The sequence below is a fragment of the Sphaeramia orbicularis genome, chromosome 5 (genome assembly GCF_902148855.1).
Source record: "Sphaeramia orbicularis chromosome 5, fSphaOr1.1, whole genome shotgun sequence".
In the NCBI taxonomy this organism is placed as follows: domain Eukaryota; kingdom Metazoa; phylum Chordata; class Actinopteri; order Kurtiformes; family Apogonidae; genus Sphaeramia; species Sphaeramia orbicularis.
In genome coordinates this window covers 5,502,348-5,722,347 of record NC_043961.1, presented here as the reverse complement: position 1 = coordinate 5,722,347, position 220,000 = coordinate 5,502,348, and the positions used below count along the sequence as shown (strand labels likewise).

Here is a 220,000-nt window from a genome sequence, read left to right as displayed (position 1 = left end):
ACGACTGTAACTCATGACAAAACGATATTTATAAAAACTATAACTAACACGCAAATTAATTATTTAAAAAGCCCCTGAATCTGTAAACCTTCAGCTCAGAACTCCAAATGGATGTTATATTCCAGTTTATTCTGCTGCCCCCAGGTGGTTGTGAAAATTTGACGCCCCTGTAAAGAGGATTTTATTGATTGTTTAGTCACTGGAGGATCGATAGAACTTGGCAAAGGCAAATGGGTAAAATGGAGTCAAAGCTCACACAAATGTATAATGGAATATGATTAAAGTGATGACATTTTCTGTCCAAAGGTCAACTTGACTCTGACATTCTGCAAAAACACTCTTCTGGCCGTTATTCAACACCATACTCCTCTGTGAAAACAGTAAATGAAGACGTCGTGTTTCCCGCTGGAATCATACATGTGAGAACGTGCACTTCACCAAAAACACAGGCTTCACCTTTGGTTTAATTCCTTCACCGTCTTTGTTACATGTGTTCTGACTTTTGGCAGATATGGATGTGAAATGCAGCTTCCTAATGAAGGTGTAAGTCTTTACAAGTGTAACAGGGTCAATTATTATATTATTATTATTATTATTATTATTATTATTGTCTGTATACATTCAAATCCATATTTATATATTTTTTTATATTTATAACCATTTGCACTACATTCATATCAAACCGTATTTGCACTCTCCTTTTAAACACTTTTTTTTAAATTCAAATTTATACGACTGTTTGTTTTACGCGTATGTGTATGCTTGTATGTATTGTATGCGTTTGCTGCTGATAACACTGTGAATTTCCCCACTGTGGGATCAATAAAGGAATATCTTAGTTTAGCTTAGCTTAGCTTATTCTGCAGCAGTGTGGGTTTGCAAATGGGTGCTTATGAAACTGGGTTCATTTTTGTATCTGGCACTTTTCAATTTTTTTAGACCCAATAATAAAAGGTAAATGGAGACATATTTCCCCCCAGGATGGACCTAATGATGACCTCAGATAAATGCAAAAAAAATATACTCTTGCTCTGAACCATCCCAAAATTAATGCATTTTTAATAAAATATTGGGGGCAAAAATAGGACCCAAATATGGACATTAAATCTCCCTAGGTGTCAGTGCATTAGATGTGAAAACGTGTGTGTAAATGGTCTTCTATAGACTACAAATAAAGACACTGTGTTCAGTGTGTCGATCCTGGTGGTTTTTCTAATCCACACATGTGGGTTTTTCATCAGTCTCAGGTTTGGTGTGGAACCCATCGTGTCCACTGGTGTTACACGCAGAACCTGCTCATTTAAACGCATAGAAATCATGAATGATTCTGCAACAGCGGTCATTTTTGTGAAACACTCTTCCTTGAATAATTAGTTCAATTCCCAAAATGTACCTGCGAGAGATCGAGATATTAAAAAAAAATAGTAATGCATAATTTTTGTCTCCTTTTGACCATGTTACATGCGGATTATTGCATAAAATAATATAAGAATAATATAAAAATAAGTTTTATCTGTAAAATAGTTTCTCTTTTATCTCAGTAAGTATTTATTTTTTAAATTAGACTCACAGTGTTCACAAGTTCTCAGAAGTTCTTCCAAACTTGCTTCATAACATTCATCTACATCTGGTTTGAATTTTTTGCCCCTCTGTTCTGTTTTATAGAATCACCCAAATTATACTGTATTAGTCATTGTTATAATTACACATAATCTGTTTATTCTATTTTCATGTATTTTAGTTAATACCTGACAGGTTGGGCCTCTGAGTCAGTATGTGGAACTTTTAATTTAAGTCTGAACCCCAACAATTGCTTCATAGTGTGACACTAGCGTTTTCACGCCTTTACCTCTTCCCTATTGTTTGGGCTCTCTATGGGAGAGGTAAACAGCCTTGCAGTCGGGGGAAATTTCTGTTTTAGCCTCTACTAATTAAATTTTCAAGTGAACTGGCTTGCTCAAGGCAAGGCAAGTTTATTTGTAGAGCACTATTCATATACAGGGTAACTCAAAGTGCTTTACAAAGGCATTAAAAAAATCACAGAAGAAAAAAAAAAGCAAGACATTGAAATTACATTAAAATCAAAAAAGGAGCAAAGACATGAAAATCAATCAGAGATAAAACGTGATTTTAAAACGCATTCACAGAATAATTATATTAGAGTATTAGAATCATACACAATTCCTTTTCGAATGTGCAATGAAGTCATGTTACATTTGCATTTACATTTATGCATTTGGAAGACGCTTTCCCAAAGCGACTTACAGAAGAAAAAAACAAACAACGAAAGAAAAATACAAGAATCGAATAAAAGCATAACAAGAGCTGTACAATTTAAAACAGTGTCGTACAGAAGAATAAACAGCAAAATAATAGACTACGATATAAGAATAGATTAAAAAGACAGAAAAGCAGCTGTACACTGTGGTGGAAAATTTACTTTTATATTTTATACTCTTCTAATATGTTTACTGTTAAGTGCATGCTGAGTCGTTGTTATGTGTGATGTTTACCACTCTGTAGCAACCCCGACTTAGGGACGAAGTTCTTACCTTGAGTTAAGAACCCAAACACCTAAATGTCTGAATGTGTAGCTAGAGGATGGCGCTGTACTTCAGATAGGAATTCAAGCAAGGTTAGAGTGAAGAGGTCCTCATGCCTCTTCACGGAGCAGAGAAGGAGTAGTATGGGGTGGTACGATGTACGTAAGGAATGACATCATAGTTTGAGGGGGTTGGATTTGGTTCTATATAATCTTTAGTTTTCTCTTGTTTAATCAGACTTCATTTACAGAGGTTTGTCTGTGATTGATTTCTCAATAAATGCATTTATTATTTTAACTCTACTTTCTCCCTTTTTTCTTTGTGTGGGTTATCAGTTGAACGGTAAATTTCCACGACAACACTTAAAAACGTGAAATAAACAATACCAAGTAAAAACCACAGAGTAGACCTGATATACCATTTAAAATATGGAATGTGTGAAAGTGCTAGGACAGGAGGTGCTCTCTGATGTAGAAGTTTGTTTTTGTTTTCTTTTTACTACCTGTTTTATTTGTAAGGACTAAGACTACTTTGTCTTGTTGCATATTCGGGAAAAAAAAAAAAAAAAAAAAATTAATTAATTAATAAATAAATCATACATTGAAGTTAAAATAGTGTAAAGCAAGACATTAAAATCAAAAAAGTGCATTTAAAAGACAAAAGGGTGGGGGGGGCTGATCTGCCTTGGCGGAGGTCTGCAATCTCTAAGTGCTTTTCTAGTTTTAATCTTAAGGTACAAGTCATTTTTCCATCATCCATATTTCCTGATGCTATGTTCTGTTTTAATAATTTAATATATTGTTTCCCTATTGTTTCTGATCTTTATGGGGGGGGGGGGGCATGTTTTACAAAACTCAGTGACCAGAGTAGAGCTGCAACCGATGAATCGACTCAAAGTGATCCAAAAAAATCATTCAACCACAATTCTCCTGAATCAAAGCTTTGTTTCCTTCATTTCTCTGCTGTTAAACATCGGTTCCACTGTTGTGTTTCACACGGACGCTTATTGTGACGCACAAAGTAGCTTCAATTCAGGAAAACTGCAATAGAATATTTCCCTTCAATCAATTCCAGTCGATTAATCGAATCATGAATTTTCGCATTGGCTTCAAGCACCTAGTCGATTAATTGGTTGCAGGTCTAGACCAGAGGTTTTTGTATTCATGCTGCCTCCAAAGTTGTACATGTACGAGTCTCTTCCTTAAACACGACGCTCACAACGCACAGTCCGACACCACCGGTTACATGTGCATCTGTAGCATTCCACTTGGTTATTTCTTTCATTTTTTTCTATCAACAAAATGATTAGTGCAGCTTTAAGACCGTCCAGATGTTCCGCTCTCTTTTATTGCTCTGATTTGAGCAGAACAGTCATCTCATATGAAGTGGTGAAGGCTAATAAACTGATTTATTTCCACAGCAGAGTATCAGCATAATAAATCATCCAGCCAATTTATTGTCACTTCCGTGGCACAAAATGCATCTATAATCCAAGTTACGGGCTGTGAACATTAATAATGTTCCGTGGTGCAGTTGGTGTCCAGATGTGGTCGTACATTTTCAGGCGGTGCAGATGTGTTTGACATATGTCTGTGTGTGATGTGAGACAGGACGGTGTTTGGTCAGACAGAGTAATGATGGCTGAGCAGTGAGAGGCTGGACTAATCAGCCCAGACCAACCCCATGGGAGCTCCTGAACCACTGGAAGGATGGATGCGTCTTATTTTTGGGCTGTCTGCTGCCTAACACTCCCATTTGGTCCAGAGCAAGGTTATTGTCATTAACGAAAACTAACGAAATGACGAAAACTAGAAGTGTAAAAAACTAGGGCTGGGCAAGTTTACGCATTATTACCACGTTAACGCATTCATTAAATAATGCCGACAATTTTTTAAATCTCACGTTAACGCCGTTTTATTATTGTTCTGCCTTTCAAGCAAGTCTTAGTTGATTTATACATACGGACCTCTTATTTGAAACTCATGCTTTATTTTGGCGCCCCACACGTCGGTGCTGTGTGCTGAGAGGAGAAAAGAGCGAACTTTTCCGAGTAATGCCGACTCAAACTTTGTGTAACTCCTGCAGTTCATCGCCTGTTGTGTAGCAATCATTCTGTTGTTGCACATGCAAACGTGCCGTTAGAACATGTTTACGACATTATTTTGGATGTGTTTATTACAGTGTTATTACCTGTTTAAGCTAATTCATTTATGCTAGCAGTCGGAGATGGGTTGCTAATTCTTTATGCAGGCTCATGCTAAGTTTATATAAATTCACTGGTTGTGTTTAGGTAGAATATGCCAGTCTTTGAACTAACCTTTACTTTTTTTACGATGTGAATGTTGTATTAGCAGTCATTTTATCTCGATGCTAACTTGAATGGGAAAATCCATAGACATGCTAAAGATTAGCACTTACAGATTAATTTAAGATTTACAACGTCTTTTTATCCAGCAACAAAGGTTCACATCAGAGATATTTGATACCATTCATTCTGACAACAACTGAACATAAAATACTCACAGGTAAACGTTTTTGGAACCATACAAACAGAGTGAAAGAACGTGTCTGTTAGTTCATTCTTATGTCCGAACTGACTACAGGACACCCAAAGGACAAAACATACGTTAGTGCAACTTATTCTGACCACTTCAGGGCCCCTTTTGTTTACTTTTAACAACTGAACATCACATATTATCGGGCTTATTAGTATTAGTACTTATTAGTGGGCCTAAGACTCCTGTCAATCACTCACAACTGTAAATAAACTGGTGTGGACATATAAACATGTGTAAAAGTAGTGTTTTTTTACATGGACATTTTCATTTTAAATGTCTTCAGTTGATGGGGATGAGAAGGACACAGTTGTTGGAAGCACTGCAATGTGGAATTATTTTTATCACCGGAGTACTTCCAGTCTGAAATATCACTGAATACACGCTGTTGATGCCCCCCCCCAACAACTATGCGATTAATCGCGATAATCGTAGAAATCCACACGATTAATCGCGATTAAAATTTTTAATTGCTGCCCAGGACTAAAAAAAAACATTTTCATTAACTGAAATACATACAAACTGTAACCCTGAAATATTGCTCCAGTCTCACCGGGGCTGTGGGTAAGGCGGGTTACAATGGTATTCTTGGTGTTGATATGTTTTGCTGGCTTCTTCCGTACTAATAATCACCAAACGGCAGGACAGTTTCAGCATGCTTTATTGTCTGCAGCTCAGGGCAACATACACTGCTCGCAGCTCCACCATGGACATAACTCTCGTGTCACGCCAAAACAGGTCGTACCACAAACAATAGGCAGGAACAAAAATATTAAGAAAGGCAAGAGAAACATATAAAAGAATATAATATAAACTGAGTAAATAATTAATGAAATAATATGTAAATTACAACATAAACAAATTTCAAAATAATAAACAAAAATTAATGATTTGGAAATAAAATAATATTCAAATTAAATGTTACAAAACTATAATTAAAAGAAAAAAAACATAACTAACTGAAACTGTATTGTGTGTTTACAAAACTAACTAAAACACATAAAAATTATGGATAAAAGTCCCTTCGTTTTCGTCTTTGTCAACATCGGATTGATACGAAAGGGATTTATTTGGCTTTAGCAGTTTAGCTAGCGGCACCATACGACACTTCAGGTTCGTCACTTGTGACTGTAATGATTTTGTGTTCCAAAAGTACTAATATTTCCCAAAATATTGGTCCTATCAACTTGCCGAGATATTTAATGTGGAGATGGGAACTATTCCTCAACTGTAGGAACCAAACTGGCCGGTAAAAACAGTAACATTTCTCAGAACTGTGCAGATACACACACACACACACACACCACACACACACCACACAGATGCTCTGAATTATGATATAGATAAGTGTGCAAATATTGTTGTATGTAATTATAATCAAAAGGTGGAGTTAAACAGTTGGATGGCCACAGGCAGAAGGATTTCCTGTGTTGTTCTTTGGAGGATCTAGGTGGAAATTTGTGTCCTGGGTCAAGGTTATTATCGTTAATGAAAACTAATGAAATGACAAAAACTAGAATTGTAAAAACATTGCTAACTGACATAAATAAAACTCTAATTAAAAGAAAAAAAATTAGAACTAACTGAAACTGTATTGTGTGTTTACAAAACTAACTAAAACACATAAAAGTTATGGATAAAATTCCCTTCGTTTTTGTCTTTGTCAATGTCCGGATTGATACGAAAGCGATATATTTGGCTTTAGCAGTTTTAGCTAGCGGCACCATACGACACTTCACAGTCCGTCACTTGTGACTGTAAGGATTTTGTGTTCCAAAAGTACTAATATCTCCCCAAATATTGGTCCTATCGACTTGCTGAGATATTTAATGTGAAGATGGGACTATTCCTCAACTGTAGGAACCAAATTGGCCGGTAAAAACAGTAACATTTCACAGAACTGTGCAGATACACACACACACAAAGATGCTGTGAGACCTTCCAGAATTATGATATAGATAAATCTGAAAAATATTGTTGTAATTATAATTAAAAAGTTGAGTTAAACAGTTGGATGGCCACAGGCAGAAGGATTTCCTGTGTTGTTCTTTGGAGCATCTGGGTGGAAATTTGTGTCTGATTCAAGGTTATTATCATCAACAAAATGACGAAAACTAGAATTGAAAAAACATTTTCGTTAACTGAAATAAAAACTATAATTAAAAGAAAAAAACAATAACTAACTGAAACTGTATTGTGTGTTTACAAAACTAACTAAAACATATAAAAAATTATGGATAAAATTCCCTTTGTTTTCATTTTGTCATCGGATTGATACGAACGATTTATTTGGCTCTTGCAATTTTAGCTAGCGGCACCATATGATATTTAACGGTCCGTCACTTGTGTTCACATTGTGGTTTCCAGTCGTCTTCTGGTCCCCACTCTACCTGGAAACATGGAGACTAAAGTTGGGAGAAAGCAGCAGAGTCCTGTCTGGGATTTATTTGAATACGACGACAGAGAAAGAAGAGAAAAGAGACGACTAAACTAAAACTAAACTAAAACTAAGCATTAGAAGAAAACGAAAACTAATAAAAACTATCAAACCTGCTCTAAAAACTAATTAAAACTAACTGAATTAGAGAAAAAAAAGTCAAAACTAAATAAACTAAACTAGAATGAAAAATCCAAACTACTAGAACCTTGGTCCAGGAAAATCGCTGCCATTCTTGCAACTGTGTTGACTGGCGGATATTGACAAATGTGTGTGTGTGTTTTTTTTTCCTCCAGCTATAAATACTCGTGCTCCTTTCCATTGTTTCTCCGGTAATTTGCAGGCCACCCAGAGTGGTAAAGCAGTCTGACCCTCGGCCGAACCTCATGTTTGTTCCTTTGCAAGAACGCTTCGAACATACTTGACATAACAGTGGGAAATTAAACTGCTTCCAACTTTTCCTTTTAGTGTCAGTGTGAAAAAATGAACTAATAATGGCTAACAGTTTGTGTTTCCCCTCTGCTGAATCAGACTTTTTTCCAAACTTTTGGTTCCTCACCAGAAAACACTGAAAACTCCCTGAAGTCAGTAGAAAAAACAGATAAGAGTGCTTGATTTTAAAAAAAAAATTTTTTTAATTGAGAGCAATTCTGGGTAAAAAAAAAAAAAAAAAAAATAGTAGTGACTCATCCAAAGTCCTGTATTTTGACTTGTATCAGATGCTTCCAGTGGTTTTCAAATCCATAGACGCTCTTAATTTATTGTCACTTTTGGTCTATTTCATGCATTTCCACACCTCCTTTGGCTGTTTGATGACCTCTCTTAAACAGAAGGTGATGTTGATCAACTGTTGATGGTAAATCCTTAGAGATTTGTATTTGAGGATTGAATTTTTAATTTCCACTGCACCAGTGGCGGCTGCTCGTCTTTCAGACAGGGGAAGCTTATTGGTTGGCTTTCATCAAAAAAAATTGTCAAGTTATTTAAACATAAATTCGGCCCTCCATTCCATTAGCATTGTCTGCCCTCCTATGCACCTTGCTAGATACACTATATTGCCAAAAGTATTGTCTCCCCCATCCAAATAATCAGAATCAGGTGTTCCAATCACTTCCATGGCCACAGGTGTATAAAATCCAGCCCCTAGGCATGCAGACTGCTTTTACAAACATTTGTGACAGAATGGGTCGCTCTCAGGAGCTCAGTGAATTCCAGCGTGGAACTGTGATAGGATGCCACCTGTGCAACAAATCCAGTGGTGAAATTTCCTGGCTCCTAATATTCCACAGTCAGCTGTCAGCTGGATTATAAGAAAGTGGAAGTGTTTGGGAACGACAGCAACTCAGCCACTAAGTGGTAGGCCACGTAAACTGACGGAGCGGGGTCAGCGGATGCTGAGGCGCAGAGTGCGAAGAGGTGGCCAACTTTCTGCAGAGTCAATGGTACAGACCTCCAAACTTCATGTGGCCTTCAGATTAGCTCCAGAACAGTGCGCAGAGCTTCATGGAATGGGTTTCCATGGCCGAGCAGCTGCATCCCAGCCATACATCACCGAGTGCAATGCAAAGCACCGGATGCAGTGGTGTAAAGCACACCGCCACTGGACTGTAGAGCAGTGGAGGCGCCTTCTCTGGAGTGACCAATCGCGCTTCTCCATCTGGCGATCTGATGGACGGGTCTGGGTTTGGCGGTCGCCAGGAGAACGATACTTGTCGGACCACATTGTGCCAAGTGTAAAGTTTGGTGGAGGGGGGATTATGGTGTGGGGTTGTTTTTCAGGAGCTGGGCTGGGCCCTTAGTTCCAGTGAAAGGAACTGGGAATGCTTCAGCAGACCAAGACATTTTGGACAATTCCATGCTCCCAACTTTGTGGGAACAGTTTGGAGCCGGCCCCTTCCTCTTCCAACATGACTGCACCAGTGCACAAAGCAAGGTCCATTTGGACATGGATGACAGAGTCTGGTGTGGATGAACTGGACTGGCCTGCACACAGTCCTGACCTCAACCCCATAGAACACCTTTGGGATGAATTAGAGCGCAGACTGAGAGCCAGGCCTTCTGTCCAACATCAGTGTGTGACCTCACAAATGCGCTTCTGGAAGAATGGTCCAAAATTCCCATGAACACACTCCTAAACCTTGTGGACAGCCTTCCCAGAAGAGCTGAAGGCTGTTAGAGCTGCAAAGGGTGGACCCACGTCATACTGAACCCATAGACTAGGAATGGGATGGACCTGAAATTCATATGTGAGTCAAGGCAGGTGAGGGAATACTTTTGGCAATATAGTGTAGCTAGTTCACTCCGACCTAGGCAACAGTATGACTGATTTAACTATCTACAAACAATATTAAATTTGGGCAAGAAATGATTAAATTATGGAACTGAAACAAGAAAACGCTGAAATTATGTTAAATTGAAACAAGAAAGTACAATGAGTGTGTTTTATTTACAGTGCAAGAAATGAACAAGTAATTTGGTAGTGGTTTCTCTGATTTCACAGCAGAATGTGTGATGATATTAAACTGAACTGTGTCAGTGAAGGAGTAAATCTGAAAACAGCTGTCAATCAAACCAGATTCAGCCTTTCGACCGATCCTCCAATCAGCACGTGGATGCCCAGTGTCCAGCCCAGCTGAGCTCCGCCCACAGCTCCATTCACCCCCAGAGACGCCGAGTGTCTGGGGGCAGGACAACATTGTGGCATTTATCCAATTACCGTCCAGTTTAGAGTCAGTGAAAAACCAGTTCCACTCAGTCCCATTGAAGTGCATGGACACTGAGCGTCTACGGACAAATGCACTGAGCAGAGATTGAATGAGAAAACAGAGGCACGGGAATGGAGGAGAAGTGAACAACATCCAGTCTGTTGATTTGTGATAAAACTGATTCTGAACGAACTCGTCTGTGAGATGAACGTGTTCCAACACATTTGGAGTCAATGAAATGTCAACACAACCGAACATATTTGACCATTTAATTTTCATAATTTTAGGGGAAGCTGAGCTTCCCTTGCAGTCTGTGAGAAATCGCTTCTGCACTGCACATGAGCAGGGCCCTGCAGATTCCAGCAGGTACTGTTTTTAGTACCACCTTTGCTGATGTTCCAAATGATCCCTAATGTAAAATTATGCAAATCATGGTTGGTTAATATAGAAATACTGTATTCACGCTGAAAGTGGAAATCTCTCATAAAAGTGAGTTTTGACCAAAAATGTGGCTGCAGATTTCATGCATCTGTGTCATTTTGGGAGTTAGTTATACCTGACATAATCTGTTGTTATGATGATGTCCCTGACTGAAAAGTTCAATGAAAAACAAACACAGAAGGGACGTGTCTGTTCTCAATAATGAACGGAAACACACTGCATCTCAAAAGTTGCCTTAGCTCTTGTTGAAATCCGAAACAGATTGCTTCCAGACTCATCAATAAAACACGAATACGTCAACATCCAACTTGAGATCAAAGTCTGCGGAAAGTCGATCCTCAACAAGAGCCCGAACTGCACAGTTATAATGTTTAACAGAATTATAAAGGACAACACGACATTTTCAGAGTAAAATAGGAGCTTTTATTTTTAACCATCTTTTCTCATCTTGACAGTTTTTTTTTAAGATAAAGCTTATAAATTATGGACAGTGAGCTGCAGACGGTCTTCGCTTTAAATGATTGTTTACTAAGTAGAGACCGGCTGGAATGAAACCCAACGTAGAGATGTGAAATAAAAGTTTCAAAGTACAGTTCAAAGTAGGACTATTTAAGGCATTCTTGGCTCTGTGCTTCTTTTTTTAAATCTTAAACGTGCACTGTGCTGTATGAGATTAGCATAGTTTAGGCTTATTGTACTTTGAGCTCAATACAATGGAGTGTACATCAAGGAAATCATGCATGCGGGGAACTGCAAAATCTGATCACAGCGCTATATTTGAAGCCATGTGGAGCTAATTCTCTGATGTAGCTGCTTTTAATTAGAGGATATAAGCTTCATGTTTCAGCAGGAAGTTCGCTGCGCAGTGCGGTGCGATGTGTGTGTAAAACAAGTGTAGTCATGACTTAGTGCTTTTGTGCATTGAACGCTATAAAAGTTATTGATTTTTTTTTTTTTCTGTACATACTGGTTTTATTTACATAAATTAGCGTCATGTGCTCAAAGTTATAAAGCAAAACTTCATTGCGCAGCAGTAAGAATATGAAGAATATGCAAATGTTCTGTAGTGTATAAGCCGGGCGTGTCATAGTCATGTTAGTTCAGTTCCGCATTCAGCCCAATTTGATCTCCAGTGGGCCGTACCAGTGAAATAATAATAGTGAAAAAAGTAATATTATATTATGATCAGGTTTACATCGACAAAGTTTCCTTAAAAATCTGAATAACATGAAAAACTTGAATTATCTTAAGAAAAACAAGTGCAATTTTAACAATATTATGCCTTGGTTTATCAGTTTATCATTTACACATGTGCGTTACAATCGCACAAAACATTTAGTAACAGACAAAATATTGGTAAAATTGCATTTACTTTTCTTAAGACATTTTCATTTGTTCATATTTCTTCAGGTTATTCACATTTTTTGGAAAACTGTAGTTTGGTAATGTAAACATTTTCATGCAATTTAACTTTTTTACACCAAAAACACAAAGACCGAATTTGGGGTTGTCATTATTTATAGCTTATTATGATAATATTTTACTGGTCTGACCAACTTGAAATCTAATTAACCCTTTTCATGCACAGTGGTCACTCCAGTGGACAGCTCTTCTACAGCTGTTCTCTTGTATGAATGAATTGTAACAAATTCATGGATTTTGTTGTTCTATTCGATGTTTTGTTTTGTTTTGTTTTTTTACACATATCTTTATTAAAGTTTTAAGACACTACATATCTTTTCTGACATGAATTGGTAACATTATGTAGATCTCTCCTGAGCATAAACCCCCAGAATCACAAGCCCTCTCCATAGTTTTCACACAATTTATGAGTAAATACATGTTTCTGTGCGTCAAAAATTAAACATGTGGTGTCCAGCTGGGTGGACATTTTTGCAACTTCATGAAAAATAGGTTCTTAATTTTTTTTTTTTTTTTTTTTAACGTAGTTTTTGAAATTTTTTCAAAATGTATTATTTTATTTTTTATTTATTTTTCAGGAGAAAATTTTCAATTGCATTGTTTTTTTTCATGCCTAAAGAGGAATAAAAACACTCAGGAAAAAATTTTCATTAAGGTTCTCATAATTCGTGCATGAAAGGGTTAAACTGAATGTGTCTGTATGTGGAACCTGAACTAAAATGATTTTGACACCAATGATTGTTAATATCTTCAGTGTAATTTTTGCATTTCACAGATTCATCCCACAGGCCAGATTGGACCCTTTGGTGGGCTGGATGTGGTCCCTGGGCCGCGTGTTTGACACCCCTGACATAAAAGTTGATATTTTTCTGTATATACTGTTTTGTTTACATAAATTAGCTTCATGTGCTCAAAGTTATAAAGCAAAACTTCATTCCGCAGCAGTAAGAATATGAAGAATATGCAAATGTCCTGTCGTGTATAAGCTAACGAAGGTTTATTGAGTCAAAAAACAAAAGCCCTTTGTCGTTGGCTTTCCTTCAAAGGGCACTGGGAGACGTTTGGTGTGCATATGTATGTGTGTGCGTGTGCATATATATGTATGTGTGTGTGTGTGTGTGTGTGTGTGTGTGTTGGAGCGCTCATGCTAATGTGGATGAAAGCAGCAGGCCGAGACGGCTTTGGTTCTGACGTGAAGGCGATGAGGAGGCTGACAGACTGAGCAGCGGCAGCAGCAGTTGGTCTCATGGTGCTGCTGCTCATAGAGCGACCAGGGTCAGTGCTGCACAGCCAAAGTGGGAGGGGCCTATTCCAGCACCTAAACCACAGGTGTCAAACATGCGGCCCGGGGGCCAAATCTGGCCCACCAAAGGGTCCAGTCCGGCCCTTGGAATGAATTTGTGAAATGCAAAAATTACACTAAGATATTAACAAGGTTCTACCTTACCTTACCTTACCTTACCTTACCTTACCTTACCTTACCTTACCTTACATGTTCACACAACTTTAAATCCTGATGTGCTGCAGCAACTGTAATTTCAGATGTGTTTTAAGCCTTTTTTACTCAAGATTATCATTATTATCACCTAATGGAAAAACAACAATTTGGCCAAAACTCTGTTTTTTCTTAAGGTTGGCAAGAGGTGGTTTTTCAGGCGTAGCGCAAATGGCGTATCACGCAAAACTGCAATGGAAAGACCTTTTTCCACAACTAGAGTCACCTGAATTAAAAAAAAAACAAATGTTGACGGACGTTGAAACAAGCGAAGAAGAACAGTTTAAAAGAAACGTGTCGTGGTATGTGTGGACACACCAGGAAACCCAATCATTTTTTAATTTAGTATGAGATAGAGGCGTAATATATAAAAATAATGAATATATCTGTAAATCAACATGATATTTACATTCATCGCAATGTTTATGGAATGACTTCTCGTGTCATCTCGCGATAATAAATATACAAATCATCGCATTTGTAATCTCATGAAAAAAACAGCATTTCGCACTTCTGTTTTTTCAACGTTTAGTAAATATCAGTAAATTTTTGTACAAATGTCCAATGGAAAAGCAAATAATGACAGGATGGATACACTGAGTTTATGTTCAGTTGGTGTTATTTTCCTCATAATAAAACCACAACTACTGGAAACACTGGTAATGTTTTTGCTTCCAGAAAACAAAGTAAAATATTTACAAAATAAATAACGGGGGAAAAATATGTAAAAATCCGACAAAAAAAGACAACAAAAAAAAAACAGTAAAATAAGTAACAAAATGAACAAAATCAATATAAACACCCCTAAATAATACATAACGTGCAAAAAAGTTTCAAAAATTAAGTTAAAATAGGCAGCAAAATGAACAAAAAGTCCTCAAAACAAACAAAAAAAGAACCAAATGAATTAAAAATGAACAAAAATAGTAATAACCAATGGAAAAAACACTACTGAACCAGCACTAGGTTCATGTTGGCGAGTCTACGTTTCCCTTTATCCATTTAAACCTCAAAGCTCGCTTCCAATCAGCTGTTAATTAATTGGAAACAACAAAGTGGATTTGCTTTTTTTTTTTTTTTTTTTTTTTTTTTTTTTTACTGGGTTTAAGCATCAACAGAAATATGGGAGTTTTAACAGAAATGAATTCATTCCGCTATGGGGATTTAATGGGCGCCTGGTGTTTCACGCTCATTTTCTTCAGTTGATGGCTTTGAAACGATGCCATTTTTCTTCTCTGTAAGCTGATGCCAAAATGGAGACAGTTTTGAAGAGGAGCCATTACCAGAATTTTACTTTGGTATTCTTTCAAAAAATGACTAAAAATGGCCAGTTATTAATGACGACCGATTGAATTCCCAGGGCCGTTCTTAAAGTGTCACTGTCACATTCAGTATAGAACCAGTTCTGTTCCACTGTGAAACATCCTCTGGTTTACACTGTTTACACTGCCTGGAAACATCAGAAAACCACATTATAGAAGCCCGAGTCAGCCCCCTGAAAAGCTGCTATGGTTCACTTCTAAACTGAGACGGCATTGGTGCAATAGTTTGTATATTTTATAATGTGCTTAATTTCTGTATCTCCTTTTACCTCCACCAGGAGGTATTGGGATCACTTTGCTTTGTGTGCGTGCCTGCGTGTGTGTTTGTTTGTTTGTTTGTTAGCAAGATAACACAAAAAGTTATGGACAGATTTTCATTAAATTTTCAGGAAATGTTGATACTGGCACAAGGAAGAAACGATTACATTTTGGTGGGGATCGGGTGGGGGGGCTGATCTCTCTTGGCGGAGGTCTGCGCTCTCCCCGAGTGCTTTTCTTGTAATTCTTTTATTCTGTATGTTGTGTGCTTGTGGTTTATGGACATGTGTCTGCAATAAAGTTTATTATATTAAACTACAACAGAGTACAACATAAATCCTGGTCACGAAGAACTCACTATTAACATTATTGAAGTAAAACACATTTAACAAACAAGAAAAGCACTCAGAGAGCGCAGACCTCCGCCAAGACAGATCTGTGCCCCCCCCCCGTGGATCACCACCAAAATTTAATAATTTCTTCCTTGTGCCAGTATCAATATTTCCTGAAAATTTCATGAAAATCCGTCCATAATTTTTTGAGTTATCTTGCTAACTAACAAACAAACACACAAAAAAACATGTAAACACACAAAGCGAAGCGATCGCAATACCTCCTGGTGGAGGTAAAGAACCCTATGTTAAAACGATAACTACTTAATACTAAAACAATTCATCCTAAACTTCAATATCTAAAGTAAAATATATTTCAGTAGTAATGCTGTACACTACTGCGTTACATCAGAAAGTAATCTGTTACTGTAATGCATTACTTTTGTAACACATTACTCCCAACACTGGGTATTACCCACTAAAAACTGATAGCCCCTCCCCTTTGACGCCTTTATTGTGGCTCATGGCAGCTCATGTGTACGTGTGCACTGAATATTTGAGTCTGTTGCACTTCTTGTTCACACCGTACACGACGTCTGCACTTGTGAAAGCTATTTAAAGAACAAACTGCCGCTCCCTCCAGACCAGAGGAGAAATGTTCCAATCATAAAGTCTGACTGTGTTCTGCTATTGTGAGTGAAGCTCTTTAGTCATGTGTAGAAACGTTAAAGGCGCCTCTGAGGCCGGCTGTAGTTTCCCATATGTTTCTGTCTGTCAGTGGGTCTGCGCAGAGCACACACACTGGATTTACTGCACACTCCTTTTTATTCCATCAGTCCTATGTGCTGATGTATGCATACCTGCATGTCTCCAGGTATGGCGGCTGAAGACCTGGTCCAGAGCTGCTGCGCTGCGGGCCAGAGATGGGCCTCTGAAAATAAGCACTGCAACCATCTGCCTCTGATCGGCAACGATAAGCACTCGATATGCAGGTAAGTGGTACGCCATCAGGGGGGTTTAACTGGATTTAATGAAGAGAATGGGTGAGATACTTCTATTGGATAATTACTGCAGTTTCTGCAACAAAAATGTGATTTAACACCTTCATTCAGTGAGTGGCTTCTTATGTGTTAACCCATAAAGACCTGTAATGGCAGAATTACTTACATCCATATACAGTACCAGGCAAAAGTTTGGACTCACCTGGTTACCTCCGCCAAGGAGGTTATGTTTTTGCCAGGGTTTGTTTGTTTGTTTGTTTGTTTGTCTGTCCGTTAGTGTGCAACATAACTCAAAAAGTTATGGACAGATTTGGATGAAATTTTCAGGGTTTGTTGGAAATGGGATAAGGAAGAAATGATTAACTTTTGGGGGTGATCCGGAAGAAATCCTGGATTCTGGATCACTTTGAAATTTTCGTTAACATTGTGGTAAATGGGGCCAAAATTTTCGTTTCCCAATATCTCGCTTAATTATTGACCAAAACTCATGAAATTTCACTCAGGAATTGACAATGGGGTCCTCTATCACATTTCAAAGGCTGATCCGGATCTGATCCAGAAGGCGGATTTTATCTCAATTTATATAAAAAATGGGGGTGCCCTTACTTTTTGGCCTACTGTGCCTTTAATATTAAAGGTAGAAATTTCTGACAAGCGCCATCGTGTAGCTCAGTCAGTTTCGCATCGGGAGTATGCCACCGGATTTCATGTAGCTTTAATACTTAAGGAGCTAGATCCAGAAGAAAACCGCCATTACGAGAAATGTGATTTTCATGAATAACTACTGAACTAATAAGGATATAATTATGAATCCAGTTGCTAATGGTATGTTTTCATGGTCAAGGAATCTTAAAATATAGGTCAAATAAATATGGGACTAATATTTATGGTGGAAATCACAATATGGGGGAATTGTGCAAATCTCATGCAATTTGACTCAGGGATTTACAATGGGGTGTTCTATCAAATGGCAAAGACTGATCCGGATCTTTCAAAAAGTTATGGACAGATTTGGATGAAAATTTCAGGAAATATTGATACTGGCACAAGGAACAAATGATTAAATTTTGGTGGTGATCGGGGGGGGCACTGCTCTGCCTTGGCGGAGGTCTGCGCTCTCCGAGTGCTTCTAGTTTTTCTTTATTTTTATGACTATTTCCATTGTAAATTCTCACTGAAGGCATCAAAACTATGGATGAACACGTATGGAATTATGTATTTTAAAAAGGTGTGACAAAACTCAAAGCATATTTTATATTTTAGATTCTTCAAATAGCCACATTTTGCTTTTATTACTGCTTTGCACATTCTTGGCATTCTCTCAATGAGCTTCATGAGGTAGTCACCTGAAATGTTTTCCAAAAGTCTGGAAGGAGTTCCAAATGATGCTGAGCACTTGTTGGCCGTCTGTGGTCCATCTCATGTCATTTAAATAAGAAGGTGAGTCCAAACTTTTGCCTGGTAGTGTATATATTCATATATATTTTCATATATTTCATATATCATATAGGCTTCTAACTCTATTTCAGATAGATTCATGTCACTGTGTATTCTAGAGCAGTTTGGACCTCTTTTGTGTTGTGTCCAGAGTAGAAGGAAAAAAACAACATTTCTCACAGGGGTCGTATCTCTAAGTTCCTGACACTAACCAAAACACTTTGGACACATCATAATTTCCTCATGGGACACAGAAGACTACATTGTGATTTGTATTTTTGGGTTCAGACCGTCTCAGTCTTTTGTCTGAGTGATATCTCTTTCTATGGAGCTCCAAATAAAGTGATTTCTTTGACACTGAACACTTGAACTGACCCTTCTTTTTTGAAGATGAATTAGTAGAGTATTATTTTTCCATAACAGACCCAAAACAGCCAGTAACAACCAAAAGCATCCATTGATATAAACTGTTTAATACCTGCTGGTGCTTAAAAAAATTACATTGTGACTGTTTTACAGCCGAAAACAAAAAACAAAAAAAAAACCTCTTTCTCCAATAATGAAACTGGGTAATGGTGAAAATCAGATAACAATTATCCAAAACACTGTCAACAAAAAGAGCCAAGACTATGACTTTTGGAAAACACATTGACATTTTGTGAATGGGAGTCAGAGCCAGTAATTAAAGCATCTTGTGATAGTTAATTTATTGATATTTAGCTCATAAAGACCCAAACAGCCACTGATGACCAAAACCATCCACTGATGTAAACTGTTTAATACCTGTTGATCCACTAATCCTATTAATACATGTAAATTATTGGTATAAAATACAGTTCTTTATCTTTTCATGGTCATCAGATATGATGCATTTGGATGGTCAGAGGCTCTGTAGTTACCGTGGAAACACCAAAATTTTCGACAACATTGATTCACCAGTAAAACCCATGGAGTTGGATCAATGAGAGTGGATGGACACACTGGGTTTATGTTCAATTAATGAGAGATTTTACAGAAAAAGTCATTTTTTTCTTCAGTTTTCTGTGTATGTGACCCTCAACTTTAATCAGAGCTTTAATTAACATCTATACAATCAGTAAATGACATAATAGGAAAATACCTGATTTTCACTGAGGAAAAAAAAGCTAAATACAGACGATAATATCACAATAAATGGTGTTAAATCACTTAAGAAAGGTTAAATAAAGTTTGAGTTTTCTCAGTTTTCGATATAATAACCCTCAACTTGAACCAAAAAACACCCAAACATCCAGTGTCCTACTGATCTAAACTGTTTAATACCTGTTGATCCATTAATTCTATCAATACATGTAAATAATTGGTGTAAAATGCAGTTCTTCATCTGTTCATGGCCATCAGATATGACCCATTTGGACATTCAGAGGCTCTGTAGTTACCATGGAAACACCATCATCTTCTATAACATTGATTCACCAGTAAAACCCATGGAGTTGGATCAGTGGCAGTGGATGGACACATTTGTTTCATGTTCATTTAATGATATATTGTACTGAAAAAAGTCATTTTTTTTCTCATAATCCTCAACTTTAAGCTTTTTCAAACATCTACATGAACAATGAATTAAATTTAGGAAAATGCATGATTTTCAGGGGAAAAAAAGCCAAACACAGAGGATAATATTATGATAAATGATGATAAATCACTTATAGAAAGGTTAAATAGAGAGAAAAAATCATTTAGGATCTGCCACAAAAATAAGACAGGGTCTTTATGGGTTAAACAACAAAGAAAGCATTTAAAACAACCTCAAATCAGCAGAAAAAAGACAATAATGCTGTTTTTATTAAATTTTTTTTAGTACACAGCAATTCTGAAAAAAAAAAAAAAAAAAAAAAAAAAAAAAAAAAAAAAAATATATATATATATATATATATATATATATATTATATATATATATATATATATATATATATATATATATTAATGGCTCATCCAAAATCATGTATTTTGTTGACTTGTGTATTTATATAATGCCAGATGATTCCTATGATTTTACAAATCCGGATAATATCCTAATTTTTTTCTTGTTTTAAATGTTTTTGGAGGTTTTGTGGTACTTGTGCATTATTGTATTATTATGTAGTATTTGTTGTATTGAAAAACCAATAGAAGGGAAAACAAATCAAGTATTCCTTGTTTATATGATTAAGATAAGATAAGATAAGATAGGCCTTTATTAGTCCCACAAAGGGAAATTCCAGGTTAACAGCAGCAAAAGTACAAAAGCACACGAGCAACAGAAGTGCCAAATCAAAATGAAGACGAATCAAAAATCAAAAAAGCTACAATTTACAGTTGTGCATATGTTAATCACGCCACAGGTTGGATAGGGTCAATTAAAACCACATGGTGGTTATTATTATTATTATTATTATTATTATTATTATTATTTTGACTCCACTTTGAACACAAATTTGACCCCCTGAATGTTAGCAAAAAATAACATTTATTTGACCAAAAAATTCAAGTCTGGCAAAAAAATGTTTTATTTGAAGTCGCCAAGAAAAAATATCACAAAATGACTCGGCCACGCCCCCTCAAAAATCTAAATACATTATGCAGTTGGGAGCCATCCCCAAATCTTTTTCCACGTAGAAAAATTCAACTTGGTACTGACATAGCCCATGGTAGGACAAGTAAAAAATTTCATTATGGTCCCGGCCTAAACCCAACAGGAAGTCGGCCATATTGGGTGGAAGTGTGGACATATAAAATCCCACCCCTCATACTTTCATCATCTCCTCCTTGGTTTTTATCCAATTTGCACCAAACTTGGTGAAAATCAATAACAACTTAATATACTTGAATAAAGATTAAAGATCAATAGTCTTCAAAATGATCTGTTCTTATGTCGCCTCTTGATGGATGTTCTGTGTATGTTGTGTTTGCGTCAGCGTTGCCATGAAGCAGTGTTGCCTGAGCTCCATGAAGGAGAGTCGGTGTGAATCAGGGATGATCTCAGCCAGAGGAGGAGCTACCTGCCAGGTGGAGGAGGTGGAGGAGGAGGGACGGTGTTCAGACGACTCATACCAGGCAAGTCACCAACAACAAACAATATCCGAAAGAGAACGATGTTTGATCGTGTTTGGATTGTGCCACCACTTACATATATGTTTATATTAGGCCTGTAACGGTTCACGTACCGAACCGAACCGTTTCAGTACACACCTGTTCGGTTCGGTACACAGCTGTACCGAAATGGCACAGTATGATGACAAAAAGAAAAAGGAAGGTAAGACGTTGTTTGATGCGAAACTTTAAATACGCTAAAGTTTCACACGGACATATTGAAGGACACACGCATTGGCCCGAAATACGAAATAGTAGCTGATGTAAGGTTAAAAAAAAACAACAAATATGATGTGAACCTGGAAGGAAGAGACTGAAGACCCTCCACCATCAGTCCAGTCCTGTCTGGGATCAGTTCAGGTTCAGGTGAAAGACAACAATGAGGAAAGGGACTGTGATAAGACGGACGTTGTTTGGCCCCTAGGAACTACGGTAGTTCTAAAACACTGACACTAGCTCTGTCTGTCTCTCACACACGCTGTATAACAGAGGAATAGAACTCGGAGTTGGCCGCTGAAAGTTTATAAAAATAAAGATTCACTTTCGTTTCACGCCAGCGTTAGTTACGTTAGTTATGGACCAGAGGACCTCAACCCCCCCCCCCCCCCCCCCCCCGCTCCGACCAAAAAAACAACAAACAAACCATCCCCCAGACAAATCGCACCTTGCGCGCGCACACACACGCGCACACACACACACACAAGTACACAAAGTGTCCTAAACAGTTTGTTCTCTGTCCTAAAATAAATAATTTGGTTCATTGTGTTGTCAATGTGTCTCTTCAGTTTGTTTCAACAGAATACCAGTTTACCGTCCTGTTAATGTTGCACTTCATGCAGAATTTTTTTGTTGATATTTTTATGCAGAATGTGAACTGACAGAACTGGGATTAGGTTTTTTTTGTTTGTTCAAAACTACCTGTCAGGGAAAAGTGCAATACTAATGTTTAAAATACATTTAGTAATATTAATAATTTATTTTATTTTCTATTTGATTTATAGCAGCAGAATTATAGTATTCCTGTTTTCCTATATTCTATTGTGTCCAAAAATAGGGGGAAAAAATGTTCAAAAAGTCATAAATATATTAAAGACATTTTGTGGGGTTTTCTTTTTTCGCGTACCAAACCGAAAAAAAACTAACCATGGCTTTGAAAACCGAAAACATACCGAACCAAAAATTTTGTGTACCGTTACAGGCCTAGTTTATAATATAATTTTACAGACCAAAAAAAGCTGTGATTTGTACCAAAGATGGTAAACAAACAGCTAGTTTTGGACTTGTCGTATGTAATACACACCACCAACACCAGAAGAGCTGCTGCCTTGGTACATTTGACCTCAACCTTCAAAAGTGAAATGAAAAAGTCTTAGAAGAGAAAAAAAAACGCTACAAGTCTGAACATCGTAGACAGAGACCTTTAGCTAACGTGACCTCCATGACTTTTGGATGTGTAGTCTATATAGAGTACTTTCCCAGATACATTCACAGTTTTACCGTAAACTGTAGGCGCTTTTCCATCGACCATCATATTGCGCAAATATAACTTGCGCATAAAAATTTGCCTAATGGAAAAACGACAACCAAAACTCTTGTTTTTCAATGAAAAGTTTTTGCTCTGGCAAGAGTTGGTTTATCAGGTGTAGTGAAATTGGTATATCACACAAAACTGTAATGGAAGGACCTTTTTCCACAACTAGAGTCACGTGAACAAAAAAACCCAGGTGTTGACGGATGTTACAACAAGAGAAGAAGAAGAGTTTTAAAAGAAACATGTCGTGGTATGTGTGGACACACCAGGAAACTGAATCATTTTTTACTTTAGTACGGGATAGAGGAATAATATATAATAATAATAATAATAATGAATATATCTGTAAATAAACATGTTATTTACATTCATCGCCATGTTTATGGAATGACTTCTCGTGTCATCTCGCGATAATAAACAAATGACCGCATTTGTGGTTTAATAGAAAAACTGACATTACGCACTTCTGTTTTTTCAACATTTAGTGAATATCAGTAAAGTTTTGTGCAGATGTCCAATGGAAAAGTGACTTGTGACTTTCTTGACTTGTAAGAAAGTCAGAGAATCATTTGTGTAAATGATGCATATTTCAAACCAAATGTAACTTGTCTGTAATGGACTTTTTTCTTTTTTCAAACTAAGGTTTCATGGTGAGACTTTTGCTCTCTGTCTGTATGACGGACTCTTGGTTTAGGTTCTGGTCTTAGGTTGAAGGTGCATTGTGGATTCTCATGTCCTTATGTGTTTACGTAAAGTTTATGTTGGAGTCCGTTTTGGGCTGGACATAAAGTCTACTTTTCCAGTCCATTTAAATTAGTGACATCTTGGTAACCATCATGTTGCTGTTGTTCGGTGTTTCAGATCCACATCTTATGAAATGCATCTTTTTTTTGTGCTTATTTTATTATAATCTCTGATAAACCTTATCTATGCCAGCAGAGAGGTTTCTGTAAATGTCAGGATATTTAAGTTAATGGAAAACAGGCTGAAATATATTAAAACTGGCACTGCCAAAATAGTTTCTGAAGGCATCTTTCAAACCTGTAAACACTTCCATATGGACGTAGGAATCGTACCTTTAGAGTCGGCTCAAATAGCAAAAGGAAACCCAGTGGTTTGGCTCCGGAGCAGCTGTTCATGTGTTCAGAACGCCAACAAACGCTTTCAGAGCAGAGGAAAAAAAAAAAGGTGAAAGTCTGGATTTCTGTGCATGACAGGAGGTCTGGTCTGAGGTTTCACATGAAATGTTTTACGGAATAAACCTGGATGGCTGTTAAACCATCCTGTCTACCTCCCCTCTGCTGTTTACTAAACAGAGGAGGGTTGTAAATACACTGCAAAAATCCAAATTCTACCAAGGGTATTTTTCTCATTTCTAGTCCTAGACCTCATCACTCTTAAAATCAGACAGAATCACCTAAAGAGGAACTTTTCAGTGAGATATAAGAACTGATTTATAGACAGTAGATCTGGAAAATCCTATTACAAGTAATCTTAGCAAGATATTTTACACTTATTCCATTAACAGATTTTTTATTTATTTATTTTATTTTATTATTATTATTTTGCTTAATTTCAGATTTTTTTGCTTAATTCCAGACTTTTTTTTTTTTTTGCTTAATTCAAGAATTTTTGTGCTTAATTCAAGAATTTTTTTTACTTAATTGAAGATTTTTTTCTTTTTTTTTCACTTAGGTCAAGATTTTTTTTTTTTGCTTAATTCAAGATGTTTTTTGCTTGATTATGTTTAGTTTTTTTTTTTTTTTTTTTTTGCTTAATTCCAGATTTTTTTGCTTAATTCGAGAATTTTTTACTTAATTTAAGATTTTTTTTTTTTTTTTTTTTTTTTTGCTTAAAGTAAGATTTTTTTGCTTATTTCAAGAATTTTTTTTTTTGCTTAATTCCAGATTTTTTTTTTGCTTAATTCAAGATTCTTTATTGCTTGATTCAAGATTTTTTTTTTTTGCTTCATTACATTTTTGCTTAATTAAGATTTTTTTTATTTTTTTTTGTTCAATCTCATTTTTTTTTTTGCTTAACTCAAGATTTTTTTGTTTAATTAAATTTTTTTCACTTAATTCAAGATTTTTTTTGCTTGATTCAAGATTTTTTTTTTTTTTTGCTTAATTCAAGATTTTTTTTATTTTTTTTTGCTTAATTCGAGATTTGTTTTGCTTAATTCAAGATTTTATTTATTTATTTATTTATTTTTGCTTAATTCATGATTTTTTTTTTTTTTTGGGGCATAGTTAAAGATTTTTTTTTTTTTTGCTTAAGTCTAGATTTCACTCACTGAAAAGTTCCCCTTTTGGTGATTCTGTCTTATTTTAAGTGTGATGTGATATTTGGACTAGAAATGAGAAAAATACACTTTGTTAGATTTAGATTTTTTCAGTGTAGAGGTCCTGACTACAGATGCTGGTGACTCCATAACTCACTCTGATGTCATGTTTTTTTCGGGGTGGGGGGGCAGGTGTGTTGCAGCTGCTGTGTCCTCGGCTTACGGGTGCGAAGTGAAGGACGGGGATGCGATGCCCATCAGTACCTGGGATACCCCTGTGGTCACATCTTCCTCACCTGCTGTGAGGAAGAGGAGGAAGGTCCGAACAGCCAGACCCCCCTGAGACCAAAGCAGAAGCCCAGACCCACGTCACTGCCCAGGAAAGGTAACGGACGAAACAGTGGAAGAATAAAACCACCTGTTCCATTTCTGTCAGGTAGGAACTTTCTTTTTAGTTATTAGGAGAAAACAAAAATCAACCTGTTTTTTTTTTTAATTAGGTTTATCTGTTTTGACACTGAAAAAGAAAAACACCTTGAAATTCAATTTTAATTCTTCTATTTTAAAACAACAATCAATGAACCACTAGTTTTTCTTTTGTTTCTAAAAAGAAAATCCAATTACCAACAGATTCACTGACCCTCAACACATGAATACGTCAGGAACTTCTGGGTCAGACCAAATCAGATATCAAAAATGTCAACATGAAACCCCATGTTTGGTCCATTTGATTATTTCCAATTTTAAATTTGTGCATTCAATCGAAAGAATGAAAAGCAACTTGTTTTTTTAATTTTTGATTTGTACATGAATAATGAAATAACAAGTCATTTTTTCTTTTTCCAATTGTGGATTCTCAATTGAATGTGAAAAGAACGAATGATACACGGATTCGTAAAGCTGGACACTTTTTTTTTTTTTTTTTTTTTTTAATTGAAATCTTTATTTCAAACATGTAGAGAGTGAAATCAAAACAAAACCAACCAACAAAATATCAGTAATGATTCATAAAAGGTTGATAAGTAAAGAAAAGAGAAAAAATAAATACATGTTTTTTTTTTTTTTTTTTTAAATAATTAATTAAATATGCTCGAAAAGGAGTAGGAAGAAGTAAAAACTTGTATAGTCCTACCCCCAATCTCTATTTCTTATGATCTCTGTATAAATAATAGCAATTATTATTTTATATGAATATCAATAAAACAACAACAACAACAACAACAACAACAACAACAATAATAGCAATAATGACAATAATAATAATAATAATAATAATAATAATAATAATAATAATAATAATAATAATAATAATAATAATAACACTGATCTTAAATCAGTGTTATGACAGAATATCTACACACATATTAACTTCTGGTCTAATTAGTATTACCTGGGGTCACTTTCCCGGACCCTTTTACAGAAGGTAAAAATTGCAATAATCTTTACTGACATTTTGTGCTAATGTTAACTAACGTATCACATTTGGACTGGACTAAATCTCTGGTACTTTTTCCTTTCGCCCTCGTACCTGTGTCAAACTAATCCAGTCCAAACAGGCTTTAGTTAATTCTTCCTGTGGCTTTGACCTCAGGATATATTTGGAACCATATCTGGCCTGAGCTAACTCTGTTTTTTGTTTTTTTTTCCCTCTGATTCATGCTTATGTCGGAGGTGGGGTACGGGCCCAGTTTGATCTTTGCAAAGACAGATGTTCCGTGCTGATTGGTCAGGAGTCACGTTACCATTCAGAGTAATGGGTATAGATGTACGCAGGCTGGGCTGAATGAGGACCAGATGGAGGCTCAGCCTGTTGTCTGTCTACAAACGCCAGCAGAGTTTGCCTCCACCTCTGATCCATCAAATACCTAATGGTAGTGACATTCACCGATACATTTTACCATCGGGTTGGTCCAGGGTAAGCATTCAGAAGGGTTAAAATACAAGTTTGAAAAAAAAAAAAAAAAGAATAAAATAAGCAACGTGAACAAAATAAGCCACAAACTGAACAGAACTGAAGAAAAAATTCATAAAATAAAAAACAAAATGTAGAAAAATAACCCAAATAAGCAAGTAAATGAACAAAAACAAATACAATATTTACAAAAATAAAAAATAAAATGAAAAATATGGAAAAAAATTGGCTAAAATGAAGTCAAAATTATGACGGCATATTAGGGCCACATAAGAAAATAAAAACACCTGTCACTACAAGAATAAAGTCGTTATTTAACGAGAATAAAGTCGTTATTTAACGAGAATAAAGTCGCAGTTATAAAAATCTCATTATGTAATGAAAATAAAGTCATTTTTTAACAAGAATAAAGTCCTTAATTAACAAGAATAAAGTCGTAGTTTTAAAAACTCATTATTTAACGAGAATAAAGTCGTTATTTAATGAGAATAAAGTCGATATTTAATGAGAATAAAGTCATTATTTAACAAGAATAAAGTCATTAATTAACGAGAATAAAGTCGTAGTTTTAAAAAACTCATTATTTAATGAGAATAAAGTCGTAGTTTTAAAAATCTCATTATTTAATGAGAATAAAGTCGTAGTTTTAAAAATCTCATTATTTAATGAGAATAAAGTCCTTAATTAACAAGAATAAAGTCGTAGTTTTAAAAACTCATTATTTAACGAGAATAAAGTCGTTATTTAATGAGAATAAAGTCAATATTTAATGAGAATAAAGTCATTATTTAACAAGAATAAAGTCATTAATTAACAAGAATAAAGCTGTAGTTTTAAAAAAAACTCATTATTTAAGGAGAATAAAGTCGTTATTTAATAAGAATAAAGTCGTTATTTAACAAGAATAAAATTGTTATATAATGAGAATAAAGTCGTACCCACTCATTGCATAATGGAGAACTTGGAACATTTTGTGATGTTAGGGTTAAAATACAAGTTTGTGACCATGAATGCATTATTTTGGTGGTATAACAAAACCAGACCTAAAGAAAACAAACAGACAAAAAAAAGGTGGTACAATCCAAAGGAGACTAAAAAGTATTCCTCTCTTCCTATTGGCTGTTTTTCAAAGTTAGGTCACAACCAGAAGGGGCGGGCCTTCAGCTCTCTATAGTTTCACAAACCGAACCCTTTCCAAAAACGCCTTATACATGTATGTTAACCTTATCCTGCTTCTGCTCTCTCCACTCTAACTCTATTTCCATTCAAATTTAGTCCAGTCCATGCATTTTGGCCGCACAGCTCTTTTATCATAACTCTAAGTAACAGTTTCATGATGAGGATGGAAATTATAAGGTTTAAATCGATAACAGTTGAGAGTTCCATGTAAGAAAACAACACCAAACGTCGATACTCCAGACAGGTTGTTAAAGTTGTTAAAAGCTTACAAATGTTCCCAGAGTTGGAACATTTGTAAGCTTTTAACTGTAGTTTTTTATTGGATCCACATCCACAGCGTGAACGTGTTGCGCTCTATTATCCAGTTCCTGTTTGGGTTTTAATGAGAATAGTTGTATCCAAGTGTGATGATGAGGTAAGGGCAGTGTCCTCCCTTTTGTTCATTCATAACATCACAGGGATTCCTGCTAAACCCCCCCCCCCCCCCCCCCTTTAATAGGCTCTGTTCTAAGCATTGACTGCAGCTCATTTCCTTCAGTTTTATAAGATAAATCTGAATGATGTCACTGTGAAGGAGGGAGTGGGTGAACCTGTGTGTGTGTGTGAGGATGCACCAAGGAAGGCTTTACTGAGCCAGTGTTTTATGGATAAAAAAAACAACAAAAAAAAAAAAAATAGGATGAGATGCACTGTAATTATTTCCATGGGGGGGATACGTTTTCAGTCTTATGACTCAGCGCCTTTTAATTAAAACAGGAATCATTTAATCGCCTCGCTCCTCTGAATTTAAAGCCGAGCTAATGACTGTGAGAAACATTTACTTTAAAAATCACTAATGGATTTGTTGAAGTCAACTCCTGGCCTGAACCTTTACCTGGACACTACAGGTGTGTGTTGAAGAGTATTCATTTATTTATTTATGTATGTATGTATGTATGTATTTATTTATTTATATTTATTTATATTTATGTATGTATGTATTTATTTATTTATATTTGTATTTATTTGTTTTTATTTATTTATTTATTTATTGCTATTTATATTTATTTCTTTATTTTTTAATTAATTAATTAATTAATTAATTTATATTTATTTATTTATTTCTATTTATTTCTATTTATTTATTTATATTTTTTCTATTTATTTATTTATTTATGTATTTATTTATTTATTTCTATTTATTTCTGTTTATTTCTATTTATTTATTTATTTATTTTTATTTCTATTTATTTATTTATTTATTTATTTGTATTTATTTCAATTTATTTATTTATTAATTTCTATTAATTTCTATTTATTTCTATTTATTTATGTATTTAACTCTTAGGGGTCTGAGCCTATTTTGGCCATTTTTGAGTACTTTGATTTTGCCTTTATATGTTTATGTTTATGTTTATGTTTACGCATTTGGCAGACGCTTTTTTCCAAAGCGACTTACAGGGGAAAACCAATTAAATCACTCAATCAATCAAATTTTATTTATATAGCGCCAGATCACAAAAAAGTTATCTCTTGACATTTTATATATAGAGTTGGTCAAAACCAGACTCTAAGTCAATTCTACAGAAACCCAACAGAATCCTCCAGGAGCAAACACTTGTGACTGGTGACAGTGGAAGGAAAAACTTCCCTTTAACAGCAGAAACCTCGAGCAGACCCAGACTCCTGGAGGATGGACGTCTGCCTTGACCAGTTGGGGTTAAAGAGAGAGAGTAGAGAAGGGGAAAAAGAGAGAGCGATAGAGATAGGGACTGGGGAGAGGGGGAGAAGGGGGGAGTAGGGGGAGACACATGGAGGCGGTTGAGGATAAGTGAGTGGTGATGATGAGGGCAGGGAAGAGGCCGGACCACCGCAGCAGGTCCAGAGATAATCGTGAAAGAATCTGTGGTTGTCCTGGGAAAAACCTTATTAGAATATTTAAAATGGAATGTTTGAAAGTGCTAGGACAGGAGGTGCTCTCGGAAGAGCTGGGTCTTCAGGAGCTTCTTGAAGATAGGCAGGGATGACTCTGTTCTTGTAGCACTTGGTAGAGCGTTCCACCAACGTGGAACGACCCATGAAAAGAGCCTACTTTTGATTTTGCCTTTATATACAATACACGGTCTATATATATATATATATATATATATATATATATATATATATATATAAACTATACATTTTGAAAAATTACCCCCAGTTCTGCATTTATAATTTTTTGGAGTTTCCTTTTCAGGACGTCTGTAGGTAGTGGGTTGGTGGATATTTGTCCAGATTTACAGACCCAGGTTTTCATGCATGAGTGAACAGGAGCAATCTGCACAATCCAAGTTAAAACTGGTTTGCACGAAGTAGCGGTGGGATTTAAATCCAATCAAAGGTCATGGGAGGGGCCAATGGGCATCCATCTTGTTTTCTACAAAATTGGGACCGTGCCGCCCATGGAAGTGAAAGTGAAACATAACACTCATTTACCTTTCCTCCACCTCCTGAAGCTTTGCAAACTTTCATTTGAGGCAGTAGGACTGCACCATGCACCATGGCAAAAAATTTGTTTAAAAAGCATCGAATTGTGGAACAAAGTTTGTTCGTCCTTGTAGTGACCATTCTCCTTCAAAATCGTAAATTTAACAGCAATTGCACTCAGTATCTTCTTATTTTTCTCAGTATTTTATTAGTATTTTACTAAATGCTGCTGACAATCTGGGACCTGAGAACAGTGTTTTGTTTCTGTGTATTTTTTCTGCTGAAATGACTAATGAATATGAATGTGAATCTGAATGTGAATCTGAATGTGAATGTGAATCTGAATGTGAATCTGAATGTGAATGTGAATCTGAATCTGAATGTGAATCTGAATGTGAATGTGAATCTAAATGTGAATGTGAATCTGAATGTGAATCTGAATGTGAATCTGAATGTGAATGTGAATCTGAATGTGAATCTGAATGTGAATGTGAATGTGAATCTGAATGTGAATGTGAATCTAAATGTGAATCTGAATGTGAATGTGAATCTGAATGTGAATCTGAATGTGAATGTGAATCTGAATGTGAATCTGAATGTGAATGTGAATGTGACTCCTTCCAGTGTCAGACACCAAGTTCCCCAAAGAGGCCTTCTCCATCGGTGCCACAGACGACGCTGCCAACACGGTGGAGGAGCAGGAGGAGGTGGATGAGTGTCAGCTGTACGCAGGCCAGCTGTGCCAGCACACATGCACAGACACGTGGGGCTCGTACCGCTGTGGATGCCACCCAGGATACCACCTGCAGCCGGACGGACACTCCTGTGCACCAGGTCCAACAACTGCACCTGCACCTGCACAGACTAGGACCGACAGGACACTGTTTAGGACGGGATTAGATTAGATTAGATTAGATTACATTACATTACATTACATTAGGATTGGATTACCTTAGATTACATTACATTAGGATTGGATTACTTTAGATTACATTACATTACATTAGGAATGGATTACTTTAGTTTAGTTAAGAGTAGATTAGATTACATTACATTAGGATTGGATTACTTTAGATTAGATTAGATTACATTAGATTACATTAGGATTGGATTACTTTAGTTTAGTTAAGATTATATTAGGTTAGTTTGTATTAGGATTAGATTAAATTACTTTATATTAGATTAGATTAGATTCGATTATGATTGGATTAGTTTAGATTAGATTGTATTAGTTTAGATTAGATTAGTTTAGATTAGATTAGGATTAGTTTAGTTTGGATTAGATTAGATTAGATTAGATTATGATTGGATTTGTTTAGATTCGATTTGACTGGATTAGTTTAGATTACTTTAGATTCGATTAGTTTAGATTGGATTAGATTAGTTTATAGTAGATTTGATTTGATTCAATTCGATTACTTTAGTTTAGATGATATTAGATTAGTTTACATTAGGATTACATTGGATTGGATTAGTTTAGATTAGACTGGATTAGTTTAGATTGGATTAGTTAAAATTAGATTAGGATTAGTTTAGTTTGGTTTAGATTACATTACATTACATTACATTAGATACAACTTAATTGATCCTTTGGGCAGAGACCATTGAGGTTCCAATAGCAGCACAAACACTGAATATATACACAAGAAAATATAACTCTAAAAAAGAAAACAGTATTGAAAAAAACAAACAAAAAAAAACAAGCAATTATACTTTGTAAAGTATAAGTAGCAAAGTGATGATAATAATAATAATAATAATAATAATAATAATAATAATATCTAATTATGCTGTTTGATTTCTCCTGATCACATTACTGCTGTTATCTGATAAAGCGTTTCAGTTTGTGTTGTTTACATCGTCACCTGAATAATCTCATAAATGCAGAAATCAGACAATGATCAGAGTATTAGTGCGCACGTAAATTAACTCAGTGTCGACTGTTGATCTGTGAAATTATCACTTAAGTGAGTTTTCATTCCTGTGAGTAAATGGACATTTAGTGTTACAGTCGGTCTGAAACTCAAAGTAAGAACAGTCCGGTTTGTGTCATTTAAATAAACACACACACACACATGCACAGTGACCTGTTGACTCATATTTACTGATTAAATGATGGTGGATTTATCTGTAACCAACATTTCTTTACATCAGATAAACATCATTAATTCTACCGGGTTTGTTTGCTCAGTGTGGAGGAGCCGCTCCATAAAAACTACATGTCGGAAACAATAATTAGTTAACAAATAAACAATAAATGACCGTAACGTTTATCTCATGTGAACTGTTTTTTGTTTTTGTTTTTTTTTGCGTCTTGTGGTTTCAGAGTTATCCAGTTCTGTGTGTGTGTGTGTGTTTGTGGTTTTATTGTCAGTGCTGTGCATGTTAATGTTAACAGCGTGTTCCAAGTTCATCCTAAAATTAATGTACATGGTTAACAGCCTGGTTAAATGAGACTCTGCTGGCCACAGAATTTACGGATCATTTTAGGACGAACGGTGGTGGGGCGTCACAGTCTGGATCATTAGTGGAAAGTCCTGCTGAATATACATGTATGTGGGATTTAGACACTGGTCGGATCTCCACTTTCACCGCTTATAATAAACACAAGAGCTATAAATGTTTAATAGGAATTTCTATGGTCTTGCAGTGGCAGATTGTTTTGCTAAATACAAGACAGACTGTTATATGTAACCCATAAAGACCTAGCGCTACTTTTAGGGCAGTTCTCAAATTAATTTTAACCATTTATTATAATTTTATCCTCTTTTTTTTTTTTTTTTTTTTTTTTTTTTTTTTGTTTTTTCCATTCTTCGTTTATTCTTTGAATATCATACAAAACTTTCCTTTCTGGCAAAATTAAATGTCCACAACCTAAATGTGAATGAAAAGTGAGTCGCTAATCCAAGTTTTTTAGTAGAATATAAAACAAATACTAGAAAAGACTCAGAGAGCGCAGACCTCCACCAAGGCAGATCAGTCTTGGCGTTGGATCAATGACAGTGGATGGACACACTGGGTTTATAGATATTAAATAGTAAAATGAACAAAAACTTTAGAAATCCTAAAGAACACCAAAAAAAAAGTAAAAAAAAAAAAAAAAAAAAAAAACCTCCAAATGGAGTAAAAAAAATAATAATAATAAAATAAAATAAGCAACAAAATGAACAAAAACAGCCAAAGTGATCAAGGAAATTAACAAAAATGAATAATAAATCAACAAAATAATAAGTAACATGGACAAAATAAGCCACAAACTGAACAAAATTGAAGAAAAATTATAATTAACCCATTGAGTTGGATCAGTGACAGTGGATGGACACACTGGGTTTATAGATATTAAATAGTAAAATGAACAAAAACTTTACAAATCCTAAAGAACACAAAAAAAAGTTAAAAAAAAAAAAAAAAAAAAAAAAAAAAAAACAAATGGAGTAAAAAAAATAATAATAATAAAATAAAATAAGCAACAAAATGAACAAAAACAGCCAAAGTGATCAAGGAAATTAACAAAAATGAATAATAAATCAACAAAATAATAAGTAACATGGACAAAATAAGCCACAAACTGAACAAATTGAAGAAAAAAGGATCATTAACCCATGGAGTTGGATCAGTGACAGTGGGTGGACACACTGGGTTTATACATTAAATAATATAATGAACAAAAACTTTACAAATCCTAAAGAACACAAAAAAAAGTTAAAAAAAAAAAAAAAAAAAAAAAAAAAAAATCCAAATGGAGTAAAAAAAATAATAATAATAAAATAAAATAAGCAACAAAATGAACAAAAACAGCCAAAGTGATCAAGGAAATTAACAAAAATGAATAATAAATCAACAAAATAATAAGTAACATGGACAAAATAAGCCACAAACTGAACAAATTGAAGAAAAAAGGATCATTAACCCATGGAGTTGGATCAGTGACAGTGGGTGGACACACTGGGTTTATACATTAAATAATATAATGAACAAAAACTTTACAAATCCTAAAGAACACGAAAAAAATAAGTTAAAAAAAATCCAAATGGAGTAAAAAAATAAAATAAAATAAGCAACAAAATGTACAAAAACAGCCAAAGTGATCAAGGAAATTAACAAAAATGAATAATAAATCAACAAAATAATAAGTAACATGGACAAAAATAAGCCACAAACTGAAAAAAATTGAAGAAAAAATAATAATTAACCCAATCAATCAATGACAGTGGATGGACACACTGGGTTTATGTATTAAATAATAAAACGAACAAAAACTTTACAAATAACGTGAAAAAAATAAGCAAAAAAAAAAAAAAAAAAAATCTGTGAGATGAATGTGTTCTAAAACATTTGGAATCAATGAAATGTCAACACAACTGAACATATTTAACCATTTAATTTTTGTAATTTTAGGGGAAGCCGGGCTTCCCTTGCAGTCTGTGAGAAACCGCCACTGACACACGTATATTAGAAGACAATAGACAGAAAACAAAGAGACTAGACAGACAAAAAACAAAAAAATAAACATACAATAGACAAAAAAACAGATTAAAAAAGACTAAGACCAAACCATTTCCATGTTCGTTTTTAAATTAGATCTTTATTGTCATTGTACAAATCTGATCAGTAGCTCTTCAGCCGTGAGCAGAAATAAAACAGTAAATAGATTTGATAATAAATAAAAATATATATGCACAGCGATAAAACAAAACAAAAAAAAAAGTGTAGCAGCAGAGAATGAAGCAGCAGGACATGGGCTGCAGAATGTATTAAAATGCAATATGAGCAGTGTGACTGAAAAAGGCCATAAAGTCCCAGTTGGACCATATGGACCTGATGTCAAAAGAACCTCCATTTGCATCGACGTACATCTGTGTTATTTACTGAAATGGTGTTCATGTTGTCTCTTATTTGCCCTCCTGTTATAAATGCCTCATTTAATCTAAATGACGGAAGATGAGAAAATCCCTACGCTGTAACATTTTAAATATTTCACTTCCATTAAAGGCTTATACAACAAGAAACTTGATTTGTATCTTATGCTCATTTATAGTCATTTCGCCATGATTATGCAGCGGTTTAACTGCAATAGATTTCATTAACATCCGTACTGGTATGGCACTTGAACAAGGCCCAGTTAAATGGCCTCATCAACATTCCCAGCAACCTCAAATGAAAGATAATTTATTCACAGACCTCGTTCTGCTCTTAAAGCTTCAGTCTAATGACAAAAACATTCAGCATGGGTCGAATCTGCACCGGCCTTCAGTTGTCATTAGGAAATAGATATTATGTGGAATATGACTCTTTTTAGAATTGGTTTTAAATATCAGGAACGAGTGAGTCAACCTGATGTCATTTATTTCTGCTGCATGTTGAACTGGTTTAAAGCAGGGTGAATGGATTTCCCTCCTGGAGTTTAACCCCGCACTTCTCGCTCTGTTATGGTATTAGGGATGTAACGATTACCGGTATAATGATAAATATGTGGTAAAATTCCTAACAGTTAGTATTATCGTTTAAATTCTAATTATCATTATAACCGTGTTTGATTACTGCACTTTCAACACAAACTTGATATGGAAAATGGTCGAACAACGGCGATAAGGTTTCATCTTTAATGCACATTTGTGTGTTTGGCATTCACTGTTTTAGACTCATGTTCATTTAGGTTCCACATTTAGACCACTATGAGCTAAAGTGGATCAGAATCAGTCAAATAAGAACAGAATAAACTAGAAATAATGACAAATAGAAACACTTCTCACACCATTACACTAAAAATATACTAAAGTATACAAAAACTATGCAAAATACACTAAAAATATACTAAAGTATACAAAAAATATGCAAAAATACTCTAAAAACATACTAAAGTATACTAAAAATATGCAAAAATACACTAAAGTATACAAAAAATATGCAAAAATACAACAAAAAATATACTAAAGTACACAAAAAATATGCAAAAATACACTAAAAACGTACTAAAGTATACTAAAAATATGCAAAAATACACTAAAGTATACAAAAATATGCAAAAATACACTAAAAATATACTAAAGTATACTAAAATTGTGCAAAAATACACTAAAGTGTACAAAAAATATGCAAAAATACACTAAAAACATACTAAAGTATACTAAAGATATGCAAAAATACACTAAAAATATACTAAAGTATACAAAAAATATGCAAAAATACACTAAAAATAGACTAAAGTATACAAAAATATGCAAAAATACACTAAAAACATATTAAGTATACTAAAAATATGCAAAAATATACTAAAAATACACTAAAGTATACAAAAATACACTAAAAATATACTAAAGTATATTAAAAATATGCAAAAATACACTAAAAATACAAAAAAGTACGCAAAAAATATGCAAAAATACACTAAAAACATACTAAAGTATACAAAAAATATGGAAAAATACACTAAAAATATACTAAAGTATACTAAAAATATGCAAAAATACACTAAAAATACACTAAAGTGTACAAAAAATATGCAAAAATACACTAAAAACAAACTAAAGTATACAAAAAATATGCAAAAATACACTAAAAATATACTAAAGTATACAAAAAATATGCAAAAATACACTAAAAACATACTAAAGTATACTAAAAATATGCAAAAATACACTGAAGTATTCAAAAAATATGAAAAAAAACCCACTAAAAACATACTAAAGTGTACTAAAAATAAGCAAAAATACGCTAAAGTATACAAAAATGTGCAAAAATACATTAAAAGTATAATAAGTATGCAAAAAAATATGCAAAAATACACAAAAAACATACTAAAGTAGACAAAAGATGTGCAAAAATACACATAAATACATATCTTTAATGCACATTTGTGTGTTTGATGTTTACATGTTAATATTTGAATGTTTCTGCCACAGAAAGTACATTGTGCCTATTATTTTATTTGGGGTTTTTTTTGTTGCTGTTTTTGTTTTTTTTTAATTATTTCAGACTGTGTTTAAATACTCCGTGAACATTTTGACCACATTTCAACAGTACCGCCATAATAATGATAACAGTGATATGAACTGTTCGTATCGCTTCATCCCTGTATGGTATGTGAGCGCTGACATGTTCTTCCTGCTTTGTTTCTGCAGTGAGTCCTGATGAAGACAACAGAGTCAAAGAGGAGGAGGACAGCCCCGTAGCCCCGCCCACAGCCTCCACTACCACCACCACAACCAGTACGACCAGTACGACCAGCAGAAGCCCTGTCCGCCGGAATCCATGTGCAGGTAATGCTAATGCTAACAATGTTCTACAGTGGCGGAAAAAATTATTAGACCACCCCTTGTTCTCTTCAATTTCTAGTTTTTGTTTTGTTTTGTTTTTTATTTGTCTTTTTTGAACAATGTAACAGTACATACAAAGGAACGGAATTACAGTGCATTCATTATACATTGCCTTTTATATCATTTCCCCTCCTATGCCCAAACCAACCTGAAGGCCCTCTGAGAAGGGGCAACAGAAGGAAGAAGAACATTATTATAACATAGTCTCTGAGCAGCAGAAAACCAAATAAGTACAAGCAATAACAAATCTGTGATGTACAAAAATATTAACAGAGTTAATGGAAATAGAAGAATTTTTTTTTTTTTAAATAAATAAACAAAAATAATAATGATAATAAAAAAAAGACATACCTTGTAGATACTTGTGCCTACTGTAAAATATTAGACATTACATACATGTATCAAATGTGACAATAATTGGTAGACGGAATGAATTACGACGAAAAACAACACCTAAACTAGAAGCACTCGGAGAGCGCAGACCTCCACCAAGGCTGATCAGTGGCCCCCCCCATGCCCCCCCCCCCATCACCACCAAAATGTAATCATTTCTTCCTTATCCCACTTCCAACAAACCCTGAAAATTTCATCCAAATCTGTCCATAACTTTTTGAGTTATGTTGCACACTAACGATCAGTGCCCCCCCCCCGTGGGCCCCCCCACCCCCGATCACCACCAAAATTTAATCATTTCTTCCTTATCCCATTTCCAACAAACCCTGAAAATTTCATCCAAATCTGTCCATAACTTTTTGAGTTATGTTGCACACTAACGGACAGACAAACAAACAAACAAACAAACAAACCCTGGCAAAAACATAACCTCCTTGGCGGAGGTAACAATACCAAAATAGAGTAGGGTGGAGGTGCAATAGGTCAATCTGAAGGCAGTGTTCGTAAAGATCGAAAGTAATCTGAAAAAGATTGCCATTTATTAAAAAATTTAGTTAAGGGACCTCGTAGTGAGAGTCTAATCTTTTCTAATTTAAGAAAAAACATAACATCCTTTAGCCAAAGTGAAATAGACAAGGGTTTAGGAGACTTCCACAAAAATAAGATGCGTCATCTTGCAAGGATGGATGTAAAAGCTATGATATCAGACTCTATTTGATTCAAACTGGAGTCAACAGTGAGCCCAAATATCGCTATAAAAGGGCAAGTATTGACATTTTTCCTCAGAATACAGGGTGGGGAAGCAAAATTCACAATGAACATTTAGTTGTTTTTTCTCAGCAGGCACTACATCAATTGTTTTGAAACCAAACATATACTGATGTCATAATCATACCTAACACTATTATCCATACCTTTTCAGAAACTTGTGCCCATATGAGTAATCAGGAAAGCAAACGTCAAAGAGTGTGTGATTTGCTGAATGCACTCGTCACACCAAAGGAGATTTCAGAAATAGTTGGAGTGTCCATAAAGACTGTTTATAATGGAAAGAAGAGAATGACTATGAGCAAAACTATTACCAGAAAGTCTGGAAGATACTATTAAAGAAGAATGGGAGAAGTTGTCACCCGAATATTTGAGGAACACTTGCGCAAGTTTCAGGAAGCGTGTGAAGGCAGTTATTGAGAAAGAAGGAGGACACATAGAAGAAAAACATTTTCTATTATGTACATTTTCTTTTGGCAAATAAATTCTCATGACTTTCAATAAACTAATTGGTCATACACTGTCTTTCAATCCCTGCCTCAAAATATTGTAAATTTTGCTTCCCCACACTGTAATCTAAAAAAGACTGCCTTTTATTAAAAAATTTAGTTAAGGGACCTCGTAGTGAGAGTCTAATCTTTTCTAATTTAAGAAAAAACATAACATCCTTTAGCCAAAGTGAAATAGACAAGGGTTTAGGAGACTTCCACAAAAATAAGATGCGTCATCTTGCAAGGATGGATGTAAAAGCTATGATATCAGACTCTATTTGGTTCAAACTGGAGTCAACAGTGAGCCCAAATATCGCTATAAAAGGGCAAGTATTGACATTTTTCCCCAGAATATTAGTCATGATCATAAAGTAATCACCCTAAAATTTCACCTTGGTGGAGGTGATACCAGAAAAGTACAGGGGTTGGACAAAATAATGGAAACACCTTAAAAAATCCACAAAATATAATTTTATATGGTGTAGGTCCGCCTTTTGCGGCAATTACAGCCTCAATTCTCCGAGGTATTGATTCATACAACTTGTGAATTGTTTCCAAAGGAATTTTAAGCCATTCTTCAGTTAGAATACCCTCCAACTCTTTTAGAGACGATGGCGGTGGAAATCGACGTCTTACTTGAATCTCTAAAACTGACCATAAATGCTCAATAATGTTGAGGTCTGGGGACTGTGCCGGCCATACGAGATGCTCAACTTCATTAGAATGTTCCTCATGCCATTCTTTAACAATTCAAGCTGTATGGATTGGGGCATTATCATCTTGAGGTGAAGGTGTTTCCATTATTTTGTCCAACCCCTGTAGTACCGGGTACCAGATTCCAGGTCCTTTTTTGTAATGGAAATGCAAAAAGGCCGAGTCCAGTCGAGCCAATACCACGTAGTAGAAACGCGACGTTAGTAAATCAGGCCCTTAGTGTCTCCAATGTCTAATTCTACGGTATAGAGTCCAGTAGGCCGGACGCATCAGCTGTATATTTTTTTTGACGGGGTTGTCATGATGTGTCCGAGCGATGCCTGACCACCCCGAGGTGAAGAACTCCCTCATGACTCAAAGTGAAAACTTTCCCCTTTGCCGATAAACTGTTCAGTCATACTTGATCTGTTCTGTTTTCGCTTCTGCGGGTTCATGAGCTGAATCTTGATCAAGTCCAGGGGGGAGATCAGCGGTGCGAATCCCTAAAGTCTCTGCTTCAAGCGTCGGCCGTCCAATAAAAACCTGGCTCCTTTAAAGTGTCTCTGATTGTTAGTTATAAGAATATCCCGATCGATGTATCGAGCGGCCTTCCGACACTCCACCGCTGCAGAGGCTGGAGCAGAGTGTGTGTTGGTGGGAGATTGTGGGGAAACAGTTCCCGGACCATGGCTCTTTGTGACAGGACTATCGAGCTGTTAAATAGGGAGAATTGATTGGGTGGTGTTGAATGTGACGGCTCATGAGAGGATCCTCCTGCAGCCGCAGACCATCAGTGGAACAGAGTGAAGGAACCGTGGGTGGGGAGAGGGAGTCAGGAGACCATATCATCAGCTGACCAGGAATTTAACGTCTTTTATCGAGAAGTATTAAGTCAATGCATTTTTTGTTCTGGTTTAGTTTGTTTAGATCCTTTAATAATTGTTTTGGTGATCTTTTGGAAATTAATCCTCCAGTAATAAGATTTTAAGGCTAATTCTTCCCCTTCTTCTTCTTCTTCTTTTTCTCCTTCTTCCTCTTTTTTTTTACTTCTTTTTTTCTTCTCCTTTTTTTTCCTCCTTCTTCTTCTTCACTGGAAAACATCTAAATCTTACCAAGTATATTTTTCTCATTTCTAGTCCAAATATCTCATCACACTTGAAATAAGACGGAATCACCCAAAGAGGAACTTTTCAGTGAGATATAAGAACTGATTTATAGACGATAGATCTGGAAAATCTGATTTCAAGAAATCTGACCAAGATAATTTTCACTTGTTCCACTGGCAGGTTTTTTTTGCTTGAATTAAGCAAAAAAAAAAAAAAAAAATTGAATTAAGTAACAAATCTTGACTGAAGCACAAAAAACCCTAGTAATTACTCACTTCATGGAGATAATATGCAAAAAAAAAACCTTCTTGTCTAACAAATAAAAATGGATTTACGCTTAAACATGTTACTGCAGATCAGGTTTATCAAGAACAGCAAAGTTTCAGTGATGGTCTGAATGTCAGTGTATGGGATGGTGCGTAAGTGTCCACTGTGTTGGCTGATATGGAACTAAACATCAAAACCCATGAATATACAAGAGAACAGCTGGAGAAGAACTGTCCACTAGAGTGACCTATGCATGAAAGGGTTAAAGATGTACAAATACTGTATTACATTCCACCACTGTTTATATACAGGGTGACACAAAAAAACGGGAACTTTTTAACAATCCAATAGAACCAAGAGTGATGGAAGAAAAATATTTTATTCATAGTAACTGAAACCTTAAACCATGCCATTTAAGAAACAATGATGGAATTTTCCTTTTTTTAAAATTCCTTCCTGTAGATGGCGTCCTCCTGTACGAATGCATTCTTGAAATCTGCTGTTGAGGTTCCTCATTGACCGCTGCAACATCTCAGCTGGGATACTGTGAATTTCATCCTGAATTCTCTGTTTTAACTCATCCAGAGTTCTTGGTCGAGTCGTGTACACTTTACTGTTGAGATAGCCCCACAAGAAAAAATCACAAACGGACAAATCTGGCGATCTAGGGGGGCCAGGGAACGTTACCGAATCTTGAGATCACACGGTTACCGAACAATTCTCGCACAGCCGCCAATGGTTACTAAAATGGGGGGGTGTTTACTTGTTCAAGGTCACTGTCTCGCAGTGCTGCCACTTGCTCATGTCTGCCAATACGCACTTCAAAAATGCCCGTTTTTTTTTTTACCATAGTAACCATTGGTGGCTGTGCGAGAATTGTTCGGTAACCATGTGATCTCAAGATTCGGTAACGTTCCCTGGCCCCCTAGATCGCCAGATTTGTCCGTTTGTGATTTTTTTCTTGCGGGGCTATCTCAGGAGTAAAGCGTACACGACTGGACCAAGAACTGTGGATGAGTTAAAACAGAGAATTCAGGATGAAATTCACAGTATCCCAGCTGAGATGTTGCAACGGTCAATGAGGAATCTCAACAGCAGATTTCAAGAATGCATTCGTACAGGAGGACGCCATCTACAGGAAGTAATTTTAAAAAAATGAAAATTCCATCATTGTTTCTTAAATGGCATGTTTTAAGGTTTCAGTTGCTATGAATAAAATATTTTTCTTCCATCACTCTTGGTTTTATTGGATTGTTAAAAAGTTCCCGTTTTTTTGTGTCACCTTGTATTGTTATTTTACTGGTCCGACCCACTTCAGATCAAATCGGGGGGATGTGGCCCCTGAACTAAAATGACTTTGACACCCCTGTTTGTGTCTTGCAGGAAACGGTGGTTGCAGTCAACAGTGCAGTGCGGTCGGAGGCCAGGCTCGCTGCTCCTGCTTCCCAGGATTCTCACTGAAGACAAATGGGCGCACATGTGAAGGTAAGGGCTGCCACTCCTTCCTGTTGTGTTACCGCTGGCAGTAATTGGAGCGGCTCCCAAAGCTCGTACTTTATGTATCTGTCGCTTAAGCCGCATGAGGTAGCAAACGGCACAACGCCAACAACAAACAAACAAACAAACAAACACAGCCAACGCCACGACAAAACTGAAGAGCAACGGAGCATTTTGTCCATAGATGGAGAGGCTTTTTTAATTGGACGCAGTCACTCATGAAGAAGGAGAATGTAGGTCTTGTGATACTTAACAATGCGCCGACTGAATGGGCTCCTACTTCCTGGTGGTAGGGACCGTTGCCTGGAGCATGAGCCAACCATGGCCAATTACTGCGGTTTGTTGTAGGGTTTCAATAATCGAGCTGCTTGGTGTTTGAAATCTCAGTCTGTGGAGAAACATGGAACAACACTGCCTGTACCAATTCCCCTCATTCGAAACCACAAACACACCATTTCCTGTCGAGTGGGCTCAGTAAAGGAGGATTTAAGACTCTTTTTCTTGACTAAGCCAACACATATTACACTACTTTTTAAATATTGCAGGGGTGTCAAACTCATTTTAGTTCAGTTCCACATTCAGCCTAATTTGATCTCCAGTGGGCCGGACCAGTAAAATAATAAGAGTGAAAAAAGTAATATTATATTATGGTCAGGTTTACATCTACAGTTTCCTTAAAAATCTGAATAACATGAACAACTTGAACTGTCTTAAGAAAAACAAGTGCAATTTTAACAATATTCTGCCTCAGTTTATCAGTTTATCATTTACACATGTGCGTTACAATCGCACAAAACATTTAGTAACAGACAGAATATTGGTAAAATTGCATTTACTTTTCTTCAGACATTTCCATTTGTTAAGATTATTCATGTTTTTTGTAAAAGTATAATTTGGTAATGTAGCATTTTCATGTAATTTTACTTTTTTTACACCTAAAAAACAAAAGAAAATGTGGGGGACTTCTTACAAGTACCCCTGGGGGTACACGTACCGTCATTCATTTGAATTTTCATTTTATTTATTTGTTTAGACAGGGACAATGCACAATATACATTAACCTTAAAAAGGACAGATACAGTGTGCCAGGTTGTAGCACTAATGCTAATTTCCACCTGTAGTCTCTGGGCAGGCTGATGTTATCATTAATTAAACAGACGTTAATAACAACTAAAACATATAAAAGCAGTAAAAATGCATTTTCATAATTAATTCATTTGAGAGAATGTTCAAAATCAGGGGTCTCAAACATGTGGCCCGGGGGCCAGAGGTTCCAATCCGACCCCTGGGATGAATTTGCAAAGTGCAAAAATTCCACAGTCCAGGCTGTGGAACTCATTTTAGTTCAGGTTCCACATACAGACCAGTATGATCTACAGTCAAATAATAACAGCAGAAGAACCGACAAAAAAGAATGACTGCAGATTTTCTTCTCGGTTTGATATGAAAATAATATTACACTATGCCTATAAATAATGACAACTTCATTTATTGCACAAAATAACATTAAATTCTGAAAATGTTTACATTTCCAAACTATCCTGTAACAATAAAATGTAAATAACCTGAACAAATATGAACAACCTGAAATGTCTAAAGGAAATTCAGCACAGTTTTAACTCTTTTCTGCCTGTTCCTCAGTGTTTAGTGTCTTTGTAGATCTGATCCATAATGCACATGTAGAAATGATAAGTTGAGGCAGAATATTGTTATAATTGCACTTATTTTTCTTAATAAATTTTAGTTTTTCAGGTTATTCACATCTTTTTTGTTTGGATAGTTTATAAAAGTAAGTATTTTCATAATTTCGTGGGTTATTTTGCACTAAAGCAAAGACAAACATTTGGAGTTGTCGTTATTTATATGTTATTATGCTATTATTTTACTGGTTCGGCCCACTGCAGATCAAATCGGGTTGAATGTGGAACCTGAAAGAAAATGAGTTTGAGAGCCCTGTTGAGCCGCATTACGTAATAAATTCCCATTATGTAATAAAAGTTCAAAATGTAATAAGAATGTCACGTCATTTTGTGATAAAGCCGCAATATGTAATAAACCGACACATTTTGTAATAAACTAGCTCAATGCATTATGTAGCAAATTTTTTCGCATTATGTAGTAAGTTATTACAATTTGAGAAATTTATTACAAAATGCACTTGACCGTTTTTATTTTCAGGAAAATGTAATGTGTTAAATTAATCTTTAAACTGTGTGGTTAAAGTTCTGATGACATTACCTGTAGCTCCTGTGACTAATTTCTTCTAAATTGCTCTGAAATTATATTAATTTGAACTATTACATAATGAAGCATGTTATTACATTTTTTAAAATAAAAGTGTGTCAAGTGCATTTTGTAATAAACTTCTCAAATTGTAATAACTTACTACATAATGTGAAAAAATTTACTACATAATGCGTTGTAGTTTATTACAAAATGCGTCAGTTTATTACATAATGCGGCTTTATTACAAGATGACGTGACATTCTTATTACATTTTGAACTTTTATTACATAATGGGAATTTATTACATAATGCGGCTCAACAACCCCTGATCTAAAACACTGATTCACCAGTAAAACCCATAGAGTTGGATCAATGACAGTAGATGTAAACACTTGTTTTTATGTTCAGTTAATGATATTCTTGCAGAAAAAGTCACTTTTTATTCAGTTTTCTCTGTTTCTGGTATAATAATCCTCAACTTTACTCTGAGCTTTTATGAACATCTACATAATCATAAGATAAATACAGGAAAATAGCAGATTTTCACTGAAAAAAAAGCAAAGTAAAGAAGATAATATTACAATAAATGGTGATAAATCACTTGAGAATGGTTAAATCTGGAGAAAAACTCATTAGAGAGCTGCCATAAAAGTAGCTCTGGGTCTTTATGGGTTAAACACCGCTGAGGTTTAATTCACTGACCTGCATCCATCTGAGGATTCACACACTGGCTGTGGTTTTGTAAATTATTTTCCTCCGCCACGCCAAAATCTCCCTGGCTATGAGATGATTAAGCTGCTTGAACTGTTGCCCTGCTGTGGATTCGAGGTCTTTCGTAACATATAAAGTTATCAGATATAGTCACGGCCTCAGGAGAAGCTAAAGTATAGTCTTATGAAACTGACTGAAGTGTATGAAGCATAGGTCAAAATGTTGAAAAGGGTGAGCTAATGTAACGGCATCAGACGGTATCACGTTAGCCTGTTATCTCTATAGCTGTGGATGGAATGTTAACTTTGAGTCAGCTTTCGGGTTCGGTTGTTTTCTCAAATAATACGTTTCAGGATTAATGTTGACAGTCATTCATCTGAGACAGTCTGGAGATGTTTGCTAATGAAATACCACTGTTTTTATCCTCTTATCCCAAGCTAAACCCGACTAATGAACAGTATTTTAGCCAACGCGTGACTGAATCCGCCTCCTGATGGTCATTTGTGCTACAGCTGAGGTAGTCGAATTATCGTAGGTGTTGTGAGGACTGAGACTAAGAGGTTAGCGCCCTGAAAAAACAAGACTGTTTTTTAAATTAGTAGAATAGCCCCTGTGCACCAGCTCCGTGACGTACTGTAAATTCCGGACTATAAGCCGCTACTTTTTTCCCACGCTTTAAACACTGCGGGTTATACTCCGACGTGGCTTATACGACGATTTGACCTTATTGCTGCCACACCCCAGGGAAGAATCTGTCTATTGTTACCAGGTTTGCAGGAATGGATAACATTAACAACTTAACCTTTATAAAGTTAATATTAACACACACAAAAGGGGAACTTTTAAGGAAAAATAGTAAACCTTCAAATGTTAATATTGTTTCACAAATATACAAAACAAAACTCTGAATGAAAACACCCAATAAAGCTCTCCAGAGACCATCTTAAATTTAAAGCATCTCAGAATTAATGCCCACATCATGCGTAACGTTAAATGAAAATGATATTACAACAGACGTAACTACTTGTTTTTAATCTTTATATGAGGGACCTGGTAGGGATGTCAGGTCATGTGCTAGACTGGTTCTCCTCTTACCTGACCGGCAGAAGCTTCACTGTGTCAATAAACAACTTCCAATCTGACTCAACGGATCTACTGTGTGGTGTGCCCCAAGGCTCTGTCCTGGGACCAGTCCTATTCTTACTCTATGTCCTCCCACTTGGCCACATTATCCGACAGTACAGTGATGTCTCCTATCATCTATTCGCGGATGACATCCAGATATACTGCTCCTTTAACTCCTCTGAGCCCCACAAACTGAGTTCCTTAATCAACTGCTTGTCAGAGCTGAAGCAGTGGCTAAATGATAACAGCCTCCAGCTGAACTCCAGCAAAACTGAGACCCTCATCATTGCCCCGGATAGTGCAATCCCAGGGATCAAACATCACCTTGGAGACCTGAGTTCCTCGGTAAAGACAAAACTGAGGAATCTGGGTGTCATCTTTGACCAGGACATGTCTTTAGAATTCTACTCCAAACACCTAGTCAAAAACTGTTTCTTCCACCTACGCAACATCTCCAAACTCAGATCTATGGTGTCCACAAATGAGCTCGAGATGATCGTTCACACTTTCGTATCTTCTCGCTTAGACTACTGCAACAGCCTGTTTACATGCTTAAACAAGAAGGAGCTGGCCCGTCTACAGTTTGTCCAGAACTCTGCTGCCAGGCTCCTGACCCGCACAAACAGGAGAACCCACATCACTCCCATCCTTAAATCTCTCCACTGGCTCCCTGTTCTATATCGTCTTCATTTCAAAATTCTTGTGCTAACTTTCCGGGCCCTACATGGCCAGGCCCCTGCATACATTGCTTCCCTGATCCAGCCCTACAGCTCGACTCGTAGCTTGAGGTCTTCAGGACAGCACCTGCTGATGGTTCCACGGACCTGTTTTAGCACACGCGGTGACAGGTCTTTTAAAGCTGTGGCACCACGTCTATGGAATGACCTGCCTCTACACCTACGGTCCATGGACTCTGTAGAGAGCTTTAAGAAACACCTCAAAACCCTCCTGTTCAAAAAGGCTTTTTAGTCTCCCACCTGACCCAGGACCACCACAGACTGATTACACTCTATGTATTCACCATAACGTACTCCATGTGTCATCCCCCCCCCAGTCTCTCTATATCTCTATCGCTCTCTCTTTTCTCCTCCTTTACTCTCTCTCTCTCTCTTTAACCCCAACTGGTCAAGGCAGACAGCCATCCTTCAGGAGTCTGGGTCTGCTCCAGGTTTCTGCTGTTAAAGGGAAGTTTTTCCTCGCCACTGTCACCAATCACAAGTGTTTGCCCCTGAAGGGTTCTGTTGGGTCTCTGTAAACTTAATTTGATTCTGATTTGAATTGATAAAGCACTTTGTGACTCTGTCTGTGAAAAGTGCTCTATAAATAAAATTTACTTTACTTACTTACTTTACTTTATATTTTAAAATAAATTAAAAGTCCTACTCTAACGAAAAACAAAAATTTGTTCACTTTCAAGTGTCTTTCAAGTCATTTTAAGTTCGTAAATCCACAGCCGGCGCAAAAGCAAGTCAATCCCGTATCGGCACGAATCCAAAGGAAACCCCGATAAGTCCACCGACAAAAAAAAAAGAAAGAGAAAATGTTCTTTTATTACTATCCTTTTATTGCCTCGTTTTTTGTCTTTTGTTTTTTAATCATCATATTAACAACGAATCAACCTATAGATATGACAGCAAGCTCACACATATCACACCCATTTACATACAGGGAAGAATTTCATTTGAACTCAAAGAAAACCTTTATCCAATTACCGTCCAGTTTTGACGCAATGAAAAAAAGGTTCCACTCGGTCCCATAGACTCCCATAGAAGCCAGGCTTCAACGGGGAAATGCACTGACCATAGATCGTATGAGGAAACAGCGCAACGGGAATGTATGAGAAGTGAACAACATGGAGTCTGATGATTTGTGATAAAGCTGATTCTGAACGAACTCGTCTGTGAGATGAACGTGTTTTAACACATGTGTAGTCAATGAAATGTCAACACAACCGAACATATTTAACCATTTAATTTTGGTAATGACAGGGGAAGCCGGGCTTCTCTTGCAGTCTATGAGAAATCGCCACTGGTGGACACCCGCGGCTTATAAACCGGCGCGGCTTATACATGTACAAAACTGATTTTCTTTCTAAAATTAGGGTCTGCGGCTTATATTCAGGTGCGGTCTATAGTCCGGAATTTACGGTACTTCCGATCTCGGCGAGTCAGTTTCCGGTGAATTTCTTGCTCCAGTCGCAACAGTGGGAAAATGGACGGACGGAAAAACTTGATTGCTTCAACTTTCAGAAAAAGGAGTAAATCTAATTTGAGGGAAACTTTAAAGGTGCGGGAGACTTTTGTGACCAATTTTTCATCAAATCTGTCAAACCTCAGTCATATCCTCAGTATCATGAATCTGTAAGTCTGTCTGTCATTACTCACCTGAATCTCTTGCATTACAGTGAACAGTTTCTTAGTTCCATCCACCAGAAACAAACCATGTGTTTACAAACAGAGCCGGGAGGGAACTCGGGCATCTGAGGAATTTTGTCGCGACGTGCATTGTGGGAAAGGGAGGTTCGCGTAGCTGCCTAGCAGGAGCTAGACATGACGTGGAAACGGCAGGAGCTCCCTTCCCTCTATGCCAGTGTTTTTCAACCTTGGGGTCGGGAGCCCACGTGGGGTCGCCTGGAATTCAAATGGGGTCACCTGGAATTTGGTCACAAAAGTCTCCCATACCTTCAAGTACTAGAGAATGGTGTGTGGCTCCAATGAACATTACTGAGTGCTACTTTACATCAGATAAATTGAATTCGAATGAAAAATCCAAAACTATTCTAACCTTGGCTATTATTGCAACTCGATCCGGTACAAAGTGGTACACAGTAATGTTCACTGGAGCCACCCACCGTTCTCTAGAACTTAAAGGGCTCATATTTCTCTAAACCCACTTTTATTTGTCTGTGGTTCATTTATTTGTGTATTTGGACCCTAATTCATAAAGTTTGAATTTGAACCCTCCAGGTGCTGCAAAACTATATTTATATTCATTTGGGCAGTGGATCAATGACAGTGGATGGACACACTGGGTTTATGTTCAGTTGATGATATATTTTACTGAAAAAGTCACTTTTTCGGCAGGTTTCTCTGTTTTTTAATAGATGTTTATGTTTATGCATTTGGCAGACGCTTTTTTCCAAAGCGACAATAATAATATAATATAATATAATATAATATAATAATCCTCAACTTTAATCTGATCTTTTATGAACATCTACATTATCAATGAATGAAACGTAAAAAAAAATACATGATTTATACTGACAAAATGACAAAAAAAAAAGGGGATAATATAAATAAATGGTGATAAATCATTTAAGAAAGGTTAAATAGAGAGAAAATTTCATTTGGGAACTGACATAAAAGTAGCACTGGGTCTTTATGGGTTAATAAGATCAGACTAGATTAAAATACTGAGATGTTTTCAGCTTTTGTTTGCTCAAACCAGCAAAACTTGACTAAAATGTACACTTTCAACAGTAAAATAATGTTGGAATGACAGGAGAAACCCCCTCACAGCCAAGGCATTCTCCAATGGAAACATCCATCACATAGATCGAACATTGATATTAAAGCTCTTCCCTGGAGACGCTGTAATTGCTACCACACCAAAGCTCCGTTCCTGTGGACGTCCTTATGCGCCATTTGTTGCTATAGTTTGTAAATTGATCCATGAATTTGCAACAGGGCTCAAAGTTGGAAGCAATTTTCCTTTGTTAAAATGTGATATATGGTCCATCCCTGGAACTCAATACACAGCAGCATAATAAGTGTGGACCCCACCCCCACCCCCCCACCCTCCATACACCACACTGTTGGCTGCATCTTTACAGAGACAGACAGTGGTATGAAAATGAGTTTGTATTTATGCTTTCTCTCAGATCACATGCTGCTTAACCCTTAGTGGTCTGAGCCTATTTTGGCCGTTTTTCAGTACTTTTGATTTTGCCTTTATATATATATATATATATATATATATATATAAAAAAAAAAAAGTTTACTATACCCATGTTTGGTATCTTTTTTTTTTTTTTTTTCAGCACAACTTCATCTAATAAAATAAGTAATAAAATGAACAAAAACAGCCAGAGTGATCAATAAAATGAACAAAAATGAATAATAAAGGAATTAACCAATGGAGTTGGATCAATGACAGTGGATGGACGCACTGGTTTTTACATTCTGTTTTTGATATCTTGACTGAAAAAATCACTTTTTCTTCAGTTTTCTCTGTTTCTGATATAATAGCCCTTAACTGTAATCTGAGTTTTCATGAACATCTACATGATCAGTGAATGAAATATAGGGAAATACTTCATTTTCATTTAAAAATGCAAAATTCAGAACATAATATTAGGAAAAAATTATTTGGGAAGTGCCACAAAAGTAGTGGAAAATGATTTTTCATTGAAAAAAACACAAAATACAGAGGATGATATTATAATAAATGGAGATAAATCACTTAACCCTGAGTGGTCTGAGCCTATTTTGGCTGTTTTTGAATACTTTTGATTTTGCCTTTCTATCTATCTATCTATCTATCTATCTATCTATCTATCTATCTATCTATCTATCTATCTATCTATCTATCTATCTATCTATCTATCTATCTATCTATCTATCTATCTATCTATCTATCTATCTATCTATCTATCTATCTATCTATCTATCTATCTATAGGTATATATAGGTAGACTTTTGTGACCAATTATTCATCAAATATATGTTTACTATACCTATGTTGGCATCTTTTTTTTTCAGCACAACTTCATCTCATAAAGTAAGCAATAAAATGAACAACAACAGCCAGAGGGATCAAAAAAATAAACAAAAAAGAATAATTAATCAACAAAATAATCACTAACATAGACAAAATAAACCAGAAACTGAACAAAATGGAAGAAAAAACAGGAATTAACCGATGGAGTTGGATCATTGACAGTGGATGGACACATTTATTTTTACGTTCTGTTATTGATATCTTTACTGAAAAAGTCACTTTTTCTTCATTTTTCTCTGTTTCTGATATAATAACCCTTAACTGTAATCTGAGTTTTTATGAACATCTACATGATAGGTGAATTAAATATAGGGAAATACTTCATTTTCACTTAAAAATGCAAAATTCAGAAAATAATATTAAGAAAAATTTATTTGGGAAGTGCCACAAAAGTAGTGGAAAATGATTTTTCATTGAAAAAAACACAAAATACAGAGGATGATATTATAATAAATGGAGATAAATCACTTAACCCTGAGTGGTCTGAGCCTATTTTGGCCATTTTTGTGTATTTTTGATTTTGCCTTTATTTACTATATAAAAAAAACACTTTACTATACCCATATTTGGTGTCTTTTTTTTTTTTTTCAGCACAACTTCATCTTTGTCATCTGCCTATTATTTTTTCACTTTAACCTACTATAAAAACACAAAAGGACAAAAAAACACAAAAAATATAAAATCCAATTTGAAAAATGTATATGATTTATTGCATAAATAACACAAAGATGCTTAATGAACCTTTTCAGTGACTTTAAAAGTGAATATTGGTTCCAAATATTAGGTAAATAAAATCCAAATTGTAATAAATTAAAACTATACTCAAATATTTGACATAAAAGCAGATCTTTACATAGGGTTTTTCTCGGGGTTAGGGTTAGATGTGTGTTAGCGTCGGCACTGACCCATTTTAAGTTTTAAACGCATAAATGAACCACATAAAATTTGTTTATTGCATCAAGGCTTTTTGAAATTGTCAGGAACCTCTTTTTCAACAAAATATTACATATTACATGATCAAAAACAAATTAATTTTAGCAACCAAAAAAAAAAAAAAGTCTGTTTTGAATGTCTGGGGTCAGCAGAAATTTGTGATGTTAAAACGGGGTCACGAGCCAAAAAAGGTCAGAAACCACTGGGTTAAAGCGTGAGGGGGAGGGGGGGGTGATGACGCTGTGGGCGTATTCGTCCCCCAGACTGTCTGTCCGGGTTTTGCTTATTTAATCAGTCTTTGAGTCAGCAGACGGGGTAATACATCTACATATAAGAGTTAGTGTTTCCCTTCCTATCACTTTGTTCGGTAAGCAGACCGAGGACTTTCTTTTCTAAAGTGTTTCCACATGTGAACACGTGGGTGGGCAGCGTTTGGTTTAGACTGGAATGGAGCGTGTGAGGGGATACATGAGGATCTGACAGAGATGGAAGCAGACTGTGAAATAAACTGTGGAGAGTTTGAATAGTTCCTGTGTTGAACATGTATCATGTAAGTCTGAGAAAACACAGTGGAAGCATTAACACCTAGGATGTTTGCAGTCATGTCATCTGGAATTTATTTAAGCAAATCTAAGCACGTTTATCAGAATTACTGGTGTGACTGGGATATTAACCCTTCATAGAAACAGTCTGATGTTCAGAATTTCAGCCTAACACTGTAAAAAAAAAAAGTAAAAAAAAAAAACGGTAATATTACGGCAGCTGGGGCGCCACGAAAATACTGTTAAATAACGGAAAATAACCATCTCATAAAAATATGTTAATTTTCCATAATTAAAATACAGTTTTTTGCCCTAAATTTACATGAGATTTTGCAGATTTTTTTTGACTTTTTAATGTTTAAAGAATATTTACATGTATTAAAACAATCAAATTATCTAAGCACTTTTTTTTTTATCAGAATTACTGGTGTGACTGGGATATTAACCCTTTATAGTTCACTCATAGAAACAGTCTGATGTTCAGAATTTCAACCTCACACTGTAAAAAAAAAAAAAAACATAAAAAATTGGTAATATTACGGCAGCTGGGGCGCCAAAAAAATACTGTTAAATAACGGAAAATAACCATCTCATAAAAATACTGTAATTTTCCATAATTAAAATACAGTTTTTTCCCTAATTTACATGAGATTTTGCATATTTTTTTGACTTTTTAATGTTTAATAAAGAATATTTACATGTATTAAAAAAATCAAATTATCTAAGCACTTTTATCAGAATTACTGGTGTGACTGGGATATTAACCCTTTATAGTTCACACATAGAAACAGTCTGATGTTCAGAATTTCAACCTCACACTGAAAAAAAAAAGAGGTAATATTACGGCAGCTGGGGCGCCAAAAAAATACTGTTGAATAACGGAAAATAACCATCTCATAAAAATACTGTAATTTTCCACGTCGTGGTTTTTCAGCCAGTAACTGCCAGTATCCTCTTTTTTCCGCATTATTTTTATTGGTGTTTAAGTTTTATATTGAAAGGTACACAAAGTAAATAATAATATACATAAGGAACATGAATCAAAACAACAAACACTCATACACACACCCATTCACACCATGTAGACTTGCACCAAATGATATACGCTGTAAAAAAATAAATAAATAAATAACATAAAAAAAGATATTATTCAGGCAGCTGGGGCGCCAAGAAAAATACTGGAAAATAACGGAAAATAACCATCTCATAAAAATACGGTAATTTTCCATAATTAAAATACAGTTTTTTGCCCTAAATTTACATGAGATTTTGCATTTTTTTAAATTAATTTTTTAGTGTTTAATGAAGAATATTTACATGTATTAAAACAATCAAATTATCTAAGCACTTTTTTTTTATCAGAATTACTGGTGTGACTGGGATATTAACCCTTTATAGTTCACTCATAGAAACAGTCTGATGTTCAGAATTTCAACCTCACACTGTAAAAAAAAAAAAAAACATAAAAAATTGGTAATATTACGGCAGCTGGGGCGCCAAAAAAATACTGTTAAATAACGGAAAATAACCATCTCATAAAAATACTGTAATTTTCCATAATTAAAATACAGTTTTTTCCCTAATTTACATGAGATTTTGCATATTTTTTTGACTTTTTAATGTTTAATAAAGAATATTTACATGTATTAAAAAAATCAAATTATCTAAGCACTTTTATCAGAATTACTGGTGTGACTGGGATATTAACCCTTTATAGTTCACACATAGAAACAGTCTGATGTTCAGAATTTCAACCTCACACTGTAAAAAAAAAAAAGGTAATATTACGGCAGCTGGGGCGCCAAAAAAATACTGTTGAATAACGGAAAATAACCATCTCATAAAAATACTGTAATTTTCCACGTCGTGGTTTTTCAGCCAGTAACTGCCAGTATCCTCTTTTTTCCGCATTATTTTTATTGGTGTTTAAGTTTTATATTGAAAGGTACACAAAGTAAATAATAATATACATAAGGAACATGAATCAAAACAACAAACACTCATACACACACCCATTCACACCATGTAGACTTGCACCAAATGATATACGCTGTAAAAAATAAATAAATAAATAAATAACATAAAAAAAGATATTATTCAGGTAGCTGGGGCGCCAAGAAAAATACTGGAAAATAACGGAAAATAACCATCTCATAAAAATACGGTAATTTTCCATAATTAAAATACAGTTTTTTGCCCTAAATTTACATGAGATTTTGCATTTTTTTAAATTAACTTTTTAATGTTTAATGAAGAATATTTACATGTATTAAAACAAGCACTTTTTATCAGAATTACTGGTGTGACTGGGATATTAACCCTTTATAGTTCACTCATAGAAACAGTTTGATGTTCAGAATTTCAACCTCACACTGTAAAAAAAAAAAAAAAAAAAAAAGTAAAAAAAACCCGGTAATATTACGGCAGCTGGGGCGCCAAAAAAATACTGTTAAATAACGGAAAATAACCATCTCATAAAAATACTGTAATTTTCCATAATTAAAATACACTTTTTGCCCTAATTTACATGAGATTTTGCATATTTTTTGACTTTTTAATGTTTAATAAAGAATATTTACATGTATTAAAACAATCAAATGACCTAGAAATATATATATATATATATATATATATATATATATATATATATAAATAATTTTCAGTGAGACTAAGTTGTACAATCCACTGATTAAAACTGTATTTGGACAGTTTATCAGTGCTTATACATGTTATACATTCAAAAAAATACATTTATTCAACATTTTTGTTGTGAAACTTCCCGTAATTACACAAGATATTTGTCAATTAACAAACAAGTCTGGTTAAACTAACAGAACAAATACTTTATGGTTAATTGTCAGTAATTTTATCTCGTTTTATTTATTTATTTATTTATTTTTTTACAGTATTAAACTTTAAATTAACAGTTTATTCTCATAAATAGAAAAGAAATATTTGTGAAAGTGATACATTTGCAAATGTATTTTAACTGTATTTTTCTGTGAAAAAAAAATCTTTTAAAAAATGGAAATTTTATGGTTATTCACCGGTACAGATTTTTCATGTTATTTTACATTTGACGTGTAAAATCACAGTCCATTTTTGTCATTTCATTGATAGTTTCCTGTATCTTAAAACTACAGGAAAAATCTTTGAAATAAACAGTGAAAATTCAGTTAAATTACAGATTTTTTTTTTTACAGTGCAGTGTGTTATTGGATGACATAACAAGATTTTACTTTTTTTTTTTTTTAATCAATTTTTTATTTATTTTCATTGTGCATCTCTAAAAGTACAATACAAAAACCAAGAAAGAAATTCACATTTTATGATGAAAGATTTTGTGACACACAGAGTATAAACCCCACCCCCCCAGAACCAGTGGTAACCCCCATACCAACCCAACCTGGATCTCAAAATACGAAAACAAGACTTTACTTTTGTGGAATTTTTCAACATTTTTTATTGTCATGTAGAAAATCAAGGTAAATGAAGTTATCGTATGTGGCAAAAAAATAAAAAATAAAAAATACAAGAAGTACGGAAGTGTATTGCATTCACACAAAAAATAAAATTCGGCTCTGTTTTTCCGAATTAACGAGATAATTATCTTGTAATTATGACAAAAAATAAGTAAAAAAAAAAAATTCAAAAAATTCAGCTCTGTTTTTCTGAATTAACGATATACTGTTTTCTGAAAAAAAAATTAAATTTGGATCTGTTTTTACGAGATAATTGTCTGGTTAATTCAGAAAAACAGAGCCAAATTTTTTTTTTTTCAGAAAACAGTATCTTGTTAATTCAGAAAAACAGAGCCGTTTTTGTTGTTTTTAAAGTTTTGCGCAGATGTCCGATGGAAAAGCGACCATAGACTGTATAAAAGAAACTGATGAGGCCGTTATAACACCACCCATTGGTTTTAGCTAGCTTGTTTTTTTGCTGCCAAAAATGGTAATGATAACATAAAAGGGTAGAAGAAGTGGAAGAAGAATCCCACAATTCCTTGCATTCCAACCTTAACTTCATCAGCATCAACATGACAGCCTGGATTTTCTACCTTACGTCATAACTTGCTAATACAGTCTACTCTCGTTATACCGCCAACTTCCGGTCACGGCCAAATTGGCGGTATTGCGAAAATGGCGTTACAACGGGTTGCGTCCATAATGTGCATGTCTTTACTATATGATGTCTATGCTGCCTCCGTTAACCCGTTCTAATTGCGTTTCTAAATAAATCTTGATTCTGTTATGTTGTAAGGGATCATTTAAAGTGGCGAAACATTTTAAACATTATTATACCGTGTCGGGAAATGACACCCCATCATCTTGAGGCTTTGGCTTAATCCCACGTCCTCTTCCCGACATCCTGACCTACTGAGTGTTCTGCGATAAATGAACGGTGGCCGTTCCGTAGACCTACTCGTAGCTTGTCGCGATCAGCGTCTGGCGCGTTTGTTTCAGTGCATTGTTAAAATTTATGTGTACTCGATGGCAATCACGCTGGCGGTATAACGGTCGGGAAATCAATGGTATAAGTGTTGTTTGTGCATGGAACTGGGCTGGCGGATGGCGATAGGCGGAAATGGCGGTAGCTAATGGAATAACGCATTGGGGATTTTTGTGCAATGGTTTTGGTCGGCGGTGAGTGAAAATGGCGGTATAACGGCGGGCGGTTTAACGAGAGTAGACTGTATTTGTGAACTTTAACCCTTTCATGCATTGTGGTCACTCCAGTGGACAGTTCTTCTCCAGCTGTTCTCTTGTATATTCATAGGTTTTGTTGTTTTAGTTCCATATGAGCCAACACAGTGGACACTTATGCAACATCCCATAATACACTGCAATTCATGCCATTACTATAACTGTGCTGTTCTTGATAAACCTGATCTGCAGTAACATGTTTAAGTGTAAATCAGTTGTTATTTGTTGGACAAAAAGAGTTGTTTTTTGCATATTATATGAGGTAATAACTAACATTAGAATTTGTTAAAATGTGAGAAAACATCCAATTAGCAGCCTTAAAAATGTTTTCATTTCATTGTTTTCATTTTACTTTCTGATATTAGGTTTGAAATACATATTTCTTTACTTCAAAAATTAAATGCATGGACATTTTTGTAACTCCATGAAAAAAAAAAAAAAAACTCGATCGCAATTTTTTTTTTATGCCTAAAGAGGTATAAAAAACTCCAGAAAAAAAAAAAAAATCTTGACTAAGGTTCTCATAAGTCATGCATGAAAGGGTTAAATCAAACAAATCATCGTATTTGTGATTTAATGGAAAAACTGACATTACGCACTTCTGTTTTTTCGACATTTAGGAAATATGGGTAAAATTTTGAGCAGATGTCCAATGGAAAAGCGACTACTGTCTTGTAATGTGTGCAGAAATGACCAAAAACAGTCACTTCCCTGATAAAGGGTTAACATGTTTAAGGGTCAGTAGGTGTGATTATATCTGTGGTGTATTCTAGACTGAACAATAACACACAGTTGTTCCCATGGCGACGTCTGTGCAGAGAAGGGATCTATCTATCTATCTATCTATCTATCTATCTATCTATCTATCTATCTATCTATCTATCTATCTATCTATCTATCTATCTATCTATCTATCTATCTATCTATCTATCGTTCTATCGTTCTATCGTTCTATCGTTCTATCTATCGTTCTATCGTTCTATCTATCGTTCTATCGTTTTATCTATCTATCTATCTATCTATCTATCTATCTATCTATCTATCTATCTATCTATCTATCTATCTATCTATCTATCTATCTATCGTTCTATCGTTCTATCGTTCTATCGTTCTATCGTTCTATTTATCGTTCTATTTATCGTTCTATCTATCTATCTATCTATCTATCTATCTATCTATCTATCTATCGTTCTATCTATCGTTCTATCTATCTATCGCTCTATCATTCTATCTATCGTTCTATCGTTTTATCTATCTATCTATCTATCTATCTATCTATCTATCTATCTATCTATCTATCTATCTATCTATCTATCTATCTATCTATCTATCTATCGTTCTATCTATCGTTCTATCGTTCTATCGTTCTATCGTTCTATCGTTCTATTTATCGTTCTATTTATCGTTCTATCTATCTATCTATCGTTCTATCTATCGTTCTATCTATCTATTGCTCTATCATTCTATCTATCGTTCTATCGTTTTATCTATCTATCTATCTATCTATCTATCTATCTATCTATCTATCTATCTATCTATCTATCTATCTATCTATCTATCTATCTATCTATCTATCTATCTATCTATCTATCTATCTATCTATCTATCTATCTATCTATCTATCTATCTATCTATCTATCCAGTGTCATCCAGGACGGACTGAGTGAAACCCCATCGTAAACATGTGGGTTCAGACACTTCATCAGCTCTGTGACAGTATTTCTGCTCATCTGCTCATCAGTGGGCTGTGTGTGGACGGATGGACATTCACCGGCAAAAACACACACTCACTGTGCACATTAAAAATCTAAACTGTTCTGGTCAAATAATCACAGCCTCTCAACATCAACGTGGTCACAAGTAACTCATTCACTGGTTTGGGTTACATCTAAGCCATGTTTGGAATAATGTCGTTTAGTTTGTGTTCTGGCCACAAACGAAACACACAATGTCGATGCACTTTAGTCTTCAGTTTCTATCACTGAACGTGGACAGAAGAAGAACACCAATACAACAAGAAGGTTCTTCCAGGAGTAAAGCACCTGATGTAGTCGGACTACACCTACTTTTCAAAACACCGTAGATCACTGAAATCACTGTTACACTTGTATCGCTGTTTCACTTTACATCACTGCCCTGAAATGTGTAAATAAATCAGAAGTCTTTGTTGACAGTACTGTACAGGAAGCTCTTTTAGACGAAATTCTTTCGTAAGTGTATTTTCGAGTATATGTACTAACTTTAATGTCAGCCTGGTACTAACCCACCTGTTTTAGTTTGTCTGTGTTCTGTCTTGTGCTGTCTGCAAAGCTGCAGAATACTGGAATTTACCTCAGGATTAAAAAAGTATCTGTCTATCTATCTATCTATCTATCTATCTATCTATCTATCTATCTATCTATCTATCTATCTATCTATCTATCTATCTATCTATCTATCTATCTATCTATCTATCTATCGTTCTATCGTTCTATCGTTCTATCGTTCTATCTCTCTATCTCTCGTTCTATCGTTCTATCGTTCTATCTATCGTTCTATCTCTCTATCTCTCGTTCTATCGTTCTATCGTTCTATCTATCTATCTATCTATCTATCTATCTATCTATCTATCTATCTATCTATCTATCTATCTATCGTTCTATCTATCGTTCTATCTATCGTTCTATCTATCTATCTATCTATCTATCTATCTATCTATCTATCTATCGTTCTATCTATCTATCTATCTATCTATCTATCTATCTATCTATCGTTCTATCGTTCTATCGTTCTATCGTTCTATCTCTCGTTCTATCGTTCTATCTATCTATCTATCGTTCTATCTCTCTATCTCTCGTTCTATCGTTCTATCTATCTATCTATCTATCTATCTATCTATCTATCTATCTATCTATCTATCTGTCTATCTATCTATCTATCTATCTATCTATCGTTCTATCGTTCTATCGTTCTATCTATCGTTCTATCTATCGTTCTATCTATCTATCTATCTATCTATCTATCTATCTATCTATTGTTCTATCTATCGTTCTATCTATCGTTCTATCTATCTATCTATCTATCTATCTATCTATCTATCTATCTATCTATCTATCTATCTATCTATCTATCTATCTATCGTTCTATCTATCGTTCTATCTATCTATCTATCTATCTATCTATCTATCTATCTATCTATCTATCTATCTATCTATCTATCTATCTATCTATCTATCTATCGTTCTATCTATCTATCGTTCTATTTATCGTTCTATCTATTGTTCTATCTATCGTTCTATCTATCTAGCTCTCTATCTATCTATTGTTCTATCGTTCCATCTATCTATCTATCTATCTATCTATCTATCTATCTATCTATCTATCTATCTATCTATCTATCTATCTATCTATCTATCTATCTATCTATCTATCGTTCTATCGTTCTATCGTTCTATCGTTCTATCTATCGTTCTATCTATCGTTCTATCGTTTTATCTATCTATCTATCTATCTATCTATCTATCTATCTATCTATCTATCTATCTATCTATCTATCTATCTATCGTTCTATCTATCGTTCTATCTATCGTTCTATCTATCGTTCTATCTATCTATCTATCTATCTATCTATCTATCTATCTATCGTTCTATCTATTGTTCTATCTATCGTTCTATCTATCTAGCTCTCTATCTATCTATTGTTCTATCGTTCCATCTATCTATCTATCTATCTATCTATCTATCTATCTATCTATCTATCTATCTATCTATCTATCTATCTATCTATCTATCTATCTATCTATCTATCTATCTATCTATCTATCTATCGTTCTATCGTTCTATCGTTCTATCTATCGTTCTATCATTCTATCTATCGTTCTATCGTTCTATCTATCGTTCTATCGTTTTATCTATCTATCTATCTATCTGTCTATCTATCTATCTATCTATCTATCTATCTATCTATCTATCTATCTATCTATCTATCTATCTATCTATCTATCTATCTATCTATCTATCTATCTATCTATCTATCGTTCTATCGTTCTATCTATCTATCTATCTATCTATCTATTGTTCTATCGTTCCATCTATCTATCTATCTATCTATCTATCTATCTATCTATCTATCTATCTATCTATCTATCTATCGTTCTATCGTTCTATCGTTCTACCGTTCTATCGTTCTATCTATCGTTCTATCTATCGTTCTATCATTCTATCTATCGTTCTATCGTTCTATCTATCGTTCTATCGTTTTATCTATCTATCTATCTATCTATCTATCTATCTATCTATCTATCTATCTATCTATCTATCTATCTATCTATCTATCTATCTATCTATCTATCGTTCTATCGTTCTATCGTTCTATCTATCTATCTATCTATCTATCTATTGTTCTATCGTTCCATCTATCTATCTATCTATCTATCTATCTATCTATCTATCTATCTATCTATCTATCTATCTATCTATCTATCTATCGTTCTATCGTTCTATCGTTCTATCGTTCTACCGTTCTATCTATCGTTCTATCATTCTATCTATCGTTCTATCGTTCTATCTATCGTTCTATCGTTTTATCTATCTATCTATCTATCTATCTATCTATCTATCTATCTATCTATCTATCTATCTATCGTTCTATCGTTCTATCTATCTATCGTTCTATCTATCTATCGTTCTATCTATCGTTCTATCTATCTATCGTTCTATCTATCTATCGTTCTATCTATCTATCTATCTATCTATCGTTCTATCTATCTATCGTTCTATCGTTCTATCGTTCTATCGTTCTATCTCTCTATCTCTCGTTCTATCTCTCTATCTCTCGTTCTATCGTTCTATCTATCTATCTATCTATCTATCTATCTATCTATCTATCTATCTATCTATCTATCTATCTATCTATCTATCTATCTATCGTTCTATCTCTCGTTCTATCGTTCTATCTATCTATCTATCTATCTATCTATCTATCTATCTATCGTTCTATCGTTCTATCTATCTATCTATCTATCTATCTATCTATCTATCTATCTATCTATCTATCGTTCTATCGTTCTATCGTTCTATCGTTCTATCTATCGTTCTATCATTATATCGTTCTATTTATCGTTCTATCTATCGTTCTATCATTCTATCGTTCTATCATTCTATCGTTCTATCTATCTATCTATCTATCTATCTATCTATCTATCTATCTATCTATCTATCTATCTATCTATCGTTCTATCGTTCTATCGTTCTATCTATCGTTTTATCATTCTATCGTTCTATCATTCTATCTATCTATCTGTCTATCGTTCTGTCGTTCTATCTATCTATCTATCTATCTATCTATCTATCTATCTATCTATCTATCTATCTATCTATCTATCTATCTATCTATCTATCTATCGTTTTATCGTTCTATCTATCTATCTATCTATCTATCTATCTATCTATCGTTCTATCGTTCTATCTATCTATCTATCTATCGTTCTATCGTTCTATCGTTCTATCGTTCTATCTATCGTTCTATCTATTGTTCTATCGTTCTATCTATTCTGAGTTTATCCATTTTATTTGACCCTCTAATAATTGAACTGGTCTGTTTAGAATTTTTTTTCCATTAATAAGGTAAAATAAAAGAAGTGCCTGCCATGTCAATAAGATCAACATATGAAATGATGATGATGAGTGCTACTCCAGTCAGTGGAACAATATTTACTAAAACATTCAAAACAGCGACTGTAAAATTACAAAAACTAAAAGAATAAGATACGAAAATATAATAAAAAATGTAAAAAAAAAAAAAAAAAAAGAATTTGTTTTGTTTTTTGTTTTTGTTAATGGAGAAGGTTGGTGTACTTGTTCTTGTTTTTGGGTTTGTTTGCATGTAAAAAAAAGGAAATTTTGCAACAATTTATTTTCAATTGATTTGTCATATTTGATACAGTGTTTGTATTGCCTAATTTCTACAAAACTCCAAATAAACAAAGGTTGGGGGGGGAAATGTACAATTTAACAATGTAATACACAAATCGAGCTTAGTGTAATAAAAAAAAAAATTAAACTGGATAAATATGAAAAGGCGCAAATGTACAGTATTAACAAACATTATGTATATCTATGAACAATATTAACATGTATTACCATAAATAACTATATATATATATATATATATATATATATATATATATATATATATATATATATCTATGAAACTGTATATTTATCTCTATTACAGTGTTAACAGTGTGCATTTCATTTGTAATGAATTCTCCTTCCAGTCTTTCATGACTTGTCTTTTCTGATCTCATGATATTTTCCATCTTGGCTGAGGAAAAGAAGTTGGGAAAAGTTATTCTAAAGGATATGTTTTTTTTGTTTTTTTTTCTCTAATCATACGTTTAATTTCCAGCTCCCAACCATCTGGTTACCACCTTTCCACTGCTCAGCTTAATGACATTACAGCCTGATCTGTGAAGCAACTCAAAAGCCACATTTGGAAATCTGTTTCAGTTGTTTAACTAAGCACATGTGAAGCAGAGCAGCGGTGATCCTGTAGCATGACATGAATAATATAATAGTCAAATATCCATGTATTTGGAATAAATGTAGTTTATTTATGAGAGTTTATAAAATGAACCCAGAATGATGACACTAAACTGTGTCACTTTACAAACATTCATACTTGTCAAATGTTTTTTTCACAAATTTTCATAAAAAAATACATTTTCCTGAAAATATAAGTAATTATCAACCAAAAAATATAAGTTTGGTGTAGACTATTGTGATATTAAGCTTCCCTTGACTTCACCCAATAGGTGTTTGGGTCTTTAACGGTTAAGAAAGGTTAAAAATAGAGAAAAACTAGAAAAGCACTAACAACATTTCCTGAAAATTTCATCAAACCCCCCCCCCCCCATCACCACCAAAATTTAATCATTTGTTCCGTGTGACAGTATCAACATTTCCTGAAAATTTCATCCAAATCCATCCCTAACTTTTTGAGTTATCTTGCACACGGAGAGACAAACAGACAAACCCTGATGAAAACATAACCCCCCACTGTTCCTTGGCGGAGGTAATAATAGTCAAATATCAGTGTATTTGGAATAAATGTAGTTTATTTATGAGAGTTTATAAAATGAACCCAGAATGACGGCACTAAACTGTGTCACTTTATGAACATTCACGCTCATAAAACTCTTAAGAAGTTTTTTCCCACAATTTTTTTCTCATTTCTACGACGGCGTATTAGAGCCACATAAGAAAAAAAAAAAAAAAACGCCTTTCACCACGGGAATAAAGTCGTTATATTTTGAGAATAAAGTAATTATTTATCGTTAATTCTCGTTTCCCATTAAACGATGACTTTATTCTCGAAATATAACGACTGTATTCTCGTTAAATGAGTTTTTTTAAACTACAACTTTGTTCTTGCTAAATACTGACTTTATTCTCATTACGTAATGAGTTTTTTTAAAACTACGACTTTATTCTCGTTAAATAATGACTTTATTCTTGAAATGTAACAACTTTATTCTCGTTAAATACTGAGTTTTTTAAAACTACAACTTTATTCTCATTAAATAATGACTTTATTGTCGAAATATAACAACTTTATTCACATTAAATGAGTTTTTTTAAACTACAACTTTGTTCTTGCTAAATACTGACTTTATTCTCATTAAGTAATACGTTTTTGAAAACTACGACTTTATTCTCGTTAAATAATGACTTTATTCTCGAAATATAACAACTTTATTCTCGTTAAATGACTTTTTTTAAACTCCAACTTTGTTCTTACTAAACACTGACTTTATTCTCGTTAAGTAATGAGTTTTTTAAAACTATGACTTTATTCCCGTTAAATAATGACTTTATTCTCGAAATATAAGGACTTTATTCTCATGAAATGAGGTTTTTTAAAACCATGACTTTATTCTCGTTAAATAATGACTTTATTCTTGAAATATAACGACTTTATTCTTGTAGTGACAAGCGTTTTTATTTCCTTATGTGGCCCTAATACGCTGTCATACATTTCAAAATACATGTTCCTGAAAATATAAGTAATTATCTACCCAAAAATATAAATTTGGTGCAGATTATTGTAATTTACTTATTTTTGACCGGATGTTAACCTTCCCTTGACTTCGCCCAATAGGTGTTTGGGTCTTTAAGGGTTAAGAAAGGTTAAAAATAGAGAAAAAATGCTAAGAATTTGGGAACTGCCACAAAAGTACCACTGGGTCTTTGCAGGTTAAAAGGCTGAAAGTCCACATTTCAATCATAGTTTGACTTCTTCATTTCAGAGGCGACTTTACAACATTTGTGTCACTGTCCAAATACTTTAGGTCCTGAGTGTATGTGGTATTTGGATTGAATAATCAGAACGTGTTAGAAATCATTCGGAGCAAACTGTTGAACACAGGGTTGGATTTGTTTTGGATTCCTCCAAATATTACATGAAGATTATGAACATAGATGATATCAGCGGCCGAGTCGCTGCACCCAATGGAAACTGTTGCCCACTACGTTATCCCCTCTGTGGTCAGAGCGCTAACTCAATCTTTCAATCATTAGCGTGTCTGGAATATTTGGAAAGTTTTCCGCTCCTACAAATCTTGTGGAAGATATCGATCAACCACAATGTTTTATGAATGTTCAGTTGGGAGGGACCCGCCCGACCCACCCGGCTAAACCGAATAAGGCGGTGTGGTTGCACCCAGGGTAAAGGTCGTCTGATGGAGCTTCGAGTCAAACACACTTAAAAAAAACAAACAAACTATGATTTATTATTCATATCTTATGTGAATTCACGAGATGTTTCTGTAAGACTTTTGTTTGTCTATTGAAGTTTTGTTTTCCTCTCTAATTCTGTTTCTTGCCATTACAAACACAGACCAAAGGGAATATTTTTTCTGATTGTTTGCTCTGTTTTGCATTGATATTTAGGCGCCTTGTACTGAAGAGGATGTGTAGGATGAGTTTGAGCTGCACTGCAGATTTCACAGTCATTGCATGTAGTTTTATTACGTAAAGCAGTGTGTCTGTTGGGTGAGACAAACCTCTGCTAACAAATATAGGCGTCCATTTATGGTCAGAATTGGCATAATAATCATAATAATAATAATAATAATAATAATAATAATAATAATCACTGAGCTCAATAAGAAATAGTGACATTGCACTTTACTAACTTATTTAGGTATTTATTCAATTTCTTTGCTCTATTTATTATTATTGTGACTTCAAATTTTATTTTTTTTTAAATTTTATGTCCTTAACCTAGTTTTTATCCCGGATTGTTTTTATCTTTTCTGGTTTTTATTGTGTTTTATTGCATCTTGTTTTTATTTATTTGATCTTATCTGTTTTATTCCTTTACTTATCCATGCTGCTATACCGCTGAATGGTGGAACACTGAGCGCTTTTTGTCCTGTCTGTAAGCGTGATCAAGTGCCTGTCTTACATGTTTAATGTATGTGTTGTTGTAATGCCAAGGCAATCACCTAGACTGCAAAACAAATCTACCCACGGGTACAAATAAAGTAACCTTGACCTTGAATAATAATAATAATAATAATAATAATAATAATAATAATTATTATTATTATTATTATTATTATTATTATTATTATTATAACTAGAAAAGAGCGCAGAGCTCTGTCAAGGCACTCCCCCCAATCACCACCAAATGTAATAATTTGTTCCTTGTGCCAGTATCAACATTTCCTGAAAATTTCATCCAAATCTGTCCATAACTTTTATGCGTTATCTGGCTAACAGACAGTCAAACCTCTATGAAAACATAACCTCCGCCGTTCTTTGGCAGAGGGGGAGGAGGAGGAGGAGGAGGAGGAAGAGGAAGAGGAAGAGGAAGAGGAAGAAGAAGAAGAAGAAGAAGAAGAAGAAGAACTTTATTTATACCGTATGCCCCAAAAAAATTACAATCGGAATTTCAGAAGGACCAATAAAGGCTCCGGTTTCAAAGAACTACAACCTTCAGTCAGTGATTTAAGGGTTCACGCTTTACTGGGTTAAACAAGTTTTCCAGCAAGAAACGTTCATTACTTGAAAAGACTTGAATGTCATGGTGCATACATTTGACATCAGCTGTTGGTAACTCCACAGCAGGGGTGTCAAACTCAGTTTAGTTCAGGGGCCACATCCAGCCTAATATGATCTAAAGTGGGCCGGAAAAGTAAAATAATATAAATAATAGGATAACAACTTTTGAGTGAAAAAAGTAAAATTCCGTAATGAAAATGTTTACATCTACGAATTGTACTTGAACATAACATGAACAAATATGAACAACCTGAAAATTCTTTAGTAAAATAAGTGCAATGTTAACAATATTACACCTTAGTTTATCATTTATACACGTGAATCACAACTTACAGATCACAGTGGATCTACAAATACAGAAAACATTAAATAACAGCATAAATATTATTAAAATTCCACGTACTTCTCTTAAGACATTTCAGATATTCACATTTTTTGTTAAAGGCTAGACTGTAAATGTAAATATTTTAGTGTAATTTTACTTTTTTTTTTACACTAAAACAGAGACAAATTTACAGTTCTCATTATTTATAGGTTATTATGATAGTATTTTACTGGTCTAATCCACTTTAGACTGAAATGACCTAAAAAGGATTTTAACATCCTTGATTGTTAATATCTTCAGTGTAATTTTTGCATTTTACAAATTCATCCAAGGGGTCGGATTGGACCCTTTGGCGGGCCGAATTTGGCCCCCGGGCCGCATGTTTGACATCTGTGCTCTACAGTATCTGGAAATACTACATCCTTCAAACAGATGCTGTATGTTTAATGTACATGCAAACCTTGTATATGCTGACAAGAACTTTTTGTTGTAGTTTTTTAATGCTAGGACTTAGTCATTTGTTGTTATTAGCTTGCTCTGCTTGTAAACCAATTGCCGTCTCTGTTGTTTACATCCATAATAGTCTGTACTGATTTTGATGTAGAGATTCCAGTTCAGTTGCACTGCGCAAATCCTTATTCTTCTTACAAAACTGAAACTCATACATGGAAATTGATATTTGAAAAAACTGTTTTTTTTTGGTTGTTCAGAAGGACCAATAAAGGCTCCAGTTTCAAAGAACTGGAATTTTCTGTCAGTGTTTTAATGGTTCAGGCTTTACAGGGTTAAAAGATGTCACTGATTCTGCAGCCTTATCTCCTCGGGCAGGTCGTTCCAAAGTCGAGGGGCTCTAGTGGAGAAGGCGTAGTCACCTTTTGATTTAAGCCTCGACCTTGGAACAGCCAGGAGCCCCCCCGAGGATCTAAGGCTACGTACTGGCTCACAAGTGACTAGCATGTCAGCTATGTAGCTAGGGGCCAGGTTCATTCAGGCTTTAAAAGTGATCAATAAAATCTTAAAATCAGTTCTAAAATGCACAGGAAGCCACTGGAGCGAAGCCAGGATTGGGCTGATGTGATGTCGTCTGTTCAAACCAGTGAGAAGTGAATGCATGACTTTGTTCTTAGCACTAGTAGGAAATTGACATTTGTCCAGTACTGTGTTTTTTTGGACATTCCCATTAGCCTTAGCTGCAGTTTTAGTTCTGTTTAATGTCCGTTACTTAATGTCAGCTCCAATAAAAGTAGAGTTTGATGCTGTGCAGTGATATGTAATGCCAAAGTTAGCATGTTATAGTAGCATAACGACTTTACCATGTCCCCTCCGTTCTGCTCCACTGTGCCAAAACAACCCTACTTGACTTTTAGTTTTGTTTTCAAGTTAAATTGAAGTCATTACCGACCTTAACCATACTTCCAGGGTGCTGTATGCGATTTTTAAATATGAGCGCTGGACTGTAAAAACTGCTTCCAAAATCTGTCAGTGCTGTACTTCTGGGGTCTGGACCACAGACACTGGATGAAGCAACACAAAAGAGACTTTGGCTGAAAATTTTCATCAGAAACTGTGTCGGTGGGTGGTTTGTCGGTGCAGGGACTTCCTCTAAACTGCCTGTGAATGTTAGAGTGAGTGGTTGTTTGTATGTGGCAGGAACCTTTGGTGGTCAGGATAGGGAAAGGCTCCGCAATCCCCATGAGGACTAAATGATGCATAAATGGATAGAAGGTGGATAGATAGAAACTACTTAGGTTATTGGGTATTTTTTTCCAAACCAAAGCAGTCCTTTTTTATGGTGTTTATCCAGTGTGAAAACTTACGTCTTGGTCTTTTGTTTGTTTGTGTATCATACGACACTGGGTGCCTTCAATGGTTGCTGACACCTCCTGATATGCTTCGTGCAAATGCTAATTGCTAATGCTAATTCTAGGTACTAATCCTAATGTATCCGGATGGGTAAATTGCAGAGACAAATCTTCCAGTTCGTGCGAAATCTGGAGTTTGTAGACATTCATGGACGGAGCGTGTCTACGATGTCCAGATTTTGTACAAACCCATCATTCGTAAGAATCTTTGTGGCCTAGGCATTAGCGCACTTTCCTTGAAAATGACAGCGTCTGAAAAAAATGAAAGAAACAGGCGTTTTTGGTCTGTTTTTCCATTTTAGATAGATAGATAGATAGATACTTTATTGATCCTTTGCAGGAAATTGCTTCGTTACGACAGCAGCAGTACAAGAAAAAAACACACTGACCCATCACGTGAACATCCCACAAACAACCAACGATGGAACAAAGAAGTAAACAGAATAAAAGATATATATATATATAATATGTACAATACAAGTAATGTAAATAATACAATAACCCAAACACCTAAGTATGCACAGCATACAATAATTTATTGCACAGCGATATTAAAGAGTCTAATAGCAGCAGGCAGCAAGGACCTCCTACTGTGTTCAGTCTTGGACCGAGGGGGGATCAGTCTGTGGCTGAAGGTGCTCTCTCTCTGAACACCTCCAGATGGTGCAGTGGGTGAGATGCATTCTTCAAAATAGAGTCCAGTTTCCTGAGCATTCTCACCCCAGCCACCTGCTGAACTGTGTCCAGTCCAGTCCCAATGATGGAGCTCACTTTCTTAATGAGTTTGTTCAGTCTGTTTCTGTCAGAAATGCGAGCTCCCTCCCCCCAACACACCACACCAAAAAACAGGGCACCAGCCACCACAGTCTGGTAGAAGCTACACAGAAGAGGCTTGGAGATCTTGAAAGACTTTAATCTCCATAGGAAATACAGTCTACTTTACCCCTTCTTGTGCAGAGTCTCCATATGACAGGACCAGTCCAACTTGTTCTCCAGTTGAACTCCCAGGTACCTGGAACTGGAGACAGCTTCTACCTCTGTGTCATGGATGGTGACTGGCACCAGTTTGGATCTCTTCCTCCTAAAGTCCAAAACCATTTCCTTGGTCTTGGAAATGTTCAGTTGGAGGTGGTTGAGGTCACACCAGTCCACAAAGTCACACCAGTCCACAAAGAACTCAGGTAGTAACTTTCTTTTTTGTTACTAGAAAGAGAAAACGAAAATCAATCCATTTTTTTTAAAATTTGGTTTGTCTGTTCTGACACTGAAAAAGAAAAACACCTTGAAATTCAATTTTAATTCTTCTATTTTAAAATGAAAATCAATTAAACAGTAGTTTTTCTTTTGTTTCTGAAAAGAAAATCCAATTACCAAAAGGTACACTGACCCCACTTACTCCTTAGAAAAGCGACTTACAGTTTTCATTTCTAAACTCGCATACAACGCTAAGTCTGTATCGAAGCTATGCTAAACGAAAACCTGGTGCTTTGCTCAATCTTTGACCAACAAGGGGTTATTTAACCATTATCAGATCCTATAACCATGTTAATACCTCAAAGTAATATTAAACGTCCTCATAGTATATCCTACTGAGTAAGTATAACACGTGTTGAGTGGATCACTGTGTTGTAAAACTGAATTACACACTGTATGTTCAAAACAAGATGCTGAGAGTATGACTAATCAACACGCCTTCTGTTGCACCCATCACTTCTCGCATGGCATTCTTAATGACCAAATGTTGCACGAACAGTTGGACAGACCTTCAATGACTTTATGCACATGACCTCATGCTTGGTAGTGGTGTTTATAAGCTGTTAAATATCAATAAAACATCGTAGCCATTTATTCACCATTTAAGGGTCACGTTCTCCTGAGGTCATCCATTTTGGTTCTGATGATTTGGAAACAGTTTTCATGCTGTGATCCCGTCATGTGCATTTATGTCATGGCTCTCAAAATCAGAAGAAAAGCCAAGGCTGACTTCATGTGCAACAGCTTGATCTTTTCAGAGTATCTGTACATCAGCTGGTTCCAATGTGACAGAACAGGGTGTGTGTTTTGTGTCTAATAATACAGTTTCTCAGATGTCCCCGTCTGCGTTCTGTGAAAACTCTGTAAACTGCTTCAGCCTTCACCACTGAAATAAGCAATCATGTTTTTCAAAAAATGGAGGCTTTGTTTCCGCCTCATGCTGGCTCACTTCACTCTTCACAACTGTGTAATGTGGCTGTCCTTCGGGACCGGGCAAGGAAGGTAGGGACCTTGAGGCAGTAAGCTCTTTTTCCTTCTGTTCTTTTTTTAATTCTCTGCTTTCGAATGACGCACTGGAAATGAAGCTGGCCACCAGAGCTGTGTGGTGGAGGCGACTTTCTGCACCACTGGCACAATTCAAACATTGGAAAGAGGCCCGTCCATCCCTGAGGCCTGACAGAAACCAGGACCCAGAGGATGGGGCAGACGCTCTGAGTGATCTGCCCCTGGAAACATTCTCACTACAACCAAGACAACAGATGTCTCTGTTTGGGAACAAATGGGGATGTTTGCAAAGCCCCCTCAAAACATCAGTGGTAGCACTTTCAATTACAGCGCAACAATAACCTGGCAAAACTTGGGCAATAGATTAATGATTAAAATCTAACAATTAGCTATACCGACGTAATTACCATATACTTGTTGAAGTCATTATTACCCTGCCACCCAAAGGGGAGGCAAGGGGTATTGTTTTTGGTTTGGTTTGTTTCTTTGTTTGTTAACACGTTACCAGCAAAAGGATCAGTTGAATTCATACCAAATTGTGTTTATAGATTGCCAATGACCCAGATTAGATGTGATCACATTTTGGGACTAGTCGATCAAAGTTCAAATGTTTTGTGAATTTAAAAACAAAAAAATTTCCCCCGTCTATACTGTAAAAGCCAAGTGGCCTCTGTGTGAGTGTATGTGTGTCTGGGGACTTACACAAAATCCATACAGAGCTGACTGCTGCAGTTTGTCATACTTATGTATTTTTGGTCAAGGAACAGACTAGTGAAAAGAGCAAGTTGATAGGACCAGTATTTTGGGAGATATTAGTAATTTTGGAATACAATAGCCTTACAATCCCATTGCTATACCCAGAGCACTTTGGCGGTGACTGCTGGACAAATGTGGTACAACATGCATGAATACGCAACAGCGTAAAAACGACCACATCTAGAACCTGTGGAACTCCACAGGTCAACACTCTAGTTTACTTATAATGGCTGAAATGTGTCTATGCTGACATCAGCACACACACAGACATGCCTGGTAGACCTCCAAAAGGAGACCATGATGGGTACCCTCATCAGGTACCTGAACCATCTCAGCTCCTCTCAGTGTGGAGGAGAATCAGTTGTCAAAGTCAAAGTCATCTTTATTGTCAGTTCTGAAATGTACATTGGATACAGAGAGAGCCGAAATTGCTGGACTCTAAGGCCCCACAGTTCAAGTAAACACAGAGTGCAAACTAGAAGCACTCGGAGAACGCAGACCTCCGCCAAGGCTGATCAGTGGCACCCCCCGTGGGCCCCCCCACCCCCGATCACCACCAAAATTTAATCATTTCTTCCTTATCCCATTTCCAACAAACCCTGAAAATTTCATCCAAATCTGTCCACAACTTTTTGAGTTATGTTGCACACTAACGGACGGACAAACAGACAAACAAACAAACAAACAAACAAACCCTGGCAAAAACATAACCTCCTTGGCGGAGGTAATAACATAGAAGAGTGTAAAAGTGCAGTAGAGGAGTAACAAAAGAACAATCAAGGTGTATCTGTGCATCACTTGCACTAATGTGGCGATGGTTTTGGGGGGGGGGGGGGGGGTTAGAGTCCCGAGTTTGAGTGTGTGAGGGGGGGTAGAGCAGGGAGGGAGTTCCGCATTCTGATAGCCTGGTGGAAGAAGCTGTCTTTCAGTCTGCTGGTCTTAGCCCTCAGGCTCCGCAGTCTCCTCCCTGATGGCAGGAGGCTGAAGAGGCTGTGAGACGGGTGGGTGGGGTCCTTTATGATGTGGACGGCTTTCTGGGTGAGGCGGGTGTTATAGATGTCCTGAAGGGAGGGGACAGGGGCTCCAATGATCTTCTTAGCTGCTCTCACTCTACGCTGGAGGGTCCTTTTGCAGGATGCGGTGCAGGCACCGAACCACACAGTGATGAGCTGGCCAGGACGCCCTGGATGGGGCCTCTGTAAAATGTGTGCATGACAGGGGCGGGGGCTCTGGCTCTCCTAAGTTTGTCAGAAGTGGAGTCGACTCCTGACACCAAACCCCTCTTCTGATCTCCTTAGCAGTGTTTCTCAAACTGTGGGACAGGCCCCCCGAGGGGGTAAGAAGGCTTACCAGGGGGGTCATGGGATCACTCCTAGGTGGTTCTTTTTTTTCTTCTTCAGGTTAGAACAAGTAACAGGTGGAACTAATGTTTTAGCGTTGGCGCACCCTGGACTCATTTTAGGGATGTACAACAAACCAGTCTACTGCCATGGTGATCTGTCACTAGACTGGACAAAGAGTTTAGGTTTGGAGAATGGACAAGGACCGGACTGGAAAAGACACATGGGAGATGTTTGTGTTTTTGACCAGTTTGGACAGTTTGGACTTTAATGTTCTGCGATGTGCAATGGAAATGGGCTCACTGACCCACTGGTATTGTTAAAATGTTCATCTTTGGTACCAAAATTTGTTTGTTGTTCTAAAAATAAGTAACTTTATTGTCATAGCTGTAAGATAATCGCGCATTTCCTATTTTTATTTGGAAAAATGTTGTCTTCGGGAGCAGTCTGGTTGAGTTTATTTGTATTGTTAAAGCAAAAAATCTAAGTTATTTTTAATTTAAACAAAAAATTCAAGGAACATAGAAAGTATTTGTTACAATAATGAATGAATGAATAAATTTATTTTTGGTTTTCCATCAGTCATTGTACTCAGTACATCAATTGTAATAAACATAAAAACCAAAAGGAATAGGCCAGAAGCAAAAGCTTATTTTTCGCCTATCCTGTTCAACTAAAACACTGCTTATGTCAACTTAAATGTGTACAGCATCAAGTGTTCACACCATAATAACAAATAAATTAAAAAAAAAAAGTCAACAACAAAAACACATCTAACATCTCAATTCACTATTTCGGAATAATTTAACCTTAAAGTACTTTTTTTTTTTTTTTTTCATAATTTCACCCCCACAATCCCAATTCATCTAGACTTCACATCTGCCCCCACTCTAATCCACTCACACATATCAAAATCTCTGAAATTGGAATTATTCGCTCTTAATTCCAAGAAACCACACCTGAACTTTGCAACAATACTATTTTTATCCTTCCTGTTCCCTATACCTATTTAGAATCAATTCTTTATACCTCTTTTTAAATACATTTATGTTTGTACTTTCCTTTATCTCCTGTTCTAGATTGTTCCACAAAGTCACTCCACAGCTTGTTCTGCACATACTTTTCATTGTTGTTCTTACTTTATGCTTTTTAAAATGTAGCTCCCCCCTTAGATTGGAGCCTCCTTCTCTTTCAGTGAAAATTCTCCAAATATTTTTTGCCAATAAATTATTTCTTGCTCTTTACATTATCTGCGCTGTTTTAAATTTAACCAAATCCATGAATAATCAATATTGATGTTTCTTTCAATAAAAGTTAGAATTGTACCACTGTTACAGTGTTGTTGGGGTTGAGGGGGGGCTGGAGGTTTTTCCACAGAAAAAGACTGAGATCCACTGGTTTAGAGTAACTCCAACCACCTGCTGCTTGTATTCACAGCCTTGTTCTTTGGGTCATTACTCAGACGTCATGGTCATAGGGTAATTTAAGGACACAGCCCAGCAGGGGACATTTGAGGGCTTTGGCTTTTAGCTGTTAGTTTTACAGAGTAAGATAAATGTATTTGCTCCATTTCCACAGAGCTTTTCCTTAATACGATATCTCTATTGTTTGTAGCAAGTTGATGCTTGTGTAGTTTTGTGAGGTGAACAACCTTAAAGCAAAAGAGCTGCAGGATGTGACTTACACACCAGGTACATGCTAAAAACCTCAGATCAGTGTTTTTTCCTCAAGCTGCTCCCTGTGGGAAGCTGTTGTAAGGTACGCAGTTCATTCAAATTCCCTGTAGCACAAAGCTTTGAAAGCCCACACAGGCGTTTCAGCAAGGGACCGCCAACACATACGCAAGTAACATAGGAGAATATGTTCCCCTCATGTTCCTCCTCTTTTGTTTTTCAGACTTGGCTCGTTCCTGTATGTCTGTGCGAGACCTTTCAGTGGCGTTCCCTGTGGAATACGGCAGATTTTGGAGTGATCTTTAAACCTGGATCACTGCCACTCTTTCGAATGCAGAGATACAGACAATAATCCCAGTCTCATGCTATCAGCACCTCCAGATAATCATCCATGCGTTGTGATGCACGATAAGGGAATGTCCCCGATGAGCCCAGCAGTGTCAACCCCTCCGTCTCCACGTCAGCCCTCTGTCATAAATCAACAAACTGTTTGCCTGATAAAGATTTAAAGTTTTTTTTTTTTTTTTAACTGTGTATTGTATTTCAGAAAACAAGCGAAACATCATTCCGCTTTTGCCAAGAACAGATATTTGAAATTTGACTTGGGATTTACAAAGCAGTCATTGTCCAACGGCCCGCCAAATAATGCTCCAGGACACATCATTGTTTTGAGATGAAATGTGTAGAGTAACAGTGCGGCCAAAACTTAGCTTTGACTTAGCTTAGTTTTTTTTTTTTTTTTTTTGCCGCTTTACAGCCACTTTTTACGGTCCTGCCAAGACACTGTTGAGGAATTAATAAGACTTTAATGACACTCCATGTGTGAAAATGACATTTTCAGACTGATCTCATGAAATCACCAGTTCTTAGGGGATTTGGCGTGCTATACGTATGCATTTTCATCCTTTTGAGTGTTATTCAACACCATTTGATCGTGTGTCAATTTCCACGGAAATCTCCAGTTTACATATCCGTAACCTCTAACCCTAACCCATACCTGCTAATCGTGTGGTATTTGATGCAGCGTGAACATACACGCCGAAAGCTTATAATGCGTACAGATAACACCTCAATTAAAAGTGGTGTGTTGCAAAGGTGGGGTTCACCCTCGACAAGCCGACAGTTCACCGACCTATAGAGACGAACAAACAATCTCTTTCACATTCACACCTATGGGCAATTTAGATTAACCTATTAACCTATCAGTGCGTGTCTTTGGATGGTGGGAGGAGCCAGAGTAACAGGAGAGAACATGGGGAGAGGGCGGGCAGGAAGCAGCCTTGCATGACGGAAAATGAAGTTTAAAACAGGAACCACATATTTATGATTAAGGAAGACAACAGCAAAAACAACAAGTTGATAGGACCAATATTTTGGAAGATACTAGTAATTTTGGAGTACAGTAGCCTTACAGTCACGTTGCTATGCCCGTGACGGCTGATGGGAAGGGCAGTACCATGCTGCATGATGGGAAATGAAGTTAAAAACAGGAACGACATATTTACTAGCTTTAGTCCCTAGATATCGGCATTAATACACTCAACAAAAATATAAATGCACCACTTTTGTTTTTGCTCCCATTTTTCATGAGCTGAACTCAAAGATCTAAAACTTTTTCTGTGTACACACAAGGTTTATTTCTCTCAAATATTGTTCACAAATCTGTCTAAATTTGTGTTAGTGAACACTTCTTCTTTGCTGAGATAATCCATCCACCTCACAGGTGTGGCATATCAAGATGCTGATTAGACAGCAGGATTTTTGCACAGGTGTGCCTTAGGCTGGCCACAATAAAAGGCCACTCCAAAATGTGCAGTTTTATCACACAGCACAATACCACAGATGTCACAAGTTTTGAGGGAATATGCACTGGTCATGCTGACTTCAGGAATCTCCACCAGAGCTTTTGCCTGTGAACTGAATGTTCATTTCTCTACCATAAGCCATCTCCAAAGCTGTTTCAGAGAATTCATGAAGAAGACTGTGCGAGGAAAATGGTGGTCACACCAAATACTGACTGGTTTTCTGACCCCCTGGACCACCCAATACAGTAAAAGTGCACATTTTAGAGTGGCCTTTTATTGTGGCCAGCCTAAGTCACACCTGTGCAATAATCCTGCTGTCTAATCAGCATCTGGATCTGCCACACCTGTGAGGTGGATGGATTATCTCAGCAAAGGACAAAGGAGAAGTGCTCACCAACACAGATTTAGACAAATTTATGAACAATATTTGAGAGAAATAGGCCTTTTGTGAACATAGAAAAAGTTTTAGATCTTTGAGTTCAGCTCATGAAAAATGGGAGCAAAAACAAAAGTGGTGCGTTTATATTTTTGTTGAGTGTATATTAATAGTTGTTTGAATTTTAAAGAATGATTTACCAAACAATTTTTATGTCAGTACTAATAAAATATACACTAGTATCTTTTCCTAAAAGTCAGCTCTCCCCAGCATCAAAACTACGACATCTAGAACCTGTGGTTCCCCACGATTCAATGCACTAGTACAACTGAAAATAGCTTTGCTCTGAAGACGAGGAAAAAGAATCTGTGTATCATTCGTTCTTTTCATATTCAATTGAGAATCCACAATCGGAAAATGAAAAAATGACTGATTTCATTATTCATGTACAATAAATAAAAATAGTTGTTTTTCATTCTTTTGATTGTACACACAAATTAAAAACTGGAAATAAGTAAATGGACCAAATGTTGGGTTTCATGTTGACATTTTTGATATCTGATTTGGTTTGACCCGGAAGTTCCTGACTTCTTCGTGTGCTACTGAAGTGTCTTCTCCTTAGATTGCCTACCATGGACCCACTGTATTAGACTAAACAACAATACCTGGAAGATCCTGACCATTTTTTCAGTTGTCATGTCGTCCTCCTTCACAGTAACATGTTTGCTGCCTTTGAATAAGACCAAATTCTCCATTATCGCAGAATGCATTAGACAGAATACTAGCAAACCCACGACTGTCCAGAACAACACACCAAGAAGTCAGTATCTTCTGGGTCAAACCAAATCAGATATCAAAAATGTCAACATGAAACCCCAACATTTCGTCCATTTGCTTATTTCCAATTTTTAATTTGTGCTTATAGTCGAAAGAATGAAAAACAACTCATTTTTTGTTTTTTGATTTGTACACGAATAATGACACAATGTCATTTTTTCATTTTCCAATTGTGGATTCTCAACTGAATATGAAAAGAACGAACGATACATGGATTAAAAAGTACTTCTGTGAAACTGAACTTCCCATTTATACTTATACACTGATTTTCAAGCAAAAGCCAAGCATGTCATTTCCCTCTACGCCTCAAAACTATGTAAGAAAGACTTCCTTCATTAGTTTCCTGGAGTTTATTGTTTAGTTTTTTTTCTCAGGTCCATCTGTCGGTGACTCATTGAGCTCCGTCATGGTGACAGCGAAGAAGCATAAGTGGGCCGATGGGAGGAATCATGAACCAGCTCTGTCTAGTCAAAGTTTCCCTTCTTCTTCTTCTTTTTCTGCAGATGTGGACGAGTGTGCGACCAACACCCACAGCTGCCGGCCGAGTGAGCGTTGCGTGAACACAGTGGGCTCATTTGTATGCGAGCTGCAGGTCACATGTCCTGCAGGATACCAGCTGAAGAACAGTGTTTGCGAGGGTGAGCCGAGACTTCCTGATCTTTAAATTACTGTCCCCAGCTCTCAACCCCGCTGACAGCGCTGATGACGACACAAAATATTCAGTTTTTGACCTTATTCTGACAAACGCAGTATTCCAACTAAGCTGTTTACGTGGCTAATGAAAATGAATATTCCGCTGATATTCACATTTACATGCAGCCGTGTTTACTCCAATTAATGACGCTGTAACATGTTGTTTATCAAAACAAATTATGGAAAAGTGGTTGGAGCGTCTTGTGCCAAAGTGTTGGTTAATTGGATTTTGTGCAACACGCAGAGCTGACTGTAAACAGACAGCAGCCCGTACATCACAGACGGCCTGAGACACAGATTTAAATGTGTGGTACGTTATCTAAAGGAGGCTCCCAAATCTGAATAATACACACTGTCTTCATCAGAAAGCACTGCATTCAGAACAAGGTTTGGCCTAATTCACGATATTCAAATGTTAACCCTTTATCCGGCAAGTGACTATTTTTGGTCATTCCCACAAACATGAAATATGGGGCCCATCTCATGCCTAAGGGTGTATTCACGCCTGAAAAGTCCTTTGGTCCGCTTATTTGATTCGGATCAAATGCGGACTTTATTTTTGTCATTTGGGTCAGATCGCATTCACATTGCACTTTTTGCTAGTGGACCAACATGTGTGAACAGAAGCACGCATGTGACTAACTGCGCTGGCATTGGACAGAAAAGTCGGGGGCGGGGTGAACTAGAGACGGCCGGTGTTGATGAAAACAGACGTGGTGCTCCTACATACAGTTATCATTTTCGGAATATAAATTGTATTTTTACAGACACAAATTTACGAAAATAATGTTAACACTCAAGAAAAGCTCAGTCAGAGCCAGTTTCATAATACGGACATCTGACAAATGTCACAGGCACATTCAGTTTCCTCATTGCTCCACGTCTGTCCACAGCTCATAGCTGCTGCTGTTAGCTCTGACCTCCCGTAAACCTCGGCTACTTCCAGCGGCTACGGTGGCTCGTCAAGCACAAAAAGGCTCAAGATTCCTTGATTTGGTTTGAGGTCGGTCATATTCACACCAGAAGTGAACCGGCCCAGAGTCCGTTTGGAAGCAGACCGAGACCAGGTCTTGGTCTGCTTGTTTGGTTCGAATCAGAGTTCATATATTTGTATTCACACCTAAAAAAAGTCTGGACTTTCTGGGGAAACGAACTCTGGACCAAACGTGGTAGGTGTGAATACACCCTAAGTGAGGTCCAGAAGCATGTTGGTTTTTCTAACATTATGCTGTGATTCAGACAGATTTTATAGACATTTTAAAGTTGTAAATAGTGAATATGAGTGTTTTTTGTCAGTGTATGACCTTATAACACTTATTTTATTGCATGTGTTTACTTTTTAGCAAGTGCTGCTCGGATGTTTTAGGGCAAGAGGGAGGGATATGATGATTTCCAAAAACCTAAAAAGGTTGAAATTTTGAATTTCAGAGTATTTCCTATATTATTTGTCCTATAAGGGCTGAAATGCTTTTACATCATGGTTATATACACTGTTGCCCAGAAAGTTGGAATAAAATATTTTTTTATCTCCTCTTGTGAAATTATTGTGATACTGTGATTTATTCTTGATAAATAAAGTGTAACTGGGTCTAAGGTAATATCTGATGTGTAGAAATAGGATTAAAAGGAGGAATGTGTCTGAAAACAAAATTATTCCAACTTTATGGGCAACAGTTTACACTTAATAATAGCTGTAAACAATGAACAATGCACAGTAATGCAGGTAAAATGAAAAAAAAGAAGTGCTTTGAATAGAATACGATAGAATACAATAGAGTAGAATAGACTTTATTGTCATTATACCAGTTGTGTAATGAAATTGCGGTAGTCTCTACCAGTGACAGTGCAATTACAACTAAATACCAGCACAATAAGATATGGACATATAAGAAAAACATATGAAACAAGTGGTTCCAGGCACAACAAGCCCCGCCCCTCACACATATGTAGTTTATTTCAGCATCGGTCCAGCTGATATCATCATGTCTATGTGTGTGCTGATGTCAACATATCAATTTCCTCTCTATATATATGTGCCAAGTTTGAAGTAAATTGAAACAAAATTGACGTTTTATAGACATTTGAAATGTCGGCCATTATAAGTAAATGGGGAAAAAATTGTTTTTAAAAATTCATAAAAATTTTGAACTTTGACCTACTTTTCCCAAAATAATAATAATAATGGATTAGATTTTATATAGCGCTTTTCTAGACACCCAAAGCGCTTTACATTATTGATCCATTATTCATTCGCTCTCACATTCTCCCTCTGGTGGTGGTAAACTACATCTGTATCCACAGTTGCCCTGGGGCAGACTGACAGACGCGTGGCTGCCAATTCGTGCCTACGGCCCGTCCGACCACTACTAAACATTCATATGTGTGAGTGGCACTGGAGGCAAGGAGGGTGAAGTGTCTTGCCCAAGGACACAACGGACAGACTAGGATAGAGTGGGATTCAAACCGTCAACCCTTCGGTTATTGGATGACCCGCTCTACCACCTGAGCCATGGCCACCCCAAAAATGTAACCACATGCAGTCTGGGGCACTGGCAATCTATAAACCCAATTTGGTATGAATTCAACCAATAATTTTGCTGCTGGAGACATGTGAGATTGCGCCCATTATAAGTAAATGGAGAAAAAAAAAAAAAGATTTAAAAATTCATAAAAAGTTGAAACTTTGACCCATTTTTCTCAAAATGTAACCACATCTATTCTGGGTTACTGAGAGTCTATAAACCCAGTTTGGTGTGAATTCGACCAATAGTTTTGCTGCTAAAGAGTTAACAATCAAACAAACAAAGAAAACAAACTAAAAACAATAACCCCTGCCTCCCCTTCGGGGGGTGAGGTAATAAAATGCATGATAGAAAAATGATATATAACATAATGTAGCTTAAGGTGCCAGTTATTGTGACAAACATTAATAGATCATGGTATAAGAGACTAAAATGACGTGTACTGATGTTAAGTATCTTAAATTCTGTTTTTTGTAAATGACATTTGATGCTAAACTTTAAGGTGTTTTCCTCATAGTTCCTGAAAAACTAAACTAAAATGACTAAATTCTTCACAATAGAATTAAAAGTGAGCTAATGAAAGTGAATTAAAACAAACTAATGCTTAAATTCAATCCAACCCCAAATTGAAAGACAAAATATTATTAAAAATTAATAAAAGTTTAATGATTCCCATCTGTGTCACATTCTGATTACTGTCATAATCATCAGGGCTTTTGCAGAATAATGGAACCGCCCTGATCATGTGTACGAAGCCTTCAACGCCATCATCTTTTTAGACTAATCCCATTAATTATGTGACTGAGGACAATGGTAACTATCATGTTTTGCTGTTACTTTATCAGACACACACATCAACAGGAAATAAATTGGCTGCGTTTGTCTTCCTGCCAACAGTTTAGACACATTTTTTCGGAGATATGTGTGAGATTTCTGTGACAACCTACAATAAAGTAGGAAAAAAAGTGTTTTCTGTACTGGGAAAATAACATGTCTGCCTGAAGAGAATCTCATAAATGCCATGAAACTGAGATTCTAGTTATAAATGACACATTTGTTACACATTCAACCTAAAAATAAGTTTGGAGGCAACATGAGATGAATAAATTATTAATTTGATGAAAAAATGTCATGATTTAACATCGTACAACACTTTAATTATTGTAGGATAGTTATAATATTCTAGGATTCTGCAATTCACAGTTTGGGATAAATAACGTCTATCTATCGATCTACACTCAACAAAAATATAAATGCACCACTTTTGTTTTTGCTCCCATTTTTCATGAGCTGAACTCAAAGATCTAAAACTTTTTCTGTGTACACACTAGGTTTATTTCTCTCAAATATTGTTCACAAATCTGTCTAAATTTGTGTTAGTGAACACTTCTTCTTTGCTGAGATAATCCATCCACCTCACAGGTGTGGCCTATCAAGATGCTGATTAGACAGCATGATTTTTGCACAGGTGTGCCTTAGGCTGGCCACAATAAAAGGCCACTCCAAAATGTGCAGTTTTATCACACAGCACAATACCACAGATGTCACAAGTTTTGAGGGAATATGCAATCGGCATGCAGACTTCAGGAATCTCCACCAGAGCTTTTGCCTGTGAATTGAATGTTCATTTCTCTACCATAAGCCATCTCCAAAGCTGTTTCAGAGAATTCATGAAGAAGACTGTGCGAGGAAAATGGTGGTCACACCAAATACTGACTGGTTTTCTGACCCCCCTGGACCACCCAATACAGTAAAACTGCACATTTTAGAGTGGCCTTTTATTGTGGCCAGCCTAAGTCACACCTGTGCAATAATCCTGCTGTCTAATCAGCATCTTGATATGCCACACCTGTGAGGTGGATGGATTATCTCAGCAAAGGACAAAGGAGAAGTGCTCACCAACACAGATTTAGACAAATTTATGAACAATATTTGAGAGAAATAGGCCTTTTGTGTACATAGAAAAAGTTTTAGATCTTTGAGTTCAGCTCATGAAAAATGGGAGCAAAAACAAAACTGGTGCGTTTATATTTTTGTTGAGTCTATCTATCTATCTATCTATCTATCTATCTATCTATCTATCTATCTATCTATCTATCTATCTATCTATCTATCTATCTATCTATCTATCTATCTATCTATCTATCTATCTATCTATCTATCTATCTTCTTTCTTTCTTTCTTTGGGACATAAGACTTACATTGACATGTCTCAAATGAAAATTCCTCCCAAAAATGGCCCTACAACATGTAAAAATGTAAACATATGCTCTGGTGGACTTGTCATATGGGCTTCACGATCATTTAAGTGCAACTTTTCCATGAAGACACCCACCAGTTTGTCGAGCTGCAAAAGTAGATGGAGGTAGCTGCTGCATAGCCCCCCAAAAACTAAACAAGTGGTTCCAGACACAACAAACCCCGCCCCTCGCATGTATTGTATCTTATTTTGGCATCCATCCAGCTGATGTCATCATGCGTATACATGTGCTGATGTCAGCTTATCAGTTGTCTTTATATATGTGCCAAGCTTGAAGTAAATCAAAGCAAAAATGATCTTTTATAGACATTTGAAATTTCACCCATTATAAGTAAATGGGAGAGGAAAAAAAAGATTTTAAACATTCATAAAAAATTGAAACTTTGCCCAATTTTTCCCAAAATGTAATCACATTTATCCAGGGTCACTGACCATCTGTAAACCAATTTGTTATGAATTCAACTAATAGTTTTGCTGCTACAGACATTTGAAAGTTCACCCATTATGAGTAAATGGGGGGAAAAAAGATTTGAAAAATTCATTTAAAAATGTAAACTTTGACCAATTTTTCCCAAAATGTAATGGAATTTATTCTGTGTCACTGGGAATGTATAAACCAAATTTGATATAAATTCAAGCAATAGTTTTGCTGTTACAGACATTTGAAATTTTGCGCATCATAAGTAAATGGGGGTAAAAAAGAAATTTCAGTATAAGTAAATGGGAAGATTAAAAAAAAAAAAAAAAAAAACATAAAAATTTTTAACTTTGACCCACTTTTCCCAAAATGTAATCACATCTATTCTGGGTCACTGGCAATTTATAAACCCAATTTGGTATAAATTCAGCTAATAGTTTTGCTGCTACAGATGCTTGAAATTTCGCCCGTTGTAAGTAAATGGGAAAAAAAAGATTTGAAAAATTCATTTAGAAATTTGAACTGTTTCCCAAAATGTAATCACATCTATTCTGAGTCACTGGCAATGTATAAACTGAATTTGTTATGAATTCATCTAATAGTTTTGCTGCTACAGATGTTTGAAATTTCGCCCATTGTAAGTAAACGGGGGAAAAAAAAGATTTGAAAAATTCATAAAAAATCTAAACTGTGACCAATTTTCCCCTAAATGTAATGACATTTATTCTGGGTCACTGGCAATCTATAAACCAAATTTGGTGTAAATCCAAGCAACAGTTTTGCTTTTACAGACATTTGAAATATTGCCCATTATAAGTAAATGGAAAAAAAAAAAAAGATTTGAAAAATTCATTTAAAAATTCGAACTGTTCCCCAAAATGTAATCACATTTATTCTGAGTCACTGGTAATGTATAAACTGAATTTGCTGTGAATTCAACTAATAGTTTTGCTAATACAGACATTTGAAAGTTCACCCATTACAAGTAAATGGAAAAAAAAAAAAAAAAAGATTTTAAAAATTCATGAAAAATCAAAACTTCGACCAATTTTTCCTAAAGTGTAATGACATTTATTCTGGGTCACTTGCAATGTATGAACCAAATTTGTTATGAATTCAACCAATAGTTTTGCTAAGTACTAGAGTGTTAACAAACAAACAAACAAACCAAATCAAAAACAATAAAACTAGAACACAAACACTAAATAATAGCAGTGCATCTATACTCAACTCCACATTCATATACAGCCTTTGTATCCTGGGATTCTGTGTATTACCTTCAACGATCGTCCACTTCTGGCCACAGTACGGTGTTTATTTATGCCCGAAGCCGGTGTTTGTTTAGCGTTGGGACTCTCAGTGGCACCAGTTTCTTAAAATAACCCAACGACCAGCATTCCACCAGTCGGCTGAAGCCCGAGGGTGAGGACGCTCATGCACACGCTCTTCTGGTCATGACGTTTGGCATCACTTTCCCCTCTATTGCTCTCTCTAATTGTATCTCAGAAAATCCAAAGTAATTTGTCCTTAAAGGGCCCCTTTAGGACCGGCAAATCCCTGAATACAAGAGCGTGGTGTAATACATCATAAATAGGAAGCGAGGCTATTGAAGTGTTTTGGCGTCGTTGATGGCAGACAGTTGTTTTCAGAGAGGCCGTCTTACAGAAACAGGATATATTTAGACCACTCGTTTTCAGCTTTAATCCTTGTTTAGAAGAACACAATCAAGCAGCTCCGAAAAAATGTCCAGAAATCACAAAAAAAAACAGACAATGGGTACGGTTACATGATGTTTTTTAAATCCGATTTATTTTTCCAGAAGAAATTAATTTGGAACTAAAGTATTTTCTCTTCTGTTTACATGGAAATGTTAAACCTGAATAAAGGTTTACATGAGGTATTAATGAGGTAGATAAGTGAGCTAAAGGGTTTGCGCTGCAGTGCTCACGTTGCCTTGTTCTCGCAGCTCTTCTGTTAGCTTAGCTTAGCATAGTCACTGCATTCCCATGGTCACATGTAGCCAGTTTTTTAAAGGTGATTTGTTGTCTTTTGTAAGTGATTTTCTGAAATCCGATTCTCCCTAATTATTTCTTTAGATCTGCGACTTACTGCACTCATACAATAGAATAGAATAGAATAAACTTTATTGTCATTGTACTCCATGTTACAATGAAATTGTGCAGCCCCCCCCAGTGCAATTCAGCATAAACAAGATAAAAACACAATAGTATATAAATAAGACTTAAAAAAAAATATAGTGATAATAAAAATCTTAAAATAAATATTTAGACAAGACAGTTAAAACTTAAAAGCTTTAAAAGTTTAAAAAAAGTAGTACCCCAAGTTTACTTATTTAAAAGCCTTATAGCCCAGGGATAAAAAGTGTCTCTGAGCCGGTTTGTTCGGCTCCCCAGAACCCGATACCTCCTCCCTGAGGGTAGGGGGTTGAAGAGGCACCGGCCAGGGTGGGATGTGTCCAGCAAGATGTTCCTTGCCCTCTTCAACCCCCTAGAGTTCGCAAAGTCCTCCAGGGAGGGCAGGGGGCAGCCAATGATGTTTTGTGCTGACTTTATGACCCCCTGCAAGGCTTTTTTGTCCTTGGCCGTGCAGCCGGCATACCACACTGTGACACAGTATGTCAGCACACTTTCCACAGTGGAGCGGTAAAAAGTCTGTAGCAGATTCCCATCCAGGTGGCTTTTTTTATTAATAATAATAATAATAATAAACTTTATTTGTATAGCACCTTTCATACAGAAATTGTAGCCCAAAGTGCTTCACATTGATTGAAAAAAATACAATATTATTTGATTAGAAATACAATAAAATAAAAATAAATATAAAAACAGCGCACATTAAAATATTTGATTATGCATAGAATTTTTCAAGTGCAAGAAATAAGATGAAATGTGAGAGAAATACAATAAAATAAAAATAAAAGCAGCGCACATTAAAATATTTGATTATACATAGAATTTTTGAAGTGCAAGAAATAAGATGAAATTTGAAATACAGTAAAATAAAAAATAAAAACAGAAATACAATAAAATAAAATAAAAATGAAAAACAGCGCACATTCCTGGTTCCTGAATTGTGACCCCATTTTTATCTCCTTTCAAAGGCTAATGAGAATAAAAATGTTTTTAATTTGGTTTTAAATATATTCAGTGAACTGGCTTCTCTAATGTCTTTTGGAATTGTATTCCATAACTTTGGTGCATAGTTAGTAAAGGCTGCGTCCCCCATTTTCTTTGTAATATTTCTGGGAGTTGCTAGTAAACCTGCGTTTGATGACCTCAGTGTTCTAGTTTGTACATAATTGATCAGTGAGTTTGCAATGTAACTTGGTCCGGTTCCATTTAGAGCTTTATACGTGAGGAGTAGTATCTTAAAATCAATTCTGTAGGTTACCGGTAGCCAGTGCAGGGAAACCAACACTGGAGTAATGTGCTCTCTCTTCTTGGTTTTGGTTAATAACCTAGCTGCAGAGTTCTGAATCAGCTGAAGTCTGTCTGTGCTGCTTTTTGGGAGACCTGTAAGGAGTGCATTACAGTAGTCCAGTCTGCTGGAGATAAAAGCATGGACCAGTTTTTCAGCATCCTTTCCATTTATAACCGGCATTACTTTGGCTATGTTTCTGAGGTGGAAGAATGACGTTTTAGTGACTTTCTTTATGTGGGACTTAAAGTTTAAGTCTGAGTCTATAATGACTCCCAGACTTGTCACTTCTGGTTTGATCCAGGAAGTGAGTTTGCCCATCCTACTCATCAGCATAGCATTTTAGTAGTCTTAAAAAGTACAGTCTCTGCTGCGCTTTGCCGACTACTGCAGCTGTATTCCTGTGCCAATCATGGGACTGTTGTGTTGACAAAAGTTGGAAAATATTTTTGTTGAAAGGGATGCATGCGCTAAATTAGCTTTGCTTTAGCATTTTAGCTTTGCATTAGTTTTTATTTCCCAAGATTTTATTCCTGCAGTAAGTCACATCGCCGTGATTTGAGCCGCAATTTGTGATCATATTCACCCCAGCGGACTAAAGTAATGATTAGGGAGATCTGAATTTCACAGAATCACTCATAAAATACTACAAATCACCTATAAAAGCCTGGCAACATCTGACCAGTGGCGATTTCTCATAGACTGCAAGGGAAGCTCAGCTTCCCCTAAAATTACGAAAATTAAATAGTTAAATCTGTTCGGTTGTGTTGGCATTTCATTGACTCCAAATGTGTTAGAACACGTTCATCTCAAAGACGAGTTCGTTCAGAATCAGTTTTATCCCAAATCATCGGACTGGATGTTGTTCACTTCTCCTCCATTCCCGTGTCTGTGTTTTCTCCTCCATCTCTGCTCAGTGCATTTGTCCGTAGACTGCAGGCGTCTCTGGGCTTCAATGGGACTGAGTGGAACAGTTTTTTTCATTGCCTCAAAACTGGACGGTAATTGGATAAATGCCACGATGTTGTCCCGCCCCCAGATGCCGGGCGTCTCTGGGGTGAATGGAGCTGTGGGTGGAGCTCGGCCGGGCCGGACGCCAGAATCCCACGTGCTGATTGGAGGATCGGTCAAAAGGCTGAATCCCATTTGATTGACAGCTAGTTTCAGATCTCCTCCTTCACTGACACAGTTCAGTTTAATACCGTCACACATTCTGCTGTGAAATCGAGAGGCGAACCACTACGAAATTCCTCGTTCATTTCTTGCACTGTAAATAAAACACACTCATTGGACTTCCTTGTTTCAATTTAACATAATTTCAGCGTTTTCTTGTTTCAGTTCCATAATTTAATCATTTCTTGTTCGAGTTTAATATCGTTTTGTAGATAGTTGAATCAGTCAAACTGTCGGCTAGGTCGGAGTGAAAGGAGCATCTGTAGTTTAAAAAGGCTGAAGTCTTACACCCACAACACACTGGGCCAAGGCCGTCTGAGCAGAGAGGACACTGGTCCGGTCCCTGGAAAAGACGTCTACTTGGTACGATAAGGTCACTGAGCATTTTCTTAAAAAGGAACGGAGGGTCGAATGTATGTTTAAATAACTTGACAATTTTTTGTGATGTAAGCCGACAATGAGCTTCTCCTGTCTGAAGGACGAGCAGCCACCACTGCGTCTGACCAGAGGAATGAAGCCATTATGCTAAACTAAGCTAAGCTAACGGAAGGGCTGCGAGAACAAGGCAATCGGTGCACTGCAGTGCAAACTGTTTAGCCCACTTACTGAACTCATTAGTGCATGACACATGAATGAATAAAAAAAACAAGTGTTGAACTGTTCCTTCAGGGTTTTCCAGGCTGGTAGATCCCATCAGAATAGTCCACTGGAACGCTTTGGGAAGACTAGACTGCAGTGCATATTCTTCCGCCAGCGCAGAATGTGTGCGTCATCGCCACAGGACAAGACACTGAGCATGTGCAGAATGGAAGGAATAAAGTCCAAACAGAATAAAGGGTTTACATGTCCGAAGAATAATTTAGTTCGGAATTAAAAGGGGATTAAACCAGTGACTTTAATCAGGTTTAAATTTAATCCGAACTTGTCTTTTTCAACTGGAATAAGGTGTTTACATGGGCATCTGAAAGAGGATCAAACCTTTAATCAGATTAAACCAGGAATAAAAGTTGTCATGGAAACGCACGAACTATTCCACATTTTTATGACTAAGTGCATATTAGCGGTCATGACTCAGCTCAGTAAACGTGTCATTAAGATGAATGTTAAGTGTTTTGGCTCCAACAGCGATGTTTGTGCTGCAGCAGATGCCCATGTTCCGCACATAATCACTTGGAGGCGTCGTCGTGCCGGTGTTTTAAAGTACTTTGAAGCAGCGTGTCGTTGGCGCTCAGCACCGGGGAGGACTAATCAATGTAGTTTAGATAATGAAGGTAATATTTAGTCAACTGGCCAACAGGGAGGAAACTAATTAGCAGCGTAGGAAAAAAAACGTCTTTGCTGTGACAATTAAAAAGAGAAAGAAAAGAAAAAAAGAATCCCTGTGATGATGTTTGGTAGAGAAAAGCCCAAATTAAGACCTTTATCCACGGGTGTACCACAGGATGGATCTCAGAGGACTTCATATAATGTGAACTCCTGTGAAATGAGCTGACGGCATAGAAAGAAGAAGAAGAAAAAAAGAGAGGAAACGAAGACAAATTTCCCATTTAAACTCCATCCATCGCTCATGAGATTCAATAACTGTCATTTAAGAAGTTTTCTTCAACTTAGGTTAATTGCAGAGTTGGAAGTGGAGATATTTCTACAGGAGGGCAATGTTTTCCTGCAGTTAAACACTGACAGGAGGAAAAGTCTGAATTTCTGGGATGCTTCTGGTGCTTGTTGGGGCATTGAGCCACAGTGCCACCTACTGGACACAGAGCAGGATGAGCGTCACTGAGGCCACATTATCCTCACTCATTTATACAAACAGTTCCAAAGGAGGAGGTTTGACTTAGACGTTAGTGTGGACACAGAAGGGTCCAAGGCAGCAAAGGGGATGTTTATGTGCATTTACGATCATGGTTTCACATCATGTCGAGCTGATCAAACAAGCAAACAGTCAGAGTCAGAAAATAAAATTCAGTAATTGACAAATTTATAATGAATATCTGAAATATTTAAAGAGAATACAAGAATGTAATGCATTCTGCAAAGTTCTTCTAATGACCAACAAGCAGCATTATTGAACCAGCTGGAATTTACAGCCTCTGCTCCTCCTCCTTCTTCTCCTCTACCACCTCCTTCTTCTCCTCCTCTACCTCCTCCCTCTTCTCCTCCTCTTCCTCCTCCTTCTTCTCCTCCTCCTCTACCTCCTCCTCCTTCTCCTCCTCTACCTCCTCCCTCTTCTCCTCCTCTTCCTCCTCCTTCTCCTCCTCTTCCTCCTCCTCCTTTTCCTCCTCTACCTCCTCCTTCTCCTCCTCCTCTTCCTCCTCCTCTTCCTCCTCCTTCTCCTCCTCCTCTTCCTCCTCCTTCTTCTCCTCCTCTACCTCCTCCTTCTTCTCCTCCTCCTTCTCCTCTTCTACCTCCTCCTTCTCCTCCTCTTCCTCCTCCTTCTTCTCCTCCTCTTCCTCCTCCTGCTTGTCCTCCTCTTCCTCCTCCTCCTTGTCCTCCTCCTCCTCCTTCTCCTCCTCTACCTCCTCTTCCTTCTCCTCCTCCTTCTCCTCTTCTACCTCCTCCTTCTTCTCCTTCTCTTCTTCCTCCTTCTTCTCCTCCTCTTCCTCCTCCTTCTTCTCCTCCTCTAACTCCTCCTCCTTCTCCCCCTCTAACTCCTCCTTCTCCTCCTCTACCTCCTCCTTCTCCTCCTCTACCTCCTCCTTCTCCTCCTCTTCCTTCTCCTCCTCCTCTAACTCCTCCTTCTTCTCCTCCTCTTCCTCCTACTCCTTCTCCTCCTCTACCTCCTCCTCCTTCTCCTCCTCTACCTCCTCTTTCTTCTCCCCCTCTACCTCCTCCTCCTTCTCCTCTTCTACCTCCTCTTCCTCCTACGTCTTCTCCTCCTCTACCTCCTCTTTCTTCTCCCCCTCTACCTCCTCCTCCTTCTCCTCTTCTACCTCCTCCTTCTCCTCCTCTACCTCCTCCTCATCTTCCTCCTACTTCTTCTCCTCCTCTTCCTCCTCCAACAGATTCACAGACTGAAAATATTACTGATACAAGAACCAACATTATTATTATGAAAGTTAACAGTGTATTTACATAAACGAGTCCTTTTTCAGTTTCATTTTATATTGATTATATCTTTATTTTTTTTTTTCTACAAGTGATACTGATATTTTGTGAACAGTTCCATAAAATAGAGTTCTTAAGTGAAAAAATTAGCGAAAACTGAAGAAAAAGTGACTTTATCCGTAAAATATAGGCTATCGATAACTGAACATAAACCCAGTGTTTCCATCCGCTGTCACTGATCCAGTTCCATGGGTTTTACTGGTGAAGCAATGTTGTACAAGATGATGGTGTTTCCACGGTAACTGTGGAGCCTCAGAACGTCCAAATGGGTCATATCTGATGACCATGAAAAGATGAAGAACTGTATTTTATGGCTTATTTTGTTATTGTTGCTTACTATTTTTGTTCATTTTTTAATTCATTTTGTTCTTTTGTTCCTCATTTAAGGCCTAAATGTGTGGATTATAGTTAATTTAACACAAAAACATGTGGATTAAACTTCATTTAATGCCTAAATGTGTGGATTATACTTCATTTAAAGCCTAAATGTGTGGATTATAGTTTATTTAACACCAAAATGTGTGGATTAAACTTCATTTAAAGCCTAAATGTGTGGGTTATACTTCAATTAAGGCCTAAATGTGTGGATTATAGTTTATTTAACACCAAAATGTGTGGATTATACTTCATTTAAGGCCTAAATGTGTGGATCATAGTTAATTTAACACAAAAACATGTGGATTATACTTCATTTAAGGCCTAAATGTGTGGATTATACTTCATTTAAGGCCAAAATGTGTGGATTATAGTTTAACACCAAAATGTGTGGATTATACTTCATTTAAGGCCTACCTAAATGTGTGGATCATAGTTAATTTAACACAAAAACATGTGGATTATACTTCATTTAAGGCCTAAATGTGTGGATTATACTTCAATTAAGGCCTAAATGTGTGGATTATAGTTTATTTAACACCAAAATGTGTGGATTATACTTCATTTAAGGCCTAAATGTGTGGATCATAGTTAATTTAACACAAAAACATGTGGATTATACTTCATTTAAGGCCTAAATGTGTGGATTATACTTCATTTAAGGCCAAAATGTGTGGATTATAGTTTAACACCAAAATGTATGGAATATACTTCATTTGAAGCCTAAATGTGTGGATTATACTTCATTTAAATCCTAAATGTGTGGATTATTGTTTATTTAACACCAAAATGTGTGGATTATACTTCATTTAAGGCCTAAATGTGTGGATTGAACTTCATTTAAGGCCTAAATGTGTGGATCATAGTTAATTTAACAAAAAAACATGTGGATTATACTTCATTTAAGGCCTAAATGTGTGGATTATACTTCATTTAAGGCCAAAATGTGTGGATTATAGTTTAACACCAAAATGTATGGAATATACTTCATTTGAAGCCTAAATGTGTGGATTATACTTCATTTAAATCCTAAATGTGTGGATTATTGTTTATTTAACACCAAAATGTGTGGATTATACTTCATTTAAGGCCTAAATGTGTGGATTGAACTTCATTTAAGGCCTAAATGTGTGGATCATAGTTAATTTAACAAAAAAACATGTGGATTATACTTCATTTAAGGCCTAAATGTGTGGATTATACTTCATTTAAGGCCTAAATGTGTGGATTATACTTCATTTAAGGCCAAAATGTGTGGATTATAGTTTAACACCAAAATGTATGGAATATACTTCATTTAAAGCCTAAATGTGTGGATTATACTTCATTTAAATCCTAAATGTGTGGATTATTGTTTATTTAACACCAAAATGTGTGGATTATACTTCATTTAAGGCCTAAATGTGTGGATTAAACTTCATTTAAAGCCTAAATGTGTGGATTATAGTTAACTTAACACAAAAACATGTGGATTATACTTCATTTAAGGCCTAAATGTGTGGATTATACTTCATTTAAGGCCAAAATGTGTGGATTATAGTTAATTTAACACCAAAATGTATGGAATATACTTCATTTAAAGCCTAAATGTGTGGATTATACTTCATTTAAGGCCTAAATGTGTGGATTATACTTCATTTAAGGCCTAAATGTGTGGATTATACTTCATTTAAAGCCTAAACGTGTGGATTATAGTTAATTTAACACCAAAATGTATGGAATATATTTCATTTAAAGCCTAAATATGTGGATTATACTTCATTTAAGGCCTAAATGTGTGCATTATAGTTAATTTAACACCAAAATGTATGGAATATATTTCATTTAAAGCCTAAATGTGTGGATTAAACTTCATTTAAGGCCTAAACGTGTGGATTATAGATTATTTAACACCAAAATGTGTGGATTATACTTCATTTAACACCAAAATGTATGGAATATACTTCATTTAAAGCCTAAATGTGTGGATTATACTTCATTTAAGGCCTAAATGTGTGGATTATACTTCATTTAAGGCCTAAATGTGTGGATTAAACTTCATTTAAGGCCTAAACGTGTGGATTATAGTTAATTTAACACCAAAATGTATGGAATATATTTCATTTAAAGCCTAAATATGTGGATTATACTTCATTTAAGGCCTAAATGTGTGCATTATAGTTAATTTAACACCAAAATGTATGGAATATATTTCATTTAAAGCCTAAATGTGTGGATTAAACTTCATTTAAGGCCTAAACGTGTGGATTATAGTTAATTTAATACCAAAATGTATGGAATATATTTCATTTAAAGCCTAAATATGTGGATTATACTTCATTTAAGGCCTAAATGTGTGGATTATAGTTAATTTAACACCAAAATGTATGGAATATATTTCATTTAAAGCCTAAATGTGTGGATTAAACTTCATTTAAGGCCTAAATGTGTGCATTATAGTTAATTTAACACCAAAATGTATGGAATATATTTCATTTAAAGCCTAAATGTGTGGATTAAACTTCATTTAAGGCCTAAACGTGTGGATTATAGATTATTTAACACCAAAATGTGTGGATTATACTTCATTTAACACCAAAATGTATGGAATATACTTCATTTAAAGCCTAAATGTGTGGATTATACTTCATTTAAGGCCTAAATGTGTGGATTATACTTCATTTAAGGCCTAAATGTGTGGATTAAACTTCATTTAAGGCCTAAACGTGTGGATTATAGTTAATTTAACACCAAAATGTATGGAATATATTTCATTTAAAGCCTAAATATGTGGATTATACTTCATTTAAGGCCTAAATGTGTGCATTATAGTTAATTTAACACCAAAATGTATGGAATATATTTCATTTAAAGCCTAAATGTGTGGATTAAACTTCATTTAAGGCCTAAACGTGTGGATTATAGTTAATTTAATACCAAAATGTATGGAATATATTTCATTTAAAGCCTAAATATGTGGATTATACTTCATTTAAGGCCTAAATGTGTGGATTATAGTTAATTTAACACCAAAATGTATGGAATATATTTCATTTAAAGCCTAAATGTGTGGATTAAACTTCATTTAAGGCCAAAATGTGTGGATTATAGATTATTTAACACCAAAATGTGTGGATTATACTTCATTTAAGGCCTAAATGTTTGGATTATACTTCATTTAAGGCCTAAATGTGTGGATTACACTTCATTTAAAACCAAAATGTGGATCAACAGGTATTAAACATTTTAGATCGGTAGCTGTTTTTTGTTGCCAGTGGCTGTTTGGGTCTTTATGGGTTAATCTGTTTTGTCTTTCAGATATTGATGAGTGCGTGCTTCGAACCCACAACTGTGGCTCCAGCTTCATGTGTGAGAACACAGTGGGTTCTTTCATCTGTGGTCCCAAACACAAGTGCATCAGCGGCTTCAAACAGGACTCACATGGAAACTGTATCGGTAAGAGACGACTTCACAACATCACACAACAACCAAAGGACAGGACATATAATGTGAAGTCCTGAAACAGACCAGTAGAGAACGTCTAATACTTAGGTAAAAGGAACAATACACAAATGTAAAAAGAGAGAGAGGGAGGCGAAGTCCAGTCGTTTTCTTTAATTCAAATTTTTATTGGAAACAGTCTTGCAACATTTTACACAGGGCATCATTAATACAAAGTACACTGTTCTCTTTTTTTTCTTTTTTCTTTTTTTTTTTAAGGAAAAAAGGTGTCGATATTGCTCATTGAAAGAAAGAAAAGGGGGGGGGGGTAAATTGTGAATAGTCATTGCATGAATATAATATATATTCATTCATTCATATTCATATATTATTATAATATAATAATAACAATAACAATAATAATAATAATAATAATAATAATAATGATAATAATGATAATAACAAGCTTGTACATATAGCCAACCACACTTCTAGGAAATAAGACAAGGAAAATTATATATAAATAGGAAGTCCAGTATTTTGAGCTGAACTTCAAGTATTTGTATTTAAACCTTTAACAACATAAATCTCTCCAACGCTGCATTTTGCACTTTACAACATTCAAATTAAAAGAAAGCTGAGATCCTGAGCTTTCCAACACTTTATAACACTTTACGGCAGCAGTGTGAGACTCTATCACAGCAGGAAGGAAGTCCTCACAAGCCAAAAAACACCTGGAAATAAAAAAAAAAAATATGACGCATAATATGAATACTAAATGTTCAAGACCAAGAAGCATGTTTGAGATGATGTAAAATAGTTGACAGTTTATCTTTGCAATCTCAAAAAGTTTCATTATGGACATTTACAGTTGTTTCTGATCATAAATATGCTAAAAACTTCAAGCCTTTTTTTTTTCTTTTTTATTAAAACACACTGTTTTAAGCATTTATTATTTAGATTTTTTCAGATATTGAAAGTTAAGTGCCTCCTAAAATTAAAGGCGCAAAAAAAATGGCAAAAAAAGATATTTTCTTACACTTTCATTGCAAAGAACACATTCAGACACTCAGGTGGCCTGTTATAATGGCAGCCTTTAAAGGGTTAATCCTGAAGTTCTTTGCCGCTACATCACATCTTTTACAAGACAGACCGAGCCAAATGTCAGCATGGTGCTGGGTCAGATGGTAACATACACAACAGCAACCAACAGATGTTCTTCACAGCAGGCATTGTGACGCCTTAGAAAACACAGGTGGAGGTGATGTCATGAAAAAGAGCTGCATCTCATTTAGGTTTATCACGGTGCACGCTGGTTCACTCCTGGGAAACCAAATGGAACAAAGCCAGAGTTATTTGTTATGACTGAGTCTGGGCTTCGAGACTGTTTTTACAAGACATAATATCTGCTCTTAAAAAGGTCAGTTAGGGCTGGATGTAGTTCCCTTTATTCATTCAATTTCGATTCCAGTTGTTCCTTGTTCAAATTACAAAATGAAAAAAAAAAAAATAGGGGCTAAATGTTTAGATAATAAAACCATAGTAATTTCAGAATATTTTCTATTTACTATTATTAACTAAAGGCAGAAAAACTTAAAGCTGCGAGAGACTTTGGTCACCAATTTTTCATCAAATCTGTCAAACCTCAGTCATATCCTCAGCAGTGGTGATTTCTCACAGACTGCAGTGGAAGCCTGACTTCCCCTAAAATTACGAAAATTAAATGGTTTAATCTGTTCGGTTGTGTTGACATTTCATTGACTCCAAATGTGTTAGAACACGTTCATCTCACAGACGAGTTCGTTCAGAATCAGCTTTATCACAAATCATTGGACTGGATGTTGTTCACTTCTCCTCCATTCCCGTGTCTGTGTTTTCTCCTCCATCTCTGCTCAGTGCATTTGTTCGTAGACTGCAGGCGTCTCTGGGCTTCAATGGGACTGAGTGGAACAGTTTTTTTCATTGCCTCAAAACTGGACAGTAATTGGATAAATGCCACGATGTTGTCCCGCCCCCGGATGCCGGGCGTGTCTGGGGGTGAATGGAGCTGTGGGCGGAGCTCGGCCAGGCTGGACGCCAGAATCCCACGTGCTGATTGGAGGATCGGTCGAAAGGCTGAATCGCATTTGATTGACAGCTGTTTTCAGATCTCCTCCTTCACTGACACAGTTCAGTTTAATGCCGTCACACATTCTGCTGTGAAATCAGAGAAACCACTACCAAATTACTCGTTCATTTCTTGCACTGTAAATAAAACACACTCATTGTGCTTCCTTGTTTCAATTTAACATACAGGGTGGGGAAGCAAAATTTACAATATTTTGAGGCAGGGATTGAAAGACAGTGTATGACCAATTAGTTTATTGAAAGTCATGAAAATTTATTTGCCACAAGAAAATTGACATAATAGAAAATGTTTTCATTCTATGTGTCCTCCTTCTTTCTCAATAACTGCCTTCACACGCTTCCTGAAACTTGCACAAGTGTTCCCCAAATATTGGGGTGACAACTTCTCCCATTCTTCTTTAATAGTATCTTCCAGACTTTCTCGTAATAGTTTTGCTCATAGTCATTCTCTTCTTTCCATTATAAACAGTCTTTATGGACACTCCAACTATTTTTGAAATCTCCTTTGGTGTGACGAGTGCATTCAGCAAATCACACACTCTTTGACGTTCGCTTTCCTGATTACTCATGTGGGCAAAAGTTTCTGAAAAGGTATGGATAATAGTGTTAGGTATGATTATGACATCAATATATGTTTGGTTTCAAAACAATTGACGTAGTGCCTGCTGAGAAAAAACAACTAAATGTTCAGTGTAAATTTTGCTTCCCCACCCTGTAATTTCAACATTTTCTTGTTTCAGTTCCATAATTTAATCATTTCTTGTTCGAGTTTAATATTGTTTTGTAGATACTTAAATTAATCAAACTGTTGGCTAGGTCGGAGTAAAAGGAGCATCTGTAGTTTAAAAAGGCTGAAGTCTTACACCCACAACACACTGGGCCAAGGCCGTCTAAGCAGAGAGGACACTGGTCCGGTCCCTGGAAAAGACGTCTACTTGGTACGATAAGGTCACTGAGCATTTTCCTAAAAAGGAATGGAGGACCGAATGTATGTTTAAATAACTTGACAATTTTTTTTGATGTAAGCCGACAATGAGCTTCCCCTGTCTGAAGGACGAGCAGCCGCCACTGCCTCTGACCATAGGAATGAAGCCATTATGCTAAACTAGGCTAAGCTAAGCTAACGGAAGGGCTGCGAGAACAAGGCAATCGGTGCACTGCAGTGCAAACTGTTTAGCCCACTTACTGAACTCATTAGTGCATGACAAATGAATGTATAAAAAAAACAAGTGGTGAACTGTTCCTTCAGGGTTTTCCAGGCTGGTAGATCCCATCAGAATAGCCCACTGGAACGCTTTGGGAAGACTAGACTGCAGTGCATATTCTTCCGCCAGCGCAGAATGTGTGCGTCATCACTACAGGCAGTGGTGCAGCTTGCCATTAGGCAAGGCAGGCAGCTGCTTGGGGCCCCTAAACCAGCAGGGGCCCCCAAAGGACCAACAGACTTGACACAAACAGTCTAAAGCAGGGGTCACCAATCTTGGTCCTCGAGGGCCGGTATCCTGCATGTTTTAGATGTTTCCCTCTTCCAGCACAGATGACAGTTGTTATCAGGCTTCTGCAGAGCTTGATGATAGGCTTACAATTTGAATCAGGTGTGTTGGAAGAGGGATACATCGAAAACATGCAGGATTCCGGCCCTCGAGGACTAGGATTGGTGACCCCTGGTCTAAAGAATTAATTCACTACATGGCAGCAGTGAGAAGTTGCAGTAAGTAGCTGTCTCAAATTCTCTGAAGGGGCCCCCTGAGTCCAATTTGCCCCTCCCCCACCTGTATATTTATTTATTTATTTATTTATTTATTGTTTTTTTTTTTTTTGCTTGGGGCCCCAAGGGACCCTTTCTGTGCCACTGACTACAGGACAAGACAAAGAGCATGTCGAGGACCAAATTTATGTTTTAATAACTTGACATTTTTTTTGATGTAAGCTAACAATGAGCTTCCCCTGTCTGAAAGACGAGCAGCCGCCACTGATTCTCAGTATCATGAATCTGTTCGTCTGTCTGTCATTACTCACCTGAATCTCTTCCCTCACAGTGAACAGTTTCTTCGTGCCATCCACTAGAAACAAACCATGTGTTTACAAACAGAGCTGGTAGGTAACTCGGGCATCTTTGGAATTTTGTCGCGACGGGCATTGTGGGAAGCGGAGGTTTGTGCAGCCACCTGGCAGTGGCAGCGGCAGCGTGACCATATGATATTATATGGATGAAACAAACACGTGAAAACGGCTGAAACGTGGAAACGGCTGGAGGGAAGTGGAGCTCCAGCCGTTTCTGCATCGTGTTTGTTGAAGCTGCCGCCAAGAGGCAGCTACGCGAACCTCCGCTTCCCACAATGCATGTCGCATCAAAATTCCTCAGAAGCCCGAGTTACCTCCCAGCTCTGTTTGTAAAGAAATGCTTTGTTTCTGGTGGATGATGCTTCAAAATTGTTCACAGTGAAGCAAGAGATTCAGGTGAGTAATGACAGACAGACTTACAGACTCATGATACTGAGGATATGACTGAGGTTTGACGGATCGGATGAAATATTGGTCACGAAAGTCTCCTGCACTTTGAAAATCCACAAATATACATTACAATCTTTAAACATAATGTACCTGCACTTGAAAACCCACAATACCCTGCAGTGAGGGCTGAGGGTAAAAACAATAGTTAAATAAAGCTTAAAGAGACTAGGGAGCAGGCCTAGGTGGGACTGTCGGTGAGGATCAGACCTCCTGGCCTTCAGTGCCTCTCCTCAGCCGTCTCAGGGTTTCCTTCTCCGTCTGTGTTTGTGCAGACGTCAACGAGTGCATGGGTCTGACTGAACCATGTGGCCCAGGCTTTAACTGCATCAACACCGTGGGCTCCTACACTTGCCAGCAGAAGACCGTCATGTGCAGCCATGGTTACCACGCCAGCCCCGATGGAGTCAAGTGTGTCGGTAAGGTCTCCACCAGTATTTGTTCTTCGTTTGCCCTTTTGTATTAACTCTGTATCTGTTTTACCCCGTTTGTTGCGTGTTTGTCCCTTGGCTGCTTATTGTAAAGCATCTTTGACTACTTAGAAAAGCACTATATAAAACAGATGAATTATTATTATTATTGTTATTATTATTATGATTATTATTATTATTATTACACTGGGTTACAAAAAAATGTTTTTTGCAAGTTGTCTAGGTTTTTTCAGCTGAATTAGGACCATTTTGCACCGCTAAATCCAAAAATGACATCTGTTTTTCTCAATCAGGTCAGGTTTTTTTTTTTGCTAATTTGATTTTGAAAATTTTGATCTTCTCACAAAATTGATGACATTTTTGAGACTTTATCAGTTGATTTTTTTATATAGTTCTCACCCAAAATAGATTTTAAGAGAAAAAAAATCATTTTCTAACAGGATGTAGTTATTATTTATTATGTATTCCCCGCAGATGTAGCAGAATACGTCAGGCTTATTTTTGCAAGATCTTCTAGTTGAAGCCATTTCATTCACCTGTAATATTAAAAAAAACAAAACAATCATAAATTGGCAAAAGTAAAATCTTCAGAACTCTTTTATTGCAAGAAATATGAAAGAATTTTGTATCATATGATGTGAAAATGCCCATAAATGGAAGCAAAAATGTTAAAAAGCCAATATGTACCATAGTTCAGAAAGTTGACCTGATTAAGCAAAATTAATGTGATTTTTGGATTCAGCACACCAAAATTATCCTAAATCAGCTCAAAAAACGTAAACAATAAATTTGTTGTTGACCAGTGTTATTATTATTATGATTATTATTATGATGATTATTATTATTACTATTATTATTACATGTTATTTAGAGCAAGAAAAGTTTAGCTAGACCTTTATTTAACCAGATAGAATCCCACTGAGACTGAGATCTCTTTTACAAGAGTGACCTGGTCAAGAGGTCAGCAGCACATGCTGGAAAAGAAAACAGGTTTTACAGACAGGTAGTAAAAAAGTCAATTAAAACAAACAGTATTAATATTGTAATAACAGAAAAGTTTGACAGTTTTTTTTAGCTTACCAGCCAACAGGCCAGGAACTTATGAAAAAATTTAACACAGGCTCTTATGGGGAAAAAATTTCAATCGTCTTTTTCTCCGAAACTACAGCTCTGATTGACTTCAAACTTGGTATACTTGGTATTCTTTCTATCTATCTATCTATCTATCTATCTATCTATCTATCTATCTATCTATCTATCTATCTATCTATCTATCTATCTATCTATCTATCTATCTATCTATCTATCTATCTATCTATCTATCTATCTATCTATCGTTCTATCGTTCTATCGTTCTATCGTTCTATCTATCGTTCTATCGTTCTGTCTGTCTATCTATCTATTAAATGTAAAAACACATATAACCAAAACATGCTCAGTTTCTATAATAATAGTTAACTGATTGATCATTAATGAGGTGTTTTTTCCAGTCAGATCTGAGACTGAAACGGGGGAAAACTGAGTGCCACTCATTAGTTAAAGTTCCACATAAATGTTTCCTGCAGTGTGTTGACTACACTTAAGGTCGATCCCACTGGGTTCAGACTGGGTCACTGCTGAACAGCTTTATCTGTGCCTGTCTAGATGTTGACGAGTGTCAGACGGGGACACACCGCTGTGGAGTGGGCCAGATTTGTCACAACCTCCCTGGCAGTTACCGCTGTGACTGTCAGACGGGCTACCAGTATGACGCCCTGCGCAAAGTCTGCAACGGTACGTATGACTGTGTCAGGGCTGGGGGTGATGATGATGAGGAGCAGATTGGAGTTTTAGTCGTTTGAGGAAAACAGACATTATGAGGATAGGAATTATTTCATTATTTACAGTTACTCCCGAATAAAAATACCACCCAAATAAAATACCACCTAATAACTACTGTATCACTTCATAACCATATCATTTCACCCAGAGATGTAGTCCAGGGTTTTTTTTTTGTTTGTTTGTTTCTGGTTTTATTTATTTATTTTGCACGTCATAAAACAGCGAGAGAAAATTTTAAAAAACAACATTCAAATAAGTAACATTATTGTGCAGGAGAGGTTAGAAGCCAGAAAAGGCTTATATGAATACATCCCCAGAAATGAACAATACACAGGGGGAAAAAAAGAAAAAAGAATGAAAAATACAATATAACTGAATTAATAAACTAAAGTAAAAACAACAAAAATGCAAATCACATTACAAATCATCAAATCAAATGATATACAGGGTGGGGAAGCAAAATTTACAATATTTTGAGGCAGGGATTGAAAGACAGTGTATGACCAATTAGTTTATTGAAAGTCATGAGAATTTATTTGCCACAGGAAAATGTACATAATAGAAAATGTTTTTATTCTATGTGTCCTCCTTCTTTCTCAATAACCGCCTTCACACGCTTCCTGAAACTTGTGCAAGTGTTCCTCAAATATTCGGGTGACAGCTTCTCCCATTCTTCTTTAATAGTATCTTTAAGAAAGTCGACATTGCTGTGTGATGTTCTATTGGTAGCATGTTCTAAAACGCCCCAAATAGCAGAATCCAGAGGGTTTTTTAAACACTTTTTTATTCAAATTTATATGACTGCTCTTACGTGTATGTGCATGTTGTGTGTATGTTTCATGCTGCTGATAACTGTGAATTTCCCCATTGTGGGATCAATAAAGAATATCTTATGTTATCTTATCTTATCTTGTTTAGATCTGGGCTAGAAGGCGGCCATAAACATGATTCCCAAAAATTGCTAAAGTTGGATTTGCAGAAATCTTTTATTTTTCTAGCTGTGTGGGCTGGAGCACCATCCTGTGTCCATACATAATTTCCATCTGGGTAGTTTGCTTTAAGCCATGGCAATACCTGGTATCTGGATGGATTTGGTTGGATCCTTTAGGATTTTGGATTTGAGAGCTTTAATAAAAGCTTTGGTACTTTTTTTGTTGCTTCCTCCACTTCCAGACTTTCTCGTAATAGTTTTGCTCATAGTCATTCTCTTCTTTCCATTATAAACAGTCTTTATGGACACTCCAACTATTTTTGAAATCTCCTTTGGTGTGACGAGTGCATTCAGCAAATCACACACTCTTTGACGTTTGCTTTCCTGATTACTCATATGGGCAAAAGTTTCTGAAAAGGTATGGATAATAGTGTTAGGTATGATTATGACATCAATATATGTTTGGTTTCAAAACAACTGACGAAGTGCCTGCTGAGAAAAAACAACTAAATGTTCATTGTAAATTTTGCTTCCCCACCCTGTACAGCCTTACATTTTTCCATAAATTACATTCCTTTTCAGATGCTTTTTAAACAATGATAAAAAAAACATGTTGATTGAAGTTCAGGTCATAGATTATTCCACAGATTTGGTCCATGATATTTCAGAGAATACAGGGTATACGGGGGTATACAGCGTACACCGACTTATTTTTCAGTCATCACTGTGTATACCCACTTCTAAATTCCCACTGATGTGCACCATTCAGTCGTATCTGCAGCCAAATTGCTCATTTGTCCCCCTCGGATGGTGAAGCCATGACCCGCCCTACTCTGCTTCTAATTGGCTAGTACTCACTGCCTTCACTGATTAGATTGGTTAACTTTGGGCATGAGGACTGACGAGCCAATCAGGGGCAGAGTAGGGCGGGTCATGCCGAGGAAAATATTGCTAACTAGCGCTGTCCACCTCTGGAACCTGATTGGACGCCTCCTCAGGTGCCAGTTGATTGACAGGTCACTGCACGTCTCGTTGAAAGATGCGCGAGTATTGGAAATGCGAATGAGACGGGCAGAATAAACGTTTTTCAAGTGAGTGACACATTGAGATGTCATTGGTCGTTCAGGTGAAGACAGCGTGGACAACTCAGACTCATGGACACACAGGTGAAGCATGAAGGCAGTGTGGGTGATTTGAATAGAAGTAGGGATGCACCGATACCGATACGAGTATCGGCATCGACTCCGATACTCAGTATGTGTACTCGTACTCGTAAAAGATATCCGATACAAATGCACCGATACCACTTACGGCCATTTGACATTCCCAGTTCAGTGCAGCAGGTACGAGGAGGAGGAATAATGTGTGAAGAGTGTGGAGATTTTTCAAAATAAATGACGGTGATAAAAGTAACGCTGACTGACAGTAACGTTACAGACACAGACAGATACAGACGCAGGGTTCTGTCCGTCCTCTGCGTACATTGCATTTGTTTTCCAGGTGCTGGCGGATGCGTAAACAGAATGAGAATACCAGCGGGTGTACGGAGCGGTGCGGACCGCCGCCAACAGAAGTGAAAACGAAACTTATCGCTCATTTCTCTTTTCTCTTCCTGCTGAAGCTAAACTTTTAAACCTTACCAGTGAAAACGCTGCAATATTAGTATCACATTAGTGTTCCCTCTGTCATCTCCATGTTTGTTATTACTGACTTTCTTCTTCTTCTTCTCAAAAAACTTTCCTCTTCTTCGTGGTATTTGTCCAGTATGGTTAATTCAGAGCGGCGCCCCCTGGTGGATTAATTGACAAACGCTCATTCCAACACATTAAATGTCAGTAGCAGCACTTTGTTCCAGTCAGACTAATGACAAAGACAATAAAGCACATTTACAAAAGGAACTAAGAACTGGAATGGGATTATTAAGTACTAGTATCGGTACTCGGTATCGGCAAGTACTCAAATGTAAGTACTTGTACTCGGTCTGGAAAAAAGTGGTATGGGTGCATCCCTAAATATAAGAACTGCTCATAAACAAATGGCTCGCAACGAATCGGTTCTTATCGTTCACTGAAAAGAGCCGTTCAAAAGATTCGACTCGTCTGCAAACGTCACACCTCTCGTGCCTGGCTGAACGAGCCAAGACGGATAACAGCTGTTAGATATCAGTGCATAGTAACGCACTGCATTTTACTGCTGGTAACGGTAACGGCGTTGTAACGTTTCAAATAGTAATTCATTAGATTACCCGTTACTGGAAAACAATAACGGCGTTGGTAACACCAGTATTTTTAACGTCGTTATTCCCAACACAGCTCAACAATGTAGTTATTTTTAGCTTACCGGCCGATAGACCATAAGCTATTGTCGTCATGCGTTAAAAAACTTTCAATCGTCTTCTTCCCCAAAACTACAATTCCGATTGACTTCAAACTTGGTATACAGCTTCTTTATGACGATGTCAGCAAAAGTTAGTGAAATTATTTGGATCTGGATCTGATTCTGGATTTGGTGCCACTTTGAAAAATGTCCCCATTATAAGAGATAGGAAGTGGATGGATGCAAGAACTCAGTAAATATAAATGATATCTAGTGTAAATTTCTACAGTCCAGCCCTGATGGGGAGATGACCAAAACATAATGTCCTCATGCTGATCAGGATCTTTTTCTGGATCCGGGAACTTACGGAAAATTTAACATGGGCTCTTATGGGGAAAACATTTCAATCGTCTTCTTCTCCCAAACTCCAGTTCTGATTGACTTCAAACTTGGTATACAGCTTCTGTATGATGATGTCAACACAAGGTATTGAAATTATTTCGATCCAGATCTGATTCTGTATTTGGTGCGACTTTGAAAAATTTTCCCATTATATCAGATGGGAAGTGGATTGATCCAATAAATCAGTATCAATGATATCAAGTTGGAATTTGAATTTTTTTACAGATCTGATTGGAATATGACCAAAACATGGGCTATTTCTGTAATAGAATAAATACACAGAACTGGGTGAGAATAAATGGCATCTGAATACATTTCCCAAAACTTTTAATTTGGCCGGTAAGCTACAGGGCCATTGGTCCTATTTTTTAATATTGTAAAAGAGAAATATAGACCCTAAAATTCTGATGTAAACTTGTGATGTGACAAGGTGGTATTCAAGTTTTTTTTTATTTTTTTACGTCCAACTACCAGACACACTGAAAAACATACTTCTAGCAGCTGGTGGAGAAGCGGCATTCAGATAGTCGTAGGTGATCCAAGAACAGATGTTCTGTTAAATCCATCCCAGAATCCTCAAGGAAAGCAAAAGCCAAACCATTTCCAGAGCAGAAGCAGCTGGGTTCTCTGAGCTTCATTCAGAGATGGTACAGTTAGATTTCCACATGAAGTAAGGCTGTCAACTGTTTGACACACTGTTAATGAGATCGGAAACATTAGCTAACAAGGTGCAAACGCGGCTCTGCGCTTTTCCACTAATCATTAAGAGTGTGACTGAATGAGGACTGGTTTGGAGTCCTGGGTGGCCTGGAGGCATCAGTCTGCCGTCTAATGGCTGTGCTCCTGCTCTGACAGATGTAAATGAGTGCTGGCGTTACCCTGGCAGGCTGTGTGCCCAGACCTGTGAAAACACCCCTGGATCCTACCACTGCTCATGTACCGCCGGCTTCTCCCTCGCATTTGATGGTAAAAACTGTGAAGGTAAGCTGTATGGAATTTTTTTTTTTTCTCTTTTTTTTACTCTGTTCTTTCTTTATCAAGGCTTTCAGGTACTAATGGCTTTCAAAGTCTGGCCCGGATTGTGATTATTATTCTGACAGTGAAGCAGTTGTCAGGGCTAAATAGAAGGTGATACAAGGTTAAACTATTTAAAACTTTAACCTTTAGCCCTATCAGCCCGCCCACAGGCCGAAAAAATTATTTTAACCCTTTCATGCATGAATTATGAGAACCTTAGTCAAGATTTTTTTCTTCAGTGTTTAGCCATGAAAAAAACAATGCGATCAAGTTTTTTTTTTTTTCGATGGAGTTACAAAAATATCCATGCATTTAATTTTTGAAGTAAAGAAACGTGTTTAAAACCCAATATCAGAAAGTGATATGCAAACAATGAAATAAAAACATTTTTAATGCTGCTAATCTGATGTCTTCTCACATTTTAACATATTCTAATGCTAGTAATTACTCACTTCATGGAGATAATATGCAAAAAAAAAAACCTTCTTGTCTAACAAATAACAATTGATTTACACTCAGACATGTTAGTGCAGATCAGGTTTATCAAGAACAGTAAAGTTACAGTAATGATCTGAATTACAGTGTATGGGATGGTGCATAAGTGTCCACTGTGTTGGCTGATATGGAACTAAAACAACAAAACCCATTAATATACAAGAGAACAGCTGGAGAAGAACTGTCCACTGGAGTGGACACTGCATGAAAGGGTTAATATTCGTCTACTATAAAAAATATAATAAATCAGGACAATGAATGTTTTTTTCAGCTTTTGCTCAAAGTTTAGACCCTAATGTTAATAAAAGTACATCAAAAGTGTATTTTAGTGCAAACTTTAATGTTCAAACATGATTTTTAATCTTTGTGGGGTGAAATATACGCTATTAAAAATCTCCGACACAAACAGTTAATTTATGCATATCATCGTCAATCCAGCTGAAAAAAAACAAAAAACAGGCGAGGATAAAAAATTCCAATTTCTCTTTAGTTTGTTACAGTTTACTCAGGCATAGTAATAGATACAATATTTTAAACAATGGGAATAGATTCTGTGAGGTCTCTAAATGTCCATAGACACCAAGAACATCCATATGAACCTTATTATTGTGAAGTAATTCTTCATTTACTTTGGGTATGTCTGTTTAGGCCTTTTTCCCCTGAAAACATGGTCAGGGTTAAACAGGTTAAATACGATATTATAAGACCCCAAAATGTCAACCTACAGTAATTCAATAACGTCTATTACCCATACCTCATCTATTTAACTCCACTAGTTGCTTTTCTATTGGACGTCTGTGCAAAACTTTACCAATATTTACTAAATGTCGAAAAAACATTTTTAAAAAAATTAACATTTCTAATAAATCACAAATGCGATGATTTGTTTTATTATCGCAAGATGACATGAGAAGTCATTCCATAAACATGCCAACGAATGTAAATATGGTGTTGATTTACAGATATTTTCATTATTATTATATATTACCCCTCTATCTCGTACTAAATTAAAAAATGATTCAGTTTCCTGGTGTGTCCACACATACCGCACCATGTTTCTTTTAAAACTCTTCTTCGCTTGTTGTATCGTCCATCAACATCCCCCCTTTTTTTGTTTTTCCTCACTGGAACTGTTTCTGTCACTCTCTTGTAATGTATGCGGAAATAACCAAAAATAGTCACTTGCCCGATAAAGGGTTAAGACCATAACGACACATTATTGTTACGTTTATGAGTCATCATTGATATGCAAATTTGAAGTTGTGGATTCCACTTATTGTTTCACATGCACACACATTAACCCATAAAGACCCAAACAGCCACTGGTGACCAAAACCATCTACTGATCTAAACTGTTTCATACCTGTCGATCCACTAATCCTATCAATACATGTCAATAATTGGTGTAAAATACAGTTCTTCATCTTTTCATGGTCATCAGATATGACCCATATGGACGTTCAGAGGCTCCGTAGTTACCGTGGAAACACCATCATCTTCTACAACAGGGGTGTCAAACTCATTTTGGTTCAGGGGCCATATTTGGCCCAATTTGATCTCAAGCGGGCCAGACCAGTAAAATAATGACTGAGTAACCTATAAACAATGACAAATTCAAGTTTTTCTTTTTGTTTTAGTACAAAAAAAAAAACAAATTATGAAAATATTTGCATTTAAAAAGAAAAAAAAAGTGAATAACCTGAAAAAACAGAAATTTCATTTGAAAAATTGGTGCAATTTTAACAATATTATGCCTCAACTTATTATTTATACGTGTACATTTACACAAAATGTTACATTTGGTAACAGGCAGAATATTGTTAAAGTTTTGGAGTTTGAAACTAAAATTTGAACAATTTCTACAACATTCCATCTCTTATTATTAACACAACTACAGATCACAGTGGATCCATAAATGCACAAAACGTTTAGTAACAGGCAGAATATTGTTAAAATTGCACATTTCGGCTTGTTTATCTTTCTTTTTATTTGTGTATTTATTTGCATTTTATTGTGAAAGAATAGTTTTGTAAATGTAAATATTTTCACAGTGTAATATCATTTTTTTCACTTAAATTTTTTCCACCTAATTTTTTACAAAGAAAATTTGTCGTCATTATTTATGGGTTATTGTGTTGTTATTTTTACTTGAGATCTCATTGGTCTGTATGTGGAACCTGAACCAAAATGATTATGACAACTTTAACTGTTCAGGTTAATTATTGCACTTTCATCCTGCGGGCCAGAATGGAACCTTTGGCGGGCCAGATTTGGCCCCCAGGCCGCATGTTTGACACCTGTGTTCTACAACATTGATTCTCCAGTCAAACCCATGGAGTTGGATCAATGACAGTGGATGGACACACTTGTTTTTGTGTTCAGTTAATGATATCCTTGCAGAAAAAGTCACTTTTTCTTCAGTTTTCTCTGTTTCTGATATAATAACCCTCAACTGTTATCTGAGCTTTTGTGAACATCTACATCAGGGGTGTCAAACTCATTTTCTTCCAGGGGGTGCCACATTCAGCCCAATTTAATCTGAAGTGGGCCGGAACAGTCCAATAATAGCATGCTAGCCAATAAATAATGACAACTCCAAATTGTTTTAGCGCAAAAAATAACATTCACTTATGACAATATTTACATTTATAAACTATCCAAACCAAAAGGATGTGAATAACCTGAAAAATTAAATTTGCTAAGAAATATAAGTACAATTTTATCAATATTATGCCTCAACTTATCATTTATAGGCTACATATGCATTACAGATCAGATCTACGAAGGCACGACACATTTAGTCTTAGGCAAAATATTGTTAAAATTGCACTTCATTTTCTTTAGACATTTCAGGTTCATATTTGTTCAAGTTATTCACATTTAATTGTTAAGGAATAGTTTCTTAATGTAAATATTTTCATAATTTTAATGTTTTTTTTGCACTAAATCAAGGAGAAAAAATGGCGTTGTCATTATTTATAGGTTATTATGACATTATTTTTGAGTTTGATGCCCTAACTTGCCATCCCACGGGCCAGACTGGAAACTTTGGCGGATCGGTTTTGAGCCCTGGGCCGCATGTTTGACACCTGTGATCTTCGGGGGGGGGGGGGGCTGATTTCCAAAAAATTTTCAGATTCAACTTTAGCCCTGATTTTCTAATGCAACAAGATCTTCTAAGCAGTCCTGTGTAATTTTTTTGAAATTTTCATCCAAACCCCCCCCCCCCCCGAAAATTACTTTTTCAACCCTGAAAATGTGAGGTTTTTGGTCACTTTCAAACCTTCTTCACTTTTGATAAAGTACAATGTAGCAATCCGCTCATGCTGGGCCTTAAATGTTTTTTTGTGAGACATGTCATGTCATCAGAGTGCTTTGCACCACAAAAAGTGTAGAGTCAAGGTCAAATTATAGGTCAAAGGTCACCCAAATGGTCCAAAATGCATATTTCATGGAATTAATTCTTTCGGTGCCAGACAGTTAAGGGGCTAATAAGCCTTAAAAGTGCCACAGAATTTGGCCGTTTTTCAGTATTTCGCGTCGTTTTTATAATATTTGAAGAATCCTGCAGGAAACCGCTCGGTAACATCCGACCGATTGCTGATTAGATTCAAAACGCACCGGACGCAGCCGATTCATTATTGATCGTAATTTGCATAATTTATTTGGTCGCGTGACCTCAAATTCCCGTCTGATTGGTCTCAAAAGGGGGACACAGAAAGAACGTCATCGAAATGTGAGAAAGAAATGGGGGTGGATGGTTTGTTTGTACACAGATATGGCGTGTTCTCCAAAGCCGATCTGATCGGCCCGTGGCACTGGATTCTGGATCACTTTGAAATTTTCGTTAACATTGTGGTAAATGGGGCCAAAATTTTCGTTTCCCAATATCTCGCTTAATTATTGACCAAAACTCATGAAATTTCACTCAGGAATTGACAATGGGGTCCTCTATCACATTTCAAAGGCTGATCCGGATCTGATCCAGAAGGCGGATTTTATCTCAATTTATATAAAAAATGGGGGTGCCCTTACTTTTTGGCCTACTGTGCCTTTAATATTAAAGGTAGAAATTTCTGACAAGTGCCATCGTGTAGCTCAGTCAGTTCCGCATCGGGAGTATGCCACCGGATTTCATGTAGCTTTAATACTTAAGGAGCTAGATCCAGAAGAAAACCGCCATTACGAGAAATGTGATTTTCGTGAATAACTACTGAACTAATAAGGATATAATTATGAATCCAGTTGCTAATGGTATGTTTTCATGGTCAAGGAATCTTAAAATATAGGTCAAATAAATATGGGACTAATATTTATGGTGGAAATCACAATATGGGGGAATTGTGCAAATCTCATGCAATTTGACTCAGGGATTTACAATGGGGTGTTCTATCAAATGGCAAAGACTGATCCGGATCTTTCAAAAAGTTATGGACAGATTTGGATGAAAATTTCAGGAAATATTGATACTGGCACAAGGAACAAATGATTAAATTTTGGTGGTGATCGGGGGGGGGGGCACTGATCTGCTTTGGCGGAGGTCTGCGCTCTCAGAGTGCTTTTCTAGTTATATACTGCACTGGACAAAAGAGTGGAGAAGCTGTGAAAGTTGCGATTTTCAGAGTTAAAAAAGTAATTTTCGGGGTAGGGGGGGTTTTTGGATGAATTACACAGGAGTGCTTAGAACATCTTGCTGCATTAGAAAATCAGGGCTGATGTGGTATTTGATATTACCCCCCCCCTCCCCAGTGATCTACATGATCAGTGAATTAAATATAGGAAAATACTTCATTTTCACTGAGAAAACACAAACTATGGAGGATAATATAATAATATAATGAATGGAAGATAAATCACTTAAGAAATATTAAATCTGGACAAAACTCCATTTGGGAAGTGCCATAAAAGCAGCACAGGGTTTTTATGGGTGAATCTGAACTTCTTGGACCCTGTTCCTCGTGAGTTTCCGACACGGTAGCAGCTCCACAACAACACAGAACACATGTAAAAAGTAACTGAGTAAGAACATGTTCAAGATAAGTAAAAAGTCAGGTAAAAATTTAATTTACAGCGCATCAGTCACTCTTCCTCTGTGACATATAGTGAATTTAAATGCCACCTCATTTAGATGTGTGGTCTTATTTCCATGAAGAACTCCCGGCACAGACCAAACCTCTGGGGACGACGTTCAAATCAAACACCGAGTGCGACACAAAGACTTTAGAGATTTTATATAGAGATAGAAAACTGTTTATGAGACCTTTGCAAGTCTTTCCTATCAGCAAAAACTGTTTTCTCTGGGAATTTAATTTAGTCTCCATATATTGAATGCGGGTTTGCGTTGTGACGGCGCATACATAATGTCAGCGGTTTGTTCCAGATGTGACTGAGCTTCAAAAACGACCAGGATTCACTTTACGTTCAGCCACTCACAGCCGTTATTCAAAGAAAAGATTCAACTTCTGTAGATTTCTGTTCACAGTCTGCATTTATTAGAAAACCCCCATGATTGCATTTTGATTAGTTCTTTTAAGACTGATTTGTTCCAGGCGCCTAAAGCGTGTCTTTCTTGGGGGGAAAAGCATTAAAACCAAAACTTCCCTAAATGTTTTTTTATTAGGTTTTGTTTCTGAATCCATATTGTTTTAAAGAATGAAAGAAATAATCCAGCCGTAAAGACCCAGTGCTACTACTGTGGTAACTCCCACTCTGTTTAACTTCCTAAGTGATTTATCTCTATTTATTGTAATATTATCCTCTTTATTTTTCTTTTTTTGAGTGTAAATCATGTATTTTCCTATATTTAATTTACCGATCTGGTAGATGTTCATTAAAGCTCAGAGTAAATTTAAGGGTTATTACATCAGAAACAGAGAAAACTGAAGAAAACGTGACTTTTTTCAGCAAAATCTATCATGATCTGAACATAAACCCAGTGTGTCCATCCACTGTCATTGATCCAACTCCATGGGTTTTACTGGTGAGTCAGTGTTGTAGAAGATGACGGTGTTTCCATGGTAACTACAGAGCCTCTGAATGTCTATGACTATTTTTGTTCATTTTTAAATTCATTTTATTCTTTTTTTTGTTTTGATGACTTTAGATGATTTTTTTTTTTTTCATTTTGTTGCCTTTTTAACTTAATTTTAGACTCTTTTTTTTTTGCACATTATTTATTTAATGTTTTTTTTTAATTGATTTTGTTCATTTTGTTACTTACTTTAGTCTTATTTTTTACTTTTTTGTCAAATTTTTGCATATTTTTTTCCACATTGTTTATTTTGAAAATATATATATATTTTTTTTTTCCTGTAGGTACAAACAGTACCGATGTTTCCAGTAGTAGTTTTATTATGAGGGAAATAACATTAAGTGAACTTAACCTCAGTATGTCAATCCACTGCCATCAGTGGCTTTTCCATTGGACATCTGTGCAAAACTTTAGTGATATTTACTAAATGTTGAAAAAACAGAAGTGTGTAATGTCGGTTTTTCTATTAAATCACAAATGCAATTTTTTATTTATTTATTTATTATCGCGAGATGACATGAGAAGTCATTCCATAAACACGGCCACAAATTTACATATGGTATTAATTTACAGATATTTTCATTATTATTATTTATTACCCCTCTATCCCGTACTAAATTAAAAAATGATTCAGTTTGGTGTGTCCACATATACTGCACCATGTTTCTTTTAAAACTCTTCTTCTTCGCTTGTTGTAACGTCCGTCAACATCAGTTTTTTTTTTTTTTTTTATTCATGTGACTCTAGTTACAGAAAAAGGTCTTTCCATTGCCGTTTTGCGTGATATACCAATTGTGCTACGCCCAAAAAACCGCCTCTTGCCAGCATAAAAACTTTTAATCAAAAAATGAGTGTTGGCAAAATTGACTTTTTTCCATGAGGTAAATTTTTATGTGCAAGTTATTTTCGCACAATTTGAGGGTCAACGGAAAAGTGACTGTGGATCCAAGTCCATGGGTTTTACCGGTGAATCAGTGTTGTAGAAGATGACCATGTTTCCACGGTAACTACGGAGCCTCTGAACGTCCAAATGGGTCATATCTGATGACCATGAACAGATGAATGTCTGGATTATACTTCATTTAAGGCCAAAATGGATGGATTACACTTCATCTAAGGGGGGCATCTACTTCCTTTGTTTAAAACAATACATGACACATGCGTGGGGTGTACTAAAACTTTTTTCCCTTACTGCACCTGTGAGGCTAAATGCTAACCCATCACCGTACCAAAGGTCTAGGTGGTTTTCGTTTTGAGCATCTCTGCAGGATGTTTAGAATGAATGTTAACTTTGTCTGATATTGTGTTTACTGCACACACTTCTAATCACCACACACCAGACACTGGAGTTTGTTGTCTTTCATTTTTAACTCGTGTGTGTTTTTCTGTTTGTTAGACATAAATGAATGTGAGAAAAACCCGTGTAGCCAGGAATGCGCCAACATCTACGGTTCCTATCAGTGCTACTGTCGCCAAGGTTACTTCCTGAAAGAGGACGGACGCACCTGTGAAGGTAAATAAACATTTCCTACCAGTGACAACATGTACTACTACTACACCACTGTAGGTTTACATAGGGAGGATCATTACCCCGCCCTCCGAAAAGGAGGCAAGGGGTATTGTTTTTGGTTCAGTCTGTTTGTTTGTTTGTTTGTTTGTTTGTTTGTTAACACTTTAGCAGCAAAACTACTGGTTGAATTCATACCCAATTGGGTTTATAGATTGCCAGTGATCCAGAATAGATCTGATTACATTTTGGGAAAAGTAGGTCAAAGTTCAAATTTTTTATGCATTTTTAAAATCTTTTTTTCCCTATTTACTTATAATGGGTGAAATTGGTCTATGCTGACATCAGCATGCATATAAACATGATGACATCAGCTGGATCAATGCCAAAATAAGCTACAATATGTGTGAGGGGCAGGGTTTGTTGTACCTGGAACCACTTGATATAACATCTTCCCCTGGACTATTCGCACCGCCAACACCTACGGACTCATACACACACCTTCACACACAGTCTGTCACAACTTCGGCACCTGTACAATCCTGCACACTGCACTTAACCTTGCACACTGTATTTTTTAATTTTTTAGTCTACTGTTTTTAATCATACTGTTATTTATTTATTTATACATTTATACTAATATTGTCTTGTATCTTTTTTTATTAATATCATGTGGTGCAGAGTAGTAGTCCCACAGCAATTTCGTTGTAACTTTTGTGCAATGACAATAAAGACCATTCTATTCTATGTTTTTTCCTGGTTTGCACCTATCAATTTGTAAAAATCAGAACAAAATAACAAGTGGTTCCAGGCACAACAAACCCCGCCCCTTCCATGTACTGTAGCTTATTTTGGCACCAATCCAGCTGATGTCATCATGTCTATGCGTGTGACGATGTCAGCATACGAGGGCCGTTCAATAAGTTCATGGCCTCACCCAGAACAGAACAACACAGACTGATAATTTATATTTTATTTTTCAACATAATCTCCATTTACAGCAATGCACTTGGTCCATCGATGTTCAAGCATCACTATCCCATCACGAAAGAATGTAACATCCTGTATTATAACAACCAGTATTTCTGGGTGAGGCCATGAACTTATTGAACAGCCCTCGTAGACATAGAAAGCGTAGACAAATTTCCAAAAATAGTCACTCGCCTGATAAGAGGTTAAAACCATAAAGACACATTATTGTCACATTTATGAGTCATCGTTGATATGCAAATTTAAAGTTCTGGATTCCACTTCATCAGATATTTTCCTTATTTCACATGCACATACAGTACAGGCCAAAAGTTTGGACACACCTTCTCATTCTTCACATTTTCTTTATTTTCATGACTATTTACATTGTAGATTCTCACTGAAGGCATCAAAACTATGAATGAACACATGTGGAATTATGTACTTAACAAAAAAGTGTGAAATAACTGAAAACATCTCTTATATTCTAGTCTCTTCAAAGTAGCCACCCTTAGCTCTGATGACTGTTTTGCACACTCTTGGCATTCTCTTGATGAGCTTCAAAACAAAAATCTCAAATTTAGCAAAAAATCTTGAATTAAGCCAAAAAAATCTTCAATTAAGTAAAAAAACAAATCTTCAATTAAGCAAAAAAAAAAAAATCTTCAATTAAGTAAAAAAAATCTTCAATTAAGCCAAAAAAATTCTCGAATTTAGTAAAAAAAATCTTGAATTAGGCAAAAAGAAAAATCTTCAATTAAGCCAAAAAAAAAAAATCTTCAGTTAAGTTAAAAAAAATCTTGAATTAAGCCAAAAAAAAATCTAGAATTAACAACTTATTTTTTTTTCTTTTAGTGCAAAAAATAACATTAAATTATGAAAATATTTACATTTACAAACTATCCTGTAACGCTAAAATGTGAATAACCTGAACAAATATGAACAACCTGAAATGTCTAAAGAAAATTAAGCCCAATTTTAACAATTTTTCTGCCTGTTCCTCAGTGTTTAGTGTCTTTGTAGATCTGATCCATAATGCACATGGACAAATGATAAGTTGAGGAATAATACTGTTAAAATTGCACTAAATTTTCTTATGTTTTTTAATTTAAATTTCAGTTTTTTCATTTTTTTCTTTTTTTTTTTTGGATAGTTTACAAAAGTAAGTATTTTCATAATTTAATGTTTTGGGGTTTTTTTTACACTAAAACAAAGACCATAATTTGCAGTTGTCATAATTTATAGGTTATTATGTTATTATTTTTCTGGTTCGGCCCACTTCAGATCAAATTTAGCTGAATATGGCCCCTGAACTAAAATGAGTTTGACGCCCCTGATCTACATGATCAGTGAATTAAATATAGGAAAATATCTGATTTTCACTGAACAATAAAGAGGATATTATTATGATAAATAGCGATAGATCACTTAAGAAAAGGTTAAATAGAGAGAAAAAATCATTTGGGAACTGCCACAAAAGCAGCACTGGGTTTTTACGGGTTAATGTAAAGGTTCTGTGTTCACTGGATGCACTGCTGCACCCATACATTCACCCACAGAGGCAGAACTGGAGCAAAAAGCCTGTTTAAAATGTGTTGAGATATAGTGGGAACATATACCCTGGTGCAGTATGGCAGAGTTGAGTACAGTAGAAGAAGAGAACAGCTGTGCGGTGCTTTCTGCTTCAGCAGCCCACTGCTTCCCTGGCAGACTGTGGATAATGTGTGCAGCAGAATGAAACCTAAAGGCTTTAGAGTAAGTGTTACAAGAGCAGAGAGGGAAGAAGAATGTGGGAAACATGGAATGAGGGTCCACATCTCATTTTCAGTACAACACTTACTATGACATGATATCAATATTTAGTAAGGGTGCATAATAATCATCAGCACTGGTACTGGAAAAAAATGACATTATTCAGATAATTCTGATAATTAACTCTGTAAAGCGTGAACCATTAAATCACTGACAGAAAATTCCAGTTCTTTGAAACTGGAGCCTTTATTGGTCCTTCTGAACGACCAAAAACACTTTTTTTCAAATATCGATTTCCATATATGAGTTTCAGTTTTGTATCATATTTGATACATCAGGTCTCAATGCTCAAATATTATTACATAAAGGGACAGTACAGCACAATTTAACACTTTAACCCATAAAGACCCAGTGCTACTTTTGTGGCAGTTCCAAAATGTTTATACAGGGTGACACAAAAAAAAGGGAACTTTTTAACAATCCAATAAAACCAAGAGTGATGGAAGAAAAATATTTTATTCATAGTAACTGAAACCTTAAAACATGCCATTTAAGAAACAATGATGGAATTTTCCTTTTTTAAAAATTACTTCCTGTAGATGGCGTCCTCCTGTACGAATGCATTCTTGAAATCTGCTGTTGAGGTTCCTCATTGACCGCTGCAACATCTCAGCTGGAATACTGTGAATTTCATCCTGAATTCTCTGTTTTAACTCATCCAGAGTTCTTGGTCGAGTCGTGTACGCGTTACTGTTGAGATAGCCCCACAAGAGAAAATCACAAACGGACAAATCTGGCGATCTAGGGGGGCCAGGGAACGTTACCGAATCTTGAGATCACACGGTTACCGAACAATTCTCGCACAGCCGCCAATGGTTACTAAAATGGGGGGGTGTTTACTTGCTCAAGGTCACTGTCTCGCAGTGCTGCCACTTGCTCATGTCTGCCAATACGCACTTCAAAAATTCCCGTTTTTTTGGGTCACCCTGTATATATATATATATATATATATATATATATATATATATATATATATATATATATATACATATATATATATATATATATATATTTAGCTTTTCTTAAGCGATTTATCACTATGTATTATGATATTGTCCTCTGTATTTAACATTTTTTTAGTGAATATCAGGTGTGTTCCTATATTTAACTCACTGATTATGTAGATCATGGGTCGGCAACCTTTGTAATCTAAAGAGCCATTTCAGGACAGAAATAGAAAAACTAAACTGTCTGGAGCCAAAAGATACACTTACATCTTTCCTCCTTCCTCTGTAAAGCCTGAACCATTAAATCATTGACAGAAAATTCCATCTCTCTGAAACTAGAGCTTTTATTGGTCCCTCTGAACAACTAAAAACTTTTTTTTTTTTTTTCAAATAACAATTTCCATGTATGAGTTTCAATTTTGTATCATGTTTGATACATCAGGTCTCAATGCTCAAATATTATTTTTGAACAAACAAAAACATAATATAACACAAACATGTCTAATAAATTAACTCCTTTTCTAAATGGTCCCAGTTCTTCCTCCTTCCTCATTAATGACAGTCTTGTAGTGTCACTGGAAAGGCCTCTGGTGAATGAACTCCTCCCCCTGGTGGATTATCTGTGTATTGCATGTACCTAATTGTAAACATCAGGTTTTTCAAGAAAAAAAATATTACACTGATCATGTAGAGGGCTTTAAAACTCATGGATCAAATATGATACGTTTGGCGTTATAGGGTTAAAGTTTTCACCGATAAATAGAGCCAATATTAATAAATCTAAATTGCTTAGATTTGGTGCTTTTCACCAGTACACAGTGCACGTTGTTGCCTTGGCAACCACCATAAAAACCAAGAAGAAGCAGAGGTGTGGGTCAGTCCATTGTTTGTCAGTCAAAGGGTTTTCAGTTCCTTACTCTGCTACAGTTGTAAGACCCAGAGGCAGATCCAGTGGTTGTTTTGTCTGTTTTGGTTCGACAGCAGCAGAAGAAGAGGGACATCTGAAAACACTGAACTTAAAAAAGTTGAATGTAGCTTAATGCCCCAGAACAGTGATCAATCAACACCAAAGTAGGTGTGGACATCTGTAGTCACGCCCACTTTCACTTCTGCAAATCATAACCACAACCCCAGTTTAATGGATGATGTCCACGTTAAGCCTTTTCCTCTCCATGGGGACACATTATAGAGAAAAAGATGAACATAGCTTAATGTGTGAAAACAGGGGTTGATCATCAGCAAATTATCAATGTGGACATAAATAGTATGAACTGAAAACACTTGGTCTATTGTCCATTTGAAGCAAACATAGGCTTTTGCTTCTGTAGAAGCTTTTATTAACCCGCCCCCTAAAGGGGGTGCAAGAGGTATTGTTTTTTGTTCTGTTTGTTTGCTATTGTTTGTTAACATTCTAGCATCAAAACTATTGGTTGAATTCATACCAAACTGGGTTTATAGATTGCCAGTGACCCAGAATAGATGTCATTACATTTTAGGAAAAGTAGGTCAAAGTTCAAATTTTTCATGAATTTTTAAAATCTTTGTTCTTCTCCCAGTTACTTATAATGGGCGAAATTTCAAATGTCTATAAAAACATCAATTTTGTTTCAATTTACTTCAGACGTGGCACAGACAGGGTGGGGAAGCAAAATTTACAATATTTTTGAAGCAGGGATTGAAAGACAGTGTATGACCAATTAGTTTATTGAAAGTCATGAGAATTTATTTGCCACAAGAAAATTTCCATAATAGAAAATGTTTTCATTCTATGTGTCCTCCTTCTTTCTCAATAACTGCCTTCACACGCTTCCTGAAACTTGCGCAAGTGTTCCTCAAATATTGGGGTGACAACTTCTCCCATTCTTCTTTAATAGTATCTTCCAGACTTTCTGGTAATAGTTTTGCTCATAGTCATTCTCTTCTTTCCATTATAAACAGTCTTTATGGACACTCCAACTATTTTTGAAATCTCCTTTGGTGTGACGAGTGCATTCAGCAAATCACACACTCTTTGACGTTTGCTTTCCTGATTACTCATATGGGCAAAAGTTTCTGAAAAGGTATGGATAATAGTGTTAGGTATGATTATGACATCAATATATGTTTGGTTTCAAAACAATTGACGTAGTGCCTGCTGAGAAAAAACAACTAAATGTTCATTGTAAATTTTGCTTCCCCACCCTCTATATAGAGGCAACTGATATGTTGACATTAGCACATGCATAGACATGATGACATCAGCTGGATCGATGCCAAAATAAGCTATGATCCATGCGAGGGGCGGGGTTTGTTGTACCTGGCACCACTTGTTTGACTATTAACTGAGTTTTATCACCGACTGGAAATAAGAATAAAAGAATTTGAAGAATGGGAACTATTGTTGTTATTGGTATCAGTTACAAGAAACAGGAAGTTAACGGTTGTAAAACAATTATGGTGCATCCCTAATATTTAGTCTACATTAATTACTATCATGATGATGCTCCTCAGACTGAAGCAGCAGCATTTGAAGGTGAGCGGACTCGAGTACAAAACACACTAAGACCAACACAAATGTCTAACTGATGTGTGTATTTGTGTGTTTTTGAACAGACATTGACGAGTGTTCCCAAAGCATTGGGAACCTGTGTACGTTCCAGTGCGTTAACGTCCCTGGCAGTTACCAGTGTGCCTGTCCTCCTCATGGATACATCATGGCTGCCAACGGTCGCACCTGCAAAGGTCAGAGGTCAACGTGCACAGACGATGTTTCACACATTACAATCAGACCGATAAGGCTGTGGCCAATAAAATATAAGGAACTTCCAAATGTGGGGGAGAGGTTTAGAATATGGCATCTTCATCAACATCAACTCCTGTGTTTATTTATTATTGATCATTGTCATTTGTGTTTTTTCCAGAAAAACTGTGAAATATTAGAAGACAAATATGAGTGTCATTAAAAGTCAATATGAGTGGTGTTAATCCAATCAAAACAGAATTACACCATTTGATTAATTGGTGTCATTTATTACCATGCCCCCCCTGAAGGGCAGGCAAGGGGTATTGTTTTTAGTTTGGTTTGTTTGTTTGTTGTTTCTTTGTTTGTTTACACTTTAGCAGCAAAACTATTGGTTGAATTCATATTAAATTGGATTTATAGATTGCCAGTGACCCAGAATAGATGTCCTTACATTTTGGGAAAAGTAGGTCAATGTTTAAATTTTTTAGGAATTTTTTTAATCTTTTTTTTTTTTTCCCATTTACTTATAGTGGGTGAAATGCGTGCAAGGGGCGGGGTTTGTTGTTTCTGTCCTGTTAGCATAACCTAGCTGTGATTTCACTAGTCAACGTTTTGAATAATTATGTGCAGATGACATGAATTTTCCAACATATGTAACTATGTGTTGATATTCAGCAAGAAGCTGAAATTATTTAGTAGGAATGCAACAATTAGTCGACAAATGGTCAAGGGCAATATTAGTGGACGACTAATTTAGTCGTCTGTCAGTAGTATCATGCACTTTTGCTTATTTTATGGCTAAATGTAACTCTTGAGTATTTAGTTGTTTGTTTAACAAACTTTGTTAGTTACTAATTGTTATGTATAAAATGTACTTTTGGCAAAAGGAAAAAAAAAGTATTTTTATTGCTGCTTGCAATATTTATTGACTATTGAATTGAATATCTGTTTAATGAACTTTATTATGCATTTGTCATTCACCAAATGTTGGCGTTAAAGGAAAAGAAATGTATTGTATTGCTGCTACAAATATAAATAGGAGCCATTGTTTTTTTGTTTGTTTTTGCATTTTATAATGTGACTAATGGATAAGTCTTTACAGTAGTCGACAGTTACTGGACTGTTGAAATAGTCATTAGTTGCAGCCCAACTATGTAGGAGCCACGTAATAAAAAAATTCTATTTGGCAGTTAGTAAGTTAGTGAGTTAATGACAGTGTTTGCATTAGCTTGGTGAGTTTCAGCACATTACAGCCATTACTCAGATCCTACCCCGATCTTTTATACTTGTAATTTATAGTGGACAGTGTGTGGTGTTTGCTCTTGTGTACATTTGTTTGTATTCGTGTTTACTGTGGTTTTATTTTGTTATTGAATGTCTACCATGCTGCTGCTACACTGGAATCTATCTATCTATCTATCTATCTATCTATCTATCTATCTATCTATCTATCTATCTATCTATCTATCTATCTATCTATCTATCTATCTATCTATCTATCTATCTATCTATCTATCGTTCTATCGTTCTGTCGTTCTGTCGTTCTATCATTCTATCATTCGTTCTATCCATCCATCCATCCCAGTGCTTTTCATTGTGCACTGACAGGATGCTCCACATACAGATGACACTTTAGGAATATTTCCCTTCATATAGGTCTGTTTTATTGACTGTATCCTTCCTTTTATTTATCACTGTTTTCCAGATGTGGATGAGTGCACTACTGGAACCCACAACTGTACTGGAGGACAGACCTGCTACAACCTCCAAGGAGGCTTCAGATGCCTTTCCTTCGACTGCCCCCCCAACTACAAGAAAGTATCCGACACGTGAGTCACTTCTACTTCTAACTTTCTTCAACAGTAAACTTCAGTCAGAGCTGTTTTATTTCTCTAATGCTTTTCTTTATATAAAACATTCAGTTTATGTCCCTGCTGATGTGAGAATGTGAAAAAGAAAACCACAATATCCTCAAACTGCTCATACAGAGTTTCGATCTCCTGAGTGAAACTTTCTATTATTATGTGTTTTTAAAATCATTTTTCATTGAACTGGGTCAAACTCTGAAAGTCTAACAAACCCGAAGGCTAATCTGCACCAAATATTCATGTAAATATTTGCTGCAAAATCATATCAATAAACATGCATAATTCATTACCCAAAAAAACTCTTTAATTTCCAAAGACATCCCAAGGTAGTTAGCACTTTTATATGAAGTTCAAAGTTGATATTGTATTATTATTCTGTTGATATTGCATAAAAATATTGACTAAATCAGATTTTGCTAAACATTTATATCAAACTGAAACCTTAATTTGTTAGTACATTGTCCAGTTTTTTTTATTTTCTTGGAAACCTTTGTTTTTATTGGTTGCAGATACACCTCAAAACAAATATTACAGATCCATAACATTTCTATATATGATTTTCAAAATAACATTTTACATAAAATCCATGAGTCAATGTGGACTGATCCATCCATACCAATAAGATTATTTTAAAGCACAGGTGTCAAACATACGGCTGATCGGCCCAAACTAACCCTCCAATGGCTCCAATCTACCACTTGGATGAAATTGTGATATTTAACCTGTTTAACCCTGACCATATTTTCAGGGGAAAAACGCCTAAAAAGACATACCCAAAGTAAATGAAGAATTACTTCTCAATAATAAGGTTCAAATGGATGTTCTTGGTGTCTGTGGACATTTAGAGACCTCACAGAATCTATTCTGTGATTATAGCTTATCAACAATTAATCAACATCGGCCAATATGGTGCCGATGTAGCCGATATACAGTCTACTCTCGTTAAACCGCCCGCCGTTATACCGCCATTTTCGCTCACCGCCGACCAAAACCATTGCACAAAAATCCCCAATGCATTATTCCATTAGCTACCGCCATTTCCGCCTATCGCCATCCGCCAGCCCAGTTCCATGCACAAACAACACTTATACCATTGATTTCCCGACCGTTATACCGCCAGCGTGATTGCCATCGAGTACACATAAATTTTAACAATGCACTGAAACAAACGCGCCAGACGCTGATCGCGACAAGCTACGAGTAGGTCTACGGAACGGCCACCGTTCATTTATCGCAGAACACTCAGTAGGTCAGGATGTCGGGAAGAGGACGTGGGATTAAGCCAAAGCCTCAAGATGATGGGGTGTCATTTCCCGACACGGTATAATAATGTTTAAAATGTTTCCCCACTTTAAATGATCCCTTAAAACATAACAGAATCAAGATTTATTTAGAAACGCAATTAGAACGGGTTAACGGAGGCAGCATAGACATCATATAGTAAAGACATGCACATTATGGACGCAACCCGTTGTAACGCCATTTTCGCTATAGCGCCAATTTGGCTGTGAACGGAAGTTGGCGGTATAACGAGAGTAGACCGTATTAACTTTTTTTGCTGCACAGAGATTCTGTCGCTCGCTGCTCCTGTGTGTGTGTGTGTGTGTGTGTGTGTGTGTGTGAGAGACACGGAGAGTCAGATGAACAGTAAAGCGAGTTAGTTTCACTTTCACTCCTGCTCAGACAATGACGCTATCACCCCACACACATAATCACATAGTCACGGAGCTACTGCTAATCCCCCCCCCCAACACCGGCGAAAATCATGGACCGCTACTGTGCGCTCTGATGAGGATGGACCGCTAACCCCCCCTGCGCGCTCTGAAACCCCCCCCGGTCTTATGAAGTATTCACCCTCCCACACACACCCATGTCCGTGCACTTCCTGTCTCCCTCACAGTTTCATTCTGCCAGCAGGCCTGGGTGTTAATAGGGTACGGGAGACCGGGGAAAGTTGTAACCCGGGTCAGCTGTAACTCTTGCTGTTGCTCCAATCAGGAACAACTTAGGACTCACCTAATTCACTCTGCACATGCTCAGTTTAGTCCTTAGTCCACATAAGAAGTTGTAGTGCCATGAGGCAGACACATCCAAATTTGTGAGTGAAAACATAATTGTGTGTTCAGTCATATTTTTTGCTCTAATTATTTTTGTGATTGCATAGTTTGCATTTGAAAGTTGTGTAAATTATATTTGTCAGATAAACAAAGATTTATGCAACTGTTTATCCACCTGTCCACAATTATCTAATATAAGATTATTATATCCTGTGTAGATCAGTGTTCTTTTTTTTTTTTTTTTTTTTTTTTTATGGGCTCAGCTGGCTGACAGGCAGCTGTCTGTACCGATAAAGGCGGCCATACACTGTGCGATTATTTCGATCGTTGCACGCAGCTCCATCTCAAACTGTGCGAATCAGTCGTACAGTCAGGCTCACGATTCATGTTCTCACACTGTATGGGCCGATGCTCGTATGCGACCTGACTGCTCACACTGTAGGACCATACACCACAAGATGCACCACACATTCGAGTTTTGTATCCGGAAATACAATGTTAAAATACCAAGGAGTCCGTAAAAGTGCATAGACAATTGTGTACTGGCGTGAGCCACGAAATGGTAGTGCTAAACAAAAACCAACGAGCTGCTTTGGCAATATGTGCCATTATCTGCGGGGAATCAAAAAAGAAGAAAAGACAACGATGTGTTTGGTGCAGGCATTGGTTGGCCAGACGTGGACAGTATAGGCTGTCATCCTAAGGCAGGAACTAGAGGTAAGCTGCGACAGCTAAACTGCACGAGGACAATAGCCAGCTACTGTTAGCTTGTACGCTACTGTACGCGTCTGTGTTCGCGCATGCACAGTGTGAGAATTTGAGGCACATCGGTTCGTGGCACTGCTTTGACAGTACGATACACTCACGAGGAGCGAGCAGGATTTCAAACAGCTCCGTTTTCCTTGCGAACACACGATTGCTGGTCGTGAGGTGGTCGTGAGGTGCTAATCGCTTCTCCTTAGCCCGTGTACACTGCACGAAGCACGACACACGATTAGAGACACATCGGGCCCGATCCCAGAAAGAGTCACACGAGTGAGAAATCGTCTCTAAACTCGCACAGTGTAAGGCCGCCTTAAGGCAGCAGCCGACACCAACTGTACTCCCAGTCATCATTGCCCATTTTTGTAACACCTTTGCTTGTGTATCCTCTTTTATTTGGACATTTTACCAGGGAGTATCTCACACTACTTTTTTTTTTTTTTCTTTTTCCTACTTGTCTTGTCCAGCGTTCTAACAGCAGAATGGTAGTCTGGTTCCTTTTGGTGCTGAACAAATTTGCTTTTCCAAGGGTAACTTCATAAAGTATATGAAGCGCCCTTTGATATTTTACTGTGTTTATTATGAGTTTTGTTGAACCACATTTCAATGCCGGACCTGACATGGGGGGTGGGGGTGGGGGGGCAGAAGAAGGGGAGAAAACAAGAGAGAAGAAGGTGGAGAAGACCCTCACAAGAAAGTATCAACAATACAAACAGCAACAACCATGGAGACAATTATAACGATGACAATAACTACAACCAGAACTGAGTAAACTGGGCAGAAGAGAGAGAAGAAAACAGAAGTGTTCAGTGTTCTTATTTCATATATCGGCCAATATATCGGTTATCGGCCAATATCAGATATCGGCCGATATATTGGATATCGGCTTTTTTTAGCCCCCAATATCGGTATCGGCCCCAAAAATCCCATATCGGTTGGGCTCTAGTAGGATGATAAATGTATGGACTATGAAACCTCAAATGTCCACGGAAAATTCGCGGAGGCCATGCGTTCAGAGTGCGCGCGCCCATCGCCTGGACACCTCATCTCCGTGGTGCAGTGAAGACACTGACCCAGTACTGACCAGACCAGACCCTTAAATACAGGGTCTACTGATGGAACAGGGCCCGCGGCAGGTGGATGATGTATCTGATTACTGAGGGAGGGGTCCGGGGACACACTGAAGCGGACCGGACCTCCACCTCTGCTTCCTCCACGCGCATCAGGTGAGAGGAGGAGAGAGGAGGAGGAGCCTCAGAGCGCAGGCAGAGGGAAGTGGGCGGGGCTTTGGAGGGAGGCGGGTTGTTCATGTTCAAACTTTTACTAAGTGTCATGACCCGGCTCATAGCCATAACAAAACAACCAAACACAACCAATAAGGTTAACCAAAATTTATTATAAGTGATAAAATTAAGCCAAAAGAATCCAACCAAAAACAAGAGCCAAAACTGAAACCATACCTGGCCAGATGACAAATAACTCAAACAAAAGAACAGGAGGTCTGGGCTGTGCTGCTGCACAGCCCAGAGTGAGCAGGGAAGAGACAGAGACTGAATGCCTCTCAGGCTTTATAGCCACACCTCGGGTGATTGCAGGAGACAGGGCACCTGCAGGGCCTAGAATTAGGGCATCTAGAACTGAAATAACGGAAAGAAAGGCTGGGCCGTGACACCCTCCCCCTTAAGAGGACACTTCCAGTGGCCAATGAGAATTAACACATATAAACTACCCCCAACTACTCCCACTTTCCAGCAACTTGTCGACTTAGAAGCGATTTAAGGTGAGTGAGAGAGAAAAGAGTAAGAATAAGTGACATTAGGCCATGGCAGCAATCACGCTCTGGAAAGGGCATCTGCCATCACATTCTCCTTCCCCCTGATGTGTTGGATATCCAAGGAATACGCCTGGAGAAAGAGACACCATCGCATAAGCCGCTGGTTAGGGTTCTGTAAAGAATGAAGGAAAGTCAAAGGGTTATGATCTGTATACACTTTGACAGGGACTGGACCAGACTCTATGTAGACAGCAAAATGTCCTAATGCCCAGATCAAAGCCAGAGCTTCCTTTTCAATAACAGAATAATTTAGCTGATGAACATTGAACTTTTTAGAGAAATAAGCAACAGGGTGGTCCCTCCCCTTCACATCCTCCTGCAGTAAAACGGCACCTGCCCCTACATTGCTTGCATCTACATGCAGCTTGAAAGGCTGATCCATCTGAGGAGCTGCTAGGACCGGGGAAGCCACCAGGAGTCCTTTAACATTCTCAAAAGCTCTCTGACATTTTGAGTCCCACTCAAACTTAACCTTTCCCTTAAGCAAATCTGTGAGGGGAGCTACAACTGTGGAGAAGTTCTTACAAAAGCTTCTATAGTACCCCACCATGCCTAAGAATCTCATAAGCTCTTTTTTTGTTGTAGGAGATGGATACTCAAGTATAGCTTTAACCTTAGCCTGTACTGGACGGACCTCGCCCTGGCCTACCACCCTCCCAAGATAGGTCACTGTCGCCTTACCAAACTCACATTTGGCAAGGTTGACAGTGAGCGAGGCTTCAGTGAGACGATCAAAAAGAGCACCAATGTGGGCTAAATGTTCTTTCCAAGAGTTGCTAAACACCACAACATCATCCAAGTAAACTGCACACCCAGTCAGCCCTGAGACCACACGATTCATCAGGCGCTGAAAGGTGGCGGGGGCATTCCTTAACCCAAATGGCATCACCTGGTATGAATATAGCCCTGAAGGAGTCACAAATGCTGAAATTTCTTTTGCTCTTTCAGTTAAAGGGATTTGCCAGTACCCCTTTAAAAGGTCAAATTTACTGACAAACTTAGCTGAGCCTACCAGATCAATACAATCATCCATTCTAGGGAGAGGATATGAATCAGATTTAGTTACTGCATTGATCTTCCTGAAATCAGTACAAAACCGTGGTGTTGCATCTGATTTAGCCACTAATAAACAAGGTGAGGCCCAACTAGAAAAAGAATGGTCTGCAATGTTGTTATCAAGCATGTACTTTACCTCAGCTTCAAGCATTTTCTGTTTCAACAAAGGAACTCTGTAAAACCGTTGTTTTATTGGCTGAGCCTCACCCACATCAATATCGTGCTCAATCCAGGAAGTGCGTGAGGGTGCATCTGGAAACAAGGAGACATATTGCCTGATGATACTTTTAATGTCAGTGCGTTTATTCTGTGACAAATATGCTAACTCAGTTTCAAGATTTGCCAGAAATTCTGAGTTTTTTAGGCGACCCTTTAAAACAGAATCATCTGGGGAAACTACCCCCTCTTGTACATCTCCTGACATTGCTTTGTCAGGAGTCTCCCCACTGACAACTACCCCCACCGGTTTAACAACATCAGCTGATAGAACCCCAACATCTGCAACAGAAGAAACATAATAAGGCTTCATTAAGTTGACATGGCACAACTGACTTGATTTCTTCCTGTTAGGAGTAGATATGATATAGTTGAGATCTGAAACTTTCTTCAGTACAGAATATGGTCCACTAAACTTTGCTTGAAAAGGTGAACCAATGACAGGCAAAAGTACCAGCACTTGATCTCCTGGACTAAACTCCCTTAGTTCTGACCTACGATCAAAAAGCTGTTTCATTTTATCCTGAGAAACACTCAGTCTTTTCTTGGCTTGTTCTACAGCTTCATACAGTCTGCGTTTGAAGTCACTCACATAAGCCAAAACATTCTGGCTTGGGTCAGTAGTTAACAAACCATCCTGCAAAAGAGCCGAAGGGCCACGAACAGTGTGACCAAACACCAGTTCATTTGGACTAAATCCGGTACCCTCTTGTGCAACTTCCCTAGCTGCCAGAATCAGCCAAGGAAGACCTTCCTCCCAGTCCCTGTTCATTTCTGTGCAGTACGCCCTTAAGAGTGACTTTAAGGTCTGATGGAAACGCTCCACAGCTCCCTGGCTTTGTGCATGATATGCACTGGACCGGTTATGCACTATCTTAAGTTGTTTTAAGACCTGTGCAAACAAGCGAGATGTAAAATTTGAGCCCTGGTCAGACTGAACTACCTTTGGAATGCCAAATATTGAAATAAATTGTGTCAGAGCCTTTAATATAGAACGTGATGTGATAGACCGTAATGGATATGCAGCTGGATAACGAGTTACCTGACACATGATGGTAAATAAGTACTCACTGCCAGCCTTTGAACGTGGCAGAGGACCAACACAGTCTACAATAAGGTGTTCAAAGGGGTTACTCACTGCTGGAATTGGATACAGGGGTGCTGGCTTCAGCTTTTGATTTGGCTTGCCAGTCAGTTGACAAGTGTGACATGATCTGATAAAAGCAGCAACATCCCTTTTAAGACATGGCCAAAAAAAATGTCTCAAGATGCGATCATATGTCTTCTTCACACCTAAATGACCTGCCTGTCCACCATGTGCAGTTTTTAAGACCAACTCTCTAAATTTACTTGGCATAACCACTTGTATAACCGGGTCTCCAACAAAGGCTTCACCCTGTGGAACCCATTTCCTAACCAGTAAATCTCCATGTAAATAGTAGCCTGCAGCAATGCTACTTTATCAGGTGAAGTAACTTTATCAAAAAGAGTTTTCAAAGTAGCATCGCGAGCCTGTTCACTAACCACCTCAGCTCTCGAAACAGAGAAACCCACTGGAAAAGTAGGTTGTTCAGTCATTTCTGATGACACACTGGGGTCAAAGTCAGCATTTAACTGCTCTTGCTCTGAGACTTCTTGGTCAGGTTGTGAGAGGAATGCAAGATTAGGCTGAGCTTTACTCCTAGCACGAGTTACCACACATGCAGTACTTACATCCTGACAAGATGACACATTTTCATCTCCCACCGTTAAAGGTACTGGTGAAGTTGTGACAATAGGAGATGGAGAAACATCTGGCCACACAGAGCTACCCGCCAAACCGTTTCCCAGAATGATGTCCACACCGTCCACTGGCAGAGCAGGACGCACCCCCATAGCCACTTCTCCACTCAGCAGGTCGCATTCCAGAAGTACTCTGTGTAGAGGAACAGTCAAGACAGACAAACCGAAACCTCGGGCTAACACACTATCTCCTGTAGCTGAATCTTGTGAAAATGGTAATACAGATTCCACTATAAAAGAATCTGAAGATGCAGTGTCTCGCAGTATCTTAACTGGGACTTTAGCTCCACCAACAAGAGAAACAAATCCTTCACTAACAAAAGGTAAAAAATCTGCAGGTATGGACTTAACTGCCGATTGCTGAACATGTGTTGAATTAATAGGGTTTCGTGTCTTATGACCAGGCCCCAACAAAGCTACAGGTTTGGCATCCACCAGTTTCATCTTACCTTTAGATTTCAGGACAGGACATTCACCCTTCCAGTGACCTTTTACTTTACAGTAGTGACATATGTGCTGCGAAGGACGAGACTGATTCCCAAATGAAAAACTCTTATATGAGCCAAAACGTTGTGAAATAACAGGAGTGCGAACACCAACATCTCTAGTGCCTCTCCAATGTCTATCAATAGAATCACCCTTATGGATCAAAAAGTATTCATCAGCCAAGACTGCAGCCTCTGACACGTTGTTAACTTTCCTTTCATTAACATAAGTGGTGATATGTTTGGGTACGGAGTCCTTGAATTGCTCCAGAATAATCAACTCTTTCAGATCATCTAAAGATTCAACATTAGCCGCCATGCACCACCGATCAAAATGGGTCTGAAGATCTCTACTGAACTCAACATATGTCTGATCATCTGCCTTTTCCCACTTTCTAAACTTTTGCCTATATGCTTCAGGAACTAGTTCATAAGCTTTCATAACCGCACGCTTAACCTTCGCATATAACTGACAATCTTCAGCGCTGAGTGTTGAATATGCCTGTTGAGCCCTGCCTGTCAACACACACTGAAGCAAAAGGGTCCTCTCTGTGTCTGACCAACCCTTTGAATCTGCCACACGTTCAAATAACAAAAAAAATGTGTCCAGATCACCTTCATTAAACCTAGGTATTAACCTTAAATTAACAGATACATCAAACGAACCAGCCTCTACAAGCTTCCCATCTCTAATTAAAGACAACCTGTTTTGCTGAAGCTCCAACTTCATCCTTTCAACCACCTGCTTTTCCCTCTCAATTTCACATCTCATCTTTTCCTGCTCCAAAGTCATCTGTAATTTAATCTTGTCTTGTTCCCACTGTAATTTCATGAGGTCCTTTTGTTGCTCAGAACTCAAAGTTGGATTGACACAAGGATCATTAACAGAAGAAACTCCGACTTCCTCACCAAAAAGCCCTTTTTCCTCCAGATTAGCCATTACTACTGCTTTAATTGTATCCTTCAGCTTCTTATCAGCACTAGAAATACTAATATCATAGTGTTCGGCAATCTGTAACAATTGATCCTTTGTAAATCCTTCTAACAAATCCAAATCAGGAGAATGAATAAAGTCCAGTACTTTTTCACTCATCCTGAGTATGTAAAACTGACACTTGAACCAGAAAACATATAGAGCAGCAGCAAGAACCCCCCCCCCCCCGCCTAACCAAACCAACTCGCTCAACCCTATGGTCTTCAGCACTGTACTGGTGGCGGGTTCTTATACACCTAAAGCCCGCTTGTAGAAGTGGCAGCTAACTGCCCCCACAACTACTACGGAGGTGTTCCCGAGACAACCGCTCTCAACCACACGGACAGCACACCAAAAAAACAAACTAAAAAAACAAACTGACAAGTCCCTGACTTGCCACTGAACCTAGCAGGGGAAAAGTTTTTTTTTCTTTCTTTTTTTTTTTTTTTTTGTATTTTGATTTCTCTGCTTACTCTTAATCCCTACACAATCCACAATGTCAACCAAACATCTGGTCAAGTCTGATCAGTAAGTCAGCAACAGGCAACCAAGCTGCAAACAATGGTCTCATTAACCGTCATCCCTGAAACAACAACTTCACTTAAATGGACGAGCCCCCACTTTGTCATGACCCGGCTCATAGCCATAACAAAACAACCAAACACAACCAATAAGGTTAACCAAAATTTATTATAAGTGATAAAATTAAGCCAAAAGAATCCAACCAAAAACAAGAGCCAAAACTGAAACCATACCTGGCCAGATGACAAATAACTCAAACAAAAGAACAGGAGGTCTGGGCTGTGCTGCTGCACAGCCCAGAGTGAGCAGGGAAGAGACAGAGACTGAATGCCTCTCAGGCTTTATAGCCACACCCCGGGTGATTGCAGGAGACAGGGCACCTGCAGGGCCTAGAATTAGGGCATCTAGAACTGAAATAACGGAAAGAAAGGCTGGGCCGTGACACTAAGTGCTGTGAGAAATGCCACATCGGTAGGTATAGCTTTAAGGGCGAAGACACACCAACCCGACTGCTGATCGTCACCAGAAAAGGTAGCCCAACTCCTGTCTCCCTGACGCGGTCAAAAAAGTGTGAAGAACACACCAAAATGACTACCGCCTTGAGCGTACGTTCTGCGCTTGTGCGAGACGTGAAACCAGAAATGACGGAACATCTCTCTAGAACAGGGATGTCAAACATGTGGCCCACCTGGGATGAATTTAAAAAGTGCAAAAATTCCACAGTCAAGGCTGTGGAACTCATTTTAGTTCAGGTTCCACGTACAGACCAATATGATCTACAGTCAAATAATAGCAGCAGAAGAACCAAAAAAAAAAACAAAAAAAAAAAAACATATTTTCTTCTCGGTCTGATGTGAAAAAAATAAAATTACACTATGCCTATAAATAATGATGACTTCAAATTTTTGTCTTTGTTTTAGTGCAAAAAATAACATTAAATTATGAAAATATTTACATTTACAAACAATCCTGTAACAATAAAACATGAAGAACCTGAACAAATATGAACAACCTGAAATGTCTAAAGAAAATTCAGCACAGTTTTAACTCTTTTCTGCCTTTTCCTCACTGTTTAGTGTCTTTGTAGATCTGATCCATAATGCACATGGACAAATGATAAGTGGAGGCAGAATATTATTAATATTGCACTTATTTTTCTTTAAAAAATGTCATTTTTTTCAGGTTATTTATGTATTTTATATCTTTTTTGTTTGGATAGTTTATATAAGTAAGTATTTTCATCATTTATTGGGGTTTTTTGCACTAAAACACAGACAAAAATTTGGAGTTGTCATTATTTATAGGTTATTCTGTTATTATTTTACTGGTCCGGCCCACTGCAGATCAAATCGAGCTGAATGTGGAACCTGAAAGAAAATGAGTTTGAGAGTTCTGATCTAAAACATGCTGGACACTGGACCTCGAGGACTGGATTTGAATACCCCTGATCTACATGCTCAGTGAATTAAATGTAGGAAAATACCTGATATTCACTAAAAAAATATGTTAAATGCAGAGGATAATATCATAACAAATGGTGATAAATCACTTAAGAAGGGCTAAATATAGAGAAAGAAAACATTTTGGAACTGCCACAGAAGTGGGTCGTAAAGGGTTAAAGTGTTAAAATGTGTCGTACTGTCCCTTTAAGCAGTGACCTGTTTCCGTGGACTTTCAGATTTTGCAGATCCTGTCTGTTTCTGCTCCTCTAATGAGATCTGTACTGTACATGTATGTGGTCACGGTACGGCGTTCTGTCCAGAAGGGCCTTATTAGCTGCGAAGCTCACTGAGGCCGGCTACAACTGAACACGACTCCCATTGAACCCAACCATGGAGTCAGATGGCTTTGACGGTCCGGGTGCTTCCTGGGGACGTGGCGGCGGCGGTGGCGGTTGGTCGTGCTCTGCGCTCCAGTGAACAGAAACAGCCCACGGACCCCGCAGTGGGCCCTCTGGAGGCGTCTTATCAGTCTGACCTGCAGACATGTTGTTAACCGACCTGCACGGCGTGGAAACACATCCGTCATTCATGAGTAGACTCCGGCAGCGTCAGACACACAGCTCAGATTAAAACATCTCACGGTTGGACTTCAGTGCCGCGCTGTGATTTACTAGAGCCCACTTCAAGGCTTGTTTTCGCACCATTTGCAACTTTTACAGTCCGGGCTCTAAATCAGGTTTTATTTCCAGTTGTAAATTTGGACGAGGCGATCATCGGAAGAGCAGGAGGATGTCGACGTCCTCTGTTGATACATGAAAAAGACATTTCGAGCAAGTGCAAAAAATTATACTCTTACTCTGAGCCATCCCAGAATGAATGAATTTTTAATAAAATATTGTGGCCAAAAATAGGACCCAAACATGGACATTAAGGGTGTATTCACAGCTGAAAAGTCCTTTGGTCCGCTTATTTGATTCGGATCAAATGCGGACTTTATTTTTCTCATTTGGTTCGGATCGCATTCACATTGCACTTTTTGCTAGTGGACCAAAATGCGTGAACAGAAGCACGCATGTGACGAACTGCGCTGGCATTGGACAGAAAAGTTGGGGGCGGGGTGAACCAGAGACGGCCGGTGCTGATGAAAATAATCGTGGTACTCCTACATACAGTTATCATTTTCGGAATATAAATAGACACAAATTTTCGAAAATAATGTTAACACTCAAGAAAAGCTCAGTCGGAGCCAGTTTCATAATACGGACATCTGACCAAATGTCAGTGGCACATTCAGTTTCCTCATTGCTCCACGTCTGTCCACAGCTCATAGCTGCTGCTATTAGCTCTGACCACCCGTAAACCTCGGCTACTTCCAGCGGCTACGGTGGCTCGTCAAGCACAAAAAAGGCACAAGATTCCTTGGTTTGGTTCGGTTCGAGGTCAGTTATATTCACACCAGAAGTGAACCGGCCCAGAGTCCGTTTGGAAGCGGACCGAGACCACCTCTTCTAAGTGGTCTGGGTCCGCTTGTTTGGTTGGAATCAGAGTTCGCATGTTTGTATTCACACCTAAAAAAAAGTCCAGACTTTCTGGGGAAACGAACTCTGGTCTGTTTTAAACGGACCAAACGTGGTAGGTGTGAATACAGCCTAAATCTCCCTAGGTGTCAGTGCATTAGATGTGGACGTGTGTGTAAATGCTCTTCTGTAGACTCTTAAAAAAAAGACACTTTGTTCAATGTGTCGATCCTAGTGGTTTTTCTAATCCACACAAGTGGGTTTTTCATCAATCTCAGTCTCATTCCAGGTTTGGTGTGGAACCCATCGTGTCCACTGGTGTTACATGCAGAACCTGAACATTTAAACACAAATAAATCGTGAATGATTTTGCAACAGCAGCCATTTTTGTGACAGACTCTGCCTTGCATAATTACTTCAATTCCCTAAATGTACCTGTGAGAGAATAAACAAGTATTAAAAGAAATAGCACGTAATTTCCGTGTCCTTACGTACAGAGCTTCGTATAAAAAATAATTTAAAATAATATAAAAAATGTGTTGATCCTACTGAATGTGGAACCTGAAAGAACATGAGTTTGAGACCCCTGCAATACAGGACTAAAAACTAGAACACAAGTGCAAACCCACTGTACATAATAAACTCCCAGTCTGACCTTTGACCCTGTTGAGCCGCAGTATGTAATAAATTCCCATTATGTAATAAAAGTTCAACATGTACTAAGAATGTCATGTCATCTTGTAATAAAGTCACATTATGTAATAAACTGACACATTTTGTAATAAACTAGCTCAATGCATTATGTAGTAAATTTTTTTGCATTATGTAGTAAGTTATTACAATTTGAGAAATTTATTACAAAATGCACTTGACACATTTTTATTTTCAGGAAAATGTAATGTGCTAAATTAATCTTTAAACTTAGTGGTTAAAGTTCTGATTCCATTACCTGTAGCTCCTGTGACTAATTTCTTCTAAATTGCTCTGAAATTATATTAATTTGGATTGTTATTACATAATGAACCATGTTTTTACTTTTTTTTTTTAATAAAAATGTGTCAAGTGCATTTTGTAATAATTTTCTCAAATTGTAATAACTCACTACATAATGTGAAAACATTGACGATATAATGCGTTGACGTAGTTTATTACAAAATGCGTCAGTTTATTACATAATGCGGCTTTATTACAAGGTGACGTGACATTCTTATTACATTTTGAACTTTTATTACATAATGGGAATTTGTTACATAATGCAGCTCAACGTACCTCAATGCATTATGTAGTACTTTTTTTTTTTTTGCATTATGTAGTAAGTTATTACAATTTGAGAAATTTATTACAAAATGCACTTGACACATTTTTTATTTAAAAAAAAAAAAAAAAGTAATAACATGGTTCATTATGTAATAACAATCCAAATTAATATAATTTCAGAGCAGTTTAGAAGAAATTAGTCACAGGAGCTACAGGTAATGGAATCAGAACTTTAACCACAAAGTTTAAAGATTAATTTAGCACATTACATTTTCCTGAAAATAAAAATGTGTCAGGTGCATTTTGTAATAAACTTCTCAAATTGTAATAACTTACTACATAATGCGAAAAAATTTACTACATAATGCATTGAGATAGTTTTTTACAAAATGTGTCAGTTTATTACATAATGTGACTTTATTACAAGATGATGTGACATTCTTATTACATTTTGAACTTCTATTACATAATGGCAATTTATTACATAATGCGGCTCAACGTACCTCAATGCATTATGTATTAAATTTTTTCGCATTATGTAGTAAGTTCTTACAATTTGAGAAATTTATTACAAAATGCACTTGACACATTTTTATTTTCAGCAAAATGTAATGTGCTAAATTAATCTTTAAACTGTGTGGTTAAAGTTCTGATTCCATTACCTGTAGCTCTTGTGACTTATTTCTTCTAAATTACTCTGAAATTATATTAATTTGGATTGTTATTACATAATGAACCATGTTAATTACATTTAAAAAATAAAAATAAAAATGTGTCAAGTGCATTTTTTAATACATTTCTCAAATTGTAATAACTTACTACATAATGTGAAAAAAATTTAATATATAATTAGGGATGTCCGATAATTTCAGCCCACCGATATTATTGGACCGATATTGGCATAAAAATGTAATATCGGTGAATATCATTATCGGGTTCTTTTGCCTATCATTAAAACCGATAAAATAATGCCTTGATTTCACCGGCATTTACCAACGCGTAAATGAAGCATTGTTTGTAGCTGAAAGAAATGTGCAGTTTTCAAAATTGTACAGTAGAGTTGCCACACTGTAATAGACTCATGGAGGGAGGGAGAGAAAATAAATATGTCATTTTTTCCACAACTTAAGTTGAAGTATGTATTCTTTGCACAGACAGTGTTTACATTTTAAAAGCCTTGTCGCATTTGAGAATGCATCCAATGGGGCATCACAATAAAATTAGGCATGATGTGTTAATTCCATGACAGGAGATATGTGATGTTACCGAAAATTAGTTTAATATCCCACATATATCGGCAGCGGTATCGGTAGATATCGGAATCAAAAATTAAGCGTTGGACAATATCGGCATATCAGTTTTTGGCAAAAAAACCAAAATTGGACATCCCTGTATATAATGCGTTGACGTAATTTATTACAAAATGCGTCAGTTTATTACATAATGTGGCTTTATTACAAGATGACATGACATTCTTATTACATTTTTAACTTTTATTACGTAATGGGAGTTTATGACATACTGCAGCTCAACACCCCTTGTTCCATTTGCAGACGCTGTGAACGTCTCAGCTGTCCCACCAACTCCTTGGACTGTCAGAACTCTCCGGTCCGCATCACCTATTACCAGCTCAGCTTCCAGACCAACATCATCATCCCCGCCCAGATCTTCAGAATCGGCCCCTCCCCCGCCTACTCCGGAGACCACATCGTCATCGGCATCACCCGGGGCAACGAGGACGGCTACTTCAGCACCCGCAAACTCAACAGCTTCACGGGCGCCGTGTACCTGCAGAGGCAGGTCCGACAACCCAGAGACTTCCTCATCGACGTGGAGATGAAGCTGCTGAGGCAGGGGGCGCTCACCTCCTTCGTGGCCCGGATCTACGTATTTATCACATCCAGTGCTGTTTAGACGTAACGACAAAGTAACGCAGAGACGGACTGAGTCATTTCACACGGTGCTAAAGCCTCACGTATGTGCAGATTCTTTGGAAACGTCGGCTCGTAGCTGCTTTATCTGCATGTTAATAAACGCAGGGGGTCCATAAAGTCTCCTTACAATCAAACACATTTATGCGGTGGCCCAGAGGTGGAACAGCCCAAAAAATTATCCACTATAAGAAAAAAAAAGAGAACAGCCCAAAAAATTATCCACTATAAGAAAAGAAGAGAACAGGCCAAAAAATTATCCACTGTAAGAAAAAAAGAACAGTCCAAAAAATTATCCACTATAAGAAAAATAAGAGAACAGGCCAAAAAATTATCCACTATAAGATAAAAAAGAGAACAGGCCAAAAAATGATCCACTATAAGAAAAAAAAGAGAACAGCCCAAAAAATTATCCACTATAAGAAAAAAAGAGAACAGGCCAAAAATGTATCCACTATAAAAAAAAAAAAAAGAAAACAGGCCAAAAAATTATCCACTATAAGAAAAAAAGAGAACAGGCCAAAAATGTATCCACTATAAAAAAAAAAAAAAAAAAAAGAAAACAGGCCAAAAAATTATCCACTATAAGAAAAAAAAGAGAACAGCCCAAAAAAATTATCCACTATAAGAAAAAAAGAGAACAGCCCAAAAAATTATCCACTATAAGAAAAAAAAAGAGAACAGCCCAAAAAATTATCCACTATAAGAAAAATAAGAGAACAGGCCAAAAAATTATCCACTATAAGAAAAAAAGAGAACAGCCCAAAAAAGTATCCACTATAAGAAAAAAAGAGAACAGTCCAAAAAATTATCCACTATAAGAAAAATAAGAGAACAGGCCAAAAAATTATCCACTATAAGATAAAAAAGAGAACAGGCCAAAAAATGATCCACTATAAGAAAAAAAAGAGAACAGCCCAAAAAATTATCCACTATAAGAAAAAAAGAGAACAGGCCAAAAATGTATCCACTATAAAAAAAAAAAAAAGAAAACAGGCCAAAAAATATCCACTATAAGAAAAAAAGAGAACAGGCCAAAAATGTATCCACTAAAAAAAAAAAAAAAAAGAAAACAGGCCAAAAAATTATCCACTATAAGAAAAAAAGAGAACAGCCCAAAAAAATTATCCACTATAAGAAAAAAAGAGAACAGCCCAAAAAATTATCCACTATAAGAAAAAAAAAGAGAACAGCCCAAAAAATTATCCACTATAAGAAAAATAAGAGAACAGGCCAAAAAATTATCCACTATAAGAAAAAAAGAGAACAGCCCAAAAAAGTATCCACTATAAGAAAAAAAGAACAGCCCAAAAAATTATCCACCATAAGAAAAAAAGAGAACAGCCCAAAAAATTATCCACTATAAGAAAAAAAGAACAGCCCAAAAAATTATCCACCATAAGAAAAAAAAAACATCATCCACCTTTTCAATTCAGGGGACGCTGTTTACCCAAAAGGTCTTTTGCTTTAAAATTAAGGCCACCAGAAAAAAATAAAAGCATAGGCTGAACATTTTTAAGGTCTTCAGCTAATGTGGCTAATGCTAACGAAGTAACCCACCAGAAGTGGAGGTCAGTGCGCTAAAAATACAGTTATTTTAAAATATATATAGTGGATAATTTTTTGGGCTGTTCTCTTTTTTTTTTTTATAGTGGATAATTTTTTGGGCTGTTCTTTTTTTTGTAAAGTGGATAATTTTTTGGGCTGTTGCACCTCTGGGCCACCATACATTTATTACAAAAGCAAATGAACGGACAAATCTGTGGAAATTATTACAAAATGAAAATAGATATTGATGTTTTTTTGCCTCATTTAACCCATAAAGATACAAACAGCCGCTATCGACCAAAACCATCTACTGATCTAAACTGATTAATACCTGTTGATCCACTAATCCTATCGATACATGTCAATAATTGGTGTAAAATACAGTTCTTCATCTTTTCATGGTCATCAGATATGACCCATTTGGACGTTCAGAGGCTCCGTAGTTACCGTGGAAACACCGTCATCTTCTACAGCATTGATTCACCAGTAAAACCCATGGAGTTGGATCAATGACAGTGGATAAAATGAACAAAACTGAAGAAAAAAATGAGAATTAATGTGGAAAAAATAAGCAAAAAACTGAGTCAAAGTTTTAAGAAAATTATATAAGCAACAGAATGAACAAAAACAGCCAAAGTAATGAATAAATGGGAAAAAAAACAAATAATAAATCGATAAAATAATAAGTTGTAACAAAATAAGCCACAAACTAAACAAAATTGAAGAAATATGCTGAAATAATTGTTGTAAAATACAGTTCTTCATCTTTTCATGGTCATCAGATATGACCCATTTGGACGTTCAGAGGCTCCGTAGTTACCGTGGAAACACCGTCATCTTCTACAACATCGATTCACCAGTAAAACCCATGGAGTTGGATCAATGACAGACGATGAAATGAACAATAGTGAAGAAAAAATACAAAAAAAATGTGAAAAAAATATGCAACAAAATGAACAAAAACAGCCAAAGTAATGAATAAAAGGAATAAAAACAAATATTAAATCAGTAAAATAATAAGTTATAACAAAATGAGCCACAAATGGAACAAAATTGAAAAAGCAACAACAATAACAACAAAAATAAAGAAATCGGCAAGAAAATGTTAAAAATAAACAAAATAACCCAAAAAAATTTAACAAAAATGAAGGAAAATTTATTAAATAGCCAACAAAATGGACCAGTACAGTACAGGGTTCATGATCCATCAACCCTGTAAAGTCTGAACCAGTAAATCGACAGAAAATTCCATTTCTTTGAAACTGGAGCTTTTATTGGTCCTGCAGAACAACCAAAACATTTTTTTTCAAATATCAATTTCCATGTATGAGTTTCAATTTTGTATCGTATTTGATACATCGGGTCTCAATGCTCAAATATTATTATTTTTGAACAAACAAAAACATAATATAACACAAGCATGTCTAACAAATTCCTCCTTCCTCATTAATGTCAGTCTTGTAGTGTCACTGGAAAGGCCTCTGGTGAATGAACTCCTCCCCCTGGTGGATTATCTGTGTATTGTATGTATCTAATTGTATACATCAGGTTTTTCAAGACAAAAAATATCACACTGATCATGTAGAGGGCTTCAAAACTCATGTGTCAAATATGATACGTTTGGCGTGATAGGGTTAAAGTTTTCACCGATAAATAGAGCCAGTAATAATAATTAGTCTAAATTGCTTAGATTTGGTGCATTTCACCAGTACACAGTGCACCTTGTTACCTTGGCAACTGCCATAAAAACCAAGAAGAAGCAGAGGTGTGGATCAGTCATATATCTAATTGTATACATCAGTTTTTTTAAGACAAAAAATATCACACTGATCATGTAGAGGGCTTCAAAACTCATGTGTCAAATATGATACGTTTGGCGTGATAGGGTTAATGATAAATTTAGCTGAAAATGTCACTTTTTCTTCAGTTTTTTAATAATAATAATAATAATAATAATAATAATAATAATAATAATAATAATAATGGATTAGATTTCTATAGCGCTTTTTTTATTTTTATTTTTCTTCTTTTTCTGATATAATAACCTTTGAATTTAGTCAAATTTTTATGAACATTTACATGATCAGTGAATTAAATATAGGAAAATACCTGATTTTCACTGAAAAAATATAAATACAGAGGATAATATTAGAATAAATGATGATAAATTGCTTAAGAAAGATTAAAATACAGAGAAAAATACATTTGGGAACTGACACAAAAGTATCACTGGGTCTTTATGGGTTAAAAACGTTGATAACCACTAGTACAAAGAACAAATCTGATTACCATATCTAATCGATTGCTTTTGTAATAATTTTGTTTAAAGTGTAAAGAGACTTTGTGGACATCCTGTATTTCCAGCTGCAGGATATTATTATTATTATCATGGAATTTCTACGACAATCATTTCCGAACAAAGCTTGTATTTGTAATTATCAAAGTATTTTACAGCTTGTAAATGTAAAATAGCTTTAACCCGCCAGTGTTTGGATGTTGTTATGGAGGATCAGAAGGGTCACGCAAGTACTCATACAGGATTTAACGTGGTTTTAATTAGTTTTAACAGGACTCAACAAAAAATGGCAGATGGAATTACAGGATATATGAAATATAAGCAAAACGTATGAAGAAAACACTAAACTACAGGATGAAATTAAAAAACAAAACTGAACCAAAACTCTTTAATTTCATCCAAACCGTCATCTTGGATTAATAATAGCTCCGAGCATCTTAACGACTGCTATTGTTAATTAAGATACAATGAGTATCGGATGTGATTTAATTAACAGTGACCTGAAAAACCAAACAAAATGAATGTGGTTTATTTTTTCTTGTATTTTTCTGATATTTTTGGTTCTTTTTTGATGCTAAATGACACTTAACATCACATTTCTAGATGAACAACCTTTGCATTTTCATTGATAACAAACAGAAATCACAAAATTCACCTCTATAATTATAATTTAATGTATTTTTCCACTAAATGGTGCTTCTCTACAGTTATGTCCAACCTTTTTCTCAAATATTCTGTTTAATATCAGTCAGTACTTGTTATGAAATGTACAGTATATCCCATCATAGAACAGAGAAAATCCAACTCAACATGTGAAATAAACACCTGACTTTATGCCGCAGAAGAATGAATGAATGAATGAATGAATGAATGAATTTAATTACAGAAAAAATTTGACCATCACTGTTGTATTACGATATTTTGCATTTAGTGACAAAAAATGCAAAATTCTTGTATTTTTCTGGCATTTTTAGTTCTTTTTTGATGCTAAATGACACTTAACATCACATTTCTAGACGAATAGCTTTTGCATTTTCATTGATAACAAACAGAAATCACAATATAATATATTTTTTCATTAAGTTGTACTCTCTTACAATTATGTACAACCTTCTTCTCAAATACTGCATTTAATATCAGTCTGTACTTTTCAGTTCATATACAGTATATCCCATCAAAAGACAGGGAAATTCCAATTCAACATGTGAAATGAACACCTGAATTTATGCTGCAGAAGAATGAATGAATGAATGCTGCAGAAGATAATTCAAAGGGTTCAGGTTTACGACTTTATGGTGATTTCATTGCAGAAAAAAAAATCACCATCACTGTTGTATTACGATATTTTGCATTTATTGACAAAATTTGCAAAATTCTTGTATTTTTCTGACATTTTTTGTTCTTTTTTGATGCTAAATGACACTTAGCATCACATTTATAGCTGAATAACTTTTGCATTTTCATTGATAACAAACAGAAATCACAAAATTTACCACTATAATCATAATATAATATATTTTTTCATTAAGTTGTACTCTCTTACAATTATGTACAACCTTCTTCTCAAAAATTCCATTTAATATCAGTCAGTTCATGTCCAGTATATCCCATCATAGTACAGAGAAATTCCAATTCAACATGTGAAATAAATACCTGAATTTATGCTGCAGAAGAATGAATGAATGAATGAATGAATGAATGAATGAATACCGCAGAAGAGTATAGTTCAAAAGGTTCAGCTTTAGGACTTTATGGTGATTTAATTGCAGAAAAAAAAATCACCATCCCTGTTGTATTACGATATTTTTCATTTAGTGACAAAAAATGCAAAATTCTTGTATTTCTCTGACATTTTTTGTTCTTTTTTGATGCTAAATGACACTTAACATCACATTTATAGATGAAGAACCTTTGCATTTTCATTGATAACAAACAGAAATCACAAAATTTACCACTATAATCATAATATAATATATTTTTTCATTAAGTTGTACTCTCTTACAATTATGTACAACCTTCTTCTCAAATACTGCATTTAATATCAGTCAGTTCACGTACAGTATATCCCATCACAGAACAGAGAAAATCCAACTTAACATGTGAAATAAACACCTGAATTTATGCTGCAGAAGAATGAATGAATGAATGAATGAATGAATGCTGCAGAAGAGTATAGTTCAAAAGGTTCAGCTTTAGGACTTTATGGTGATTTAAGAGCAGAATCTTTTTTTTTTTTTTTTTTTTTTTTTTACCATCACTGTTGTATTACGATATTTTTCATTTAGTGACAAAAACATGCAAAATTCTCATATTTTTCTGAATGTTTTGTTCTTTTTTGATGCTAAATTACACTTCATGTCACACTTCATGTCAGAAAATCCAATTCAACATGTGAAATAAACACCTGACTTTATGCCGCAGAAGAATGCATGAATGAATGAATGAATGAATGAATGAATTTAATTCCAGAAAAAATTTGACCATCACTGTTGTATTACGATATTTTGCATTTATTGACAAAATTTGCAAAATTGTTGTATTTTTCTGACATTTTTTGTTCTTTTTTGATGCTAAATGACACTTAACATTACATTTATAGATGAAGAACCTTTGCATTTTCATTGATAACAAACAGAAATCACAAAATTTACCACTATAATCATAATATAATATATTTTTTCATTAAGTTGTGCTCTCTTACCATTATGTCCAACCTTCTTCTCAAATACTGCATTTAATATCAGTCTGTACTTTTCGGTTCATATACAGTATATCCCATCAAAAGACAGGGAAATTCCAATTCAACATGTGAAATAAACACCTGAATTTATGCTGCAGAAGAATGAATGAATGAATGAATGAATGCTGCAGAAGATTATAATTCAAAAGGTTCAGGTTTAGGAATTTATGGTGATTTAATTGCATAAAAAAAAAAATCACCATCACTGTTGTATTACGATATTTTGCATTTATTGACAAAATTTGCAAAATTCTTGTATTTTTCTGACATTTTTTGTTCTTTTTTGATGCTAAATGACACTTAGCATCACATTTATAGCTGAATAACTTTTGCATTTTCATTGATAACAAACAGAAATCACAAAATTTACCACTATAATCATAATATAATATATTTTTTTATTAAGTTGTACTCTCTTACAATTATGTACAACCTTCTTCTCAAATATTCCATTTAATATCAGTCAGTTCATGTCCAGTATATCCCATCATAGTACAGAGAAATTCCAATTCAACATGTGAAATAAATACCTGAATTTATGCTGCAGAAGAATGAATGAATGAATGAATGAATGAATGAATACTGCAGAAGAGTATAGTTCAAAAGGTTCAGCTTTAGGACTTTATGGTGATTTAATTGCAGAAAAAAAAAAAATCACCATCACTGTTGTATTACGATATTTTTCATTTAGTGACAAAAAATGCAAAATTCTTGTATTTTTCTGACATTTTTTGTTCTTTTTTGATGCTAAATGACACTTAACATTACATTTATAGATGAAGAACCTTTGCATTTTCATTGATAACAAACAGAAATCACAAAATTTACCACTATAATCATAATATAATATATTTTTTCATTAAGTTGTACTCTCTTACAATTATGTACAACCTTCTTCTCAAATACTGCATTTAATATCAGTCAGTTCACGTACAGTATATCCCATCGTAGAACAGAGAAAATCCAACTTAACATGTGAAATAAACACCTGAATTTATGCTGCAGAAGAATGAATGAATGAATGAATGAATGAATGCTGCAGAAGAGTATAGTTCAAAAGGTTCAGCTTTAGGACTTTATGGTGATTTAAGAGCAGAATTTTTTTTTTATTTTTTTTTTTACCATCACTGTTGTATTACGATATTTTTCATTTAGTGACAAAAACATGCAAAATTCTCATATTTTTCTGAATGTTTTGTTCTTTTTTGATGCTAAATTACACTTCATGTCACACTTCATGTCAGAAAATCCAATTCAACATGTGAAATAAACACCTGACTTTATGCCGCAGAAGAATGCATGAATGAATGAATGAATGAATGAATGGATGAATTTAATTCCAGAAAAAATTTGACCATCACTGTTGTATTACGATATTTTGCATTTATTGACAAAATTTGCAAAATTGTTGTATTTTTCTGACATTTTTTGTTCTTTTTTGATGCTAAATGACACTTAACATTACATTTATAGATGAAGAACCTTTGCATTTTCATTGATAACAAACAGAAATCACAAAATTTACCACTATAATCATAATATAATATATTTTTTCATTAAGTTGTGCTCTCTTACCATTATGTCCAACCTTCTTCTCAAATACTGCATTTAATATCAGTCTGTACTTTTCGGTTCATATACAGTATATCCCATCAAAAGACAGGGAAATTCCAATTCAACATGTGAAATAAACACCTGAATTTATGCTGCAGAAGAATGAATGAATGAATGAATGAATGAACGCAGAAGATTATAATTCAAAAGGTTCAGGTTTAGGAATTTATGGTGATTTAATTGCAGAAAAAAAAAAATCACCATCACTGTTGTATTACGATATTTTGCATTTATTGACAAAATTTGCAAAATTCTTGTATTTTTCTGACATTTTTTGTTCTTTTTTGATGCTAAATGACACTTAGCATCACATTTATAGCTGAATAACTTTTGCATTTTCATTGATAACAAACAGAAATCACAAAATTTACCACTATAATCATAATATAATATATTTTTTTATTAAGTTGTACTCTCACAATTATGTCCAACCTTCTTCTCAAATATTCCATTTAATATCAGTCAGTTCATGTCCAGTATATCCCATCATAGAACAGAGAAAATCCAACTTTACATGTGAAATAAACACCTGACTTTATGCCGCAGAAGAATGAATGAATGAATGCTGCGGAAGAGTATAGTTCAAAAGGTTCAGGTTTAGGAATTTATGGTGATTTAATTGCAGAAAAAAAAAATCACCATCACTGTTGTATTACGATATTTTTCATTTAGTGACAAAAAATGCAAAATTCTTGTATTTTTCTGACATTTTTTGTTCTTTTTTGATGCTAAATGACACTTAACATTACATTTATAGATGAAGAACCTTTGCATTTTCATTGATAACAAACAGAAATCACAAAATTTACCACTATAATCATAATATAATATATTTTTTCATTAAGTTGTACTCTCTTACAATTATGTACAACCTTCTTCTCAAATACTGCATTTAATATCAGTCAGTTCACGTACAGTATATCCCATCACAGAACAGAGAAAATCCAACTTAACATGTGAAATAAACACCTGAATTTATGCTGCAGAAGAATGAATGAATGAATGCTGCAGAAGAGTATAGTTCAAAAGGTTCAGCTTTAGGACTTTATGGTGATTTAAGAGCAGAATCTTTTTTTTTTTTTTTTTTTTTTTTTACCATCACTGTTGTATTACGATATTTTTCATTTAGTGACAAAAACATGCAAAATTCTCATATTTTTCTGAATGTTTTGTTCTTTTTTGATGCTAAATTACACTTCATGTCACACTTCATGTCAGAAAATCCAATTCAACATGTGAAATAAACACCTGACTTTATGCCGCAGAAGAATGCATGAATGAATGAATGAATGAATGAATGAATTTAATTCCAGAAAAAATTTGACCATCACTGTTGTATTACGATATTTTGCATTTATTGACAAAATTTGCAAAATTGTTGTATTTTTCTGACATTTTTTGTTCTTTTTTGATGCTAAATGACACTTAACATTACATTTATAGATGAAGAACCTTTGCATTTTCATTGATAACAAACAGAAATCACAAAATTTACCACTATAATCATAATATAATATATTTTTTCATTAAGTTGTGCTCTCTTACAATTATGTCTAACCTTCTTCTCAAATACTGCATTTAATATCAGTCTGTACTTTTCGGTTCATATACAGTATATCCCATCAAAAGACAGGGAAATTCCAATTCAACATGTGAAATAAACACCTGAATTTATGCTGCAGAAGAATGAATGAATGAATGCTGCAGAAGATTATAATTCAAAAGGTTCAGGTTTAGGAATTTATGGTGATTTAATTGCAGAAAAAAAAAATCACCATCACTGTTGTATTACGATATTTTGCATTTATTGACAAAATTTGCAAAATTCTTGTATTTTTCTGACATTTTTTGTTCTTTTTTGATGCTAAATGACACTTAGCATCACATTTATAGCTGAATAACTTTTGCATTTTCATTGATAACAAACAGAAATCACAAAATTTACCACTATAATCATAATATAATATATTTTTTTATTAAGTTGTACTCTCACAATTATGTCCAACCTTCTTCTCAAATATTCCATTTAATATCAGTCAGTTCATGTCCAGTATATCCCATCATAGTACAGAGAAATTCCAATTCAACATGTGAAATAAATACCTGAATTTATGCTGCAGAAGAATGAATGAATGAATGAATGAATGAATACTGCAGAAGAGTATAGTTCAAAAGGTTCAGCTTTAGGACTTTATGGTGATTTAATTGCAGAAAAAAAAAATCACCATCACTGTTGTATTACGATATTTTTCATTTAGTGACAAAAAATGCAAAATTCTTGTATTTTTCTGACATTTTTTGTTCTTTTTTGATGCTAAATGACACTTAACATTACATTTATAGATGAAGAACCTTTGCATTTTCATTGATAACAAACAGAAATCACAAAATTTACCACTATAATCATAATATAATATATTTTTTCATTAAGTTGTACTCTCTTACAATTATGTACAACCTTCTTCTCAAATACTGCATTTAATATCAGTCAGTTCACGTACAGTATATCCCATCACAGAACAGAGAAAATCCAACTTAACATGTGAAATAAACACCTGAATTTATGCTGCAGAAGAATGAATGAATGAATGCTGCAGAAGAGTATAGTTCAAAAGGTTCAGCTTTAGGACTTTATGGTGATTTAAGAGCAGAATTTTTTTTTTTTTTTTTTTTTTTTTACCATCACTGTTGTATTACGATATTTTTCATTTAGTGACAAAAACATGCAAAATTCTCATATTTTTCTGAATGTTTTGTTCTTTTTTGATGCTAAATTACACTTCATGTCACACTTCATGTCAGAAAATCCAATTCAACATGTGAAATAAACACCTGACTTTATGCCACAGAAGAATGCATGAATGAATGAATGAATGAATGAATGAATTTAATTCCAGAAAAAATTTGACCATCACTGTTGTATTACGATATTTTGCATTTATTGACAAAATTTGCAAAATTGTTGTATTTTTCTGACATTTTTTGTTCTTTTTTGATGCTAAATGACACTTAACATTACATTTATAGATGAAGAACCTTTGCATTTTCATTGATAACAAACAGAAATCACAAAATTTACCACTATAATCATAATATAATATATTTTTTCATTAAGTTGTGCTCTCTTACAATTATGTCCAACCTTCTTCTCAAATACTGCATTTAATATCAGTCTGTACTTTTCGGTTCATATACAGTATATCCCATCAAAAGACAGGGAAATTCCAATTCAACATGTGAAATAAACACCTGAATTTATGCTGCAGAAGAATGAATGAATGAATGCTGCAGAAGATTATAATTCAAAAGGTTCAGGTTTAGGAATTTATGGTGATTTAATTGCAGAAAAAAAAAATCACCATCACTGTTGTATTACGATATTTTGCATTTATTGACAAAATTTGCAAAATTCTTGTATTTTTCTGACATTTTTTGTTCTTTTTTTATGCTAAATGACACTTAGCATCACATTTATAGCTGAATAACTTTTGCATTTTCATTGATAACAAACAGAAATCACAAAATTTACCACTATAATCATAATATAATATATTTTTTTATTAAGTTGTACTCTTACAATTATGTCCAACCTTCTTCTCAAATATTCCATTTAATATCAGTCAGTTCATGTCCAGTATATCCCATCATAGAACAGAGAAAATCCAACTTTACATGTGAAATAAACACCTGACTTTATGCCGCAGAAGAATGAATGAATGAATGCTGCGGAAGAGTATAGTTCAAAAGGTTCAGGTTTAGGAATTTATGGTGATTTAATTGCAGAAAAAAAATCACCATCACTGTTGTATTACGATATTTTGCATTTATTGACAAAATATGCTAAATTCTTGTATTTTTCTGACAGTTTTTGTTCTTTTTTTGTTGCTAAATGACACTTAACATTACATTTATAGATGAAGAACCTTTGCATGTTCATTGATAACAAACAGAAATCACAAAATTCACCTCTATAATCATAATTTAATATATTTTTTCACTAAATTTTACTGCCTGACAATTATGTACAACCTTTTTCTCAAACACTGCATATAACATCAGTTAGTTCATGTACAGTATATCCCATCATAGAACAGAAAAAATCCAACCTTACGTGTGAAATAAACACCTGAATTAAGTGTTTGTTCTGCTAAACTCATGTGAATTTGTCCCTGGGTTTAACAGGCTCTGTGATTGGCTCTGATGTAAAATGTCTGTACGATCATTTACGTGACTCTGGTGGTTTTCCGAACTACACGAGCTGCTGGTTTGTGGACGACGACAGTTCAGATGCTGCAGGTGCACAGGTGCAGGTTGTTGGTTTGTGTTGTGCTTTACTCTTGTTTAAACTCATGCTCTTTAACCTGTCGATGTAAATGAAATATTCACTGTAGCTTTAAAGAAAAACCAACCTTTGCAGCAATAAAATGCCAAATGCTCTTGTCAGCACCCACATTAATGTAGATAGAACAGAAAAGAAAAGAAAAGAGCAGCAGCTGCCTAACCCATAAAGACCCAAACATCCACTAATATAAGAGGTTTAATGCCTGTTGATCCACTAATCCTATCAATACATGTCAATAATTGGTGTAAAATACAGTTATTCATGTTTCCATGGTCATCAGATATGACCCATTTTGACGTTCAGAGGCTCCGTAGTTACCATGGAAACACCATCATCTACTACAGCATTGATTCACCAGTAAAACCCATGGAGTTGGATCAATGACAGTGGATAAAACGAACAAAAGTGAAGAAAAAATGATAATGTGAAAAAAAATAAGCAAAAAACTGTGTCAAAGTAAGAAAAGAAAAAAAAAATTATAAGCAACAAAATGAACAAAAACAGCCAAAGTAATGAATAAAAGGAATAAAAACAAATATTACATCAATAAAATAGTAAGTTATAACAAAATAATCCACAAATGGAACGAAATTGAAAAAGCAGCAACAACAACAAAGAAAAAAAAAAAGAAATAGGCAAGAAAATGTTAAAAATAAACAAAATAACCCCAAACTTTAACAAAAATTAAGGAAAATTTATTAAATAGCCAACAAAATGAACCACTACAGCCAAAGAAATCAATAAAATGAACAAAAATAATAATAATAATCAGCAACAAGAACAAAATAAACCACAAACTGAACAAAATTGTAGAAATATGTTGAAATAATTGGTGTAAAATACAGTTATTCATGTTTCCATGGTCATCAGATATGACCCATTTGGACGTTCAGAGGCTCCGTAGTTACCGTGGAAACACCGTCATCTTCTACAACATTGATTCACCAGTAAAACCCATGGAGTTGGATCAATGACAGTGGATAAAACGAACAAAAGTGAAGAAAAAATGATAATATGAAAAAAAATAAGCAAAAAACTGAGTCAAAGTAAGAAAAGAAAAAAAAAAATTATAAGCAACAAAATGAACAAAAACAGCCAAAGTAATGAATAAAAGGAATAAAAACAAATATTACATCAATAAAATAGTAAGTTATAACAAAATAATCCACAAATGGAACGAAATTGAAAAAGCAGCAACAACAACAAAGAAAAAAAAAAGAAATAGGCAAGAAAATGTTAAAAATAAACAAAATAACCCCAAACTTTAACAAAAATTAAGGAAAATTTATTAAATAGCCAACAAAATGAACCACTACAGCCAAATAAATCAATAAAATGAACAAAAATAATAATAATAATCAGCAACAAGAACAAAATAAACCACAAACTGAACAAAATTGTAGAAATATGTTGAAATAATTGGTGTAAAATACAGTTATTCATGTTTCCATGGTCATCAGATATGACCCATTTGGACGTTCAGAGGCTCCGTAGTTACCATTTCGGCCTTAAATGAAGTATAATCCACACATTTTTCCCTTAAATAAACTATATTCCATACATTTCGGCCTTAAACGAAGTATAATCCTCACATTTTGGCCTTAAATTAACTAGATTCCAAACATTTCGGCCTTAAATGAAGTATAATCCACACATTTTTCCCTTAAATAAACTATATTCCATATATTTCGGCCTTAAACGAAGTATAATCCTCACATTTTGGCCTTAAATTAACTAGATTCCAAACATTTTGGCCTTAAATGAAGTATATCCCATACATTTTTGATAACTTCTGATCCATTAAACCTATTATTCCATGTCAATAATTGGTGTAAAATACAGTTCTTCATCTTTTCATGGTCATCAGATATGACCCATCTGGACGTTCAGAGGCTCTGTAGTTACCATGGAAACACCGTCATCTTCTACAACAATGATTCGCCAGTAAAACCCATGGAGCTGGATCAATGACAGTGGATGGACACACTTGTTTTTATGTTCAGTTAATGAGAGATTTTCGTGAAAGAGTCACTTTTTCTTCAGTTTTCTCTGTTTTTGATATAATAATCCTCAACTTTACTCTGAGCTTTTATGAACATCTACATAATCTGTAAATTAAATACAGGAAAACACTTCATTTTAACTTAAAAATGCAAAATACAGAACATAATATTAAAAAAAAAAACCACGGTGATAAATCACGTAAAGGTTAAGTTGGGTCTTTATGGGTTAAAATACCACATTTTGTTCAGCTTTCGATGTATAATATTTTTTTTATATAAAAGATGTGATCTGATGAAATTCGGTGCAGCCTACAGTAAAAAAAAACACTATTATTGGGTCATGTATGGTGAGTTTCAGCACTGAGGATGTTCATGTAGCGCTAAACTTTATGTATCCTCCTATGTTACTGTTGTAAGTATCTCAGGGTAATATCATGTAAACACTAGAGAGGTTCCTGTGGTGTCGGGGAATGAATCAGTCTGCTGTTGTAACGACCAGACTGTATGTACAGGTTCACAGGTCACATGACTGTGTATCTATAAAGCGACCAATAAATGATCATCAGACTGTTGTCGGTTTATGAACTTCAGAGCAGATTACACAGTTATTGGAAAAAGATGTCATGAAGTAATTAATTGTAATTATAAGATTTACCCATGTGTTTATTTTATTTAACCTTTATTTGCAGGAAAAAAAAACTCATAGAGATTTAAATTTCTGTTTCAAGAGCGTCCTGGACAAGACAACAGAAGGTACACAAAGCATACATCCACACTAAAAATACACATAAAACGCAATAAAAGTCCAATCTAAAACCATATGTAAATCACTAAACTGAGAACAGACATACAAACACAATCAATAATTTAAAACGGGGTGTCAAACATGCGGCCTGGGAGCCAAATCCGGTCCGCCAAAGGGTCCGGTCCGGCCTGTCAGATGAATTTGTGACGTGCAAAAAATTACACCAAGATATTAATAACACTGGGTTACAAAAAAGTGTTTTTTGCAAGTTATCTAGGTTTTTTCAACTGAATTAGGACCATTTTGCACCGCTAAATCCAAAAATGACATCTGTTTTTTTCAATCAGGTCAGGTTTTTTTGCTAATTTGATTTCGAAAAATTTGATCTTCTCACAAAATATAATAATTAATACCAAAATAAGATTGGTAAGCACATTTTATGAAACTTGTGACTTGATTCCTGTTAGGTACAATGGTGTATTCACCGCAGATGTAGCAGAATACGTCAGGCTTATTTTTGCAAGATCTTCTAGTCGAAGCCATTTCATTCACCTGTAATATTAAAAAAAACAATCATAACTTGGCAAAAGTAAAATCTTCAGAACTCGTTTATTGCAAGAAATATATGTGTATATGTATATGTAGCATAGTTCAGAAAATTGACCTGATTGAGCAAAATTGATGTGATATTTGGATTCAGCACACTAAAATTATCCTAAATCAGCTCAAAAAACTTAAACAATAAATTTGTTGTTGACCTGTGTAATAATAATAATAATAATAATAATAATAATAATAATGACAGCTTTATTTATATAGCACCTTTTAAAAACAAAGTTTACAAAGTGCTTTTGACAGACAAGTAAAGGGCACAACAGCAGGATACAAGATGTAAGTAAAAACACTAAAACAGAAGCAACACAATAGGAGAGATGTGTTCAACAAATGCAGAAACATAACACTTCGAATAAATTAAATGAATCAGAGTAAAGAGGGCAGGGATAACATAACATGATGCTGTCAAATCAATGCAAAAATAAAGGAGTGAGATAAAACAACATCATGTATGAGAATATAAAGCAACAATCAAACAGGATAAGATTCAAATTTAAAAAAATCAAAAATTAAAAGAGACAAACATCACATTAAAGCAAGTCTATAAAAATGTGTTTTAAGAAGTGATTTAAAAGATGCCACTGATTCCGAAAGCCTTATCTTCTCGGGCAGGCCGTTCCAAAGTCGAGGGGCCCTGATGCAAAAAATGGATATTTTTGCAACTCCGTGAAAAATAGGTTCATAAAAAATGTCAATCGCAGTGTTTTTAATTAATGGCTAGAGGAATAAAAGCACTCAGGAAAAAAAAAAAAACTGAACCCTTTCATGCACGAATTATGAGAACCTTAATCAAAATTTTTTCCTGAGTGTTTTATTCCTCTTTAGGCATGAGAAAAAACAATGTGATTGAAAATTTTCTTCTGATAAATAAATAAATAAAAATAATAATAATAATTTAAAAAATACATTAAAAAAAGTAATAATGACAAAAAAAATTCTTCTGAACCTATTTTTCATGAAGTTGCAAAAATATCCACTCAGCTGGACACCACAAGTTTAATTTTTGACGCACATAAACATGTATTTACTGATAAATTGCGTGAAAACTGTGGTGAACTGTGGTGTGATTCTGGGGGTTTATGCTCAGGAGAGATCTACATAATTTTACCAATTCATGTCAGAAAAGATATGTAGTGTCTTAAAACTTTAATAAAGATATGTGTAAGAAAAAAAAAACAACAACAAAAAAAACAACGAAAAGAACAACAAAATCCATGAATATACAAGAGAACAGCTGTAGAAGAGCTGTCCACTGTAGTCACCAGTATGCATGAAAGGGTTAATTAAGGCTCTCATAATTCATCCATGAAAGGGTTAATTTCTATCCTCGGTCCTTCTGAGGCTTTAGTTTCCCTCCTTCCTGGCTGAAAAGTGAAGCGACACCTCCATCTACTGGTCAGAGTAAACATAGCACCGCCCCTCTTTTCTAAATGTAGACGCTCTGTTTTGGTGTCAGTGCAGAAACGCTGCAATTCACATGTTATTTGAAACAATAAAGTGGTTCACATGTCTGAACAGCTCTTATCTCATCTCCTTTTCCATTGCTTGACATTCGGTGTGCGTTCCACCCTCCAGCAGCATTCCCACCCGGAAAGTGTGCGTGCTTTGGCTTCCACGCTCCTATTAATACATGTGCCACATCCCAGCAGATACAGGCTTTTAGCTGGAAACTAGGGTGGGTGAATCTCTCACCGGTCAGCGTATAAATAAACAGCAGTTCCACTCATGCGCGCTTCAGCAGGAAAACATGGACGCTCATATGTATGGGATAAAGTTAATCACTGTTCAGGGAAAAAAAAAACCCCAAAACAAACAAACAACCAAGTATCCTGTGCAGGTGTCGTTCTATCCACATATTTTATTCACCGTCCAGATAAAAAAAAAGTCAAATATGTCACCACAACTCAAAAGTTTCTGAACAAAGTTGGGGTTTCTTATGTTATTCTTTAAAATCAAATATATTTATAGATTTTTTTCTGGTGTGAAGGAAAATATACAATATTTGTTCAATTAACCCTCCGGCAATATTTAATAGTTTGATTTATAGGTGTGCATTTTACGCACACTTGGTGACAGATGCTAGTATTTTTGAACATTTGACCTAGCGCCAAAAATAATAATGCAAATTAACCGATGTTGGAGTTAATCATAGACATTTGCCAGGATGAAAAAAATCAAATAATATGTGATCCACTTTTAATGTAGTATATTGGAAAAAAAATTTTTTTGTGTGTTTTTTGCATCCAAAAAAATGTTTTTTTTACATTACAAACACAGCATTTAAAGGGTTAAAAAATGTGACAGTTATTGAATATTTGGTATTTTTATTTACGGCTCAAGTTGATGAAATAGAAAAAAGTGTAAAAAAATAAAAATTAAAAATAAAAAAAAAAAACTGTATGAAATTTTTTTTGACATTATTCCACAAGTGTGCCAAAAAGGCACACTTGGTGCTTAGTAAGGGCCTTGCTGGACGGGATACCAGAGGGTTAAAGAAGAATGGGAGAAGTTGTCACCCGAATATTTGAGGAACACTTGCGCAAGTTTCAGGAAGCGTGTGAAGGCAGTTATTGAGAAAGAAGGAGGACACATAGAATAAAAACATTTTCTATTATGTACATTTTCTTGTGGCAAATAAATTCTCATGACTTTCAATAAAGTAATTGGTCATACACTGTCTTTCAATCCCTGCCTCAAAGTATTGTAAATTTTGCTTCCCCACCCTGTATATACAGGGTAAGTGCACTTGCGCAAGTGTTCCTCAAATATTGGGGTGACAACTTCTCCCATTCTTCTTTAATAGTATCTTCCAGACTTTCTCATAATAGTTTTGCTCATAGTCATTCTCTTCTTTCCATTATAAACAGTCTTTATGGACACTCCAACTATTTTTGAAATCTCCTTTGGTGTGACGAGTGCATTCAGCAAATCACACACTCTTTGACGTTCGCTTTCCTGATTACTCATATGGGCAAAAGTTTCTGAAAAGGTATGGATAATAGTGTTAGGTATGATTATGACATCAATATATGTTTGGTTTCAAAACAATTGATGTAGTGCCTGCTGAGAAAAAACAACTAAATGTTCATTGTAAATTTTGCTTCCCCACCCTGTATGTATATGTAATAGGATAAATACAGAGTTTCATTGCTTATATCCATATTGCCCTCCTAGAATTTTTCTTTATGGACCGTTAATTTCTGGTGAAACATTTCTACAACAAAACAGAACAGAGCAGGGGAGCGCACCACCTCACACAATCTCAGTTTCACATAAAAGCAAATAGATTCACACAAAGCACACATCACAGATATGATCAGATGAAATCAGATCTGGTTGGTTTTATGTACTCAGTCCATTTGGACCAGGTAATATAAAATTTTTCTTTTTCAACTTTGAGGGAAAAAGATATCTTCTCCATAACATAAATCTCATAGACAATTCCAATCCATTCATCAATGGTGGGTGGTTCTACTTTTAACCATTTCCTCGTAACACATTTCTTACCGGCTGCCAACAGTATAGCTAATAATTTTTTGTCTTTAATGTGAAGAACTGTGTTTTACACCAATTTCTGACATGTATTAAACATTTTTAATCAGTAGATGCTGTTGGTCACCAGTGGACGTTTGGGTCTTTATGGGTTAATATATTGAGTATAATTTTTTTTTTTTTTGCATGAATTCATTCTGTGGGCCACATTGGAACCTTTGGCGGACCGGTTTTGGCCCACGGGCCGTATGTTTGACACCTGTGGTTAATGTGTATCAGTTTCAGTTGTGTGTGTTGTGTGTGTGTTCAGTGGAATGTCCTCATGAAGAAGCTGAATGGAACACAGCCATCGTCAGTGCTATCAGTAACACCTGCTTTGCCTGCTTTTACAAGCCAGAGTGTCTGCTGTGTAAAAGATCTGCAAATGTGGCATTCAGCTGGTGATGCACATGAAAGACTGTGGAACAGTACGTACCAGTAAGTACCAGACATCAGACTAAGAAAAGCATTTATGTTGTGATCATTTTGACAAAGTACCTGCAGAACTCAGAAGTGATTGATATGTGTATATAGTAGTGATGGGTAGATGAGGCGTCATGAAGTGTTTCGACACATTGCCAAACTGTATTGATACTGTGTCGATACTGTGTGACTGAATACTGACACCTGCTGGACCTTCAAAATCCCTACAGGCAACCTAGTTGACAGACTCAACTGACACTGATTTGATGACATAGTACAAAGGTGTCAAACTCATTTTAGTTCAGGGGCCACATTAAGCCAAATTTGATCTGCAGTGGGCCGGACCGGTAAAATAATAACATAATAATATATAAATAATGTCAACTCCAAACTTTCCTCTATGTTTTAGAGAGAAAAAAGTAAAATTATGTGATCAAAATGTTTACATCTATCAACTATCCTTTAAAACAATGTGAATATCATGAACAAACTGAAATTTCTTAAGAAAACTAAGTGCAATTTTAAAAATATTCTGTCTCAGTTTATCATTTACACAAGTAAATTAAAACTTACAGATCACAGTGGATCTACAAATTCACTAAACATTTAATAGCAGACAGCATATGGGAAAACTTGTACTTCAGACATTTCAAAATGTTCATATTTGTTCAGGTTATTCGTGTTTTTGTGACATGATAGTTTGTTTTAGTGTAAATACAGTAAAATGACATGAAAATTTTTTACATTTACAAAGATAACAATGTGGAGTTGTGAGTATTTATAGGTTATTCTGATAGTATTTTACTGATCTGACACACTTGAATTAAATGTGGAACCTGAACTAAAATGGTTAATGTCGTAGTGTAATTTTTGCATTTCACAAATTCATCCCAGGGGCCAGACTTGACCCTTTGGCGGGCCGGATTTGGCCCCCAGGCCTCATGTTTGACACCTGTGACCTAGTATATACAATAATATAATTTAAGTCATCGTATTTTATATTGTATTATTTCATATCTTCATTTAAATTTAAAATATCTTTGATATTTTTGGATGCAGTCAATAAATAATGTGAACATGGATCATAACATGAAAATCTAAGTGAACGTGTTGTGAATGAGGATGCTTGTGGACTGGGATTTTTTTTTTTTTTTACAAATTTTTATTCAAAAAAATAAGTTTTTCCAATGTTTTGAGTTTGATGGTTGAAAATGAAGTAAAGAATAAATTAATAGGAATTAATTATCGATAAGGAACTGTGAGTCAGTTGCAGAATGGCTGTATAGCTGAGTTGGTCCTGGTGGATCTGGACTTCATTCTCATGCCTGGACCTAGAATGCCTCAGCATCGAGGAGGTGCTTTTGTTTAAATCAGAAAGTTCTGTCCAACAAATGCGACATTTAACCTGCAGAAAATAATATGAATAGTAAACTAAGAGTCACTTTGAAATGAATTTGAATTCAGACAGATCAAGTGGAAACTCTGAGAGAAACAGGATGAAACAACAAGGAAATTCAAACGAATCCCTTATTTTCTGATATCAGATCCAAATGGTCCCACACGGCGGAAACCTTTCTTTTGGTTTGAGGCTGCTCCAGAATTCTTGATGAATTTGACGATGAACCGCAAAAGATCAGAGATTCTTTTGGCAGATGCATCCCGTTGACAGATGCGCTTCCTTATGAACACAGTTTGGCGTCAGTGTCAGTTCCAAACACTTCCTGTATCGGTCACGTGACTTTCCCAAAGCGATACGCGCACCGACACGGGGTTTTGTTCTATGAGCTCGACGCATGCACCGATGCATCGGTGTTGCCGGACCCATCACTAGTATATAGTCCCCATTGTTTTAACAGACTGGTTTAATGTTTTATTTATTTTTATTAAAATTTTAAAATAATAATAATAATAATAATAATAATAACAATAACAATAATAATAATAATAATAATACATCACACTTATATAGCACTTTTTTGGACACTCAAAGATGTTTCACAAACAAACAAAACAAAAAGAACAGAGAGAAAAAAAAAGAAGTTGAAGAGAATGCAAGTTTGAACAGGTGAGTTTTGAGTAGTGATTTGAAGTTTCTTATTTTTAAACAGAATTCTTCATTTTCCCACATTTCCCTGTGGTCTCCATAAACTGTAAATGCTCTGCTCAGGTCTGAATTCTTCATTCATTCAACTCCACAGGTCCATCTTCAACCCTATTTCTGAGTAATGACACCAGAAAGGTGGTTTGGAGCGCTGGCCCTTTAAATGCACATGTGCCACTTCAGGCCCCGCCCCCTCCAGGTTGTTGGCCGTGCTGCTCTGTCCCGTTCAACCAACAACTGAACATTTGAGGTAATGGGCTCCTAGTTTGGACATATTTTCAGTCTGGACTACAACTGCTGCTGCTGACAAACAATTATGGAGAAAAACTGGAGAAATGTTCGTCTGAAGTCTGGACCTGATATGTGCAAATGTGGAGACGGAACTAGTTATAGATAGAACAAATTAAGAAGAAATTAAAACAAGTTGGAGAAATCCACTGGATTTTTGCCCAAATGAATATAAAGATAGTTTTGCAGCAGCTGGAGGGTTCAAATTCAAACTGTATGAACTATTCGGGTCCAAATACACAAATAAATGAACCACAGACTAATAAAAGTGGGTTTAGACAAATATGAGCCTTTTAGCCTTTATTTAACTAGGAAAAAAATCATAGTAAATAGTCAGCAAAAATGACATTTATGAGAAGATTAAGAAAAACAAGTGCAAGTTATGGAGTCGGCCTCAAGAACTGTCAGTTTGGACTTAACCCATAAAGACCCTGTGTTACTTTTGTGGCAGTTTCCAAATGATTTTTTGTTTCTATTTAGCCTTTCTTAAGTGATTTATCACCATTTATTGTAATATTATGTATTTTATTTTGCAGTTTTTCAGTTCCACCTACTTCTATTTAGACATTTCAGGTTGCTCGTATTTGTTCAGGTTTTTCACATTTTTTGTAAAAGGCTTGTCTGTAAATGTCAACATTTTTGTGTAATTTAACTTTTTTTTTTTACACTAAAACCAAGAAAAAGTTTGTGGTTTTCATTATTTACAGTTTATTCTGATAGTCTTTTACTGGTCTGATCCACTTTAGATTGAATCGACCTAAAATGATCTGAACATCCTGGATTGTTCATATCTTCAGTGTAATTTTTACATTTCACAAATTCATCCCAGGGGCCGGATTGAACCCTTTGGCGGGCCGGTTTTGGCCCCCGGGCCACATGTTTGACACCTGTGTTGTAGAAGATGACAGTGTTTCCATGGTAACTACAGAGCCTCTGAATGTCCAAATGGGTCACATCTGATGAACATGAAAAGATGAAGAACTGTATTTTATACCAATTATTGACATAGATTGATAGGATTAGTGGATCAACAGGTATTAAATATTTAAATTCAGTAGATGCTTTCAGTCGGTGGTGAATGTTTGAGTCTTTAAAGGGTTAAAAGTGGCCAAAGAAATAAACTCCGTTAGTTTCCAGTCTTTCTGCAGCTGATTCTATGTATAAGGTGCAGAGTAAACAGAAGCACTTTGACCCAGTTCTGCTGGGGTGTAAAGAACAGAATGCAATACAGGATCATTTGTACACGGAGAATAAATATCTGAATTTCTAGTACGAGGATTGTTGAGGAAACTGGGCCATGGGTTTGCACTGGGTGGCCTTTTTTCCCTCTGTGCTTCCGGCTATTGAGGTGGCATCCCACACAGGGAAGGGGTGTGACCTCTGATTATCAGTGTGGGCTTCAAAGGCGTTATCAGGACAACTAAATATATGTGACCAGGCCCCGCCGTGTTCCAGGAACATGAGAACCAACACAGCTCCGTAACATGACTCTGCTAACACCTCTAAATGCGATCATGGTTTAACACAGGGGTCTTAAACATGCGTCCCGGGGCCCAAATGCATCCCGCCAAAGGTTCCAATCTGGCCTGTGAGATGAATTTACAAAGTGCAAAAATTCCACAGTCAAGGCTGTGGAACTCATTTTAGTTCAGGTTCCACATACAGACCAAGATGACCTACAGTCAAATAATAACAGCAGAAGAACCGACAAAAAAGAATGACTTCCTCTGGGTTTGATGTGAAAAAAATAATATTACATATTGTCTATAACAGTGGTGGCTGCTCGTCTTTCAGACAGGGGAAGCTCATTGTCGGCTTACATTAAAAAATGGTCAAGTTATTTAAACAGAAATTCAGTCCTCTGTTCCTTTTTAAGAAAATGGTCAGTGACCTTATCGTACCAAGTAAACAAGAAAACGCTGAAATTATGTTAAATTGAAACAAGGAAGTACAATGAGTGTGTTTTATTTACAGTGCAAGAAATGAACGAGTCATTTGGTAGTGGTTTCTCTGATTTCACAGCAGAATGTGTGACGGTATTAAACTGAACTGTGTCAGTGAAGGAGGAGATCTGAAAACAGCTGTCAATCAAACGGGATTCAGCCTTTCAACTGATCCTCCCATCAGCACGTGGAAGCCCAGCGTCCAGCCCGGCCGAGCTCCGCCCACAGCTCCATTCACCCCCAGAGACGCTGAGCATCTGGGGGCGGGACAACATCGTGGCATTTATCCAATTACCATCCAGTTTAGAGTCAATGAAAAAAAACAGTTCCTCTCAGTCCCACTGAAGTGCATGGACGCTGAGCGTCTACGGACAAATGCACTGAGCAGAGATGGAGGAGAAAACAGAGACACGGGAATGGAGGAGAAGTGAACGACATCCAGTCCCATGATGTATGATAAAGCTGATTCTGAACGAACTCGTCTGTGAGATGAACGTGTTCGAACACATTTGGAGTCAATGAAATTCAACACAACCGAACAGATTTAACCATTTAATTTGAGTAAATTTAGGGGAAGCTGAGCTTCCCTTGTAGTCTTTGAGAAATCGCCTCAAAATCGCCGCAAAAAATAACATTAAATTATGAAAATATTTACATTTTCAAACTATCCTGTAACAATAAAATGTGAATAACCTGAACAAATATGAACAACCTGAAATGTCTAAAGAAAATTAAGCACAATTTTAACTATTTCCTTCCTGTTCCTCAGTGTTTAGTGTCTTTGTAGATCTGATCCATAATGTACATGTAGAAATGATAAGTTACTACACAAAAATCACCCAAATTCACCCAAAAAGGACAGTAAAACCAACGAAAAATTACTCAAAAACCACCTAAAAATCACCCCAAAATAACTGAAAAATCACCCAAAAATTACCCATAAACCACCTAAAAATCACCCAAAAATTACCCAAAAATTACCCCAAAAAATACCTGACACTATGTCTGGAAATAATGACAACTGCAAATTTTAGTCCAAAAAAATTCTATTAAATCATGAAAATATTAACATTTTCAAACTGTCCTGTAACAATAAAATGTGAATAACCTGAAATGTCTAAAGAAAATTCAGCACAGTTTTAATTCTTTTCTGCCTGTTCCTCAGTGTTTAGTGTCTGTAGATCTGATCCATAATGCACATGGACAAATAATAACTTGAGGCAGAATATTGTTAAAATTGTACTGATTTTTCTTAAGAAATTTCAGGTTTTATTGGCTTCTACAAGGTTATTCACATCTTTTTTGTTTGGGTAGTTTATAAAAGTAAGTATTTTCATAATTTAATGTTTTTTTTGCACTAAAACAAAGACAAAATGTGCAGTTGTCATTATTTCTAGGTTATTCTGTTATTATTTTACTGGTCCGACCCACTGGAGGTCAAATAGGGCTGAATGTGGAACCTGACAGAACAGGAGTTCGACCCCCCTGGTTTAACATATCTGCTGTTACTGTAGATGTTCACAGCTACAGCATTAGCATATTGTGTTTCTATCTTTACAGTTTCAGAGTTTAACCGGTTGTTTTCTGCACATCTTCTCCTCCTTGTAATGATGGTTTTTATGCTCTTCAACATGCTCGGTTTCCTAACATTAATAATATTTTGTCAGAGTCAGAGGCAGTTATCTCGTATGAAAAATTCCAAGTATTTTTATGAAGTGAGTGGGGCTCGGTTTGGAAAAAATGGTGATGTCATCGTACTCCCATTTTTCAACAACATGTGAATCAGGCTGTTCTCACAGTTGGTGGGTTTTCTGATGAAACTACGCCTTCACAGATTTGATCATGTAGGTTAGGTGAGCTTTGGTGAGCTTTTCAACCCTTATTAGCAGGGTGCGATTTGTCAAACAAAAAAAAAAAGTGTGTGTGTGTGTGTGTGGGGGGGGGGGTTGCGTGCCCCCCTCCCCCCGACAAATCAACAAGATACTGAATTTTATAAAGGACCCACATGGTTTAGCTTTCATGGGGCCCACAATTTCTAGCGGTGTCCCAGGGAAGGAGTATTGTTTTTGGTTCGGTTTGTTTGTTTGTTTACACTTTAGCAGCAAAACTATTGGTTGAATTCATACCAAATTCGGTTTATAGATTGCCAGTGACCCAGAATAGTTGTGGTTACATTTTGGGAAAAGTAGGTCAAAGTTAAAATTTTTTATGAATTAAAAAAAAAAAATTTCTCCCATTTACTTATAATGGACAAAATATATAAAAACATCAATTTCGTTTCAATTTACTTCAAATGTGGCACATGTATAGAGGCAAGTGATATGATGACATCAGCACAGACATAGACATGATGACATCAGCTGGATCGATGCCAAAATAAGTGACAATATCTTTTTCACAGCTGAAGCCAAACATATTCACTGGAAAAAATTTTGATCTGATCAAGTGTATTTTTCTCATTTCTAGTCCAAATATCTCATCACACTTAAAATCAGACAGAATCACCTAAAGAGGAACTTTTCAGTGAGATATAAGAACTGATTTAGAATTTACAATAGATCTGGAAAATCTGATTTCAAGAAATCTTACCAAGATCCTTTTTGCTTGTTCTGTCGGCAGATTTTTTTGCTTAATTCAACTTTTTTTTTTTTTGGCTTAATTCAAGATTCTTTTTTGCGTAATTCAAGATATTTTTTTGCTTAATTCAAGATTTTTATTTTTTAATTTTTTAATTTTTTTTGCTTAATTCAAGGGGTTTTTTTTGCTTTGTTTAATTCGACATTTATTTTTTTTTTGCTTAATTCGAGATTTTTATTTGTATTTTTTTTTTTTGCCTAATTCAAGGTTGTTGTTTTCTTGCTTAATTCAAGATTTATTTATTTTTTTTGCTTTGCTTAATTCGAGATTTTTTTGCTTAATTCGAGATTTTTTTTGCTTAATTCAAGATTTTTTTTTGCTTAATTCAAGATTTTTTTTTGGCTTAATTCAAGATTTTTTTTTGCTTAATTCACGATGTTTTTTTTTTATTAATTCAAGATTATTTTTTTTTTGCTTTGCTTAATTCGAGATTTTTTTTGCTTAATTCAAGATTTTTTTTTTGCTTAATTCAAGATTTTTTTTTGCTTAATTCAAGATTTTTTTTGCTTAATTCACGATGTTTTTTTTTTTTTATTAATTCAAGATTTTTTTTTTTTGCTTAATTCAAGATTTTTTTTTGCTTATTTCAAGATTTTTTTTGCTTAATTCAAGATTTTTTTTGCGTAATTCAAGATATTTTTTTGCTTAATTCAAGATTTTTATTTTTTAATTTTTTAATTTTTTTTGCTTAATTCAAGGGGTTTTTTTTGCTTTGTTTAATTCGACTTTTTTTTTTTTTGCTTAATTCGAGATTTTTATTTGTATTTTTTTTTTTGCCTAATTCAAGGTTGTTGTTTTCTTGCTTAATTCAAGATTTTATTTTTTTTTTGCTTTGCTTAATTCGAGATTTTTTTGCTTAATTCGAGATTTTTTTTGCTTAATTCAAGATTTTTTTTTGGCTTAATTCAAGATTTTTTTTTTGCTTAATTCACGATGTTTTTTTTTATTAATTCAAGATTTATTTTTTTTTGCTTTGCTTAATTCGAGATTTTTTTTGCTTAATTTGAGATTTTTTTTGCTTAATTCAAGATTTTTTTTTTTTGCTTAATTCAAGATTTTTTTTTGGCTTAATTCACGATGTTTTTTTTTTTTTTATTAATTCAAGATTTATTTATTTTTTGCTTAATTCAAGATTTTTTTTGCTTATTTCAAGATTTTTTTTTGCTTAATTCAAGATTTATTATTATTTTTTGCTTAATTCAAGATTTTTTTTTTGCTTAATTCAAGATTTTTGTTTTGCTTAATTCACGATGTTTTTTTTTTTTATTATTTCAAGATTTTTTTTGCTTAATTCAAGAATTTGTTTTTTCTTAATTCAAGATTTTTTTTTTTTTCTTAATTTAGGATTTTTTTTTTTTTTTTTTTTTTTTTGCTTAATTCAAGCAAAAATAAATTCTACCAGTGAAACAAGTGAAAATTATCTCACAAAGATTTCTTGAAATCAGATTTTCCAGATCTATTGTCTAAAAATCAGTTCTTATATCTCACGGAAAAGTTCTTCTTTAGGTGATTCTGTCTTATTTTAAGTGTGATGAGATATTTGGACTAGAAATGAGAAAAATACACTTGGTAAGACTTAGATTTTTTTTTTTCCAGTGTTGATGTTCTGACAGTTCCAGTCCGAGCATGAAACAACACCAAGTTTGCATCAAACACAATACCTGAACGCTGGAACAGAATATCATAAATAATAATTACTCCTGGGTTCTACCTGTGTTTTTTCCCAGCTGAACTGCTGTCGTGTAAAAGGGGCATAAATGGTTTTCCCCCTCCAATTTAATGTAATAAATCTGACTGAGTGAAGCGCAGTTTGGTTTTGACGCTTGGATAAATAAGCCCACAAGTAAAAACAAGACTTCAGAGGATCACAAACCAAGTCAAAACATGAACTGTGGAGAGCGGCGGGTTGACAATAGAGGGCAGCAGACGGTATCAACCCCACGGCCGAACCGCGCCGCTGAAAGAATGTTCACTTGCACAATACGCTTGCGTAACCTGTCTGAGCATCAGCACATCAAATGCATGCCTACATTTTCCATTCCAGCACATGTGAGCAGGAACACATTCCCCTTCAGGAGCGTCGGTTCCATCCTTGCCGCCGCCGCCACCCCGTCGATTCCTACCGCTGCGTTGAGTTTTGTTAGCGGACAGTTATCATGCACGTGTGTGAGGTCATGAGTCAGCTTTTCCATCAGTGTGTGGATGTGTGGAGCAGCTCTGGTTATAAAGCAGGACTCTCCAACTCATGTTCTTTCAGGTTCCACATTCAGCCCCATTTGATCTCCAGTGGGTCGGACCAGTAAAATAATAACAGAATACCCTTATGCAAAGAAAATATATTTCTCTATATATTGACTGTCAATATATTACTGACTGAAAAATATATTACTGTATAATATATATTTATATTTAAAATATACAGAATAATATACTGTGTCAATATATTTTGTATTATATTACAATATATTGAAAAATACATAAGGAATTGCCGCTTTCCATATATTGAAACATGTATGACAATATATTCACTTATATATGTAAATATATGTCATTATATATTTAGTAATACACTTCATAATGCATGTATGCATATATATATATACATACATATATTGTCTAGTGTATTGCTTAATATATGTAATATATATTTAGTAATACACTTCAAAAAATATGCATGTATATATATATATATATATATATATATATATATATATATATATATATATGTACATCTTTTTCATCCTATGTTGCCAAAATGACTAAGAAGGCATCTTTTTTCAGCTAACACTTTTTTCATGTATATCACGATTCATATTTTCATGAAATATGTTATTATGCATACCAAGTAATGTAAGTGTTGATAAATATCTGCTTTATGTAAACTTGTGTCAATGGAAAGAAATTGAGTTTCAATAAAACTATATGTAAAAATATAGGGCAGTTTTTGTCTTCATTGCAAAATATGTTTTATATATATCAATATATGATTAAAGCATATATTGCAGTATATTGGAAAATATATGCACTACTTCCCCCTATATGGAAATGTATTTTTTAATATAATGCATTATATTTTTCAATATATTGCCATATATTTTTGTTTCATAAGGGTAACCTATAAATAACGACAACTCCAAATTTTTGTCTTTGTTTTAGTGCAAAAAAAAACCTTTAACCCTTTCATGCACGAATTATGAGAACCTTAATCAAAATTTTTTTCCTGAGTGTTTTTATTCCTCTTTAGGCATGAAAAAAACAACGTGACTGAAAACTTTCTTCTGAAAAACACATTTAAAAAATAATAATAATAACATAAAAATAATTTTTTAATAATGAAAAAAATACATAAAAAAATAATATTGAAAAAAAAAAAAATCTTATGAGCCTATTTTTCATGAAGTTGCAAAAATGTCCACTCAACTGGACACCATGCGTTTAATTTTTGACGCACAGAAACATGTATTTACTGATAAATTGTGTGAAAACTATGGGTAACGCTTGTGATTCTGGGGGTTTATGCTCAGGAGAGATCTACATAATGTTACTAATTCATGTCAGAAAAGATATGTAGTGTCTTAAAACTTTGATAAACATATATGTTAAAAAAAAAAAAAAAAAAGAACAACAAAATCCATGAATATACAAGAAAACAGCTGTAGAAAAGCTGTCCACTGTAGTGACCAGTATGCATGAAAGGGTTAAATTATGAAAATACTTACTTTTATAAACTGCACAAACAAAAAAGATGTGAATAACCTGAAAAAAACTAACATTTCTTAAGAAAAATCAGTGCAAATCTGAAATTGCTGAATACTCTTCAAATTTTGAAGACCAGAATGCAGTGAACTTTGCCAATTTTGAAGAGGAATTACCAATTTGTTAGACATGTTTGTGTTATATTATGTTTTTGTTTGTTCAAAAATAATATTTGAGCATTGAGACCCGATGTATCAAATATGATACAAAATTTAATCTCATACATGGAATTTTTTTTTTTTTTTGGTTGTTCAGAAGGACCAATAAAGGCTCCTTTTTCAAAGAAGTGGAATTTTCTGTCGATGATTTAATAGTTCAGGCTTTACAGGGTTAAACTGTCATATGATCAGTTCAGTTATTTCAGGAATATTTTACTGATGCAAGGGAATATATTTCACCTTTCCTGTAAATTACATTTCTCTTAGATCAGGGCTCTCAAACTCATTTTCTTTCAGGTTCCACATTCAGCCCCATTTGATCTCTAGTGGGCCGGAGCAGTAAAATAATAACAGAATAACCTATAAATAATGACAACTCCAAATTTCTGTCTTTGTTTTAGTACAAAAAAACCCCCATTAAATTATAAAAATACTTACTTTTAGAAACTATCCAAACAAATAAGATGTGAATAACCTAAAAAAACCTGACATTTCTTAAGAAAAATCGGTGCAATTTTAATAATATTCTGCCTCAACTTTATCATTTCTCCATGTACATTATGGATCAGATCTACAAAGACAATAAAAAAACAGAGGAACAGGAAGAAAAGAGTTCAAATTGGGCTGAATTTTCTTCAGACATTTCAGGTTGTTCATATTTGTTCAGGTTATTCACATTTTATTGTTATAGGATAGTTTGTAAATGTAAATATTTTCATAATTTAATGGTTCTTTTTGCACTAAAACAAAGACAAATTTTTTAAGTTGTCATTATTTATAGGCATAGTGTAATATTATTTTTCTCACATCAAACCAAGAAGAAAATCTGGAGTCATTCTTTTTTGTAGGTTATTCTGCTGTTATTATTTTACTGTTGTTTTTTTTTGTTTTTTTGTTTTGTTTTGTTTTTTTTGCTTAATTCAAGATTAAATTTTTTTTTTGCTTGATTCAAGATTTTTTTTTTTTTTTTTGCTTAATTAAGATTTTTTTGTTAATTCAAGATTTTTTTTTTTTTTTTTTGCTTAATTCAAGATTTTTTTTTCACATCAAACCAAGAAAAAAATCTTTTTTTTTTTTTTTTCTTAATTCAAGATTTTTTTTTTTTTTGTTTGTTTTTGCTTAATTCAAGATAATTTTTATATATATATATATTTTTTTGCTTAATCAGTATTTTTTAGTTAATTCAAGATTTTTTTTTTTTTTTTTGGCTAAATTCAAGATTTAATTAATTAATTACTTTTTTGCTAAATTCAAGATTTTAGTTTTGGTTTTGCTTAATTCAAGATTTTTTTTTTTGCTTAATTCAAGGTTTGTTTGTTTTTTTTGCTTAATTCAAGATTTTTTTTTTTATTTTTTTTAATTTTTTTTCACATCAAACCAAGAACAAAATCTGGAGTCATTTTTTTTGTCGGTTCTTCTGCTGTTATTATTTGACGGTAGATCATATTGGTCTGTATGTGGAACCTGAACAAAAACCAGTTCCACAGCCTTGACTGTGGAAGTTTTGCACTTTGTAAATTCATCCCATGGGGCGGATTGGGACCTTTGGCGGGCCACATTTGGCCCCTGGGACGCATATTTGAGACCCCTGTTATAAATGATGCCTGTTATTATATTATTCATCCTGAGATCTGAGAAGACTCTTTTATTAGGGGTATGATGTCTGTGCGTTTGCAACAAAACCCACCAAGAAAATCAAAGAGCTTCTTATTGCGTAACCGTGTCGTTCCGCTCACCGCACACCCGGCGTACCTGGCAATTGTCGGCACACTCACGATTAGTCATAATGATCCGAGTCCTCCCTGCTTTAATGGGCTTTGGAATGTTCCTTGATGTGACAAGCAGCGTCTCATTTTGATTAATTCTTCTTTTGTCATGCGATCATAATGAAATGTGAGTATTTGGCTTGGATAGGGATCTCATGGAAAAAATTCCCCCCAATTTTTATCATAATTGCTCCCGCTGCTTCTCCTAATTATACTGTAAATGTGGAAAGGTAAACAGAATGTAAAAGGAATTGGAACAAAAAATACCATAGGAGATAAGAGTTTCATCATGGTTTGAAAAGGAAACAGCGAAGTCCTGCATGTGCAGAATTCAGTGGAAAATCTGACTCGTTACATCTGTCAGGTGGATATTTTAGTTTTAATCAAATCTACTCAGATGTTGTCAAGATCTGTTGTTGGGAACAAAACAGTCAATTGTTGCTTTACCACTGACCCTTAAACTGAGCAATTATAACGTAAAAGTTTGCCCAATGGAAAAATGACAATTTCGCCAAAATTCTCAAAGTTTTGCACTTGCAAGAGGAGATTTTTTAGGTGTTGCAAAACTGGTGTATCACTTGTTCCATTGGCAGATTTTTTTGCTTGAATTATGCAAAAACATCTAGAATTTAAGTAAAAACAAAATCTTGAATTGAGAAAAAAAAGTCTTGAAATAAGCAAAAAAGTGTTGAATTAAGCAAAAAAAAAAAAAAAAAAATCTTGAATTTAGCAAAAAAAATTGAATTAAGCAAAAAATAATAATAAAATTTTTTGAACTAAGCAAAATACCTTGAATTAAGCAAAACAAAATCTTAAATTAAGCAAAACAAAATCTTAAATTAAGCCAAAAAAAAAAAAAATTCTTGAATTAAGCAAAAAAATCTTGAATTAAGCAAAAAAAATCCTGAATTAAGCCAAAAAAAAAAAACTTGAATTAAGCCAAAAAAAAAAATCTTGAACTAAGCAAAACAAAATCTTGAATTAAGCCAAAAAAAAAAAATCTTGAATTAAGCAAAAAAAAATCTTGAATTAAGCAAAAAATAAAAGTAGAATTAAGCAAAAAAAAAAAAAAAAAAAAAAAAAAAAAAAAAAAAAAATATATATATATATATATATATATATATATATATATATATATATATATATATATATATATATATATATATATTGAATTAAGCAAAAAAAAAATCTTGAATTAAGAAAAAAAAAAGTCTGCCAATGGACCAAGTGAAAATTATCTTGATAAAATTTCTTGAACTAAGATTTTTCAGATCTCTTGTCTATAAATCAGTTCTTATATCTCAGTGAAAAGTTCCTCTTTAGGTGATTGTCTTATTTTAAGTGTGATGAGATATTTGGACTAGAAATGAGAAAAATACACTTGGTAAGATTTAGATGTTTTCAGTTCTAGCCCTACATCCATGATAGAACACTGACTTTTATCTACTTCCATGTGTTTCTTCTGGACCAACAGTGTGCATACTACACTATATTTACCAGAGAAATGGCGTTAGATAATGTCGACAAGTACACACATGGTCATGTTCTAATGTTTCAGCACACACTAAAATGTAAATTTTCTTCGATACACACCTGATTTAACTGATAGGCTCATGCAAAGCTAAGCTGAGCAAGATAAATTAAAAATGTTTGAAAAATAAATTGAATAAAGTAAGAAAAACTTTATACATAAAAAACACAGGTATCTACTTAAATACAATAATAGTGCAACAGATGAAAATGTTCTAAATCAATGCTTTGAGAATACTTTTTATATATTAACCCATAAATACCAAAACCATCCACTGATGTAAAATATTAAAAACCTGTTGATCCAGTTTTCTCTGTTTTTGATTAAACATCCCCCAACTTCTTCAATCTGAGCTTTAATGAACATCTACTGTACATGATCAGTAAATTAAATATAGGAAAAGACCTGATTTATAAATAATAATAATAATAATAATAATAATAATAATAATAATAATAATAATAATAATAATGATGATGATAATAACAGTAGTAGTAGTAGTAGTAGTAGTAGTAATAATAATAATAATAATAATAATAATAATAATAATAATAATAATATAATAATAATAATAATAATAGGGATAATGATAATAATAATAATGATGATGATAATAACAGTAATTATAATAGCGATAATGATGATGATAATAATAATAATAATAATAATAATAATAGTAATAATAATAATAATAATAATAATAATAATAAAAATAATAATAGTGATAAAAATAATAATAGTGATAAAAAAAAAAAAAAATAATAATAATAATAATAGGGATAATGATAATAATAATGATAATGATGATGATAATAACAGTAATAATAATAGCGATAATGATGATGATAATAATAATAATAATAATAATAATAATAATAATAATAATAATAATAATAATGATGATGATGATAATAACTAATAATAATAATAATAATAATAATAATAATAATAATGATGACGATAACGATAATGTTAATAATAATAATGATGATGATGATGATGATGATAGTGATAATAATAATAATAATAATAATGATGATGATAGTGATAATAATAATAATAATAATAATAATAATAATAATAATAATAATAATAATACATCTTATTTGTATAGCGTCTTTCATGGAACTCAAAGACATTTTACATAGAGAAGATAAAAACAGAAACCAAACACATTAAAAACAGATAAAACCAGGTACAAAAGGCAGGTACATGAATGTAAAACAAACATTGAAAGCAATCTTAAATAAGTGAGTGAATAAAAATGCCAAATACAGAGCATAATGTTAGAATAAATGGTGATAAATCAGTTCAGAAAGGTTAAAAATTGAGAAAAAATAATTTTGGATATTTCCCAAAATTTCCCACAAAAGTAACATTGGGTTTTTATGAGTTAAAAGTGGACTAGTTAGATCTTGTCCAGTGGCTTAGTATGATGTAAATGTGATTATTTCAACTTTACAGAGTATGTAAAGCAGCCTGGTGTCTAAACCCGTAAACATATGGAAGTGAAAATAGTGGAACATGTAAAGCCCCGTCTGTGAACTGATACGGTATCGTGTGAACTAAGAGGAATGAGCGCCAATACATTATGTACATGGATATATATGACCAGAGGAAGGATGACTTTCCCTGACATACCAAGCCCTTACTTTCCCTGCGGCGCTGACAGTAAATAAAAAAGGGCAGGAGGCTTGAAAGCTCACTTCATCATTCCTTAACATACTTGTTTCCGGCCTTCAGGGAAGCGGGCTGACATAGAACTCATCACAGCTTCGTTCACTTTAATGTTGTGGACGTGGAACTGTCTGTCATACACTCTAAGAGAAACGTAATTTACAGGAAAGGTGAAATATATTCCCTCGCATCAGTAAAATATTCCTGAAACAACTGAACTGATCATATGACACTTTAACCCTGTAAAGTCTGAACCATTAAATCATTGACAGAAAATTCCAGTTCTGTGAAAATGAAGCCTTTACTGGTCCTTCTGAATAACCAAATACTTTTTTTTTTTTTCAAATATCAATTTCCATGTATGAGTTTCGATTTTGTATCATATTTGATACATCGGGTCACAATGGTCAAATATTATTATTTTTGAACAAACAAAAACATAATATAACATAAGGCAAGACAGGTTTATTTCTATAGCACATTTCATGTTCAAGGCATTTCAAAGTGCTTTTACGTAAAACATTAAAAGCACTAAAGCAGGGAAGCAATGAAAAGTAGGCATGAGAAAAAAAACAAACAAAAAAACACATAAATAGATAAAACAGATAAAAACTTGTTTAGTTTTATTTAGTTTTGACTTTTTTTTCTCTAATTCAGTTAGTTTGAATTTGTTTTTAGAGCAGGTTTGCTAGTTTTAGTAGTTTTCATTGTTTTCTAAATGCTTAGTTTTAGTTTAGTTTTAGTTTTTTGTTTTTTTTTTTGTTGTTTTTTTTAAAAATATTTTCTCCTCTTCTCTGTCGTCGTATTCAAATAAATCCCAGACAGGACTCTGCTATTTTCTCCCAACTTTAGTCTCCATGTTTCCAGGTAGAGTGGGGACCAGAAGACGACTGGAAACCACAAGTGAGGGACCGTGAAGTTCCGTATGGTGCCGCTAGCTAAAATTGCTAGAGCGAAATAAATCACTTTTGTATCAATCCTACGTTGACAAAAATGAAAACGAAGAGAATTTTATTCACAATTTTTATCCATTTTAGTTAGTTTTGTAAACACACAATACAGTTTCAGTTAGTTATGTTTTTTTCTTTTAATTATAGTTTTTATTTATTTCAGTTTACAAAAATGTTTGTTCAATTCTAGTTTTTGCCGTTTCATTAGTTTTCGTTAACAATAATAACCTTGGCACAAACCACTTGTTGCACGTTACAGTACGTTAAATCAGTGTTGAAATAGAATAAAAGCAGGGGTCAAATTAAACAGTTCATTGTTTTGAGTTAAATTATAGATTTGTCTATTGTCTAAGATTAGAAGGAAACATTTGATATATGCTGTGAAAAAGTAAAATCCTCTTAAGCCATTTTAACGTCAGCTATTATACCTTTACCTTCCTTCGTGTCTCGTCTAAACGATTATGACTAAATTTCGATGAATTGTTGTGTGTCGCAAGGTTAAAATAGTTTTGGATTTTTCATTCTAGTTTAGTTTTATTTAGTTTTGACTTTTTTTTCTCTAATTCAGTTAGTTTTAATTAGTTTTTAGAGCAGGTTTGCTAGTTTTTATTAGTTTTCATTTTTTTCTAAATGCTTAGTTTTAGTTTATTTTTTAGTATTAATTTTAGTTTTGTCGTATCTTTTCTCTTTTTCTCCATCGTATTCAAATAAATCCCAGACAGGACTCTGCTGCTTTCTCCCAACTTTAGTCTCCATGTTTCCAGGTAGAGTGGGGACCAGAAGTCGACTGGAAACCACAAGTGAACACAAGTGACGGACCCTTAAATATCATATGGTGCCAACAGCTAAAATTGCTTGAGGGAAATAAATCGCTTTCGTATCAATCCAATGTTGACAAAGACAAAAACGAAGGGAATTTTATCCATAACTTTTATCCATTTGAGTTAGTTTTGTAAGCACACAATACAGTTTCAGTTAACGTTTTTTTTTTTCTTTTTATTCTAGTTTTTATTTATTTCAGTTAACGAAAATGTTTGTTCAATTCTAGTTTTTGTCATTTTGTTAGTTTTCGTTAACGATAATAACCTTGGTGTGTCGTGTGCAGCGCTTAAATGTATTTCCAGCTAAAACAGTGGGAAAGCAGCTTTCTGCTAATCTGAAAAACAACAGTGTTATTGTAGGTGTTAGTCGTGTGACAGGTCATTTTCCAAAAAGCATTTTACTCCACACAGTCTAGCGCTGCTCCCCTCGGCTAAGTGAGAAAAATGACCTTCCTTCCATCGCTGAAATATTTAGCTTCGCAGGTTCATTGAGGAGTGAACGGCCTCGTAAGAGCTGTAAGTGAACCATTAGGACGGGAGCTCCTCCATTTACGCTCACAGTCATGTGTAAAGGAAGAACATTAGTTTTACCAACGGTCTATAGAAGAGCTACATTTTTATAAGAGCCAAGTAAAGAAAAGACGTGGTTTTATAAGACTCTTAAGAGGAAAAATTTGCACATGATAAATGATGATGTCGTATTAAAAAGGGTTATATTATGTGGTATGTGATGTTGCAAAGAGTGGAAGTGGAGGTCTGGTTTATAGTAAAAAGAAAAAAAGAAAAAAAAAAAAACCCTTAAGTAGGTTTTCCAGCAAGAAACGTTCATTACTTGAAAAGAGATGTCATGGTGCATACATTTGGCATCCGCTGTTGGTACAGTGATGTGCAAAAATATTAGAACACTTGTCAGATCTTAAGAAACTGGTGGTGTATTTGTTCCCAGAGCCTGAATTTCACTTTTTTGCCGTTGCAAAAGGTAAAGGCAAAGGTCCTGAGAATATGTTTTTTCTATTATTTGATTTTTTGTGTATTGTTTATCACTATTATTATTTTTTTTATATCGTTTGATATTTTTTTATTTGTGTATTATTTATTATTATTTTTATTTTATTTTTGTTTCATGTTTTGTATTATGCCTGTGTCTGAAATAAACTAACCTAAACCTAAATCTATGTCACCTACAAATTTATCAGTCCAGTCCTTTTTTCACATTTTACTCTAATATTAAGTGCCAGTTACATTTCACAAATTCATCCCGGGGGCCGGATTGGACCCTTTGGCGGGCCGGATTTGGCAGATTTGGTGTAGAATATACTTAACATTTTATAGTAATGTAATAAAACTTAAATCATTTACGTACATTGAAATTAACCCTTAATAGGTAACCATGGTGCCCCCCCACAGCTACAGGTAACCTGGGGTCCAGCTAGACCCCAGGTTACCTACGGTGATAAAAACATCTAAAAATGTTATTTTTTAGTCAGTTACAATACTTTATTGCTTATAGTATGAAAGGATAGCAATGAAACGAAAAAAAAAAACAAAATTGTGCTTTATTTTCCAAATAAATTCTCCTTTACTGCGTGAAGTATTTCCTTCACTAAAGTTAACAGAAAATTTCAAAAAAGTTTCACATGTTACAAATAAACACACTACATTGCTATAACACATTTGCAATACAGTTTCAATAAAGTTTCTCTAAAAACTAAACTATAACTAAAAACTAAACTAACTACACAATTGGGTAGTACGAACAGGTGCTCACAAACAGTCTTCACAGAAGGAAAACTGACGTCATAAACACTATCAATCAATAAATGGTCATCATCTGATTCAGATTCTACTTCTAAATCTGCAAGTTCTATCCTAATATCTTCATCACTTAGAGTTTTCCTCTTAGCCATGGCCTCACACGATGTTAAAATTACTCAAAAAAGATTAAAGCACTGAAGGTTAGCATTATTAGAAATTTATAACATCAATTATTGATCATATTCTGAAATACCTGAAATGGAAAAACAATAAATCAATATATGTTAAAGGTAACCTGGGGTCACGGGCGACCCCAAAATGTCTGTATTGCCTATGTTATTCTACGAGTTAATTTTTTGGTTCCGTTTTACTTTTCAGATCCCTATACTAGGAGGGTAAATGAAGTAACACGCACGAGCTTCAAATAAAAACATAGAAAACATAAAAAATTAAAAACGTGGGGGCTGCTGGGACCCCAGGTTACCTATTAAGGGTTAAAGCATTTTAGTAAATACGAAGTCTGGGCTTACAGTGTGCAATACATCAGCACAGAATCCCAGACAAAGATGTAAACAGACCTCACATATGGACAAGCGGCAGAAGTGACACCATTATTATTACCTCCGCCAAGGAGGTTATGTTTTTGCCAGGGTTTGTTTGTTTGTTTGTTTGTTTGTCTGTCCGTTAGTGTGCAACATAACTCAAAAAGTTATGGACAGATTTGGATGAAATTTTCAGGGTTTGTTGGAAATGGGATAAGGAAGAAATGATTAAATTTTGGTGGTGATCGGGGGTGGGGGGGCCCACGGGGGGGCCCATTTCCAACAAACCCTGAAAATTTCATCAAAATCTGTCCATAACTTTTTGAGTTATGTTGCACACTAACGGACAGACAAACAGACAGACAAACAAACAAACCCTGGCAAAAACATTACCTCCTTGGCATGGGGGGGGCCCACGGCGGGGGGCACTGATCAGCCTTGGCGGAGGTCTGCGCTCTCCGAGTGCTTCTAGTTGGAAATGCAGTCGAATAATGTCGGACCTCCAGCACATACGTAACATAAACACACGGTGTGAACACAAACCCTACATATCGAGCCTTTAAAAGCCCCAGACTGTATCAGACCTGTACTGCAGTCATTTAATGTGACCTGCGCCGTGCCCGTGCACCGTAGTTCAGTGCGTGGCATCAAACGAAAGCCCGGCTCAGAGGGAAGATGAGGCCGGTCTTTCATGTGAGGTAATGAAGTTCAGAGCGCTGTGTTTGAAGTCGTCCAGCAGTGTGTTTGTTGAGGCCGGGTGGGTTGACGTCTGAGTCGGCCTCGGCGCTGCAGGTCAGCTACGCCGAGGGTCGGCCCGACAGCGAACGCCTTTGTACTCAACAAGTGATGCTCGCTCAGGTCCGCCACGCCGCTTTGATCCTCGGGTCAGCTGAGTCCGCCTCAGGTCAGTCCAGAGCTGTGATTATGAAGCTCAAAGATGCACCCGAGAGGATGCGTTTCGCTCACCGAGAACAAAGACCCACAAAGACGATGTTCTTTTTGGATGCGCTTTTCAGATACTCTGTAGCAAATCACTTTAATTTGAATGTTTTTGTGAAAATGGGCCACATCAACACGTCAGATGTACAGTTTTAGTCATGTGGACGGTGGACTGAACCAGCTGTTTTCCATCCGCCAAGACACATTTTATACTGGGGTACTATGATAGAGCTAGATTAGATTAGATTAGATTAGATTAGATTAGATTAGATTAGATAAAATTAAATTGGACTACTTTAGATTAGGTTAGGTTTGATTACATTAAACTGGACTACATTAGATTAGATTAGATTAGATTAGATTAGATTAGATTAGATTACATTGGACTACATTAGATAAAATTAGATTACATTGGACTACATTAGATTAGGTTAGGTTAGATTACATGAAACTGGACTACATTAGATTAGATTAGATTAGATTAGATTGGACTACATTAGATTGGATTGGAATAGATTACATTACATTACATTGGATTACATTAGATTAGAATGGATTACATTAGATTGGATTAGATTACATTAGATTGGATTACATTAGATTACACTGAATTGTATTACATTAGATTAGATGGGATTACATTAAATTACACTGGATTGGACTACCTTAGATTAAATTGGATTGGATTACATTAGATTACATTAGAGTACATTGGATTGGAATAGAATAGATTGGATAGATTGGATTACATTGGATTGTATTACATTAGATTAGATGGGATTACATGAAATTACATTAGATGGGACTACATTAAATTAAATTTGATTGATTACATTAGATCGAATTACGTTAGATTACATTAGATTGTATTACATTAGATTACATTGGATTGTATTACATTAGATTACATTGGATTGTATTACATTAGATTACACTGGATTACATTAGATTACATTAGATTGGACTAGATTAGATTACATTGGATTGGATTAGATTAGATTACATTAGATTGGACAACATTAGATTACATTGGATTAGATTAGATTACATTAGATTGGATTACATTTGATTACATTGGATTGTATTACATTAGATTAGATGGGATTACATTAAATTACATTGGATTGGACTACATTAGATTACATTGGATTGGATTATATTAGACTAGATTGGATTATTCTTTTTAAAAACCAATATAATATTAACAACTATACCTGTTTTCTATAACCACCCAATCTACTCTTTAACCAGTTAACTAGTCCAACTCGATTATCCCGCAGGTTCAGTACAATACAACAAACAATAAACAAATGTATCCCACAAATGTATTATACTTTTAAGCTTTGTGTGAATATTTATTTTGGAAAATTGAGCTTTCCTGTCAAACTCTAACTGCCTTCTCTTTCTAAAACCGTATTTTTATCATATTTATTTGCACAGATCATATACTTAATGTACATATTAAAGTAGAAATAAACCTGGTCCACAGCCAATTCCCCCCTTTCCTGCACAGGTATGGATTTTTAGATGTTTTTTTTTTGTTTTTTTTTTGTCTCTAGGGCTTAAAGTTAAGGTTATAACCAGTTAAGGCTAAGGCTGTGATTGACAGGTGGGCGGTGTCTGTGTCTGCTGTGTGTGGTTTGATTGACAGCTCACTTGCATGCCACAGCAGACTGTGGAAGACTCTGTGCATTCAGTAAACCATATTTTTCCTGACAGACAGCTCCACTGTACTTACGGTTGAGAACAAGGGTCAAGGACTTCGGCTACAAAATAAAGCCGATGCGGAAGTATGTGAGCGTCGTAATATCACTGACAGCTCGGAAAAACTTTGGCTCCCATATCTGACAATGAGCTTCTCTCTAAAAATATTGAGCCAATAACTTTTTCCAGGACTCGTTGTAGCCTCATCTGTTTTATTTGGACCCTCTGATAAATTGATGTAATGGTTCGTCTTTATATTAATCAGATTCCAGGTCAGATAGAAGTTTGATGTCAACTGTGTCGGGCTTGGATTGACAGGTCTGTATGAAACCTGCGAACATTCGGAGGTGGGGGTTTTTTCCTGGCAAACCTCCCCACTGTAGTTGTGGTGAACAGATTCCACAAACATGACTGTGAAAGGACTTTAACACGTAATATCTGATGACATTTATGCTGCGTTTTCATTTTTTTCCAACCTTCTACCGGTGAAAATGCACTGGAATGGCAGTCGAACCCGTGACTTCCCACCCGTGAACTCGTACTAGATCCGTGTACTCCCAGTTCCGACCTCTGATATCTACAATGGCGGCCCCCATGGATGCGATGTTTATGCCAAAGTAGTGGCTTTTCTATTGGACATGTGCGCAAAACTTTACCGGTATTTACTAAATGTCGAAAAAACAGAAGTGTGTAATGTTGGTTTTTCCATGAAATCACAAATGCGATGCTTTATTTTATGATTGCGAGATGATATGAGAAGTCATTCATTAACATGGCAACAAATGTAAATATAGTGTTGATTTACAGATATATTCATTATTATTATATATTACCCCTCTATCCTGTACTAAGTTAAAACATGATTCAGTTTCCTGGTGTGTCCACACATACAGCGCCATGTTTCTTTTAAAACTCTTCTTCTTTGCTTGTTGTAACGTCCGTCAACATCCGTTTTTTTTTTTTTTTGGGGGGGGATTATTGTTCACGTGACTCTAGTTGTGGAAAAAGGTCTTTCCATTGCAGTTTTGCATGATATATCAATTGTGCTATGCCCAAAAAAAACACCTCTTGCCAGCATAAAAACTTTTAATCGAAAAACTAGAGGTTTTTTTCCCATTTTTCCACTAGGCTAATTTTTATGTGCAAGTTATATTTGCACTATTTGAAGGTCAATGGAAAAGTGACTAATGTTTATTAAAACAAGGTATTGCTCTGACGTAATTTATCTGCAAATCTTCTGCATAATCAGCAGCTACTATAACAGTAGCTAGTTTTCAGTCCATTGAGGACAAGAATAAATTAATATCAAACACGTATCCTAATATACAAATTACGTAATGTAAAAGGTGTAAGAGCTTCTCTTGCCTTATGCGTCGTTTTTACTTTAAAAGCACCTCTGGTGATAGAAATGATTGTAAATGAACATAAGCTCTGTATGGTCCACTATGCTGGTTTGTTTACATCTAACTACCACAATTCCTTGTCCTCAGGCAGTTTGGCATGACTTGCCCGAACGTTACAAAGTCGTGAGTCGTGGTTTGAAGTCTTGACTTACGGGCTCAAAAACCTGCCTGGAACGCAGCATTAAGCTAGCATTTAGCAGTAGCTCACCTCTGACCCATTGGACTCCTTTTTTTTAAAGGAGTGATACTTTGCTTTTTTAAATGGAATTCTTCATTTTCCCACATTTCCCTGTGGTCTCCATAAACTGTAAATGCTCTGCTTGGGTCTGAATTCTTCATTCATTCAACTCCACAGGTCCATCTTCAACCCTATTTCTGAGTAATGACACCAGACAGGTGGTTTGGAGCACTGGCCCTTTAAATGCACATGAGCCACTTCAGGCCCCGCCCCCTCCAGGTTGTCGGCTGTGCTGCTCTGTCCCGTTCAACCAGCAGCTGAACATTTTAGATAGTGGGCTCCAAGTTTGGACATATTTTCAGTCAACTGTGTTGTTTCAATCAACTGTGGAGAAATACTGGAGAAATGTTCGACTGAAGTCTGGACCTGATATGTGCAAATGTGGAGATGGAACTAGTTATAGACACAACTAATTAAGAAAGAATTAAAACAGGTTGTAGAAATCCACTGGATTTTTGCCAGAATTAATATAAAGATAGTTTTCACAGGGAAATGTGGGAAAAGAAAGAATTCCATTAAAAAAAAAAAAAAGCAAAATATCACTCCTTTAATGCACGTGAATTATTGAAAACTTAACTCTGTTTGCAAAAGAAAGATCTGTTGCCCAACACTAAATAACAGTCTTTTTGGAAACGGTGATGTCCAGGTATTTATCATCCTCATCTTCAGTACATCAGTTTATGACAAGGAGTGAAAAATAGTTCCACACCTTGACCTGGTCAAATTTTTGTCAGACAGCAAGAAACTGCAGGTCGTTTTTAATTACCGGCAGGATGGCATGATGAATGCAGTGAAGCTATTATCAGCTCTGTCTCAGCCCCCGGGGCACGGTGGTAATTCCCTCTGCTTTTCTTCCACAGCTCTGACTTTAAGGGACGTACACCAGTTTGCCGTGATGATTACAGCAGGGATTTACTTCTTCTGAACGCTCGTCAATCTGCAGAGGTTTTAAAGCTGTCTCATCATAGTATTTGAGGAGTTTATTTGGTGCAGTCTTTGACACGTTTTGTAAGGAGTCGACTGCGTTGGAAACAATTTTGCTCTTGAAGAAGTTCTATGTAGTATTAATATTGCAAACTCTCAGTGGTAGAGGGAAGTCTGGTACCAGAACGCATTTAGTTCTACCAAAACCACCAAGGAGCCAACCCTATGTACCCACAGACTGTATCACTCACTGAATCCTACTATATAATACACATTGTCCGTCCGATCGATGTTGCAGCACGGGAGGGCGTTTGTGCGGATTTTCCTCAGCCTTCACAGGCCCGATCGCCGCCAAACTCGCCAAATGAATAGAAACATTACCTGACTATCTTCTAGGCACAATTTTATGTCCATATTCAAATGTTGTGAGGTATTCTGGGCAATTTTAGCCTCTCATGCTATCGTACAATAGCACCACGGGTACAATGCCGCTAGTGTGTAAATTTGTGAAATCGTACTTATGCGCATAAAAATTTACCTAATGGAAAAACGACAATTTCGCCAAAAGTCTCATTTTTCGATGCAAAGTTTTTGCGCTGGCAAGAGATGGTTTTTCAGGCGTAGCGCAAATGATATATCATGCAAAACTTCAATGGAAAGACCTTTTTTTGTAACTAGAGTCAGGTGAATTTAAAAAATGGATGTTGACGGACGTTACAAGCGAAGAAGACACGTGTGGGTATGTGTGGACAGACCAGGAAACCCAATCATGTTTTACTTTAATACGAGATAGAGGGATAATATATAATAACAATGAATATATCTGTAAATCAACACCATATTTACGTTCGTCTCCATGTTTACGGAATGACTTCTCATGTTATCTCACGATAATGATTAAACAAATCATCGCATTTTTGATTTAATGGAAAAACCAACATCACACACTTCTGTTTTTTTGACATTTAGTTAAATATCGGTGAAGTTTTGCGCAGATGTCCGATGGAAAAGCCACTAGTGATTCACCAGTAAAACCCATGGAGTTGGATCAATGACAGTGGATGGACACATTAAATAATAAAGAACATGAACAAAAATGCACTTTTACGAAATAATCAATAATGGGAAAAAATAGGGAAAAAATTAACTAAAACGAGGTAAAAAAAAAAAAAAAAAAGATAAAATAAGCAACAAATGAACAAAACAACTAGAGTGGTCAATAGCCTGAACAAAAAATGAATAATAAATTAAGAAAATAAGCCACAAATTGAACAAAATTGAAGAAAACAATATAAAATAGGCAACAAACTGAACAAAAAATAAATTAAAAGAATAAAAATATACAAATTGAATAAAAAAATGTATAAAAAAAAAAAAGGTTGATAACGCTTGTTTTAGGTTCATGGAAACCTGGAAAAACTGACATCACACACTTCTATTTTTTCGACATTTAGTAAATATCGGTAAAGTTTTGCGCAGATGTCCGATGGAAAAGTGACTAGTGATTCACCAGTAAAACCCATGGAGTTGGATCAATGGCAGTGGATGGACACATTAAATAATAAAGAACATGAACAAAAATGCACTTTTACAAAATAATCAATAATGGGAAAAAATATGAAAAAAAAAATTAACTAAAATGAGGTAAAAAAAAAAAAAAAAGATAAAATAAGCAACAAAATTAACAAAACAACCAGAGTGGTCAATAGCCTGAACAAAAAATGAATAATAAATCAAGAAAATAAGCCACAAATTGAACAAAATTGAAGAAAAAAATATAAAATAGGCAACAAACTGAACAAAAAATAAATTAAAAGAACAAAAATATACAAATTGAATAAAAAATGTATAAAAAATAAGGTTGATGACACTTGTTTTAGCTTCGTGGAAACCTGGAAAAACTGACATTACGCACTTCTGTTTTTTCGACGTTTAGTAAATATCAGTAAAGTTTTGCACAGATGTCCGATGGAAAAGTGGCTAGTGATTCACCAGTAAAACCCATGGAGTTGGATCAATGGCAGTGGATGGACACATTAAATAATAAAGAACATGAACAAAAATGCACTTTTACAAAATAATCAAAAATGGGAAAAAAATACGAAAAAAAAACCAAAAAACTAAAATGAGGTAAAAAAAAAAAAAAAAAAGATCAAATAAGCAACAAAATTAACAATACAACCAGAGTGGTCAATAACCTGAACAAAAAATGAATAATAAATCAACAAAATAAGCCACAAATTGAACAAAATTGAAGAAAAAAATATAAAATAGGCAACAAACTGAACAAAAAATAAATTAAAAGAACAAAAATATACAAATTGAATAAAAAATGTATAAAAAATAAGGTTGATGACACTTGTTTTAGCTTCGTGGAAACCTGGAAAAACTGACATTACGCACTTCTGTTTTTTCGACGTTTAGTAAATATCAGTAAAGTTTTGCACAGATGTCCGATGGAAAAGTGGCTAGTGATTCATCAGTAAAACCCATGGAGTTGGATCAATGACAGTGAATGGACACTCTAAATAATAAAGAACATGAACAAAAATGCACTTTTACAAAATAATCAAAAATGGGAAAAAAATACGAAAAAAAAAAAAAAAACTAAAATGAGGTAAAAAAAAAAAAAAAAAAAAAGATCAAATAAGCAACAAAATTAACAAAACAACCAGAGTGGTCAATAACCTGAACAAAAAATGAATAATAAATCAACAAAATAAGCCACAAATTGAACAAAATTGAAGAAAAAAATATAAAATAGGCAACAAACTGAACAAAAAATAAATTAAAAGAAAAAATAAAAAAATAAGGTTGATGACACTTGTTTTAGCTTCGTGGAAACCTGGAAAAACTGACATTATGCACTTCTGTTTTTTCGACAATTAGTAAATATCGGTAAAGTTTTGTGCAGATGTCCAACGGAAAAGCGACTAATGTGTAAATTTGTGAAATCGTACTTATTGCGTCTTTTGCAGAACTTTACAGCTCTTTATTCCATGTGAAACTCATCAGTAATGTGTCATCAATACAAACAAACAAACAAACAAACAAACAAAGCATGACATGAATGTGTTTTAGAGTCGGACACTGTGACCCAGTTTAATCACAGAAGATGAATGTTCTTCTGTTTTCATCAAGATAAAGTCACCAAGTCTCTGCACTTATCATGTGTAAATATCAATCAATGTCCATCGACTCTGACCTCGACAGAGCGACAGGTTAGAATTTACGCCTAAGGCTCTAAAAGTGGCATAAAAATGATGGACAATGAACCTACTGCTCCATATTTCACTCTCAGCCTCATTGTATTCGTCTTGACCCAGTTTTGTTCCGCTTTGAGCTAAATGCTAATGCTAGAATTGTATGTTACGTATCGTCATTGTCGGGCAGAAACCTCTTATGTCCAAGATGATTATTTTTCAGGAAACTGGAAAAACGACGTATATTCAAAATAAATTGAGTGAAGAGATGTCATCACAAGCCATTTTCAACACTTTTTATTGGTTAAATGTTTTATATTATTACTATTGTCCTCTGTAATTTGCGTTTTTCCACTGTAAATCATGTATTTTCTTATATTTAATTTTCCATATTTTTTTTTTTAGATGCTCATGAAAACTTTGCGTAAATTCAAAAGTTATTATTCAAAAGAGAAAACTGAACAAAAAGTGAGTTTTTCACCAAATCTGTCATTAACTGAACATAAACCCAGTGTGTCCATCCACTGTCATTGACCCTCTGAATGTCCAAATATGGTCATATCTGATGACCATGAAAAGATGAAGAGCTGCATTTTATGGCTTATTTTGTTATTGTTGCTTACCAGTTTTGTTCATTTTTTAATAAATTTTGTTTTGTTTTTTTTTTTTACTTTGGATGTTTTTGTTTATTTTGCTGCCTTTTACTGAATTTTAGACCATTTTTTGCACATTATTTATTATTTAGGGTTTTATTTTTAATAGATTTTGTTACTTATTTTACTCTTTTTTTAAAAACTTCTTTGTCAAATTTTTGCTTTTTTCTGGGGGGGGGCGGCATTTTTCCACATTATTTGTTTTGTGAATATTTTATATTTTTTTCTTTAGAAAAAAAACAGTGTTTGTTTCCAGTAGTGGTGGTTTTTTGTGAGGGAAATATCATTAACTGAACATAAACCCAGTGTGTCCATCCACTGTCATTGAGCCTCTGAATGTCCAAATATGGTCATATCTGATGACCATGAAAAGATGAAGAACTGCATTTTATGGCTTATTTTGTTATTGTTGCTTACCAGTTTTGTTCATTTTTTAAATAAATTTTGTATTTTTTTTTTTTTTTGGGATGTTTTTATTTTGCTGCCTTTTACTTCATTTTAGACCATTTTTTGCGCATTATTTATTTTTTTAGTTTTTTTTTTTTTGATTTTGTTCATTTTGTTACATATTTTACTCTTTTTTAAAACTTCTTTGTCAAATTTTTGCTTTTTTTTTTTTTGCCATTTTTCCACATTTGTTTTGTGAATTTTTTTTATTTTTTTTTTAGGAATAAAACTGTGTGTTTCCAGTACTGATGGTTTTATTGTGAGGGAAATATCATTAACTGAACATAAACCCAGTGTGTCCATCCACTGTCATTGCTCTAACTCCATGGGTTTTTAATTCTTCTTCTATTTCATGCAGTTTGTGTCTTACTTTGTTTTTGTTGACTGTTATTTCTGTCAATTTTTTATTAGTTTTGTTCATTTTATTGATCACTTTGACTGTTTTCTTACTTATTGTATTCTTTTTATTACTTAATTTATCGTTTTTTGGCATATTTTTTCATGCTTCTTATTTTATAAACCTTTTTTTTCCCATTTTATTTACTATTTAATATAGATATAATCGTAAACCCAGTGTGTCCATCCACTGTCACTGATCTAATTCCATGGGTTTTACTGGTGAATCAATGTTGTAGAAGATGACGGTGTTTCCACGGTAACTATGGAGCCTCTGAACGTCCAAATGGGTCATATCTGATGACCATGAAAAGATGAAGAACTGTATTTTATGGCTTATTTTGTTACTGTTGCTTGCTGTTTTTGTTCATTTTTTAAAATACATTTTATATTTTTTTATGACTTTGGAAATTTTTGTTCATTTTGCTGCCTTTTACTTAATTTTAGACAATTTTTACACAATTATTATTATTATTATTATTATTATTATTATTATTATTTATTGATTTTGTTCATTTTGGTAGTTACTTTACCCTTTTTCAAACTTCTTTTTCAAAGTTTTACTTTTTTTGTGCATTTTTCCCACATTATTTATTTTGTGAATATTTTATATTTTATTCTTTAGGAAAAAAACAGTACGTGTTTCCAGTACTGATGGTTTTATTATGAGGGAAATATCATGAACTGAACATAAACCCAGTGTGTCCATCCACTGTCATTGATCTAACTCCATGTTTTTCTTTTTTCTTCAATTTCATTCCGTTTGTGTCTTATTTTGTTTTTGTTGCCTGTTATTTTTGTCAATTTCTTATTAGTTTTGTTCATTTTATTCATCACTTTGATTGTTTTCTTACTTATTGTATTCTTTTTTTTTTTTTTTTTTTTACTTAATTTCAGTCATTTTTTGGCTTATTTCTTTCATGTTCCTTATTTTGTAAACCTTTTTTTCCCATTTTAGTCACTATTTAATATATATATAATCATAAACCCAGTGTGTCCATCCACTGTCATTGATCCAACTCGTCCAAATGGGTCATATCTGATGACCATGAAAAGATGAATAACTGTATTTTATGGCTTATTTTGTTATTGTTGCTAACTCTTTTTTTTACATTTTGTAATTTTTTTATGACTGGATATTTTTATTCATTTTGCTGCTATGTACTTAATTTTAGACAATTTTTGCACATTATTTATGTATTTATTTATTTTTAATTATTGATTTTGTTCGTTTTGGTACTTATTTTACCCTTTTTCAAACTTCTTTTTCAAATTTTTGCTTTTTTTTGTGCATTTTTCCCCACATTATTTATTTTGTGAATATTTTATATTTTATGCTTTAGGAAAAAAACAGTATATGTTTCCAGTACTGATGGTTTTATTATGAGGGAAATATCATGAACTGAACACAAACCCAGTGTGTCCATCCACTGTCATTGATCTAACTCCATGTTTTTCTTTTTTCTTCAATTTCATTCCGTTTGTGTCTTCTTTTGTTTTTGTTGCCTGTTATTTTTGTCAATTTCCTATTAGTTTTGTTCATTTTACTCATCACTTTGACTGTTTTCTTACTTATTGTATTCTTTTAATTACTTAATTTGTCATTTTTTGGCATATTTTTTCATGTTTCTTATTTTATAAACCTTTTTTTTTCCATTTTATTTACTGTTTAATATATATATATATATATATATATATATATATATATATATATATATATATATATATATATATATATATATAAAATCATAAAGCCAGTGTGTCCATCCGCTGTCATTGATCCAACTCCATGGGTTTTACTGGTGAATCAATGTTGTAGAAGATGACGGTGTTTCCACGGTAACTACGGAGCCTCTGAACGTCCAAATGGGTCATATCTGATGACCATGAAAAGAACAAGAACTGTACTTTACACCAATTATTTCCATGTATTGACAGGTTTAGTGGTTCAGAAGTTATTAAACATTTTACATCAGATAGTTTCGGTTGCCTGTAGCTGTTTTTGTCTTTATGGGTGAAGATCATTTGCATCTTAGAACAAGAACAAGGTTGGCATTATTTTTGGGTATGCAAATTTCCATGTCCTGAGAGGCTGGAAAGTCTGATAAATGGCTTAAAAAAGAAGTTCAGGAGGAAGAGGGATGGTGTAGGTTTTCCCATATGGGAGGCGGTTTGTTATTTTTTCACAAAAATGTGTGGTTCCCACGCCCTCAGTCAGTCTGGAAAATCCACCACCTGCTGCCAGTGATAGTCCTTTCCTTCATACATGTACAACACACAGAGGATCCCTGGTCAGTTGTGTGACATTAGGTTTGTCACAACTATGTAAAGAAGACGGATTGAAGGTTATATTTTTGTTTGAAACGTCCTTTTTAAGATAAGAGCTTTAGCGATTAAAAGGCAATTCATCAGATATTTGATTCTGTCCCAGTCAGTTATTTGTTATCATTCTGCATTCTTAACACGTTGTGAAATCGACTACAAGTGAAGTGTACGCTTGAACTGAGACGTAGGGGTCCCGTCATGAAAACATGTCTGCTGTGCCATGGGGGATCAACACATATTCAGCTGCAGACCTTGATATTGCCTGCTTTTTTACTTAATTCAAGATTTTTTTTGCTTAATTCAAGATTTATTTTTTTTGCTTAATTCATGATTTTTTTCCCCCTTAATTCAAGATTTTTTTTTTTTTTTTTTTTTATTGAAGACATTTTTTCTTAATTCAAAATTTTTTTTTTGCTTAATTCAAGATTTTTTTTTTTTTTTGCTTAATTCAAGATTTTTTTTCCTAAATTCAAGATGTTTTTTTTGCTTAATTCAGTATTTTTTGCTTAATTCAATATATTTCTTGCTTAATTCACAATTTTTTTTTCCTAAACTGAAGATTGTTTTTTTTATTAGACATTTTTTTTCTCAATTCAAGATTTTTTTTCTTAATTCAAGATTTTTTTTGCTTAATTCAAGTTTTTTTTTTCCTTAATTCAAGAATTTTTTTTTTTTTTTTCTTAATTCAAGATTTTTTTTTTTTTTTTGCTTAATTCAAGATTTTATTTTAATTTTTTTTGCTTAATTCAAGATTTTTTTTTTTTTTGCTTACATCAAGATTTTTTCCTTAATTCAAGATTCTTTATTAAAGACATTTTTTTTCTTAATTCAAGATTTTTTTTTGCTTAATTCAAGATTTTTTTGGGTTAATTAAAGATTTTTTTTTTTTTTTGCTTAATTCAAGACTTTTTTTTTTTTTTTTCTTAACCGTTTCATGCATGATGTCCACATTTGTGGACACATGGTTTAACTCACTTTTCAAAGGGTTCTAAAGGCTATATTCTCCAAACCACATGGGGGCAGTCTCTAAAGCAATACAACGAAAAAAAGGATCATCTTTGTTTTAGAATTTGGACTGATGTGTGATCTCATAAAGTGAACCTCCTCAGACCCACCTACAGGTTTACTGTCCATGTTTGTGGATAAGAGTTTCACAGCTTTATGCAATAATAAGGCTTTGTAAAGTGCTTTGGGCACCAGGAAGGTGTAGAAAATGTGCTGTATAAGTGCAGTCCAGTTACCATTTACCACAATAAACGAAATAAAAAAAACAAAACAAAACAAAAAACTGTCCACCACAAAGGATATGCCATAAAAATATTTAAAAATGCATCTGAAAAACTGTTGTATCATGATGTTTCCAATGATTTAATTAAAAAAAAAACAAATTTGTACTTTCCCGGGTCTCAGGAGGTTAAATACCTTTTTAATAAAACCACATTTTAAAAAAATCCTAAATACATTTCAACTTCAGCCTAATTTTGAATAATAAAATCAATCTTAAAATAAAATCTAGCTTTTTTTCATAATTTGTGCATGAAAGGGTTAATTCAAGATTTTTATTTATTTATTTATTTATTTATTTATTTATTTTTTTTTTTTTTGCTTGATTCAAGATTTTTTTTCCTTAATTCAAGATTTTTTCCTTAATTCAATATTTTTTTCGGCTTAATTCAAGATTTTGCTTTTTTTTTTTTTTTTTTGCTAAATTCAAGATTTTTTTTGCTTAATTCACAATATTTTTTTAAGCGTAATTCGCAATTATTTTTTTCTGCTTCATTCAAGATTTTTTTTTTTCATTCAAGATTTTTTGCTTAATTCAAGATTTTTTTTTCACTTAATTCAAGTTTGTCACAACTATGTAAAGAAGACAGATTGAAGGTTATATTTTTGTTTGAAACATCCTTTTAAGATAAGAGCTTTAGCGATTATAAGGCAATTCATCAGATATTTGATTCTGTCCCAGTCAGTTATTTGTTATCATTCTGCATTCTTAACACGTTGTGAAATCGACTACAAGTGAAGTGTACGCTTGAACTGAGACGTAGGGGTCCCGTCATGAAAACATGTCTGCTGTGCCATGGGGGATCAACACATATTCAGCTGCAGACCTTGATATTGCCTGCTTTTTTACTTAATTCAAGATTTTTTTTGCTTAATTCAAGATTTATTTTTTTGCTTAATTCAAGATTTATTTTTTTTGCTTAATTCATGATTTTTTCCCCCTTAATTCAAGATTTTTTTTTTATTTTTTTTATTGAAGACATTTTTTCTTAATTCAATTTTTTTTTTGCTTAATTCAAGATTTATTTTTTTTTGCTTAATTCAAGATTTTTTTTCCTAAATTCAAGATGTTTTTTTGCTTAATTCAGTATTTTTTGCTTAATTCAATATATTTCTTGCTTAATTCACGATTTTTTTTTCCTAAACTGAAGATTGTTTTTTTTATTAGACATTTTTTTTCTCAATTCAAGATTTTTTTTTCTTAATTCAAGATTTTTTTTTGCTTAATTCAAGTTTTTTTTTCCTTAATTCAAGAATTTTTTTTTTTTGCTTAATTCAAGATTTTTTTTTTTTTGCTTAATTCAAGATTTTATTTTATTTTTTTTTTTTGCTTAATTCAAGATTTTTTTTTTTTGCTTACATCAAGATTTTTTTCCTTAATTCAAGATTTTTTATTAAAGACATTTTTTTTTCTTAATTCAAGATTTTTTTTTTGCTTAATTCAAGATTTTTTTGGGGTTAATTAAAGATTTTTTTTTTTTTTTGCTTAATTCAAGACTTTTTTTTTTTTTTTTCTTAACCGTTTCATGCATGATGTCCACATTTGTGGACACATGGTTTAACTCACTTTTCAAAGGGTTCTAAAGGCTATATTCTCCAAACCACATGGGGGCAGTCTCTAAAGCAATACAACGAAAAAAAGGATCATCTTTGTTTTAGAATTTGGACTGATGTGTGATCTCATAAAGTGAACCTCCTCAGACCCACCTACAGGTTTACTGTCCATGTTTGTGGATAAGAGTTTCACAGCTTTATGCAATAATAAGGCTTTGTAAAGTGCTTTGGGCACCAGGAAGGTGTAGAAAATGTGCTGTATAAGTGCAGTCCAGTTACCATTTACCACAATAAACGAAATAAAAAAAACAAAACAAAACAAAAACTGTCCACCACAAAGGATATGCCATAAAAATATTTAAAAATGCATCTGAAAAACTGTTGTATCATGATGTTTCCAATGATTTAATTAAAAAAAAAACAAATTTGTACTTTCCCGGGTCTCAGGAGGTTAAATACCTTTTTAATAAAACCACATTTTAAAAAAATCCTAAATACATTTCAACTTCAGCCTAATTTTGAATAATAAAATCAATCTTAAAATAAAATCTAGCTTTTTTTCATAATTTGTGCATGAAAGGGTTAATTCAAGATTTTTATTTATTTATTATTATTATTATTTTTTTTTTTTTTTTTGCTTGATTCAAGATTTTTTTTCCTTAATTCAAGATTTTTTCCTTAATTCAATATTTTTTTCGGCTTAATTCAAGATTTTGCTTTTTTTTTTTTTTTTTTTGCTAAATTCAAGATTTTTTTTGCTTAATTCACAATATTTTTTTAAGCGTAATTCACAATTATTTTTTTCTGCTTCATTCAAGATTTTTTTTTTTCATTCAAGATTTTTTGCTTAATTCAAGATTTTTTTTTCACTTAATTCAAGTTTGTCACAACTATGTAAAGAAGACAGATTGAAGGTTATATTTTTGTTTGAAACATCCTTTTAAGATAAGAGCTTTAGCGATTATAAGGCAATTCATCAGATATTTGATTCTGTCCCAGTCAGTTATTTGTTATCATTCTGCATTCTTAACACGTTGTGAAATCGACTACAAGTGAAGTGTACGCTTGAACTGAGACGTAGGGGTCCCGTCATGAGAAGAACTCTACTGTGCCATGGGGGATCAACACACATTCAGCTGCAGACCTGGATACTGCCTGTTGTAGTGGGCCCTGGGGTTGGGCTGCAGCCTCTGGGCATTCCCGCTGCTCATGGTTGCGTTGATGCGAAGCAGCCAGTCGAAGCTGCAGATGCTTATCTCCAGGTACAGAACGGATAAAAGGCTGATTTATGTAAGCATGTGTTCCTGCCGCTGCTTGTTTGGTGTTAGTATGCAAATATGAACTCTGTAGGTGTTGGAAGTGCTCATTGTGGTGAAGAGCGGTTACAGATAAACTTAATTGGATTGTGTTTTAGATCGACTTAATTGCAGTTTGAGATATGAGTGTATTTATGATCTTCCACTGCGGTGGGTGGTGGTGATAAAGTCAGCTCCAGATGGGCCGGGACGGATCAGCGAAGAAGCAAGATAGAACATATAAGCATGGGCTGTGGGTGGGGGTTTAATAATTTATCTTAAAGGAGGTCAGATTTCTCTAAACTCACTTTTATTATTAGTCTTCGGTTTGTTTATATGTGTATTTGGACTCTAATAGTTCATACACTGCAAAAATCTAACTCTGACCAAGTGCATTTTTCTCATTTCTAGTTCAAATATCTCATCACACTTAAAATAAGACAGAATCACCTAAAGAGGAACTTTTCACTGAGATATAAGAACTGATTTATAGACAATAGATCTGGAAAATCTGATTTCAAGAAATCTTACCAAGACAATTTTCACTTGTCCCATTGGCAAATTTTTATTTTATTTTTTTTGCTTGAATTTAGCAAAACAAAAAATCTTGAACTAAGCAAAACAAAATCTTGAATTAAGCAAAAAAGAAAATCTGAATTTAGCAAAAAACCTTAAATTAAGCAAAAAAATCTTGACTTAACTAAAAAAAAAACTTGAATTAAGCAAAAAAAAAAAAAAAATCTTGAATTAACTAAAAAAAAAAAAAAACCTTGAATTAAGCAAAAAAATCTTGAATTAACCCAAAGAAGAAGAAAAAAAAAAAAAAACAACTTGAATTAACCTCCTAAGATCCAGGAAATGTCAGCAAAGTACCAGCTTTTTTGTTTTTTATTAAATGAGTGCCTATATTGAACATCATGATGCAACAGTTTTTTCAGATGCTGTTTTTAAATTTTTTATGGAATGTCCTTTGCGGTGGACAGTTTTCTTTTTTTTCTTTGTTTTTTGTATAAAGTTTTGAAACTCATACCTGGGTCTGAGGAGGTTAGGCAAAACAAAATCTTGAATTGACAAAAAAAAAAAAAAAATATCTTGAATTAAGCAAAAAAAAAAATCTGCCAGTGGAACAAGTGAAAATTATCTTGGTAAGATTTCTTCAAATCAGATTTTCCAGATCTATTGTCTATAAATCAGTTCTTATATCGCACTGAAAAGTTCCTCTTTAAGTGATTCTGTCTTACTTTAAGTCTGATGAGATGTTTGGACTAGAAATGAGAAAGATACACTTGGTAAGATTTTGATTTTTTTCCAGTGTAAAGTTTGAATTTGAACCTCCAGGTGCTACAAAACTGTCTTTATATTAATTTGGGGCAAAAACCGTGTGGATTTCTACAACCTGTTTTAATTCCTGCTTAATTTGTTACGTTTTATAACTCGTTCCATCTCCACATTTGCTCATATCAGGTCCAGACTTCAGACGAACATTTCTCCAGTTTTTCTCCATAATTGTTTGTCAGCAGCAGCGGTTGTAGTCCAGACTGAAATATGTCCAAACTTGGAACCCATTATCTCAGATGTTCAGTTGTTGGTTGAACGGGACAGAGCAGCACGGCCAACAACCTGGAGGGGGCGGGGCCTGAAGTGGCTCATGTGCATTTAAAGGGCCAGCGCTCCAAACCACCTTTCTGGTGTCATTACTCAGAAATAGGGTTGAAGATGGAGTTGAATGAATGAAGAATTCAGACCCAAGCAGAGCATTTACAGTTTATGGAGACCACAGGGAAATGTGGGAAAATGAAGAATTCCATTTAAGGAGCATTATTTGGTATTTCTGAGGACATTTAAACCCTTTATTGGGTAAAGGATTATTTTAGTAATTTCTGCAACAGTTCCAGTGAGGACAGTGAGTCTTCATTCTCAGGTCCAACGTGGTCTCCAGGGTCTGTCAGGTCCGATGTGGTCTCCAGGGTGTGTCAGGTCCAATGTGGTCTCCAGGGTCCTGTCAGGTCCAATGTGGTCTCCAGGGTCTGTCTGGGTCCACCTGCTGTGTTCAGTTCCATGCAGTAATGGAACTAATGTAAGGAATGATGTTCAAAGGGATCATGTGGATGAGGACATGGGTCTGGACCAGCACGCATGGGGGTCTAATGTTCTAAAATACATATTCTTTGCACAACACTGTTAATTTCCCTTCAGCAAAAACAGCGAGAATGCACAAATGAATCTCTTCTTCGTTGTTTTCAGCCGCCGTAGGTTTTCAGGTGGTTGCACAGCTACAGCCTCACCACTAGATATCACTGAACATCCCAGTCTGCGGTTCTCCACCCCCCAGACACTGCTTCAAACCAGTGAAAACACCTGTGGCTGCTGTAAACCTAATGGGCCACATGAAACAGCTCATTTTCTGGGTTTATGGCTGATAACAATTATTCAGAGTTTTATCTGTCATTAGTCAATTAGCTCCTATAAAACACCAGAGGCAGTCCTCCTGCAGCAGATCCACTGGGAATCCCCTTCACCTTCCCTCAGTCAGCCTCAGTCTGTCGGTCATACAGGGTTTGTCTGATCATGCACAGACTTATGGGGGCGGGGGGATAAACCTAAAGGCCTCCTGCAGAGTGTGAGTAACTGTGACGGGGGGAAAACACCAACCTGATGGTCACACTGGAAACAAATCTAAATCTTACCAAGTGTATTTTTCTCATTTCTAGTCCAAATATCTCATCACACTTAAAATAAGACAGAATCACCTAAAGAGGAACTGTTCAGTGAGATATAAGAACTGATTTATAGACAACAGATTTGGAAAATCTGATTTCAAGAACTCTTACCAAGATAATTTTCACATCGTTCATTGGAAGTTTATTTTTGCTTGAATTAAGCAAACAATAAAATAAATCTTGAATTAAGAAAAAAATATTGAATTGAGGCAAAACAAAATCTTCAGTTAAGAAAAAAATATTGAATTGAGCAAAACAAAATCTTCAGTTAAGAAAAAAATATTGAATTGAGGCAAAACAAAATCTTCAGTTAAGCAAAAAAATAAAAACCTGAGTTAAGCAAAACAAAAAATTGAATTAAGCAAAAAAAATGTTGAATTAAGAAAAAAAATCTTGACTTAAGCAAAAAACTAGAATTAAGAAAAAAAAAAATCTTGAATTAAGCATAAAATTCTTGAATTCAGCAAAAATATCTTGAATTATGCAACAAAACAAAATCTTAAATTAAGCCAAAAAAAATTCTTGAATTAAGCAAAAAAAAAATCTTGAATTAAGCAAAAAAAAATCTTGAATTAAGCAAAAAAAAAAAAAAAAAAAAAAATTTGAATTAAGCAAAAAAATAATAATTCTTGAACTAAGCAAAACAAAATCTTGAATTAAGCCAAAAAAAAAAAATAAATAAAAAAAATCTTGAATTAAGCAAAAAAAAAGAAAAATCTTGAATTAAGCAAAAAAAAAAAAAAAAAAAAAAAAATTGAATTAAGCAAAAAAAAAAAAATCTTGAATTTACCAAAAAAAAAAAAAAAAAAAAGAAAATCTGCCAATGGACCAAGTGAAAATTATGTTGGTAAGATTTCTTGAAATCAGATTTTCCAGATCTATTGTCTATAAATCAGTTCTTATATCTCTCTGAAAAGTTCCTCTTTAGGTGATTCTGTCTTATTTAAGTGTGATGAGATATTACTAGACTAGAAATAAGAAAATAACTTGGTAGATTTAGATTTTTTTGCAGTGCACAGATGCAGCACATAGTTACTTTTATGTCTTTTCCTGTTTTAGAAATCAGAACCGTGTGAAATTCCTTAAATATATCATTCCAGCTGCATGTGTTTGTGCTACAAATATGTGAATCGTATTGCACTTAAAGATATTTTTATCTGCTGTTAAATCATTACACTATCCCTCTAATCCTCCTGCAGGGATTTACACTTTGGCTGTGGTATTTATATTGGAAAAGATCCAACACAGGCTTTACATCCCATACTGATACATTTACACTGAGGAGCTGTTAGCTGATACACTGCACTAAGAGGCAGCAGGACTGGAAGTACTACTGAGGACACGGAGCTTCAGGGTTTGGTGGTGTTCCTCTGAATATCTCAATTTATACTCATAATTTACTATAGAGGATTTAAAATGTTATTATCCTTGAATTTTCTAAATAGGGGATTGAAGGCATTGATTCACCAGTGGAACCCATGTAATTTGAAAACTGACAGTCATTGAGATACTGGTATAAAATTCAGTTTATGGTATATTTTGCTGAAAAATCACTTTTGTTCAGTTTTGTCCAAATAAAATAATTGATCCTACTATAATGGACGTCCTGTGTCCGGTGCGTTGTTTGTCTGACGTGCGTCCCGATGTTGCAGCGCGGGAGGGGTGTACGGGTGCAATGCTGCTGTTGCACCACGGGAGGGCACTATCATACAATGGCACCACGGGTACAATGCCGCTAGTAAAAAATAATACACTCAAACATCTCATGTGGTTTCAAAAGCCAGGAGGAAAGATGGGTTTTAAGAAGGGATTTAAAAACAGACAGAGGAGGCCTGTCTGATCTGGAGAGGCGGATCGATCCAGATTTTTATTTAGAAATATTGACAAGATTTCAGCATACACTGAAATTACATTTTGGTCATGTCACAAGTAGGTGACCAATGACCAATCTTTCCATTCTCATTTCCAATGATTCAATTTAAAAGAAAAAAACAAAGCCCAAATTTCTGCTTTCCTGGGTCTCAGGAGGTTAAACACCTTTTAATAAAACTCATTTAAAAAAAAAATCCTAAATGCATTTCAACTTTAGCCTATTTTGAATAATAAAATCAATCTAAAAAAAAAAACAAAAATCTAGCTTTTTTTTCATAATTCGTGCATGAAAGGGTTAATTCAAGATTTTTTTTTTTTTTTTTTGCTTAATTCAAGATTTTTTACTTCATTCAAGATTATTTTACTTAATTCACAACAATTTTTTTTTGCTTAATTCAAGATTTTTTTTTTGCTTAATTCAAGTTTGTCACAACTGTGTAAAGAAGACAGATTGAAGGTTATATTTTTGTTTGAAACGTCCTTTTAAGATAAGAGCTTTAGTGATTATAAGGCAATTCATCAGATATTTGATTGTGTCCCAGTCAGTTATTTGTTATCATTCTGCATTCTTAACACGCTGTGAAATCGAAAATCACTTTTTGTTCAGTTTTGTCCAAATAAAAATAATTGAATCCTACTATAATGGACGTTCTGTGTCCGGTGCGTGTTTGTCCGACGTGCGTCCCGATGTTGCAGCGCGGGAGGGTGTACGGGTGCAATGTTGCTGTTGCACCACGGGAGGGCGCTATCATACAATGGTACCACGGGGTACAATGCCGCTAGTAAAAATAATAAAGTCAAACATCTCATGTGGTTTCAAAAGCCAAGGAGGAAAGATGGGTTTTAAGAAGGGATTTAAAAACAGACAGAGGAGGCCTGTCTGATCTGGAGAGGCGGATCGATCCAGATTTTTATTAGAATATTGACAAGATTTCAGCATACACTGAAATTACATTTGGTCATGTCACAAGTATGTGACCAATGACCAATCTTTCCATTCTCATTTCCAATGATTCAATTTAAAAAAGAAAAAAACAAAGCCCAAATTTCTGCTTTCCTGGGTCTCAGGAGGTTAAACACCTTTTAATAAACCACATTTTAAAAAAAAAATCCTAAATGCATTTCAACTTTAAGCCTAATTTTGAATAATAAAATCAATCTAAAAAAAACAAAAATCTAGCTTTTTTTTCATAATTCGTGCATGAAAGGGTTAATTCAAGATTTTTTTTTTTTTTTTTTTTTTTGCTTAATTCAAGATTTTTTACTTCATTCAAGATTATTTTACTTAATTCACAACAATTTTTTTGCTTAATTCAAGATTATTTTTTTGCTTAATTCAAGTTTGTCACAACTGTGTAAAGAAGACAGATTGAAGGTTATTTTTGGTTTGAAACGTCCTTTTAAGATAAGAGCTTTAGTGATTATAAGGCAATTCATCAGATATTTGATTGTGTCCCAGTCAGTTATTTGTTATCATTCTGCATTCTTAACACGCTGTGAAATCGAAATCACTTTTTGTTCAGTTTTGTCCAAATAAAATAATTGAATCCTACTATAATGGACGTTCTGTGTCCGGTGCGTGTTTGTCCGACGTGCGTCCCGATGTTGCAGCGCGGGAGGGTGTACGGGTGCAATGTTGCTGTTGCACCACGGGAGGGCGCTATCATACAATGGTACCACGGGTACAATGCCACTAGTAAAATAATACACTCAAACATCTCATGTGGTTTCAAAAGCCAAGGAGGAAAGATGGGTTTTAAGAAGGGATTTAAAAACAGACAGAGGAGGCCTGTCTGATCTGGAGAGGCGGATCGATCCAGATTTTTATTTAGAAATATTGACAAGATTTCAGCATACACTGAAATTACATTTTGGTCATGTCACAAGTATGTGACCAATGACCAATCTTTCCATTCTCATTTCCAATGATTCAATTTAAAAAAGAAAAAAACAAAGCCCAAATTTCTGCTTTCCTGGGTCTCAGGAGGTTAAACACCTTTTTAATAAAACCACATTTTTAAAAAAAATCCTAAATGCATTTCAACTTTAGCCTAATTTTGAATAAAATCAATCTAAAAAACAAAAATCTAGCTTTTTTTTTTCATAATTCGTGCATGAAAGGGTTAATTCAAGATTCTTTTTTTTTTTTTTTTTTTTTTGCTTAATTCAAGATTTTTACTTCATTCAAGATTATTTTACTTAATTCACAACAATTTTTTTTGCTTAATTCAAGATTATTTTTTGCTTAATTCAAGTTTGTCACAACTGTGTAAAGAAGACAGATTGAAGGTTATATTTTGTTTGAAACGTCCTTTTAAGATAAGAGCTTTAGTGATTATAAGGCAATTCATCAGATATTTGATTGTGTCCCAGTCAGTTATTTGTTATCATTCTGCATTCTTAACACGCTGTGAAATCGAAATCACTTTTTGTTCAGTTTTGTCCAAATAAAATAATTGAATCCTACTATAATGGACGTTCTGTGTCCGGTGCGTGTTTGTCCGACGTGCGTCCCGATGTTGCAGCGCGGGAGGGAGTACGGGTGCAATGTTGCTGTTGCACCACGGGAGGGCTATCATACAATGGCACCACGGGTACAATGCCGCTAGTAAAAAATAATACACTCAACATCTCTGTGGTTTCAAAAGCCAAGGAGGAAAGATGGGTTTTAAGAGGGGATTTAAAACAGACAGAGGAGGCCTGTCTGATCTGAGAGGCGGATCGATCCAGATTTTTATTTAGAAATATTGACAGATTTCAGCATACACTGAAATTACATTTTGGTCATGTCACAAGTATGTGACCAATGACCAATCTTTCCATTCTCATTTCCAATGATTCAATTTAAAAAAGAAAAAAACAAAGCCCAAATTTCTGCTTTCCTGGGTCTCAGGAGGTTAAACACCTTTTTAATAAAACCACATTTAAAAAAAAATCCTAAATGCATTTCAACTTTAGCCTAATTTTGAATAATAAAATCAATCTAAAAAAAAAAAAATCTAGCTTTTTTTTTTCATAATTCGTGCATGAAAGGTTAATTCAAGATTTTTTTTTTTTTTTTTTTTTTTTTTGCTTAATTCAAGATTTTTTTACTTCATTCAAGATTATTTTACTTAATTCACAACAATTTTTTTTGCTTAATTCAATTATTTTTTTGCTTAATTCAAGTTTGTCACAACTGTGTAAGAAGACAGATTGAAGGTTATATTTTGTTTTGAAACGTCCTTTTAAGATAAGAGCTTTAGTGATTATAAGGCAATTCATCAGATATTTGATTGTGTCCCAGTCAGTTATTTGTTATCATTCTGCATTCTTAACACGCTGTGAAATCGAAATCACTTTTTGTTCAGTTTTGTCCAAATAAAATAATTGAATCCTACTATAATGGACGTTCTGTGTCCGGTGCGTGTTTGTCCGACGTGCGTCCCGATGTTGCAGCGCGGGAGGGTGTACGGGTGCAATGTTGCTGTTGCACCACGGGAGGGCGCTATCATACAATGGTACCACGGGTACAATGCCGCTAGTAAAAAATAATAAAGTCAAACATCTCATGTGGTTTCAAAGCCAAGGAGGAAAGATGGGTTTTTAAGAAGGGATTTAAAAACAGACAGAGGAGGCCTGTCTGATCTGGAGAGGCGGATCGATCCAAAGTTTAGGAGCTCTTATGGGAATCGAATAAAGTCTTCAACAATCAAACCAAAAAAAAGCCTTTACTGTAGGTGTTGGTGGTGTAGGTGTGATCTCAGTGTGAGTGTGGGTCCTTTCAGCGGGGTCAGAGGGGAGGCGACACCTGACCGGCCAACAAAGCACCTCCTCGCTTCCGTTCCATCAGGCGTCTTTCGACAGGAGACTCTGAGTTTCCTGTTAATTCCTCTTCCAGAAAAGAAAGCGCCGCCGTCTGAAGTGTCGGGTATTTTACCGAGCTGTGTGTTTGATAAACACAGAGGGATCCACCGACCTGTTTGATCCGTTCAACATGTTCTCATCAGAGGTGTTAATGAATTTACCACCAACACCTCCAGGATTCAACAGTGTAAAAGTATTCCCAGTAGAAATGATTTAAAGCCGCATGAAAAAGTTAAGTCATTCAGGGCAGATCGACCTGTGAGTAACAGTGTTTTTTTTCTGCCTGACCTCAGCAGAAGAGGAACAATACTGGTTTATGTTTGAAAGGTTTAAAGCAGTGGTCTGTACGTTTCTTCTGCAGTCCTGCTATTGTAAGAATAATTGCACTTAAAGTAAAAAAAAAACAAAAAAAAACCTCATATATAACATGCCAGCCAGCCAGCATCATCTTCCTAAAATAATGGCCTATGTCATTTTTGGCCCTTTTTTTGCCTAAATGATCAAATCTGTTCCTGATTAAGCTTTTTGTGTTATTGAAAATATTATTTAAAAAAATCACTTAAGCAATTCTTTTAAGAATGTGACATTATGTAACCCTTATCATGATCTTTTCCTGACCATAACTAACATTTTGGGTGTCTAAACAGAACCAAATTTAAGCCAAATTAAAATTTTACTTATTTGTTTTAGTTGCGTTTATTTGTGTGTTTATGGTAGATTTTTATATGATGTACAGATTGGACAGCCCTTTTAAAACTCTTGTTACAATGACAATAAAGATATTCTGTTCTATTCTTTTCTACTACTATTTTATTCTATGCTGTTTTATTACACTCTATGCTATTTTATTCTGTTCTCTTCTATTTTTTTATTTCTATTCTATTCATCAACTCAACTGTACTCTGTTTGATTCTATTATATTCTATTCAACTGTATTCTATTCTATTCTACTCAATTCTATTCTACTACTCGATTCTATTCTATTCTATCCTGTTCTGTTCTATTCAACTCAACTGTACTCTGTTTGATTCTATTCTATTCAACTGTATTCTATTCTATTCTATTCAACTCAACTGTACTCTTTTTGATTCTATTCTATTCTATTCTGTGCTATTTTATTGCACTCTATGCTATTTTATTTTATTCTATTCTATTTTGTTCTACTCTATTTTATTCTATTCTCTGCTATTTTATTCTATTCTATTCTGTTCTGTTCCATTCTATTCAACTCAACTGTACTCTATTTGATTCTATTCTATTCTATTCTATTCTGATCAGCTCAACTATACTCTATTAGATTCTATTCTATTCTACTCTGATCAACTCAGCTGTACTCTATTTGATTCTATTCTATTCTATTCTATTCAACTCAACTGTACTCTGTTTGATTCTATTCTATTCAACTGTATTCTATTCTATTCTATTCAACTCAACTGTACTCTGTTTGATTCTATTCTATTCAACTGTACTCTATTCTATTCTATTCTATTCTACTCAACTGTATTCTATTTGATTCTATTCTATTCAACTCTATTCTATTCAACTCTGTTCTATTCTATTCAACTCAACTGTACTCTATTTGATTCTATTCTATTCTATTCAACTCTATTCTATTCTATTCTATTCTATTCAACTCAACTGTACTCTATTTGATTCTATTCTATTCAACTCAACTGTACTCTGTTCTATTCTATCTATTCTATTCTATTCTATTCTATTCTATTCTATTCTATTCTAAGCCATTTTGTCCTTAAACTGCATACATTTATCATCTTAGGAGTGTTTTATCATTGGCATATTCTGTGGTTTAGGTCTAAGGACGTTCTATTTTTTTTCCGTAGTGTAATAAACGTAAACCCACGACTGCAAACGGACCTTTTTTACTGTTAAATAACCAGTAATCCTTCATTCTCTTGGGATCATCATAATAGTTCTGTACAAACACATGCATCAGAGTAGGACTGAACTAAACATGATCAGTTTAAAGGTTGAAGACGTGGACTGGGACTAGAGGAGGACCTGTAGGACCTGTAGGACCTGTAGGACCTGTAGGAGCTGTAGCGTTAGCAGGGGTGTATCAGACTTGAAAGAGGAAATGTTGCCCAGCTGCCTGACACACTGCTGCAGTATTTACAGTGAAAAGCAGGAGGCTGGCAGAGGAGCGTGTTCTTATTTATCTTGGCTCGGGGCTTATCACAGGAGATTGGGACTGTTATGAGAAACATTTTTGTGGGTGGCCTCTCCTGTTTGTGGTTTGGATGGAAGGCCTGGGGGGGGGGGGGGTTTGATTGTAGTTGAACAGAACAGAGGCGTCCCTGCCTATCTTCAAGAAGCTCCTGCAGACCCAGCTCTTCTCAGAAGGAACGGTTACACAAATACCTAACTGCACCTTATTGCACTGCCTCTTTGCACTTCACTCTGCTGTTGCACTGTACTTCAGCGTCTACTGTGTAGAGGCTAGGTTAGGTTGTAAATATGTGCTATTATTTTATGTAGGTATTTTAAGTTTAATTTTAGACGTATATTTTACTGATTTTAAATTAGCCTTAGTTTTAGTCGTTTTTAATGTATTCATTTATTTATTATTATTTTATTCATGGCAAATACGGGTCCTCAGAAACCAGTTTCGTTCTCTTCTTTGTGATGGAATGGCAAATAAACTCCTTTGAATCCTTTGAATCCTTCCGAGAGCACCTCCTGTCCTAGCACTTTCAAACATTCCATTTTAAATATATTATTATGGTTTCTAATCCAACAGAGTGGAAGTGCTGCTGGGTCTTCTTCTTGGTGATGGTCCACAGGTGCTCTTTGGAAACTTGTGGTGTGTCTGGTTATTTAGAGTCAAAAAAAAAATAAAAATAAAAAATCCACATTAGCATGCTAGATTTAAAAAAATGCAGCCAACGCGTTGACTGTATTTTAAAGATTGCCATGAACTAATAAAGGCATTCTATTTTTATACAAATGCTACCGCGCGCCTTGGGAATATTTTTTGAAATCTAGCATGCTAATGCGGATTGTTTTTTGTTTGTTTTTTTTTACTCTATATTATTATGGTTATTCTGTTGTTTTACTTGGTATTTTTATTTCACTGTTTTAATTGTACAGCTGTTTTAGTCTTCAATCTATTCTTGTAGTTTTAGTTGATAACACTGGTCAACAACAAATTTATTGTTTAAGTTTTTGAGCTGATTTAGGATAATTTTGGTGTGCTGAATCCAAAAATCACATTCATTTTGCTCAATTAGGTCAACTTTCTGAACTATGCTACATATTGGCTTTTTAACATTTTTGCTTACATTTATGGGCATTTTCACATCATATGATACAAAATTCTTTCATATTTCTTGCAATAAACAAGTTCTGAAGATTTTACTTTTGCCAATTTATGCTTAATGTTTTTTTTTATATTACAGGTGAATGAAATGGCTTCGACTAGAAGATCTTGCAAAAATAAGCCTGACGTATTCTGCTACATCTGCGGTGAATACACCATTGTACCTAACAGGAATCAAGTCACAAGTTTCATAAGTGTGCTTACCAATCTTATTTTGGTATTAAACTTGGTGACCAAGATAAAGTTTGGGCACAGATATTGAGAAGATCAAATTTTTCAAAATCAAATTAGCAAAAAAACCTGACCTGATTGAGAAAAAACGATGTCATTTTTGGATTCAGCGGTGCAAAATGGTCCTAATTCAGTTGAAAAAACCTAGACAACTTGGAAAAACATTTTTTTGTAACCCAGTGTAATTTTTGCTTTTTAATCTTCTGTACGACACTGTTTTTAATTGTACAGCAGCTTTATGTCTTTAATCTATTCTTGTATTTTATTTTATTTTTTATTATTTATTTATTTATTTTTGGTTTTCCTCTGTAAGTCACTTTGGAAAAAAGCGTCTGCCAAATGCATAAATGTAAATGTAGTTGGGTGCTCTCATGAAACTGGGTACACTTTGGTATCTGGCACTTTTCCATCTTTTTAGACCCAATAATAAAGTAAAATTCAGACATATTTCCCCCCAGGATGGACTTAATGATGACCTCAAATAAATGCAAAAAAATTATACTCTTGCTCTGAGCCATCCCATAATTATGAGTTTTTAATCAAAGGGGCCAAAAAGGACCCAAATATGGACATTAAATCTCCTTAGGTGTCAGTACATTAGATGTGTAAACATGTGTGTAAATGCTCTTCTATATAGACTCTAAATAAAGACACTGTGTTAAATGTGTCGATCCTAGTGGTTTTTCTAATCCACACGTGGGTTTGTCGTCAATCTCAGTCTCATTCCAGGTTTGGTGTGGAACAAGGTTATTTTTGTTAATGAAAACTAATGAAATGACGAAAACTAGAATTGAAAAAACGTTTTTGGTAACTGAAATAAATAAAAACTATAATTAAAAGAAAAAAACATAACTGAAACTGTGTTGTGCGTTTACAAAACTAACTAAAACGGATAAAAATTATGGAAAAAATTCCCTTTGTTTTCATCTTTGTCAATGTCAGATTGATTTGAAATCGGTTTATTTCGCTTTAGCTATTTTAGCTAGCAGCACCATATGATATTTAACGGTGCGTCACTTGTGTTCACTTGTGGTTTCCAGTCGTCTTCTGGTCCCCACTCTACCTGGAAACATGGAGACTAAAGTTGGGAGAAAGCAGCAGAGTCCTGTCTGGGATTTATTTGAATACGACGACAGAGAAGAAGAGAAAAGATACGACAAAACTAAAACTAATACTAAAACTAAACATTTAGAAAAAAAAAAAGAAAACTAATAAAAACTAACAAACCTGCTCTAAAAACTAATTAAAATTAACTGAATTTGAGAAAAAAAAAAGTCAGAACTAAATAAAACTAAACTAGAATAAAAATCCAAAACTATTAGAACCTTGGTGTGGAACCCATCGTGTCCATGCGTTACATGCAGAACCTACCCATTTAAACACAAATAAATTGCGAATGATTTCGTAACAGCGGTCATTTTTGTGAAACAGTCTGCCTTGTGTAATTAGTTCACTTCCCAAAATGCACCTGTGAGAGAATAAAGAGATATTTAAAAAAAAAAAAAAATAGTATTGCCTAATTTCGTGTCCTTTTGACGGTGTTACATGCGGATTTTTGTATTAACTATAATGTAAAATAATATAAAAATGGGTTTTATCTTAAAAATAGTTTCTCTTTTATCTCAGTAAATATTTATTTTTCAAACAGACCCAAAGTGCTTCCAAACTTGCTTCATAACATTCGTCTACATCTGGTTTGAACTTTTAGCCCCTCTGTCCTGTTTTAGGACCAGTTTCATCTTTGTGTTCGTGTGGATGGTGTTGTCCTTCTGCACACTCAGTCGATACTCCCTCAACTCATCTCCGACATCTCAGCTCTTGGTGAAGTTATGAAAAGAATGAAAGAAAAGCAGAGGAGAATGTGTTGGTCAGTGGAGAAGCAGACATTAAATGTAAAGTTATAAATAAAACAGGAAAACGCTGGCAGCTTGTTCCTTCACGTACATTAACCCAGAAAGACCCAGTTCTACTTTAATGTCAGCTCCCAAATGAACTGTTCTCTCTGTTTAACTTTTAAGTAATTTACTAGCCCCAATCCATGTATTATTCCTTCTTTTCATATTCAACTGAGAATCCACAAACAGAAAACAAAAAAAAAAAAGATTTGTTATTTCATTATTCACATACAGGGTGGGGAAGCAAAATGTACAATATTTTGAGGCAGGGATTGAAAGACAGTGTATGACCAATTAGTTTATTGAAAGTCATGAGAATTTATTTGCCACAAGAAAATGTCCATAATAGAAAATGTTTTTATTCTATGTGTCCTCCTTCTTTCTCAATAACTGCCTTCAGACGCTTCCTGAAACTTGCGCAAGTGTTCCTCAAATATTCGGTGACAACTTCTCCCATTCTTCTTTAATAGTATCTTTTGATTTTGCGATAAATCTGTCATTTCTGTGGTTCAGAACCGTATCGACAGTGAAGATCTTCTCATTTGAAAAGATTGTTACAATGGAGGACTTTTTCTTGAACCATGTAATAATTTTCTTGCACCTTTCCAATCTCTTTTCCTTCATAGCTGTTGTCAACAAGTGTTTTGGTGTTCTTGTATAAGATTTTAACTTCAAATCATATTTAACTGCATTTCTAATGGTCTTGTTTTCTACCTCAAGTTCAATTGCCATTTTTCTCATGGATTTGGTTGGATCCTTTGAGAGGTTTAACAAAAGCTTTGGTACGTTTTTTGTTGCTTCCTCCACTTCCAGACTTTCTCGTAAAGTTTTGCTCATAGTCATTCTCTTCTTTCCATTCTAAACAGTCTTTATGGACACTCCAACTATTTTTGAAATCTCCTTTGGTGTGACGAGTGCATTCAGCAAATCACACACTCTTTGACGTTTGCTTTCCTGATTACTCATGTGGGCAAAAGTTTCTGAAAAGGTATGGATAATAGTGTTAGGTATGATTATGACATCAATATGTTTGGTTTCAAAACAATTGACGTAGTGCCTGCTGAGAAAAAACAACTAAATGTTCATTGTAAATTTTGCTTCCCCACCCTGTACAAATCAAAATACTAGTTGTTTTTCATTCTTTCGATTATACGCACAAATTGAAAATTGAAAATAAACAAATGGACCAAATGTGGGGTTTCATGTTGACATTTTTAATATCTGATTTGGTCTGACCCGAAGTTCCTGACTTCTTCATGTGTTACGTGAAGTGTCTTCTACTTAGATTGTCTACCATGGACCCACTGTATCAGACCAGTGGTTCTCAACCTTTTTTCAGTGATGTACCCCCTGTGAAATACTTTTTCAGCCAAGTACCCCCTAACCAGTGCAAAGCATTTTTGGTTGGAAAAAATGACTTAAAACAGAGTGCTGTGCCATCAGTGTCTGATTTATTAAACTTTGGAACTCCATTCGTAGAGGTCTGTCTTGAACTACTTGGAAATAAAAAAAATATAACTAAAAAAAAAGAAAGAATTAACTTAATTATAAATAAAGATGTGTGCACATAAAAATAATTATCAGCATAAAGTGTCCTCCTTTGGGATCGCAGTAAAGATCTATTCGCAAAAAGAATTACGCTTCAACCACGACTCTATTGTTTGAGTTTTCAAGTGATTGACAGGTGATACTAGGCGGCATATGACAGGTCGGGTCGAACCATTCTGGTATGGGGGAGACTCTAGGTTTTTAGGATGATGAAATTGAATAGCCTACTGAATATAAAATTTTATGAACTTACATATTTTCCTGAAATATTTAACCCTTTCATGCATAGTGGTCACTCCAGTGGACATCTGTTCTCCAGCTGTTCTCTTGTACAGGGGTTGGACAAAATAATGGAAACACCTTCACCTCAAGATGATAATGCCCCAATCCATACAGCTAGAATTGTTAAAGAATGGCATGAGGAACATTCTAATGAAGTTGAGCGTCTCGTATGGCCGGCACAGTCCCCAGACCTCAACATTATTGAGCATTTATGGTCAGTTTTAGAGATTCAAGTAAGACGTCGATTTCCACCGCCATCGTCTCTAAAAGAGTTGGAGGGTATTCTAACTGAAGAATGGCTTAAAATTCCTTTGGAAACAATTCACAAGTTGTATGAATCAATACCTCGGAGAATTGAGGCTGTAATTGCCGCAAAAGGCGGACCTACACCATATTAAATTATATTTTGTTGATTTTTTTAAGGTGTTTCCATTATTTTGTCCAACCCCTGTATATTCATGGGTTTTGTTGTTTTAGTTCCATATCAGCCAACACATTAGACGCTTATGCACCATCTCAGACACTGTAATTCATATCATTACCGTAACTTTGCTGTTCTTGATAAACCTGATCTGCAGTAACATATTTTAGTGTAAATCGATTGCTAGTTGTTATTTGACTGTAATTAGCAAACTTTTTTTTTTTTTTTTTTTTTTTTTTGCACATCCTCCTGAGACCCAGCAATGCATTTTGTCCTCTGTAGGGGACAAAAGTTTGACAGTTTTAGTTTAAAAATGCTGTGTATTGCAAAGGACATTCCATTAAAAATCAATCAATAAATAAAAATAATTTTAAAAATATCTGAAAAAACTGTTGCATTTTGCAGTTTCCAATCAAGACAATGTTTTAATGTAAAAACCTAAAACTGTCAATTTCCAGGGTCTCAGGAGGGTTTTATCTCCATGAAATGAGTAATAGCTAATAATAATATAATAATAATAATAATAATAATAATAATATAATTTTTATAGCACCTTTCATACAGAAATTGTAGCCCAAAGTGCTTCACATTGATTAAAAAAAATACAATATTAAAATACATTAAGATTTGATTAGAAATACAATAAAATAAAAATATAAAAACAGCGCACATTAAAATATTTGATTATGCATAGAATTTTTGAAGTGCAAGAAATAAGATGAAATTTGAGAGAAATACAATAAAATAAAAATAAAAATAAAAGCAGCACATTAAAATATTTGATTATGCATAGAATTTTTGAAGTGCAAGAAATGAGATGAAATTTGAAATACAATAAAATAAAAAAATAAAAACAAAACAGAACAATAGCTAATATTAGAGTATTATAAAATGTGAGAAAACAGTAGCAATTTCGCAATTAGCGGCATTAAAAGTGTTTTTATTTCATAGTTTTCACACAGTATATCACTTCTGATGATGAATTTTAAATAAATGTTTCTTTGGTTCAAAACTTAAATGCATGGTGTCCAGCTGAGTGGACATTTTTGTAACTCCACAAAAATAGGTTCATAAAGAAAAAAAAAAAAAATCAATTGCATTGTTTTTTTCATGCTTAAAGAGGAACAAAAACACTCAGGAAAAAATATTGACTAAGGTTCTCATAATTCATGCATGAAAGGGTTAATTCATTTAATAATTATTTTTGAAGGATTTTTGTATGGATGCTACTTTTTAAATATATTTTAAAATCTCACATACCCCCTAGAGTGCCTTCACGTACCCCCATTTGAGAACCACTATTAGACAAAACAACAATACCTGGAAGATCCTGTCGATTCCTTCAGAGTAACATGTTTGCTGCCTCTGAATAACACCAAATTTTCCATTATCACAGAATGCATTAGACAGAATATACTCGCAAACCCACGATTGTCCAGAACAACCACCAAGAAGTCAGAAATTCCAGGTCAGACCAAATCAGATATCAAAAATATCAACATGAAACCCCATATTTGGTCCATTTGCTTATTTCCAATTTTTAATTTGTGCGTACAATTGAAAGAATGAAAAACAACTTGTTTTTTGATTTGTACATGAATAATGAAATAATGAGTCTTTTTTTTGTTTGTTTTCTGATTGTGGATTCTCAACTGAATATGAAAAGAACGAATGATACACAGATTAGCCCCAGTTCTAAAGATGACAAATTGTAATTTACACCAATTATTGTCATGTATTTAATAGGATTAGTGGATCAACAGTTTAGATCAGTAGATGGTTTTGGTCAGCAGTGGATGTTTGGGTCTATATGGGTTAATCTCAAGTGGGTCGGATCATTAAAATACTATCATAATAACCTACAAATACAACTCCAAATATTTATAACTAAAATGTTTGACACTTCTGCTGTACATGATGAAAACAGGAATAAGAGAAGTGATTTAAGGGAGTTTGAGATTACAGAAACTGTTGATAAACTGCATTTTCACACACATCCATGTCTGGTGTTTACGGAGAATGGTCTGAAAAAGAGAAAATATCCAGTGACCAGAGGTTCTGTGGGTAAAAATGCTCTGTTTGTGCTAGACTGGCCAGACTATATCTGAACTCACAACATGTTGAACACTGACGAAGATGGGTAAAACAGCATATACAACAAATGGCCACTTTATTAGGTACACAGGGTTCCCATGGGTGGGGTCTTAAAAAGTGAAATAGCATTCAATTCTGTCTTATTAGTCTTAAAAAGTCTTAAATTTAACTTGTACAAACCTGTAGGAACCCTGGGTACTCAACTGAATATGAAAAACGAATGATACACAGATTAGCCCCAGTTCTAAAGATGACAATATAATTTACACCAATTATTGACATGTATTGAATAGGATTAGTGGATCAACAGTTTAGATCAGAGATGGTTTTGGTCAGCAGTGGATGTTTGGGTCTATATGGGTTAATCTCAAGTGGGTCGGATCAGTAAAATACTATCATAATAACCGATAAATTCTCGCAACCCCAAATTTTTTATATATAAAATGAGTTTGACACTTCTGCTGTACATGATGAAAACAGGAATAAGAGAAGTGATTTAAGGGAGTTTGAGAATTACAGAAACTGTTGATAAACTGCATTTTCACAACATCCATGTCTGGTGTTTACGGAGAATGGTCTGAAAAAGAGAAAATATCCAGTGACCAGAGGTTCTATGGGTAAAAATGCTCTGTTTGTGCTAGACTGGCCAGACTATATCTGAACTCACAACATGTTGAACACTGACGAAGATGGGTTAAAACAGCATATGCAACAAATGGCCACTTTATTAGGTACACAGGGTTCCCATGGGTGGGGTCTTAAAAAGTGAAATAAGCATTCAATTCTGTCTTATTAGTCTTAAAAAGTCTTAAATTTAACTTGTACAAACCTGTAGGAACCCTGGGTACTCAACTGAATATGAAAAGAACGAATGATACACAGATTAGCCCCAGTTCTAAAGATGACAAATTGTAATTTACACCAATTATTGACATGTATTGAATAGGATTAGTGGATCAACAGTTTAGATCAGTATATGGTTTTGGTCAGCAGTGGATGTTTGGGTCTATGGGTTAATCTCAAGTGGGTCGGATCATTAAAATACTATCATAATAACCTACAAATACAACTCCAAATATTTATAACTAAAATGTTTGACACTTCTGCTGTACATGATGAAAACAGGAATAAGAGAAGTGGTTTAAGGGAGTTTGATATTACAGAAACTGTTGATAAACTGCATTTTCACACACATCCATGTCTGGTGTTTACGGAGAATGGTCTGAAAAAGAGAAAATATCCAGTGACCAGAGGTTCTGTGGGTAAAAATGCTCTGTTTGTGGTAGACTGGCCAGACTATATCTGAACTCACAACATGTTGAACACTGACGAAGATGGGTTAAAACAGCATATACAACAAATGGCCACTTTATTAGGTACACAGGGTTCCCATGGGCGGGGTCTTAAAAAGTGAAATAGGCATTCAATTCTGTCTTATTAGTCTTAAAAAGTCTTAAATTTAACTTGTACAAACCTGTAGGAACCCTGGGTACTCAACTGAATATGAAAAGAACGAATGATACACAGATTAGCCCCAGCCCCAAAGATGACAAACTATATTTTACACCAATTATTGACATGTATTGAATAGGATTAGTGGATCAACAGGTATTAAACATTTTTACATCAGTAGATGGTTTTGGTTGCCGGTGGTTGTTTGGGTCTCTATGGGTTAATAAATAGCAGATATTTTAAGAACATCAGGTCTAAGAAACACTCACAGGTTGATGATACGTTGGCAGGAGTGTGAGATTATTTTTTTGTGGAGAAACTGAATGTGATTAGAATTAATCCACCAGGAACTTGTTGGATTTGCAGAAACAGCCAGGCCTGCCTTGTCATGCTTTAATGCAGGTTTGAGAAGCAGAATTAGAGTTCTTTATCACATTGTGAAATGCCACAGTTAAATATACACTACCCAGCCAAAAAAATGGGGCTGAACTAAACAAATACTTCAGATCTTTCCATTGGATAATTACTGCAGTGATTAATAGAATATAAGGTTTGAACTGCAACAAGTTCTTTAACCCTAAATCCAGTGAGAGCGAGAACGTAAAGGTTGGACTGTGTTTGAATGGATAAAGGTCATGTGGTCTGCTGAGTCCAGATCAACCCTGTTCCAGAGTAATGACGAAAGGTGCATGATAGTGATTACCCACACTGGAAAAAATGCCCCTCTCAAAACAAGTTTAAAAAAAAAAAAAATACAATATATTTTTGCTTGAATTAAGCAAAAAAAAAAATCTGCCAATGGAACAAGTGAAAATTATCTTAATAAGATTTCTTAAAATCAGATTTTCCAGATCTATTGTCTATAAATCAGTTCTTGTATCTCACTGAAAGTTCCTTTTTAGGTGATTGTGTTTTATTTTAAGTGTGATGAGATATTTGGACTACAAATGAGAAAAACACACTTGGTAGGTTTTGGATTTTCTTCCAATGCATCATGCCTAGTGCCTACAGTACAACCCTGTGGGGGCAGTGTCATGATCTGCTGTTGGTTCAGTTGGTCAGGTCTAGGTCAGCGCCGGAAGGTTAATCCGATGTTGATATAAATCAGCCACTGTTCAGAGTGCAGAATTCCACAGGACCACAGCACTGAACTGACACAGAACTGAAGTCACACATCACACTCTTGCATCTAACTTGTAGCTCCACCCACCTTCTCCAGCCTCCAGACCAAAGAACACCATAAAACAACATATAGAGTGTTTAGATTCTAAACACTCTATACTATAACATATAACACTCTAAACTTTAGAACAATAATTCCTATTCTGTACTATATACTATCACCAATTTGTGGTTTCTCCCATCAGTTTCCACAGTACTGTGGTAGCAGAATGCACAAAAGAGTGAACTGAAGTACACACCATATATGCCCTCAGTACTGTGGCAACAAGAGGAGAATGAGTTCATGGAGCAGTATCCATGATTGGCTCTAGTACAAATGCTAACATTTCATTGGTCTGTGGCAATAGACAAACCCATATTTTGTGCCACAGTACTGGGGCAGTAGACATCGCCATATAATAAATGGTGATAAATCACTTGAGAAAGGTTAAATATAGAGAGAATTCATTTTGGGAACTGCCACAAAAATAGCACTGGATCTTTATGGGTTAAAATTACTCTTTCATTTCAGTGACATTTCTGTGTCAAAAAATCTAATCTTGAACTATTTGTATGTAATATCAACCATTTCCAAATGTGACGCGCACTGTAAAAAAAAGAAAAAAAAAAAAAAAAAAAAAAAAAAAACTATATTATTCGGCAACAGGGGTGCAGAAAAAATACTGTCAAATAATGGAAAATAACCATCTCATAAAAATATGGTAATTTTCCATAATTAAAATACAGTTTTTTGCTCTAACTTTACATGAGATTTTGCATATTTTTTTTGACTTTTTAATGTTTAATAAAGAAGATTTACATGTATTAAAACAATCAAATTACCTACAAATATATATAAATAATTTTCAATGAGACTAAGTTGGACAATCCACTGATAAAAACTGTATTTGGACAGTTATCAGTGTTTATACATGTTATACATTCACAACAATACATTTATTCAACATTTTTGTTGTGAAACCTCCTGTAATTACACAAGATATTTGTCAATTAACAAACAAGTCTGGTTAAACTGATGGAACAAATACTTCTTTTACAGTTAATCGTCAGTAATTTTATCTCGTTTTTTTTTTTTTTTTTTTTTTTTTTTTTTTTTACAGTATTAAACTTTAAATTAACCGTTTAATCTCATAAAAAAAAAAAAAAAAAAAAAAAAAAAAATTTGTGAAACTACGATTCATTTGCAAATGTATTTTAACTGTATTTTTTTGTGAAAAAAGAAGAAAAATTCTTTTAAAAAATGGAAATTTTATTTTTATTCACAGTTACAGTTTTTCATGTTATTTTACATTTGACGTGTAAAAATCACAGTCTATTTTTTAATTTCATTGATATTTTCCTGTATCTTAAAAATACAGGAAAAATCTGTAAAATAAACAGTGAAAATTCTGTCAAATTACAGATTTTTTTTTTTTTTTTACAGTGCTTCTGTCATTTATTCACTGTTTCATATCCCCTTTGTTAGGCTCACATTAACCACAACATCTGTGAGATATTCCCATTTTCTTTGTGTCCTTACAACAAAATGCATTTATTTTTTTTTCAAACATATGAAGTTTATTTAAATAGAAATTAAAAATCAGAGTCTTGAGCCATAGGTCAACAGATTCCTTTTCACAGCAGACATTATTAGCAAACGTATTACAACACACAGAGGTCAAAGTTAAGCTGCGAAGCAAACGATTCAACAATAATTCAGTCTGTCAGACACGGGTTTAATATAATAAGTAGGTTGCGCATCGGTAACGTAACAAGGCGTATCCATAAGGTGTCGCCGAGTGGAAAAGAATGTATGAGAAGGCGTTCCAAAATACTGCTCCTAAACGTCTGTGCGCTGTAAATCATGACTCATCTAAAGGATACTGCTGACATTTCCGTCCTATCGAGTCAAATTAATTTGGGGATTTGAGAAAGCAGCGTGCAGACAGCTTTTCTCAGCCCAGTGCACTTTAACCTGAACTTTCATCGCCTGACGTAGGAGGGTCTGGCTACAACAAAGGATAATGGTTCTGATGACTGATCCCAGTGCTGTCTCACTGTGTGGCATGCAGTCTGCTTCTGTGTAACTGCTGTGACACACCACACACACACACACACACATAGACACACACTGTGACATTACTTCAGGCCTCAATCAAAGCTACTTGTTGGGTTCTGCCAAGATCAGCTCAGTTTCAAGGTGATTTATTTACCCTGTGAAAAGACTTCCCCAGACTCCACTGACTACAAGTGAATCATGCTTGCAGCGGGGTTTTACCAAGTGCATACACGCACGAGTAAAAACCAGCAAGCAATGGCAAGCACTGTTACTCATAGCCCCAGAATGCATTTTTGGGCCTTTGAATCATGAAAAAAAAAGCAAATTTCAGCTTGATTTGTCATGGTCAACGGGTCAGGAGCTGAGGCTGAAACATGAAAAACAGTTTAGGAAATGTTTAAGGTACAATAAGCACAATATACAGGGTGACACAAAAAAACGGGAACTTTTTAACAATCCAAAAAAATCAAGAGTGATGGAAGAAAAATATTTTATTTATAGTAATTGAAACCTTAAAACATGCCATTTAAGAAACAATGATGGAATTTTC

General features: G+C 35.2%; 1 protein-coding gene and 1 long non-coding RNA gene across 2 annotated transcripts in view; both read left to right on the top strand.

The window, feature by feature from the left end:
• Positions 1–16,386: 16,386 nt before the first annotated feature.
• On the top strand, positions 16,387–140,628 carry fbln2 (fibulin 2). Its single transcript, XM_030135203.1, has 15 exons — positions 16,387–16,502; positions 20,885–21,023; positions 25,064–25,256; positions 31,032–31,241; positions 37,529–37,666; positions 42,825–42,926; positions 79,744–79,878; positions 96,522–96,659; positions 101,558–101,701; positions 103,358–103,486; positions 108,039–108,164; positions 116,123–116,239; positions 122,554–122,682; positions 124,389–124,512; positions 140,008–140,628. Exons 1-15 carry the CDS (start codon positions 16,387–16,389, stop codon positions 140,366–140,368), a joined length of 2,301 nt encoding a protein of 766 aa, XP_029991063.1. The 3' UTR covers positions 140,369–140,628.
• Positions 140,629–205,297: 64,669 nt separating this feature from the next.
• The window catches only part of LOC115419844 (uncharacterized), a 16,300-nt gene continuing 1,597 nt past the window's right edge, over positions 205,298–220,000 (top strand). Inside the window, exons 1-2 of the long non-coding RNA XR_003935473.1 lie at positions 205,298–205,310; positions 213,249–213,253. This is a non-coding gene — a long non-coding RNA (uncharacterized LOC115419844). The remainder of the gene's footprint in view (positions 205,311–213,248; positions 213,254–220,000) is intronic.

Bases quoted from the DNA above. Each gene is read 5' to 3' on its own strand.
- fbln2 (XM_030135203.1), top strand. From the start codon at position 16,387: ATGGCGGCTGAAGACCTGGTCCAGAGCTGCTGCGCTGCGGGCCAGAGA. The intron at 25,257-31,031 runs GTAACGGACGAA...GACTCCTTCCAG, and splicing joins CACGTCACTGCCCAGGAAAG to TGTCAGACACCAAGTTCCCC. The intron at 108,165-116,122 runs GTAAGCTGTATG...TCTGTTTGTTAG, and splicing joins TGATGGTAAAAACTGTGAAG to ACATAAATGAATGTGAGAAA.